Genomic DNA, 261,595 nt, shown 5'->3' with positions numbered 1-261,595 from the left:
AGGGTGGTGTCCCCGGGGGCAGCTCTGGAAAACACCCCCCCAATCCAAGGTGTGGGATTCCGTGCTGAGGGATGGATGGCACAGGGGTTGTTGTGCCAGTAACGGATCCTCCGGGGTACCAGGCGACCCCCCGGTAGTAAGTAGCCTTACCCGACCATGCGGGGCTCTGGCCGGGCGGACTTTTTAATTCCCTAGCTACTCGTGGGAACAAAATGGACATTAAAACAAAAAACAAAGACACGGGAGGGGTAGTACAAGAACAACAACAGACACTACAGGTACAACAACAACAGTCACAACAACAACACCAACAACAACAACAGACACAACAACAACAACAGACACGACAACAAAGAAAACAAAGTAGACGGAAACAACGGGACCAACTGACTGAAAGGACTGTAATAGGCCAGGGGGGTGGAGGTGAAAACCCCACGACCTCTAAGGCCGATCCCAAACCAGTAACAGCCAAAGGCCGTAAAAATGTGGCCATGGCTGGTACAAGTGGGGAAGCAAAACCCAGCAAAGGCCAAGGGAAGGGGATGGGTAATCCTCCAACCAAAATGGCCGGCATAATTAAACCTAAGACACCTGAGGCCCTAGGGGCGGGAGGTGGACAACGATCTAGTTTTAGGGCAGACTCCCTAGAGGCGATAGAGAACATGTCGGATGCAGAAGTGCATGCGGCGCGTATCTCGGGTAGCTCAAAGAAGAGGGTCATGGCCCTTACTAGAGAGGGCCGGAATTACGTAGAAGCTAAAAGGCAAGTAATCCGGGAAAATTTTAATCGCTGGGCCCAGCAAACCTCTAAGGCAGCTAAAAGACCCAGATCAGAGGGGGAATCTCCACAACAATGGCAGCCGGCAAAGAAGGTTAAGGCTAGGGCTGGGGAGAAATCCTACAGTGAGGCCCTCTCCTTTGTCAAAGTTGCCATTGTGCAGGAGGGGTACCCTGAAGCTCAGCTGGCTCCGGAAAGGCTTACCGCCATCCAGCAGGCCGTGCTGAAGGAATACGATCAAATCCCAAAAGGGAGCATGCAGGTTAGATTAGCCAAATGCATGTATAGGCCAGGGTTTGTCTTGGCCACCTGTGCTGACCAGTTCAGTGCAGAGTGGCTTAGGGACATTGTCCCAAAGCTCAGACCCTGGGATGGAGCCAGGCTGCTGCCGTTGCTAGGGGATGATATTCCAAGGCCTGAAACCGCAGTAGTATTTATCCCCGATGAGCATGGCAGCAGAGTAGAGGCCGATATAGTGCTGAAACGGTTGGAGGTAGGCAATCAAAAGTTATGCACCGACAACTGGAAAGTATGGGGTTGTAAACCTGTGGAGGGCGGTCAGGTGTGGACCTTCTCCATGGACAGGGCCTCATTAGACGAATTGAGGAGGCTGAAAATGTCTCCTTTCTTCGGCTGGGGACAGGTGAAGTTTAGGGTGAAGTCCTCAAAATATCAGGGCCCGGAAGAGGCCAAAACATCAACGGAAGAGGAGGGGTTGATGTTGGAAGCCACAGACCCTGTAATAGAATCTACGCCAGGGGGGCAGAGTGGGCTGGAGGGGGAAATGGAGGCCCTCCGTGCCGCTCTGTCCGAATTACCGGCGGGAGTAGGATATCCCAAAGGAGAGAGGGTGGAAGCGATGGAGGTTTCCGTGGGCGAACTCCCGGGTGGAAGCGGACCCTTGCCCCAGAGGCCTAGCGGCCAGGAGCAAGAGTCAGGATCCGCTGAAACACGGGGGGGAGCCGCGGGAACTCGAGACGTCGCCCCGCCCACCTTGGACGCTTAACATGGTGCTGAAAGTGGTGCAGGCAAACCTTCACCACGCCAAGGCTGCTTCGGCCGTGGTGTGTAGGAGGTTTGACAGCGAGGGGCTAGATTTAGCCCTACTGCAGGAGCCATGGTACCATGGGGGGTTTGTCCGGGGTCTTAATCCCAAATTGGGGAAGACACTATACAGCAAGTCTGCTAGTAGACCCAGAGCCTGTATAGTGCTTAAGTATGGAATTGGATGTACACTTATACCGGAGCTATGCTCTGGAGATTTTGTTACAGCTCTTCTAAATATCATCACCGAGGGAGGACCAAGAAAACTTGTGGTTTGCTCGGCCTATTTTCCCGGTGATGAGGACTGCCTTCCATCTCTGTTAGGCGACATTGTTGCCCACTGCCGGAGAGAGAGATTGCAGCTGATACTGGGGTGTGACGCCAACGCACACAATACTGCATGGAGGAGCACCGACGACAACGCCAGAGGTAAGTTACTTTTAGAATTCATTTCTGGTGAGGGGCTGCATGTGTCTAATATAGGATCAGTCCCGACTTTTGTGACTGCAACTAGGAGGGAGGTGTTGGATTTAACTCTAGCCACGCGTTGCATGTCAAATACCGTAGTTAATTGGCATGTATCGAACGAGCCGTCTTGTTCCGATCATAGGCATATCAGATTCGATATATGCGTCCCGCCCCTGGTTATCAAGAGGCTGCGAAGCCCTAGAGAAACCCACTGGGCGGGATTTACTCAAGCGCTCACAGAGTCCCTAACAAGCTTTAAGGTTGATGTTAGAAGGACGGAGAGCATCGAACAGGCAGTGGTCCATATTAATGAGGCGATATTAGAGGCCTATCAGGATAACTGCCCGGAAAAGATCAGACCACAAAGGTCGAAAACAGTCTGGTGGAATAGTCACCTCGAAAAGAGGAGGAAAGAGGTGAGAAGGCTGTTCAATAAGGCCAAACATAACCAGGACTGGGACTCATATAGACAAGCTCTGACGCAGTACAACAAGGAGATAAGGAAGGCCAAGCGAAGCGCCTGGCGGTCATTCTGCGAGGACATTAAAGAAACCCCTGAATGCGCCAGAATACATAGAGTCTTGGCGAAAGAAGGTACTGCGGGCAGAGTAGGTTTCATGGCTAAAGATGATGGAACCTACACTAAGTCGATGGAGGAAACCCTGGAATTACTCTTGAGTGCTCATTTTCCGGGGTCCACTCGACTATCAGCCTCGGGTGATGAAGAGGTCAGCTCGGAGGTTCCAAAAAGGCCTTCAAGAGCGGATTGGAAGATTGCGACGCACATCGTTCAACCAAATAGGCTGCGGTGGGCGATCGCAAGGTTCCAGCCCTTTAAATCCCCGGGGCCGGATGGAATTTACCCAGCCTTTCTACAAAAGGCAGGGGAGGTGCTAATGCCCTTCCTGTGTAGAATCCTCAGAGGCTGTTTGGCTTGGAGGTTCATTCCTGAAGTATGGCAAAGGGTGAAGGTCGTGTTCCTTCCTAAGGTTGGGAGATTAGGGGACCAAACACCGCAGTCATTCAGACCGATTAGTCTGTCGTCCTTTCTGCTTAAAACATTGGAAAGGCTTTTAGACAGACATATTCGGGACGAAATCCTAAGAATTCAACCCCTTAGTGATCGTCAATATGCCTATCAGGCAGGCAAGTCTGTGGACCTTGCATTAGATGATTTTAATAGGCTACTTCAAAAGTCCCAAGAGGACAAAGAATTTGCGATGGCCGCATTTTTAGACATACAAGGGGCTTTTAATAATGTCTCGGCTATGTCGCTGATTGATGCCCTGTCAAGGAGAGGCTTGGCGCCAACCATCTGTCAGTGGATTAAGTCTAACCTATTAGGCCGCATTGTTATGGCCACGTTGGATAACTGTTCGGTAGAGGTCAGAGTGGTGAGGGGTTGCCCGCAGGGGGGAGTTTTGTCACCCCTTCTGTGGACGATTCTGGTGGATGATCTCTTAGCGAAAATGACGGCGGAGAGTTTCTATTGTCTAGGTTTCGCGGATGACCTGGCAGTAGTGGTTAAAGGACGATTCGCTCATACGGTCTCGGGGCGCATGCAAAGAGCGCTTAATATTGTGGATAGATGGAGTAGAGCGGAAGGTCTCTCCATCAATCCTCATAAAACTAGGGTTGTTCCCTTCACGAGGAGGAGGAATCTGGGTGGATTGGAGCAACCAACTCTGGGGGGAGATACTATCCCCCTGTCCATGGAGGCCAAATATCTTGGGGTTATCTTCGATAAAAGGCTTACATGGAATTCACACATAAATATGATTTCCCACAAGGCTAAGGTTTCCTTAGGATGCTGCAAAAGGCTGTGTGGGAAAAGTTGGGGATTAAGCCCTAGGATGACGCTCTGGATCTATAAAAGTGTGGTTAGACCCATGGTGTCACATGGGGCGGTGGCGTGGTGGGCGAAAACCTTGCAGGTGGGGGGAATCCGAACACTCAGTGGTATTCAAAGGCTGGTTTGCCTGAGTGTCACTGGGGCCATGAGGACTTCCCCTACTGCGGCCTTGGAGGTTTTATTAAATTTGCCCCCATTGCACATATATATTCAAGGCGTTGCAAAGGCCGTTGTCATTAGGCTTATGACAGGACAAGCCCCCATTACCGTTAGGCATGGAGGAGCGTATCAAGAGTTATATGAGGAGCTGGAGGCCGACCCAATTCTGGGCCTGCCCTCGGACTTTATGACTCCCAAATATAACTTCTACAAGCCTTTCAAAGTCTGTATTGGGGACCGGGAGGCTTGGAAAAGTGGACCCCCAGTTGTGGGAGATTCAATGTGGTACACAGATGGCTCCAAGTTGGAGGAGGGAGTAGGAGCGGGAGTGTACGGGGCGAAACCGAAATGTAGCTTTTCGGTTAGCCTAGGAAAACTAGCTACAGTTTTTCAGGCTGAGCTAGCTGCAATTAGGTTCTGTGCTACCGAGATTAAAGGGCGAAGAATTATTAACTCTAAGGTCGTAATTTTCTCGGATAGTCAGGCTGCTCTACGGGCAATTAGTTCCTACCAGGTCAATTCAAGGCTGGTTTGGGACTGTCTGGGTGCCCTGAAGGAAATTAGTGACCAGAATATGGTCTTTCTAGTTTGGGTACCTGGACATTCAGGACACAAGGGGAACGAAGTGGCAGATTTATTGGCCCGGGAAGGCTCTGCGGGACACTTCGTTGGCCCGGAGCCCTGCTTTGGGGTTTCGAAGTGTGTTAAGTCTGCGGCCATCAATGCATGGGTGCAGAGTAAGGCTCAGGAGTGGTGGCTTGCTACCACTGGGCTGCGACAGGCGAAGGAGTTCATCAGAGGCTACTCGCCGAGGCTGACCGCAGAATTAATCCGTCAAGGCCGTGGGGCTATAAGGATAATTGTAGGCCTATTAACGGGCCACTGCAGGCTCAGAAAGCACATGCATCGCATGGGCCTGGCAGATGATAGCCTTTGTAGGTTCTGTCAGGAAGAGGAAGAAACTGCACTACACGTGTTGTGTCAGTGTGAGGGGCTCGTATGGCTAAGGATGTTACTTCTCGGGGAGGAAAAACCAAGGCCTGAGAGCTTTACCCAGGAGCCACTCTCCAGAATTAAGAGTCTGATTAAACGGACGGGTCTGGAGGGTGAGCTCTAAAGTCGGGGAGCCACAATAGATCCATAGGGGTCGCGGTGGCGCAGGCCTTGAGGCCACCCAAATTTAATCTAATCTAATCTAATCTAAGGATCTCATTAAGGAAAGGGAAAGGATAGCGTTGGAAATTTCCTTGAAAGATAAAAAGAGGAACAGTTGGATAAGAGCACAATTAGGCATTTAAGATATTGGTGGAAACAGTGTGGAAACTGAAGTGTAAATATGCAGGCAATATCAGGAAGAGAAAATGGAAGATGGTCGCCAGAAATAATCAGGTGATATCCAAGAAACAGATTAAGAAAAGTGAGTAGAGATCAAAACTTTGATGGGATTCGGAATTTCTAAAAATTGTGTGGCACGTTAAATTGGATGAAATATGCATTAAACTGAGAAGAGTGGTCTAATTTAATAGATAGATAATAAACAGCTCCCAAGGTAATCTCGCAAAGCAATAATTTAAATAAATAAATAGATAACAATATTTAAATAAAATAAGTAATAATAAATTAACAAATAATAAGGGAAAAAACCTCACAAAAAAACTTGCAGTATCTCATCCAAGGTTGGGAAACAGCTTCTGCAAGCGAGAAACGTCTTTAATCATTTCAAATGTTCTATTGTATTTAAATCGGAGAATAAGCTGGCAAACATTAAAATTCTACTAGTTATTTTTTAAATGTGTGAATTTTGCAAAATTACAGAATGTGGTCAAGAATACATAATAGTGTTGGAAATTGTTTCCAACAAAATCGTTCGACATAAGTTTTAAAACTGATCTTAATCTTAAGCACTTTTCTATTTAACGAAGAAATTTGAAACTGCTTTTCATAACGACCAGAAGTGGCCTAAACCCAATGCCTACAACTCCCCATACCATAACCCAGTTGTTCTGCCAATGAGTCCTCGAACATTGTGCCTTTTGCCCCAGAATCTTTTCACCATTAATCTTGGATTTTTTCATCACAGTAATTTTTTGCTTACAAGGATTGTAAAAGAAAAATAGTTTATTAGTGGGAAAAACGAAAAGAATAAAAATATTTTAAAGGAAAATTTGGACCCTCAGCGTTTTATTTCGCCATTATTTCGGGTAAATATTCTAAAATTAAGTTGGTGTCCAAGGTGAATACTCGTTTCTGATCAATAATTTGGTTGCTTTAATGTATATCTACAAGGTAATAACACTGAAATTATTTAAATATTGTATCATGTGTAATCTACATCAGAAAAATTTGGTCTAGGAAAAATTGTTACAAGTTTGATATGATCGTTTTACGATTGAAACGTCACAGATAGAAAACTCAAATAAAAGAATATTGTAATGGATTATACAAAAAACTTTGTATGCCTTAAAATCACTACTTTTAGTATTGCAAAGTTTTTGTGCATAATGTGCCGCTTAACTTTCTAAATTGAGTTTTCGGAAAATGCAAGTGTTGAAGAAGAGAAGTCACTCTCAAAATAGCTCTCATTTACAGAGATACTACTTAAAAAATTAAATAAGTTGAGTAAATTTAATAAGTTTAGTTTATTGAATAAGTTTAAATGAGATAGAAAACATTAAAGATGACATGTACAATAGATAGAATTTCATGACCACACTTGCTAATGAATAAATTAATGAAAGTTCTTATTAACAGCAAGTTTCACACACTCACGATCTGCAGTATCCCTTCTTTCTCAAGAACAGGATACGGAAGAAATAATGACTAATTTAATTGTTATTCTTTTAATTTAAAGTTCCCATCTCACAAGAATACCGAGATTTAGTTTTTGATGCCATATTAAATTGCACTTACTTTAGGATTTAAAAACTATTGTTTAACGATTTATGCAGAGTTAGATTTTAAATGTAATCCTAACAGATTGAATAACTTTAAAACATCCGATAATTGTTTAGACACAGTTTTTACTAAGTCCATTATTAACAAATTCCATCGGCTGATTTCACTTACCACTGATTTGTCACAACTCGCTACCAATAATAATTATTTGCTTTCTTTAAGATTTGTCCAATCATAAAGATGAAAATCCAATACCAGAAAGTGAATTTTGGCTAATCCTAACCAAGTTTCAGTTGGCTTTATGCGTATTTACAGAATGGATATGAATAAAGAATTTATTAGCGTGAAGATGAGTTTGATTTATCAATTTTTGCTGTAATATTTAAATATTAAAAACAAAAAAAAGTTAAATATTATTCATGCACTTGAGACACATATTTTCATGTAATAATTAATTCGATTTGTTAACAAATACATTTTTGTAAAATATATGTTTGCATTTACAAACCAGAGGAGTTGCATAAATATATGGATTTCTCTGTTTATTGAAGTAATGTTAATGCAAAAGATTAAATTCAATGTTGTAGAATGACCTCTAGAAGAATGGTTAACTATCATAGAAAGGAATCATGTGAACACTTCATGTCTGGTTTTTTGGTCGATTTTCCTCGTTTTTCTTTGACAGAAATAATTAATAATTTTTAGATATATTTTAGTAACAAAGAAATTGGTTAATGAGAGAATTTGTCATAATTAAAAATTAAACAGAATTACATTTAATGAAAGTTACTTTCATAGAGATGCGTGTTCTATTAAAAGAAAAGAAAGATACTGGGTAACTTTTTGGGAAACAGAGTATGATTTAGTTGTGAAATCTGTCAGAAGCCATCAGGGCTATACTTTAATCGTGCAGTTACAATATAACGTACAACTGGATTCCAAGCAATTGGTTGAGTAAGGTTTTTTTTTTTTTGGTACTGAGATTATTAGAGAAGGAAAACGAATTTGAGACATCCAACGGCTGTAGGGGCTATCAAACCCTATGAGCTTATTCAAGGCAATGGGAAACTGCCTGGATGAAAATAATTGCGAAATAAGTTTATTTACTTCAAATTTACCTTCAATAATAGATAATAAACATGAATCAGTATTAATAAATAAGGATAGTAAAGAAGAAGTAAGATTACAAAGCTTACAGCAATAAAAGATAATAAATGTATTAATAATGTGTTTATACTGACGTGCTGCCAATACTAATAGGTTGCACAAATAGTAGTAGCAATAAGGCGTGAAATTCTAGGCCAGAGGAAGTCCAGGGGATGTAAGTTTACAGCGACATTACTGTAACGAAAACAGAAAGGAATTTGGATGCTTGTAGGCCCCTTTGAAGAGCAACTGGAGATTGAGTAATATAAATTAAATTAAGGCTAACTTTAAATTAATGTTTCAACAGTAAAATTAACTTTTCAAATTGCAGTCGTCATGAAATGAATTGTGATAGCGAAAAGAATGCACAAATTAATTTGGTCCAAAATAAATGAAATACAAGAATGATATGAAATGTTACGCCTTGCATTCGTGTGTTGAAATAATTAACTGTGATTAAGAATCACTATTTTAAGAGGCAGAAGAGCCGTTAGTCGGTCTAGAATAATATAAATAGTTGCAAAGTTAAAATGGGAGACTATTCTAAATCTCAGTAATTAAGATTTTTCGTATTCATATCATAAATAAGAGTAGGACCGGTTGAAACATGTCAGTAAAATTGTAAAAGAAGTAACAGCTTCCAAAGGTAGCCCTGGTTTGTCCGGGCTTCCCGGAGTTGCTAGTTGCTGTATACCTGTACATTTTTCATATAAATTAATTTTTCATTAATTTTATTCATGATTTAACAAAAAAAACTTGCAATAATAAACTATTTTTGCTTGCTTTAAAAACCAGTTTTTTAAAAACCCAGGAAAATTTAAACTGCATTATTTAAGAATAAAAATATCAAAATAATAAATCGTTTAAGCAAGAACTTTAATCATTTTAAAACAATATCAGCATATGAAGTACTCTAAGCAGACTGGCACATATTGTATTTTGTAAATAAATAATAACTTAATATTTTGGTTTTTCTAGAACTTTGACTTTGAGAAGGTGTTTACTTAGAAGCGCATTCCTCCAAGTTAAAGGGATGACATGCCAATTCTCCAGTCAGTCTATTTCCAATCTCATTACATTTTCTACTTCTCGAAGTTCATCACCTGAATCTTTCTGGCCTTTCCAATTCAACTGTTGGTAATCATAGAATCTGGAGCTTCCAATCCACTTATATTAAACTATAGTTGAAGTTCTAGTTTCTGGCAACAATAAAATCCAGATTATTGAATGAAGATCAACCATTCTGTACCGGGCTATATTTTTCTGCTCCATGGCACTAAATCAATAAATCCTGTTATTTTTTCACTCCCTAATCACCATGAGGTACTTCACCCAGATTTGCTAGTTGGACCATTCTTTTAAGGCCATTGACATCAATTTCTATAAAGTCTTCATTTGATATAGCATGAGCTCCGCCTCTACAAATATACCTAAATACTCCTTTAGCAACACTTTAATCCTTTTAACTTGCAATAATAATAATAGAAATAAAATAAAAATGAATCCTTACAGATTATCCTTAGTTGATTCATCTCCTCTCCCAAACTAAAAACAAATTTCCCCGGGTAAAAAGTTGTAAATAAATGTGTCACCTGGCAAAAGTTCTCCAGGCTCTCAGATTTTCCAGGATTCACCAAAAATAACTTTTCCAGATAAGGGTTTCAAACAAACGATAGGCTATAGGAGGTGCATAAAAATTATTCCACAATAAAATCGTTATTAGCATTTTAGACGAACGGATTTCAGTCTAAAGCGACACTAGTACCGAAACAGAATATAAACATTGCGCTTTGGAGGATTTTTTTTTTTTTTCTTTCTTTTGTTAGTTTATATTCAGTTCACAAACAAGGAAACACAAACAGATAAATAAATGCTACGCGTCAATACTTTACACACAGTTTTAATGTATATTTCCAACATATATTTCCGGTAAAAAAATCTAGTCAAAATTTTGAAGTGGAAATCTCCTTATAGCCAAAGAGAAAGTAAAAATATTTTGAAAATGAATTAGGTATTTTGGTGGGGGTAGAATTATTTCTAAATCCGGGGGAAATTTTAATCTAATTCCCAGCCTCTTTGACTGCGTTGTTCGTTGGTGAGTCATTTCTTTCTACCAAGGACGTTGGCGTTTTGTCTGAGATAGATCGACGTCACTTTTAGAAACTCATTATTAGTTTTTTATATCATTAGCGATCGGGATATCCGCCTAACGTTTCTTTCTCGTTATTTTTAAAAAAACCCAATGCGTTTCTATAACACATAATGGAATCTAAATTTTGGAAAGGACATGTAAGTAGTCGGTGAGCCACCGCACTTCGGAGAGTCATTTTTTTGGTGAATGATTTTTTGGAGAATTTTTTTTTTTTTTTTTTGCGCATCAACAGCTGAGGTTATTAGCGCCCGGAGCTTTTTCCAGTGCATTGCCGGCCTCCGGACAGTGTTCTCTCGTTACAGACAATACTGTCCATCACCGGACAGTGAGCTGTAAGAAGCTCCTAGGAAGAGAAAATCTAAGGGTCAGCTGCTGGATTCGAACCCGGGACCTCCGCGTGGGAGTCCAGTATGCTAACCTCATAGCTAATTCCTTGCCTAGTAATACCATTATTATTATTTTTTTTAAACATTCCCAAGTTACGGAAATAGCAGACTTTGGAATGCCTTTCATCTTGTATCTCCTTTCAAGATGACTAATCTGACCTACATTATAATCGATAATGGAGGAGTTTATATCCTTCCTTAGGGCATTGAGGTTGATTTATACGAAACATTTCCTGAAAAATAAATTTTGTGTAGTTTGATGGGAAATGATGACGTACCTTTAAAATGGATTTGCAAAGAAAGAAGGTTAGGAAATAAATTTTAAGAAAATTGCATTACGACTTACAGAAGTATTTGTCTTTTTTTTCTTTTTTTTGTTAAAAAGAAAATATCATTTCTTACAACAAGGGGACTTAAGTTACTGAAATAGATTCCCAATCTTCACGTTGGATTTATTACTGGATTAGGTGAAAAGTTTTAAAAACCTGAGCTCCCATCTTATGCCAAAGGCAGAACGAAGGAAAAATTTAATTGATATGTGTGGAAGGAAGGTTTTACACACCACAAGAACAAATTTTCTGACAAAAGAAGGAAGTCTCCGCCAATGTGAAAATGCTGTTTAAAAAATGCTATCAAAAACTGTATCTTCTAATAGTTTCTAAATTCCATGATTCTTAGTGATAATACTAGTAGGGAAATGAGGAATCTGGCACACCTAAAATGTGCACCTTTTTTGTGCATGGTGGCCGCCATCCCAACTCCGCCCACAACCAACACCACCCATACTTATTGAATAATCATCCAATTCAACGAGAGTTTAGGCCACGCCCCCTCTTTATTGACTAACCATCGAATTCGACGAGAGCTTAAGGCCACGCCCCCTACCCCCTCCTTAATGATCAATAAGGGCCCCATTTCACAGCAAAACCATGACCCAAAAAAATTTCAACTCTCAATATCATCTCAACTAATGGATCTGTACTCAAGATAACTATAGCATACCACTCAGTAAAACAGAGTGTGTAAGAGCAGAAAGTTTCATACGAATAATCTGTTATTTACTGTGGGAAATATAAGGGCCCCATTTCACAGCAAAACCATGACCCAAAAAAATTTCAACTCTCAATAACTTCTCAGCTAATGGATCTGTACTCAAGAAAACTATAGCACAGAAATCAGTAAAACAGTGTGTGTATGAGCAGAAAGTTTCATACGAATAATCTGTTGTTTACAGTGGGCCCCATTTCACAGCAAAACCATGACCCAAAAAAAATTTCAACTCTCAATATCTTCTCAACTAATGGATCTGTACTCAAAAAAACTATAGCGTGCTACTCAGTAAAACAGAGTGTGTAAGAGCAGAAAATTTCATACGAATAATCTGTTGTTATCTGTGGGAGTTATAAGGACCCATTTCACAGCAAAACCATGACCCAAAAAAATTTCAACTCTCAATATCTTCTCAACTAATGGATCTGTACTCAAGAAAACTATAGCTTGCTACTCAGTAAAACGGAGTCTGTAAGAGCAGAAAATTTCATACGAATAATCTGTTGTTATCTGTGGGAGTTATAAGGGCCCCATTTCACAGCAAAACCATGACCCAAAAAAATTTCAACTCTCAATATCTTCTCAACTACTGGATCTGTACTCAAGAAAACTATAGCGTGCTACTCAGTAAAACGGAGTGTGCAAGAGCAGAAAATTTCATACGAATAATCAGTTGTTTACTGTGGGAAATATAAGGGCCCCATTTCACAGCAAAACCATGACCCAAAAAAATTTCAACTCTCAATATCTTCTCAACTAATGGATCTGTACTCAAGAAAACTATAGCGTGCTACTCAGTAAAACAGAGTGTGTAAGAGCAGAAAATTTCATACGAACAATCTGTTGTTATCTGTGGGAGTTATAAGGGCCCCATTTCACAGCAAAACCATGACCCAAAAAAATTTCAACTCTCAATATCTTCTCAACTACTGGATCTGTACTCAAGAAAACTATAGCGTGCTACTCAGTAAAACGGAGTGTGCAAGAGCAGAAAATTTCATACGAATAATCAGTTGTTTACTGTGGGAAATATAAGGGCCCCATTTCACAGCAAAACCATGACCCAAAAAAATTTCAACTCTCAATATCTTCTCAACAAATGGATCTGTCCTCAAAAAAACTATAGCATACTACTCAGTAAAACAGAGTGTGTAAGATCACAAAGTTTCATACGAATAATCTGTTGATTTACTGTGGGCCCCATTTCACAACAAAACCATGACCCAAGAAAAATTCAACTCTCAATATCTTCTCAACTAATGGATCAGTTCTCAAGAAAACTACAGCGTGCTACTCTGTAAAACGGAGTGTGTAAGAGCAGAAAATTTCATACGAATAATCAGTTGTTTACTGTGGGAAATATAAGGCCCCCATTTCACAGCAAAACCATGACCGAAAAAAATTTTAACTCTCAATATCTTCTCAACTACTGGATCTGTTCTCAAGAAAACTATAGCATGCTAATCAGTAAAACAGTGTGTGTATGAGCAGAAAGTTTCATACGAATAATCTGTTGTTTACTGTGGGCCCCATTTCACAGCAAAACCATGACCCAAAAAAAATTCAACTCTCAATATCTTCTCAACTAATGGATCTGTCCTCAAGAAAACTATAGCATAGTACCCAGTAAAACAGAGTGCGTGAGATCACAAAGTTTCTTACGAATAATCTGTTGTTTTCTGTAGGAGTTATAAGGGCCCCATTTCACAGCAAAACCATGACCCAAAAAAATTTCAACTCTCAATATCTTCTCAACTAATGGATCTGTACTCAAGAAAACTATAGGGTGCTACTCAGTAAAACGGAGTGTGCAAAAGCAGAAAATATCATACGAATAATCAGTTGTTACCTGTGGGCCCCAATTCACAGCAAAACCATGACCCAAAAAAATTTCAACTCTCAATATCTTCCCAACTAATGGATCTGTCTTCATGAAAACTATAGCATAGTACTCAGTAAAAAAGTGCGTGAGATCACAAAGTTTCATACGAATAATCTGTTGATTTACTGTGGGCCCCATTTCACAGCAAAACCATGACCCAAAAAAATTTCAACTCTCAATATCTTCTCAAGTAATGGATCTGTACTCAAGAAAACTATAGCACACAACTCAGTAAAACAGTGTGTGCATGAGCAGAAAGTTTCATACGAATAATCTGTTGTTTACTGTGGGCCCCATTTCACAGCAAAACCATGACCCAAAAAAATTTCAACTCTCAATATCTTCTCAACTAATGGATCTGTTCTCAAGAAAACTACAGCGTGCTACTCAGTAAAACGGAGTGTGTAAGAGCAGAAAATTTCATACGAATAATCAGTTGTTTACTGTGGGAATTATAAGGGCCTCATTTCACAGCAAAATCATGACCCAAAAAAATTTCAACTCTTAATATCTTCTCAACTAATGGATCTGTCCTCAAGAAAACTATAGCATAGTACCCAGTAAAACAGAGTGCGTGAGATCACAAAGTTTCATACGAATAATCTGTTGTTTTCTGTAGGAGTTATAAGGGCCCCATTTCACAGCAAAACCATGACCCAAAAAAATTTCAACTCTCAATATCTTCTCAACTAATGGATCTGTCCTCAAGAAAACTATAGCATACAACTCAGTAAAACAGTGTGTGCATGAGCATAAAGTTTCATACGAATAATCTGTTGTATACTGTGGGCCCCATTTCACAGCAAAACCATGACCCAAAAAAATTTCAACTCTCAATATCTTCTCAACTAATAGATCTGTACTCATGATAACTATAGCATACCACTCAGTAAAACAGAGTGTGTAAGAGCAGAAAGTTTCATACGAATAATCTGTTATTTACTGTGGGAAATATAAGGGCCCCATTTCACAGCAAAACCATGACCCAAAAAAATTTCAACTCTCAATATCTTCTCAACTACTGGATATGTTCTCAAGAAAACTATAGCATAGTAATCAGTAAAACAGTGTGTGTATGAGCAGAAAGTTTCATACGAATAATCTGTTGTTTACTGTGGGCCCCATTTCACAGCAAAATCATGACCCAAAAAAATTTCAACTCTCAATATCTTCTCAACTAATGGATCTGTCCTCAAGAAAACTATAGCATAGTACCCAGTAAAACAGAGTGCGTGAGATCACAAAGTTTCATACGAATAATCTGTTGTTTTCTGTAGGAGTTATAAGGGCCCCATTTCACAGCAAAACCATGACCCAAAAAAATTTCAACTCTCAATATCTTCTCAACTAATGGATCTGTACTCAAGAAAACTATAGCGTGCTACTCAGTAAAACAGAGTGTGTAAGAGCAGAAAATTTCATACGAACAATCTGTTGTTATCTGTGGGAGTTATAAGGGCCCCATTTCACAGCAAAACCATGACCCAAAAAAATTTCAACTCTCAATATCTTCTCAACTACTGGATCTGTACTCAAGAAAACTATAGCGTGCTACTCAGTAAAACGGAGTGTGCAAGAGCAGAAAATTTCATACGAATAATCAGTTGTTTACTGTGGGAAATATAAGGGCCCCATTTCACAGCAAAACCATGACCCAAAAAAATTTCAACTCTCAATATCTTCTCAACTAATGGATCTGTCCTCAAGAAAACTATAGCATAGTACTCAGTAAAACAGAGTGCGTGAAATCACAAAGTTTCATACGAATAATCTGTTGATTTACTGTGGGCCCCATTTCACAACAAAACCATGACCCAAGAAAAATTCAACTCTCAATATCTTCTCAACTAATGGATCAGTTCTCAAGAAAACTACAGCGTGCTACTCTGTAAAACGGAGTGTGTAAGAGCAGAAAATTTCATACGAATAATCAGTTGTTTACTGTGGGAAATATAAGGCCCCCATTTCACAGCAAAACCATGACCGAAAAAAATTTTAACTCTCAATATCTTCTCAACTACTGGATCTGTTCTCAAGAAAACTATAGCATGCTAATCAGTAAAACAGTGTGTGTATGAGCAGAAAGTTTCATACGAATAATCTGTTGTTTACTGTGGGCCCCATTTCACAGCAAAACCATGACCCAAAAAAAATTCAACTCTCAATATCTTCTCAACTAATGGATCTGTCCTCAAGAAAACTATAGCATAGTACCCAGTAAAACAGAGTGCGTGAGATCACAAAGTTTCATACGAATAATCTGTTGTTTTCTGTAGGAGTTATAAGGGCCCCATTTCACAGCAAAACCATGACCCAAAAAAATTTCAACTCTCAATATCTTCTCAACTAATGGATCTGTACTCAAGAAAACTATAGGGTGCTACTCAGTAAAACGGAGTGTGCAAAAGCAGAAAATATCATACGAATAATCAGTTGTTACCTGTGGGCCCCAATTCACAGCAAAACCATGACCCAAAAAAATTTCAACTCTCAATATCTTCCCAACTAATGGATCTGTCTTCATGAAAACTATAGCATAGTACTCAGTAAAAAAGTGCGTGAGATCACAAAGTTTCATACGAATAATCTGTTGATTTACTGTGGGCCCCATTTCACAGCAAAACCATGACCCAAAAAAATTTCAACTCTCAATATCTTCTCAAGTAATGGATCTGTACTCAAGAAAACTATAGCACACAACTCAGTAAAACAGTGTGTGCATGAGCAGAAAGTTTCATACGAATAATCTGTTGTTTACTGTTGGCCCCATTTCACAGCAAAACCATGACCCAAAAAAATTTCAACTCTCAATATCTTCTCAACTAATGGATCTGTTCTCAAGAAAACTACAGCGTGCTACTCAGTAAAACGGAGTGTGTAAGAGCAGAAAATTTCATACGAATAATCAGTTGTTTACTGTGGGAATTATAAGGGCCTCATTTCACAGCAAAATCATGACCCAAAAAAATTTCAACTCTTAATATCTTCTCAACTAATGGATCTGTCCTCAAGAAAACTATAGCATAGTACCCAGTAAAACAGAGTGCGTGAGATCACAAAGTTTCATACGAATAATCTGTTGTTTTCTGTAGGAGTTATAAGGGCCCCATTTCACAGCAAAACCATGACCCAAAAAAATTTCAACTCTCAATATCTTCTCAACTAATGGATCTGTCCTCAAGAAAACTATAGCATACAACTCAGTAAAACAGTGTGTGCATGAGCATAAAGTTTCATACGAATAATCTGTTGTATACTGTGGGCCCCATTTCACAGCAAAACCATGACCCAAAAAAATTTCAACTCTCAATATCTTCTCAACTAATAGATCTGTACTCATGATAACTATAGCATACCACTCAGTAAAACAGAGTGTGTAAGAGCAGAAAGTTTCATACGAATAATCTGTTATTTACTGTGGGAAATATAAGGGCCCCATTTCACAGCAAAACCATGACCCAAAAAAATTTCAACTCTCAATATCTTCTCAACTACTGGATATGTTCTCAAGAAAACTATAGCATAGTAATCAGTAAAACAGTGTGTGTATGAGCAGAAAGTTTCATACGAATAATCTGTTGTTTACTGTGGGCCCCATTTCACAGCAAAATCATGACCCAAAAAAATTTCAACTCTCAATATCTTCTCAACTAATGGATCTGTCCTCAAGAAAACTATAGCATAGTACCCAGTAAAACAGAGTGCGTGAGATCACAAAGTTTCATACGAATAATCTGTTGTTTTCTGTAGGAGTTATAAGGGCCCCATTTCACAGCAAAACCATGACCCAAAAAAATTTCAACTCTCAATATCTTCTCAACTAATGGATCTGTACTCAAGAAAACTATAGCGTGCTACTCAGTAAAACAGAGTGTGTAAGAGCAGAAAATTTCATACGAACAATCTGTTGTTATCTGTGGGAGTTATAAGGGCCCCATTTCACAGCAAAACCATGACCCAAAAAAATTTCAACTCTCAATATCTTCTCAACTACTGGATCTGTACTCAAGAAAACTATAGCGTGCTACTCAGTAAAACGGAGTGTGCAAGAGCAGAAAATTTCATACGAATAATCAGTTGTTTACTGTGGGAAATATAAGGGCCCCATTTCACAGCAAAACCATGACCCAAAAAAATTTCAACTCTCAATATCTTCTCAACAAATGGATCTGTCCTCAAAAAAACTATAGCATACTACTCAGTAAAACAGAGTGTGTAAGATCACAAAGTTACATACGAATAATCTGTTGTTTACTGTGGGAGTTATAAGGGCCCCATTTCACAGCAAAACCAAGACACAAAAAAATTTAAATTCTCAATATCTTTTCAAGTAATGGATCAATACTCAAGAAAACTATAGCATACAACTCAGTAAAACAGTGAGTGCATGAGCAGAAAGTTTCAAACGAATAATCTGTTGTTTACTGTGGGCCCCATTTCACAGCAAAACCATGACCCAAAAAAATTTCAACTCTCAATATCTTCTCAACTAATGGATCTGTTCTCAAGAAAACTACATCGTGCTACTCAGTAAAATGGAGTGTGTAAGAGTAGAAAATTTCATACGAATAATCAGTTGTTTACTGTGGGAATTATAAGGGCCCCATTTCACAGCAAAATCATGACCCAAAAAAATATCAACTCTCAATATCTTCTCAACTAATGGATCTGTACTCAAGAAAACTATAGCGTGCTACTCAGTAAAACAGAGTGTGTAAGAGCAGAAAATTTCATACGAATAATCTGTTGTTATCTGTGGGAGTTATAAGGGCCCCATTTCACAGCAAAACCATGACCCAAAAAAATTTCAACTCTCAATATCTTCTCAACTAATGGATCTGTCCTCAAGAAAACTATAGCATACAACTCAGTAAAACAGTGTGTGCATGAGCAGAAAGTTTCATACGAATAATCTGTTGTTTACTGTGGGCCCCATTTCACAGCAAAACCATGACCCAAAAAAATTTCAACTCTCAATATCTTCTCAACTAATGGATCTGTCCTCAAGAAAACTATAGCATAGTACCCAGTAAAACAGAGTGCGTGAGATCACAAAGTTTCATACGAATAATCTGTTGTTTTCTGTAGGAGTTATAAGGGCCCCATTTCACAGCAAAACCATGACCCAAAAAAATTTCAACTCTCAATATCTTCTCAACTAATGGATCTGTCCTCAAGAAAACTATAACGTGCTACTCAGTAAAACGGAGTGTGCAAGAACAAAAAACATCATTCGAATAATCAGTTGTTTACTGTGGGAAATATAAGGGCCCCCTTTCACAGCTAAACCATGACCCAAAAAAATTTCAACTCTCAATATCTTCTCAACTAGTGGATCTGTCCTCAAGAAAACTATAGCATACTACTCAGTAAAACAAAGTGTGTATGATCACAAAGTTTCATACGAATAATCTGTTGTTTTCTGTAGGAGTTATAAGGGCCCCATTTCACAGCAAAACCATGACCCAAAAAAATTTCAACTCTCAATATCTTCTCAACTAATGGATCTGTCCTCAAGAAAACTATAACGTGCTACTCAGTAAAACGGAGTGTGCAAGAACAAAAAACATCATTCGAATAATCAGTTGTTTACTGTGGGAAATATAAGGGCCCCCTTTCACAGCTAAACCATGACCCAAAAAAATTTCAACTCTCAATATCTTCTCAACTAGTGGATCTGTCCTCAAGAAAACTATAGCATACTACTCAGTAAAACAAAGTGTGTATGATCACAAAGTTTCATACGAATAATCTGTTGTTTACTGGGGGAGTTATAAAGGCCCCATTTCACAGCAAAACCATGACCCAAAAAAATTTCAGCTCTCAATATCTTCTCAAGTAATGGATCTGTACTCAAGAAAACTATAGCATACAACTCAGTAAAACAGTGTGTGTATGAGCAGAAAGTTTCATACGAATAATCTGTTGTTTACTGTGGGCCCCATTTCACAGCAAAACTATGACCCAGAAAAATTTCAACTCTCAATATCTTCTCAACTAATGGATCTGTCCTCAAGAAAACTATAACGTGCTACTCAGTACAACGGAGTGTGCAAGAACAAAAAACATCATTCGAATAATCAGTTGTTTACTGTGGGAAATATAAGGGCCCCCTTTCACAGCTAAACCATGACCCAAAAAAATTTCAACTCTCAATATCTTCTCAACTAATGGATCTGTCCTCAAGAAAACTATAGCATACTACTCAGTAAAACAAAGTGTGTAAGATCACAAAGTTTCATACGAATAATCTGTTGTTTACTGGGGGAGTTATAAGGGCCCCATTTCACAGCAAAACCATGACCCAAAAAAATTTCAGCTCTCAATATCTTCTCAAGTAATGGATCTGTACTCAAGAAAACTATAGCATACAACTCAGTAAAACAGTGTGTGTTTGAGCAGAAAGTTTCATACGAATAATCTGTTGTTTACTGTGGGCCCCATTTCACAGCAAAACCATGACCCCGAAAAATTTCAACTCTCAATATCTTCTCAACTAATGGATCTGTCCTCAAGAAAACTATAGCATAGTACTCAGTATAACAGAGTGCGTGAGATCACAAAGTTTCATACGAATAATCTGTTGATTTACTGTGGGCCCCATTTCACAACAAAACCATGACCCAAGAAAAATTCAACTCTCAATATCTTCTCAACTAATGGATCTGTTATCAAGAAAACTACAGCGTGCTACTCAGTAAAACGGAGTGTGTAAGAGCAGAAAATTTCATACGAATAATCAGTTGTTTACTGTGGGCATTATAAGGGCCCCATTTCACACCAAAATCATGACCCAAAAAAATTTCAACTCTCAATATCTTCTCAGCTAATGGATCTGTCCTCAAGAAAACTATAGCATAGTACCCAGTAAAACGGAGTGTGCAAAAGCAGAAAATATCATACGAATAATCAGTTGTTTACTGTGGGAAATATAAGGGCCCCATTTCACAGCAAAACAATGACCCAAAAAAATTTCAACTCTCAATATCTTCTCAGCTAATGGATCTGTCCTCAAGAAAACTATAGCATACTACTCAGTAAAACAGAGTGTGTATGATTACAAAGTTTCATACGAATAATCTGTTGTTTACTGTGGGCCCCATTTCACAGCAAAACCATGACCCAAAAAAAATTTCAACTCTAAATATCTTCTCAACTAATGGATCTGTCCTCGAGAAAACAATAGCATAGTACTCAGTAAAACAGAGTGCGTGAGATTACAAAGTTTCATACGAATAATCTGTTGTTTACTGTGGGAGTTATAAGGGCCCCATTTCACAGCAAAACCATGACCCAAAAAAATTTCAATTCTCAATATCTTCTCAAGTAATGAATCTGTACTCAAGAAAACTATAGCATACAACTCAGTAAAACTGTGTATGTATGAGCAGAAATTTTCATACGGATAATCTGTTGTTTACTGTGGGCCCCATTTCACAGCAAAACCATGACCCAAAAAAAATTTCAACTCTCAATATCTTCTCAACTAATGGATCTGTCCTCAAGAAAACTATAGCATACAACTCAGTAAAACAGTGTGTGCATGAGCAGAAAGTTTCATACGAATAATCTGTTGTTTACTGTGGGCCCCATTTCACAGCAAAACTATGACCCAAAAAAATTTCAACTCTCAATATCTTCTCAACTATTTAAGAAGAGAATAGGTGTTCAGTCATAAAGAGTCTGAAAAAACTAACTTTAGGGATTCAGAATCTTTGCCAGGATTAGGAAAAAAGCTACATTGGCCTATGAATCAGAGTAGAAGGCAGAAGACAGAAGAAAGATGAATGTTGAAGGCACCGTAGTGCTTCTGCGCCCATTAGATGGTATAAGGAATGAAGACTGTCCATTATGATTCCACGAAAATATGATCCAATCAAGTTGTAGCTGTTGCAATAATTTTCTTGAAGAGAGGGTTTGAAAATTTCTGTGAAAAATACAGAAAATATTACCGTTATGGCTAAGTACTATGAAAATCCAAGTAGCCAATTCTCGAACGAGACTATAAGCTTTCTTGACCCTGAAGTCTTTTAATTATTTTCTGTAACAACATGAAGCTAGCCGGAGTTGAACATTTACTGACACAACACTGTTTGGTTACAAGTGGAACAAGAATTTCTAACAACTTTTTGGCTGTACGATTAATGATAAACTTTTTTTTTAAATCAGAGACTCTCAATTAATTATCAAAAATTAAACGCCATTGTTGTTCTCTTGGCGGATATTATTGAAAGTTAATGAAGTTTTAAAATAATTGAATTGCTAATTATCAGCAAGTACCAAACTGTTCAGTACGAAATTTTAGATCTTTTCTAAATAACTATGGCTGGATTTTTAAAAATTACTCCTAGAAGTGTATTAAAACCAAAAATAGCTAAGAGCGTTCATTTTTTTGTATTTACTTTTGGTGTAATTAAAGACGATTAGAGGGGTACACATCAATTGTCTTATCTTGTTTGGTGAAAGTGCCATACGCCACATAATATGTGGGTCAGCAGGAGATGTCTTTCTTAGAGCGATCAGACTGGAGGGTCGCCCATGTGGGCTTGTATGAGTGTGCATGTGTGTAGATTTGGAGACAGGTGGGGGAAAGTGCTCTCCGAAGAACACGGGGTAGTGGAAATACTCTACTAGCAGTTCGGCAACCGTGTGGGACGTGCATTCCTCTTTAGAGTAGTACCACAGTGCCTTCTTTAATCCAGAAGAACTCAATTTTTTTTTTCATGAACACCTCTTGAACTCAGGATGATCTTCTGCTTGACGTAGTTCCTGATCCAGCGTTTAGAACCATCATTTAATCATTTATTTCTGTAAGTAAATTTAGTATCTATCATTAATCTTATTTTCTTATCGCTGTAAAGTTTCCTTTTTTTTTTTAATTGAAATGAAATAAACAAAAGAATGCAGTACTATTAAAATAAAAAAAATCATCATATTTATAATAAAACTTATGTTTAAGTGTTGTATTGAATCATTATTGAATTCGTTAAAGTCTCCAAGCCAGTTATGGAAATTTATTATTATTATTATTGTTTTGGGTATTTTACAGGGAAGATATTAGAAATTACTGATAAATAGACATTCTTTAATTAATATTACACACCAATGAAAGTAAAAAAGAAAATTTTACAACACTTATTAGTTTAAAAAAGCGCAGGCTTAGAAGTCATTCAATGTAAACAAGTTTTTCAGTACATTTAAGGCATTAAGCTTTTTTGAATTTTTTAAAGACCAGGGTTTTTACATGAGATAGGATTAATAATTTTGGAATTAAAATCATGATTTAAATATTATGACCAGAAATAAAGTTTAGAAACTTAGGTGTAACGATTAACAAGAAATCATTTTCCAACTTGTTATTGTTAATTCTACGGATCAGTTCTGCAAATAATATCAACATTAACCTCCCCTCAGCGAATGTGTAATGTCTTTTGAACCGTCATGTCATGAATGACAAGTAGAATATAAGTTTTCAGATATAAGTACCAAGGTGAACGCACCTTAAAAAGATAGGAAACCTCCATGGTTTAAGGAACTGACCTAAAACAAGCCAACAAACATGTTAAATTCTATCATGCTATTTAATATTTCTATGTTTATCTATTCTGTGATATGTATTCTAGCAAGTTTGCAGATTTTATTGGCAAAAATCAAGCAAAAGCTTCTAACCCGTTATGCGAGAGAGTGATCTTGAAAACGCGAGAATTTCAAACATACGGTTCTGGTAAACAAATCGGTGTTGCACAAAAGAGATGGACTGTTTAACTGGCTCTAGAAATGTTTACAAGCGCTTTTGCAATATAAGTAAATAATATTTTGTAAAAATATAGATGTTATGAATCAGTTACATTCTTGTTCAGTTATTGACTGGCTAAATAAGTAAGAATGTCGATTAAAGGCTATAAGCAAAGTTATAAGTAATGACGATTTGATTAATCAGTAAAATCGTTTAATCTTCATTGGGATATTTTGAGGGAAACGGCAATGCTAAAAAAAAATGAAAAATATATTTCGAATGAAAGTTGTTGAACTTAATATTCCAATTTTAGAGTTTAGCTTCTATTTAAGTTGTTGTGCTTTACTTATCGTAAGAATGACCCAATACTTCCAAATTACCAACAACACAAATATCTAAACTATTCAGAGGGAAGAGATCAGCTTTTTGGTTAATGTTGATAGATCTCACAAGCGCATCCTTCCCTAAGATTTTCTCCTGTGACTCTTATAGCTTACTGATCTTTACAGGCTTTAAGGAGCCTGTGGTCTAACAAGAACTTGGCCGGTCCGTAATTACATCGCATGCAATTGTAGCATCTTGCTTTTGTTTTTTTATCTTCTTTTTCTAAAATTGTATTTCCAGCTATGAATTATGCATGTAAAATGTAAAGTTGATTCGGTTTATTTCGAAGTGGAAAAATAATGTTGCTTTATTTTCTATATTACCACTAGGCTACACAATTACTTTTTTTTCTGAAGCTATTTTGACCAGGTATTCTAATTATAGTTTAGAGTTTTACGTCATTCCCTTGTACAAAGGGATTTCCCTCGTTACCACTCTTCGGGTTTTTTGCTTTTATTTTTAAAATTACTTTATTAACAAAATTTAGTTTAAAAGAATTTTAATACGTAATTGAACAATGTGTCACTGAACTTTGTGGATAAACTTGTACAGTTTTAAGAGAACTAATTTATGAGTCTAAAATTCTGTTTATGTAAAAAATTGTTGAACGAAATACGAATTTTCTCCAACTTTTTCAAAATAACTTTAGGCTTCGTCTGATTGAAATTCATACAAAAAATAAAAAATAAAAACGCATTACTTTTTACTTTCGCTTAACGCTCGAAACGGGGAATAAAATATTAATTGTATATATCTGTAATTGTGCAGTTTGTTGATGCTTGAAGTTTGTAAAAAGTGCATTTAGCGAACATTTGAATTTGGACGTAACATTATATCCGACCCGTCACTTCAGTATTCAAGATGGGCTCTTTGTGGCCCAGGGGCCTAGACTTCTCTATCCATACCCCATGCAAAACCTGAACCCTTATTTTACCCTGAACTTTTGTACTGATTAACTCGAAATCTATCGTTCTCTTTAAAATATCTTTTCAAATCAATTAGGAACTAACCCTTAAATTGTCTCTTTCGGACAGTCACCTAAAGTGATAATGTAACTTTAGTATGGAAATATTTCTCAGGGAAGATAAATATTTTGGAAGGATTCAGGGAAAGCCCCATTTCCTGCAGCTGTATCACTGTTTTGTAATGAACTTATATAGTTTATGCAAATTGATTTTTATAAACGTAAGATTCTAACTGATTTGGAATTAGTGCATATATATATAATATTGGAGAAATTATATTTTTAGTACGAATTATAAGAAAATGTAATTTCTCAAATTATATTAAGAGAAAATAGTGCGACTGAACGTAAACAAGAGCATTTTTTGTATTTTTCTGAATACAATGTTTTTAGGGAGCGTCAGGGTGTTGAGTAATCGTGATAACTCCATCTTAGTGCATTAAAAGAAATACAATGCATCATGCATGAGTAAAACGATCTTATAGTTTCCACAGTTAATTGACTGCTCACGTTCTGGTGAGGAATACTGGACTGCAGCGAGTAAATTACAGGTGTTAAATCACTTTGAAATAAATATCTAATTTGGAATTACCCTATTTGATTACAAATCACTTAACAATGTTATTGTGTGATAAAATGATGGTAATGTTTTGTAAACATAAATTTTTGTCAGTACGATTTTGATAATGGTGTTACACAACTTTTTGTAAATGAATGTTTTCGTTGTGGAAATCATGAATTGCTACTCTCAAGACTCTAAACGAAAGTTAAAATTTGTTGGTTTCAATTTTAAGAAAAAATAAGTCATTTAAATACTGAAACTGAATATTGAACAGTTATCTTAAAGAGACTTTCAAATTATATAATTGTATAAGGGTTGATCGTCAAAAACTGCACGAAAAAACGAAACGTTGAAAAACGCCCAACTTTGTCAATTTGTTTCTCTTTTTCTATAAAAGATAAAATTTTAAAACTTTCTTTAAAATATAGGGCAAATCCTCCTTTTTATATAACTATAGGTAACATGAGATCATTTAACCAAATAATAGCATGAATATCTATTATCTAATTAATTGACCTTGGATATTGATTTGTTTTTCTGGTTAAGAGTTGAATGATTTTTTAATTAATTGGATGTTTTGAATTCAATGCGCTGGATATTAGTAGTAGTTTCTAATCTCAGTTTTCAGATATTTTTGGTTGAAAAGTAATCAAATTTTCTAAAATTCCAACACGTTAATATTTTTTGGCCATATATGAACATATTAGAAAACTCTAGTCACAGAATGTATTAGAAACTGCAGTCAGAGAACATATTTCTTTAGACTGAACTTTTTAATGATGTACTAGTAAATGTATTGCATGTAGAAGCTTCGAGATGTGTTGTAATAATATTTATGTTTAAGTTAGCTTTCAAATCCACTAAATAAGAGAAAAGATTAATGTACTCTAGCATTCTCCGAGTGGTTAAGTGAACTTGATTCAAACAGATTACGTGCTAAATGTTAATTTCGGAAAAGACAAAACTAATATTGTTTACGATCTTTTGATTAGATTAATTCATTTTTAATTTACACATTACTCTCATCAGGAATTATCTCAAGAAGCTATTTTATTTCTCCTTGAAGTTATTACATCCTTTTAGACATAAACAACTGCGCAGCGTGGTTTGTTTTTTCTAATAGATTAACCCACGATAATTCTCCGCCGATAACAGTAAAAACTACAAAGAGACATTTCAAAATAGCGGAGCTTTCAAGGTTGCATTTTATTCGTAATGAAATGCAGTAGAAAATGATAAGTTATCAGAAGTCTCAGGACGAAAACTGAGAAACGATCTTCCTAGCTGTAAAAATGGTGAGGCTATATTCTTTCTGGATTACCACGATGTTTCGAAAAGAAAACCTTGGTTTGCCTTTGTAACCGCAAGTTTTCGAATTGTTACTTCAGAAGGAGTAGGACAACAGAAAACTGGGTGACACTCAACCTTAGATTCGAGTAGATTAAATATTTGATTCATTCCAACTAAGCGCAATAAAAAATTAGCTCTTTAAACTAGTTGAGAAGGCATTGTGCACACTAAAAAAAACTGCATTGACTTCTCTTTTTTGAGAAATATCTTTGTTAGACACAACTTTGGAACTTACTAAGAAGCCACGAAAATCCGAATACCATTTAGGCTTACACTTAGTAGAATATTTGCCTATTTTAGTATTCTGAAGGCTATGGATATTGGGCTTACCATTAACTGCTTTATAAAGTTTGATTCGTCGACATTATTATATAGATAATACAGTTTCCAATGGGATGCAACTTGCACTATCTGGAATGCAGTTTATTCTTGAAAAATTTCATGCAATTCGTTTCAAAGATACAACCATGACACAATGTCAATACACGCACGTACATTACATACTATCTGGATATACAAACTTTAATGTAAACTAATACCCGGATGTAGTTAAAAAAATATTTATATTAGGAATAACTAGAAAGTCTTAGAAAGTGAAAAATATGTAAATGTCAAAAAAAAGAAAATAAAAAATAACCAAATAATATAACAAAATACTAAGTTACTTTATTTTTTTTCTTTTTGCCAAAGGAAGGAGAAACGAATTACATAGAAAGTAAAGTAGCTTATGTGTACTTTTCTATTAATGAATTAATTTCTATCCAGATGAATGTTTTTTGTCTACAAATTGGTCTAGATATAACAAAAAGGAAATACCACAGCAAGTTCAACTTTATACTCCATTCAAGTGACCAACATTAACTCCCAAACACGTATTAACCAACCATAAATTCTGCATGTTCTGGTACCTAGATAAATGTAAACTAGAACAACCACACCAACCTAGAGTTAATTTGGGAGGAGCAATTTTGAAGTAAATAACAAACGTGGAGGTTTACTACGTAGATGCTACTAACTCATTTTAAAAGAAGAGCGCATTTTTGCTGCCTACATCAACTCAAATTTGTTTTCTTCGCTGTAGTTACTGGCATCTTCTATAGCCTGACTGAGCCACTCAATTTGAATGGTTTAGTGAAGACATTTAGATTGCGATCTTAAATTTGGAATACAAAGAAAAATAAATATTCAAGGAAACAGTATCAAGAGCATATTTTAAGTGGTGGAAATCATCGCATTTCTCTTAGGTTCGCGTGTACATCTTATTCATTGGAGGAATTGGAGTAATTAGTGCTATGGTGACTTGGTTGAAAAGGAAATGGGCCGTGGCAATGAGGTCGCCTTTAAAAACTACATGTGTACCCTTAACTTACAACTATACTAATCTATGGGTAGTAGTACATAGCCATACTTCTATGTATATGTCTACCTAAATCTGGCCACAGAAAGAAATATAGTCAGTCCTGGATTATTTATGAAAGTTTGTGGTGGGTAGTACCTGCCTGGCTATTTATTCTAACAAAATTATTGTCCACTTAAGAAGTAGCTGTTGCTTTTAAATCAAGATATTCCTCTTAACTTCCAGTTGTATTTACTGGCCATGAACATATTAACTGTTATAGTTTCTTTCTTTCTTCTAAATGTTTTATAAATGATGCAAACTAAAGCTAATGTATATAGCTTTATAAAGACGCAACTGTGAAAGCTCATATGCTGCGCGGGTTTTCACTTTTTTCTAAACATTGTTGACAAGAAGAATTAAAAGAGAAAATTTTCCAATTTGAGTTTTGGTTCTTTTTCTTTTTAGAACTTAATCTATTTTTTCCCCCTAGTTTAACGCAGTATATTAGTTATAAAATGTATACAAACCCTGTTGATGAACATCTAAACTTTGCTTTGGATTTTTTTTAAACCCAAATAGTTGCTGCGTACTTCATCGGATTTGTGTGCTACTTATTCGTTGATTATTGTTAACGTCAAGGAGTTTTCTTGAGTTGGAAATTAGGTTTGATCCAAAGTGTTGGATTTTATCCTTTCGTAGCAAGCTTCTTCTTTTGAATTACTGACCGGTTTCAATCTTTTATCAATCATCAAAAGCTTATCTACCACTTTGGTGCAGAAAATTGCTTTTGGCATGTTTTTAGCTCTTACCATACTTGCTAACCAAAACTTCTATTACTAGTAAACCGAAATTGTCTTTAATCACCTCATAATAATACTGATAAAAAGTTGTATTCTTAAATATGAAGAATGTAGAAGAATCAGAAGTGTAAGTGTTCATTAAAGATTTTCAGTTTTAAAAGATTATCGCAAAAGCTAGCTTTACTTTTGCTTTACTCAGAATGTGATGAGTATTTTATTTAGTTATAAAAAGTAGAAGCTTGTTGAAAACAATAAAAAGAAGTCATTCACTTTTATTAACATTTTAAGAAAGTCTTGCAGAATGACCAGTTTCATTGAAGAGGTTAAAAATTTCAAGTTTGTGAGAGAGCGTGGGTTATAAATAGGGTAGCAGATAGGAAGTGGTCAGCTAATGGCCGGCTAACCGTCGACCAGACTGGAGTACGCCTAACGGGCCAGCTTTGGGAGGAGGTCCTGGTTTAAGAAAGCCTGCCACACATAACAATTGGGTTGCTCGATGCATCCTAAAGAGGACACTTTTTTTTCTCTCCTTTAAGAGTAAACATTGCACTTATATTGCAAAAGGTTGTCTTTTACTCTTATCAAAGTGTCCTTGCATCCTCGTCCAGTTTACTGATTGCGTTATTTAATTTCTTTTTTAAATCTGATACGTTGTTTATAACTAAAGGTTATTCCATTAAGCCTTAACTTAATGGTTTCTTCATTGTTAGGTAATTTTTCTTTGATTTATATCTTAAGTTTGTTATTTGGTGGAAGCACTTACTAGAGTATAACGGTATCTTCCATGAATTAGCTGTACACTTATTAAAGCTGCCTTTGATTTTTGAAAGTGTTCTTAAATGGAAGTGAATTAATCGTTTGGTAAAGAATCTTAAATCCTTTTACTTGCTATTTAATATTTAAAAAAGATTTGTTGATAAACTTAAATAATCATTTGCAGAGCTTTTCTTTAAAAAAAAGTCCATCTATTTTCTTTAAACAGTATTTGTTGTAAAGCTTTTCACTTTTCTGATAGTTCGCTGAAATTAAAATAAACTATTGTAATAAGAAACTACAAATGGCTTATTAAATTAATGCTTAATTTGATGCTTTCCTTCTAAGAAGGTACAAACATGTTGCGCTTTCACGTCTAAAATATTCTTAAAGCGTGCAAGCTCTAAAAAAGCAACTTTAAAAAACTAATTGCAACTGATTAAGTAAGCTAAGAAAACTTTGTTTATCAACTGGTATCTGTGGACGTATTGCGGAATTTCTTTAATAGTTCGTTTAACTGTATTTAAATCGAATCCAAATTTTATTAAGACATGGTGTAAACAATCTTACGAGTTTCTTAATGAGCAGTTTTGCGTAAATTTTTTAGAATTTATACTAAAAAAAGATAGTTGCTTTCAATGATAGATATATTTACTGCAATAAAATGAAGTTGTTCAATGAGGAAAGAATACGAGACTTCATAACTTGTTCAGAATTCCACTAAAATCATTGATGCCTGAAAAAAAAATGTTAGATTTTTCCAAGTATTCTACATTTTTCTGGACAGTCGTGCCAGTGGGTATCTTTTTCACTTGGACATACCATAACATCCAATACTTTGATTTAAAACATCTACAAAGAAAATTGAATGTAAAAGTGGTCCTATGCTAGGCTGCATTTTGCTAGCAAGAAAAGATTTTTAGCGAAGTTCTGAACAAGTTGTAAAATCACGTTTCTTCTCCTTGAACAACTTTATTTTACTGCAGTAAATATATCTTTGTTGCAACACTAATTACATGAGAATACCAATAAGAGAAAAGTTGTTTGGGTGTACTCAACAAATTTGCTTTTTTCTCTTTAAGAAATTAGAAATCAGCGTTTTCCTAATTGTGATTTTTTTCTTTTTAGTAATCAAACAAATATGAAAAATCAACAACAGATAGTGTCAACCAAATACTGGTTTTGTCTATACTTAAAAAAGCGTGGCATATATCACGTAAAATATTTTTAAAAATTCTTTCAGTTTTCCTGATAAAAATAAATTCAAATACTTACTAATCCATTAAGTTTAAATATTTCGAAAGAACCAATAAAAACAAATTGTTAGTCTGTTCCATTGTTAACAAACAATTGCTAAATACAATGTGTCAATCAATCAATTAGTCAATAACATTAATGTATTGTTAATTGTAATTAAATTTAAATAAATCACATAATTATAAAACTTTTAAAGTCTTAATGATATTATTGTTATATGGTACAGTTTTTTAAAACTTTCCCTAAATAATACTTAAATTTAGGTCACTTTATAACGGGAATTTATATTTTAGCGGATTCTATTGAATAGGTAACAAAGTTGATGCGATTTACATCCCCTTATATTATTATTATTATTATATAAAAGCTGCTTCCCTTTGTTATAATTTAAAATTTATCAAAAACAAAAAATAAAACTCCGGTGATTAATTATACACATTCATTGACTGCCAATTGGTTAAAACTTATTCAACCAGAGATTTTTCTGTCAAAAATAAAGTACTTATTACAAATCCACTTGGTAAATCAATTTTTAACACAAAATAAATTCTGGTAGATTTAGTTCTGTTTAGTTTTAAGATGTTAACGACTGTAACACACCGTCACAATTTTTTTGTTTACTCTTAAAATATAAAAAAAGCTCCAAACAAATTGTGAATAATATGTATCCACTTTTAATACTTTCCCAGGTACTAGAAATGGTTTTCATTAAATTTTTCTTTTATACTTTACACTTTACTATAAATTACTGTGCTTTACTTTACTTTTGTAAAGTCCTGTGTGATCTGAAACGACTTAAATTGAAAAAGTAGAAATGTGGAGACTTCATTCGCTTTTTAGATTTACATCCTAATAAATAAAGAAACAAATTATTCTCATTTACTGCTAATTATTATTTGTGGTTAGTACCTTAAACCTCTATATCGTACAAATCACTGATTTATTAATCGGAGATTAAATTGAAATTAGCTTAATCTATACTTGCGAATGAAGATTGGCCCAGCTGGGAAAAATAGAACGTTGCTGGGCTATATTTAAGAATGGGTTCCCTTCCAAAAAGATATGACAGGGAATAAGAAAGATTAACCTCTTCTTCTTGTTGTCCTTCTCAGGAAAAAAAAAAAGAAGCTTCTCAGATTATGGTAATGATATAAAGTATCATTTAAATAAGATGTATGTGTTGATAATTAATCTTTGGGCCGGCTATCACTTAATTGAAGTAGGCATTTTCTCAAGAGTTGAGGGAACGTGGGCCCATATTATCTGCTTTAGGAAGGGACGGCGACATGCCGCCATAAAAGAAGTTTACATAGCTTAAATAAATCAGAGACCACTGTACCAAGAAAGACTGGATGCAAGTCATACATTGGTTTGCTATTCTTTGAACCATTATAAGTCAAGTTTAGTAAAGGTTTGTGAATGTGTGAAGTGGTAAACGCAGTCTTAAAGTGACAGAAGCGTCGATGAATAAAGTAAGCTACATTCATAACAACAATGTTGTACCAAATTAGAATAAAAATAATTTATAGTTAATTAGTCAAGAAAAAATATCAGTTGATTTCATTGAAAACTGATACAATTATTAAAAAGATTTCTCACAGTTTCCCAAAGAAATATTATCTAAATTGATTTCTAATGGAAACGTTTCATTTTATTCTAAAACATAGTTGAAGTTTATAAATAATTATACATCAATTAATGGTTGTAATTCCCAGCTGCTGTGGTCATCTAAAAGAATGAAATTGTAAAAAAAAAATGAACACTTTTTAAAAACAAATTTTTCTAGAAAGTATTTTTATATTGTATTGCATTAATTGTAATTGCATTGGCAATCAAAAAATTATGCAGTTTTCACTAGCACTTGAAAATTATCCATCATTTATCGACAACTCTCGTTGGAAACTTTCATTCATTAACCTTACTATCGCTTCTTAATGTTCTTTACTGTTAAATAAATCTTTAACTATTGTTCTTTTGCAGAATTTTTTTGTTTTATTACTATAATAATTAGTTACTATAGTTAATGTAATTACATAATAGCTGGTACTTCGTTTTTATGACTAATTTTACTGTTACAATAATACTGTAATGGGTAGTAACAAAAATATTGAACAATTTGTTTACATTTAAAACAATTCACCAATGTCGAGCATTTGGGCTAATAAAAGATTACTTTTCTCATTTTGAAAAATATTCAAAAGGAAGGGGGGTGGATAGAGAAGCAATTCAAATTAAGGCTGGAATAGTGGGGGACGCCACCAGTCTTCAAAACACTTTTTACATAGATACAATTCAATACTTTATTAATAATCCATAAACTCTGAGAACAATAAAATAGTCAGATGTACAAGGCAATATACACGTGAGGATAAACAATTTATATAATGACAAAAGGGAAAAATAATTACAATAATTAATAGTTCAATACAATATGTAACTGGGGAAATGACCTTGTACTTAACAACGTGCTTGACGCGCACTAAATACAATAAAATAATTACGCTAATTACATACGAATATATATATATATATGTTGTCCAACAGATTAACGATTTGTCCATAAAACTTGTGAACAAAAAACCAGGTTTTATATCATCAAACTTTTCACAATGTAAAAGCAAGAAAAAGGACGCTAACATGGCCGACATTACTTCACACACTGACGCTTGACCTCACGTCCTACCAGCGCCTCCCCTCTCTCCTCGTGCTCACCCAATTCCGCCAACTGACTCAGGGAAAAAACAAGTCTGGGGGGCCGCCACTCTTGGGGAACCAAACATCCTCCCCCGCAGTGGACTCGCAGAGATCCACTTACTGAGTTGGCAGGGGGCAAAGCTTCCGGACAGGCCGGCTAATCAGTCCTGAAGTTGTCTTGACCTCGGCCACCCTGGCCACGTCGTCTCGGCCATGGTGAAGCTTGACGATTCGGCCTATGGACCACTGCAGGGGAGGAAGGTTGTCGTCCATGATCATGACTATTTGTCCCACTGCCGCGGGGAAGGAAGGCGAATGCCATTTGAGCATGGCTTGCTGCTCGAGGAGGTACTCCTTGTGCCATCTTTTCCAAAACTGTCCAACAGTGAGCTGTGCCATTGCCCATTTCGATTTGAGCGCAGTGCGAGGAGTTAAGGAGCTATCGGGAGGTAGCGCAGTCATAGGTCGCATAATCAGAAAGTGACCTGGCGTCAGGACTTGCAGGTCATCTGGCGAGGACGAGACAGCGGTAAGAGGTCTGGAATTTAATATGGCTTCAATTTGACAAATGATTGTGAGGAAACACTCCATGGTGGGCTCTTGAGTGCCTAACATGACCTTCAGTAGTCTTTTGGTAGATTTAACGGCTGCTTCCCAGAGACCTCCGAAGTGTGGTGCTCGAGGGGGGATGAAATGCCACTCGATGCTTCTTTTGTTGGATTCTCTTAGAATGGCCTCCTGAGACTTGGCGTCATTTAGTAGTGCAGATACCTCCTTGAGTCTTCTTTTGGCTCCGACGAAGTTAGTGCCGTTATCCGACCAAATGTGACTCGGCACACCCCTCCTGGCAACAAAGCGGTTCAGGGCAGCTAAAAATGCCTGTGTTGTAAGGTCTGTGACTAGTTCCAGGTGTATGGCCTTGGTGGAAAAACAGACGAAAATGGCGAGGTAAGACTGGAGGACTTTGGCTGAACGCAGGGAAGCAATTTTCACGTTGAAGGGGCCCGCGTAGTCTATGCCAGTGGTGGCGAAGGGTGATGAAGCGCTGACTCTTCCTTCGGGCAGTTGACCCATGAGTGGGTTGAAGGGTGTTGGCTTGACACTGAAACACTTGTTACAGGCTCCCAATTGTCGGCGGACAACATTCTTACCATTAACAATCCAATATCGACTTCTCAAAAACGCATGAGTGGCAGTGGGGCCTACGTGGAGGTTGGATATGTGGGCATCTTGTATGACCAGGGCCGTGAGGGGGTGTTGCGAAGGCAACAAGGCAGGGTGCTTTTGATATTCGGGGACATCGGCCAGTCTGAGTCTCCCTCCGACTCGCAACACTCCATCAGTGTGCAGAAATAGGCCTAACGTTTTAACGAGGCGTAGTCTAGGCCGAGGGGACTGAGCATCCTCAATTTCTTCGGAAAGCGAGTGCTGTTGGGCTCGGACTATTAGAACTCGCAGGGCTTCGCTACGTTCCTTTACATTCAATGGACCTGACATACGATGTACTGGATTTTTAGTATTGTGGGCGAATCGCAGGCACCAGGCCACTACATTTTGCAGAGTGTACAGACTGGAAAATTTAGACTCTAATTCCTCAGGGCAGGGCATTACACTTGACACGTTAAGGGCCTGGGAGCGAATTTCTGCTCCTACGACAGGGTCAGACAAATCGGCATTTACTGGCCCAAGGGGCCATGACTCGTGGTTTGATTTCAACCAAGGGGGACCTTCCCACCATAACTGGTGACTCACTAATTCTTGAGGACGTACTCCACGTGAGGCACAGTCAGCGGGGTTTTGTGAGGAGGAGATGTGGAACCATTGCGAGGCGGGAACCTTTTCCAAGATAGCCGCTACTCTATTACCCACGAACACCTTCCAATGCGGAGGTGGTGTTGCTGTGATCCAGGCAAGGGCAATGGTAGAATCAGAAAAGGCTAGGATATTTTGGGTGGTTATCTGAGGGAACAGCAGACTGACTTTGTGAATTGTAAGGGCAAGTAGGTGGGCCGCACAGAGCTCCAGACGAGGGAGCGTGACCGGTTTCATGGGGGCCATTCTGGCTTTAGACATGACCAGGCTAATGGTAGTGTTCTCAGACTGGGACACAAGGTAGACCACTGCCGCATAGGCTCGCTCAGACGCGTCAGCGAAACCCACTAAATAGCACTTAGGATTGGGTAATGACAAAAATCTAGGTATGCGTATTTTGGACAGATCAGGCAAGGAAACAGCAAACTGAGACCATTCCTGGGCAATTGATGAGGGCAGGGGGTCATCCCAATCAAACGAGGCTTGACAAACTATTCTAAATATTGCACGGGCAAAAACTGTTATGGGAATTAGCCATCCCAAGGGGTCAAAGACTTTGGCAATCTGGCTGGCTAATTGTCTTTTAGTTTGAACATTAGGCACGGAACGGATTAGAAAGTGGAAGTAATCTTGAGCAGGGTTCCAACAAAGTCCGAGGATTTTCAATTGTGACTCCTCATCGTTTTCTAAACAGACTGAGGACATGGCTGGAAGTAGATATTCAGAGGGTATTTTATTTAATAATTGCGGTTGATTTGAGGCCCACTTTCTGAGTTCAATTTGAGCCTGACTCAATAATTGGATTAACTGATCTCTGGATTGCAATGCCACTTCTAGAGTAGGGCCTCCTCCAGAAATGTCATCCACATAGGTACGGTCGCGGAGTATCTCAGAGGCCAGGGGAAAGGAAGCCTGAGAGGTCAGAGCTAATTCTTGAAGGACGCGACATGCCAAGTAGGGGGCTGACGTGGTTCCATAGGTCACAGTGCACAAACGGTACTCCTGCACTGGTTGGCTCGTGTCAAATCGCCACAGTATGCGTAACAAATCCCTGTCTTCCGGGGGGTGTTGTATCTGTCTAAACATTTGGCGAATGTCGGCCGTAAAGACCCATTTGTCCACTCTAAATCTGGTAACCACCTTCCAGATATCGAGCTGTAAACGGGGTCCAGGGAGCAAGAGCTCATTGAGGGAGATGCCTGAAGAGGACTTCTGGGAAGCGTTAAATACTACACGAATCTTCTCCGGGGGATCGTCTGGACGGTGTACCGCATGATGGGGAATATAATAGACAATTTGGCCTGACTTGAGAGGAGGGGCCAGTTCCATATGATTCGAATCTAAGTAGTCTTGCATAAACTCCACATAGGGAGCACGGAGATGTGGGGACTTGGCATGACGGGATTCAGTTTGTAGGAGACGCCTTAAAGCAATCTTTCTGGATTCACCGAGGCAACACGGACTGGTTTTAAATGGCAGTGCTACTGAAAACCGACCATCAGGAAGTCGGAAATGTGACTTCGAGAAGCACTCTTCAGCCTTCAATTCGTCCGGGGTGAGAGGCGAAACCTCCGACACTTCCTCCAAGGCAAACATTCTTTCCATCAGGCGTGACAAGACTAGGTCAGGGGGGTGTGATATAGATTGGGGGATTTTACCCGAGCCGAGTCGGAGTACCGTGGGTTGGGCAGGAATTGCCGGCATATGAGTGACTAGAGAGGGACCAACAGGTGAATCAGAACCTTCGGAGAGAGCAACCCCGGCAGAAGTTGTGGTGGGGGGCAGCGTTTCAGGAAGGAAGGTATTACAAGTTTGCAGCGGCCGCCGCGTTCTAATCAGACGTTGAGGTTTCGGGGTTGGAAGTTGGATAGCCAAAGTTGGAGGAGTGGGCTGCTGAGTGATGACTTCCTCTTGGGGAGTAGACCTGGCTTGGGCGGAGGACACAGACAAACTAGGGGGGCCTGATTGTCCGGACTGCGCGGGGAGTTCAGGGTTATTGCAAGCAAGCTGTTCCGACTCGGACCGGTACAAGAGGGTTTCGGCCGAAGGCTTGTTTTCTGGGCTAGACTGGTTAGCAGGTGCCTTAGGAGCTGGTAGTTGACCATATTTATGCTTGAACAAAATTCTATAATAGGTCCGATATAACTTGGAGTTGGACCTGCTGTCCTTGACAGAAGCGTGAAAACAAACCCGCCTCGAGGGGAAGCTTCTCAAGGGGCCAGACATAATCCAGCCAAGAGTTGTTAGTCGGGCGTTGGGGGAACCATTTTGTGCCCGGATTATTTGACTAAGGTCGATGGCGTCAAAAACCGAGGCTGAAAATACTACGTCTATAGGACTCGGTTCGTTAAAGTTTGGGTCGGCTAACTGTTTATCCGCCAAATGCTGCCAATCCTTAACAGGGAAATAAGAGGACGGTGCATCTGGGACAGTCTTGGTGACTATGCGGAAGGGGACTTTGATTTGGGAAAATGGGGGACATTGCCTTACATTGGTAGAAACTTGACCTACGACTTGGGTGGCGATGTTGCCTCCTATCCCTCGAATCCCACCTGACATAGGGTTATAGTTCAATTTACTTTCTTTGGCGAATTTCTTGGACATCAAATTTATCTCACTGCCTGAATCCAGCAGGGCACGAGCGCGATACCACTGGCCATCTCCTCCAAGGAGGTAAACCAGGGCAGTGGGGGATACCGACAAATCGGAAGGGAAAGACTTCAAAATAGCTTTGCTTTGTGGATTAGGTCTATGACACAAGTGACAGTTTCGGCGAAAACTCGACAAAACATGGCAGGACTGGGGAATGGTATCGCGCGGGCCGAATCCCTAAAAGGTAGCTTTTGGTGAATCACTACCAAAGTAGATAGTTGGGAGTGAAGAAAGGGTGCTGCTACCAGACGAAGTCGAAGGATAAGAAACGTCATCTCGAAGGTGGGGAACTGCCCTTCTGGGAGAAGGGTCAGGAAGTTTCTTAGTCAGCTTAGGGCTTAAAGACATTAACGGGGGAATGACAACATCGGGTAAAGTCCTTTGACTTAGACTAGAAGAGGGGGGAGGAGGGTGAAGGGTGGTGTGATGAGCACCAGCGCACTCCAAACACCCAGCACTTCGAGGGCATTGAGCCACTGAGTGAGATTTGGAGAAACAGTTAACACATAAGTGGTTCTCAGTGATGAAACTCCATCTATTACTCACTGGCAGTCGCAGGTATTCGTTACAATTAGATATCAGATGCCACTCGTCACAAAAGTAACAGCGTAAGGAGTGGACTGGAGGGGAAGGAGCTCTCGATGTGGAGGGGGGTGTCCGTCGGGCAGGAATAGGAGAAGAGGATTTCTTGGGTGAAGGGGGCGGAGACTTAGCTGATTTGGGTGTGTGGGTCTTGGAGGGCTTCAAGGTGGAGACAGCCCTAGGCTTAAAGAATGTTCTAGGAAGGGAAGGGGTTTCAGATTGTTGGGAGGAGGGGCCTTCAGGGAGACGACTAGAGGGAGCTGTCACGTCTTGGGGCGAAGAGGTGGATTTCCTTAATGTTATTTTAGGGGCGAACTTGTCTTCTTGATTTTTCAAGAATTCCAGCACTTGTGCACTTTGGGGCAGTTCATCAAAGGATCTTAAATACTTCTTCCTAAACTCCTCTTGGAGGTTAGCAGACAAGGCCGACAGAATTACATGACACAAAAGGAAATCCAACGGCTGGGGAATATCGTGTTGATCTAGTAGCATTTGCCTCCTTGAAATCCAAGCGATACATTCATCAATGGTGGGGTTCCCTTCCGGGACCTGAAGGAAGGTTTCGAACAACGCACTGGCGGTACGCAACTTGCCTTCATAGCGAGCATCCAAGGTCTCCCAGGCAGAGCTGTAACCTTCCTCTGTAGGCGTGGAATTCTGAATAATAGACAGAGGGGGGCCTTTCAAGCAGGACTTAAGAGCTTGGAGACGCCTATGAGGAGGCAGGGACAATTTATTGATCTCAAACTGGAAGGTGCGCTTGAACTCCTGGTAAGCGAGAACATCCCCTTCGAATGGGGTGATCTTTGGAATCACCAATTCCTGTAATTGTCTCCTCGCGAGTTCGACCACCGACTCGTCCGAGACCAAGACTTGAGAAACTGGGCCAGGAGGGGCAGACGCGCAAAACGAAATAGACGAATCTAGAATAGGTGCAATCCTTGACAAATGGACTAGCTCAGCTTGGGCAAAGCTTTTTGTCAAGGCTCTGGCAAGCGGACCTCGTTCCTCCGGAACCAGTGCTCGGAGCCATTCCCACACTTCCCCGTCCACAGTCTGGGACAACGCCAAAAACCCGGAGGAAAGCCGCTGGCACGTAGTTACAATTTCGGGAACATCTGTGTCCAAGGTTTTTGCATTCTGTGTCCATCGATCAAGCCTGTCAATGAGGTATCGGCACTTGATAGCTTTAAGATCTGCATCACCCCCTGACAGCATGGACATTGAGGGAGTATCCTCCATTGACGGAGTGGTTGGGCTTGCAGGGGAGGGGGGAGGAGTGTCGTTGCCGGAAGTAAATGAATTACCCATAATTAACCACGGCTGGAGGGACTTACAATACGAAAATTATACACAAGTTACAATACAATAGACAAGAATAATAACAGTACAAAAAATAGACAAAATAACTAACATAGACTAAGTAACTTGGTAGCTAATAAGCAACGTGTGCTAACTTAACTACATTTACTAATGATACAATAAAGCAGCAAACAATGTTATATAAACTAAACACAACTGAACATAACAAAAAAGGAAAAACCCGACAGTTGTCAAATCAAAACTGTCAATATTCAAACTGAAATAAAACTAAGGTATAAACAAATTATTTTAAGAAAAGACGAGATTACTTACAAGGTAAAAAGAAAAAAGAAAAAACAATTGAATAGTGTTCTGAAGACTGTTTCCCGGGTTTCGGCACCATGAAAAATATTCAAAAGGAAGGGGGGTGGATAGAGAAGCAATTCAAATTAAGGCTGGAATAGTGGGGGACGCCACCAGTCTTCAAAACACTTTTTACATAGATACAATTCAATACTTTATTAATAATCCATAAACTCTGAGAACAATAAAATAGTCAGATGTACAAGGCAATATACACGTGAGGATAAACAATTTATATAATGACAAAAGGGAAAAATAATTACAATAATTAATAGTTCAATACAATATGTAACTGGGGAAATGACCTTGTACTTAACAACGTGCTTGACGCGCACTAAATACAATAAAATAATTACGCTAATTACATACGAATATATATATATATATGTTGTCCAACAGATTAACGATTTGTCCATAAAACTTGTGAACAAAAAACCAGGTTTTATATCATCAAACTTTTCACAATGTAAAAGCAAGAAAAAGGACGCTAACATGGCCGACATTACTTCACACACTGACGCTTGACCTCACGTCCTACCAGCGCCTCCCCTCTCTCCTCGTGCTCACCCAATTCCGCCAACTGACTCAGGGAAAAAACAAGTCTGGGGGGCCGCCACTCTTGGGGAACCAAACACATTTCACAAAAAAAAAAATTATATATATTCTTTTAAATAAGAAGGCGCGTTCAGACGTCTGGGTTCATTGACGCCCCGAGTCTCAAGTTAGTGTTCTTTTGTTATGGACAAGTGTGCCGCTAGACAGTGAGCTTTAAAAGGCTCCTGGAAAGTGAGCAGTATATCTGAGGACAGACAGCTAGCTGGATTTGAATCCGACAACTCTGCGTGATCAATCACACAACTAATTCTTACCCTTAAATGATTACTCTTTTGAGTAAAAAATATGTATATATTATTGCTTTAGTTTGGATGTGGTTTTATTTGTCATTAGTTCAGTGGGGTCATGCATTTCGTAAATGAAAGGTGGCCATTAACATACGAATGTATGTTAAAGATATAATAAAAAAAGTCCTTGTTTTTTCGCTTATAAATCTTTTATTCTTGATATTTTACTGAATGAAATGAATTATCTCCTAAACTATTTCGCCTGTTGATTTTATATTTTACTCTCTAATAGGAAATGATAGTGTCTATAATTGATTAAAATTTCACTATGATCTGATGAATGTATGAGATTCTCGTAGAGCGAAATATTGAGGGTTAAATTTTACTAAAATGAAATAGCACGTCAAATATTCTAGAGCTCTAACATCTTACCTTCTTCTCTACGATTATTACGATAAACCCTATACAATAAAAAAGCTAAAGGGCTTTCAATAAAATTTGGAAAGTTTGGAAGTAATATTAATCAGGTGACTCTATCCATCGTAACCCACACTTTTTTTTTACATATTTCTGGCTCATTTAGCAAGAGTTATGTGTGTAGAAAACTTAAACCCAACTCTCTGTAACCAAACTGATTAATCAACAACCTGTAATGGTGGATCTAGACTCAAAACCGGTCAAGAATATAAAAACAAAGAATCATGCCTGGCTAGGACAGGTAAAGACAGCGATATAATGCATCGCTGAGAACCCAGTCAGTTTTTTTAATCACATACACATTGGTAACCTGTGAATTGCAATGGAGAAAGAGAGCAGTATGTGTCAACATCACATTTCCTCAAACATTATTTGAGAAAACAAGAAGTTCATTATTTTCAAGTTAGGTCAGCAAGTTGTGCACCTTTTTCTAAATGATTAGTTGAGAGATTATTTAAACAAATATTTCTGCAGTTTTTCTTCTTCTTATTTATTGGGCCCGTTTGCCTTTGCAGTATTATTCTTTTGGTGTGGTGACAGTTAAAATATAGTCTATACAACAAATTATGTGTGTACAGTTTGGTAAATACAAAGAGAAACATTTAAGTAGGTTATTATAATGACTAAGTACAGTTATTGGCGGAGAGCTGGAAATAAATCCTGACATTGTAACATAGCAAGTGTTATTTACTGTAACATGGTATTTCTGTTCGCCGACAACTTTCACCTGTTCTATAGAAATATAAGAAAGGAAGTAATAATCATACGAGTTGACGTCATCTTCTCATCACTCTATTTTCTTTTCTTTTTTATAATCGTTATTCCATTACTTTGTTTTTTTCTATTTTCTAAATCGTGGACAAGATAATAGATATCATTACTATGTATAAGCACGCTTCTCTCATTAATATCCTAAATTCAGGATGACCTTAGTCCACTATTCTACTTTGGTTTCTTTCGATTCATCCATTTTCTTGAATGCTTTTACATATAAACTTCACACTAGAGATATTTTAACAAAAATATTCTCTAAATTTAATTTATTTTCATTTCCTGTTCCTCCATATTTACTTCCTACTTTTTCACAAACGGGTTTTTACGATTAGTGTCGTGGATGGAGGTAGAGTATAGCTAACTACTAACTGCATTAAATGAAATCTAAGACCTCAAGACCAGGGAATCGCGCCTCAAATCTTTCGGCTACCGTGACGCATCATTTCAATCCTCTTGCCTTGAATATTCCACTGTTTTCTTAATTTATTTTTACACAATAATTATAAAATGAAGTTAGGTGCGTGTGAAAGCATTTTCAAGAAATGATAGATTTGATTTCGCTTAAAATTCTTCGGCAGCTGCTACAAGTATCTTAACAAAGCTGAGAGTATCTGCTATAATCGATGCTTTCATTTAGGCATCATTTACCTCTGTTTCGCGTGATTCGTTTTCTGAGCCACATTACCGGAAGAAAGTTCAATGAACTGAAAGGAGAAACAATGCGATCGTTACCATTCCTTTTCCGATTGAAGTGTTCCATTTATAGTGTGAAATGAATCGTAAAAACCTTTAAGGAAAATACATTCACTCTGTCCTAATAGATTCTTAATTCCTATTAAGAATCTATTAGCCAACTGGCGAAATTGAAAGAAAAAGAAGAAAACTGATTATTTGCACAATATGTCTTTTCTTTCTGAAAGCTTTTTTAAAAATAAAGTTCACCAATTCTGATTTGCCTCAAAATGTATGAAAAGCTCGGAATTCACCGAAAGAAAGGTACTGTTATGTACCAATTGAATACCACAACTTAAAAGTGCACCAGTTATAGGTTCGTGAGAAGTCAACAGTCTAAAATAAATGAAGAAATCGCTGTCTGAACGGCCCAGCGGTTCAAGAAACTGTCAAGAAAGGCTAAATTACTAGTCTGTAGAGTATGATTGGTCCGAAAATTACATAATGCAAGAGAATCCTGAGTGCCAACAAGTGGAAATGAAAGTAAACAAGAAGTATGTATAAGAAAAGTTCTCTTACATGTGATAGATTAAGAAGAGCAAACGTCTGACAAAAGGATGCCAAAAGAAAGTCCTGTTTAGCAAGCTAGGAAGTGCTAGAAGCCAATCAGTACGTAGGCTATGAGGATGGCCTCCACAACATGTGTATTAAAAGAAGGCGCTTCGATGCTCAAGTTCGAATGAAAGGGCATTCTAAGAATATCAGATGCAGTAATGCACTGGGCTCTAGTTTAGCTCATCGACACGATATCATCTGATGGCAAAAGCAGTCATTTTTATTCTAGCACTCCAAGCACTCAACTTCTGGAACACCATTTTCTTTCAGAAAATCTATCATTACTAAATATACAAGTGTTAACAATTTGAATTATTACCCACATTTCATAGCGACAAGTGCTTAATATCAGTTCTATTAGCAAACAATTAGGTACTAGTGACATCATTTCAGGAAGCGTGGATTTTTATTACACCGTATGATGAGCAGCAAATCAATCAATCACAAGTGAAAGAGAAATTTCATGACCTAAATTTAAAGATTTCTATATTTAACCCCGTTTCTATTATTGTCTTTCAGAATATTAAGAATCTAGTTCAAATATTTTTCGGTTATTATCCAGAAAATCTCACTTAACGATGATTTATTAAAGGGTCTTTATTAAGGCTAATTAGAAATTAGAATGAGTTAGAGATTTATTTATTTTTAGAGCTGAGCTTAGAAATGAAATCATCACAAATATTTCTAGAAGTTGATTATTATGTATGCGAGGAGAGGTTTAGAGGTACTAATACCATAATGTAAAGGTGACCCGTATCTCAAAGCACTGTAACGAAAAATAAAAGAAAAGTAAAATAAATATGAGAAAAATAATATTTTCAGGATTTGAGAAGTAATTGTTTAAGATTATCTTTTTTTCTTCTTTAATTCCATTAGGAACGTATACCTGTTAATGTAAGACGATATGAAAATAGAATAGCTTGTCAAAGTATCTATCTTACTTCTCTGGGGGATCTAGAGACATCTTTAATTTTGTCTAGACAAGATATGTTCAGGTATTTATTGCTTACATCTTAGGTTATTGATAAGTGCCCATTAATTTGTTTGTAAACCTCAGATACTATATGGAAATATTTTTAAATAATGCATTCCATGGACATGGTGCATGGATGCAACATTGCTTGAATATCTCTCACAATTTTTATATCATTTCTTAGTCAACTTTTTTTTTGGCCGGTTTGAGGCCCACTTAATTAGGAAAAGTTTGTTTAACAAAATAGTCTGAATTTAGTCGTTCTTAACATTGATTTTATTGTTCAAAGCTGGAACGTTTTATTTATTTATTCTTCAGAAGTTGATTCATCTGTTTATGAAATTGTGTGACAGAAACACAGTGGATGTCAAATAATTCCTGACCGCAAACTGATGATGAAATCTACGATATTATCCAGCAAGCGGACCCAACCACGTTTTCAATGTACATTTTTATCTTCAAGTTCCTTTTCATCAACGTTACTCTGGTACTTCTTAATGACCTGCAGGTATACCAGCCCTCCTTGAATCCTCGGAAGGGTAATACTACTATTTAGAGACAATTACTGACCTTCAGTGGGTCGTGCGGAACGAAACTATTCTTTATAGCTTCTATAATCCTCCGAACGTCGTATGAGTAACAATTAAGGTAAAGGAAATGATGGATAGGGAGGATGCGATTCTATAAGTTGACTTGTTTTTTTACACCAAAAGAAAGAGAGTAAATCCTAAAAAGATGGTGTTTCGCTTGAAGGATCTAAAATCATGTATTTCTGGGTAAAATGCTCTTATAATCGTAAGAGTGTTGAAAGTTCACCGTCAAAACCGATTCTTTAAAAAAGAGATCAAAACCAAAAATAAATGAACGAAAGAAAAATATAAGGAAGTTGTTTATATTAGGAGAGATACATAATAAAGTTTAAAAAAGAGAATAGTGGGGTCAGTAGGTGAACCGGCTGACAGTGGCGCTGGTATGTTTAGGTCAAGGCAGTCCAAGGGCAATGCTCTCTCTACCTGCTTGGCAGCCGCATCGTCACTCTGCTAACCACCGTTATTACTTCAATGTTATATATTCCACGTTCTGGGTCTCTTACTAATATTAATCAAGACCTAATTTTTATTATTTTATAAGATTTTAATTTTCTACCCCAAAATAAATAAGCGATTTTAATAAGAAGAAGATTAAACTAGACAGGTTGAAAATGTTGACGGAAATGGCATTGAAAATAATAACTTACACTTTTCTTCATTTTCAAGGAGAAATATCAAAGTAGAATATGGAAGAGAAATGCTCATATATTTTATTATTATTACTCCGAGTAACATCATAACCAATTTTGGACTAGAAATTCTGGACTGGACAGGTCATGAAGTGCCCCAAATTCGAAAATTCTCACAAACGGGAAGTTGCAACAAGTTCATTCTTGATAATCCGACTCAATGTTATGATCGACTGAATTTCTTCAACCAGCAGTTCAACATTACTAAAATGATTTTTAAATTTTTCTTTTTTCATTAATCCATAAATTCCAGTTAGTATTTCGATTTTCGTAGACACTTTGAGCCATGTTTTTAAATGCAAATCCAGGAAAACTAAAGTCTTCTATGGTGTACCTCGCATTTCTGTTATTTCAGAATGTATTTACTTGAAATTATAACAATTTAAAAATCTGTTAAACCAATTTCTTTGCAGAAATGGCTTTATAGAAAGACTGCATCCAGTCTTAAAAAATTAAACTTTAATGGAAATAAAAATTATTCAAATTACTAGAGAAATTTTTGACCTTATAACTCATGTACTGACAATGATTCATTGCCGCATCTTACAATTACACAAGCGGATATTTGCTGTCATAGCCGAAGAGGAAGTAATTGTGAAACGAAAGTTATTTGAACCAATTGGTCGTTTTCCAGACCTTGTATTATCAATATTTCCATTTTCAGAGTACAATATTTCATTAAAATAAAATTATAGCTAACACAAGAGAAACAAATATTAATTGGTGCAATAATAACTTCTAACAAAAAAGAAATATTTTACTTTTTAGTAAAGCTTTATGAGACCTTGGCAAAAAATTATTTTCAGTTTCTCTTGAATGTAAATAGTATTATATAAATATCTAAAATTGAATCAATTTTGTTAATATTTGCTTAAGACTAAATCATTTTGCACGGTGAACTTTAAAGAGCGCAAAGCCTTTTTCTTTTTCAGGACCATAGAGTGGATTTCCCAATTCAAATATCTTTAGGCTTTTTTACAGATGTCTTAAATTTAATAAAAAAAAAATACCGCTAGGGCAGAGGCGATTAAGTATTATGAGCCCCATTCCGCTCGACGTTGGGAATCATTAGCGATATATTGCAATATCCAAAATTTGAAATATTCCTTTTACAAAGGGAAATAAAAAGTAATAATATATACATTTCTACATTTTTGTAGAATTTTACAATCCTCTGGAAATTATCCAACAATTTTAATTGGATTAAATAATTGGTTATAAAAATAATCAATATTTACGAGAAGGATTAAAAGAAAATTGAACAAATTGGTTCAAGTGAGAGTTTAAATTTGTTTTTTGTTGTTTCCTAATTTGTATCAACTTGGAGACTTTCACATTCAAAATTAAGTATCATTTCCGCTAGCCTGACCTAAACCAATGCACAACATACACGATTCAGAGTTTCCCAGTTTAAAAATAAAAATAAAACAAAATTTAAACGGGTCAGTAGTTCGCCATGTGTACAACGGACATCCTTTGCCAACTTTGTTAGGACAACGGCTAGGAAATTATCTCTGTTTAAAATTTATTCTACTTTAAAAATTTGGTATTTTTAAGTAAAAGGTGAAGGTCTAAAATAAGAAATAGTAATTGTGCCAGAGGAAGCCCAATGCTGGATCTTATTTTAAAAATTTAAACATTTTTGCTGTGTCCTATCTTTCCAGTATTTAGAAGAAAAAAAAACTGATCAAAAAACATTCTGTTAGGGTGTTTATACCAGTGTATGTAAACATAGAATATTTTTCTTAGTTCTGTATTTTTTAAATTTAAAGCTACTTCTCTAAAAATGAATAAAGTTATAAAATCAGAAATCTCATCTAGGTTAGTAATTTTTGAGGTCACTATCATTACTGACGCAATAATAACTGTTACTGTTTCTTACTTGTTCAGAAAAAAGAAGGGCAATTGTTTAAACATATTTTTTCGTCCTATCAAGATTTAAAGAGTCTATTTTGTGGAACTTCTTATTCTCCAATCATCAGTTTTTCACGTCCCTCCTTGTAAGATTGATTTTATCAGCAGTAGTTTACTTGAGTAAATTTCATCCCTGACTTAGATTTCTAACTAAAGTGATCTAATGAGATGATTTCAATTTAATTGCCACTAATAAAACTTCTGTAATCATTGCTGCTACACTCTTTTTCCTGCTTATTTCATCGCCATTCCAGGATTTCAGAGCTCATCTCATATCAAGTATGTTCTTTCAAATATGAGCTCTAGAGGAGATTAAGTACCTCTATTTCATGGCGTATTTTTAAGAAACGGAAATTCTACTTCAAGAAGCTAACTTCTCGTCTTACGTTGCAATAATACGAGGGTCGTTTGAAAAGTCCGTGCAAAGTCAGAGAGATAGCACCACTGGCGCGTTTCGAGGTTATGTTTAGTTAGTAGCATCTCTTGGAAGAACACACACCAAGTTTCAGCCTGATCGGTCTATTTCTTTGTGTTTGGCATTCGTTTGAATCGAGGAAGTCGAGTGATTTTCAAAAAATGGACGAAAAGGAATTTCGTGTGTTGATTAAACACTACTTTATGAAAGGCAAAACGCCTCAGGAGACTAAAGAGAAGCTTGATAAACATTATGGTGACTCTGCACCTTTGATTAGAACAGTTTATAAGTGGTTTCAAAATTTTCGGAGTGGCCATATGGGCACAAGTGACGCTGAACGTTCTGGACGCCCTGTTGAGGTTACTACTCCAGAAATCATTGATAAAATCCATGATATGGTGATGGATGACAGAAGAGTGAAGGTGCGTGAGATTGCTAGTGCTGTGGGCATCTTGAATGAACGGGTACATAATATTTTGCATCAACATTTGGACATGACAAAGCTATCCGCAAGATGGGTGCCGCGATTGCTCACGCTTGACCAAAAACGAAATCGTGTGAACTGTTGCAAGGACGGCTTGCAGCTGTTCCAGAAGAATCCGCAGGACTTTAAGCGTCGTTACGTAACTGTGGATGAAACATGGATACATCACTACACTCCTGAGACCAAAGAACAATCTAAACAATGGGTTACCAAGGGGGAATCTGCGCCAAAAAAGGCGAAGACCGTTCCTTCGGCCGGAAAGATTATGGCGACTGTCTTTTGGGATTCGCAAGGAATAATCCTCATCGACTATCTGGAAAAGGGTAAAACTATTACAGGTGCATATTATTCATCGTTATTGGACCGTTTGAAAACCGAGCTGCAAGAAAAACGCCCACGATTGGCCCACAAAAAAGTCCTTTTCCATCACGACAACGCACCAGCTCACACCTCAGCAGTTGTGGTCGCAAAATTAATGGAAATAGGGTTCCAACTCGTTTCACATCCCCCCTATTCTCCAGACTTGGCTCCCTCGGACTACTATTTGTTCCCCAATATAAAGAAATGGCTGGCGGGAAAAAGATTTTATTCAAACGAGGAGGTGATTGCAGAAACGAATGGCTATTTTTCAGACTTGGACAAATCCTATTATTCGGAAGGGATCAACAAACTAGAGCAGCGTTGGACGAAGTGTATAAGCTAAAAGGAGACTATGTTGAAAAATAAAAAAGGTTTACCCCAAAAAATTAAGTAGTTTTTATTTTTGCACGGACTTTTCAAACGACCCTCGTTTATAATCAAAATTTCTGTTTATTTTCTTTGCAAATTTAGTTTCATTTCTTGTAATCCCTTTATAATTATTATTATATAATAAGATATATTGTTTACTCTAAGTTCAGTGAAGATGTTTTTCACATCCTTTTATTGTTCCTATTTTTACTTTTCCCCATGAAAAACCATTGGCTAATTGTGGAACATCCACTGTATTTTGCTGAATAAATTAATTGATAAAGAATTATGAGGCGTAATTTGATTTCTTCGGTTTAGTACGTTATATTCCTTTAATTTAAAGTAACAAATTAAAGAAAACTACTTAGCGATAATTTAAAGTAATCGACTGAGCTAAGGAGTTGAGGCATCTTAAATTCAAATAATGTATTTACGGTTAAAGTTTATTGTTGCAGATTGCAGTCTATCTTAAATTTCAGTGAATATTTCTTGTTAGTTTTTATTTAAATCAGTGTATTCCATCAATAACCAGTTCTTTGTAAAATTATCATAATTTTCAAATTTACTTCAACCTGACATTCAAAAATTATAATTTTGCTACTTACAAACTATACTTCTACTTTTTGAAGCGCAAAAAAAAAATGCTGATCACTTAAATAGGTTGTAATGAGAAAGGTTAAATGTTTGTTTAATGCTGTGCTCTATGTTTATTCTTGTTACTAGAATGCAAAAACAATAAATAAACTATTTACCTAATAAATTACAGTTCTATTAGCAATTGGAATCCTTCACCGAATTATTTAGCAGAATCAATAATCATTACAAATTTATCAATTAAGGCCAACAATTCACATTAGTGTTATTCAAAGTCCAGGCGATATGGAAAACATCCCAGGAAACAAGAGAAATTGAGGACATTATAAGGAAAATATCCTTTCAGAAAGATAAAGGAGAAGGACTGAAATAGATATAAATGAATTTATTTTAATTTTAGCTAGTAACTCTCATCTAACAGAATTCAGGATTGTTTCAATATTTGCAAGTATTAAGAAATTAGTAGTTGTATTAGATTGCAGTTTAATAACGGCTTCGCTTATTCGTAAATTGCAGCACGTATTATATTGAATGTATAATGTTTCCTTCATGTTTTCTTCTTTGGGTCGATTAGTAAAAATTAACTAGAGGCCAATGGCATTCTCTGACCGTTGAACTTGGCTTTATTTTAGATTGTACATCACCAAACGTAACTTTAGATTTTAGGTACGTTTTAGCTAGCTCCAAAATAAGTGTGGTTGTCTATTATTGCCACCGCGTACAATAATTACATCTTTTAGGCAATGTTGTTCCTAGAGATGAACCGAGTGATTTCTATATCTATAGTTTATCTGATGAAAATATGGATAGGACCGAAGTCTTGCATAGTCTAGTGAAGTCTACATATTTTAAAAAGTGGATTAGTGTCTTATGTAGAGAACTTCTGGAAGCCAATGAGGAAATTTCTATTAAGACGTCAAACTTGATTCTAATTTAACTTCTTGGTACCGCTTTAATTTCTGAGCAGAATGTACGAGGTTTCTGCAGCAATTTGTAATGATATTAACTCAGTTCCCAAGAACATGCACACAAAACGAACACAGTAACTATTCATAACCGTTTGTAACATAACTATTCGTAACCATTCATCGTATGTTTTTTTATATAAATGATATATTTAACCCAATACCAGTTTTTGAAAATAAGTAAAATGGATTTGCCCTAGATTTTATGCTGTTTAGAAATGGCCAAGTGTTACATACGTTTACCAAAGTACCGTTCATTTAAGAGTAAACAGAATAACTGATTTAACTGTAAAAATATAACAGTCCAAAATAATAATAACACATTAATATTTTTATAGCATTAATTATAAAGAAATGCGTAACTATCCTAGAAAATTGTTAAGAAAAAGAATTTAGTTAAACTTTGTGGATTTTTTATTTACGGCTTTTCACTAGTTTATTTTTAAATATTAAAGAAACTGAATGTCATTGGGTTAAAGGAAATATTAAAAACAAATAATAATCTTTCAAGTGTTGTCCTTCTGTTACAGTTATTCGCTTCAATTTTGCTTCCACCATAAGAACTTAACTTCATTCTCTTATGGCACTTTCAAAATAGGATATTTTTTGGTAAACAAAAAAAAAATCTTGATTACCTTGTAATTAATTACATCCATGAAATAACACCGTCATTGATACTTCATTTAATATACTTACATAATAACTTAAGACATCAATATTTCGAATCATTACTATGAAATGTTGGTATAATGGAACAAATCAGGAGTTTGTGTGAAACATACCGACAAATATTACACTTCGTTTTATCTAAAGGTCAAATTTGTTTGTCAAGCATCTAATTACATTCAATATTAAACTGAATTTCAATATTACACTGTTGAGAGTAACCTATATAATAAATGAAAAGGTGTTTCAAAAGGTAGCATGACGCACTAACTTCCTCGCAAACCCATTAATTTTTTTTAATAAAAAAAAAAATTAAAAAGCAACCAGCTAGATGTATAGATCTAAATATGAATGTTTGAGTAAGAAGTTTAAATAATTCTAAAGGCGATTTCTCTACAAAGAACACCATGGAACAAAACATCTGTCGCAAGTATTAAAAAGTGAGGAATATCGCGTACCGTGCAATCGACTATGAATGAGGATGTTCCTATTTTGAGAAGAGCTAGCTGCCTTTAGATTAGCCAGCCTCTACATCAGAAGTATGCAACTTTTTGGGTTTTCTGAACCACATTAGTACTGGGCTGCACTTAATTGAGGAGGAGAAAAAGAAATGTAAATGTTCGTGTCATGATGTTGTTCAAATCACAAAAAAAAGTGCTTTAAATCCTAAGTTAGATGTTTCTGATTTCTTAAGAAGGAAATTATGAATTTGAAAGAAATCAGTCAAACAGAAAAGCGAGTTTATTGACAATTGTTTCAAATCCTTTATGAGAAAAACTTGACTTGTAACAAGAGAAAGAGAAAAACCATACGAGAAAATAAAAAAAGAATCGTAAAGATTAAAAAAAAAAAAAATACAAACAGATGAAGTAATCGCTTATAACCGCAACACAGCGTGAACAGAATGGTTAGTTGGCAGCAACATAAAAAGAAGCATTTCCTAACAAAATATGTTGAAGTTTTGATAAAAATATAACACGTGATTTTACCAACATCAGTTTCACCTTTTTTTTCACTTACTGTTACAAGTATGGCAGTATCTATCTTGAGGTTTCAACCAGTCAGATAGAGTGGGTCTGTTTTGTTTGCTGCTACTTACCAAATGCGAGTGATGTGATTAGTAGATATTAGAAGAATGATTGTTATTATTCTACTTCTTTGGCCATCGACTTCCAGGCCATTAGCGTCTTCTTGAACACTAAAATCTCTAATGCTGGGCTTGGCATCTGCTCTTCCCTCGCTACATCCTTTACAACTTCCACTGAGAAGTAGTAATGAGTTGAGGGATATTGGAACATATCGCCCCTCTTCAGTTCTTTACCATTTAATCCAATCAATGGAAGAAAAAGCGATGCTGACATGCTAGCACCATTTCTCGCAAGCTTCGATTGAACTTTTGATAACATCTTCATCGCCAATTCAAATTTACCTCGTTTCTATGTTTCCTATTTCTAATTTGTGACTGCATTTAAATTATTATCATTATTTTTTAATAGTTTTTGGTAGCAATTTTTTGTTTTTAATAAAAAATAACCTTCAGCTCCATAGCTTTGTAGAAATAAAAAAATGTTATTAAGGTTTTTTATTCCTGTTCTTTGTATTTTTTTTTTCTCTCAATACAGAAATTATGTTGACTGTGACGTATAACACATAAATCTCAAGGGCTCAACAATCAAAGTTTTGGAAGTTTGGTGGTCACTAAACTGAAGTAATTGCCAATGTCACCGGTACAAGAAGTTATCTTGCTTATCAAGGTCTCTGGCGTCCAGAGTACTTATTGCGGTAGTTTGGTTTATGAATGAACAATTGGATTTTAATAAAACTTTTTAAAGTATTAGATTGTTTAAAAAATTTTTAGGTTTTTTACAGGTTACCCACTCTTTTAGGATTTCCTCTTTCAGGATTCCCACTCTTCGAGTTTTACCTTTATTTCAGAGTATACGGGAGTTTAGTTTTGTATGATAAAAAAAAATGGAAATTACGAACATTATTTAAACTAAAAACATTAACTTTTACCATAAATCTTTTTTCACCGACGAATTCATGCTTATTATGAATGAATGTGCTTTACATGTTGAACTATTCTTTTAATGTTTGAACTCTGTTGGACGTAAATCTTAAACGCATCTTTTTGTATTTGACAAACGTTTCGGAAAAAGATGTGCGTTTCTTCAATGGTTCTAATATGTTTTGGAGATGTGTTACTGATTGGAGTACGATATGGTTGTCTGCATTGGTGATCTGTTGCCGTCGACGCCTTGATTGGTGTTTATTAGACAAAGGTTCAGGGTAGGCTTATAATAGAATATAATTTCGTTAACAGCTTTGTAGGTGTTATGAAATAGAAATATTAATAATTAATATACCTGTTAGCCTATTTACAAAATAAACGATACTCGTAGAACTGAAAATTAATTTAAAAAATAGTGTGACACTAAAAACCAAAGCGGATGGATGAACATCCATCTGATTGTACAGCAAGTAAAAAGAACAGCATTGACTGTCTGCATTACATGCATACTGTGCATGGTTAGCATAAATATATTCTGAAAATGATCGTCAGATGTAAAATTTGCTCATTTTAATACATAAGATTATTACTTCTAAATTATCGTCATTACTTTCTTAGATTAGATATTTATTATCTAATATCACCAGTATAACTACCACTTCTCAATCCTTCTCTACTGTTTAGGGCAGTCAACAGTCTAGAGGTCTTGGAGATTCTTTTCTATTCAACCTCAGTTTTGAGAAGTTCCGTTCTTGTCTTCTTCTTATTCATTCCACTTTCCTGTAAACCCTCTCTCTGATTTCTTCATCCTTGAAAGGTATTCTTTAAACCATGATTTGAACCTGCTTAATGCAGAATCAATATTCTAATAAATCCTTTAATACTTCGTTTCTGCAGACTTAATCTAATTATTCTTTTAATTTGAAGAAGTGTTGGTAATTGCATGAATATTTTTTATATGAAGTACCACCTACAAATATGCAAAAACAGTTCTGGTTTTAAATTATTCAAATATCTTTAAGAAATTCAAATATCTTCAAGAAATTCAAATTACCAATTGTGTAAGTTCTCATGTATCCATAATACATTAAAGGAAGCATTGTTTTGATATGCATTATTTTCTGTGATGTTTTGCTATGAGCTAACATTAGTCTAATCAGTTTCACAATCTTTCCGGATGTTTAGATAGATGATGTTTGGGAATATGAAAAAAAAAATGTTACATTTTTATGTTAGAGTTTCGAGTGATTGAATCAACTTTATTCCCACATTATTGTTATTTCTTAATTGATGTTTTTTACTTCCAATTCATTATAAACTAAAAGTTTTGGTTATTTAATCATGTTATCTTGCCTAGAATTTGTCTATGTTTGACTTGGTTTACGTAAAAGGCACTCAAGATTTTCTTTCTAAAGATTTTTCTAAAACTAAACGTAAATGTAACACGTAAATACTATATATAGCGGGTGGTGATTTAAATTGTTAGCATCTAGCTAAGATTCATAATTGAGAATTCTTCTCTCCTTTGAATATGTACAGCAATCAAATAAACCAAACAATCTAAGAAGTTCGTACATAAACAAACAATTTTCAAACAAAAACTCGTAAGATTATATCTGTTCATCTAAAATGTAAATTTAGAGAAAAACTACAGGTTCTGAAAACTTTTTAAACAAAATCATATTAAATAATTATCCTGTTAACTTCATTTCTAACAGATTTAACCTTAAACATGGTACGTTCTACACTTGCTTAAAAGTATCTCAAAAAGATAAAAAGAAGTGCTTTGCTGCTGCGACTTAGCGTTTTAGAGGAGTAGAGTAACATTTGTCATTCTTCAGTTAATTGTGCTGAATGATGAACTACGGCTAAGTGATCTTCGAAGAAAACAAATGAATATGGCATTTCTTTAAACAATTTAATTAAAATTTACTTCTTTATAGACTAATTTTACTAAAATTTTAAAGAAAATTTTGTCCTCTGGGTAGCGTAAAAAGAAAGACATGCGAGGGTTATACAAATTTTCTTTTGTGTATAAGTGAATGTGTTGAGGTAGTGAAATGGAACGCGTAGTGAAGTTAGAATGAGAATGCAGTAGAAGGTGTGTGGCACCGTTAGACAGGTTACAAGGAAAAAAGGGGTTCACTTTGGTAGAGTTGGAGATGGTGATATTCTGAGAGAGAGCGAGAAGCCTCTACTACCTCTATCTGGGTTAGACCTCAAACAGTTAGTTCCCAAATATTCTCCTGACTACTCCTACTATCAGGTGTTTCTTCCAACTAAAATACGAGAAATCAAAAATCATTGAAGGAGGAGTCCTCATCATCTTACATTAAACAGCCTGGCTCCTGTATTAATGCAATCAAACACGACTTTTTATCCATTTAAATAATGAACATAAATACTAATTTTTTTTTTATTAAAAAACTATGATTAATACATTGAATGGCATGCTGAGTATTTGTGTCTGGATTAATTCATTTAGGAATAGTAATAATTAACGGATTTGAAGCCACGCAGCTTTTGATACGATCTTTACTAATTTCCTCGCAACCAATTAATGAATTACAAATGTGAGCTGAAGTCCCGGATGCCTATCCTTACGTATTTTCTTCTAGGTGCTTCTTGACACCAGATAGTTGACTATCCAGTGATGGAAAGTGTTGTCACGAGAGAATCTGTCCGAAAAAATTTCCTAATATAAAGAAAATGATTGATTGATGATGGAGGTTGTCACCTCCACATATTTTAGTTGCTTTTATGACTGATAATGTTTTCAAAGACGTTTTAAACTCTTTGAAAGATATTTTATTCTAATATCTTTTTTTTTGTATATTGTTTTAGGGTAGAGAAGTGAGGGAGACCCGAACTATGGAGTACTCACCGATGTTGGTGTTCATGCTGTGGGCACTCACACCTAGCGATTGTTGGCCAACAACTGGTGGTCCTGCAGAACAAGCACGTGTAGTAGAGATACCACGTCCAGTAATGTCCGTAATGCCAGAAGGTGGATATTTTACTTTTAATCATGGGCGACCATTTCTAGCTGAACGGGATCCGCTAACAGGTGCTATTGATTCAAATTTAAAGACAACACCCGTTACAAGTGATGATTATTTATATGAAGAATACGAAGAATCTGGTGAAACAATTGATCGTAAAGATAGTACAAAAATTTATACTAGAAATGATATAGCATCGCCATCTAAAGAATCAGATTTACATAAATTCCTAAATTTACCAGTACATTACTCTTCTAGTGGTAAATTTCCATTAATATCTAGTTCTTATGCGAATACTAAAGTGCAAGGTCACGGTCCGTTAAGTAATCATAAATTACATTCATCAAGCACATCAACCACGTCCAGCGTTTCACCATTTTACTATTCTCTCAAAACCACTCCAGCTGCAACAACCAAACCAACACTTACAACTGAAGCCCTTCCAACGACCACAACGACAACAACTAGCACTACAGCCGCACCTAGACCAAGTACAAGTATTACCACACGGGCATCAACCACCTTTCAGACAACAAAAGCACCATCAACAGTTACAACACCAAAAATAATTAAGTTGAAAACAAGCACAACCACCATTAAACCTCTTTTTTCAAATTATGAATACGAATATGATTACGACTACGATAAAAGCGACGCTGAAGGTACTGAAAATTCGTCACAAGATTACGAATTCTTAGGAGCTTCATCTGAAGTTACAAAAACCCAAGATAAATATTCAACGATTAATCCAGTAAAACAGTCCACTACATTTTTTACGGTAACTGGTACAAGTAAAGAATCAACAACCAAGCTTTCAACAGATGTTCCACTTTCAACTACAACATCCAAGACAACAACATCTTTTGAAGTGATACCTACTACAAAAACCGAAATTAAACCATCAAAAACTACAGAAAATATTAATCAACTAATTTCCACAAAGAAACCTGTCGGTGATAATGCATCATCAAATCATGAAGAGACTGTTGACTTACGCCCTCCCAAACCAGTATTATCTATTGAACTAAGACCACCACAACATCATCCAACTAGACCATTTTCATCGGTGGTTCCGATGAAACATCAGAATGTCGGGAATCCCGGATTAGTAAGGTATCCAGAAACACCATTAATAGTTGAAGACAAAAAACCAATTAGCGTTTATTCACCAGAAAATTCCTTAAGAATAAAACAAGAATCAGGGTCCACACTAACCCAACAAACAAAGTTAAATATTCAACTTCAAGATGACCAGCAGAATTCATCAATGCAATCCAAACCTTCACAGAACACCTCTTCAAATAAGAATATCGCCGAACAAAGTATAGTTCTAGCAGTATCGACACAAGATAATAATAAACATAAAACCAACCTTGAAAGTGATAGCTCCAAAGAATCATCGACACTTCATGAAACTTATGCAGGAAAACGTCCCGAAAAGCCCCAAGGAGCGTACAATATTGATAAGACTAAGCCGCAAGAATCCTCTGTTGCACAGCATATTGTTTCGGTAATTAGCCCGGTCGAAACGCTTAAGAGACCTGAAGATATAACAGGAAAACCAGACGAAAGTTCATTATTAAACCTCAAAAAGCCCGATTTCGTTTCATCAGAAGTTGAGCGCAAAGAACAAATAACTGAGCATAACAAACATCAAAACATAAAACCAGGAAACATAAGGCCCCAAGGAGTTTCGTATGAGCAAACGAAATTTCAAACAGGCAGTAATAGACCTCCACAAGAATACAGACCACATATACAAATTCAAGGTCATGCCAAACCACTAATCTCATCACAAGAATATAATAAACCTCAGGGAGTGTCAGCAACAGACAATATAATGACCCAGAGACCTCTGTCTACAACTACCGAAAATAGCCGATTACAGGTCAATTTGAAACCAGATAAAAGGCCACCAAGCAGTCTTATTTCGCATAACAAACAACCTCATGAACACGTTCACTATTCTTTAGAACATAGCAGACCACTGAATTACCAAGGGCAAGATCTCAATCGTCCCCTTAATCCCATATTTGGCCTAAGAGTTACCGATAGACCACATGGCGTGCCTGAACGGCCGTCAGGATTGGAGTATTTGCGGCCTCCAGGTGTTAGAATTCCAGAAGGTAAGCCTCATGATCAGAAAAAGCCTGTCAATAATATAGAATTGAGGCCCTCTTCTCAAGGTGTGCATGGAGGTGAAATTAGGCCGGCCCACAACAGCCCGGAAGTCAGACCAAGACCAGAAGCTAACACTAACCCTCTCATATTTTCTAAACCACAATTGGGAAAACGGCCTGACTATAACACAGTCCAGTTTGGACAACCGTCTAAAATTGAAAATCACTTCATTTCTGTTTCACCAGGTCAAGAAAATCCTAGCTACTCTCTACAGACTTCATTTTCCATAGGCGTTCCACCTCCTGAACAAAAACCACCTCCTAGTAGCGGAGTTCATGGAGTAGGTCAAGTACTGTTTCCAGATGAGGAACCAGAAAAGAGACCACCAGTTTGGCAGCATCAACGCCCACCACAAGTAAGCCACTCTGAAACGCATCCAAATATCCAAGTAGATAAGTATCCAAGACCTCCGTGGGAAACACATTTGAAACCACCTCATTTGTATCATAAAAAAGAACCATTTCCTCCGATAAAGAGAAAGCCTTTACCAAATATTTTGCCACAGTTCAGACCAAATGCAAAGATTGGTCATGCTGAACCACACATCTATCTTAAACCAAGAGAACCATACGACACTTTACAGCCTCCACCTTTGCCAAGACCCCAGTTTCTCAGGTTGGAACAAGAGATAGAAGAAACTAAACCATTAGTTCATAGAAGAAATGGTCAAACAAGCAGAGTGACAACTTTACAAATGATGCAAGGAACGCCGACTTCAAAGCGTGCTGCCTTAAGAATAGAAGATAGTAATGAAAATGAACCAGTATTTGTAGTTTACCCAAGCAATGGAAATAATGCCCCATCACCACCAAGCGATGGAGTTGTGGTAGGTACTAGAGGTCCTCAGCGTCCACTGCCACCAGATAATTTAGATATAGGTGATGATTTGGACTCCTTTCCATTAGATAATAATAAAAATTTCCAAGCCAGAGTTGATACACCTGTATTAAAAAGTAAACCTTCTACATCAAAGCCAATTATTAAGAATGAATTTCCTTATGCACTCATAAAACCAAATCAAGAAGAGCAAAATACACCGGGGAGTGAAGTCTCAAAGGAATATACAGCATTCAGCCCAACAGTGACAAGTATTGAAAAAGATCATGATACTGAAATTAATATTATACCATACTTGCAGGACTATATGCCATTTGCCACGAAAAAGCCACAACATAAAGATACGTGGATACTCGGCACAGAAATAAAACATGCACCAGCAACGGTCGGAGCAAAACCAGCGAGCATTGAAATGACACCAGCACCTTATAAAAATGATAATCATAGGGTAGTAAATGAAGGACCACAACCGCAAGATTTCCAGGCTCCATTCCATGCTAGTCTAACAGCTCCAAGTCAGGGTTGGAGTGTGGTCCAGAAAAAACCCAATAAAGAAAAGAGTAGTGAAGAGAGTACCACAGCTAAAGATCTGAATGAAGAACAGACCACGGAAGAGCCTAAGTTTGATATTCAAAACTTTAAGCCTCAACTATTTGGAGGGTTTAAACCAATAGTCCCACCAGCTGATACTGAAAATAAAGAAAAAGTGCATCATTAAAAGTGAATTTTAGGCATTTAAAAAAAAATCGAAAGGACTATTGAGAAAATAAGAGTTGTTTTAATTATGAACAATTTTCTAGGCCAAATGTCCATACGAAAGGGTGAAGGGTCGATAGAAATATCAGGGGATCGAAGTACAACATTCACATAGTTTAGAATGTGGAATGTATGTGTATTTCTACAATAATGAACTCCTTAATTAATATTGTACAGTTTTGTTATTTAAGTTTAGTTATCTCTCGAATAGACAAAATATAGAAAAAGTAGGATTTTGATTACTAACGTATTATGAAATTATTAAGTGAAATACCGTACAGATGAGTGCAAATTGTACACGGCTCAGAGCTAACGTGATTATGCTAATGGCTCACCAAAAAGTGGATACATTGTCATGACCTCACGAGTTTATTCGGGCTTATAAAATAAAAAACAAAAAAGCATAATTACAAATAACACCGTAAAAGTACCAATTAATTTTCTAAGTTTGTTCCAAAATAAACCCAATTTTTTTTTACCGTTTTGTACTGTTTTACAGTTCCCTTGTATTATTACTTACACATTATCAATTTAAATAAAATGCAATAAATTAACAATAACTTTTTTAAAAAAATAATTACGAAAAACTTTTAGATACATTTCTTTTATTGCATTGTGAAGTAAAATACATTGTATACTAAGTTCTCAAGCGCCTTTGTAGCTTGTCTTTAAAACACAAGCATTCAGTCTTAACCAATCACTGTTTTAAATTACAACAAATCAAGAACGATAAGAGTAACAGATTAGCTTCTGCTAAAACTTGATTTCCTTTAACATGGAAGTCGAAGCGAGATGCAATCATTCCATGTTCATGAACGCATTAAACATTTTCCGTATCATCATACAATGGAATAAAGTACGAAAGTTGTACATACTTGTTACTAATTTATTATAGTTGTACGGCGATTAACGGTATGATTGCAGGCAGGAATATGTGCTGGTTTAGATATGCTTCAAAAATTGTAATCGCTTTCCGTCACAGTATTACAATCGGAGGGATCTTGAATCTACTATATAAAAAACATAGGATCGTTAGTTCATAATCCAAACAAATAAATTTAAAGCTCAATTGATAAAAGTGCATGCCGAATGATGCATGAAATTACTAGTTGAGATAGTATCGTATTTATAGACGAAGCATAGAATAATTAAATATGTTAACATCATCGGTTGATTTAAAAGCTTAATAATTTTTTCAATATTGTAAGCAATGTTGATTTTTTAAAAATTGCCATTTTTTATATTTAATGTAAAACAACGCGGCTTGTTATGTATGAAAAACTTGTAAATAAATAAATTATTTTAGATTTAATAATGATTTTACTATATTTAAACGTTTATTTAAATATTTTTTTAACATTTTAAAGATCACATATATAGCTTTTATAGGCTTTTTAACAAAACAAATGTTTATTCTTTGGCTCTAGCCTGTTTTGTCTAAAGACTAGCATATTTTGTTAACATCAAAAGCAGACTTAATTGTCCCTGTGTACTGCTTAGGCTGATGTACAGAGAATTATTATTATTACTATTTAAAAAAAGAAGAAATTATTACAAAATAAAGCTGTAGGCATTTACCTAACTGTTAATGTCATGGAGTGTAAATATATTAAAGCCTTTTTGAACAATCATTTTTGTTTTGTAAAAAATATATAGGTATACATAATTATTTCCAAAGTTAACCTATTTAAGTTTTGTCTTAAAATATGTATTATTTCTATTATTATAAAAATTAGCTAAACTATTATTAAGGCAGTATTAATATAAATAAAAAGAGAAAGCTAAAGGATGTTTTGGACCTATCAAAAAAGGTACAGCTACATAGTTAGGAAAAGTAAATATGGTACCTCTTGAATGTATAATAATTGTACACAATGTACGTACATAGCTAGTCACTTTCCAAGCAATTTTGTAAGCATCACTACAGAATTTAAAAAAATAAAACAGTCTACTTTAATTTGAACTATTTGCTAAATAATGGTTTTGGGTTTTCTAGCTATTCACTATGTGCTTCACTGTGTTGTTTACAAATTGTTACTTAATATGCAAAGACTATTTATTTTATAATTAATTTATTATTTCTACAGTATGTAATAATATTTCTACTTTTTGCATTTAAAGAAAGTTAATAAATTTTATTTTTATTACTCCTACATAAAAGCCGGCCTGTGACAAGGTCTGTTTATTTTTGGTCTTTTTTTCTCAGGCTCTCTTTGAAGAATATATTATATAATACATTTTCAACAATATTCATTATACAATATTTACAATTACAATAGTTTACAAAACAATAAAAATTTATAAATTTTAATTAAAAAAAAAATAAAATAAACTTAATGCTGAATGATCAGTTAATGCCGTTATCGACAGGCACTATTGGTGTTTAATGTTCTCAAAGAAATTATGAAAATTCTAAAATTTAAGTTTATTTAAAAACAACTGGAACATTTTTCTGGGCTGGTATACTCCTCTATCTTTCTTTGAATGCCGACATTAAATCTGAAAATTACGGTCTGGCGTGTTAATAGAGGATTGAAAAAGAATAAAAAATTACGAGGAGCTGTCATAAGGTGCTTACTTAAAATAGTTACGGCTCTATCCCCTAAATAATTAGTTTTTATGGAACAACCTTAGTAGATTTAATTTTTTAGCTCAGGAAGAGTATTAATTAAAAGTTCAAAATAAATATTTATTCATCATTCATGTCTCTAGATTGTTTCTGCTAATAAAATAAGCGGACTGGAACTTTTCTAGATTTTAACCAATTATCAGCAATACTGGGCCACCCGGTATAGCTGAAGATAAAAATTAATATTAATCAAACAAAAGTTACGAAATAATAGCATATTTACAACATAATCCATAGAAGGCACACTTATAAATTATATTATATATTAACACCGTTTAACAGTAATATAAAAATATGTTTTTAATTTAACGTACATTATGTAGAAAGAGTTTTTATTTCGAATTAAGAGAATTATTATTTCACTAACAAGGAATGAATAATTGAGAACAAAGCTAACAAAACATGGCTATTTAGATTAGTACTGTGCATTTCTATTCAATGATATTTTCAATATATTTTAATGGTAAAAAGCATAAGTTAAGTTAATACAGTAATATTCAATTGAATTAACGTCCAATTCTCCATCAAATGAGAACGACTCACTACTTTTTTATTTCAGATGTTTGTAATATAAGATTATTCAAAAAATGGTAATCCTATTTTAAGTTGAAGTTATCTAATATCTGCATGTAATATAATGAATCGACAGATCAATTAAATTTAATGATATAGGTAAAAATTTTAAAAATATAAATGAATACTATTTCTGCGAAATCATTACTTTTAAGTATTTATTGAATTAATAAACAGATTATCTTAATTAAAGCTCTTTTTAGAAAATGATTTCTAATTTTCACTGCCCACATACTATGAACAGAATTTTAGAAACGGCATCTACAAAAAAATATCTAATTGCACATTAGAAAAATGAATTTAAAAAACAAACAAATGTATTTTCATTATAAATAATTTGATAAAAATAAAAAAATACATGTTCTTAAAAACAATGATGAGAAAGACACATGTGTTTTACACCATTCTAAAATTCATTTGTAAGATCTCTTAACTTTCAAAAATTAAAAAAATGAATATTTTAAGAACAAAGCTTTCAGCTTATGTTTTTATGCTGAGCTGAAGCCACTTTCCCGAAGAAATGGAGATCCAATCTAAGTTTTACCAGACCAGAACGGACTTCATGCAAACGCAATTCCTTGGTAATAGGCCCTCTTGTATCTTTTGTAGCAGTAATAACATCTGATATTGGCAACTCAGTTCTGCCAAGAAAATCTGTTAAGAAAAAAAGAAAAGGTTATTATAGTTTTAAGAACAGAAGTTATATATTAATGAGACTATGTTGTCGTACTCTAGTGCAGCAGTCAAGACCATCAAACCAACAAACAGGAAAAGTTTTTAGTCTTTAGAAGAAGTCGGTAATAGTATCAAAACGAAATACCGAGAATGAGCGTTGTGCAATTTCCAAAAGCACGCGCCATTACAATTAATTAATTAAAAATTAATTATAAAAATTTTCACGATCTCGAGACCTCAAAATGAGATGTAAACTCGAATTCGGAAAATGTGGTGCGACTGCAACATTTCCGCAATAGAGTTTAAGAATCTTTTGCTTGCATAGCTTTCAAAACACCCTTCTTCAACAAAGTTATCAAAAAATTATTTGTGGTCCTTTAGTAATAATTAGCTTAATAGAGGCAAATTTTATCAAGAATAAAACGATATACTCGTACATACAACAAATTAGGGCAGGTATTAGTGAAGTGGTTATAAGGCGAGGATTTTTAAATGGAAAATTCTCAGTTCGAATACTGCAGGTAGATATTTTTATTTGTTAGAAAAAAATTTAAAAGTAAAGTATTAGCTTAAGCCTCCATCCGTGACATCTAATTTGGCATCTGGATGTTGGAAGCCCAACTTCAAAAATAGATGGCAACATTAGTTTTACTTTTTTTTTTTACAACAGTAAAGTACTTACGATCTGGTGAGAAGTTTCCTTTCTCTTTCACAGTGAAACACAATACGTCATCATCGAAATCTTTAACTAAGAACTGCATCGATGTATTCCACACAGGGTCACTGGATATACTACTGTGTACGGCTGGTGTTCGATGTTCTTGTGAGCCCATGCTCACCTCACAGAATACTTCTCTGTTTACTAGAATTTTTCAAAAGTTTCATATTAAATAATTATGAAAATTAAATCAATAATATTACAATAAAATATATTTGTGGGTCACTTTGATTTAATATGCGACTCCCTTATTCCGCTGTAGCCACATTATGCCTCAGATATTAAAATATGGGTCAAATTAAGACTGGCTATTTTATAACAATTGTTATAAAATTTTCGTTTTTTAACAAATCTATATTTTTCAGTACTTAAATCATACGAAAAGCGTTGGTGGGGAATTATGGGATGTAAAAAAAAGCATAGTTTCTACAAAAAGCATGTTAGTTAGAGAAAACTTCCTTCAAAAATAAATAACCATCACCTCATAACATTTACCAAAAGGTTAGAAGAACTAATATATAAACTAAAACTTAAAAGATTATAAATCCAAAACCAAATTTAAAAAAAGGCATAAACTAATATACAAATAAATTTATGTTTTTACAACTGAACCAAATTAATAAAAATAAAAATTATGATGATGGAATAGTTTCTAAAAATAATTCAATGACATTTGTCACTTTTTGATTAAATATGTACTTATTGATATATAATAAATGCCACTTAAAGCTAAAACATTATCCACAAGACGATTATAATTTAACATAAAAAAATAATCGACATGAACATTTACATGCATCTGTTGGCTGACGAAACATAACAATGCTTAAGAAATCTGATTGCTTTACTTTAAATAATTTGCAAATCTTACCTCCCCTTAACGTACTAGGTTCCAACTGAGATGCTTTTTTCAAACGAATTTTAAGTGAACCCCTGGGATGTCTTTTTCTAACTGAACATATACCATAACTAAATAATTATAAATAAAATAAATAAAATATCAAAGAAATCTGTTGTAAACATTGTAACACAGAGTTTAAGTTGTCTGTAAGCTTTCGTTTTTGAGGATTTTGTTCGCACATACACATCCTACTAAAGACATCATTATGTCATTGGCATTTTCAGAGAGAGAGAGATATTTCCTAAAAACTTCTCTTTTTTTCCTGCAAACTTCGTGATCACATTTAGTGATAATTTAACTTAATCAAACAGTTATTTAAAGTAAAAAATAAAATGAAAATAAAGTTACTGCAAACTGTTTGAATTAGCAATACGTCTAACGGCTGAGAATCCATTGAAATTCAGCTGAAGGGTTTACAAAAGGAATAGGATGATGTCTGCAATTTATTTGAAACCACAAACAAATTCAGAGATTTAGGAAAAAAAAAACATGTCACATTCACATGTCTAACTGTTATTATGATTCTAAAGTTTTTCTTTAAACTTTAAATGCTTACTAATTGTAGGTTGGATTCAGTCCAGTTCTTCTTCCATTAGCTTTGTGGAAAGCTAGTTGCCCCATAATCGTTCTATAAATCGATTTTTACGAAAAAAAATGTTAAGCACAATTGAGTGGTTTTCTGAGAAACATTACATTGGAATGAAAATCGGCAATCGATCAAGAGAACTCCGATTAAATAACTTTCTTAGAAATCGTAATTTTACCAGTTTCATTCTAAAATTAGCACTTCTAACCTGCCTCAAAACCAACCAAAATGTATATAAAAGTTCCAAATAAAGTTATTGTTTTCTATAAGAGTGGTTAATATAAGTTGAAAAAGGTTTGAGGAAATGGTTTTTGAGAAAATCATGGAAAAGTGAATGAACCTTCAGTTCGCCTTCCGCCACGACACATTCTTCAAATAAGAAATTCCAGCAACTCACTTGCACCTCGTTAAAATAAAAGTACCATTAACTGTCAACTTTTTTTTTTGTTTTTTTCATTTATACAATCCAAAACACATACGCATCTCGGAAAACCACTTTAAATACTTATAAGACCTTAATAGGAGTACACAAAAAAAATCCACTTAAAAAAGGGTATCAGAAAGTAAAAAACCAAATGTTTTCCAAAAAAATGAATCCATATTTGCTTCTTGACCTAATAAAAGTGCGACAAGCTGTAGAATGTTAAGGAAATATATAGAGTACTCATATTTCCGTCGGTTACAAAAGTAAGAATATAACTACCCAAATAGAGTAAAGTACTCGAGAAGAAAAAAAGAATTAAACTGTGAAAGTCTTGACCCAAAATTAATTCAGTTTCTGGATACTTACATTTCTAAAATAAGTTGTAGTCTATTAAACTATTGTAATTTCATTCACTGTTAAGTTAAAAAAATTATAAACAGAGATATGAATATAACAAAACTTATATTAACATTGTGTAAGTTATTACTGTGAATAAATATTAAAATAATTACAAGTATGATGAAAACGAATGTGCTAGGACATGCAGTCATTTTAGAGTTTTCTAGTGCAATACAGATGAACTACTACCCATGCCAGTGTTACATTCAATACTGTTTTCAAAAAATACCTGCAGAAGGTTTAAGTTTGCTTCCTTCGAGGACTAATACAAGGATACGACCAACAACAGCAAAGGATGCTTGTTCTATATTTTCAAACAGAATCTATTAATCTTTCCGTCAAAGCTAACTTCAACATAGCAAATTCTTAAGACGCTAATTAATGAGTTCCGTAGGTTTACAGCTTTATGAAATAATGGCACGTAAAATTAAAATTAAGACTACTATTATTACATACTAATATCTATATTCCAAAAGTTTATTTTTACCATTTCCAAAATTCACTTAATAATAAAGTATAAAAATAAATTTCAAATATACTCACTGGATTGTTGTCGCCGGAAATTTTCTGTTTCTTTTCGTCGAAGATCTGCTTGAGCCAAAGACAATTTACGGAGCCATAATACCCTGTCGTTTGGTGAGCAAGCACTCAGATTGTACAGGATTCTATTATGTTCTAATTTTAGTTCAACACCACCAGTGTTTCCATTTTCCGGAGTTGTTACTATAGACGTTTCACTTAGCATTAATGGCTGTAGAGAAAAAAGATTAAATACTTAAATTGTTTTAATTGGAGAGCAACGACAATAATGTTCTTATTATTAGTTTTTGAACTTTTAAAAGAAAGAAATTTAAACACCTTGTAAAATTAGAATTAAATAATTTTCATTTTTAAAAATTGATGTAGGATGAAAGTAGTATTCCATCCTACAGTATAACTTTTTATTCAATGGAGTCAGTTCATTTCACCTCTTAGCCGAACTTCTTGCTTACCGAACGAGTAAGGCAACAAAGAAAGATCTGTTAAATCTCAACGTTGGACAATATCTACCTTCATAGTGCATTTGTTTCCCTATGTTCTAACGAGTTTCGTATTTTTATCCATGTTCAGAGATTGGTACATCAGATACGTGTAGATCCACTTAGAGTTATATAGTGTGATGACAATGAGGCAAAAGCTTTGTAAGTAGAAGTCAGAACTCTTTACATAACACTTGAAAATCTGTCTCTCTTCTGAACATAGACTAAAATTTGAAAAATTCTGTTTTTTTAAATACAATAACAATGAAATTATAACCTGTTTATACATTCGAAAGAGAACGTTATTGTCCCTTTCAAAATTAAATGTTCCACCAAGCGTACGATTTGGTTGGGCTAGAAGAAGAAAATCATTCATAAGAAAACCCACAAGTTCTTTTCCACTTTTGGTCTGAAAATGAAATTGTTTTTATAATTAATATCTACTTTATTAAGGAAAAAGGCAAGGATTGTTGGTGCAAATACAATAACTAACTTTTGTTAAGACTCCAAAGTGTAAAAATTTTCTTGGACCAAGTGCATTAGTTAAAGAATTATATATCAGAGGTTCTGTTAATTTTTCTGTTAGAACATGAGATTGAAGCCATTCTAATCTTTCGGTATTTTCTTTTTCCCTGACTGACTCATTAATCTGAAAAAGATAATTTTAGGAAATAGTAAAATTATGACTAAGAGAGCATTCACTTTAGATAATATTTTAGATAAAATAATAATTAAAGGATTTATTTTAAAGCAAGGGAAATTAGGTTCCTCGTAAATAATATAATAAAGATTATGGACAAAACTGAAAGAGAGAAAAAAATAAATATAGATTAACAAAAAAAATTCTTGCCTGGTTACAAAGTTCCTCAGCTTTTGAAAGAGCTTCTTCAAGATAAAGTCGATCCGAATGGTCTCTAGGAGTGTATTCCAGAATCTTTAGAACATACAATTAAAAAAGAATGTTTCAACGGAAGTTTTAATATGAAGATCCTATGAACAGATACAGGACTTCCGCAAAAAGTGACAACAATGGCACAAAAATAACGTTTTATTCAATTTAAGGGGAACAGTAACTTTTTTACTCACATTGGTAGAAAATATGTAGGTTTTTGTACCTTTGGGACAAGAAACCATTTGTAGATCAGAAAACTTATGATTTCTGTTTTTATCCATTTTGTTGCAAGTAGGTGACAGTGTAACATCGTTTATAACATGAAATTTTCAAAACATCAATTATGAAAATGTTCCTTTACTATAAAACAAATTACTACATCTATTAATCAAAAATTATTATTACTAAGCCGACAGAGGCGCGCTAGAATTTCTTCGGAAGGCTCGGTTGAAGAAGTAATTCATTACTTAATAAATTAAAAACTATTCTTTCATTTGGAATTTTATACCATTGTCCTTACTACTGTCCTTGGAAGATACTTCTCACTCCACAGAGTCACCCAAGGCACTTTGTCTGCCCCTGTGTCCTATTTATGGTAATGGAATTGCACACCTTAACAGAAAACTGCAGACATTTGAACTGAAAGTGGCAGTCTGAGGATAAAATGGTTTCTTCCAAACCGACGCTTGCAAAATCGTGGCTTCAATCTCAAGTTAGTGTAAAGTCATTACCCGAACTTGGTAATATTGCACAGTTTCGGATGGTTCAGATTGCAACAGTGTGATTAACGTCGAATCATCAAACACCATTATCTAGTTAACAGAATCAGACCCGGAATCAAAACAAAAAAGTGAATCAGGTACTTCTTTCTCTTCCTAAAATTTCTCACATTAGTTTTACGTTTTGAGGTTACGTCACTGTTTTTAAAAATCCGTTCTTATCAAAGCAGCTAGGAACCTATGTGCCAAATACTAAAATTGTCGATCTTGTAGTTTCAGAGGTTTTGAGATGAGTGAGGAAGGGTCATTTGGTTTGAATATCTGTTCCATGCTAACCGAGTGTTGTCATTCTTTTTGGATCCCCTATTTATAACTGCAAGTTGTCAGACTCCCAAAGGAGGTAAAAATAATAGAATATTCTTGTAAACTTCCTTACATCAAAATTTTTAAATACATCAGAAATTAAATTAGTCTAATAGAATTCTTACTCTAAATACAACAAGTTTTCCCCAAATAATTCCTCGAAATGTGTAATCTTGCACTATAAAGTTTTTTTTTTTGAGAAGATTATCTAAGACTATTTGAAACAATGGTTTTCACATCAAGAAAAACCTTCATTTTGAGCCTTTATTTTTTCCCAACACTTTTTGGTCTCCTTGCATTATACATTACAATAAGCATCTATTTATTTCCTTAAAATAAAGTGTATATTTATATACACAGACCTTAGAAATAAGAAGTGGGTATTTAGTTATCCTTTGCATTGGTTTAATGAGAAATGAGCTTAGTGGAAGTCCTTGAGTCCGGGGATCGGCCTGACACTGTTTAGTCAAAGCAAGAAAATCCTTGTTGTTTTCTGTAAGATTTTGTAAAAGCGTGGCAGCCCTTAGTTGGCAAGAACAGAACCTCACATACACCATCATTCTTGGTAACTAGATAAGAACAGTTTAAAATAAATTTCTGAAAAGATGAAACTTCAGAAACATAATGAAAGACAAAAAAATCCAAAGTTTTTTTCAATAATACTGACATTTTCGCATAAGATATCTCCAATCATTTTAATAATTCCTCCTTTACTCATTTCTCTTCGAACTCTTAAGGATCTAAATTTTGAAAATTCAATTAGTTTTGGTTAGTCATTAATAATTAAAACTAAAAAGTCTAAGAATAATGCATAATTTTATGAAATATTTTACATCAATTCTTACCTTAAAAATGTGTAGTTGCATTCAATAATATCATGCCAGTTTATGAAAATAGTTCTCAATTGCTCACTGCTAATTATCTTGCTCTCAGCTAAAGGTTTTTCGAATATCTGTAAATACATTAATTTTAATAAATATAAGAAAATCTAAATGAAGTTTCAATACAAGTTTCACTTATTTTTATTATTTATTGCGTCACATTTATTAACTGAAACCAGAAAGAATTGTTTCAAAAACAAAAATTTATATTTATAGAGTTCAGCTGAACCATAAAATTATTGAAAAGGAAACAAATTCAACAAGAAGAATCCATGAGTCACCTCTGAGTTTCATTAGCTATACCAAAAATTGGTAATTATATAAATACATCTTAAAAACATTAGTGAAAGTAAGATTGTACTGCCAAAATTTCGAGACAAACGCTTCATTAATTAAATAAAATTAAAGTATTCATTATGTATTGAGTGTTCATTTCCTAGTCAAATTTCTTAGGTCTAGAAACTAAAAACTTTTTAACATTTTATCCCTGCAACTTAGCGACTAATTTGAATTTTTTTGTGCACCATTGATTTTAATTTTTTTTTTTTATCAAAAGAAATGTGCACGTTTTTGTTAAAAGTCCATGGTTAATTGAACGCCTAAGGGCTATATATTAAATTAATTCTCTTATATGATAACAGAATTCAAAATTTAGTTGTTTTTTAGAACTGTTAGTTGTAAATCTAAGCTGTAGTCGCATTAATTTACTTACATCGTGTACAATGGACATATCGTCAATATACGCTTGTTCAGTTAATATTAATTCTTTTATATACTGTTGCCTCTTTTTCTCTTCTTTGGAGATTTTCACTTTTACACCATTCACATTGTAGCTATCATCGTCCCAGGTATTGCCTTCAAACAAAAATTTGCATTCAGTACTTTAGTCAAAGATCCACTAACGTATACGTATATATATTTATATATTTGAAATTCAATTGGCAGATATTTATTGGTCTCTTCTCTTTTTTAAAGTTATTAAGTTCGGAGGTAAAGTTGTAAGGTTTTATACGGCATCCTAATCATGCTCGTCTTTCCTGTTACTAAATGAAGAAAGATTATTTCACAAATTTTATTATGTTTATCATAAAAACACAAAAAGGATAGCTTAAAAAGGTCTCGCACGGAGTTTTCATCTGAATTTCGTAAAGTTCTATTTAGTCCATAATGAATTCTCTGAAAAATCTGATATTTTCCCAAAGCCTATTTATTTTTGTTGTTCTTAATAATTATATATATATGTCAAAGCTGTCATCCTTGCCCGTTCTGGAACTGTTCAGATAAATTGTTCAAGGACTTGGCGCAAGGCAGTATAAAAAAAGCAGAATAAAAACATTCAAGAAATAAGATCTGTAAAGAATTAATATTATGTAAAAAAAAGCGGACCACCCATTTAGTCCCAGAGGGAGGAGTCTCGTTCCTACTACATCCTTGGCAAAGAACATAGAATTGCCAAGCAAACCAACAATGATTACTGACAACCGTACCCAGCAGGCTTGTTTCTTCTAAGGTGCAATGCCTGGAAAGTGGGCCACCAAAACACTAACAGTTCCACGACCCTGGCTTATTAGATCCGCCATAAACACTGGCGAGGATCCTCCGCATGTCTTTGACAGGTGGTGGTACACTTTAAGACAAAAGTATGTTAAAGGTAAAAGTAAAAGAGGCTGTGAACAAAATGCCTTCAACTTTGTATTACTAGAATAATCCAACAGAAACATCTGGTACGTTTATAAAAAATTAAATAACACATAACTATATACATCAAAAATAAAAACTATGATTAAAAAACAAAAATAATTATTAAAATAAAACTGTTTTATTATTCATTTTTGCAAACATTAGATATGGCACTTTTTTCCTCCCTAAGACTGTGAGCTGTAAGACAAGACGCTCCTATGCAGGAGGAGAAAGTCTATCAGCAGGTAGGATTCAACCCGCAAACTCCCCGTAGGAGTGCAGTGCACTAACCACTCATTAATCCCTTTCCAATAATGTTAGAAATGCCCAATAAACTGGAAAATCTGAAAAGTGGCCCTTTTGATTCATTGATTCTGATCATCAGTTATCAGGTCTCTTGTCGTACCTAAACCATAAAAACACTTTTTCCATCACAACAGACCTCAAATTGAAAAACTGCGAGATTGATATACTTCCTCTCACGGCGGATAGGAGAAAGTAACACACCCATAAGGTTAACCTGTTAATTTTATTAAGTTGGAAAGTAGGCTTTAATATTTTTAACTAAAGAAAACGTACAAGCCATAATAATTTAATCAGTAACTAACATAATACATATGGCATTTTATCAGTGCTTTATCCTTATCATAGTTTTGTCCTTTATTAATAACAGACATGTACATACATTTTTGTTGCTTTATTATATTATTTATTTTTTAAATAACATTTTATAAATTTTTCACAAATTATTATCTTCCACAATTAATATAATTTAGATATATTGCACAGAATATACAACTTACATAATCGATAAAACATATATAATATATTTTTACTTAATATAAATATATATTTATATATAAGAAAAAATTGTAGCTTAACAGAGAAAGAGAGTTACGAGTTGTAGAGAGAGAAAGAGAGATTCCAGTAAATGAGTATTATGAAGTTTTTTGGTTATACTTATAATAATATTGTGCATTTTTTATTTCCGTCGATAATTCGAGGTTTAAAAAAACAAAAAAGAGGCACATTTTATAGACTAATATGTTAAACAAAAAAAAATTCATTCATTCTAAAATAATGAATCTTGCAGTAAATTCAGAATTCATTTATATTTTACCAATTTTGTCTTTAGTGATATTTATTGTAATTTACATAATAAGGCATTATTTTATATACATCTTTCATCGTGCATATAAATATATTTTAGTGCCAATGCGAAGGTAATCAGTTACAGAAAAAACAGCCTACAGCTTTCTTCTTTTCTTTTTTAATATATATTTTTAAACAGAGATTACAAAACTTAAAAAATATATTACAAAAAGTTATTAACAGATCGGTAAAAAAATTGAGAAAAAGTAATTTTATAAAATATTTTACATGATACAATTAACAACATTGATTTTAATCCATTTTTATATTTGTAGACTAAGTGTATCTTTAATTTTGGGTTGAGTATTAACAAAATGTTTTAAACTTAGTCATCAGGTTACTTTATTTTAGAGAACAATTAGAGAACCAATTAGTTCATCTTCAGCTCTGTAAACTTAACATCCAATTTATGCAATATTAAATAAATTTTCATTAATATTCCGTTGTACATATATAACATTCGTATACTTTTTATGTTGCTATTTGTGCAAATATTTATTTCATTAATTGTCTGAACCATTTTAAACTTTATTTAGAGATAACATATCAGTACCTCGGAGGTATACTCGTACAACACTAAGTCCATTTTTTTTCAAAATTTCTGTTTTTGTTTCTAATATTAAATTATTTTTTTTTATTTCTCAATCATCTGTTAATGTGCATCTACGTTACTTATTATCCGCCAAAGATTTAAGCAAAATAACTCCCGTGGGCTTATGAGCTAGAAAAAACCGCGAAAAATCTTTCATCTGCTCTCCGGTAAAAAATTAAAAATGTGACATAGTATTGTATACCTCCGAGGTACTGATATAAATGTTTCATTCAATATAATACACTAAGTATTATTACTAGTATAGTGTATTACACACCTATACAATATTATATTAAATATAATTAAATAATAATAATAATTTTAATTTTAAAAAGGTGATAAAATATTTCAAATTTTACAAATATTTTAAAGACTAACTTTTTATATTCTACTAACCTCCTTCACCACCTCAACCTAATTTAAACCTTTCTTTCTTTTATAAGGGATCTTGGCTTCCTTGCGGGTGCCCTAGCCAAAAAGCGCAGAAAACACTGCACTGGCAACTCTATACACAACGATATACACATAGGCCTGCAGTAAACCCATAGGAGAACTATAACTTTACCATCAAACCCTCATTCATACTAACACACACATTCATACATCCAAATACTGCGCTTCATAGGGAATGGTATTTGGGCCCATTGGGGTTTTGTGTAGCGCATTGCTTTTTCCTTTCCATTTTGCTGATTCATTAGTAGAAAATAACAAAAATAGTTTGTTAAAATATTTGACAAATTTTAAATATAATATTACATTAAAAAGAAATAGGTTAATGAAATAAATCAATTTAAAACGTTGATATCTTAATGTAACGGAAGACAAAATGGATTATAAGAAATTAAAATTATTTATACCATTTTGCTAAATAAATAATAGTGAAGTTATTATTTAACTTGTAATTCTTACGATAATTGCACAAATAGAAAAATAAAATATGAATTTAATACTTTCACATTAAGACATTATAAAAAATGGTAAATTGTACTTGCAACACTACGAGGAAGCTAATAGCGACCTAGTAGGTCGAAAAGTACTCTAAAATAAATGTTTAAATAAACTTAAACTAAGTTTTAAAAAGGTTGTTATTATTCAACCCTAATTAATGACCAAAATTTAAAATTATTGTTGGGAAAAAAAGTTGAATGTAAAACAAAATATGCATAGGAAGTAATTAGTATACATAACAATTTTAAAGTGGGTTTACACTTAGCATACTTTTCATTCACAACTTATTAACATTTATAACTTACATGCGTACTTACTTTTATTTTTATTATTTATTGTAATTTTTTGTTCATTATCATTTTTTGTCTAATATTATATATAACAGGAGTGTCAACTTACTACTTGTTCAAACTGTGAACATGCACCATACAAATAAATAACAAGGTTTTTTATTTATTTAGTTTTAAATTATAGTTAAATTTGTTTTTGAAATTTAAAACAACTAAAATCACAGGAAGCTTATTTTTTCAAACATTACAAATATAATAAGTTTTTGATCAACAAGAAATTGGATATGACTTTTAAGATCAACTTAAATTTTTAAAAAACAAAAAATAAAGTGCAATAGTTGGGGAAAACATTTTGCCATTAAATTCATAATGATTTTTAAAAAAGTCAACGTATCAAGTTTATTAGAACGCCTGTAGAACCCCATTTTTTTTCAGCTTACCACCTTTTTCCATTATTCGCAAGAAAAAAAGGAAGCTAACAAATGTAATTTTATGTTGAATTACATACTTCTTTTTAATTCGAACTTGTTTTATGATTCAATAAAAAAAAAATTGAAAAAAAAGGAACATAAATAAATAAGACTTACTAAGAATGGGGTTCACAGGCTGCGCCAAACCGTCTACTGACTAGCCAATGTTCTAAAATAATTCTTTACTACATCAAAATACTATAGTTAAATAATCCGAATTAACGGATATTTTTTTGTTTAAACTACTGAATATCAGAGAGATTCGTTTGTTTTGTTCCCCATTCCCAAATCTTCCTAAGTATTATAAATATAAAAACACACACATGCATACATTATACTCAAAAAGAAGAGACGACTTTTTTTTTTATCCCCAATTTTTTCATAACATTCAAAAATGTAATATGATTAGGGTAATCACTTTTTGTTAATTTTTTTGTATGTTTAATTAAGTAACATAGGCGAACCGATGGCTTGCAGAAAGACGGATGGGCTCAGCCTGATGGATGTACTATGATCAACATTGGCCTTCTCCTGAAACAAAGAGGATTTTCTCTTTCAATACTAACAAGCTGATCGCAAATAGTACCTATGCAAATATGGAAATAAAAATTCTTTATAATTAAAGTAAGTGAATAAAAGATGAAAATAAAATAAATCAGTGACTAATATCTATAGATCAAATCTCTATGAGGTTTTTTTTAATTACTTAATCAAAACTGTTCAATTAGAATAACAATAATATCTTCACAAAAAAAAAAAAAAAGAGTCAATATCACTCTTTATTTTAAATGTTTCCTGAAAGAGTCGCTGATTAAAAGAAAAAACAACCTTTTTAACAATTCAAGATGTATTAGTATTAGGCGTACTCATTTTTTTTTATATATAGTTTTCTGTTAATCAAATGCCAGCGTTTTAAAGTTCTAATCCTATTCTAACGATGAACACTATATCCATATTTATATAAACTCGTAAAACGAGGATAGTTTTTAAATATCAAATTATGTTACAGATAATATAATGATTCGCGATCTATTTATGTCTTTTTCTACAGGTTCTCTCAATTCCTATTTCTTCTATATCCCTCTTTTTTTTTTAACAATTAAACATATTATGAACTACTACACGTTACTTAATTATTAATGATTTTATTTGACAATTTTATTTAATATTAATAGTATCTACGCAGAAACAGGACAGTGAATATACAAGATACTTGTTTTCATTCTTGAGAGTTAACTACATGATAATTTCCACTACCTTTTACTTTACAAGCACCTAAGTTTTTTGATGAATACATTTCAATTTTTGTTCGAACTTTTTCTTTTAATCTTATGATTTGATAAACATTTGTTTATAACTCTAACTTATTTTAAGAGTCTAAATTAAAGTTTTTTTTAAAGAAAAAAAAACGTGTTTTTGACTACATGCGAAATACATTAAAATAGTGTGATCAACAGTATCACAATTTTACCTATCTTAAGTTCATCACAGGATTATCCCAGTTTTACTTCCCTTCCGGAGGAAATCGAGTTCTCGTCTGAAAAAAATGAGTTTCTATTTTGTAAACAGCCAGACACGTTATCTAATAAATTAGCGCCAATTTTTTTTAAAAAGCTAATTATGAGAAGAAACATTAGCAATTGATTAACAAATATTTTTGCTACTACCTGAACTTGGATATACTTTGCCCTTGTTTCAACGAACTTATTCTCCACTTTCATATTCAACGTCAAAGTTCATGCATATAATCCTTGATTATCGTATTAAATTTGAATTAACAATTAAGGTACGCGATATAGAATAACAAAATAAATTATTACTGTTAATATATTAAAGTATTCAATAGTCGCGCAGACATTGAAAGTTAGTGATGATTGAGATCTTTTAAAGTCTTTAATTTGTAAAATATAGATAATTTATTATGCAAGATACATAACTATTTTAAAGTCTCCTTACTCCTTGTAAATTTATAACATAAGCAAATGTGAATGTGTCATTTGCGAAAGGCGCAGCAATCGTAAACACCAGACATGCACCAATTCAGCTTTTGTTGTTACTTCGTTATATGCACCTAACACTGTGGTGATGATGTGAGAGAACCGACGACTTCCAGTGTTTCCTAGTTGTTGAGATGTTTTCTAAATACTCCTTTAATTTGAATCTGCCTTTCTTTCTTGGTGTACATCTTGAACGTTTCTTGGTGATTCGGTCTCCTTTTTCATGATCATTTGTTTATCTTAACCTACTAAAATCTTTGATAAAGAAATTTTGGCTTCTCCAAGCAATTAACTTTGTGGATTTAATTGTAGATTTAATTGTGGAGAAATATATATCCATGTAATCCAGACAAAAGGGCCACTTATTAGGATTTTCTGCGGGGTTATTGTGAAAGAAATGAGTCTGAGATTAAATAACCTTCCCTGCCAATTTTTTCCGAAAAAAGAGATCTTCAATTTAAGGGTGAAATGTGTTGGAGAAAAGAAATACTATAATAATTTATTTAAATGAATTATTTAATCGTAATAACAATAAAAAATTATAACATTACAAAAAAATTTAAATCTTACGACAAGCAATCACAATACCTCAATAGGAGTTTCTGAAGTGTACGACAAAATAATTATGGAATAGTTAGTTGGGAGTCAAAATTCCCTTCCTGATCGTCAGAGAACAAAAGGTGCATTGGTCCCTAAGACACATAAGTCTATCGTTTCTATGAAGAGGGAGATCATATATAAGTACTGTATCTTTACATATATCGTAAGCTGTCCGAATGGAGATGAAAATGGATCTTGAAAAAAGTCAGTTACGCTGCCCGAGAGGACATATAATTTTATTTGAAAAGCCGAAGAGCTTACCCAAGTGATGTTCATTAGTAATTCGGTGTGGTGTTAAATTAGATCCCAGCCTCCGTTATTCAAGTGTTGTAAATGAAAAATAATTTCCCCATATTATTCAATTCAATAACTATTAAAAGCTTTTATATCTTACAATTTGTATGAGTAAATAACTTTAAATTACATGAGTATTTGGGCAAATATACTAATATTTTTATTATTTCGCCTTTTTTCTGAAATTGAATGATCATAGGCCTTACGAAATCCCTTTAAAAAAGTCTTCAAACAATCGCTCCTTAATTATTAAAATACTCTTCTTTAATAATCGCTAACTTCTTTTTATAATGCTGCATCCCCCATCAAATTTTACAATTTGATTATACAAATACTTACAATTATACCTAGATGTACTCATTTAGACTGAGACCGACCATACAGGTCGTTTTATATTAAACGACGAACGACTTCGCTAAAATGACAATAGCACCCTCAATTGGAAAGAAGTATATAGACTAATTTCTCTCTCGATGTTAAATTAAAAAAAAAGCCAGAAACCTAAGACTGAGGCTACTCCGTGAATGTAAGTAGACAGAATCACTTATTATTACTTTTTCTTATACTGCTTCATCGGTTTTCAATGTGATTGCTATCCAGTATCCAATACGGATGGGTTAAATTTTAGACCAGTGATGACCTACATTTAACGCAGTATGCTTACTAAATTAGAAAATAAAACTATAAAGTGAAAAACGCCAGCCTTTTGTAGCACCCTAGTATATTCATCACTTAATGTATTTTATATTACCTTCCGAACTTAAAATTAGAATATTATACCGTCATAAAAGAATTTTAGTGATGGTAAAATCAATTCAATGTTGTGTATTTTAATGAAAATAAATAATTTTAAACTAATTTACTTACAAATTGGTCCAACGTAGTTACTTGGAAAAAGACCTACAGCACCTTTGCATTCACCTTTCCACCATGAAGGTTCATCTTTGGCTAAAATAGTAACTAAATCGTCTTTCTCAAAACTTAATTCATCCTCATTTTGAGCTACGTACTGATACAAAGCGACTACTCTCTCTGTAAAGAACAAATAAAATTATATATAATATCATCAAACAAACCTAACAAATATAGTTAATTAAATGAATATTTAATGAGAATTACTGAATGTATAAGAAGAATGAGAATTACTGAATTATGTAAGTATGGGAAGAATCACTTATATTTTTAAGATGATAGTTCTCACCTAAAAGATTATCATTAAGGCCTGACTCAGAAGTTTTCCTAGAAGTAGGTTGAGATCCCCTTCCACTGCCTCCCAGAAGTTTGACATAAGATGCCGGAAACCAGCCAATCTGTCTCTTTTTACCTTTTGCCTTCAAAACAAGTTGATATTTTATTAATTAACGTTATTACCTGTCCAAATGTTCTATTTATTAGCTTTTTAAAATTGTTGGAAGAAATGATTTCATATCCCAATTAAATGATAAAAAAGTGCACACAAAACTCATGTGTAAATGGCTAAACAGTACAACAAATCTTAAATAACGTCAAGACTTTCTAAATATAACTTTAAGCAGGCACAGTTTAACAACTTTGGAGTTTAATCTTTTTATTTAATACACATTTTTTTTATTTAATAAAAATATAAAATGGTTTATTTCAGTTAAAAAAAAATCCATACCTGTAATTCCCCTTCCCACCAGCCTGTTGCTGTCTTTTTCCTAATCATTATCAGTTGACCTCGCTGAAGGCTAAGTTGTTCTGAACTAGTCGCTTGGTATGGTGCAATAACCGTTGCAATTAATGGTTTTCTACTCTTGCTCTAAAAAGTTCATAAATAAAAACGCTATAACTCTGCTAAATTATGTTATCTCATAGTATAATTGTTATAAATGATGCGAAATCATTGATCATAATTTGTTGCAATTATTTAAAAATCATATATACTAATCATGCTGAACTCTTAGTTAACCCTTGTTTGGTGAAAAAAAATTGAATTCTGAAAATGAGATCGATTATAAACACTCAGTGATTATGTTTGATGAGAAAAAAAAAAAAATATATTAACGAAGTTTTAATACAGGTTCAGTAACTTGGGATCAGTTCTCAGTAGGTACGTAGGTAGTTCTTAGTCGTAGGTCTTAGCAGGTAACTTAGTTCAATTACTTGGGCGCTGTTTCGTAAAAGCCATTTTTAGTCATTTTTCGATCTGAATTTTAGTTTAGGGCCTCTGAGACGAAAAGCCGAATTGGTGTCGATTTATTTTCAACCTATATTACCCATTAAACACTTGAACCAAATTGGAGGTGGTCTAACCACGTTCTCCCCTAGTTAAGTGGTAATGCTGTCTAACAGTAACTTAACTTAGTTAAACCCCTCCATTCGTTTTTAGTTTATGCACTGTAAGTAAGGTTCCTCTCCCCACACCCCACCCAATGAGAATGAGTTAATTAAAGCTCTTTCCGATAATTTTAACATAACGCATTTCATCTAATCTGATCATTGGTAAGATCAGAAATATGATTTATTAGGGGAAAAAAAGTTATAAAAACAATAAATTAATAGGTTTGTCAACCATTAATGTTGAGGGGCTAATTGAGATTTATTTTATTATTATTAATGCGATAATTATTAATTTATATTAATTATATGATATGAATCTCTTCCGACATTTCTTTCTCTATGACATATATTTCTTAGAATAAATAAGCGTTTTCTGAGCTTAATTACCTGTTCAAATGTTTTATTTCTTAGTTTTTAAAATGGTTTGAAGAAATGATTTCATATCCCAATTAAATGGTAAAAAAAGTACTCAGAAATTTCATAAAACATGAGTAAATGGCTAAACAGTACAACAAACCTTAATAACGACAGACTTTCTAAATGTAACTTTAAGCAGACAAAGTTTAACAACTGTGGAGTTATCTTTTTAATTTTTCCAAAAAAATAGGATCCTCTAATTCGCCTTCAACCAATTCAAGACACTCAATTGGAACAAAAATTCATTACAGACATACATATGTACACATTGATTTAAAAAAAACAGTTAACAAAGCACTACCTTAGAATCACTTTCTTCTCCACTTCCAGACTCCACCTGTTAATCCAAACCAAATATAAAGTTACAAACATCAAAGCGAAAAAAAACCTTTAGATTTGTAAAGCAACAAAAAAAAACTTAACGGTCGCACACTATTGAAATAGAAGCAATTAAGACACAGCTATTTACTTTTGTATTAAGAACACTACAGAACAAACCTGTGAAGATAAGCTCGTAAAGTCAGGAGTAGCCGCCCTGCCGTCTTCAGTTATCTGAAAGTGTTAAGCGGCTCAAGTAAGACTAATCTTACCCCAAAACCATCCCAATAAAGACAAACAAAAAACGAGACATAAAATTTACTTAAAATAATGACTTCTTTGTTTTTTATTGATTTCTTTGGTTGTTACAAAAAAAATAAAAATAAATATATATGAATAAAACCTGAGCTTCTACAGAAACAGGGGTTGTTCTCTTCTCGGTGACTAGAGGTTCTTCAACAGGAACTGGAGATGCGGCCACAGGTGATTTAGGAGTTGGTGTTACTGAAGTAACTGTGTTTGTTTCTAGTATTGAGCTGGTTCCAGTCGATGTAGTCATGGCGAGCTCTGCTGCCGTTTCCGCTACAGCCTGTAAATAAAAGCAATTCAAAAATCATTAACGCGTACATGATTAATAGGTTAGTTTCTATTCAAAATAGCTCAAATACATTTACTCACCACTGTTTCACATTTCTGAACATAATTAGAAGGAAAAATACCAGACCGATTGCCAATTACTCCTGTCCACCAATCTCCATCTTTTGCAACCACCAATATAGTTTCACCTTGATCAAAAGTAAGGTCGCCAACTTCGTCCGATGCGTAAGGATACATAGCTATATAGTATTCTGAAAAATAAAAAATAAAAAAAATTATCAACAAATAAATAGCAAATATCATGTAAAGGAATGTCCCTTCCACATTTGATGAAGGATGATATAACTTGATATCGAGTACATTTCGATGAAAAAGAAAGAAGGCAATATCCCTTTAAATTTGTAAGTTTACAAATAGGAGCTTTTCGCTTTGTTGCGTAATTGCCCATGTCTCACTAACTCAACACTGGACTTAATATTGTTTTATAACTAATAATTTTTGCCGGACGTGACAAATTCTTAAACCGCAAAGCTTAATTATAACGCTTATAAAACATTTATTTCCAGCAGTTACTCTCCCTTTTATTTCAGCGGCGATGTCACTATTTGCTGACAATACTGAGCTAAGGTATTTAAATTTATGGCATTTGGAGATGTAGTTGAAAACTTGAGCCTTCTCTTCTCCTCGACTCTAGATCCTTGAGGTGTACATAAGCTTCGTCTTCTCTTGTCTTAAGATCGCGATATTAATCCATAATAAAAAGTTACCACTATCTCGTCTCCTGTGGTTCTATTTTATATACAGTTATGAAACTTAAAACCTATATGCGAATGTCATGGAGGTTATTTCATTACTAAATGCGTAAAGTGGAACTTTAATGAGCTGAACTAGTTGCGATCTAGAGGCTTACCGTCATCTGAAAATTCCAAATACCGAACAATAACACAGAAACATGAAAAATAAAAATTAAGTGTGTTAAAACGTAATTCTCAAATCGATACACACGAAACATTGGTAAAGTTTTTTTATAATTTATAACTGCTTCTCAAAAACCAAAAAATAATTAATCAAAATATTAACCTTAATATTTAATGAAAAATAAATAAGAATAAGAACTTGAAATTTAGAAAATTAATAATATGCCCTTTTCCATCAAAAAATGAAATTTTTTTGTCTATGATGGAAACCTTGTTCGAATTGCAGTTATTGCCAATTTATAAAATAAAATGTAAAACGCAATACTGACTAAAAGGTATTAAAATAAAAACACAAGTAAACTTTAAGTCAACATTGAAAAGGAAACTAACAATTAAAAAACAAAGATTAATTTTTGAAATTGTTTTTGTTCCTTATTACTGTAATGGTAATGTTTGCAGTAGTAGTAATTTTATTTTGTTTCTAGATAAATGTCCTAACCAACACTATACACTAGCTTTTAATATTAACTCACTGTATTGCTATTAAATTATTTAAAAAAACAAAACATTACCATTAGTCACAAACCAAGTAATTCTTTTTCTATGAGCCAGTTTGTTGTAAAAAAAAATCTTTTTATTACAACCAAGAATCTTTAAATGCTGAGAGACACACATCACTAATCTAATTTAGGCGCTCGGTTAAAGTGGAGAAGAGTCATTCATATACTATTTTTGAGATAATTGAGATTAGATAAAAAAAAGGCAATAAAAAGCCGTCCGTCAATACCAGTATTGTTTGTTTTTTCATTAATCTTTGCGTTGTTTATAAGATTATGTTTACTAATTCTCACCTATAGTTAAACACTGCAGAATAAAATTTGCTCTATACTAGAATTTAGGGCATACCAAGAGAAGATACTAATATGCCTTTAATAATTCTCTAAATATAAAATCTAAGAGTAGCTATTCTGGATTCGAACCCGTGGTCTTCATCACCCTACATGAAGCGATCTCTCTCTTCCAACATTATTGTTAGACAAACATAACAGAATTTAGAACAACCCAATCCTTTTTTCCCACACTTCAGGACCAGTTTTAATTTGATCATGCCTAGCACATTCCAGGCAAACACATTTCAAGTAACGCAAGTATTCAGAATTTGATTCTTGCGGAGCCTAAAGATTGTGAATAGAAAGTGGGTGTATAACAGAAGTGGAAGTACTTAGTAAGCATTCTCTGAGAATCTTTTTACTTTTCTAAACAACAGATAAAGGTACTAAATGTTATAAAGAAGAAAATCGAATGTGCCTTAATAATAATAATAATAATAATAATAATAATAATAATAACAATAATAATAATAATAATAGGAGCTTCTTAGGGAAGGGATTAGCTATGAGGTTAGCATGCTGGACTCCCACGCGGAAGTCCCGGGTTCGAATCCAGCAGCTGACCCTTAGATTTTCTCTTCCTAGGAGCTTCTTACAGCTCACTGTCCGGTGATGGACAGTGTTGTCTGTAACGAGAGAACACTGTCCGGAGGCTGGCAGTGCACTGGAAAAAGCTCCGGGCGCTAATGACCTCAGCTGTTGATGCGCCAAAAAAAAAAAAAAAAAAAAAAAAAAAAAAAAATAGGAGCTTCTTACAGCTCACTGTCCGGTGATGGACAGTGTTGTCTGTAACGAGAGAACACTGTCCGGAGGCCGGCAGTGCACTGGAAAAAGCTCCGGGCGCTAATGACCTCAGCTGTTAATGCGCCAAAAAAAAAAAAAAAATAATAATAATAATAATAACAGGCAGGGTGTGGCTGATTGATGTATCTGTCCCAGATGACGCCAACATAGCCCGCGCGTATACCACGAAATTGGCTAAATACAAGCCACTGGCGGCAGAAATATCTGCTGTGTGGAGAGGAGTCTCAGGGGTGGAGATAGTCCCGTTGATTATTTCAGCCACGGGACTTGTGCCGCGGTCGCTGGGGGAGGGCCTCTGCATGATGGGAATCAGGAGGAATAATTATGGTAATAATAATAATAATTAAAGTGAAGTGAAGGGATCAGCTGAGTGGCAGTGGTTACTGTTCTGAACCCCTTCTCGGAGACACGGATTTCGACCATTTTCTTATCCTTGGAAGTTTTTACAGCAACATGGAACATTTTTTAAATTAAAAAGATAAGTGTTTACCCAGTCGATCCAAGAGATTGATTAATTGAATACCTTGTCCTTCTGGTGGTAATATTTCAGTAGTTGTGCCAGTAATGGATTGATTTTGGCTCGCAAGAGTTGATACATTAGATACATCTTCCAGTTTGACATAAGATTTAGGGAACCATCCTTCAGCTAGATTTAGCTGTCCATAACACCATTGATCCTGAAGAAATATTAAATACCTCTATAGTACGTAAATTATTCTTTTACAAAGCATGTTATACAATGTTACTTACTTGAAGTTCGGTGACACTTAATGATTCCCCTTTCACGAAAGATAACTGTCCACTTTTTCTAGCAGTGAATGGGTACAATGCAACTGCTGTCATATTTACTGCTTTACCTAGCCCAAGAATAGGATCTAATCCAACAGGTAAAGAAGGACCATCCTCGATTAAAGATCCACTTTCCGAAACATTCTCTGCTACCTCAGCTATACCTCTGTTTATATAAAGAATTCATTAGCATAATAGCAAGCTTAAACAGTAAAATGGGGAAATTAATAAAATATTTCAAACAATTTTCGATTGCTTACTCTAAAGGTGTCTTAGCGCCAATGTTATTAGAAATAACATCGGTTCCTGTCACAGCCGAATCAAGAGGTTCTACATACGATTCTGGAAACCATCCAGTTACTTCTCTTAGTTCTCCAGAAAGCCAGCCAGGTTCGGAAGCTTGATTCGTTGGTACCTTTAATCAATTGAATAGTAACTTACATTTTAAAGGACTATACATAAATGAACTTACAACATTTACTTTTAAATTTCTATAAATATAAGTATACAAAAAAATAATAATTTTTTTATTGCCCAGGTAAAGGCGTATTAAAGGTATTATCGGCGGTCTTCTTATGGGTATAAGAAGAAAAGGAACCAGAATTTTATTACAAAAGGAAAATTAATCGTTTTCACTTTTACTCCAAACCAAATTTTCAGAGGATTACAATGGCATAAAATCCTACATTCACTACCAAATATTTCTTTTTGCAGAGACGAGCATACTTACTTTCATAAACCTACAAATATAATGAAGAAGAAGATTAAAAACAAAAAAAAAGTAACGATATTATTTCATAGTTATGTTACTCCATAGTGCAGAGAAAACTAACTTGAGTATTAATATATTCAAATATTTGTTTAATTAAATTTAAAAAATAACTAGAATTTTTTTTAATGCTGTACCCTCCGACATTTTCTTTCCTAGCAAAAAAAATGTTTCATTGCAACAAATAAATAAAGTTCTTTACCAATATAATATCCCCAGGTTGAAAGGATAATTCGTCAGCATTTCTAGCCACAAATTCATATAATCCTCGATATTTGGCAAAACCTAGAATAATTGATGAGAGATAAGTGTTTTATTAACTAATTAGTTTGTTTAGGACAACAAGAATGTATGTAAATGATACCTGGCCTGTCTTCTATTACTTCTTCTGGCCATGCCTGCGTTGGAGCGGTTTCCCAAGCTGCATCGCCCCAGCTGTTATCTAGTCGCGTATTACCTCTCATTTCCATTATCTAAAAAGTAAAAAATTTATATATTCGATGAATACACAATCTAAATTGTAAGAATTAAAGCCATATAAAGTTAACCTTATTTCTTTTTGCTTCATAAATAGCATACAGTTTTTCACATTCTGTTATCATGGATGAAAGTTCGCTTTTTAAGTTTTCCAGCTGAGAATTATTATTTTCTACGTCAGTAACTTTATTTTTCACCTGAAAAATATAATTAAAGAGTTATTATACGCCAAGAATAATCCTCAGAAGGAGTAGCACACAATAAATTAGTCAATAAATCAATAACTTCTTAATGTATAACAGAACAAAAACTGTAAGCAATAAAATCACCCAAAAAATATTTATTTAAAAAACCATAGAAACAAGTAAAAAAAAACATGGAAAAATATCGGAGGTTCAAAAATTGTGTATATGGAAATAATACTTTTTGTAGCTTTAATATTCAGTAAGTAACTTAGTAAAGAAAATATAAAATATTTAAAAAAACCTGCATCTTTCAGGTAACTTAGACAAGAGATTAAAAAAGTTCTTTTGTTTTTTGTGCAGATTTATCGAACCAAAAAATACAATAAATCACCTAATAAAATAATAAAATGTAAATGATAAATATGTGTAATTGTGTTTCAGTAAAATGTTCAAAGGTAGCAGGAATATGGATGTCAACAATGCTACCATTACCACGAGATTTAGAATTACTTATAGATTCAATATATGATGATGGATATTCACCAGAATATTTAGTAAAATACGATGACATTTCCGATGATGATCTGGCCCAGTCTGATCTATTACTGGGCTGGGAAAGACCTTTGGGAAGGAGTTCAGTAGAAAATCCAGTTATGGGAATTCTCGATCCAGACAGGTTATTTACAAATATAGATTACGAGCTGACGTTTATTATTATTTTAAAAACAATTTAATTTAAATAATTTAAGGGATGGAGCGAGAAGTTTACCAGCATGGATGAATTATTCTAAAGCCGTATTTGTGCCAAATGAAATAGACGATAAAATACGTGCTCGCCATCGATTTCACCCTCAAAATGGTAGAATGACAGGAAATTTACAGAAGGAAGTAGAACTGTACCATCCTGAAGGTATCAATGACGCAAATAGAGAAGCCAATCGTGGAAATGAGGTAATTTTACAATTTAAATAGTATATACAATTATAGCAAGGAATAATCATTGTACCGTATTAAAAGAGGCGGTTCCACCAAAAAGAGGAAGGAACGCAAGCAATCCAAAATGCCCATTGTTCCCCTAGGAATAATCATAGTCGTAGTGTAAACTAAGTAACCCTTTTTTTTATTTTTTCAATTTTACAAGTTTTAACTTTTTATGAATATTAGTAATTTATTCAAGACTGCACTCCTTCTTAATCATCTCTAGGGTAAAGCCGGTCTTTCTCTCTCATAATTAATTTATACTTGCTCTTTTATGGGCCATATACTTTTTTTTAAACATTCTTAAATGTATTCCATTTCATCTAAAATCTGATTCTTCATCTTTCTTTTTTTCTACTCTCTCCCGATCAGTCAATTTATATTTTATTACGAATCCTGGACTTCCTTTATCTGCCTACGTTTATTAACTATCTCTTTTTACCCCAATATCCTTATCATGTAACAACTATCTTGACTAGTTTTTATTTTTCACGCTTCTTCCATATAAGATCTAATGTGGTCTTTAATCTTTAACAAGTGACGTTATGGCCTTAATATCCATAAATCTAATGAACAGTACAACACATACAAGTTCCAACAAAAATAAAATAACTTTATGGAAACATTTAAAACCCCATACCACAAAACTCAATTTTTTTTTATTAAAATCGTAATTTAAAAACATTCGTCTCGAGAAATGGGGAAATACTTTTTATTTACTGTTTAATTACCATTACGTTGAGAGATTATTTATGATATTTTTACAATTATTGATTGATTGAAATAAATACCCTCACAAATGTAATAATAACATGTTTCTCTATACATGTTCATCAAGATTTCCAAAATACGTTTAATTTATAGTGCAATTATTAAGTAACCAAAAAAGTTGCTGCAAGTAATCTGCAATAATTTCTGAAATTCTTTATTTTTAATTATGGGTTTGTTTTGCACATTTGAAATTAATTTTGAAAGTCAAACTCATTATCTCTCAAGGAATTTTTCAAGCCTACAAAAGATTAAAGTTTCTTCTGACTTTAAATTATTATTAACCTTTTAAACGAACTTATTCTGCTACATTAATAAAGAAGTCTTTCAAAAGAAGCTGAAAGTAAAATTCCAAAAAAGCCCAATTTCACACCTGAACTACCTTGTAAAACTTTTAATCCTTTGTTTAATTAATGCAATTTCATTAGCGATGCAAAATAAATCTCTTCAGTTCATCCCCAATAGTAACACTTAAAAAAAACAAAAAATTGACAGCCAGTTTACTTTACTAAATCTGGCTATCTATTTCTCAATACTTAGGAAGACCCTAAACCAGATCTAACCGCTTATGGCGCAAAATGTCAAAATTTGGACAGATATTTTCAATTTCTCTTTAGATTTTATCAAGGCAGAAAAAGCGTTGATTTGAAACATACGTAAACTAATAAGATACCGTTAAGATGTTCGAATTTTTAATTTTGCTATCACTCGAATCAAAATCTTGAATAAAATATTTACTACGTATTTCATCAGGGGCCTAACTAATGTTTTTACTCAATATTTCATTAAAAAAGGTTTGATTTTTTGTTATTTTGCCACTATTTTGCTGTGAAGAGTTTTCCTTATTTATATTCACAAATCATAAGTCGCTTAAAGAGGTAATACAAACGTATGGCGTTAGCTTACAGTTTCTAAAAGAGTTTCAAGATCTTTCACTCTTACATCCAAATTCATTTCAATTGATTAACTTGTTACAAGACGGTTACCGATATAAATAATTAATAACTAAAAATTAATAATAATAACAAGCAAAAAGGGAAGGGATTAGCTATGAGGTTAGCATACTGGACTCCCACGCGGAGGTCCCGGGTTCGAATCCAGCAGCTGACCCTTAGATTTTCTCTTCCTAGGAGCTTCTTACAGCTCACTGTCCGGTGATGGACAGTGTTGTCTGTAACGAGAGAACACTGTCCGGAGGCCGGCAGTGCACTGGAAAAAGCTCCGGGCGCTAATGACCTTAGCTGTTGATGCGCCAAAAAAAAAAAAAAAAAAAAAAAAAAAAAAAAAAAAAAAAAATAACAAGCAAAAAAAAATTATGTTTAACAGGTATCCACTTCAACAAAATCGAACAGAGCAGCCACTTCTGAAAATTTAGATTTCTTGCTTCCAATTCCAGATTTCGGAACCACTACAAAATCCTCAAATGTCAAAGATAACAAAACCAAATCTACGAATGTGATTTTACCACAATCATTGAAGAACTCATTTTTTAACGGTTACATTATACCGCAAATTCCAGATATTCCAGTTGTGACAAAACATCCAGAATTGCATTTAGCACAAGAACCAGTGCATCATGTAAGTTGAAACTAAAATCCTAAACTGAAGCAAAAATTTATTATTCACACAATCTATTTTCATAATAATGTAAATTTCAGAAAACTCCTTCATTGCTGGAGTTAGTAGATCGGTTCAGAAAACAGTTCAAACAAGCAAAAACCGAAAACCTTACTAATAACCATGAAGCAAATGAAATAAGTACATTAGAAAAACTTTACACAACATTGATAAATATGAAAAACATTGATGATAAAAACTTTCAATCTAAAAAAAGTGAAGAAGAAAAACAGCTTTCACAAATGGAAGATAGGAACAATCCTGGTATCCAAATAAAAAAACATAAAGCAATAAGGCCACTTATTAGTCACATTAGACAATCACATCCTGGTCACAAAGATAGGTACATCGCTCATGTTAAGCCGCTTACATTACATCAGCGCAATAACTAAGGTCAAATATGAAGTTTAATACATCTTTTTTAGAATTCATAATGAGTTTTAATTAGAAAATATATATAATCAGACAAAGAAAAAAAATTATCTGTTATCGAGGTATCATTTCCTACTATGTCGTTTAAAGTAACTCATTACTTATTATTATTATTTCAGTACCGCATGAATTTGCGTTCAAAAATTGTCTTTTCACTGAAAATACTTATTTTAATAAGGGCTAATTAGTGACTAATTTTAAAATATTGATTTTAATACTTATATTAATAATGCTGAATCATTGGGTGAAACAATGGAAGAAACACGTTCTGATGAGAGGTAAATAATTTTCAAATAACTAGCAAAGATGCTTTTCAAGCATGAAAAAAATTAAGAACTGCAAGGTCTGATATCCAAATTACAATAAAGATAAACCTCTGAAATCCAAATGTTCCAAAGTTTTCAACTGAAATTTGTTTATCTATCTTCTAAGTTCGAAAGGTGAAGCGTTGATCAATAAACATTAAGCCATTCACTTTCGTCGCATACTTTTTTATTGCTTATTTTTATTACTCTTTTGGCTTTTATTTATTTTTTGGCGCCTCGATGGCGAGTTTGTTTTATGTGCTTTGATAGCTTTGGTCATTTTAGGTAAAATATGTTTCCGCTTCTTAATGAATATAATTTATCTATTTCTGTAAAATATTTATATTTTCTAAGCGTTTAGTAAAAAAAAAAAAATCAAATATTTAAAACATGTGATTTAATTCCATGAAAGTGAACATGATTGATATCAAAGTTTAGTCGAGAAAGAAGGAACTTAGAACAACAGATTTTGTATCATACTTACTTGTTCATCCAAATCAGCTAATTTGTCTTTCAAATTTTTCACTACTATTGTCTTATTATTGAACGCCAACACGTCGGCCTTCTCTTCTGCAGAATCCTTTCCTTGAAGTTTCCCTTGAGCTTCAAGTTTTGCTTTCTGCTGACTGAGTGCCACTACCTGTTGCGCACAAAGAAAAAAAAAACAACTAATAATCGTAACCCTCTTTCGACAACAACTTCGACACAACTTCTTTTCGACAAAAAAGAAAAAGGTAAAACATCTCTTAATTTCTTGCCTTGATCTCACTTTCTCACTTTTGTATAAATGATTTACCTGTTGATTTCGTTGTTTTAGCAAGGCTTTCAATTTATTATATTCAGCAAGATTTTGATCTCTTGTGGCCCTCATACCATCAATTACAGATTTCACGGATGTCACACCACATCGTGTTTCAGATATTTGACATGATAACTCTTTTACTTTTTCTTCCTAGAATAAATGATGTTAGTACAGAATATCTACTAACTGTCCCAGTAAAATATTTTAATAAAATTAAACCTTCTGTGATAATTCAATTGATAACGCTTGACTCTTAGCTTTTAAGCTTAACACAAACTCTTGCTGTTTTTGTCTTTGGTTCTGTAGCTCTTGATTTCTCTGCTTTTCCCATTCTAATTGCCTTTGCCTTTCCATTTCTCTAAAAATAAGAATAATGAGTATAATAATGAATATAAAGGTAGAAAATAAAAATTACGGGTTTTTATCTACAGGATCGTTCGATGATTGAGAATTGTACGCTGCAAGCCTGTTCCATCATGTATTCCCATTCTATGAACTCTAAACGTATTCAAGTGAAAAAGCTCTTTAAAACATGTTAACTTTATAAATGTCAACTTACGACTAAATAGTATTTAAATTTATAAAATGTATCCATAGGAAGAATTACTAGAAGTACAAATCAAATAGAGATAAAAGTATGGACCGACAAGGCCACTAAACAATTCAATTATATTTCTAACCCCTCATGGAATGTTTCGACTACATTGATATGATGTTCTGAATGTCCCCATCAGCTTTCAAACAAGCAGCACATATGCTGCACTTTCAATTCTTTCATTGAAAGAAACTGTGGGCTCTCGAAGCTATTATGCGATCTTTAACCAACATCTTTAACTTTCTGCCTTGCAGCACCCACTGTTCTAAGCCATTTCACAAGGATGTCTTGATTTGTCAATGGATCCCTCAACTGGTTCCATGGGGTTCCTTCTTCATATGATTAGTTTCAACGCTTTTGGTAGTTCAGCTTTTAGTAGTGCTCGTTTATAGTTAAGTTTAGCGGCGTATATTCGCCCTTTAAGTTTACAATCACCTTCGAAAGACAATTCAAAGACGTGCTAGTCTTTTAAATTGATTACTTAGTTTTACAAAGAAACAAACGTACAAGCTTTTATTTAACAAGCTAACATTAAGATTTGGCGAAAAATGGTCCAACATTTATGGTCACAAACGGATTTTAGAGAAATATATATCAATCTCGAAAAAAACCTTTGCAAGACTACAGTGCAGATCTAACCATTAGACTTCATGTACATATGTTGTGAAATATTTCGTGCTAGAACTATTTCACACTTGAAATTATATCGTATTATTGTCATGGAAAGTGGCTTAAAGTAGACGACAAAGTCAGCCGACTATAAATTTTCAATATGCCCGAGCCATGATAAGTAATATGCGATTTTGGAACCATGTACAATTTAAATCCTCACGGTTTATGCTATAATTCGTTTATAAAACTAAACCAAAATTATTTTATTACAAGGTATAATTGGAATACCTTCTGGCAGCTTCTCTCTGTTCTTGAACCCTTTTTCTTTCTTCTTCTTTGGCCTTTTCAATTTCTTTTTGTCTTTCAACTTGTCTTTCGAATTCTTCTTGTCTTTTTCTTTCCTGCTCTAACCTGAGGGACATTGTTATTCATTTAATAATTAGATTATAAAGAAAAATGTGGCAAATTTCTGTTCAGTAAATAAATTTCAGAAAGAGCGCTATCCGCAAAAACTGAGGAATTTCTGTATCTCTTTCTTAGACTTATTCTTAACACCTTAAAAAAGCTTTCACCTAGGCATGTTAGGACACTTCATTTTAGGTAATTTTGTTTTGACGTCGTCACTGTTTTTGAAAATTCAATGAAAATCACATATTTACAAATTATTTATGTCGTACACTATCAAATGTTTTTGAACTTCCAACTTATAAAAACAAATGTTGCAGATTTAGCCGCCTAAAGATATCAACATGGAGGCAGGACTTGCTTGCCTCGTTTTCCCACTAGGGCAGTTACATTTGAGTGTACGATTAGCTAATGTACAGACCCCAATCTAATTTACATTTATAATTTTAATGTTGCATGCACATTAAAATTTTTAGATCACAGAATTTTACTTTCTGACTTTCAACCGACCAGTTTATGACTCTTTTTAATTAGTAAATAGTGAAAGCTAGAATGTATTGCTTTTTTAACATTATTTTTAATACAGAACATCTTCGGCGCCAATGACTTCAGAAGTTGACGCTCCTTAATGTAAAAAACATTCAGAACCAACACGAACCTGATTTTTTCTTGCTTCTCTCTCTCTTCGCGTTCTTTTCGTTCTCTTTCTTCTTGCTCTTTCTTTTGAATTTCCAAAAGTGCTTTTCGTCTCCGATCAAGTTCAGCTTGACCCTTTTCAAAGTTTTCTTTTCTCTTATCTTCAAATGTAACTATAACGTATTGTTGGCAAAGAAAATATTAAAATAAGTTCCAATCACATTAACAACAAACAGCTAGTCTAAGGAACAAAACTCAATGCAGAGGAATAATAAAGTTGAGTCACTTAAACAAAAAATACCTTGACTGAGGCCGGCCATGGGATCCCCCTGGTCTGACGTAGCAGACAAGCTATTATTTCTGGCTCTTCTAAGTGTAGGTGGCACAAGATTTGGTGGTAGAGTAGGTGGTAATGTTTCACCAGCTCGAGCCAAGTCACAAAGATGAAGGGCCAACACAAATTCTTCACACGAAAGGCGACCATCCGCATCCATATCCGACAGTCCCCTAGCACATTAAAATGTTACATAAAGATTGTTAGATAATGTGCACGTAACAGACATTATAGTCCTCACCTACCAAATCTGAGCTAATACTGGTTGAGGAAGTTTAGAAGCCAAGAGAATGTTTCTTGCTTGAACACCAGTAAGAAATCCAGACCTTGTCTTGTCAGTGGTGTTAAATAACTGAGTGTACTTTAATTTGGAAGCTTGAGGAACTGCCCATTCCACTAGAGGAGGGGAACTCAACGTTAACCTAAGCAAACATAAAATTGTCCATCTATCAATTATGAAAAAAAAAAGAAAAAGAGAAGACAATGAACTATAACTTACGGAGATTCTACAGACGCTGCCCTGTCGACCAGAGGATGTACTGCAGGAGTGATGAGAGGTGGAGATGGAGGTGCAGGCTGGGCAACTGGTACTGCACTTGGTGGATTAGGCTGATTGGTTATTAGATTTGATAGAGTGTTGGGAGGCACTGCAGCTACATTGGTAAGTGCAGCGGTTAATGGAGGCATAGGAGTAAGTGGTGGCATTACTCCGCTGTTGATTATGGGTTGAATCGGTTGCGGTGGAATGGCAGAAGTAATGGAAGTTTGGCTAATTAAAGTTGGTTGTGTCATTACCGGTTGTTGTGCAATCAGCGGTTGAGGAGGAATTGATGGTGGTGGAACAGCAGCCTGATGAGGAATAACTGGTTGCGATAATATCAAAGGCTGCTGTGTCAATACTGTCTGTTGTAATAATGGCTGTTGAGGTAAGACTGTTGGCTGGGACATTAAGGTTTGTTGTAAGACTGGCTGGGGAGGAAGCTGTGGTAAAGGAGGTTTAGCAGGACGCATTACTTGAGGTAAGGGAGGTATAGGAGGAGCAGGTGTAAGAGGCTGTACTAGAGGAGGGGACACTACTGGAGAAGGTCCTCCTGAAGGTGGCGAGATGTGGCCAGGAGGCCGCTCATGTGTTACATTTGAAGATAACCCACTACTTAATCCAGGAATTAAAGGAGCATTGCTTGGTAAAGGTGGTATTGGTGGCTTGGTGACCGTTGTCAAGACAGCTAAAAAAAAAAAAAAAAAAAATCCTCATTTAAGCTCAATATTTTATCAGCATCCATAAAATGAAATTTAACGATTAATGAAACATAGAAAGTATATTTAAAAAAAGTAAAACGAAAATATTTATTAATAGGATGAAAAAAATAATGCCTATTTCAGTCATGATTTGCATTTTACATGATCATTTTGCCGAGCTTTCGACCTAGGAACTAACATAGGATTAATGAATCAGTCACAAAAAAACAATATTTTATTAATTTTTTCAACGTAAAATTCTCTAAAAACAGTTACTAAAAGCAAGTTAGAAAATGGAAATTAAGATAACTCCGAGCAGAGTAATCAAAAGGTGGCTGATAAGAATACGAAATTAACATCTTCAGTCACAACTCCCCGAAGCCTGTATTGGAAATACTTTCAAAATTACTCAAAAAAACAGTACTAGACTCTTCATATTAGAGGTGTCCACCCCATGACCTTATGATACTGTCCCTAAGCTGTTTATAAATAGTTACATAAATCAAGATAACGTGCATATAACAGACATCACCCCAAATCTGAGCTAATACTTGTTGAGGATGTTTAAGCCCAACAATAAACCTTGCACGAACATCAGGAAATCCAGACCTAGTCTTTTAATAATGTTAAATTAAATACATGAGTGCATTTTAGATTAGAAGTCTATGGGACTGTCCATTCCTCTAAAGAAGAAAGTTTTTTACGTTTCTAAAAATTTATTGACTTAACCCATATATAAACTGACAACGCTAGCTAATTTCGGTGTTTAATTGATGCGTTAGAAAACTCTAATTCCGGAATTTTAAAGAGAAGTCTTTACTCACCAGGTTGTGATACAAGAGCTTGAAGGGCTGGAGGCAATGATTTTGGAATATCAAAACCTCTTAGTTTTAAATTGATAAGTTTGCAAGCTATGCTAAATTCATTAATATTCATTTTTCCATCGGCATCAGTATCTGCTAAGGCCCTGCACAACAGATTGTAAACAATGTTAGGAACTAGATATCCACTAATTAACATTAAACAGATTCAGAACTAACCAAATCACTCCTAGTATGGCAGGTGGCAACTGAGATTGCAAGAGGAATCCTTTAGCCTGATCCCCAGTGACAATTCCATTGATGGGCTTTAGGGCGAGGAACTGTTGTTCAAAACGTGCTCGTTCGGCAGGAGTAATTACATACGGATCCATTATTAAGTGTACCTTAATGAAAAAATAAAATATATATCTAACTGTACGGTATAATATACAAAATGGGATATAAGGTTTATGCTAACATCAACAAGGTGATAAGTTATATGTACTGTTAACCAACGCCTTAAACAATATGAACGTAGAATAATAATCAGTTTTACTGCTGATAACTGTCTCTCCCTACTTTTAGGTTATAGTAAAAATGTATTTACCTCAAAAAGTCCTTTGATTATATCGATAGTACAATCTCCTTCCTTAAAACTACATCAGTCGCATAACTAATTCAGAAATGTAGGAACTACTTTATTTCAAGAGAAATGAACCGGGGTTCTACGTTATTAAAAGGAAGTACAATTATCGAGGGCTACACCCCCTAGACGACAAAAACCTCTACCGCTGCCGCTCTACGTCTGGGTGAATAGTGTAGTACTTGGCCAGATAAATCAATATAATGTATCGTACTGACAACTGACTTTTTTGTATTACATCCCATTCACACAAATTGTAACATTACGTTGGATGGACATTTAATTTTCAAAGTAAGCAAAAGTGTTTCCAAAAAATCTCTTTTTTAATAATACTATACTAAAAAAATACAGTGACAAGATCATTTAAACATCATCCACGCTTCTAGCGGCACAATTACGAATCTAACGTTCTTATAATGTGGCACTCCTTTCAAATCTTAATAGTAGAATAGTACCTGACACTGCGCTCTGACAGAGATCTTAAATTTAGAAGTATTCGTGATAACATTCAATTTTGATCGTTTTTATAAGGTGTTTTAAAAATATTTCTGACAATTTTCCTGAAAGGTATGTCACCTAAATAAAATTATAAAATAAATATGTCTCAAAGTTAATGTGTACTGTTTTAGTATGTTAATAAATAATTCATCTTAAATAATGAATAGCATATTTGTAATTTTTTTTAACGGTTTTTCCGCTTATTGGGGTTTGTTGTTGGATTGATTGCAATAAACACTTTAAAAATAAAAACACCTTGCGTTGATGTTTTCGATCGCTTTTCTTTTTAACTTAACTAGCGCGCTCATTTAACGATTTGATGGCTACGATGTTTTCATTTTTAGATATTTTTTAAAAAACAAACTGAATTATATTGAGATGTTGCCAAATTAAGTGACTTGCATTATATGAAATGTAAAATAAATAACTTAAGACACATTTTAAAAAACTATTGACCGACCAGACATCTTTATTACTTTCAATGAAAAGAGGAAATATTATATTTTAATAAACAATAATTGATTATAAATTACAAAAGAGATATTTTAAGGATCAAATAAACGATGCTATCATGCGACTAATAATATGATTTGAGAAAAAAAATTATAAAAAAATATTAATTCCGGAGAAAGCAAAGTTCCATGTTTTATTTTTTCAAAAAATACCAATCTTTTAAATGTATTTTTGGATACTAGAAATTGTGCAACATCTTTAATACCCACTAATATAATGCAGATGGTTTTTTTCGCGCAATAGACAAAGCAACAAGACTACTCGCGGAATCCTCTAAAATCAATTTTACGGAAAAAGTGCCAAAATCCACTATTTTTTACGGTTTTTAAACTAATTTTTACTTTTAATTCTCGTTAATATTATGCAGTTATTAATAGAGTAAATTACGCTGAATTAGCAATTTACCCTCCCTCGTAACTAGTACATTATAAGTAAAAAGTTATAGCGTACATTAATGCAATGGATGTAGGTAATTTTAAAAAAAAAATAAGCATTCAGGGAGAAATGCCTTGTTGCATGGTTTTTCGGATGGTATTTATAAATAAACGTCATTCCAGAAAATGAATGCTGAAGCTGAACGATTCATGTAACCATTAGTGTTGAAAAAATGCGGAAGTTAGTCTACATTTGGAAAGATACCCTCAGTATTGTTTTCCACTATAGTTTTCCACAATTATTTCAAAAAATTCAGCATGTCTGTATCTTGTTTTTACGTTTTGTTTGCTGAACTTTTGACGCCCATATGAATGAAACTACTTAAGCTCATCTAAAAAATTACATTGAAGACCTCTCAGTAAACTTCAACCCTTATACAACTCTCATACCGTACATTTTTAATCAATCAGCTTTTGACAATATTGAGCACTTTTAATGTTGTTATCTAATATTACTAAAGCAAAATTGCATTATAGTTATTAAGTTTTGGCTTCATTATTTTAGATATTATTTCTGCAGTTCTACTCGATGAATACTGCAATTTGAGTTCAAACACGATTCAAATCTGTTAAAAAAGTTTAGATCCTCTCTAAAGCGGCTCTCCGATCGACACCTCATTCATCCAACCACTGCTTCTTAAGGCTTATATATACAAAAAGCGTCCTAACATGAAGAAACATTTTCAGTATAAATGTAAATTTTCAAAGATTTTGGACGGACATATCTTCTAATTTTTATAGATATAATCTTCATTTTTATACGCATCTTTATATCGGCCATTTTAACATTTTGACCAAATTAACATAGGTAGTTGATTTCATTTTCAGAAAAAGTCAAGTAAATTACAGTAAACTCAACCATTTATCATTTACTTTGATCAGTCCTTATACAATTGCTTACCAAGCAATTTAATATATATAACGCATAAATGTCATATTTCACTTTGATTTCATGACCCTTAGGGAAGATCTCGGTTAGTTACAGAGTTCTCTTGTTATTCTTTATATCAGTTTATCTGCATTCTTCTTCTGCATCTAATATGTGGCCCTCTTTTCGCAGTACTGAACATATATTTTGGCCGGTGGACCATCGTAAATTCATCGTAAGTAAACTTCGCTTGATGCCCTTGTCACGTGCCCACTTACAATTTCAGCATTGAGGTACTTTATACGAATTCCGAAAATACATTGAATGAAAAGGATCTGAGCAACAATTGGCCCTAAGATGCTAAAATTAAAAAAATTAGTTCTTTCAATTTGATTTTGAAACTTTTTTTAATGCAGAATGCCTCCTAACCACCGCACAATATTGATAATTATTAAATGTTTGTTACTCTTGATTTTTGTTTTTAATTTTAAGCGCTTCTGAATTCAGTGCACTGCTGGACACTGGAAAGTGTTCTCTCGTTACTACCAGCACTGTCCATCACCAGACATTGAGCTCAAGAAGCTCCAAGGCAAAGAAGATCTAGGGGCAGGCAGCTGATTTAGAACCCGGCAGTCTCCGCTTAGGTATGTTACTCATGTTGATTGTTTTTTCCTCCTTCTTCCTTGGTTTTATGATTGTTATATAATTTTCATACTATGTAAACTTTCTTAACAACACGTTTGTACGGATAATAATGTTACTACAAAAGTATATTCTAATTCAATTTGACAGAAACATCGATTAATGATGGTATTGTAGACAAAAGGAAGAAAATTAAAGAAAAATTTTGTAACCATTCATTTAAGGATTATGTCAGCTAAAAAAATATTAAAAATTTGTTTACGGTAATCTTTATTACCTCTTTTTTCATAAAGAAAGTGTTATCTGCTTTTGTAATGAATGCGGTGTCAGGCAATTTACAATACTGTATCATTAATAGCATTACACTTTTAAAGCACTATCGCTTCTACTGTTTTCTAAAATAAACCCTAATAATCATGGGTAAAAATTCATTAAAAACTTGTTATTTTATTTTATCTTTTTATTTTACTTTAAGAATTCTACATTAACCTTCCTACATAATGTAGGTATGTAAGCGCCAGGTTTATTAAGCAGTTAAATGCGTTAAACTGCACAGCTAAGACATTCTGTGTTAAAGTTCGATTTCGGTTAAGGCCTCGGATTTTAATTTAACGAGATTTAGACGTACTCAACCGGCGACTTCCCTGTTGCGTTACCGACAACTAATAACCTCCTTCCAAAATCTCTATTCTGCCAGATTCCACGCCTTAAGCCACTGACTGCAATATCTTTCCTCTTTTCTTGTTGTTTCTCTAGGGTTCGATCCTCTTAGTGTCCATCTCTGGCTAACTGCCAGGCGGGTTCCAGAAGATGTTCCCACTGCCTCAACTTCTCTGTTTTTTGTTTGTTTTTTTTCATCGTTTATATTCTAATTTCTTCCATCCCCGTTCCACTTACTATTCTTCGCGGTTTTTGGTAAACACCTATCTTCAATAATCATTTCTAATTCTTTGAGAGGCAAATTCCAAGTTAAAGTGCAAATTCTCGGCATCAAATCTAAGAATACCCTCGAATATGGAGTAGAAAATATTCTCTTTTTTTTCTTTTGGCAATACTAGTGTTCTACGAAACTAGATGCAACATTCTTATTGCCTTCCTTGGAGATCGCTTCTTCTCAAGCGCTTGAAATTCTTCACCCTTTTACATTTCTTCCCAGTAAATCCAAATCCGCCTCTTTATTTTCCTACTTAATGTCGGTATTTCAGTGACATTATTGATCTTGGACCGCTGAATATTATATACATATTCAGATTTTTTATTATTATTTTTAAAAAAGTGAAGTAAAAATGAAATTTCCATGAGATAATTCTTGCAAGAAAATAAACTTTACAAATGGATAAAGTTACCACTGTAACAATCATCAAATGTATCCCATTTTTAGTAGTTATTGTTATAGAATGATAATGCTAAAAATATTCTTTTATCGATTTAGAAAGCACAAGAAAAACAATTTTCTATACTTAAACATTTACATTGGATAACATTTTTTATCTAATTCTGTAAGGGATTAAATATACTATTTATACAACAATATTTTATTTCTAAATAGAAGAGAAATCATGTTATATTAGTGTAATCTACAATATTGAATATAAAATGTACGGTTCAAATATTTGACGTTGATATAACTAGCATTTTCTAGTTTATATTCAAAGGTCAACTTACTATTGATTTAACGCTTTTAGAAACACGTGTTTCAAGTCTTACAATTTTTCAGTTTTTCTTACTACATAGGTTAGGAAAGTATTTGCAATCATGCCTAATTTGGAAATTGAGTTTTTTTTTTGTTTTTTTTTTTTTTTAAAGTTCGTTTTGAGGTCTTCTTAGTTCGAAAAAGTGCATTTTACAAATGATCGTTTATATAAATTTATTATTACCTGCATTTGTGTTAAGAAAATATTGCAAAGACAAAAAAAATTAGCTTGAAGATGGAACTTTATATTTCGACTTTTTCCCATAAGGAGACCTGTCTGTAATTTAGCTACCAAAATTTATTAGAAAATCTAGAAGTTAGTAGTTTGAATGTGTAATGGAATAACGTCTTCGAATATTACTTTTTTTTTTTTCTTTAGGCGCGCATCGATTAAACAATGACTTGCACCGCTTAGGAGAGGACATCCTGGATTAGTCTTTTTAGGAAATTTATGGAACTAGCACTTATTGCGTCAATGTGAAAGGCTGGTTTAGAGTTCGGTACTTAGTAGAAAACAAATCCACCTCTTGATACATAACAAGAGCCCCATCCCCCCCCCCCCCCCCCCCCCTCCCCCCCCCCCCCTCCCCCCCCACCCCCCCCCCCCCCCCCTACACCCCCCCCCCACCCCCCCCCCCCCCCCTCCCCCCCCCCCCCCCCACCCCCCCCCCCCCCCCCACCCCCCCCCCCCCCCCCCCCCCCCCCCCCCCCCCCCCCCCCCCCCCCCTCCCCCCCCCCCCCCCATCCCCCCCCCCCCACCCCCCCCCCCCCCCCCCCCCCCCCCCCCCCCCCCCCCCATCCACCCCGACGAGAACCATAACTTTTTTATAAGTTGAGAGAGATGGATATAGCTGGTGACGGAATACAGCTTGTCCAACTGACAGATTTTTCTGGCAATTTCGCAAAGGCTCTTCCAACACAAAACCCTTACCGAACTTTCCAAGCCGCTACAGTTTTTTTTTTTTAAACCGCTGACCACTTAAATGCCTCATTTATTTTGAGAAGATTGACTGTGAAATGTCAGGATTAGGTTTTAGCTGCGATTTCAGAATTAAAAGCTGTAAGGAAGGAATGTTTTAAAAATTTAGAGCTTGAACCTTGAGATTTTAGTTAGTAAAAGTCACATGAGTCCACACTCCATATTTTTTTTGTTAATATAGTAGATTTATAGAAGCAGTTTTATCGAACACTTTATCCTTCTTGTGTGTACACAGATAAACTATTAGAGATAGCTAGTTTGTTTATAGTTTACATATATTTGTAGAAGGAAGCAATGAGAACTAATTATAATAAAAAAGAAGAACAATGAATCTTGAAGTACATATGTACAAGGATTCAGTTTAATGACGTAGTCAATCTGGTAGTAAATTATTACCAGATTAAAATAGTAGTAAATTGTATAAATGCAATATGTGAATTACAGTGAACTCTTTCTTAGGTTATAAAAAATCTCTCGTGTAACCCTTAAGACAAACACTTATTGAGTTACCACTTACATTATTTAGTTGGAAAACCAATTTAGAGAAGTGGCATTTTTTTACAGTAAACCCCAAATACTCAATTTACTATATCAAGTATTTTAGAAATCACTTGCTTATTTCGTATAATACGATAAAACATTTAATATTCTGGTTAATGTTAAGTTCAAATAAATAAGTTTCTGTTGAATAGTTTATATTATAATTTAAATATATCCTAAGGCATAGGCCTAAGGCGAGGTTATTTTTTAATTTATTAACTGTCGTAGATTTAGCATCATTTTCAAAAAGCAATGATTAAATGAATGACCTTTTGAAAGCTTTTTGCGGTGTGATAAAGAGTAACAAGTTAAAGCTGATTTCATTTTGATATTATCAAAGTACTCGAAATGAAATTAATTAATTCTTTTTGCTTAAAAAATAATTAAATAAAATCTCGTTGTAGATCTTGTGACTGTATTTTAAAAGCAAAAACATGTTTTAATTACATTAAACACTTTTTTGATTTTTCTTATATACAGTTTTCATAAAATAGGTTAAGAATCCAATCAAAGTTTCATCAATTGTCAGTAAGATAGACGTAGCGCTGTATTTTCCAGATTGTATTGAAATTGTTTCAGAAGATTTTGAGAAATGAAAGACCAGTCTAGAACATTCCAAATTTCTTAGTTCGAATAAATTATCTGAATTATTGGTGCAATTAAAGTTATAATACAAATTTTGTAATTATAGAACAGTTGCAAAATCTAATGTATTTGAATAAAGCATTGACTTTAGAAGTTTTAACCATCTGTAAAGGTTAAAGCAGCTTTAGTTGATCTCATAAGAAATAGGCTTACAAATTTTTATTTCATTGAGACAAAACGTTATCGTACAATATAGAGATTAAAGAACTCTAAAAGATATAAAACATACGATATTGAAGTGGATCAATTATCAATTTTTTTTTTCTAGTCATTTTTAAGTGACTGAAAGTTTATATAACAATAATAAATTATTGAAAAAATTAAATTTTATTGAAAAATTAAAAATTTTATTGATAAAATCTTTAACAAAAGCAGTTCTTTATTCTTCTTTTTATTATGATTTTTATTTATTAACTCGACTATTATCAATTGAATTTTCAAACTGTTGAGTTCAAAGTTCATTTACCCATTATCTGCAATCGCAGACCATCCGCCATATTAAATAAATAATTGAAATTTGTTGCATCAAATTACAATGTACATTACATTAAGGAATCTATATCTATATTATGTTATCACAAGACGTGAGCAAATGTGGAGACATAAAAAAAAACAGCGATCCTTGCTAGCACTTCAATTGTTGCAATGTTATGCAATAATTATACTTATTCTCAGTAAACAATATGACCAACGTTTAATGCTACAACTTGAACTCTAGAAAATATTTGAAAAAATAAAATTCGGTAATATGACCAGATTTAAGGATCTGGAGAGCGATTTGTTAGTGTAGCTTAAACTCTAATATAAACCTACACAGCTAACCGTTTATGGGCTCTCAGTTGCAGTAATCCATCAAGAGGTTTATGATCGTCTGAATGGCCTCCAGTTGGAGTAATGACTTAATAAACCTATAGATGTGGCTAATAATATTTTTTGAGCCTATCTCCGGCCCGTGGCTTTCCCCCTCCAATTATTTGTGCGGACACCGTTTGTTGGCTCTATTTTGCTATTCCGTAAATAGTTTAGGTTCTTTTAGGGTAGCATGGAAACATGCTAGACAGTCTGGCGTTTTATGTACTAAAAACCCAGGCCAATTATGTACCAATTTTCACGTTTTTTTTTCTGTCTGCAATAGCTTTGCAAGAGGTCTAGGATCGTCTAATGATATCTCCTTGATGGATTAATTCCATATTAAACTTACCCAAGTGACGCATACGTCGGCTTAACATCTTACATCGCGGCTACCTCCGTTTTTCATCAATGGAGCCGTCCGAGAACTATAGCCATAAGCTTGAAAGTATTTTTTTTTTAATTATTAATGTTTATTTTTTAGCTTAAAAAGAACATGTTGCCTAAATTATTTTTTAAACTTATTCACAGAAACTATCCGATTAAGAACGTGATGGTGTAACCTTCTTCAAAGTGGAGTTTTCATTTAGAAAAATTAATAGATTTACTCTTTAAAACAACCTATTTCCCATCAAAATATGTTTTCCCGATCAAAACTCAAAATAGAAAAACTACTTCATAACAATACTTCCTCAAATACGTAAGAGGAAGGACAAAATTAGAAATGCCGATATTAATAATAGCGATGACACGAATGTACAAATCTACAAAATAAGAACTACAGTTATACATTATATAATCAAGTAAATAGTGTCTCGTTTTCTCGCCCATTCATTATAATACTGACCGACCTTAACCTACAATACTTCACATTACATAGCGCCAATACGTTTAATTTACAATGATCTGCCTGCCTCTTTAAGGGTACTGTGTGATTTGTTGTCCATTTTTGTGATTCGTTAGAATTCAATTATTTATATACAAGATCGATATTTCATATGTTATTTTATTTTTTATTTTATTTATTTATTTTTATTTAAGTTGCCTTATATAAATGATCAAATTTATTTTTTTAAATTCTGATGTGAACCTCACATGCACTTCTCTTAGCAAGACGAATTGAATTATTTTAAAATTGCTGATCGTTTAGTTATCCATTCATAAATAAGGATTACGTCATGATTGCCTCCATCAAACCCGGAAGTATTTCAATTTTAGAACTATCTTCTATAGTCAGTTTTTTTTTTTTTTTTGTAAAATCTTTCAAATCAATAGAAAATGCCTTTTTTTTTTTTTAATTTTTGCACATTGTACCTTCACAATATAATGTAAATCTATGCTACTATATTAGGTTTGCAATGCTTTAATTTTATCTATTGCATGTTTTGTTATATCCCTGACCAGATTAGGACTTCATCCATAATTTGTAGTTTAGACAGTTTGGTGTAAAGACTTCGCTTATGTTACCATCGCACAATACACTTCTGAAGTAACTACCATTAGAGATACGCGCTAACTGAATAAAATAAAAAAATTTTACTTTTTATTAGAATCTTTTTTCTAGGCAACTTAATTTAAGATATGGGTGAGTACGTTTCCTTATGAATTGTGAATTTAGGGTTATTTATGGCTTAAAAACTTGCTACCATAGTTTTCCCATGTTGGAAGAAATCGTTTATTTAATTCTCTTTAACAATTATTTTTATTTATTTATTTTTTAGCTTTTAGCTCAGTCTTTGTCCTGACTAATGCTTTGCTTGATATTTTAATTATGAAAGTTCTATGGTTGGAAGAAAACCCTTGAACAAATTTTTTCACATAAAAATAAATAATTAATAAAAATTAATACCTTAATAAATAAATAAAAATAAATCTTTACAAGGAAAAATTACTGAATTTTGCAAAATTGAATTCTAATGTAACAATAACTTAATAAACTTAAATTAACTAAAAGATTAAATTAATTATTTCTAAGATTATTTCCATAAATGGGCAAATAATTTTTTTTTCTTTTTAAATTTAAAAAAAAAATGTTATAAAAGAAATATTTTATCGGATACTAATTGCGTCTATTGGGTCTGTGACCTTAACCCACGTGGCAGTAAATATACTTCCCATATTATTCTAGTTACTACTTAACTACACTGAAATCATTATAAGGTTAAATGTTTGCCCATGATATGTACAGACCTAGGATCTTTTCTGGCTTCCATCCAGATGTTTTATTTTATCTCCTACTTCTTTTGTAAAGTAAAATAAGGTATTGTAAGATTATTATGTACAAATTAAAATTCTATAATTGATTAGTTTAAAAACGATAACTATTATTATTTTCATAATAACAGAATTTTATTAATATTATGCGCTAATGAGAATTTGTTGTTGTTATTAATTAATACTAAATATTATGAAAATAATTTTTTGGAGTATGAGCTTTATAAATATCAATAAAAACAAGGTAGTGTCTGAAATGAATGAAACAGAGGTTGAAATTCATTCTCGTTAAAAATCGTATTATTCCCATACAGTGCAATAGATTTGCCTCTTTTTTTTTCAAGGTACGTTTATGATTTCCTATATAGACTGGAATAATCTATATTTAGGTCTCTCGAATGTCCAAAAAAAAAAGTGATTTTTAGAGAATACTTTGTATGTATAGGTAGGTATCTGTAAAGTGGACAAGAGCGTGGCTTTGTAAGTGAAAGATCCCCAGATCGAATCCCGCGTATGGCTTCTTTTTATTTGTTAGTAAAAGTTAAGTATGAGCTTCCGCCCGCCCCCCGGTCCGCGACATCTAATTGGTAGTTGGACGTTAAGCCCCGCCTCACAAAAATAGTCGATTACTTTACCCTTTTTTTTACTTTATTTTGATTGGATAACAGTAAAGTATGATTTATTAGTACTAGATTTACTTCGTCCGCGGCAACTAAATTGGTAGTTGGATGTAAAGCCCACGTTGAATAAATAGGCATTACTCTACATTATTATATTGTACATTCACAAGTTCATAATATGTAACTACGAGGGTTGTTTGAAAAGTCCGTGCAAAGTCAGAGAGATAGCACTACTGGCGCGTATCGAGGTTATGTTTAGTTAGTAGCAGCTCTTGGAAGAGCACACACCAAGTTTCAGCCAGATCGGTCTATTTCTTTGTGTTTGGCATTCGTTTGAATCGAGGAAGTCGAGTGATTTTCAAAAAATGGACGAAAAAGAATTTCGTGTGTTGATTAAACACTACTTTATGAAAGGCAAAACGCCTCAGGAGACTTAAGAGAAGCTTGAAAAACATTATGGTGACTCTGCACCTTTGATTAGAACAGTTTATAAGTGGTTTCAAAATTTTCGGAGTGGCCATATGGGCACAAGTGACGCTGAACGTTCTGGACGCCCTGTTGAGGTTACTACTCCAGAAATCATTGATAAAATCCATGATATGGTGATGGATGACAGAAGAGTGAAGGTGCGTGAGATTGCTAGTGCTGTGGGCATCTCGAATGAACGGGTACATAATATTTTGCATCAACATTTAGACATGACAAAGCTATCCGCAAGATGGGTGCCGCGATTGCTCACGCTTGACCAAAAACGAAATCGTGTGAAGTGTTGCAAGGACGGTTTGCAGCTGTTCCAGAAGAATCCGCATGACTTTAAGCGTCGTTTCGTCACTGTGGATGAAACATGGATACATCACTACACTCCTGAGACCAAAGAACAATCTAAACAATGGGTTACCAAGGGGGAATCTGCGCCAAAAAAGGCGAAGACCGTTCCTTCGGCCGGAAAGATTATGGCGACTGTCTTTTGGGATTCGCAAGGAATAATCCTCATCGACTATCTGGAAAAGGGTAAAACTGTTACAGGTGCATATTATTCATCGTTATTGGACCGTTTGAAAACCGAGCTGCAAGAAAAACGCCCACGATTGGCCCACAAAAAAGTCATTTTCCATCACGACAACGCACCAGCTCACACCTCAGCAGTTGTGGTCGCAAAATTAATGGAAATAGGGTTCCAACTCGTTTCACATCCCCCCTATTCTCCAGACTTGGCTCCCTCGGACTACTATTTGTTCCCCAATATGAAGAAATGGCTGGCGGGAAAAAGATTTTTTTCAAACGAGGAGGTGATTGCAGAAACGAATGGCTATTTTTCAGACTTGGACAAATCCTATTATTCGGAAGGGATCAACAAACTAGAGCAGCGTTGGACGAAGTGTATAAGCCTAAAAGAAGACTATGTTGAAAAATAAAAAAGGTTTACCCCAAAAAATTAAGTAGTTTTTATTTTTGCACGGACTTTTCAAACGACCCTCGTATATTCTTAAAATTTTAGAAAAATTTCTGTTTAGAAACTTGCTAGTATCCTTTACTAATTCAAGTAGTGTGGAAATTTTTTAATCCTTGAGCTTTATTTATTATTTATTATTTATTTTTTCATGCTAACTAAATCAATGTTAAAACTTAACGTATGCAAATAAATGCCAAGGTAAAGCGGACAAATGAAGATAAATTTAACGGAAGTTAATTTTTATATACTCTTTTATTGCGACAATGTGATTTGCATATTTTGTTAATAAATTCTAAATTTCTTTTAAGATTTTTTTTGTTTTTACGTCGTTTTATATCAGCAGGAAAACAAAGGTAAAAGCAACTTGTTTAATACGAATTGATTTAAAAATATTGGTAATAATGAAATTTACTAATCACAAAAATTATTCAGTGAAATAACACTTTCGCTTAGCCGATTATATTCAAATTTGGAATTTTAATTACATATTGAATACATATTAGCTTTTTTTTTTTTAAAGGAATGAGGTCGTACATTACACTTTCATGATACACCAGAAAGAAAGTTTAACCTTCTCTATCTCTCTTAGAATTGCCTTAAAAAGCAATTTTTCTGCAAGAATCTATCAAACTTGTATTCACAGACATTTTGTCGTATGAAATATCTCATATTTTCGATTCATTAGTGGGTCTTTACTGAATAATCAATTTAATATCCATTTTTTGCCACAGATAATGGTAATTATCGTGATTTTTATCGATTTTGGATATCGAGTTTTCAGCGATAATATTAGTTTTGAGGTCAAATTTATTTAAACTCGATAATTCTTAAATAAAGTAAATCTTAAATTTGAATCTTAAAAACAGAAATAATTTACCGGAAATTACATTTTAAGGTTTATTGTGTACGAAACATATATGTTTTTCAAATTCTCACATTCAAATATACACCTAAGAGATAATTATAGGCGGTTTGGTTTATTTCTTCTTCTTATATCCCAGGCCAGTAACCCTGACCAAAGGACGTTTATTTATATGAAACGTAAAAATGTTTTTTTATATATATATATATATATATATATATATATATATATATATATATATATATAAAAATGAAATAGCACAAAATGGAAGTCAGCTGAAAAGTGATTATTATAATTTCAAGTATACTTTGAGAACATTTCAGCCAAAAACAACTTTTTAAACAAGAGTTGTATAAATTGTTCCGTGATTTTCATGAGAACGTGTCCAACGATTTATTGCAAACTTAGCAAGCTATCTCCTCTATTTACGTAGCATTTTCATTTTCATGTAAAATATATATATATATATTTTTGTTTTGTAAAATAATTAAATGGAAAAAAGTGAAATACAGGACAAGGTTGAGTCAATTAGTCTCAAAACCAGTTTAAAGAAGAATATCTAGGGTAACTGAAACAATGTGTTTAAAAAAATTATAAAAAATTTTAAAAAAACACTGGAAAACAACAACGTTAGAGTTATTTTTCTTTAAGTGGATGATAATGCGTCAAGGTTTCAGTGGCCTATGACCAAAATAATTGAGAAGTGTCATTTAAAGATGGAAATACCAGATTAGTAAGACCTTAAGATGGGGTCAGAAGTGTTTATTTGGCCAATATAGCCCAACTTTGAACTTTAAAGAGGAATGAAGTCAATCTAGATCAGTGGTTCTTAACGTTTTCAAAGACGCGGAACACAATTATGTATATATTTTTCTCGCGGAACACTAACATTAAAAAAATTTGAAATTCGGTATTTAGCAAGAACTTAAAATTAATGAATAATAAAAAATCGAATATAATTTTCAAAAAAGATATATGTAATAATCAAAATTAAAAATAAAATGAACGACTCGTTCAGACTCGTTCATTGAAATGAACGATTTTGCCCATCACTAATTCACTTCCACTGGAAAAATGCTGTAAAAGACTATGACTTAAAAAGATAGGCCAGCTTTGGTAGTAGGAAATTCAAATTAAAAAAAAAGGAACGATTTTTTTGGTTTTCGTATCTTTCTTAAGTTTCTAATTTTCAATACATTTAAAATTGAAACTTCGCGGAACACATAAACCATATTCGCGGAATACCAGTAAGAACTACTGATCTAGATCCACCTCAGTTAATTTGGGTGAAGAAAATTTAAAGTGACAGAAAATTATCTACAATATATATTGTATTTTCTAAAAAAAAAAACTAATTAAGTTTAAAAAAAAATATATTCATTAAAAAATTATCAGTATTTAAGGGCAAAAATTTAAATAATCAACAATTATTTCCAAATTTCATCAATTTGAAAATTTCAGTATTTTTATTAATATACATTTTTACAAAACAAAACAAACATTTTGAAACTAGTTCCTACATTTTGGTTTCTTATATTTTAAAAATCAGTAGCCAAGCTAGTTTCACTTTCTGGAATTTCAATAATAATTTCTATGATAATTTCTGTGATAACAGTTAGTGTTCAAAAGTTTCGAAATCTATTTGGAAATTTTCTTGTATTTTCTGTTGATTCTGATTATGATCGTAACAGGTTTTCGTTACTAAGTTGTCACTGTAAATATGTGTTAGATAGACGGAGCTTAAAAACTTCTTTTATTTTTATTTTTAAATAGTCTCATTCAGATGTTATGGGCAATTACTTGGTTTTCTTTATCAATTACTTTACAGACAATAGCATTCCATTTACATGTCTCTTCTGGGAGCCAAAATTACTAGGTCGTGAATTTCAAATTTTCTAAATATTTTTGGGCACGTCTAAAATTCAAATTTGACCCAAAAATTTTTCAAAATATACTTAGTAGCTTTTTATTTATGTACTTTTTAATTAGTGTACCAAGTTGAAAGTAGATAGTTTTGTGTTTTCAAGTAAAACTTAACTCAAACATAAGTTTAGTGTTGTTGCTGTTTCTTATTGCTCACAACTCCATGATGGACTGACCATGTCTATATCGAGAAAATACTGAAAACTGGCTCCCGGACCTCAGATGATGCGTAATCAAAATAAAGTGGTTTATGCGATCAAACAATTTCCTACGAATTTGGAATTTGATAACTCTTGACCAGTCGTTGATTAGATATCATTTCTAAGGAATGTTTAGTTTTGGTCAGTTTATAAATCGTATATAGGGTGATCTATTTAAAACGCACCAATCGCTAATAACTTTTTAGGAAAGCGGAATTTCGAAAAAACTCACAACTTTTTTTTTTTGGTCTAGTTTTCAATTTTTCCACCCCCGATTCTGTATCTTCATTTTTGGCGGAGTTACGGTCAAAAACCAGTTTGGGGTTTCATAAGGACCTCTGGTTTTGACAATGATTGTGAAAACTACATAAAAAATTGTATATTGTATAAAATTGCATAATGGTTGCATTAAATGATGTGATGATTGCTCTTATTTATTTATAAACAAATATATTTATATATTTATATATATTTATTATAAACAAATTTATCCTGATTCACCCACAACCATTACATCACACTACATGTTTTAAAATCTTCAATTATTATTTTTATTTTATTTTTTTTTTTTGGCGCATCAACAGCTGAGGTCATTAGCGCCCGGAGCTTTTTCCAGTGCACTGTCGGCCTCCGGACAGTGTTCTCTCGTTACAGACAACACTGTCCATCACCAGACAGTGAGCTGTAAGAAGCTCCTAGGAAGAGAAAATCTAAGGGTCAGCTGCTGGATTCGAACCCGGGACCTCCGCGTGGGAGTCCAGTATGCTAACCTCATAGCTAATCCCTTCCCTATCTTCAATTATTATTATTATTTTTAGTTTGCGTCACCAATAACATTTTTTGCAGTTAGAGAACCTCCCAAAACGTGTATTTCTGGTGGAAAATTAATATCGGAAACCCAATCACGAATAGATAAAATTGTAACTTTGATCTTAAATATCTCGACTAATATTTGGAATATAGAAACGGAGTTAACGTCATTTTTCACAGTTTTTTTTTACGTAGTTTTCAATTTCATAATCATTGTCAAAACCAGTTGTCCTTATGAAACCCCAATCGGGTTTTTGACCGTAACTCCGCCAAAAATGAAGATACAGCATCGGGGGTGGAAAATTTTAATACTAAACAAAAAAAAAAAAAGCATATAGTTTACTTCATGGGTTTTTTTCGAAATTCCGTTTTCCTAAAAAGTTATTAGCGATTGGTGCGTTTTAAATAGATCGCCCTGTATATATAAAAAAATTTCATAATAAATTGTTAAAAAAACTCGGAAATCGAATGAGTAAAGTGGCTCTACAGTAAAGTTTAGTTATCCACAGATGGACTATTTCTTACAAGAGATCACAGAAAATAAAAATACAGGCATTTTAGGAACTTACGAGGAATATACGAGTTCCTATTTTAGTAGTAGTGACTTTTTTAACTTTCTTTGGTATAATGTTTTAATATCCTCACACACATATAATTTTGTATGAAGAAACTTTTAACAAAACATTTAAATAAAAAGAATAAATAAATATAAGCTATTCTGGAAAAGTTATTTTGTGTTTAAAGCGACCAACATATTTTTACTGTAAAAAAAAGTAGTCAGGTGATTTTCACTGACGTTAAACGAATTAGAACGCATGTGCGGCGTTGGAGAACTGTAGTGTGAGTGTGTGTGTGTCAAGGGGTTGCCCACATTTTTAAGCTCAGTATTGATGTACAACTATGTCGGGTGACGTATAGCACGGTATAGTACAGAAAGTTATTAACGACGGCAAAAAGTAAGTGACTTAAAAAAAAAGAATTAATTAGATACTCTTATTATTAATAAATGTGTATATTTTCTTTCTTTTTGACCATTGTTAGATGGAATTACTGGAAGCCTTATCTTATTGTGACAATGACCTAATACACTGACTGACACACTGAACTTCCCCCTAAAAAATTTAGCTACATTCCCCCCCCCAGAAGACAATTTTGAAATATAATTATTAATGGTTCAATATAATATATTGTATATTATATAATATATAATATATTGTATATTATATTATATATAATATATTAAATTATATATATATTTTTTTTTTTTAACTAACTAGTTTTCTTATTAAAATATTATATTTCTAGTATTTCTTGTTCTTTCTCTATTTATAGCGATTAATTAAAGCTAAATAATGAAAACAATAACACAAATGAAAGTTACCTAATTTAAAAAATCAATAACCATTTTATATAATTTTATAAAATCTGTTGTAAAGGATACCTATACTTTTCACTGTGAATTTCAAAGACCTAAGAGTAGAATGTGTTACAGATGCGGAAGCTATTTAAAATCCTGTAATTAAAGAATTTAAGAAAAAGGAGGATTTACTTTAAATTTATTTTCAGCTAAAAAAAAAATTCAAGATAAGAGTAATAATCTTGGTTGGAGTAGTTTGTAATCTTAATTTCAGGAAAACCACACGTGCGATTTTCTAAGTGAATTACAGAAAAATTGGTGCAGTAAAATAAATATATATATATTTTTACAAGGGTAAATCCAAAAATCTCCATCTTCCAATCTAGTAATTTATTCTTAAAGTTCAGAATTACAGCAACTAATTAATTTTCGTTAACGTTGCACAGTTGATAGATAAGATCACAAATATTACATTGAAATGTTCTTTTAGAGGAGATTCCAATCTCACCTCCTAAAAATTAACTCACTTTAAAAGTTTTTAAGAAGTTATAAACCTGTAAGCTTAAAATGTGTGCAAGAAATTTAAAAAAAAAAATCGTAGATGCCATGTTTAAACTTAAAAAAGCCTGGGAAATACTTTTAATAAAAAGTCCTTTTTTTTATAAGGTTGTTGTTAGCTAACTTCCCGACGAACCCATGTTTCTGACCAAACATATTTTCAAATTTGTGTTTTCTCCAATATTTAGTGTTTAAATTTATAGTTATACACCAGAATGCGCTGCGTATATTAAACAAAAAAATACCAGGGACTAAGAGAATTAATGTACAAGAATTGAAATAAAACATTGTAACACTTGTTTATCAATAAATTGCAACAATTTATTTCTTAAAGAAAAGTGAAGTCATTTAAATTGCTGTAAGAAAATTATGTAATGATGTCAACATATGTCTATACAAGTATACAAGATCCTATTAAATGATTGCAGTTTATTCGAATGTAAACAACTAATGAAACAACATTAATTAGTTTAACGCTTCATTTTTTTCAATCTTAAAAATTCATTATTGAAATTACAATGCTATAAATAATTATTTTTTTTATATTGTACAGTTTCTTTGATGGCGTGTTTCATGCTTAAATTAAGCTGAATTTGTTTTTTAAAAAAATAATTCATTTCGTAACTTCAATGATGGCTTTAACAGAATAGGTGATGCAATATTGATACCTAAGTAATTCATCATTAAAGCGTTTTTCATTTTACAGAGAAATTAACTTTGTTTTTTAAAAAATAATTTGGCTTACTTAAATCTTTCTTAGATTTGTCTCATTTCTAAATAATGTAGCAATTTTTTTTTTTTTTTATAATAAGTCACATTATTGATTTGAGTAATATTAGAACGTAGCGTTGTTTTTCAAGTTCCATAATAAGTTTCGGTTTTAAACATTTTAGAAACCTAACAGTCTGACTTTTAGTCTTATTAATTTTTTATGTACAACAAATGTAAGTACATAAAAATGTATGTATCAAATATATGTACTTTTGTGGTCATCAGAAGAAATGGTTCTCTTTCTAGGGATACTAGACTGAAGAGGAAATCAAAGACAATAAACTGCTTTGTGTTCTCTTCTATCTTGATTTACAATAATCCATTAAATTTATTTCCAGGCAGCCAGAAAGGAAAGAAATGGCTTATGATGATGTTCTAATTAGTATCGGACAATTTGGAAAGTACCAAAAAAGAATCTATTTACTACTCTGTTTACCAGCTATATCCTGTGCATTACATAAATTGTCAGGTGTATTCTTACAAGCCAAAGTTGCTCATAGGTAAACATTTATATTGTTACAAAAACTTTTTTGTGAATATTATTCTCTATTTAATGTAGAACGAGTTCCATTAACGCAATGTTTTTTTTTATTTTTTTTTTAATAAGTGTCATAACAAAATGAGCTTTCTTCTCCTCTTGCAAGGTTTCATTAAACGAATAACATTCCAATAATTGCACAACTTTCAGGGACATCTGTGATTTATTTTCTTTTGTTTACTTCAAGTTCATTGATTGTAAATCTAAAAGTCATACAAATCGCTATTTTTTTTTTATTTTAGTAGGAAAACCAGAAAGATATCAATATCTGCTTTTAATTTACTAAACAAAATGAATATATTTAATGAAATATACATATATAAATATTAAAATGTAAATATAAATATTAAAACAACGAACTAACATTGTAAACTCAAGCTAAAAATGAAATTCTAACAAAATTGGGTTAAACGGAAGTAAAAATGATGTACATTCATTTCCATCCGGTTTTATCTAGAATATTTCCCTCATCTTCTAGCACTAACAATATCAAATTATATTAGCTTACATCTAAAAATAGATAATTATGGACATCCTGAGTTGTCATTTGGTTTTTATATCTATTCTCTTTAGTTGAGTTTAGGCCGGTAGTTTATTATTTTAAGAAAGAAAAAACCTACAAGAAACTCATATTATTGTTTTCTATATTTTATTTCTATATTATTGTATGCTACATTTTTTAGTCTTTTTAATTATTTTCATTCTCAAAGGTAGTTTTGTCACATGTCCTTGGTTACCTGCCGTTTTTATTACTGATTTTTAAAATGAGCCTAGAAAAAAGTGGTTATCTATAAACCTAAAAAAATATATATGTACATATTTTTCAGTATTTCGAAATGTTCTCGAAAACAAGTTGCTGCGACTTTCTTTAAAAATAAAATATTTATATGGATGTACAACTGTAATTAGTAAAATTTTGCACGAAAAATTTGATTTAAGATACTTCAGAAAATAATCTAGTTTTGAGCATGACGGTTGAGTTAAACCAATTTATACCCTAATAAGATCTGAGTAACTTGAATTAGATCAAACTCTTCGAATTCTTTAGAAGGCTGTTAATGAAGGAAGTTGTCCTTTTTCCTGAACGCCACCATCATTAAAAAAAGTCCATAAAATTATTTTATTTCATTTCTTTACATTGGTCACAAATACTGAAATATAATTATGGTCAGAATTTTTTCATTTGGTAAATAATAAGTTCATGTTTCATAATAATAAGTTTATGTATTTACATAAAAATTTTTGAAATTTTGTTGTGAGGTGTCAGGTGTCCATAGATGATGAAAATTCAACTTACCGACTATTACCAAATGGTTCTGTGGAATCATTGCTTTACCCTTGGGATGAAGGCCAAGGTACATGGTCATCTTGCTTACGTTACGATAGCAACTATACATCACAATATTTCTTATCAGGATCACCAGCAACTAGTACGGTAGCATGCTCATCGTGGATATATGATAAATCCATTTATAAAAATACAATTTCCATGGAGGTAAAAACTGATAAATAGATATTTATATAGTTCAATGTTATCTTGATGTAATAATCTAATGTTGGTTTCAGTAAGTAATTATTTTTTATATTTATCTAGTGGGATTTAGTTTGCGACAAAGCATGGTTGAGGGCGACATCGGATTCACTTCTTATGGTAGGAGTTATGCTAGGATCAATCATATTTGGGGATCTATCAGACAGGTGAATCATTACCTGAGGTACTTGATAACCGCAGGATTTAATTTTTAAAATATTTAACTTCTTTAAAGTTGAAAATGATTTAAAGTTTAAAGCAATATATATTATTTTATTTTTTTAACATAATCATATATGTGAGTAATGTTTGTCAAGGCTAGGCCGAAGACCAATATTTTTCATCTCATTGGTGCTACAAGTGATATTTGGAGTTCTAGTCGGTATATCTCCTGATGTTTACACATATATGTTGACAAGAATGGTTGTTGGAGCAACAACCTCTGGAGTTTTCCTTGTCGCATATGTAATTGGTAAGCTATATTTATTTTTCGACTGAGGGATTTTCTAAACCGAATATACTTTTAAATTTTCCTTTTTATATTAATATTTTTCAATTTCATATAAAGTATATTATTATTTTTGCATTGTTGACATATAGCATAATAGCTTAGACCATGTACAAAATATCAAAGTGTTGCTACTTTTCTACTTGTAAAATAATGATGAGTGTAATATTTCATTGCACTTAATTCTCTAAATCATTTCCTCAACAACGTTTTTTTATGGTGACCTTTCTAAGTAATATTGCAAACCTTTTCAAAAGTTGTTTTATTATAATTATTATTAATTCCATGTGTAAAACATTTACTGGCAACTCAATTCCTTAATTCTTCCTCGTATTTCTGCATACCCAACACTCATATACTATGAAGTTTTCTCTGATAAGATTTTATGGCTATTCACCTGGATTGGCAGTTGATTTCTTTAGTCTTTGGTAGAAAGAGCTGAGGGCCGTCCCTAATTCCTCCTTTCTGAAAAACTCTTTCAAAAGGTTACTCATCCAAAGCCAATTCTCGGCAATATTCCTTGATGTTCAGAACCTGTTTTATGATATCGTGAGTCAACTAAGTATCCCTACATTGTAATCGAGAGCTCTGCAATTTTCAAAGAAAAGTAAACATTTCAACAGCATGAGTGAGTCCAGGCTATCTACTAATGCGTTAATTACAGCATTTATCGGTACATATATGTACAATTCGTGGAAAAAATTTAATCTTCTCCAGCAGTGCAGTTCAGTGGAGGTAATGTAGTATTTCTAACTTCTTCATATTACTGATCTCAGACCTACTTATACAAATTCTAGTTTTTCCAATTTGTCCCGTCACTTCACTTATATCTTTCTTCTCTACTAGTGCCTCTTCAAGAATGAAATTTTTATTGCTCCCTTGAATTAATACTTTGTGTATATAGAAGCATCCTTCTTCACACATAAAGCTGCGATACATTACTTTCAAGTGATTGCATATAGGGTTCCTAATAACCTACATACAATTTTTCTTATACCTAATTAAAGTAGAGTAAACTTTTTTCTCTAAATTGCATTAAGAGCAGAGATTTTCAAATAATTTTTTCCTAATAGGAATTGAGTTTTAAAATATTTAGTTAAATGTACTTTCTGTTTTCTGCAGCAATGGAATTAGTTGGACCAAAAAGACGAATGTTTGCTGGCGTTGCATTTCAGTTATTCTTTACGGCAGGATTTCTAGTTACGGCTGGAGCTGCATATTTTATTCGTGATTGGAGATTTTTACAAATAGCCCTCACTTTGCCTGGGATTATTTTCTTTACATATTGGTGGTGAGCTTCTAAAAGTATACATTCACCGCTGTTTGTATATAATAAATTTAAACACTAAAGAATTTTTTTCTTTCTTATAGGTTTATTCCTGAATCTGTAAGATGGTTACTAACTAAAGGTAGAACAGAAGAGGCTAAAGAAAATCTACGTGCAGTTGCTCGGGAGAATAATAAGTTATTAGATGAATCAGTACTAGAGGAATTATGTGCACAAAGCGAAGTGGACAGAAAAGCAATTGTCAATGGTGCAGAACCAGCCAAACGTCCTTCTTTAATTGATCTTTTCAAATATCCAAATCTAAGAAAAAAATCACTCATCATTTTTTTTCTGTGGTAAGAGTCTGTTTTCAAGTATAAGAAATTAAATTTATAGAACAAGCTTTCGATCGAAAATGCCACTTTTGGAGTTTTTTTTCTGTAGAAAACTGTTCAATAATTTTTTTTAAAACACTTCTGTTTCCGGTAAAACTTCTGAGTAAGTTGTGCTGATTCAAACGGAATATTAAGTTTAAGCAGCCAACGATTTTTCGCAAATTATGATATTTTGTTCACTCACATCATTCGCTATAAATATTTTTTTAGTAAGAGAATCTTGAAAGTAATTATGGGTAATAATTAAGAGAATTAGAAATATTATTATTTAAATCAATAGAAATTTCTAAAAATTCCTTAATTTATTTAGGTTTGTGAACAGTGGCACATATTACGGTTTGTCTTGGAATACATCCAACCTTGGTGGTAATGAATATTTAAATTTTGTCATATCTGGCGCTGTTGAAGTTCCAGCTTATACATTTTTGATATTAACACTTGACAAATGGGGCCGTAAATTAATTCTTTGTGGAGCGATGATTTTAGCTGGACTTTGTCTTATAGCAACTGTTTTTGTGCCATACGGTGAGTATTTAATTTATCCTCTAATATTTTTTATATATATATTCTGTTAGACACACTTTAATTTTAAACATGATGTTTTGATTTGAATTGACTTGCTCAAAAGAATTTAAAACTACCAAAACATTAAGAAATTTGTATTATACTTTGTTCCCTTAAATTAGGGGTTTCCAACCTGTGATCCTCGCACCCCCTGGGGTTGCAAGACGATATTCCAGAGGGTGTGAGAAAAGACTATAAATAATAGAATAAATAATTGGATATTATTATTCAAATATTTTTCATATTTTTATTTCTCTTGCGCATATTTCAAGGAAGTTATTATTTTTTGTATAGTTGGGTACCACTGCCTTAAATAATTGCCTACTAAAATAATTTTATCTTATTTCAAAAACTCTCACAGCTTCAGTTCCAGAGGAACGATTTTATTCATTTAACTGTCGTTAATATTAAGCGATTAAATTGGTCGATGAATGATCCATCTCTTCAAAATACAACGTAGGAAGTAAATAGAAAAGTTGCTGTTTTCTCAAAGCTTCCATAAATCAGGGGTTTGTAAAAATGCTATTATCATTGGGTCATTTTTCCAAAGACAAAATACAGTAAAACCTCGATTAACCGGGCTGACCTCCGGCTATACCCAACCCGGGAAACTGAAATCCCGGTTAAACTGAATACACAGTATTACATAGTATATTTGTACCAATGAATATAGATTTGTATATAAGTATGTATGTATTCAACCGTGAAGTTGAAAATCAACCATTTACGACACGTAAATCCCATGGTCTTTTGTAAGACCGTGTTAAATCCCAAGAAATTCTGTACTAATTGCACCATATTTTGGGTTTTTACATACACACATACATAGATAATGACCCTTTATGAAAATCAGGTATAAAAGAGTTGCTGCCACGCCTACAATTATGTTACATCGGAAGACAAAAAAATTTCCTGTCGCCACCGAAACTTAACTTTTGTTTCGGCGCCGATCCAGGTGTACTTATGATGATGACTCAACATGATCCCGGTTTACCGAGGGCCGGTTAATCGAGGTTGTACTGTATTAGCTTAGTAGCTCATAATGTGTATCAACAAATCAATTTTACAAAAATTTCAAGTACCTCAGCCTTTAAAATTGAATGTGTGTATTATGTATTTTTCATTTGCTTTGGAAAAAAAAAAAAATGTTTTCCTACTGACAGAGGAAAATTACAATCGCAAAAAAGTTTTATTTTTTCGCTTTAACATAATATTATAATAATAATAATAATATTATCACCCTGTGACTGCCGGCTACCGTTCAGCTTTGTCTCATTACACCGAAAAGAAAATTCTGAGTTCATTAACAAAATTATTTCTAAGATTATTTAATATTTTATTCATTGAAAACAATGTAGTTATTTTAATTTTACAAATCTTTAATTATAGACATGGGATGGTTGAATATTGCTTTGGCCATGGGAGGAAAACTTGCCATTTCATCTTCGTATGGTACTGTTTATGTATTGACCGCTGAGCAGTTCCCAACAGTAATACGTAACGTGGGCTTAGGAGCGGCCTCCACATTCGCAAGATTTGGAGGAATTTTGGCCCCTTATGTCAATATTATGGTATTTACACAATAATTTATAATTTTAAAGCTGCTTAAACTTTTTAATTATTTTTCCTTGCTTGATTAATGCTCGTATAATGAATTATAATATTTATTTATTTATTCTAATTTGTAGGCTGAAGTATGGACTCCTCTACCGCTAATAGTTTTTGGAGTTCTGGCACTATCTAGTGGTACATTAGCATTAATTTTACCAGAAACTTTAAATAGAAAGTTACCAGAGACAATTGAAGATGGAGAATCATTTGGAAAGTTAGTGGACTTCAATAAATCTTTGCATGATACGCTTACAATGCATTTTTGGGTTTATTTTTTGAACAATATTAAAATCTTATTAATCCTAAGAAAAGTTTCTTTTATTTTTAATTTTTTTGACAGCATGTGGCGGAAATTCGCATGTTACCAGATTAAATGTAAAGGCACTTTAATCTATCACTAAGTACTTTTTTATTTCTATCTTTGCAATACATTCAGATTAAGCATGTTTACTGGGTACTTAGCTTCGATTTTTAAATTTTAATTGCATGAGTCTAACTAAAAAAATATAGAAAAGTGCATTCATTAAGGAAATATTTCAGGAAGCAGAAGAAATTAGTTGTAGAAGACAAAAATTGTGAGGAAATGGTACATTTGAACAGTCACAAATCTTGATAATTTTTATTTTTTCACGGTCGCTGAAATTCGTGCCCAATGCAAAAATACATGCATAAAAGTTAATTAAAAACAAGAAGACTTCTAACAACATAGTTTAGTTGGTCTATAACATGACTTTTTTTAAATATAAATTTACATTTTTGTATACATTTTATTCTATCACTGCTGTAGTAATTAAACTTACAAATCTTTTCTAAATTATTTGTCATTTGTCTCAATTTTTAATAAATGTTATAACAATTTTAAATGATTACCTAGTACTATTAATGTGAAAAATGATCATTTAAAGATGATTCTTAAGTTCTTTGCCACTTTGCTTAAGTGAGCTTTGTGATATCTTAGTTATTTCAGGTTGAACATGTTGCTGCCTTTTAATCCTTTCTTGACCATTTCTAAAACCAAATAAAATAATTTTTAGTTAATATATATTTTAATTTATTTTATTTTAATATTTTGTAAAGTATGTTAAATAAAGTTTGTTTTTGTTTTTAATTTGAATCTCGAACACTCAATTTTCCATTAAAATCAACTTTATGTGTTCTTTTTCCTGTAAAAGTTTAGCATTCTTTTACTTTCTCTTACTACCCTAGGTAAGAGTAAGGGTTGCCTTCCTGTCAAATTTTCACCACATTCTCAAGTCCGATTTGAGGTTTTCTTTGACCAAAAAATGGATTTCATTAATTTATGTGAATGTTCCTTTATGTGTGTTTGAATCTGTGAAGAGTAAAGTCAGCGTTACTCAAAACATTAATACTTCGAAAAGGATTTTATTTGTTATTTGTTTTTTAAGTCCCATCAACATTCTGAGGCGACCGAGGTCTTTTTAGTGCACTTCTGGCCTCCGGATAGTTATTACCTTTGGAAAAATCTTGGTGTATAAATTGGCAACAAATAAATAATGATTTCCATTTAACGGCAGCTTATGTACATTCTCTTGCTTTAACGCCTCCTCTGATTTTTTTGTTTTGGAGTTTTATATTAGTCATTCACATACAAACAAATATAATAAGAAATTACGTTTATAAATATAATAAAGAATGTGTTCATTAGGGAGCTAGCGTACGGTGAAAGTTTGGGTCTAAAATTGTTCAAATATTATTCCATTACGAATTTTGCAACAGTTCTGATAATGCTTGAAAAAGTCATGAATCTCCCTCCCGCACATAATTGTTTATTCCATGAAACAGCATGACATAAAATTTTTGTCACTAATGCAATTGACGAAATGTTTTTTCTTCATCAATGAAAATAAATACGGAACAAAGTTTACTGCAGATTTTAGAAGAAATGTTTAAATATTAATAAAGATGGATGTTTTTTAAGTTTCTGCTTTATAAGAATTTTAACTTTTAAAATCCATCGTAGAAGAAAGAGAGTTAAGTATTGTAATGACTATTACAATGGTAAGAAAATATTTAGATTAAATTTTATTTAATTAAATATTTAATTTGCTATAAGACTTTCAACAAACCAAAAAAGCTCCCAAACGTGTTGCCTCATTCTATCTACGCTAATATAATTAATTGCCAGTTAACTAACATTTCTCTAGGGCATCCAAACAACGCTACTAAACAGAATAGGAATTAACTGTTTTTAATTAAAAGGCGCTAATGACCATAGACGTCGATGCGCCGGCAAAAAAAATTAAAAATAATGCAGTGCAGTATAACCTTTCAGTTATTTTAGTTTTTTATGTATTTTAAAGGTGCAGAGACAATAAAGGGTGGTCTAATTTTATGATTAATAATAACAAGTTTTAATCCTCTAAACTAATCGAACTCCCCCCCCCCTCGTTCAAACTTAATAACCCAGTACAAATTCAGCAGACACCCGTATTTTTTAGAATTATTTGGATACATGCTGCATATACATACATACATATATAGTTGATACTATTATATTAATTACTATGGCCATGTAGCATTTATACTCAAAAATTTATTGAAGTAAAATTAATTTCCTAATTTTTGCAATTTTTTATATAAATTTCTGATTTTAAAATTAAACTCCGCGCGCATTTTTGGTTTATCAAAATATTAAAAAAAAAATTAAATGTTGCGATAAATATTTTTCTAATAATAACAAAACAAAATTGTGACTCAGTGGGCTATAAATTATTGTTCACCAGTTATACATTAGCGCCAAGCTCTACCGTTCAAGGTTAAATTGGACTCAACAGAACAAACTAAGAAAAGGTTATATAAAATATAAAGCTATAAAATTAAAGTAGAAATTAGAACTAGTAAGTTTAATAAAGATATTTGATTCATGTAAAGTGTCTTTTTTCGAATGTTTTTGTAGTAGTTTGTTCTTGTATATTCTCAAGGAGAACTAAGCGTCTTACATTTCTGTGCACTCTTCTCGTTCAATACAGAAATAGGTTTTTTGTTTTGTTTAATTCAGTTTATACAATGGAAGAAAACAGCAATAGTTATGATAATTTGCAAACAGACACAGCAGATGCTTTGGGATTTTCTTTGTAAGTTATTCTTTTTTTTTGATGAAATATATGGAGCATTTAATTTCACCTTTCATAGGATGCATTAAATATAGAATATGATTTTTTTAACATGTTTCATAATTTTTTAATTTGTGCCATTTTTGGTAGTGGTTCCAGTAACAAGCCTAAACACATCGTAAAGTCTTCAGTTGGAAAAGATGATTATTTCTATAACATGAATCATAAAAAACGAGGATTAGCCATTATTTTTAATCACCAAACTTTCATAGTCCCTAATCTTAAGGATAGAAATGGAACCAATGTTGACAGCGAACAGTTGAAAATGTGCTTCAAGAAATTAGATTTTGATGTACATAGTTACAATGATCTTGGCGTAAAGGCATTATTAGAGACTGTAGAGAAAGGTAATTATAATTGCTTTTGAAATAGAGATGTTGAGATTTTTATAAATAATGTGTGATTGAATATTGATCAAGCAATAAACCGAACCAATCAGATATGTTCACCTTGTGATACCAGTGCTCAATTGTATTGCCAGGAAAGTGGCTCATAATTCATGACTTCGCTTCTCCCAAATTGGTTTGTTTTACTCAATTTGAAACTCTTATTATAATTCACATAAAACTCTGATTTTCTGTTTGCAATTTTGAATGAGTCTAACTATAAGCATTCTTATTTTTAAGGCGTTCCTAATTGTGCCAATAATGTATCTAAACAAACCATTGCTTACATATTCCAGTGAAATTATTGTTTATTGCTGATTGTGAAACCTGTACGCTAAGGTTTATTTACTTTGCAGTATCTGCTGAGGATCATTCGGACTATGACTGCTTAGTAGTAGCTATATTAACCCATGGTGAAGAAGGACTTCTTTTCGCTAGTGATAGTGCATACAAACATGAACAAGTATTTGATAATTTTAGAGGTGATAAGTGTCCGTCACTTGTTGGAAAACCAAAAATATTTTTTATTCAGGTAACTAATTTTATTTAGGTTTATCGTGTGTCCTTTCAAAAGCCGTAAATAAATATCTTTCTTATGAATTAAGAAACTTGTAAGTATACATAAAACTTAACAAGTTTAAATATATCATAATTTTTAATGTTAATTTTATTAAATCTGAGCCTATTAGTTACAACAAAAGAACTTCTAAGTGTAAAGAGAAACGGAAATAATTTCTTAATGAGTACTATTGTCTTGGGTAAACTAAAAAAGTTTTTGCAGATTTCAGTTAATGTAAAGAACCAAATTTAAGAATTCTGGGAATAATTAATGAATATTTTCCTCCCAGAAACTGAAAAAGTTTCATGAATTATCAATATGTGTATCGTGTATCAATATTGGACAAACATCCAAGAATCTAAATTTTCTTAAACCCTCCTAGAAAGAGGGCTTCTATAACTCTTAGTAGAGTAGAGGTACCCGAAACTACGAACTAATGATCTCCTTAATAAATGTTTGGCTTTTATGAATATGGTCAGAGCTGTGCGTTTGATTACTGAATATGCCGGCCAGTTTCGCCATATGAGCCGTAGAAGTCCAGAATAGACTAAGATAAAAGATTCAAGCCAATAAACATCGAGCACTCAATTAAGCGACAGTTTTCAAGATACAAAAAAAAATCGAAACCCAACACCATTCGAATAAATGGCTTTACGGCAAATTTGAAAGCAGACGCCTTGAAGCTTAAACCTGATCATTTTTCTCTGAATAGCGTTTTCATTATAAGCCCGTTATTTTATTTTATTTGTTTGCATTAGTGTTTTGTATATCATGAGTTTGTTGAATGCCTGCCTACTATACAATTCGATCCTTGTCAGGCCTTGTTTGAAGCCTAGAAAGTTTACTTTTAGTTCAATCTTGTTTCAAATGAGCAATTTTATTTCAGGCTTGCCAAGGTTCGAGACTTGATGGAGGTGTCAGTTTAGTAACGGAAAAAGATTCTTCAGTTTGCTATTATAAAATTCCTATATATGCTGATTTTTTAATTGTGTATTCAACCATACCAGGTAATATATCAATCATTAAATGCTTTTTTAGGATAACAACTTTAATTATTTCGTACAATACTGATTTCTTAGAGTCGCTTATCATTAATTATTACTCAAATTGCATATCATTTTATTCTTGTTTTTATACAAAACAACCTTCATTAGAGTTTCCATCTTGTATAGGACGAACTTTTCGGTATTATTGAAACACCTATCCCCTGCATTTCCTAAATTACAGTCTTAATCCATATTAGAGAAATACCAACCATAAATTTTTGCATTTTATTCTTTGCCAACTAAACTTACCGATCTCCATACTTTGTTCGCATTTTTGCATAATCCATTTTTCAGTTCTATTCCAGCAATTTTTCATTTTGTTTACATTCTTGTAAATAACAAAATAAATTCGTTACCAATGGCTAATTTGCGTTGTACAATAAGGCCAAAAAAAAAAAAAAAAAATTAAAAAAAACATTCTATTTTCTAAAAACCACTTTAGGGGTCTCGAAACGAATCTTTCGGGTGAAAATTCCATTAAGAAAATTCGTCATTCTTTACCAGTATTAACAGAAAGTCCAAATTTGTTCACTTTAATTTCAGAGGGCCAAGTTATTATTTTTGGTCTCACAACTCTTAACGGATTTTTTAATTGCTAAATTTATCAACCCTTATACAACTGTCCTACCGGACAGTTTTAATACAATTTTAATGGCTTCCATTATATTTGAACAGCGTCTCACTGACCGACAAACACATAAAGTAAAAGAAAGTATATTCAGAATGTCACCACAGCTGTGGGATCGCGTAAAATTACACTTTAACGACCGGGCACGCTAATTGGCGTCCTAACCAAAACTAACGTTATCGACCGGGAACGCCAATTAGCGTCATATATGAAGTAATCATATTGCGATATGTAATCATTAAAGCACTTTGACTCTCGCTAAAAACTGCAAATGCGATGTTCTAGTAAATATGCAGCATCGTATTTAATAACCGTTATCTTCACAAAATATCGTATTTTGTGAAAATTGAAGCTATTTAGTTCAGATGAAGATAAACCGTCGCGTGGATTGCAATAAAATACGTTTATTTGTAGTGGAGGTATCAAAAAATTTGAATTAAATTTTCATTATTAGAAAAACTAAAATTATAACAATTAATTATAATTATACTATTTGACTGTTTGCTACCTACTTTGAATTTAAATACCGATAAAAATGGATAACGAAGACGAAAATATATTTTTAGAAGAAGAAAATTGTGCAGATGATTTATCAGATATTCCTGACGATTATGACCATAGCACTGGTGATAGTGCAAGTGAAAGTGGCTCTGATAATTATTTTTCTACAAGGCGTCGTCCGCGTGTTCTACGTGAATTTTCTAGCGATTCTGAAGAGGAAGACGATGTTGAGTCCGACTGGAACGATGATGACCTACCCCGAAATAATCTGCCATTTGAAGGTAACCCAGGACAATCATTTAATCCAGATAAAAAGAACATAGGCGATATTGTGAGCCTGTTTATTGGAGATGATTTGTTGCAAACGATTTCAACTGAAACAAATCGCTATTATCATCAAAATTCCAACGCCCATAAATTACCCAAAAAAACTAAAAAATGTGTGTGATGTAACAGTTCCCGAATTAAAAATTTGGTTAGGTCTTGTTATTATAATGGGACTAGTGAAGAAAAGTAAATTGAGTGATTATTGGTCTACTAATCCTTTTAAGGAGACGCCAATATTTTCGAAAACAATGCCTCGCAACGTTTTTTCTCAAATTTTGAAATTTTTACACTTCGTAAATAATAAAGACATTCAAATCAATTCCAATCGATTATCGAAGGTGCAGACAATTATCGACTATTTTTCAGAAAAGTTCAAAGAGGTTTATAAGCCAAAATAAAATCTATCACTTGATGAGGGTGTGATTCCATGGCGAGGAAGACTAAAAATGAAAGTGTACAATCCAAGCAAAATTACCAAATATGGCATATTGGTCAGAATGGTCTGCGACTCCATTACTGGGTATACATGTGGATTTAAACTATATTCGGGTGTTGTGGTACCTTTAAAAGATACAATTATGGATTTAATGGCTCCGCACTTATACAAATGGCACATTCTTTACATGGATAACTTTTATAACTGCACTAAACTTGCTAAGGACTTATTTTTGAAGAAAGTGAGAATTTGCGGTATCAGGACACAGGTTCGTAGCAAAACCTCCGGACGATAAAGTTTTAAAATAAAAAAACTAAGATATTAAAGCGCACGAAATTCACCGTGAGATCTTAAATTGTCGTGAATCTATAACATTGACAAGTCTAAGGATTGGGCTCACCTGTTGCCAATGGGACCTTACAGGAACAATGAGACCGAGGTGTTGTACAAGTGGTTTATAATCGTTACTTTAAAGTTTTGAAGGGATATAGGGATATTTATAAGTGTACTATACACCAGTTCGAACACTTTAGACTCATCCACCTGAAACGAGGTGATTAAAACGTAGGAACGCTTATGTCCATAGTTGTCGATGGGTCAAAGAAAATGGTTTCGTTATTAATATTTGTTTTATTTTTACAGGTTTTTATTCATGGCGCAACACCACAAATGGTTCTTGGTTTATACAAGCATTAGCAGCCGAACTTAGAGAAAGCGGAACTATGTATGATCTTTTGACAATACTTACATTTGTATCTCGAAGAGTGGCTGTAGATTTCGAATCTAGAGTGCCAGATAATTCTTCTATGGACAAACAGAAACAGATACCTTGTGTTACATCTATGTTGACCAGACTAATTAAATTTTCACCAAAATCGGATAATAAAAATAATTCTTTCGAAAAAGTTCAACAGAAATCAAAGGAAGTAAATAACATATAAATATTTTAACTATGGTGAAATTGAAATGTAACTGTGCATTATTAAATTTTAAGAACAATATTCTAAAACAAAATGACTTACTTTTAGTAAAGTCAAATGATAATTGAATTTAAGTACATATGGAATACCAATAAACTACATTTTTCTGATCAAACTGAAAATAATAATAATAATGTAATTTTAGGGAAGGGATTAGCTATGAGGTTAGCATACTGGACTCCCACGCGGAGGTCCCGGGTTCGAATCCAGCAGCTGACCCTTAGATTTTCTCTTCCTAGGAGCTTCTTACAGCTCACTGTCCGGTGATGGACAGTGTTGTCTGTAACGAGAGAACACTGTCCGGAGGCCGGCAGTGCACTGGAAAAAGCTCCGGGCACTAATGACCTCAGCTGTTGATGCGCCAAAAAAAAAAAAAAAAAAAAATAATGTAATTCCAATTTAACGATGTCTTTCAAAGGTTGACTGCCAACAGTAAAGATAAAATAAAAAATTTCGTTTTTAATTAATATAAAAAAGACTGATGTGTAGTATATTATCATTTCAAAAGATTAAAGAAGCAATGTTTCAGTCGGTCATCATTTCATTAATTAATAGTGCGTATAATTTGATTGTTTTCATTTCATAATTAAATAAAGGCAAATTATGTAAGTATACTTTGCCCATACATAATAACACATGTTGGTATATATTCATATTTTTCAGAAAAAGAAAACGTTTGTGATGAAATGCTCGTTGTTGTGAAATATAATGTACATAAGCTTGTTTTTAATAGAAGTTAATTTATGTTTAAAAGTGTTCAAGGTCCAGAAAAAAATAAATAAACAAAACAAGTAAGTTTCTTAATATTTTTATTCTAATCTGTTCACAAATGTCTAGCTTTAATGTATTACAAATTTGTATAATTATTTTTTATTAACTTTCTCATAGTAGTAACAGAAGCGCTCATTTCCGATTTTGAGATCTCATTGGAAATTTATATTATGAAGCGCAGTGATAAGAAAAAGTAGTTTTTGCAAATTGGTCTGTCTTATATACATATATATATCTCTTTCATATATAATTTTATATATGTATCTACTTCAGTAAGTTCGGAAAACCGTTTGTCTTTATACTATCATCATTATCATTATACTATCTGTAAATTCACGCTATTTGATCTGAAATCGTTTCATTTTAGTACACTTGTATAAGATTTAGATTATCTTTCCTACATTTTATGAAATTCAGATTAATAAATTGTAGTTAGAGAAAATGATAGTGTTCAAACAGTGATTTTTTTTTTTTAACGTTTAATAGTTCAAATTAGGTATTTGCCGGTTTTTGTTTTGTTTTTCATATTAAATTAGGACGATTAAAGAAACTAAAAAAAGGGATGCGTCTACTAGCAATAAAAAACAGGTTTTTTATTCATTCATTCTTTAGCTATTGTATACAAACATTGGCATGAACACTATTTCATCTGCCGATTTGATATTTAACTTAAATTATAATACAAGCTACAGATAAATTAAAATAGATAGAGAAAAATAGAAAAATTTATCTGAACTTACATATCTTTAACGACAAAATTAAGTAATACCTAACAGTTATATGCTTACCACTAATATCTGTCTATTCCTAAGTTCATCAGTAACATAATTGTACAAATCGTATCCATTTTTACGTCTTAGGTACAATAGAGCATTTTGCCAGTCAAGGACATTCACCAGTCACCACTAAATCATACAAGCCAAAATCAATCCAAAATTGGGTGAATGGCAACATAAAACAATGTATCTGGAACATTTGTGCTGCTCTTGGAACGTGGTATCAGATTAATTTAATGGAAACATCTTCCATCTGGTTTTCATTATTACTGATTAGTTTGTAATTATCAATCATGTAGATATTATGACGTCGATTACGATGATTATGTAGAGGACTCCCAGTCCAGGAGCCTTTGGAATAAAAAAAAATTATTTTCCAATTTTTTTAAAAAAATCTTTTCTGTATTTAAAAGTTTTTTTACGTTAAGAGTGGTCCGTGGAGAGGAAGAGGTGGGAATCAGAGGACGCCAAGTAAGGAATGAAAGCACCTTAAAATATAACTTGTTTAAGAAATTAATGAAACAAGTGTGCCAACAACATTGCCTGATGAAGAAGAAGTACTTTTTTTTTATTAACCAAAGTAAATTATTTTCCTTTAAAAACTGAGACTATGCATTTTAGTTTGGCTGAGTGTTATCACTAAAACATTGCAATTTATACCAATATACAGCTAACTTTTCTCTACAATTCAGTAAAGAATTCATTAAAATCTGAAAAAATAGGAAGGAGAGTTACAACGGTTTGAAATTTGGACGAATTTGAAAACTTCCAAAATTTAACCTTCTAAATCTCATTAACTATTAGAACTAGACGATAGCAATTTATACCAGTTATGGAGCTAAGTTTTCTCTAAAATCGGATAAAAGATGCATTAAAATCTGAATAATAGGAAGAGAGTTACAACGGTTTAAAATTTGAACGTTTGAAAACCTCCAAAATTTGACCTCATTAACTATTAACACTAAAACAATGCAATTCATACCAGTTATAGAGTTAACTATTCTCTACAATTGGGTAGAGAATTCATTAAAGTATGAACAATACGAAGGGAGATATAACGGTTTAAAATTTGGACGAATTTGAAAACCTCCAAAATTTAACCTTCTACTCGTATATCTCATTAACTATTATCACTAGAAGATTCTAATTTATACCATTAATAGAGCTAACTTTTCTCTACAATTGGTAAAGAATTCATAAAATCTGAAAAATTGGAAGAGAGTTAAAACGGTTTGAAACTTGAATGAATTTGAAATCTGGTAAAATTTAACCTTCTATATCTCATTAACTATCTCCTTTACAAAAATTTATAGATTAAAAAGTTGAGTATAAAGGTTGATTAACCCTTTTATCCTTAACTGGAGAGATCTTTTTAAATAATGCTTATAGTTACGGTCTCCAAAGTTACCTCAAAAACAATTATCTTGATGTAACGTTTTGAATAAAATAGGAAGGTACGAGGGGGTACCCAAAAAAAACCGGAATTATTTTTTAAAAGCTATTTATTTACAAACTTTTTACAGAACAACCTTATCCCCTTCAAAATACTCTCCATTACAACTAATACATTTGTCCCACCGGTGCTTCCACTGTTCGAAACATTTTTTGTAGTCATCTTTAGAAATGGCTGACAGCTCCTTCTTCGTTTTTTTCTTGACCTCTTCAATGTTGTCAAATCGGTGACCTTTCATGCCCTTTTTCATGCGTGGAAATAAGAAAAAGTCGCACGGAGCCAGGTCAGGCGAGTAAGGTGCGTGGGGCAGCGGAACCATGCCATTTTTAGCCAAAAACTGTGTAACAGAGATGGCTGTGTGTGCAGGTGCATTGTCGTGGTGGAAGAACCAGTCTCCTGTTTGCCACAAATCGGGTCTTTTTTGGCGAACACTATTGCGCAATCTTTTCAAAACTTCCAAATACAAGGTTTGATTGACGGTCTGACCTGGGGGGACAAACACTGAATGGACTACGCCTTTGGCATCAAAAAAGCAAATCAGCATTGTTTTGATGTTTGACTTGACGACATTTTTTTGGTCGGGGTGAAGATGACGTCTTCCATTGGCTCGACTGTTGCTTTGTTTCTGGGTCATAACCATAGCACCATGACTCATCACCAGTAATGACCTTTGACAGAAAGTCTGGATCAGTTTCAAGCTGTTGTTACAAAGCACGACATGTTTCAACTCGATGTTCTTTTTGATTGTCAGTCAGAACTCGAGGAACAAACTTGGCAGCAACCCTTTTCATCCCCAAATCTTCCGTTAAAATTCGCTGAACCAAGCTCCAAGATAACCCACTACTCTCTGACAGTTGATCAATTGTCTGTCGACGGTCTGTGAACACCAGCTCTCGAATTTTTTCAACATTTTCGTCGATTCGGGCAGTTGATGGACGTCCAGAACGAGGTTTGTCATCAATCGACATGTCGCCATTTTTAAACCGAGTAAACCACTCGTATACTTGAGTTTTTCCCATAGCGTCATCTTTGTAAGCTGTTTTCAACATTAAAACACTTTCAGCAGCATTTTTGCCGAGTAGAAAACAAAATTTCAGAGCTGCACGTTGTTCACTTAAACTTGCCATCATAAAAAACGAAAAAAGAACAAAACAGCGCTGGTAAAAACAATCACTGCAGATGAACAGAACAAGCCAGGCAGACAACACAGGCAGGACTGAACTGGCAAGGAATTGCGCTATACACGTCTAGCGGCAGAAATGCGTACTACATAAGCTCCATGCGCGGCAACGCAATTCCGGTTATTTTTGGGTACCCCCTCGTATATGTACGTAAATAGCAAAATTAAACTGCGATTACAGTACTTCTCCCTAAAAGGCAAAGTGAAATTAAACTTCAAATACGCACTACGATTGCAGTACTTCATTACTTCTCGTCAAAGTTCGGTGAAATAATAAAACTTGGATAGAACGTAAGTTGATAAAGAATGTTTTGAAAATCACGCGCTAGTGGCAGTTTTTACTCGAATGGGAAACCGTTATTTAACTTAATATTTTCGAATCCCATGCTAGCTACTGCTTATATCCTATGGTAAAACCGAGAATATAGATCCACTGTTGTCCAGGATTGAGGGGTCTTGGACCAAACTTCTCCGTAATATCTTGGCTCCCTCTACTTTTTTATCCTTCATCGAACATAAATCTTTTCGCAAATCTTGTTTTATGGTTACACACGCCAGTTTAACGTCAAATGTCGATGATAGCAACTGTAAAATTATGCTTTGCGACATTTTAATTTTTTCTATGAAATTATTAGAAAAACATTTTTTAAGCTCAAAAGATTTAGATTAATAAATGGAATCAGCATTTCAATATTAGAAATTTAACTTAATTAAGGGCACAATAAGCCTCTTGTGGCTGCGGTGCCTCCCGCTTTTCTATTCTATTCTAACTCTTAATTTTAAATCGTTTAGTTCAAGACTAACATCTGCCTCAGAATAACAAGTGAATGTAACGAAATTTCACTATCACGCTTAACATGGTTTATCACAAGATTTGTACAAAAAAATTATCGAAAATTCTTTGGCGAAAAGAGAAGCAGAAATAAGTCTTTCCAAGCATATAAATAAGTATATAAAGTGAATATCTTAGGTTCGGCTAGTCACCGTCAAAGGACCAAAACTCCCCTATGGGAAGGCCTACATATTTTACAGCGAAATGGATCAATGAACAATGATTTATAAACAATTGTATGATCTAATGAAATTAATCAGTGAAGTTTTATTTATTTTTTTAATTTATGTTTTGTTTAGAACTATGCAGGGTATATTTATTTGGGTTATTGTTTTCTTTTTCTGTAAAATATGTAAATAAAGGCTTATTAACGCCTCGGTCTATCATCGAAAAGTGAGCTGTAAGAAGCTCCCAGAAAAATCTAAGTGTCTGCAGCTAATCCCTTCCCTAACACCTAATTAATATAACAAACCAATTTGAGCATAGTAAAATAATGAACTCAGAAATTCAAAAAGCGCCTACTACTATTTCATCTAGAATGGGTAAAAAGCGTTATAAAGATCGCTCGCATGAGAGAAGTTTACTGAAGTTTAATCACTTGAATGTTGTCCAGCAAACGCCCGATCCCTCTCTCACGAAATAGTTAAAACCTAGACTAAATCGAGTCCTGTCTAGTTTGAAGGCTTAAGAATAAAGTCAAAAGCTTGAATTAGATTAATTTATAAATTAAATAACTACGAGGAAGAATAATGAAAAGGTATTTGTTGTCTTTACTTAAAAGGCGTTTGATGAACTTTATTTCAAAATAAAAAATTTTGAAGAAAAAGTAAAACTAGTCAAGCTAACTAAAGTTCATCAATGAAACAAAACGACAAAAATAAACAATGATATTTATAACAAAAATATATTTATATTTTTAAGGATTTTTCTTTAAACAAATAAACCTGTTTAAGTTATCTGTCTCAGGATGCACTGGGTTTATTGCCAAATATTGGATACAACTGAATAATGTGTACAGAATGTTTTAAGAAGCAAGTTTAATGGAATATTCACATCACCAAATAGTTCATTAATTCCCTCGTAAAAATTGTATACTAGACGAGGTTGATAACGTTGCAATAAAATATGCTGTATTTTTTCCTTTATTGATTTAAATTATTCAGTCAGTAGCAAAAAATTTCCATGATGTACATTTTTTTTTTGTAATACAGTGCAAATGACTATCACAACGTAAATTATATAAATATTCATCCGCAATTGATTCAACAGAATTATCTACATGTGCTGCAGCATACAACGTTCTTACCAGTTTCTTAACTTTTCCTTTTAACCTGCAACACGAGTAAAACATATTATTATATAAACGTGATTTAAATTTTATTGATATTTTTTTTAATTACAAAAAAATTCAGTTCGTTGGGATAAAGCACTTTGAAATAATAATTATCAAACTTTGATAAACATTTGAAAGGGCACATCCGAAGATTTTGAAGTTTGGAAATGAAATTAAGTTAGAGTGCGCACTAAAAAATAGAAGCCTTTGTGTTGACAAAAGCGACACTTAATGACAAACCTGGGTTCAGAACAATTCTAAGTCACTTGTATAAGAGAGTAACTAGAAATCACATTATACGTTCATTCCAGGTTTTTATTGGAGGGTTCATTGCACTGAATCATGAATCCTTACCGCTTAAAGCTAAATGGTCTGTATAACTCAATGTTTCAATGGCGCGGAAAACAATATAATTCCAGCTGAAAACAAGAAGGAAAATGTCTGATCTCTTATCTTAGATTTTATTTTAAATTTAATAAGAAAAAATAAAATAACACAAATTACTGTAGCATTCCAGAGCACTAGTATACTAACTAGTGACGAATTAACTCTTAGATCTGTGTTTCATCAGACAGCGAGAAAGTTTCTTAGTTTTTGGTGACATCAATGAATTGATGCGGTATATCCGTTTATAATAGTAAAACTGGCTGAAATCGCCATTATAATTTTATGTATCCGGTTAACTTACTACTTTATAAAAAAGTTAATAAATCAATGTAAAAGTAAATAATTAAACAATTTATAATTTATAAGTGTTCAAACTAAATGGGAATGTAGAGATTAAAAAAATTAAATTTGAACGTGGACTTTAGACAATTTGTATACTTATTCTTAAACTTTATTATCGTTATCTAAACGTAAAATTTCAAGAAATCTTTAAAGAGTCCTTAAATATAATCTTAAATACAAAAAGAGAGAAAAAATAAATTAATATCCATAATTCTGGTCAATTTTTCAAATTTATTTCTTTATGATATATCTGCAAGTGCATTAGTTATTAAACTGTTTACCAATAAGATCCTTGAAACAGTTGAAATCGGCACTTCAGATAATTTTTTTTTTGGCCTCGACATCCAGGTCTTTCGCATACGCTTAGTGAATTAATTTTGAAATGTAATTTTATGATTATGTTGCATTAAATAACATTACATTCTTTTACTAGGCTTTTATCATGGTAGAATTATTATAGTTGCTTAATTTCAACTCTTTTTTTAAACACAAACAAAACTAAAGAACAGGTGAATTTTATCGGAAATAACTATTTCAATTTTGTGACAAATAGAACCTTAACTATTTACTGAAAATGAACTACAAGTTTTACTATATGGTGGCAAATACCAAATACCATCTATTGCGATAAATGGTAAAATGAAGCTAATTTATATGAGAGTTGGATATATCGCAGCCGATGTAGTTTATTACAAAAAAATATTTGTCTTCAGAGAACTTAGTTTAGGATTATACAACTTAATTAATATTTGAGGGGATTATTTTCTAATCAGTGTTCACCAAGGCATGAATATAACAATCAGTATTTTGCTCAGAATATCTCATCTGGGCTTTAAACGTTTGAGAACAAATAAAAGTTATTAATTGGTGCCTTTAAATCATTTAAATGAAAGAAGAATAATATCAAAAGCAACTAACATATTTTGTATTATTATTATTATTTATTTTAATTTAATGCCTGTCAAAATTTGAGATCATTGGCGCCGGAAGCCTTTTTCAGAGCACTAACAGCCTTAGAGCAGTGTTCTTTCGTTAGAAACTACACTGTCCACTGCCAGAAAGTAATCTGTAAAAGGCAGTTAGAAAAAGAAAGCATCATAAATTGTTTTACAAATAAATTTTAATTGGCGTTTCACATCGGAATATAGAAATTGTAACTTATATATGATCTTATATGTTACATATGTGAAGTGTCATGCATCTTATTTAACTAATTCTAATTTTGAATGACAAGAAATGTATGAAGGGAGATCCTTTTTAGGCACACCTGATTTCAATAATTCAACAAGTGCTTGATAACTCTTTACTTCAGTTACAAAAAGCCAGTAAAATGCAATTGTTGGAATTAATTATTTTCAAAAAATCATTGAAGGTGCACAGTACTTTTGCTACTGCTATATTTTAATAAATTGAGAAGTTTGCTTCTCACATTGAATTGTACTAAACTTTCAGTTTGAAGTTAACTCTTTGAGCCTCCACAAAATGAAAAGTTCAGATAAACGAATAGGATTGGTGGCACAGACAACCACCTGTGAAAAATTTGGAAGTATAACTTCCATTTTATAAGTTTTAAAGCCCCTGAAACAATCTTTTCGAAAAATTTTATATTATAAGGGAATTGTTTTGAAGTGGTACTTGAGAGGGGGTGTTTAAAGTATAGATTCCATCAAAATCAATTTTTCTGTGAAAATGTTGGAATTAAAATTGGTTATGAGAAGATTTAAAGAAAATTAAAACATTTTTAAGAAAATCATGAAAATCTGAAATCTCATATTTTAAGATAGAATAGAATAGAATAGAAAAGAAATTTATTATTCTGGGACAATTGTCCCCTAAGAATAAATACAGGAACAAATAGAGGCCTTAATAGTTTGGCCTGTGATTATAGAGAAATTAAATAAATAACAAATGTCATATTTCCATTTATTTCGGCTAAAACCTTTGAACCCATTTCGTCAATAGTTTTAACCATTAAAAAAGCTAATATGATTTCGGAAATATTGGCAAAAAGCAGTCTTCTAATTGGTCGAACTTCACATCCAACCGAGACTGTAGACAAATCGAGCGTCCTGTTACGTCTGGTATTGCCTGCAACCGGTCCTGTATTGGGAAGTGTTATTCGGCCAAGGGAAGCAAAAACCGAGGTGTATTTTATCGCCTTGCATTTCTCACGCGTAGCCCAGGATTCGGACGGAATTATTAACATATCCTTATGACTACTATTTCAACCGTTCTGAATGAAACATAATGCTAATTATGTGATTAACAAACTGTTAGTTCAATATAACAGATTTTGACTTAAAAAAACCTTCAAATTGCATGACTCAATACGGAGTTTTTATTCAAAAACTAAATTAAATTTACATAATTTTTGTTTATTTTTTCATCGATTTGTAGTTAAATAGAGATTTAAAAGTAACGTTGCCTGATCTAGGGTGATTTTGCTAATTATTTCAAGCTGTTATGTAGAAATAATAGTAACTTTTGAATAGAAATATAAGAAGCGCCAGAGTATTCGGAGTATTTGGTACAATTCAATCAAGCTTAGCAAATTTTATAATAACTTTTTTCCAATATGCAATATAAAGAAATTAGAGTTACCTAGGATTTACATTTTCTAAACGCTTTAAAACTTCTTTTCTTAGTTCAGGGGTTTTCATATTCTGAACTTAATATTATTTCACAATTTCTTTTGCTACCTAATGTTGATGTTTTTTCCCTATGGAATAGTAATAAAATTTAAATAAACTGGAAGAACAACAATAATTGCACATATTTCAAACTTTCACGAATAATTTTGACATTAGACAGAATTTACATATGTTTACAAGGTCATGTGTTTGAGCAAATCTCAGCGCGTAACTATAATTGAGTGTGATTTATATGCTTAATCTGATGTTGATTTAAACTAAGGCGTTAACTGTGCTAATCAAAATTATTATTCATTGCTTTTATTATCATCTTATAACTAAGTGTTACAAGTTCTGATGGCACATGTATATCATTTTTTCAAGATGATTAACTCCAACAAATGTCTGCCTGTGTAAATTGAGTATAAATGTTTTAATCAACTCAACAAATGATATATTTCCATAGAAATATTTTCAACATGTGCCAATGTCGATAATTTTCTAACATCTATTAGATATTCCCTTAAATCAAAAATTCTTATTGACCCTTGTTTGATTTTGTGCCAGTTATTCATGAACTGCTAATCGTGGTTGAAGAATAATTTGCTGTTTGAATGTCATAAAAATTTGATATAATTAATTATATCAATACTTAGAGAAAATGTTGAACATGTGAAAATAATTACAGATAAAAATTAACACATGCCTCTGAAGCTTCTAAAATGAATTTCGTCACTAATAAACGTTTAGTGATTATATCAATTTTAAAAGGAATCTTTAGAGCAAAAATTCTTTCAGAAAACAGTACCCAACAGCTAAAACAAGTTGTGCTATAGTTTTTGAGGCTGAAGCGCGTTAAATACATTTTGGTTTGTGTGAATTTTCGTTAAATACAGAGATAGAGTACTTTCAGCGTGCTGCATGCAAATATATATACATTATATAAAAATATTTTATTGTTTTATTAAAATACTTAATGAGTGATAATTTAGTTTCAGGAAATCATGCGCGTCAAGTTTAAGGAAAATATTGATGTTATTTAAGGCGGTTGGACATGGGCGGTTAGAACCACTGATATAGGGGAGGCAGTATGTTTGACTATTTTACAACAGATATAAGTGTGTAAGTAAAAGTAATACATTTTGTGTCAACCTTTGGGCAGAGTTTTGTTGGGACGTGTTCTTTCTTTTTGCTCTCTCTCACTCACTCTCTCTAAAGTAATGAGGTAGGGGTATATTTCGGCATGCTGCATTTAAAGAAAGATTTTAGATTTTTTTAGATTTTAAAATGAAGGGGCGGGACCCTATCCCCACGGCACCGCAGCCACAAGAGGCTTATTGTGCCTTCCCCTTAAACCTAATAGGTGAAACCTCCCCTTCTTTCCCTCCTAGTTCCTTCTGCGCTATTATCTCCTTTGGCCTCAAAGTTCCAAAGATGTCATAGCGCAGTCTCTCAATTGCAACGCAATCGAACAACAGGTGAGAGGCCGTTTCCTCCTCTTCTTGGCACAATCTACACAATGGTTCCGAGCTAATAAGCCCTATCTTGTGCAGGTGTTTTCTGAACCTTCCGTGCCCTGTGAATAGGCCTGTAATCAGAGTAATCTGATTCCTGCCCAAACCTAGAGTCACTTTAGTTCTTTGTTTGCACAACAAGAGCATAACCCTCTTGCTGTGATTGACCCCAGGAAGCATCACCCAGTACTTTTCATGTTCTCTCCAGATCCAGTCTCTGAGAGCCTCACGAACTGCACCCCTAGTGATCCCCAGGACTGGTTCCGGACCAGTGAAAGGAGTATTAGCTCCATCCTGGCCAACCTTATCAGCTATTTCATTCCCCTTGATCCCCACATGGCCCGGCACCCATTCCAATCGGACTTTATTGTGCCGAGCCAGTTGATCTAGGGCCTTTTTACATTCCCAGACCAGGGAAGAGGTAATTCTGAAGGAAGAGAGTGCCGCTTGACTGTCCGAAAAAATGCAAATCTCCCTATTTCTAAGATCCATTCGCAGATTTTCCCCAGCGCAAGCTTTAATGGCAAAAACTTCGGCCTGAAAGACAGTGGCGTATCTCCCAAGAGAACTCTCAATGAGTACCTTAGGTTTAGCCCCATACACTCCAGCTCCGGTCCCGCAGGCCATCTTGGAGCCATCCGTAAACCACGTGACTCCCTTCTGGCACTGTTCTGTCCAGTTTACCCTCCATTCATTCCTCGATCTGAGGATCACCTGAAACGGAGTCTCGAAACTGTGTCTATGACAGACACTGTCCTCAACCATGTCTAAGACCGGCAAAGGGTCGACCTTGTCTGTGATATTCATATGCCCAATAGAGGAGCTAATGCGCCTCCATTGTCCATTTCTCACTAGTCTGTGCGCGCCAGCCCTTGCCTCCGCTTGAATAACAAACTGAAGCGGAGGCAACCCCAGCAGTACCTCCAATGCAGCAGTACTACACAACTTGATCCTTGTGGAATCGTAATGTAGATCTGCTGATCACATTTAAGGTTATTCTTTTACTTTGATCTTGTAGATTAAAAAAGAATAACGTTACATTCGTTCTCAAATGGTCATTCTCAATTAATAGTAATAAATTTATAATAATACCAAACTACTAAAATTACATTACGCAGAAAACTCGCTGTAAAGCCGAAACACAACCTCATATGGTTCAGAATTGATATTAAATTAAGTTAGAAATTTCATGATAGCTCAACTGTGTAGATAACCCAAATTTAACGCCAATTACTAGAAAAAATACATAATTTTAAAAAAAGGAGAAATAAAACATTTTCTTTGTCTTGTTTATTTTACAAACTTTTAAACTTTATATTTAATCCACTAATTTTGAGAGCTTTGTTTATCTTATACATTATTCCTGGATAAAGAAAGAAATTAAAAACATGAGTGAACAGTGATTGATAATATTCTATTTTTTTTTTAATCACTTCAACATAAATGCTGTTTTGAAAACAAAAACAGTGGTAAACAACTATTGTTTGTTTAAAATATTCAGGGCAACTAGGTTTTTAAAAATAAGGATTAAAAGGAGATTATATTATAAAGAGTTCCGTATAAAAAGTATTTATATCGATCAAAACAGAAATTTACAGTTGGGCTCATACAAGTTACGGTTTTTACATTCTTCTAATTAATATTTTATGTTGCCTCACATTCTGTCATATAATTTTTTCTTATTATTGTAGAATTATTGTGATTGTTACAAATTTTTGTCATATAAACATATTTATTATGCTCCTTAAAACTTTTCTATCATTATCAATTAAATTGAAACAAGACCTTTCTGAACGTTATATTATTTAAGAAAGAAACAGCTTCAAAAATTTTTTAAAACATTCCTTACTAAGTTTAATTTGAAACATTTTTTCAGGAAATCATGATTTTTGAACATGATGTGGAAGAGGTGTCATTATTAGGTGAATGTTAGAGAACCAAATCCCAATGCACTGTATTTTGCAAAGGTTTTTGAACTTCTGGTTTTAAGTCCCGGCAGTAACATTAGATTTTCACTTCCAGCATTCCTTTCAGAAACTGTTTGGCGAAGGACGTGTTACTTTTTGTGAGAGAGGCCGAAGGCCGGTAATTTAGCAGAAGACCCAAGACCAGAAATGAGTTGGGCTATGATTTCTAAAAAAGTGCATGAGTTCAGCGAACTGCCTACAGTTTTTAGGCGTAATACAAAGAAAAACATTAAAACACGAAAAAGATACAAAGTTGAGATTAAAATATCGAAATCATTATTATTTCCATTAATTTATAAATACTCTGCTCTCTGTTAACATTAACCGAGCTCATTTTATGATCCTAACTTTTAGTTTAATTGACTAGAAATTATCCTGCATCTGTATCACTTTCACTAATAACCATTTTTAACAATAAGCAGAAAGTTCCTCAAATTATTGAGAGGTTTTTACAAATTATTGTATATTATTCTATAGTGTATGATTTGTTTTCCTCAAACATGAATTAAATTCTAATTAATGGTGAATATTCATTATTTTCTAACTCTATATTCTAATATTCATTTATTTGCAGGTAGTTTACAGTCAAGTTCAATAGGGTTTTAGCTGTAAAAAATTCAAATTATTTTTGATGAGGTACGTAGATAGGAGAGAATAATAAAGTAAGCATACCATCTATTAGAAACCCACAGTATTTCAATTATTTATGTATATGGAACAGGAGAATTGCAGACAGGGTGTGAGAGGTCAGAAGAAGAAGAAGCTGCAGAGATGTGACATTCTGGAACTTTGAACTATAATATTTGCTATAGCACGTACTTTTTTTCCGTCAATAGTGGACGATTTGTCAGTTTGGTATAAAAGATTTGATTTCCACTATGTTTCTTTCATATACTACACTTGCTGAGTGAAGTCTCGGTGACTAGTTTTAAGCGCACCTAGCAATGAAAAGAAGGGCTAGCAGTAATCTTTGTCTTTTTACTTTTTTCCATACCAATAAGTTGAATATGTTAATAAAAGCTAGAAATCTCATAAGCGCTTTGTGATGAATTCCGGCCAATGATCTCCAGCCAGATTAAGCTTGACCTTGGAAGCTTAATTTACAAGTAAACAGGCATTCTTTGTGTACAGTCACGCTTATTTGTATGTATGAAAAATTATAAATACTTACATTCATTAATCACTATTAGTTAAATGAAATTAATTGAATACCCTGCAGTTTGAAACATTGCTTAAAGCGTTTCATTAATAGTTGAAATATTACAAATATTTTAGTTTTGATATGCACCAACATCAAGAAGTCCTCTTTGTCTTCTTTTTAACAGGTAGCTCTTACATTTGCTGATATGTACACTGGGCCAAAAAAGTCTGTGAACACTAACCTAAATTTTATTACTTTTATTATTATCTTATTAGAAACTTCTTTTATTTTCAAATGAAATATACTATTCGATAGACAGAAACCAGAGTTTTTCATTTTATATTCAATCTTTTATTTTTGTTCAGCAGGAATATCACAATTAAATGTTTAACAAAACAACACCCCAAACGAATGCAAAAAAAGTCTGTGAACAGCTGTATAAATATGTAAAAACATTAAGATAACAAACAGAAAAACGATTGAATAAAGTTTCAAAGTTCTCTATTGTATTGTAGAAACCACTACAGTCAGTTTTGTGAATAAATAATCTAATTAGTACATATTTAACCACTAATATGGAAGTTCCCAGACCAATTCGAGAACTTATTGTGACGTTGCGAAATGAAAGAAAAAGTATTCGAGAAATAGGGAAGATAGTTCAAAAAAACCCTTCAACGGTGCATAATATAATTAAAAAGTACGGAAATGTGATTAGTAGGCCACGCAGTGGACGGCCACCAAAACTTAATTCCTTTCATAAACTGCAAATTCTGAAGTCTGTTCGAGAAGAACCCAGGACAAGCGCTCAAAAAATCAGTCAAGAATTATCAAGTGGTTATGTGTAAGCGTAACACCACAGACAATTAGAAATAAATTACATGAATACGATTATTGCGGTCGAGTCCCGAGGAAAAAACCTTTAATCAATAAAATAAATAGTAACCGCCGATTGGATTTCGCGAAAGAATATGTTTCTAAGCTTTCTAGTTTCTGGGAAACCGTAATCTTTTCAGATGAGTCGAAATTCAATGTATGTGGGTCTGATTGACGACAAAAAGTGTGGCGAAAAAGAAATGAAGCTATGAAAATGAAAAATATGAAGCCTACTTTTAAGCATGGGGGAGGCAACATTCTGGTGTGGGGTGCATGAGTGCTAAAGGAGTGGGCAAGTTAGATCTAATTAATGGTATGATGGACCAATATGTGTATGTGGATATATTAAGACGCAATTTAAAAGAAAATTCAAAAAAATTAGGGTTGGAGGGAACGTTTGTCTTCCAACAAGACAATGACCCGAAACATACCGCACTAAAAACTCGGGAATGGCTTTTAAATAATACACTCTGGCGCCTAAACACCCCTCCACAATTGCCAGACCTTAACCCAATAGAACATTTGTGGGATGAAATCAGCCGCGAAATAAATAAACGAGGTATTAAGAAACCGTGAACAACTAAAAAACGCTATTTTAGAAGAGTGGGATAAAATTCCAACATTGACGACCACAAAATTATTAGGATCGATGAAAGCTCGCTTGTTGGAAGTGATTAGGAACATAGGAGGTCCTACAAGTTTTTAAAATTTATAATTCACGTACAATGTGTAAGAATGATTTATTTCTGCAAAGTGTTCACAGACTTTTTTTGCATTCGTTTGGGGTGTTGTTTTGTTAAACATTTAATTGTGATATTCCTGTTGAACAAAAATAAAAGATTGAATATAAAATGAAAAATTCTGGTTTCTCTCTATCGAATAGTATATTTCATTTGAAAATAAAAGAAGTTTCTAATAAGATAATAATAAAAGTAATAAAATTTAGGTTAGTGTTCACAGACTTTTTTGGCCCAGTGTATATGCTCATTATTTCACAGCAAAAAATTTAAATGAAGTTTAAGTGCAGTGTAAGGCACGTTGGTAGCAAAGCGGTTGTAAGCGAGGCCCGCAAAGCTAATCTGTAATGAGGTAATGGATTCGATTCTCAGTCTAGGTCTTGGATTTTCTATAAAAGTTATTATGGAAAATATATAGCGATGTACGTTTGCTAGTTACGACCTTAGTTGAAGTATGTTGTTTTATTACATTCATTGTTTTTTGTTTTTTTTTGGAAGTATGCGTTATCTGGAATTTGGAGAGGGATTACTGTCACACTTAAATAATAATCATTTAAGGAATATACTTAAGATCGCCCACTTAATGTATATTTTTTAGTCTTGATAGTGATAATTTAATTTCGAAAACATCGGCGTAAAGTCCAGCTATTGGGTAGTCGTACAACAAAACTTTATACATTGTTTTAATTTAATGCAAAACAATTATAAATTTTTGACGATTAATGAGGAAATAACATTTCTTTTTAAACTATAATTGTTTAGTTTTTTCCAACCATAAAAAAAACTATTGCTGTCTCGTAATAGGTTAATAAAGTGAATAGGAGACATAGTTGGAGATTGATATTCCACAATAATTCAGTTCACATATGAGTCCTTTAGCCAATGATGGCACTAGTTCTCGTCAAAAATTTATAGCAATAAATATTTAGTTTCCACTACCGTTCACGAAATCTAAAGTATGTAAATCGAGCTAGATGAAAGACTAAAACTTACATAAGTAGTTTCCTTGAGTAAAAACAATTCCATGTTTAGTTAATAATAACATAATCACATTTGTTTAATGCAATTAAGGAAATATTTCGTAGATGTTTTTGTAGCAGATTCTGTTTTTAGGTAAATGTTCGCTTACTTTTCTGTTCAAGACCAGGATTCATATTTCGACTTCATTAAGCCTCTATAGCAGTGATGGCGAATCTATGAAACGCGGGTCAGACACTGACACGCGCAAGCTTTTTCACTGATCCACAATTGCTAGGCAACCATTTGTTTCTTTACGCGGGTTGATTTAGATTTTCTAATTGTTAGGATAATTTATATTCTATCTGTATTTTTTTCAATCATGCATTGGCACAAAATCAATTTAAATGCTACCTATAACCTTTAGTTTGATCATTACAGTTCTAAAACGCAAATGACGACAAATGCTTTTGTAGTATTTGAAATAAAGCAAAAGTGTTTACAAAATATGAAATCAAATGTATAATTTTACTCATATTTTGTTTATTAAAAAAATCGACAACCCAAAGCAAATAACCATAGGATTTTTCTTCAGATAAAACACACTTTTGTAAGGTTTTGTACAGTTATGTTTGTAAAAAGAGACTTCCATAGCACTTGTTTCGTCCCGTTTTACCCGTTAAGCCAACTGAATTTTAAAGATGTTTAGTTTTGAAAATATTCAGTTTACAATTTTTAAACTTAACTCTTGTGCAAATGGGCATTAGTGACCCAAGAGCTAGTACTAAAAAAAAAAAAAAAAAAAGAACAAAATTTGACCCACGTCTCAAAAAGGTTCGCCATCCCTGCTCTATAGTGATAGACAAGCTCTATAATATAATTATCCCTCTGAATACTGATTTTTGATCACTGTTGGTTAAATAATAAGGAAGAAACTAAAAGTTTCTTAAATTATAGACTAAAGGGGATGGTTGAGAGCCTAATCTAGTGAGACCTAATTATTTATTATGGTTTCATAAAGTGCCCTGTTTGTTCATAGAATGAGAAAGTGTGTGAAATGTGCATGCAGTCAATGTATGTGTTAATGAGCTAGAGTTTGTATGGGTTTATTAAAGTCAAATTCAATTTCTGATCTAAGCCTTTTTTACAGTGTGTGTATGGAGTGTTAGTTTAGGTGGTGATGGACTGTTAGTCTTCTAAGATGCCCCTGGGTGTTTGAAATCAGACATCTCATTTTTTTACTACCTTAGAACACAGTAAATTTAAGGAAACCCATTGGGCAGGGAGTATCATACGAACTACCATTGTCAGTTACTATCATACGAATGGACAGTAAACTTGAAATCGACCTTGAGTCAACCTTCTAGTCTCTGAACCTTCTTTCTTCACTTCAGCATTACAGTTTTATTAATTACAATATTACATTATAAATAATTTTTATTTTAATTTTAAGCTTATACTGCTATCCGCCGTAAAAGTTTTACATGAATTCATTATTGTTATTACATTAAATAGTTTCATGAACGAAGAAAAATTAATCTTTGTTAAAAGTATTTTGATACATAATGATAGATTATTAACTGCAAGTTACAATCGTTAATGAATTGGTTTATAAAAGCTAATATTCCAGGAAAGTTCTTATTTGAATGCTGAGCATTATTTAATCAGTAGTGGGGGGAAATGAATCTATTATAACTGAGGTTCCTTTTTCTTATAAGAGAACACTGACTCTAGCTTCAGTGCTTCAGTACTAGCTACCATGTTACTGAGTGTAATTTTGCCGGTTGTTTCACTTGTTTTTAGTTTTATTCCCGCGTATTGTAACAAATGTGGTTATGAGGTAAACCAATATTCTTTCTTCTTTTTTTTTATTACAAAAAAGTATAATAAATTATCATTAAAAGAATTTATTTAAATTTCATTTGCATTTAGTTAGTAAATAATGTAATCTACGCAATTTACTTTTCATTAAGTGATTTAACTAACTTATTTGTTAGATTACATTCCCTCCAGGAATAACGATAGGTTAGATAAATAAAATTGATTTATTGAATAAATAAAACTAGTGGAGAGAATTATTAAATTCTGATTACGTCCAGAATCCTGTTTGGCATTGTAATGATTGAATTTTGCAATAATTTTATGATTTTTTGTTTTTTTTTATGTTAAAATGTCTATCCGCTCTCATTCCACAAAAAGAGATGAATATTCACTAGGAAAATAACTATAATAAAATGTAAGGGTAGAATAAGGTACCTAGAACTATATTGAGAATATACCTAACTTTTTTCCCATAAAACTCGAAAGTTTATTTTAGTAAAGAATGATACTGAACTTGGGTACAATAAAAGCTATTTCACAAACATATATGTATAATTTATTTATACATTAGTGCACTTCCGGCCTTCGGGCACCGTTCAACTTTTACAGACAATATTCTTCATTATCGAACAGGTTTATAAGAGGCTCTTAAGATTTATTTATAAAAGCAGATTTCTTCAGTTTGTTTTTTAAGCTTGTGAAAACTTTAACTCACTAAAGTACTCTTTGTTTTCAAGAATTTCGCAAAAACTAAACCTTTCAGGAAAATTCTCACTTCAGATCAAGCTTCTTCGTTCAAATGCAGAATTTTAGCAACTCATGTAATGTTAAAATGGCATTTAAGATTGAAGCGTAACCACCGCTTTACACTTCCAAAAGTGTTCAATAATTTTTTGACCATTGCTTGATAGCAATATTACGTCCAATATTAAACTTTTGATAAAGTTTAAAAATTGCTTACATTAAGTTTAAAAAACATCAAAAATATTAGTGTAAAAAAAAATTAAGAAACTTCCAGTCATTATATTTTGGCCTTGACCCCTTATTAACCTTCTTTACATCCAAAAGAAAATTTTAATTCAGATCAATAAAGCGATTTTTTTTTTCATTATATTTATGCTGTCCACGAAGGGATGCCCCAATACTTACTATGTATTTATAAGTGTTCTTACGTACTAGTGCAGAAAGTTATTATTATTTTTCTTTTTTTGCGCCTGCAGAATATTGAATATTTTAACTGAACGAGTTAAAATCCACTTCTACACGAGTCCACACAATATTTTAATAGAGTTAAAAACTATTTTAAATATCCAATATCTAATAACTAGCCAGCATCCGATGAAGGAAACTACCTTGAACCTTGTATATTTTTCTTTCTATACCTAATTCGTACCTTCCGCTGACACCTCCTGCCTCTCTTTCCATATATTACCTGTTCCTATTCTCACATTTTCTTCCAGCGTTGCAGTCTTTGCATTGTTGGTCTGCAGTTTGTCAAACGAAGTGTTTATCTTCTATCTTCTTCCAAAAATATAACTAGTTGGCACTCTTCTATTCGGATGTAAAGTTAATTCTAACGAGATCGAGACGTTACAATCTGACTTTCTTTTACATTAAAAAAAAAAGAATAAATAAAGATATGTAAGTTAAATCAGGTCTAATTTTAAAACTACTGTTCTGGCGATTAAATCAAATGCTAAGAGTTCCATTGAAACATTAATCCTTCCTATTAATCTTTATAAAACAAAAATAAACTTAGGCAATCTTAACATTTTAGACAAATTATGTACTCTACCTCAAGAGAGATTATATATTAAAAAAAAGAAAAAAAAGAAGGTAATTCAACCGATATCTCAAATACTCTGGTTTTTGTTTGCTTTTGCCTCTTGAGTGGAAATTTTATTATACATTTTCTTTCAAGATGAAAGTTGGTTTAAAAAAAATTATTTATTAGTTCATAATAATATTCGAAACACTTAGCGCTTAATATTGCAGTGATAACAAAAAATTACTACTTAATTTTGGTTATTAAATCAATTTTGAGTTTTTTTATTACTGAAAAGAAAATTATTTTTATGATGAATAAATTGTTCTTTGCTCAAGATAAAAGGAATCGTAAAAATGTAGTTATTTACAAAATGTAAGTATAATAATCATAGTAAAGTCAAAAAATACACAATCTTAAGTACAAAAAAACAACAAAAAAGTACCAATTAAAAAATGCAAGTAAAAGAATTGACAAAACTGAATTTGCTAGATTATTTGCACTATGAAAAGATAGAATATTACTTAACTCTCATTTTTACTATTTTCGTTTATTTATTATAAGGCGCATTAACTGCTGAACTCATTTATGTTTATTTTAATTAGTAGTTTTTAATTTCTTAGCTGTTATTTTATTGGCTGAATATGAAAAATTTTATTTAGATTTATCCTCTGAGTTAATAAGATTCCTCTAAATCAGAGTGGCATTACCTAGCAGTTTTTAATAATCGGTATTATATGACAACCACAACAGAAAATAGGTCTTCTCCTTTTGTTGATTTTAAATGGAATAAATCTTTATGTATGAGATCTTTTCACGAAAATGAGTTATGCTTAAGACTTTTAAATCTCTAAAACATTGAAAATCGTTAAAAACTGATATAATTTGTTCAAACCTTCAATTTTTTAAGCTTATAATTACCCACAAATGGAAATTCAAAATTAAAAACTGGGTTTTATTATTTCAGAGCTGTCCTAAACCCAAAGAAGATGCTATCAATATTCACTTTGTAGCGCATACACATGATGACGTTGGATGGTTGAAAACAAAAGATCAGTATTATTATGGACGTAAGTATCTACTCAAGAACTGTAATTAATGTTGTCTTAATTAGAAACATAAATTAATGTATTATTTTTCACATAGAGAGGATGAATATTCAAGAGGCTGGTGTACAGTACATAATAGATTCAGTTATAGAAGCTCTATTAGAGAATCCCCAAAGGAGGTTTGTATTTAAATTTAGTTGAAACTCAAATGAAGTTCTGACATTCGTTATCAGCCATTAAACGGAGAGCAGTCCATTATAAATTAGCTAGAAATTTGTGTTTGAGGTTTAGTAAAAATGTTTATGAGAACATGAAAGAAGGTTTATATGAGGTTGAGTTAAATTTTAAATATCTTTCTAATTCTCTAAAGTATAACTGATTGCTGAACAAATCTTTGTCGTGATGTTCTTATTAGTGCAAATAAGCACTTACATAATGTGAAATGAAAAATTCTCCTTTACGTACCGTTCTTTTCTTTTCAGATTTATTTATGTGGAAACAGCGTTTTTTTGGATGTGGTGGGTGGAACAAACCCATGAGAAAAAACAGGTTGTAAGGGAGCTAGTTAATTCTGGACGTCTGGAGATTGTCGGTAAATAGCTTTTGTTTTTTTTCTGCGCAATCAATTTTATCTGTTTGTACGTTTAAATTGTTTTTACCTGATTTCATCCAAATTTATTTATAAAGTTTTACATAACTCAACCGAGGACAGTATTCATTTACGGGCTATGACGAATATTATTGTTTAAAGAAATTTATCGCAGAATGATGAGGTAGTTGTTAGGGTCATGAGGGTGACTCAACAGTGATAATATCCTTGGTCAATAGTTGAAGTTAACATTGCTCGCTTTAGTTACATAAAGGAAAAATCCAGTGTATTATGGAATCATATTGTTTATTTGTCTCAGATTGAAATTAATTTTTTACTTTATAACAGCTTATTTATTATTTTTAATCGAATCTTTCTTATTATTTATTTCTTAAGTTTTCTTCAATATTATAAAATAGTATCTGATTTATATTGCAATTAACTACAAAACATCACATTTGATTTTTCTTTATCTAAAATTTTAATTAACTGTTAAAAAGTTTCTGTTCAGAAGCACTATTCTTTTACACTCGCCGTTTATGAGTCAGTACAGGAGTCCTAAGTTCAAACAGGCTTTTCATGAGATATTTTATATCTTCATTTTTCCTTAAAACAAAGGTTTTTTTTTTATTTTGCGGGGTACTAAAAATAATAAACACTTGAATATTTCTTATGTTACTAGAAACAAGAAAATATTGCATTAATTGATTTTATTAAATCTTATTTGGGATCGATTCTCAGTAGAGAGAATTAAAACTGTCTGGAATAACACCTGAATAAGAGTTGACGTCAAAAACTACATGGAAAAGCGTCATGTTAGAAAACACTCGACTTTGCCAAGTTTTTATTCTCTTATAAAAAATTAAAATTCTTAAATTTTCCTTAAAAGTAGAGCACATCCTCGTTTATGAGAGTAATTTTATGTTTCGACGCAGATTAAATAGATTGTAATTTAGTTGAACTCCGAAATAAATAAGAGGAAAGAAAATAATTATGAGAAAAAATAAAGATATTTATCGAAACTAGCTGAATGGTTAATTTACTTTCATTAATCTATACTCATGTTCTGTAGCCTAAGAAATGATATATTGTGCGAAAATTGACTCCACGTATGTGGAATATGCCCACTTATGATACGTATTATAAGTTACGTTTTAATCGGCGCATTGGCCACTGTGGTCATTAACGCCCTTGATCCTTTCCCTTTCAATGTCCAATTTAGCTAGAAGAGCATATGCAACCTTTTACTAATTGCTCACCAAAGTAGGTTGGAGCCAACGTCTGCAAGGTTTCTCCACAAATCCTCTCTTATCTCATTGATCTAATCAACGAGAGAGCTTAACTCCTTAACAACTGTGACTTCTTAACATTAAATTGGGTTCCGACTCATTATTTTATAGGCAAAATAACTTTAATTCTATTTTATTACCATAGGTCTGAGACAAATTATTTTTAAAAAGTATTCTTTATCTCCTTTTTCTCTCAGACTCTCTTTTTTGTGCTTTTCTTATCTTGATTCTATTTTTCCTTTAGGTGGAGCATGGTCAATGAACGATGAAGCTGCAGCACATTATCATTCAATTATAGATCAGTTTACATGGGGTTTCAGGTAATATTTACGATCAATTTCCCTGATTCAGTGTAATTAATTAATAAATATGCTGGCTGATGTTTTTGAAAACAGGAGTACTGTGCAAATCTTTTCTTTTAAAAACAATGGTATACATGGTACAAAGTTTTGTGTTCACTTGTTTTTCAGACGTCTAAAGGAATCTCTAGGTGAATGTGGTACACCGAAAATTGGTTGGCAAATAGATCCATTTGGGCATTCTAGAGAAAATGCTGCAATTATGGCGAAAATGGGGTTTGATGGACTTTTTTTGGGTAGAATTGATTACCAAGATAAAGTAACAAGAAATTACAATAGAGCCTTCGAAATGTTATGGCATACTTCAGAGAATGATATGAGTTAGTATCCCTGATATATTTACATAAGTATTAACGTGACTCCAATGATTATCGTATCAATACATCCTTAATTAAAATCAAAACCTTAAATTTAAAAAATAAAAAGCCCTTATTTGAAACATTCTTTCAAGTGTATTACTATTTTTCATTATATTGAATATATTCTTGGCGATGTCTTGGTTTTTAGGCGATGCTTCTTCCTTATTTACTTGCATCTTGTACAATACCTACAGCCCTCCAAATGGTTTCTGCTTTGATGTTCATTGCAACGATTCACCAATTGTAGATAACATGAATAGTCCTGAATACAATGTTCCAGAAAGGGTAAACATATTTTGTTTAATATTAAAATTTAGCTACTCTTCATTTGAGTTCTGATCATTTTAACTTTGTTTCCTCTTCAGTGTTTTTTATTATTAATGGTTTCCTTCAGACATTATATAAAAAATGGGCACGTTGTTCCTTTAGTCAATATCCTGTCATTGTTAGAAACATCCCTCGATCTTCCCTTTCTTCTTTGACTTCCATCTCACTGTTCATCGCTAACGGACCTATCCTCTTCACATGTATGATCATTTGTATACATCAATAAAGAGAACGAAACTTTGCATACTGGGATTTTTAGAAGAATGAACCTTTTAGTGCTTATTTGCTATTAATTGATGTATTTAAGTTCAGCAATTAACAATATTTTTTAGGTCAGCACCTTTTTGAACTTAATGTTGGAATATCATGTTCCATATAGAAGTGGAAATATTTTAGTTACAATGGGAAATGATTTTAATTATCAGTATGCTGGAATGAACTATAAAAACATGGATAAACTAATAAAGTATTTTTTCATATCTTTAACTTATAGTTTTTATTATAAGTAAGCAAAATTTTTATATAATTTGTTTTCCTTTTTTTATTTCAGATATATTAATGAATATGAATTTTACGGTAGTAAGTTTCATGCATTTTATTCTACACCGTCATGTTATCTGAAAGCAGTGAATGAGGCAGGTGTACGTCTACCTACAAAGTCTGATGATTTCTTTCCTTATTCTAGTGATCCTGAGTCATTTTGGACTGGATATTTCACTTCCAGACCTACCCACAAAAGATTTGAAAGAATGGGTAATAATTTCTTACAGGTAATGGAAAAAATGTATAATTTTTATACATTAAAATTAATTTTAAAAAGTTAATGAATTAAATAAACTATCATATTCATTTTCAATCAGGCGGAAGATACAAACTAGAACAACTCTCATTATATTCAATCTCACGTTCAGAGAAAGCAACTAAAACATTATTTTATTAAAAATAATATGTAACTTTTTTTTCTATGTATCTCAACCCACCAGTATCCTATAAGTTTACTGTGTGATGAAAGTTATTTAATTCATTTGTTTTGTTCAAGTTTGGCTCACTGCCTATACAACTGAGCGTTATCCAGTTACGGAAACCAGAACGATTTTTTAAGTTTTTCTTTCAATTATCGTTAGTATTTTCTTAAATTTTTAGAGATTTTCTAAGTCTTAGACCCATAATGGGACAATTAAGTTTTTTACATTTTAATATATTCGATTTCCTTGAGAATAATTTGTATTTGAATCGGCGATTCAATTAAAAGATGCATCTATCGGTCACTACCGTTCTATTCTTAATCTCTCTCTCTCTCTCTCCTCAGATATCTCTTCTTTTTTTTAAGAACAAATATTCTAAATCTTAAGCGTGGATACGGTTCGATTTTATATTCGCCTACTATTGTATACAGAGGGAAAATATTTCGTCGATCTCAACGAAGCATGTATTACATTAAATTTTTCTTAAAAGATATCGTAGCAACTCATTGAATCCCTTAGGGATACCGTAAGGTTCACCTAAGCAACGAATAAAAATGGCGATTTTAGTATACGTATGGCCGAGGAGAGTTTTTATAGTTTATCCAGTACTGACTGACTGACTTATAAAACTTGGAATCACTTTCAAAAACTGTTTTGAAAGTGATTCCAAGTTTTATAACAAAGGTTGCACAACTGGATTGTAATCCAAAAAATAGCTGTGGAGACAATAAAAAAATATATTTTGTAGCAATAATAAAAGTTTTTGGATGGTGAGATGTCTCATTTTCGTGTTGCTTTAAAAGTAGTGCCTAATCCCTCCTGAAGTATAAAAATCCTCTACCTTAAAAGTTTTTCAAATAAAACATTCTTTTTTTAAGGTTGGAAAACAAATTTTAGCACTATCTAATTCACCTTCTTCTATTGATATTACCGAAGCTAAAGAAGCAATGGGAGTATTGCAACATCATGACTCGATAACTGGAACTGAAAAGGCTCACGTTGCTAATGATTATGCAAGAATACTTACTGCTGCTTTGAAAACAGTTGAAACAGCTACATCATTCGGTCTTAAGTGAGTTGAAATAAATTTATGTGCTTTACTTGATTACTAGTTATTTGATATTCTGGATTTAGCCTAGGTTGTTTAACTTCTTACTATCATTAAAATAAAAAAGTGGTTTCCTGTACGTCTCCATTCTGTCTGACACCTGGTAAGACACGAAACGTAAAGTGTTATTTTATATAATAATGGTATAATTATATTATGTCGATAATGTATATTAATCAAAATTATTTATCATAAATAAACTGGGTAAAAATCATATAATAACTTCCCACATTCACGAGTTTATTTTAATCGCTGGTTTTTATTTTAATTTAATTCACCAGATCGGTAATTATTCATCATTATATTGTCTTAATTTCCAATAAGTCCAATCCAGTAGTTTTTGTCCAAATGCTCGTTGCGGCAATTAACATAAGAAAATAACATAAATATTTTATTTTAGCTTAAAGTACTTAAATAAACGTTTGATTGTTTTAATAATACAATCCATATATCAGAAAAATTTTATTCTATTGCAACATACTTTTTGCTTCTTTCTTATACTTCGTGCATTAAACCTAATGTAAGTACTATACATACGTATCTAGTTTTCCAATCTGTTTTAACCAACAACAACCTGCATTATTCTCTTAATTTTTATTTTAATAGAGTACTTCTAATATTTATTAAACTTTCAGCGTATTGATAAAGAACGATGTAATGCAAAAATGGCTAGTATCTGACTCTCTAAAATTTACGTCTTGCCTTCTACTAAATATCAGTTCCTGTCCTGAAACTGAAACTGCCAGAAGTTTTGTGATAACTATTTACAATCCATTAAGTAGATTCGTAGACAAACTTGTTCGTTTTCCAGTTGCTAATACACAACTTATCTACAACATCCGAGGACCTGGTGGTTAGTAATTTTTTTTTTTCAAAGATTTATCTTCTACATGTAGATTAAGTCATGTTGTAATATGTATTAAGTAATATTTTGAAAGTAATATGCAATTCTTATTAGTTTTGTGCAAAATAAAAGTGAGTTACTATAAACAATACGTACACCATCTTTATTAAATTTCCGAAATGGGACCACGTTTATTTACAACGTCCCTAAAGATGGCGCAAGTTTATTTTTGAAAGCTTAGACAAAATCTGTACATCAGTGTTTATTCAGACCGAAATTCCCAGCTATGGTGTTGCCATTTATTTGATCCTACAGCACATCCCTCTAAAAAGTCAAGCCCCTACAACTCCCTAGCTTCTCAGACACTTGACGGTATAATTTTGCTTGACTCCTTACGGAATCAGCCTCCAAATCTGATACATTTCAAATTCACGGATAAACACAGTTTCCAATAATAATTGATGGTTCTCATTTGGAGCAATTAAGAGTGTTCGTTGTTTTGTCTGAATCCGAGTGCACTTCGCCTTTTACCCTGCAATTAAGACAAACGTCCATCCTCATCTTATCCCAGTTATGCGTTCTGATCATCTACCTCCTCTTGTTATCATTGTCATTATCTTATTGGCGAACAAAAGTTAACGTTGAGGAATTCTTTTCTGATGAGACTATGCGCGATTCGCGTCCGCTTTACTCACTTTCCTCAAATACAGCGAATTAAAACCTTAAAGCTCTGGAAAGTACTCCTTTTTCATCGAGGCATAAAAATAATTGCAGCTGAATAATAATAGCAGATATATACCTCAATACTAGGTTGTTCCGCGTGCATTTGAGGGAACTCATTATTAAATTAGGCACCTCCATACAGATGGTTTCTGTGAATTGTGAATATAGTCCATTGCAACCTAATATATCTTTGTATTGTTCCCTGATGGCCACATAACGGCTGATAAAAGTACTTTACTTCCGATTGCTCCTTTCTTGCAAATAACGCTCACAAACCTCTTTTTGTAAAATTTAGTAACCAGTTGTTATATTTTCATATCACCAGAATTTTTGCATGATTTCGCTTTTCTTCACGCATTTCTACTTACTGTTCGTCAACTAACATCAACTTTTGACGCCTGTTTAGACAACATAGAAACTTTGTCGATGAACTACTTGCTCATATGCAATCCTACACCTGGCAATTTACATTTATAACACATTCACATAAACGGATTACAGTTTATTAAAACTGTTAATCCAAGAAATATTTGAGTGCAATCATACATGGAAATCTTTATGGCTTCAGTATAAAGAGTGGGTTAAAGTCACCCTCCTTTATTCTGTGTTTATCCTTACTGTGTCACGGGAATTAATTTTAATCCTCAAAACACGTCAAATGTCCGAGTATTATCCTCCCTCGAGCATATTTTTACCGGTAATTTTAAAAGAAATAGTTAATGACACCGTGAGGTTCTGGAACATTGTTTCGATCAGAAAATACTCGTTTTTGAATTTACCTTTCAGTTTTTTTAATTTAATATTTAAAATAGGTTTAATAACGAAAAATAGAACATGATATAACTTCGGAACGTGAAATATCACTCTTTCAGTACTACTCAACAAATTTAAACTACTATTATTAATGATAATAATTTCATTTTTTTTTTCTTATTAGGTGAAAATGTTCCGGCACAATTAGTACCATTACCTGATTTCATAAGCATACCCGGTAGAGAATCTAATGCTTCAGTGGAGATTGCTTTTATCGCAAAAAATATTCCTCCCTTAGGTTTCATCTCGTACTATGTAGAAAGCAGCAAAGTGAAAAGTTCAGATTTTTATAGTTCAGAAGTATCTGAATTGTTAGAAGAAGTTAAGTTGGGATATGAAAACGTAAGTATTGTAGAATGAGGTTCAACAATCACTTGATTAATCACATCTTTAATTATTGGCTGATATATATATTGTGCTGACATCCATCCTTGTTCCTGCATCCTGAATTATCGGTTATTTAGTAGAGATTTACCTTTCTTTATCGGAAGGAAGGATTTGAAGGATCAAGTCCTTTATAAGATAAAGTATTGCTAATCTGCTTCTGTAGCAAAAGATCTAAAGCCATTAATCTGAAGTTATCTACTTTGCTATCCACTGCAGGCAACCAAACCTTAGTCTTCAGAACTTCGGCGCTTAAAGTTTTTTAAAATCTTGTGGCTCTTTTAGCCTGACTGAACTCGCTTAGTAAAGTTAAAAAGGAATTCAATATTTTTGCCTGTTATTTTCTTATTATCTTATTATATCCAAATCTATTTTTTGCACCTTACACAATACACAAGGACAACATCTTGTCAGTTAAATTAAAACAGTTTTGTGCACTTTTGCATTATCCTAAAATTTTCTTTCTTTTTTCTTATACAGGGTGACCAGAGTTATATGCTCCACCCACTTTTTTTTTAACGTCGGGAAATTTCGAAAAAATAAAAAACACGTATTTAATCATTTTTAGTCTAGTTTATTTTCAGTGATTGGCCCATTTTTTTTAAATCCCTGTATTTCGAGATACAGCATCCAACTTTGTTTTTTCAAATGGAACGTTATACTTTTTTTTGTATATTTTTATAGTATTTGAGCTCCTAAAAAAAATTTAAAAAAAGTTTTGGAAATCGGTTAGGTTTTTCAAAAGTTATGGGATATCTAAAAAATAAAGTGTACAGTAACCTTAATCCCGTGGCTTCAATAACATCGAATAACTCTAGCCTGCCTAGATTTTGACTTCGCCACCATAAGTGCTGCTGCAAGCAAAGCGTGGGAGTCCAGAGTTTTGGCTTGCCTATCTGTTCATTGTGCCCAGTTTGAACAGATTCTTTAAAAAAATTAACGTAATTTTGACAATAAACTGAAATTTGTTTTTCATATTTTAAATTACCATAACTTTTGAAAAACCTAACCGATTTCAAAAAATTTTTTTTGTTTTTTTTTAGCAGCTCAAATACTATAAAAATATGCAAAAAAAAAAATATAACGTTCCATTTGAAAAAACAAAGTTGGATGATGTATCTCGAGATACTGGTTTAGAAAAATGGGTCAGTCACCAAAAATGATAAACTAGACTGAAAATGATAAAATGTGTTTTTTATTTTTTCGACATTTTTCGCCGTTTAAAAAAAAAGTGGGTGGAGCATAAAACTCTGGTCACCCTGTGTATTCTGATGCTGAACTTCCACTCTCTCATTTCCACAGGCTACCCTTGTTGTACCTCCTTGGTATTTTACTGCGGTCGAGTAGCATTCATATTTTTAAGCATGAAGGTTTGATAAGGTAATATATACGATCCACCCATTTCTACAATGCGAATTGTTCTAGGGAACCACGATTTCGCTATCAGCTGAAGGTCGAATAACAGCTTTAAGTAAAAAACTCCATAGCAAAGAAATACCATTCCACCAAAATTTCTTTTATTATCGTGGAGCTGTTGGTAATAACGATCTTCATCTTGGTGGAGAAAGATCTTCTGGAGCATACATCTTCAGACCTAACGGTACCGTTGTACCAATTAATAATAAACCAATAACCAGGATAGTTAAAGGTAAAAAAATAAAAAAAATAATAATATTGTTCGATAGAATTTAAGCAACTCCATAAATTTAAGTAATGGATCTGTGACAATTTAATTTTATTATTTAGGCCCAATCGTAACCGAAATACAACAAAAATTCTCTGAATGGGTAAGTCAAGTGATAAGACTGCAAAATGGAAAAGATTATATAGAATTTCAATGGACTGTTGGCCCTATACCTTTCCAGTAAGTCAGAACGAATAATAACCATTAAAGCGATTACATCCGACATATGATTTTGAAAATGTGCCAAGTGTGGATTTATTTTTATTATTTTGTGCTGAAATGTATGAATCATTTCAAATTGGAAAGGTGCAGAAAACATTAATTTCAAATTTAGATTTTTCTAAGGAATGGTCTTAAGCCAAAACTAATGCACTATGGTGGTCCCTTAAATGCCAAGGGATTGAAAGGATTAGGTGATGGGTTAGCTTACTTGAGCTGTATTTTCATGTGAAGATTCCTGGTTTGAATCCAGCAGTATTACCCTTAGATTTTCTTTTTCTAGTAGCCTTCTACTTCTCACTGTATTGTGTTGTCCCTAAGAGAGGGTACTCACTGTCAGGAGACCGGCAGTGCACCGATAAAGTTAAAGGGGACAGTGACTTCAGATTTTGCGCTTTAAATAATAAAAAAAAAAAACTGTATTCTTTATGTGGCTGGTTGCTATTAACCGTTCAAAATGTATTCACATTAGTCACTGTTAACTGCCTTGAAGAAAAAGTCCGAAAAAAAAAATGTTTTCTTTTTTGTCTCTAAAAGAAAAATGTCTAAAAAAAATATAGCCCACTACTTGGCATTCCATTGTTAAAAGAGGAGTCTGGAACTATTAATTTGATGAGACTAAACAACATTGTTTGCGGCGGGGTAGGCTCCACTCTGAGGTGAAATTCCTTCAAAATCTAATTTAACGAAGGAAAAGATCCCACCTCATCCTCCTCAGTCGCAGAGAGGTTGGATGAGTAATTTGTTTCAACGTTCCTACAGCCATTTAATGGCATTCTTTAAGAGCCACACATTTCATTTGTATAATTTCGAAAACACAGCATTTTAAAGTTAAAGATTTAACTGAAAAAAAATAAATAAATAAAATAAAAATGGTTTTTTTTTTTGAGTGTTAAAATGCTGTAATATTGATTGTGTTTCCATTGCAGAGAAGGACTCGAGAAACCTTGTGGTAAGGAAGTAATCACTCGATATACAATGTCAACGTTACATAATAATCGCATCTTCTACACTGACTCAAATGGCCGTGAAATGTTGAAGAGGCAAATTAATTATCGACCAACATGGGAGGTAGAATTGTTTGAACCAGTATCTGGCAACTACTACCCAGTTACAACCAGAATCAACATTAAAGACGTAAACAATCCTTCTCAGACACTGTCGGTCATAACTGATAGATCAGAGGGGGGTAGCAGTTTAAATGATGGCGAGATAGAACTTATGGTAATAAATCTGTTATTAAATATAATTTTATACTGATGAAATGTTTCTGGCTAAATTTAAGGCAATTATTTCCTACAGTTGCATAGAAGGCTAATGCATGATGATGCTTTTGGAGTTGGAGAAGCTTTGGACGAAATAGCATTTGAGAAGCCTTTGGTTGCAATTGGATCTCATTATGTGTCTCTATCACGTGATGCTAATGCAAGAATGTTGGTGCAAGAGAAGGTGCTTGATTCCTGGACTTTCATTTCGTCTACACAAGGGTTGTCATTTGAAAAATGGAAGAAAGAGTACAAGATGGAAGTTAGTGAAAACTATTATATTAATTTTGTATAACTTATATTTAATGGTTGCAATATTATTAGTTAATATTGCAAAGACCTTGCACATTTCTTGGGTCACATAATCGTTCATAAGATTATGAATGTCCCCTTTATTTTAAAAGCAAGTCGTACGATAATTTCACAATTAAGTATTAAGTTTCTTTAAACCTACGTCCATTTCTATGTATTGTACATTTAGAATCAAAAATGAATGTCCACGAAATAAAACACACTATTACAAAGTTAAGCCCGAAACCGATAAATCGCTGAGAAGTTATTTTTATTAGAAAAATTTCTTTCTGAAAAAATTTATGAAGAATGTACACCGCAGAATTTATAATCTAGAAACTGATATTTCAGAATCATATCGAAACTTCAAATTTAAAAAATTGAAGAGCATTTAAACTTTAATAAAAATTCCATAATTTTTAGTCATTGTTCAATTGGTTTTTATTTTTTCTAAAGTTTGTAATTATCAGTTTTCAGGGATAAAAAGTGCTCTCCCTAATAATGTCCAGATCTTAACCTTAGAACGTTGGGAACAGGCGGAAGATGAAAAGAAGATTTACTTACTTCGTCTTGAAAATATAATGGACAAGCGTGCTGATCCGTCAGTTGCAGAAGTTAATATTCAGGTAAATATACAGAGTTAAAAAATGTTAATATTGAATCGGAAAGAAGCACTTTGTTAAAAGGAAAACAGGGTTCCCAAACTATAATTGGAACGCTTTGAACAATCAAAAAATTATTATTCTGAGAGGTCCTGATTCGAATTTCAGTAATTTTTGTATAATGTTTAGGGTTACTTCCAGAAATTTGATTCGACCCAAGAGATGTAATCTGAAGTTTTTCATTTAATTCTCTGTTGTATTATAATGTGTACCTTCCTAATATTTATTTTGTCTACTCTCAGAAACTTTCTTTAGAATCTGTTGAGGGACTTCCATCAATCCGGGGACTTATCGAAACTAATCAGTATAACTTTTTACGCAAAGGGTGATTCCATCTTAACTTTTAGCTTAACAATCTCTTGAAACAATAAGGTTCTGATTGCAAGAGAACCAATGGTATCACACCTAAGAGGATTTCTTTTTTTTTATTTAATGAAAATTCTTTCGTTTCTGCTCGCATAATTTTTGGAGTTTCTTGAATTGAATGAGATAAGTCCTTGCTATTTTTTTTTTTTCTCCTCGCCTGTTAACATCTTTTCTTTTTCTTCACAAAAACATCAAGTTTCATTTGTTTAAATTTAGATTTCTCACACCTTAGTCCAAAAAAAATGCGTCCGTTCTTTCAGTGAATTTTAAAGTTTTCTTGGATGTTTTCTTTTTATATTAGCGGTTTTAATCATCGTAATAATAAGCTTGCTATCACTATTACTGAAATGGTAAAAAAAGAGTCGTTGGTGTGTACGGGACGAAATGTCTACCTTGTTTTCCCATTCTGAATGGGATACAAGAAACACGTTACCTATTACAGTAAATAAGTTGTTTAAGAACCGATGTGTAATAAAAGGTAAATAAGCTTTATTATTAAAATTTAATCACAAGCATGAAGTGCCAATGCAATGTATAATTACATTACCACCTTCATTACTAGTATACGGGAAAGCTTAGGGTGGGAAGGATAAAATATGCAGGGAAAAAGAATGGAAAAAACCTGTAGCAATTTATTTACAGTTTACAAAATGCAGCAAGGCTGTTTCGGGAAAGTAATGGAATTGTTTTGGAACAAAGTTTCTGTATGTGATCATGACTTCGAATGTAATTCTTAATGCTCTTCTTAAGGTTTATGTAGAAGTATAGTAGAAATTCTTAGACTAAATATTACTATTAACAAAAGCGTACTTAATATTTGTTAGTTTTGCTCCATTCAATTTAATTTTATTAACCATCCAAAATTATTCTATTGATTTAATCCGGGTCGCATAAAATAGATAATTCGCTTAGCTATATTCAAGAAAATTGAATGGGTAGTACATGTAAGCTTAGTTACGAAACTAATCGGAGACTGATCAATTGCGACGTTTTGATTTGTATTTAGGTCCATTAATGCCATTTAGTTTTGACCGGTAACTTAAGGCATCGTTATTGCGCAAGTTTTAAAATAATTTGAGTTTTTTTTTTTTTTTGCAGGATCTGTTTACAACATTCTCTATCATCAATATCAAAGAGATGATGCTGGGCGGTAATATACCTAGCGACAGATCAAGAAGATTAAAATGGAGATCGTTTAACAAACGAAATGGAAATATTAAAGTTCAAGAAGCAAGCTTTGTTGGCAATATTGTTACCTTAAAACCGATGGAAATACGCACTTTCTTAATAAAGGTAGAACCATCATTACTAAGTTCGTTCATCGGTCAGAAGCCAGAAGCCATTCTGATTTGAACAGACCTGTATTATTAAAGTATATATTTGTAAATAAATTATTTTTTATGTATTTTGTTGCTTCACTATACGTTAAGGCTTCCTAGTCTTCCCTCAAAGATATTTTTGACGATGTCTCAATTCAAAGAAAATTAATGGTTAAACAGAATTTAGACAGTTTTTATTGAATCAATTAACTTCTCAGTATGGTATCTCATTTTGAAAGAATTAGCATCCAAATAATCTATACTAAAAACACATTTGAAATACATAAATATTTATAAAAGTAAGATCTAAGCTCCTCCTTATTAATTAATTGGCCTTTTTAAAAAGTTAACGCGTGTCCATTGTTATATAAACACTGTAGTTACAAATCTAATACGTACGTATATCAATGAGGTTTATGAGAAATGTAATCTGTTTGTATGGATAACCATATAAAAAAAAAAGTAAACTATTGCCGCAATAAATCATAATGAAACACATTTGAAAAACTAATTATTTACCGTTGTGAGGACGATCACAGACCGCGATCACCAGAATTACTGGTGGTAGGGATTAGCTCAGTGGTTAATATACGTTATCATGTACAATATATACATGTATTCCAATGCAGAGATCCTGGGTTCGAATTCGGAACTGGCCCTTAGATTTTCTCTCTCTAGGAGCTTCTTGCAGCTCACAATCCAATGATGGATAGTGTAGCTTATAAGAGAAAACACTGACCGGCGGTCGGCAGTGCACTAAAAAAAAATCTCCGGGCGCCAATGATCTCACGTTGACGCACCTTAAATTAAAAAAAATTACAGATGGTACCCTAGTTAAGGGCATTAGAGTGTCAAAAGACAAGATTGGAAGAGGATTTGTGGAACTTTAAACGTCCTCTACTCGTTTGTGGCTACAATTATTTGAATGAAGTTGAAAAAAAATATTCCTCTATTGTTAAGCTCGCTTTTACCTAATTCTATTGTAAATATTAAAGATTAATAAAATTATTTAATGAACTTTTTATTGAAGTGTTAAAAAAGTTTAATAATTGGGATAATAATTATTTTAATATTATTATTTTATTTCTGAAAACTTCGCGACAAACCATCTTTATAATATTTTTAAATCTATTATTACGCGTTTTATTCAACAAAATTTGAAAACATTTACATGTATACATCTTTCAACACCTAAAAAAATCAAAATTGATAGAGTAAGATGCCTAACCACTTGTTTATTGATTAAGTTCAACATGCACAGTAGTAGAAACTGTTCAATAAAACATCTTTGTTTTGTTGTCTTCTTTCAATAAAACATGAATTCTCCCTATGTTATTCAAATGAAATTTAAATTGCCCCACCATGGGTACTTCTTGAAGTAGAGGGGGCTGTGCATTAAAACGGCTTTGCTTTTCAATTTGTTCTACTAGTTTTTAGTTGATTATGCGATTTTCAGAGGCCCTCTGTTGTTATTGTGTTGGTAAGTAAACAAAATACATTCGTTTCAAAGCAAAACACTTAAAACCTTGTATTATGCATAGATTTCTATTTTAAAAATTTTTATATTCATATTCTATGCAAAATTTTATCATCTTTAAGTTCAACTAATTATCAATAAATTAAAATATAATCATTTTTTAGATACAAAAAATCCAATCCTTGCAACATGTCCACGTATAAGCTTACTTACTTCAATGCTAAGGGTATAGCTGAATCTATAAGAATGTTGCTTAGCTACTCTGGTAAAGAATTTAAAGACATTAGAATTGAACATAATGACTGGCTCAAAAATGTAAAAAGTAGTAAGTTCTTAATAATTATCAGTATTCTAATTTACTCTTGCGATGCCAGCAAGAAGCTGCGAAGGCAGCAAGATGGACTGCTTTATTCTTCAGAAATTGTTGACAACCACTTATTGAACGGCGGTAAAAGCGAATTTTCTTGAACTGAGTGTTGGTGAATCTGTTAGTTCCCTCTCAACTTAAATTCTTATAACTTATTAAAATTAAATGAGCCCTTATCAACGCAGGATTCTGTTCTATCCAACGCTCAGGAACAATATATGCCAAATTAAATGGGATTTATTTAAAGGGTCTAGATCCAATTCTTACAACTTTTTATTATAGATTTTATGACCCAGTGGTGAAATAGAAATTATTTTGTGTTGTATTTTTTATTTTACAGAGACTCCCTTTGGTCAGTTACCAATTCTTGAAATTGATAATAAGGTACTTTATCAGTCAACGGCCATTTGTAGATATTTAGGAGAAGAATCACATCTTGCTGGTAAAAACAACTGGGAAAACCTACAAATTAATATGATGGCAGAATGTTTTTTAGATTTTAAAAAACGTAAGTTTCTTTTTTTTTTTTCTTTTTTTTTTATATATCTTTTATTAATTAATTAATTAAATAATTGTTATTTTAAACTTGGTTCAATGATGTTTACTATTTTGTGTGATGTCAGTTTGCCAAGTTTGGGCTTCCAATAAGTTTTCGTTTTTGAGAAATGTTTTTCTCAAGCTCTTTACACACATCTTTCTGTATACCACTCAAGGTGCTTCACCATTTCTGGTGATAAGTTAGTATCGAATATTTTTCAAGTTCGCTGTACTTTCTCTTACCGGTAAGAATTTACTAGCATTATGAATGATAGTATTGACCGATTTTTCAACAAATTTTCCAAAATTTGAAAACTTTTTTAAGATAAAATTTGTGGCATTTACTAAAAATTATGTAAACAAAGTCTTTCATATAGACTGCGGATAAAAGCACATGGTTTTCACTGTTTAAAAACCGCTCTCTCTCGAAGTAAGAATAAGTGAAATTAGGTGATAAATGTTAATTTTTCAAGTTCATGATTCTTCATTTACTCTATTTTTTAAAAAAGACTCTTTACTGCTCTCATATTTCATTCTTATCTTTCTGGCAGTAAATATGAACTTGATTAATTGCCAGTAATCGGTAATGCAACCTCATTCGCATCAGTTTTAATTAACAGTTCATTTGTAAATAATTACTATTATTAATTACAATTTATCGTATGTCCCATCTTGCAATAAATAAATGTTTATTTTATTATATGGTAGTTTAGTGAAGTAATATGTCTTCCAGTTGAAGGCATTAATCATTTCAGTTGATGACTGATTTTACAAACTATATGATTTTTGTTTCTGCATATCAGCGTGGCCATTGTCACCTTCACTAACTGTGTAATATTTTCAGAAACGAAAATTTGTCACTACTGTGGTATTTCACTTGAAAAGAAATAATTTCCATCATGAAAAATTTCCATAGACTCTTTGCATTACTTCATGGACAACTTGGTACGATGGTCCAACCCAATTTTTTGGTAATCAAATTCTTTTTTTTGGTTTAGATATAATTGACTTATTTTTTGAAGAGAACAAAGAAGCTAAGGAGAAGAAATCGTTAGAAGTGAAAAATCAAATCATCCCTTTCTATTTAGGTAGATTTGACAGAATTATACAGGAGAATAATGGTTTCTTCGCTCTTGGAAAAGTAAGTTTACTGACACGGTAAAAAAAATAAGTTTTACAGTTTTTTTACAAAATTTTTAAGTGTAGTTGTAAGATATTCCTTCAATATTAGAAGGATCGAGCAGCATCCTAGTTTGGGGTAACTTTTGTTAGAAACTTGAACTGGGTCAACCAGATTGGCGAGTGGAAAAAGGAATCGAACTTCTAAAGGGAAAACCAATAGAAGTAAATGGAATGCCACCCAGGATACTGTAGCCTTAACTTACAAGTTCTGTGTTTGCCCTATACGTACTTGTGTACGTGGTAAAGGTGTTATTAAACTTCTGACACTGCTGCGGAAAAAGTGAATTAGTCGAAAACACGGCTCTGAGAGTAGGTACAGAAGATTTATGTTCTAGTTTATTACTGTAATGAAGGTACAAGACGAGATACAAGAAGATACCAAGATAGAGGCTCAACGTGCAAGACGAGTAAAGGCCTCATTTGTACTTCATGAGAGATTCTTAAGTATTGGTAATGAATATTGGACACAGATAAATGATGTTCCAGAAAGAAAGAAAACCCACCTAACTTCACTTATCGGGTAGGTGAAATACTCGTTGAAGCCAAACTGGGTATGATTACTACCCTTCTACTTGCAGAGTGGTGTAAGAAATTCTCAAAGATGAGGCTGTATCTGCGATTATGAAAACCATCATCGCCTCTGAGACCACTCAAGCGCGAATCCACCCATTTGTGATTACCGATTTCTAGAAAGTTATCGCAATTGGCCACTAGAGGCGCTATTGGTCCCGTGAGGAAGATTTCTACACACAATATAACTAAAACTGATTCCCGATTTCTTTAGGTTTACCTTTACTGATTTTGTGATGCATATAATGCACATTTACGAAATTATAAAAATATTTTATACAAAAACTTATAAGTTTTAAATCTTTTCGTTTAATCCCTTCACACAATAGCAATGCAATCTCTGCTTTTTTCGATAAACCTTCTAACAGCCAATTCACTATATCATTGTGTTTATGCTGGCGCTGGTATGCCCGAATATATCCCGACTAGACTTTCAGTAAATTGAAATTTTTATATCCAAAAGGCTGTTTTTGTCTTGCTTTATTTTAATTATATTTCTTGTGTACAAATATGTTACTTCTGTATGCAGTTTTACTCTAGATTCGATGTATCATGTTCCAAATTTTGTATTTGTTAATTTCAGCTGTCGTGGTTTGATTTTTACTTCGTTGGCTATAGCGAGACATTGGAAACGATAGTTCAGGAAAAAGTATGTGAACAGTTTCCTCATATTTCACAGCTCAGAAAGAATATATTTGATATACCGAAAGTTCAACGGTGGCTTAAAAAAAGACCTTCCACACTTTATTAAGGTAAGTAATTCTTCTCTGATAATGAAAAATGTATAATTTGTTAAACTATTTTATAAAAATATTTTGACTCAGATATTCATTTTTTAAGAAAGTAAATCATAATTAATTAATGATTAAAGTAATTTATGTCCTTATAAATTCAACGAAGGAAATAATTAATGATGTTTATTCCGATATTTATTTTTATTGAGCAACTGTAAATTTTAAAGAAAGGTCTCGTTCAAGAAAATAATGAGTATTTCAAAGATGAGATTTCAACCAAAATTCTAGAATTTTTCAAACTTATTTTTAACAAATTTTTATAACTAGGATTCTTTTTTGGATATATTTGAAATGTTAAACTTTCTTAAAATTATAGTGATAGTTTTCATTAATTATCATTTTAAGTTTAAAAATCCAATATTTATACCTGAGATGATGAAATTCTGGTTCTGGTATTACTGGTAAATGATACTGCTGAATAATACATTATAAGTACATCATGAGCTGATTTTTTCTTAGGCTTAGTGAGTCTATATGAGCAGTGAGAGTTGCAAGTAATGCAATACTTAAGTAAAATTATTAGTCAAGTAACTATAAATTGGATTTTGGTTCCTGTTACATAAAAACTTGGTGATCATAATTATCATTGCTAAGGATACGCTGACCATACCAGCACAATTAACGTCATTTGTCATTAATGCTATTTTTGTGTGAATAATAAACTGCTTCTGTATAAATTAGTTTTTGTGCTTTATCCTCTAAATCTTAGTACTTTTGATTGGTGTACATTGCTACAAAACTTCAAGGCAAAACAGTTTTAATGCTGAGATAATTTTGATATGATAACTTTATTTTTGGTTGATACATATTAGCTTCTGCTTTAAAAAAAAAAACAGATTTTTTTATGACGGTACCTGAAAATCTGTTTAAGAAAGTAGTTCTATTCAGTATATATTGTTATGAAGGAGGTTTAAAATGAAAATATCATATTGCTGTCGTCCGAAGAATAATTTAGAAAGCTGGAGGATGAAACTAAAACCTGGTACCTAATGGATTTCATGGAGATGAGAGATGATTCGCCGCTTCCAGCTAGCGGAATAGAAATTATTAATTGTTAAAACAGATTATGATTTAATTTACACTTAACTGTTTTGAATGAGATAGATTTAAATAAAACAGTTTTCTAATTACTGAATTACATTCAAATAAGTCCCTACCATGTAAAATAAATATTCGAGAAGTGGGGATTGGTCAAGGTTGTTGTTTCATAATCAACTCGGAACCCTTCACCAGATAAGTGAATTTATTTTTATTTATAAAATATATATATTAAAAAATTTGTTTCAGTGTTTTCACAAAATCTACACTTGCGGTAAGCTTATTACATTAGAAAATACTTGTTTTAAAGAATGTGCACATCAATAGTGAGTCACATAGTTAGAAAATGATTGTGTCAATGGAAATTCTTTTAGTTAATTTACACTTGAATTCGAAAGGACATTGATCTTTTTACTCGCAAATCTCTTTTTCAGATAATCATTATAAATCTGTATACTTTTCTTGGTCTAGGAAAGAATTGTGAATTGCAAAATTGACAACATGTGTACATATAAGCTGACCTATTTTAATGTCAAAGGTGTAGGCGAACCGATTAGAATGATTCTTTCATATGCTGGGAAAAAGTTTGAAGATGTTAGGATAGAAAAAGATGAATGGCTTCAATTAAAACCTAGTAAGTATTTGTGCTTTTTATTTATTAACCTTGGGATCACTTCATATTATAAGAAAGTAATAAGAATAATGGCATTCTTGTATTTAGAAACACCTTTTGGGAAGTTACCAATTTTGGAAATTGATGGAAAAGTTCTTCATCAATCAGCTGCAATCTGCAGGTATTTAGGCGAAGAATTCGGGCTTGGAGGTAGCAGTAAATGGGAAAATCTACAGATAAACATGATCGCAGACACTATCCAGGACATTAAAAATAGTAAGTTATATATCATTTTGGAAAAGTTTTACGGGCTTATTCATAGTACCAATCAGTTTTGAACAAGACTACATTTTAATTGAATAACAACTTTTATTATGAATATCATTTTGAAGCAAAAATTGGCAAAACGAATAAAACTGAAAAGCACGTAACGATTTCTACATTTCAAATTGAACGTAATTTTGCCAATTTTCTTTAGTCCGGATTCAATGGCTGGCGCGCTCAAATTGTGAAAACACTTGCAAATAATAACTGATTGTTACACTAACATGAATGATATTGTACGTTGAATCACAATAATGGACAAGAAACATTTACCTGAAATTAATTTATTTTACTTTCATAAATCACGCCAATAATTGTTAACTTACAATTGTGAAATAATATTATTTCTCTTTGTCACTGAAAGTAATAAGAATGCTGTGCTTTAGTTATGAGCCACTTTTATCGCCAGCTTGATGCTGAAGCTAGAGAGAAGAAAAGACCCGAATTATTAAATGAAACTATTCCTTTTTATTTGGAACGATTAGATAGCATCATTAAAAATAATGGAGGATATTTTGTTAATAACAAGGTAAGTATTATTTAAACAGATTTGGTCGTTTAGATAAATAAAAATTCTTTAATTTGGCGATTATACACATAATGAAATACAATTTACACATTGTTACTTAAAGACTAGCTCCTTGGGATATACAAGCAGAAAAAGAACATTCATACTACTATTTTAATCTCAAAAGCAAGAAGAACAAAGAAAAACATTACAAATTTGTAATGTCCCATTCGTGCTTCCTGTCCCATAAAATTAAAAAAAAAAATGTTAACATTATGTCGAAACTACAATAATGTAATCCCCAGTAAAACTGAACAAAGTACACTGCAACTATTAAATTTAAAAAAGTTTAATCACATATGGATATTAAACTGAAGAAAAATTCCCTTTTTCTTATTATTTGTTCAATTAATGTTATAATTGTGATTTTTTATTTTTTACCTACTGAAAGCAAGACCATTTTTTATATATGATAGTCAGTTCCCGAGGTTCAACCGATTTATATCTCATTTCTTTTTTTTTATTAATTAAATTGGTTGATTAAAAATGCCTGAGAGCATCCATTAATTTTTATTTTTTTACGGGATTCTTTTCTCAACCTTGAGGTTTCCTTGGACCAATTATCTTACCGAAAAACACCACAACTCTGACATCACACATATACCGATAATGCACAGTGCACACAAGAATTATAATATTTATTAATATAGATGTTTATTCTCCATTACAGTCTATCCAGTACTTATTGCTCGCACAGCCCTCGTCCAACCATGATCTTTTCAATCTCATTTCACCAGTTGTTTCTAGGCCTGCCTCTTTTAAGTTTACCTGGAGACCTCCACTGCATTGCACTCTTAGGTATTTTATTGCCTGGCATTCAAGCACGTAGCCGAACCGTATCATTTTTTTTATTTTCTATTTCATCCAGCATTGTGTTCTGTTTCTCTACGATGTTTCTTATATCCGTACTCCTCTTCCCCTCTCTGCGGGATATTCTCGCGGAAAGCCTTAAAAGCTTCCATACAATAATTTATTTCTAATTTACACCGTTCAAATAAACCAACATCTGATAGACTATTCCCCAGATTCCACATATTTATATCTCATTGCTTTGAACATACGACACTCAGAAACGAAATGATAAAGGTTCTTGTTAGCTACAAGTTGCTGAGAGAACACAAGTGACCTCATGGCTTAAACCTTTAGTTAAGATTACTTTTCCATTTGATATATGTCAAAAGATATGTATCTTCAACCAAATAAAGGATTTGATTGAAAACTGCTTCTACGATTTTATATTAACTTTGTGTAGTAATTTCAAACAAATAAATCTATACCTTTTATTTGAACTATTTTCCAGGAAAGTTTGTTTGTTTAGGGGTACTGGATGTTTTCACTTCTAATCTCAATGCTTTTCACTTCCTCTAACCACCACTTCTACGCTGATTTTGCTGCTACTACTTCCTTGTGGCCATCCTACTCCACGCTATTAATCTCATACTACTGCTTCCTTCACTTTCTCCATGTTAAATCCTCTTTGCAGTCCCGTCATGCTCGCTTTGGTCCTTCTAACCTGTGTAGGAATATAGAAATATAAGGAAGGTATCCCCACAAGACATTAGCCTTTTACAAATCCTTCTTCTCTATGCCAGTTCATTTTGGACCGCTTTACCTATTTACTTTCGTCACCCCTTTTCACTCGTCAGTTTTTAAAACTTGTCTCTTCCAATTCCACTTGTCATTCCTGCATCCTCTTGAAATTTATATTATATATCCATTATTAAGACGTTTCTAAAAATATTTTAAACGGTAATTATCAATTCATGATTGCAAAAGGGGTGGTTGCCCATTTTGTATGAATAAATAAAACCAATATACAAACTGCTCACAAAATTACATTAAAAATTCAAGAACTGTTTGTTGTAAATAAATTTATTGCCTTATTGTCCTCCTAGTACAATAATTGCACTGTTTTTTTCTGAACATTTTTTAACATAAAAGTACTTTAAAACAACAACAAAACATTAATTGGGCACTGCTTATCTTATCTAAGGGAAGAATGATTGCATTTCTTCTTATTATTATTTTTATTTTTTTTGATGATTTAAGGCGCGTTCACATCTAGGGTTATTGGCGCCCGGAGCATTTTTCAGTGATTGCCGGCCTCCGGACAGTGTTCTCTCGAGCATTTCTTATTAAAATTATTATTTTTATATATAAATACATTGTGCTCTTATATTTATTTATATTAAAACTGTCCGATAGGTCAGTTGTATAAGGGTTGTATATATTATGTATTACTTTCTAATCTTATTGTAATTTTCAGCTAACTTGGGTTGATTTTTACTTTGCTGGGTTCAGTGAAACGATGGAAAGTATGTTGAACGCAAAAGTTTGCGAAAAATATCCTCATATTTTGCAACACAGAAATAATTTGAAAAATATTCCAGAAATAAAAAAATGGATATCAAACAGACCAAAAACTGAGATATAATTGGAAAATATTCCTAAATTCTTTGTAGTTTAATTTTATGAAATGGCTAATATGCTGTGCAAAAAAATATATAGACTTTATCAGAAATCTTGTATTTAAAAGGAAATTTAATGATCAATACATGAATGAGTAAATATAACTGTAACAGTAATTATTTAAGATTAGAATTATGAGCATTTCTGCCCATTATATTCTAAATAAATTATATGTTAGTTTTTATTTGAAATATTTTATATAAATATATAAAGTTGATCTAAAAAAGAGGGAATAATAAACTTCTGGGGCTTTATAATATGTTTTTTTCTCTGCAGGACATAAACCACTTTTGATTAATTTTTTATAACTGGTTGCTTCAAAAGAGTTTGTTAGTCTTTCTTTTTGTTTATGATTAAAAAGAGTTCTGAAAATATTTTTTGTTCTTTATATTAATACAGCCAACAAAAATCATTGGGAAATCACTTGCTTCTTGCTACTTGTGATAAATTATAGAAGTGCCAGGAAATTTGTTGAATCCACAAAATAAGACTGAATACTTGAGGCGCTAGCTAATTCCAGGAGCCATGCTTAACAAAATAATTCTCAGTTGAAAGTTATAAATAAAAATTATGCAAGAAATCGGACCATTTGAATAGTGAGAAACAGAAAGAAACCTGTTATACCTCCAGCTTCATATTGTATCTCTTACAAAGGGCTTGCTAGTTACGCTCCTAACAGCACTTCTTTTATTTTGTCAGGATTTCAGGAGTAAACTTTGTTTTAATGATTTATGAAAATGTAATTAATTCTTTTACGTATTGAAGCAGCTGTTGATTTTGCTATGTTCAAAACAACGATCTCTTTTTGTCTGTGACGCATGGATATTTGATTATATTGGGGGTGTACGATAGAATGTCAATGCCAAAAAAAATCAATTTTTGCTTCATTTATCTAAAATGTTGAAAACAAGCCTAAATAATTTTGTATAAAAATGTTTCCCTGTGACTACCAATTTCTAAATATATGAGTCGTTGCTATGTCTACATTTATGGTAGGAAAAAGTTTCTGATGTGAGCACTAGTGAATTTGTAACGAGACAGAAGTATTATAAATGGAATACAGTTTTTCTACAAAACCTATGATGGTTGATAAAATATATTATTCACAGCTGAAAATAGATGAACGATAAAAGTGGTGAGAATAAGTGGAAACAATCACGTTATGGCGACAGCATTGCGGATCCAACAATATGTTCCAAAATGTTCTTTCAATTAGTATAATATATGTAGTTCTAATTTACTTCTTGTAACAGTAATTTCCACTTTCGGTGCATGTGTATCCATCGTTTCTGTTAAAGCTGTAGGCAATTTAAAATTAAAATTTTAGTCTTTATGATTTTCAAAAAGTCTGAAGTTACCCTCTGTTTTAATTAGGTATAGTTTTTCCTGTTGAAGCCTTACAAATTTTTTCAGATATTTAGAGTTATCGACGAATATAACACTCTTATTTTAATTTATGATTTAGGTGGTTTTTTTTCAGAATAATCATCTAGGTATAGATGCTTATGATTATAGATTTTTTTTGTCTAAAAAGAAAAGACTGGAAACTAATTTTTTTGACGTAAGGGAAAAAGAAGTTTAGAAATTGTTACATTGGTAATTGAAAGAAAGAAGAGTATGAGATTCTTTACCTAAAACAAAGTTTCAAAAGTTTTAGTAAAATTAGATAAAAACTAAATTAGTAGATTTATTCGACCTTGCTTTTAATCACTCTCTGTATAAGACGAGACATTTTTTGATGAAAAGTATTTATTCATTATACGTATATAATACATTTGAAGTGAATTTAACAATTGAATTTTCAATTTTATTTTTTTTCTTTTTGGCTTCCTGGACTTTGCAGATCGTCGTGTAACTCGATGTTTTATTGGAAATTCTTAATTTTACTTTTAAAATCTATGTACATTTTTTATTAGATTGAAAGGTCCGCTTGTAAAATGTATCAGTGCCATACTATTTGCAAACGTTTAATACACTAGGCACTGCTTTTTTCATGTCATATAGTTAAAGTTTTCCAACCAATCGTGAAAATATTATTTTTATCGTAGATCTGGTAAATTTAGAGTAATTGAATGAGATTATAATTTAACTGTAAAATCCAAATACTGTCAGTTTCAAAAGTATTTTTGCATTATCTATAATTAGACCTTGTGGAAGATCAATGTATATGCAGACTGCAGAGTTCCCCATCCCATCCAACTCGGAATTCTCATGTGATCCCTTCGTTCTTTAAGAGCTTTTTTAATTTAGTTGTTTGTACATTACAAAACCAAGGTAATTTATCTTTGATTTATTGCTTCAATATGTTAAATAAAAGAAGTGCACTTAATAATTTTTGTGACGAATTAATTTGTTTTTGTTTTTTGGTAAAACTATTCCTCAGATATAAATAAACATGATGTTTACTTAATATTGTTGTGCTGTGCCCTTTTTATGTAAATAATTGCAAAAATAACTATAATTTCCATACTAGTCAGACATAACCTCTCTAATTGGAAACAGTCGAATAGCTTAGTTGTTTTAAGAGAACAGGATTTAATTGTAATTGTTACTTTTAGGGTTAGATTAAATTCTTTGACAATTAACTCAATTTTCTTGATAATAGAATGAAAATATCTTTTGAAAGAATTTAATTTTACCCATCTTTGAAGTTTTATGAATTGCACTTTCAAGTGTTATGTAATTTATGTAAACTGCTCTAATCATCGGATAATTTGTTTTCAGATGTCTATGACATCACATAAAAATCGTTATAAAAATGCTGGCTTAGATTCTCAAGAACTTAGAAGGAGGCGTGAAGAGGAAGGTGTTCAGTTACGAAAACAGAAACGAGAGCAGCAGTTATTTAAACGACGGAATGTTAATTTTCCTTCGCTTGCCGATGATGACTGCTCAATGCAGGTATTTTTTCTTTGTGTGCAGGTTAATTAACTAAATGTATTTCTTTAACTAATTACATTGAATCGAAAAACAGCTATTAAGCCAATATTTAGTTGGTAATGCAGTAACTGATACCATTGTTGGAAGGGTAGCAGTAAGTTGATTGTTGCATTACCTCTTAGTGAATATTGTTGCTCTTGCTATTTATTATGGACTAACGTCCAACTACAAATTAGGTGTCGTGGTCGGGGGCGGAAACACATACTTAACCATTAACATTTCATTGTATTTACCGCTGGCACATAATTTTGATATTTGAGTTTCTGTTTGCAAAGTAGTTTTCAACGTAAGGGGAATACAATTTTAAAACATAATATTTTTACTGCCCATTTACGAGTCGTGATTAGTAAAAAAGTAATTCTTTTCCGATTTCACTTCTAATGAATAATTACTATCTACATTTTAGCTATTAAATATTTTACTATATTCTTGCGATAGATGTTTGGTATCTTCTGCCTTTACTCAAAACAGTTTTGTTATTGGTACTTACATTACGAACGTACTACTCAACTTTAGTTTGTAAAATCATTTTTATTAACTTCTAAGACTCCGTTCAGTATTTATTTGTGTTAAATGAATGTAATGTGTTCATCCTTCTTGAATAATATTTGATAAAATTTCGTACCAATTAAATCAGATGATCCACAATTATTTCTCTCTCTCCATTCTGGATTTATATTGTATTATAAATTAAAATTCGATTTAGTTTTTTTCTTCTTAAATAAATGAATTGTAACTGAACAAAAATTCTCATTGGATGCAGAAGCTATTATTATCCTTCTCCACACAATTTAAAACAGTTGATTGAGTCGAATAATCCGGAAATGGTTTTCCTAATTTTTTTTTATTTTATTCCTTAATATACTTTCGAAACTATCGGAAAGTTTCGGATTTGTAAAACTGTATTTTTTTTAGCTAATATCTCTGAAAGAATCTGATATTTTTGTTTTTACTCCGTTTCTAATAGATTGCTTGGGTCTCGATTTCAGTCAGTAATTTATTTGAAATTTAAATAACATTAACCATAAATAACTTTAATTTCATAGCAACGCATATACCAGGGACAGTTTTCTCCTCATAAATCAGATGTCTATAAAGGCTCTGCATTGTTATTGTAATTATCATCATTGAAATGATTAATTTTAGGAGAGAATACCAAACGGAGGCATCACAGTTGATATGGTTGAAGCAATTTATAGTACAGATCCAGAAATTCAACTGCAGGCTACGCAAAAGTTCAGGAAACTTTTATCAAGAGAACCTAATCCACCTATTGACGAAGTGATACAAACGGGAATAGTACCACGATTTGTTGATTTTCTAAAAGATGCTTCAAATTATACTCTTCAGGTAAACTCACTCTTAAATAGCACTACTTCTTTAGTAAAAATAATACAGATATTGCCAACCACAAATATTACTTAGCAACGCAAAAGTTTCATCTTAATCTTAAGTAGCGCATTGTCCAGATTCTTCCTTCTTTATGGTAGTATAGTTCCAGCACAGTATGCAGTTGATTAAATTTTATAGAAGAATCCATTTCACTTGCAGCTCACTATGCAAGTGTTTTTATATTTTGAGAACAATTAGGCGAAAATGTGCTAAATGAAAAAGGCTCAGGCATTGAACTTAGATGTTGATTGTTAAAAAAGCAACGTTTTTGTCCAAAAGTTCCTTAAAAATAGGATTGCAATTACACTTATAAGCATCACTTTTATTTGAAAAGTGCTTAAAGAAAAGTTTATTAGGATGTTCTGAGGACTTTATTTCAAACTCCGCAAAAAGGGTTTCGCATGATGTTGACCGAAAATATTGCAATACAGTGTAATTTTGAGCACCAAAATTAATAAACCTCGCTACTTTTCTTATAAATAATAATGTTGGACTAGTTTAGTAGGTAGTCTGTTTTTAGTAATTCTTCTCATTTACACATTGAAGTTATCTAACGTATTAGGTTTGTGATTACAGTTTGAAGCAGCATGGGCTCTAACAAACATAGCATCTGGAACTTCTGTTCAGACTAGAATGGTAATTGAAGCTGGCGCTGTACCAGTTTTTGTGCATCTTCTTTCTAGTGAATATGACGATGTTCAAGAACAAGCAGTTTGGGCTCTTGGTAACATAGCTGGAGATTCACCTGACTGCAGGGACCATGTACTAGATTCAGGGATATTGAAACCTCTTTTGCAGTAAGTTTATAATTAATTTTGGTTCCTAATTTTACATTATGGAGGAGCGCTACACTCTTAATCATTCGCCACCCATAGCCAAGTCAGTGCCTCTTTTGTCAGCTCCTAACGAAACTGTACATTACTTTAAGGCAAGGCGTTAGCATCGAAAACCTTGCTCATTCCCATTTCTTCTGATATATTGCGATTTTGCTCATTATCAGAACTGTTCATTTTCAGAATTAATAAAAAAAAAAGGTTTATTTTTAAATGATTATTTTTTTTTTCACGCCTAAGGTTATTGGCGCCGGTAGCTTTTTTCAGTGTTCTGCCGATCTCCGGACCCTGTTCTCCCGTGGCAAACAACGCTGTCCATCACTGGTTAGTTTGCTATAAGAAACTCCCAGGCAGAAAAAAACCTAAGCTGTCAGTTGAATTCAAACATGTGATCACCACTTTGGAATCGATTATTCGATTACCTCTCAGCTAATTCCTTCCCTTATGTATACACTTACATTGTTTATAATGTCTTGAAATATTTAAAATTCATTAAATGTTTATGGGAGCAGCTGCGTGATATTATGATTGTCTCTTTTCATATCACTTCGAGATAAGTAAGGTCACCCATGACAGTGAATGTACAAAATTGGATATTAATCTATCTTTAAAGGATAAACTTATCGACGGATAAATCGGATCGAATCACCCGATCAACCATATTACACAATCAACCAGCTACACGTTTTTTCTAATAAAAAGAAGTGTGAAAAAAAGTGGTGGTGTTCTTGCGATGGAAGGACGAGGGCACATTATTTTTTTGCTAATTTCTAATCAACATTCGAACACGATTCTGTCCAGTTAAAGCGTTTTCACTTCGATTTAAATGAAAAATATCCCTCTCTGGATAATCTCTTGAGAATTTTCCTTCAACATGACAACGAAAGGCCGCTCTTTTGTTTCTGACCATCACGTCTAACGTGCTCAGCAATAGAAGATTTGAATTTTGTACTTATGTTCTTGTTTATGCCCAGATCTGCCACTTTTAGTTAATCACTGCTTCCACCGTATTCTGGATAGTAAAAAACGGGGTAGTAAAACAACGTGTTGTTTTGAGTTTAGATCCCTGATGAGTGCTAGTTTTCTCTTTTAGAAAAGCATTAAATTGTTTACTCAGAGATAGGGTTAAACTGATATGTCGGCCTTTATTTCTAATAATAAGACAATAATTGGGTAAGAAATAATTTCTTAATTTTAAGACCAAATAAATACGAGTTTTTAATTTTTATTTTTTACCATTTCAGTATATGAATTGTTAAAGACGGTAATAGCAAATCTGAACGAATTCTTCGATAACTAAAAATATATTCAAAAATTTAGTGGTTTTCTACCAGTACCTAAAGCAAATTCTAGCAAACAATCGACGTGATTTTACTTGCAAAGTCCAGTGACAGTTATTGTTTTTTTGTTTTATTATAATATTAATGTGCTTCAATTTAAGGAAGTTTCACTGCAAAAATTCACCAATTCAATCATTTTAGATTGCTGGATCCTGGAACAGGGCGAACGGAGAGATTGTCAATGACTCGAAATGCTGTTTGGGCACTTTCTAATCTTTGTCGTGGTAAAAATCCATCGCCTGATTTTGCAAAAGTGTCCCCATGTTTACCAGTACTTGCTAAACTTCTTTATCACGAAGACGCAGACGTTCTTGCTGATTCTTGTTGGGCGCTTTCCTATTTGTCTGATGGTCCAAACGAAAAAATAGAAGCAGTTATTGGAGCAGGAGTTTGTAGAAGGCTCGTGGAATTGCTAATGTTAGTAATTGTTTTAAAAAGTTTATTATTATTATTATTTTTTTTTTTTTTTGATAAAAACAAATTAAACGTCAAATGTCAATCTTTTTTTCTTTTGTTTCTTCCAGGCATAACCAGCAAAATGTAGTGTCTGCTGCACTTAGAGCGGTCGGCAATATTGTCACCGGCGATGATCATCAGACACAAGTTATTATTCAGTGTAGCGTATTACCGTGTTTGTTAGAATTACTTTCATCGCCGAAAGATTCGATACGAAAAGAAGCATGTTGGACAATTTCTAACATTACTGCAGGGAATAGGCAACAGATACAGGTAAATATTTATTTAAAACATTCTTGATAAATATTTAATTATCAACATTAGTTAGTTTTTTTTTCTCCATATTTTTACCTCTTTTTTTCTGATGCTATAGACTGTAATAGACGCAAATATATTCCCTACATTGATGGAGATTTTGAGAGATGCCGAATTTAAAACAAGAAAAGAAGCTGCTTGGGCTATAACGAATGCAACATCTGGAGGCACTGCTGATCAAATTAGATACTTAGTCGATCAGGTATGAGGAGTAATTCATTTATTTCAAACGTTTACATCGACTTACAATTCACATTAATTAATTATAAAATTACACAGAAACTATAAATTGACCATCTCTCCGATCTTCTGATTCATCGCCTAACAAATTACATAAAAGGTTCCCTAAATTCAGGGAAGCCTTTCCATATTAGTTTTCGAGCGTCGTTGATAAATCTATTAGCAAATTTTTTTGGTAGCATTTATCTTATTTTAATTAAAAAAAAAAAATTATCTTGGAAATTCCGAACACTAGTACCAAATAAATCCAGTTAAACCTTTCCAGTTTTATTTGTCTAAACTTGGCAATAATTTAGTCGTAGTTACCTAGCAGTTAAGTACCAAAAAATAATTTATTGAAAAAATAAAAAATTGTGTATTTTACACCGATTCAGAGTATTGTGATGAAAATTATGATTCAATATTTCTGCACTTAATTGTTAAACAGACTAAAAATGGATTCATCCAAGTTTTATTTTGATCACCCTAGAACTTGATTTGTCAATGGCTGAATTGTGAAAGTCAATGGTGAAGGTTCTTTTTAGGGAAGAGATTATCTGAGTGGTTAGTGCATAAGGACTCTCTCGTAGAGATCCTGCATTCGAATCCTAAAGGCCCTCAGCTTTATGTTTCTAGGAGCATCTTAACAGCTCACAGTCTGGTAATGGAAAGATTAGTCTGTAACAAGTAGTCAGGGTAGCCGGAGACCATTGCTTTTTTAAGAGATTCGGTTTTTCTTATTTATGAAGCAGTGCACAGTCCGCAAAAGATATTTATAGGGCCGCAGGTAATGCATTTCTAAAAGTGGAATAAATTTTTAGTTATCTTTTGAATAGTTAAATGCTCTTTTAGTTTATTTTTTTATGCTCTTTGAACAGTTTATGTATTTATTTATTTATTATAATTACAGGGTTGTATTCCACCTCTCTGTGAACTGCTCACTTTAATGGACGCTAAAATAATTCAAGTAGCATTAAATGGTCTTGAAAATATTTTAAGATTAGGCGAACATGATGCAAAAACTCATGGAACTGTTAATCCTTTTGCTGTTATCATTGAAGAGTGTTATGGTTCGTTTTGATTTTTAATAATTTTTTCTACTTATTTTATTTATGTGAGATTTGAAGTATCATCAAAGATGAGTCGTTTTTACAACTGAGGAATACATTTTCTATTTGGTTGCTTTGTGATTATAGTTCCGTTGGTAGTTGACTTTATATTTGTAAGTACACTATAGTTAAATATTGTTTTTTAATTTTTAGGTTTGGATAAAATTGAGTTCCTTCAGTCTCATGAAAATATGGAGATATATCAGAAAGCGTTTGATATAGTGGATCGTTATTTCGGAGGTGAAGATGAAGATGCTGCCGTTGCTCCAAGTGTTACAGCAGATGGACAATTTGTTTTTAGCCCTGATCAGAATGTACCTATGGGAGGCTTCAATTTGTGAGTAAGTTCAATTTAATAAAAAACAAAAAGGAATGGTAATTGTTATAAAAGTAAATGATTCGTTGCTTAAGAGTAACATGTAGACCACAAATATTAAGATTTCTTTGTTAAACCAAATATTTTGCTCGGGTAAAAAATTTTATGTACATACTGAAACCTAATGAAATTTGTCATTCATAGATTCGGCTCTTATTAGATTAGGGCTCACTCAACGCCTAATAAAATTAGGCATGGTGAAAAAAATAAGATCAGTTTACTAGTTCGCTGATCAGTTTATTTAAGGTTAACATGTTTCCCGCTGCTGAACTCCTTACGAATTTCAACAGCTGTGAAAAATTGTTGCCAATAATCCCGAATCATTCCGAACTTAGTGTGTCCTGTTGTAATAATTTTTAAGAAATATTTTTCTATAGAGAAGGAATAATTATTGTTTCACATATAGTACCTTCGAAGGCTTCCTTGGAGGTTTCCAAAAGTCTGATCTAACTTTAGACTGTCTTATAGGATAGATTACCGACCTTAAGATTAAATGGACGTGTACTAGCCTCACTTCTGGCCTGCTCAACGTAGTTTTACTACTACGTTGGCGGCTAAACAAGCTCTCATCCCTCTTCTCATATCTACGCCGTCTTTTCACTTAATTAAAAAAAGAGAGGTGGAAAATCAAGTACTGATGATTCTGTTATAAAGTAATTTGAAACGCTTCAAGTTTTAGTATGGAAAATAACAGAAACATGTTAATTTTTAGTAATAGCTGAGAGAATTGAGGTTACAAGTTCCACTAGTTTGAATAGTTGTTCATAAAACGTTGTGGGTCCTACATAATGGGTTTCGAACATTCCCCAAACTTCACTTAAATATTTTTGAACATTATTTATAACAATTAGCATTTAAAGTCATAATCACTTCAATCTTTATCACTTCTTTGGTGCTACGTACTGTCCAAGGCAGGACATAGCCTCTGCCAGAAAAAAAATTCACTCCGGCAAATACCTTTGGCGTCAGTCTTCAGTCTACCTCCATCTCCAAAGTGTCCGTCCTATTGTGATGGCCCAATGGTCATCTTTACTGATTCCTCACATTAGCTTCTTTAGGAGAGTAAATCTTGAGGATTTTTCTTATAAACGCAGACAAGTGTTATTTATCTCCACTTTATTTAAATGTAATAATAAAAATATTCCCTTGTAAACGAACAAAATTCTCATACTGTTTTCAAGGTTCTAACTCACAAATTTCCTCAAACTCCGATTTCAAATAATTTTTTAATGTTACCAACACATTTTACAGTTCTTAGGAGAACATTACCTTAATATAATTTTAGAGGTAAGCCTACCGGAGAGTACGAGTCTCCTTAGAACTGTACGAAAACAAATTTACCTGGGAAATTTATTCTAATAAAAGTTATAGATATCTAAAGATACCTTGAATATCAGATACATCTGCAGAAAACTCTAAATCGATAATTTAACACAACCTTCCTTACCCATTAAGAGAATGTACTAAAGCAAATCATCTGTCGTAAATTCGATTTCGCACTCAAAAAATTAAAAATAGTTCGAATGGTTTTACTTGTCGATTTTATATTCTTCATCTTCAAGGTGTTTCCTATTCAGGATTTCTTGTACCAAGCAGCAAGAAACAAATAATCTTTTTTCTTCTTTTAATTCTCCGGTTTGTTGAGCATAGGCTTTGAAAGCTCTTCTTTCTCTAATTGTTACATTTTGAATTGGGAATACCTTTAACAGAGTTCTGTTATAATTCGCAAGTGAAATGTGCTATGAAAAGCACAGAACACTTTCCTTTCATGTAACATTCAACCGTATTGTAAAAGAATGCTGAAAAGAGACTGCATTAAATCGAAGTTTAATTCTCTAAGGATGTCTGTTCATCCATTCTTATATTGTTACTAAATAAAAGCAAATCTATGTTTTTAATTCATTTTAGTTGATAAACACAAAATAATAACTTTTCAGATGATATAATACGCTGAACAAGTTATGTCCTCCTATCTGTATGTCTGAATTCACACACAGTTACCAGTCAGTCATTGGATGCGGTCAGTCTCACTGTAGTTACAATAATACGCTGGTGACTACCTCAATTACTGGTCAGATATAATTACCGCAAACACGTAAAGTCGTAATGTAATATGTTGGTAAACTGTACTTATGTTTAAAGAACTAGTTTTTGTTTTTGTTTTTTTTTAATGGAAAAAATATTGAAAAAATGTGTAAGTCAATTTAATTTTAAGTTAACAGAAAATATTATAATGTTTTATCAAATAAAAAGCAAATTAAAGTAAAAAAAAAAAGTTTTACATACCCGAAACAAAATTTGTTGCCATTATAATGAAAAACATTTTTACAATACCGTTGTTCATTCAAAATAAAGGTAAAAAAAAAACAGTAATTTTATGAAAATTGTACATGTTGTTTCGATTACCCTCTAAAAAAGGATAGCTTTATTTGATTAATATAGATTTTTTATTTTTTGTTTCTTTGATTTTTGTAAAATAAAATTGAACATATATAAATATTTATATATATGAAAAAATATATATTGAATTTGTATGTATGTATATGTGTATGTGTGAATGACACGTATATCTAATTACATATATATAATATATATACAAACAAATTAATCCTGAACTCGTGAATTTACGATAAAATTAATTTTGTATATTATCTTTTATGTTTACGTTTATTTATTAATATTAAACAAAAAATACATACCTTTAATAATTTTCCAATAATAATTCATTATAATTCCTTTATTTTTGTAAACCTAAAATATCTACTTTCTTCGTAATTGAAAATTGTATATTTATCTAGTTTGGACACGATGGTATGTATGCAGATTATAACTATAACAATATCGGATTTTAAGAACCATAATAAACTGTTGGATAATATTGATTTACTTATTTAAAAAATTCTCTAAGCAATATATCTATCTCTTCCGTTACTTTTTATTACAGGGAGTCATTTTTTTATTCGGTGTCTTCTTTTTCTCTTGGAGCATGAAGTCTCAAAAAGCGTGAACGTCATTTAGTTATCGCATTTCATTTATCGCCTTATAGGCATCAATAAAGGTCGGTCATCTGACTTTTCTTTTAATTTGTGGAAAACTGTTCCGACTTTAATAAATCATGTTTATGAATTCGAGATAAACCATTTGAACCATTGTTCGTGGATGCCGAAAAAACTTGCGATATAAAGTTTCCTAATTAAGTGTCACACCAATGTATTCTAGTTTCTTCATCTAGTGTATTACACTTTAAAAGATTTTTTTTTTAATTTGTTCACTGCTAGAGAATTTATTTTATTTTACATAACAAGTAGCAGTGATTAGCTGTATTATTCTTTAAATTTGTTTTGTTTTCATTATTACTATTATTTTCTTTTGAGCCGTGAGAAGACAGCGAAACAGTTATTTTCACTGGCCTCTAATTGTAGAAAAATATTTTTCCAACTTTTGTTGGTTTATACTTCTTCAAATTATTTAAAAAAAATCATTAGTTTTTTAGGCCTTCACAAATTAAATATATTAGAATTGTTACACATTTTTAAACATTATGTATAGAAAACAAAGCTAGCCAAAATGTATAAATAAATTACGAGTTGTATTGTGACTGGCATTGTAAAACAAAAAGTGCAAAAACTCTCACCTCATTCAGAGGAAAAATCTCTATTAAACTTCAAACATGAATAAAATTTGAAGATGAAATGTTGAATTAAGAATTATTATTGACCAGAGCAAAAAAAGGATGTTCCTAGCTTATCTTTTGATAGGTCTTATGCATGAAGTACAGAGCATATGATCAAGTTAAAGACTGTTTCTCATTGCTCCATCCAAGTGCAGTTAGGTATAACTGGGGAAACCGTGTGAACTGGACACCCTGGGCAGTGCTGGATAAGTTGCGAGCTTGGGTTTGTCTCTAACGTGCCAATCTATAGTCCAACCAATTATATAGCCTCAAAGAGGTTTGAATGAATTGTTGATAGCTAATGAGAACTGCCCATAATGTGCTACTTAACAATGCTTTTACTTTTGTAATATCTAAAGACGTTTGAAATCGTTCAAGAAAAATGAATTTTTGGAGGAATTTTCAAACGCTAAGACGTCTTGTTTCTTAAAAAGGTCTTTAAATTTTTATTGTATTACGAGTTAACATTTAGACAAATGTTCATGTGAATGAATCTTATCAGTAGAATCTGAGAATTGTGGCAAGCAAAATATTGTGATCGGATTAGATTTTTTTAATAATTAAGTAGGTATATTTTTTTAATATTATATTTAACAAAGCGTATGCCAGTAATTAGTACCGCAGCATTGGAGTCTAGGAAATAGAAGAATTATTCAAGAATTTTATTTGGTAAATACCATTAATATTTTTAATTCTAAATTGTGTTAAAATCATCGTAGAATATCAAATCTGAGAAATAACGTTGGAGAACGAAGAGTAATTTCTGTACACATCTTGATGAACATATAATATATATATACATGTATGTATATACATATACATAATATACATATATAAATTAAAAGTTGCTTCTAAATACCAACAGATAGCTCTGCACTTCTGATCAAAGTAGTTTAAAGGTGTTTTTATAGCATACCACCACTGCCGGGTTACCTGTAAGGTAGTTTTCTGTTGTTTTTTAATTGACTTAATGATGGTGAACAAGCCTATATGACCAGTAATAATGTGTTAAAACTATATGCCTCCATCCAGTCCGTCAATACTGTTTAATGAAAACAGAGTAAGTATTCTAATGTTAATGATCTCAGTTCCTAGTGTTATATAACTACACATTTCAACTGCAACCTTACTTAAAACATAAACATAAAAAAAAAGGAGCTAAGAAGTTCATTGCATCAAATTTGATGAATTAGCATCATCATCAAAAATACATTAAAAAATGTTTAAGGCCTATTTCAACGTGGAGTCAGGGAATTTTTTTCAGGTTGTTATTGTTTAATGCGTTCTAAAAGACTAAATGAAATAATAATGCATTAAAGTGGTCATGTTTTTATTTACGCATCGATATTGCTGTTTTAGAAAGTCAGGTAACGATTACATTTTAAACATTAGCAGATTGGCCCATCAGTAGGCAAAAAAGAAAATTTCGTTTTTCTAATTCTCAAACTGAATTTTTAGGAGAATGTTTTAAAAACAGTGCAAAATGTAATTGGAATCTACAAACTTTACTACTTTTAAAAGAAAATATAACAATGGAATGACTGGGATGGGATACGTCTAAAACGAGTGTAGAAGAACTACATATTGAAAGAACTCTAGAGCTTAAAACAATCCAATTTCTTTTCTTTTAGTACTAACGCTAGTTTTTATATCTTTTTAAATAAACTGATTGCATCAAGTCTTCCCTAGATTAACTTCATAGTATTATTCGTAAGTTGGTCATTTCTCCAATAAAGGGATTAATGAATACGGGGAGGATTCGAGAGAAGAGTATTTTGGGATAGATTGTGTACGAGCGGGTTTAAGTATTGGGGAAGTTAGAATGAAATTTGGTGTAATGGGACCTGGCTAGGTCAAAAAGAAGAGGTATTTAGGTCAGTGTGAATTATCTGATTGCTAACGTAGAAAAGTGCGTTTAGGTTGGTAGGTAGTGTTTTTGTTTGACGAAATGGTATACAGCAGATTGGAACGCTTAATGATCATTCGGTAACTAAGTTTAATTTGGGGTATTACTATTTTGTCACTTTATCGCCATTAATACTATTTTACTTAATTATATAATGATGTTATTATTATTAATAATTGCTTCGAATTCCTCTGACGGACAAGTTTGTGAATTGTAAATAAATAATGTAAACCAGTTGTAAATTGCACTAAGATCATCAGTTTTATGTTTTACTGAATCGAAGTTTCACCTACCTTGTTTAAGAGGTTTTATCTTTTAAGGAATATTTTTATTGGAAAATTATAATAATAAGTCATTGCATCCTTAGTAAGTTTTTTTATTGAACTACTGTATACATCTATGAAACTTATCAGATAATTATAGTTATCTTCTTTTTACAACTTAAATTGTTTAAAGAAAATATTTCTGTTTAGCTTAACTACGTTAGCCAAGATGCTTTGCACATACCACCAGTTCTTGCCAGAATGTATGGATATAAGGTGACCAGTCTAGATTTAAGTTACAATCGACTAACCACTTTGGACGGGCTGCAGTACTTTAAAAATTTAAATGAATTAATGTTGGATAATAATCAGTTGGATGATAATATTTACTTTCCATGTATATCGTCCTTACACACTTTATCAATGAACAATAATAAGGTAGGTCATTTTATCCAAAGCGTATTAAAAAATCATGATATATAAAAGACATTGACATGATACAAAAATTCTTCAGATCTCCGAGCTTGAATATTTCTTGCCTAAAGTAAAAGATAGTTTTCCAAATATAAAATATCTAAGTATTTTGGGCAATACTGCTTGTCCAAATCAAATCTCAGATGTCGATAAAGGTGAGGAAGATTACCAGCGATACAGGTACAAGTTTTGAACGTGCATTTTTAAATATTGAAATTTAATCAAGTTATAATATAATAAATGATATAATTTTCAGATATTTTGTGCTGTATATGTTACCAAATTTGGAATTTCTTGATTCAAGAACAGTAACTCTTCAGGAAAGATCTGTTGGTCAGCAGAGAGGAATGTACATGAAAATTGTTCGACCTTCTGTATGTAATAAAATCCATTAATCGATCAAATCTAAATAATCTTTCTTTTTTTTTATTGTTGTTAATGATTTGGTTCATTTCAGAATAACTACATTAAAGAGAAAGAAAACGATAATAGAAAAATGTATTCACCATTACCAGCCTTTCAAATAAAATCACATCATGGTAATTATGATTTAAAAATCTAAATAGATTTTTAATGTTTAACATAAAAAAGCAAAAAAAAAAAATTAGGGATTTGGTCGAGAGCTGTCCTCGTTAACGGAATTCTGCCCACTTCTCTTTCAACCAGATTGTGTACATCCTTTTTACATAAAATTATCCCTCCTTGATTAATTGAAGAGAGAACTCCTTCATCAATACTAGGACAGACCGATTAACGTCTCGTGAAACGTTTTTCATGGGCGAAGATTTGAATTTAGAGCTTCTCCTTCTCCTTCAACAGCTTACAGCATTCTCAGATATTAATCACAGCTACTCTGATATCCTTGAACATTGCTTCTTTCATTATTCCAACATGTTTCTCTTCAAGATTTACTTTTTGCGTTAAAAAGTTTACAACAACAGAACTAAGGAGGTGAATTATCTTAAGAGGTGAAACGGGAGTTTAGTTTTTTTTTTTTTAACGCTCGTGCTCTTGTTATATTCCACGAATTTTAATGTCTCTAATTATGCATTAGAAACATATTTTTAAAAAGTAAAAATTATTTCATTAGTTATAGCAATTTAGAACCTCAAACCTACGTTATCCAATTTACGATACAATGCGGCCAAGAAGTTCTCGTACAGATAAAAGAAAAATTAATTTTTAATGGTACTTCAGCTAATGATAAGTAAAATTATATTTTGTTACAGGAATTTATGGGAAGTGCATGTACAGATATAGTGGTAAACATTCTGAAGGAAACAGGTTTATACGAAATGATGACTTATAAGTTATAAAAAGCTACCAATTATGTAGGTATTTTGACATGCTCATGAAGTACCTAAGAAACAGCTTAAAGACCTAAGGAAATTGTCTTAAAACGTATGACTCATTAATTAGTAAAAACTTTTTCTTTGTTTTTTTGAGGGCAATTCGCTCAAATTAAATTTTTAAAATCTTTCAAGTTTTATACAAAACTGAAATAAAATTCATTGTTCCATCATTTTTTTGTCGATCAGACCTTTTACGGACTGTTGGCCATCACTCAAACTTCTTTTATCACTCACACTGAAAAGGTGAGTTAAAACTTGTGAATCAGGCATTGATAATGAATTACCCTACAGCGGGCCTCAGCCGACTTAAAGAAATGTTAGGCCCAAGCTTAGATGTTGTTCTGCATCCTAAACCTAATTGTATAAATATTAAAACACTCCTCAAGTACTAAAATATCATAAGTATTAATGAGAACACTGTCCAAGGCCGGTTGTGTACTGTAAAATGCTCCGGGTGTCAATGACATCGGATATTAACGCATTTTAAATAACAAGAAGTTATGAAACAAAGTCATACGCTTCCGAACTCTATTTATGGTAGTATATATGGTTTTTGGCATTACTGGATTAGGTAATTATTAAAATAATACCTAAAAATTGGAGCCAAAGAAGATTTATTTATTTTTGTTTGATAGGCTAGAAGGCTCAGTCAGTAAAATATGTACATACAGCCTCTGAGAGCTGTGAATAATTCGATCTTCATTTTACTTTCTTTCACTTCTCGTAAGTAAAATTATTACAATCTTGGATTGTGGATTTTAAGTATTGATGCCCCTTGGGACTGACGATTAAGTGATTTTTTATATTGTAGTGTAGTGGTTTGCACAACTCTATGAATAAATTGCGGTAAGTTCACATTTTAAGTTCAATTTTACTGGTTGGCATCATTGTGTAGGACACATTAATAAATTGGCTTTTAAATATTTTTACCATAAATGAACTTGAAATTTATTGGTAGTTTTTAAGGGTTTTTAAAACTTTTATTTTAATGTGGTTCTGGAAGAACTCAGATGTTACGCTTCTTTCATTAGCATATTTTTATTGTAGTAAATACGTGTATGATTGATGTCAAAATACAAATTCTTTATTTAAAGAGAATTTATTTATTTATATATTTAAATTTATTGCGCGTCAGCTTCTGAGGTTATTGGCGCTCGGAGCTTTTTTTGAACTGTGTCCTGTCATTACAGACTACACTGTCGATCACCGGACAGTAAGCTGTAAAAAGCTTCTAGAGCAGAGATTAATACACTGTGCAATTCCTTCCCTCACTTCTCTGTTTATCCTTTTTCTCGTCTCATTTGGTCTCTTACTAAAGAAAGAAATGAATAATAATAAAGCAGTTAAAAATCCATTACTTTTGCACAAGGATTTAAAATTTGCATAATTGTTTTTCACATGTCTGGCTTACAGCTGTCGTAGTTGGCAACACATTGATCAATATGTTAGGAATTTGGTCAAAATTTTCCAAGCTAAGAGAAAAAATTGAATAATGTTCATTTTTACACAATGAAATTAAAGTATTTTTCTTGTTTAAAATCATTTTTATTTTCGCCTAATTAATAAGGCGCAAATTTATAAGTCAGTACGTGTTTCGATACCTGACCAGTGCGGACTTTCATCGGTCATCAGAGGTGTTGAATCATTTTTGTGTAGAGAATAAACAACTAAATTTCTGAAACTTAACTACACTTTCTCCAAATTCCAGCAATGGATACCTGACTACATTTTCATTAAGTTTATTTATATTATAAATTGTTAACACTGATTTTTTTTAGTACATTGTTGTTTTTTTTTGTAAGTATCCACAAGTTTTCTTTTCACTTTCTCTTTCGTAAGTGTTTCAGTTTTATATACACTTTTTGATGAATAAACAATGAAACCTCTTTGCATAACAGCATTAAATATATTGTAAATATCTCTTTAACAAAAACTTACAGTTTAAAAAGTTAAGTATAAGGGTTGATTAAACGCCAAAAGGTACACAAATCAGCAAGTACCCAACATTTCATTAATACTTCATTGATATTATTTAAGTAATTTTACTGCATTAATTTTCATTAATATTTTTTAGATTTCATTAGATGTCACAGACCCTTATGCTGGCCATTTTCATCTACAAAATATATGTTCAAGTAGCACTGTAGATTGATTGTAGTATCTATTTATCTATAATAATCAAACTATTAATCACAGGTTAAAAAAAAAATCATAAAAAATATGAGGCTAAAAATTCAAAAACTGTTTTTAAAAAATGCTTACACCAACATACATCAATGATTTTGCTTATTTTATTTATTTATTTTTATTTTTAAACAAAAATATATAAGTTCATTCTTCGATTAATGTAATTGTTACTTTATGTAGTAGTCAAACGTTTATAATAATAGGTAATAATTAATCTGGCTTTATCCGCAAATAATATAGTTTTCTTCAATTACATTCTCAATCTAGGTATTCTTCTAGGTATATATGTAATATAAAATAAATAAAATATGCATAAATAAAATTAGGGGGACTAAATTAAATTACAATTGAGAAATGAATAATTATTGTTGCACAATCTACTTGTTATTAACTGTGTGTTATTTGTGCTCACGAATATTTCGGTAAGACGAATTCAATACTAAAATATTGTTTTAAATCCTCCGAGATTCAAATTTAATCAGTAGCCGACTCTAACTTTGTCTTTTTCTACTTTAACATGCATGAACATATATGTGACAACTTCAGAATAAAGCATATTAAAGATAAATCAGAAGAATAATTTGGAATACACTTAAAATAAAGTACCTATTTAATAACGAAGTTATAATATACATTTTATCATAATTATAACAAAAAAATATTATGAATGAACTGGCCAGCATAAGGGTCTGTGACATCTAATGAATTCTAAAAAATATTAATGAAAATTAATGCAGTAAAATTACTTAAATAATATCAATGAAGTATTAATGAAATGTTGGGTACTTGCTGATTTGTGTACCTTTTGGCGTTTAATCAACCCTTATACTTAACTTTTTAAACTGTAAGTTTTTGTTAAAGAGATTTTTGTACCTTTTGGATAGATTTTCCTTTTTGTCTATTTTACAAAGTTACTTATCTGCTTCACAGATTTTTTTAAAATTTAGAATAAGCAATTCTATCATTATAACCTGATAAGGTGTTAAGTCGGAACCATAACTACCATTGGAGAGATCTTTTTAAAGAATGATTATAGTTGCCATCCTCAATAACAACTTTTTTGAGAAAGCGTTTTGAATAAAATAGGAAGGTATTTGTACGTAAATAGCAAAATTAAATTGCGATTTAAGTACTTCCTTTTAAGAGGAGTAAGAAAAATAAACTGCGATTACAGTACTTCTCCCTAAAAGGCTGAGAAGCAAAGATTTTGAATCGAACGACAATTCATTGATGTAAATCGGTTCACTCAGTGATAATTTTATCGATTGCAATATTTCCTCTTAGTAGGTGTAAGAGCATGAAGGCACTTCACACCCACGTAGAGGAGCTTTAACCACTTCTTCGTGCTAAATTTTATCAAAATCGGCATAAGCGATATAGAAATATTGGTAATAATAGTTTTAGAATGGGCCTTATTTGGGTGGGGCGAACTCCCCTCCTTATGAGGCACGGCGTCGAGACTTTTAAAGTTCAAATCTGTACAAAATTTCGATTCGATTGACACTTCATTCATGAAAATCGGTTCACTTGTCGATAATTTGAAACGATTGCTATACTTCCCCTTAACAAGTGTAAGAGCAGATCGTCGCTTTAATGTTACGTAGGGGAGCCCTGACCCTGTCATCCTACCAAATTTTATCAAAATCGGGCTAAGATTTACAGAGTAATTAGTAATAATAATTTTGGAGGGGGCTTTACATAAAGGGGGCTAACTCCTCTCCCATTCAATGTACAGCATCGAGACCCCCAAAAGGCACATCTACATAAAATTCCGAATCGAATGACACCTCATTCATGAAAATCGGTTCGCGCGTTTAGGCGCTACGCAGTTTACAAAAAAGGTAACAACAACAAGAACAAGAACAACAACAATTTCTGAAAATGCCGTTTTTGCTCATTTTCGGCAACTTTTTTCTCGAAAACTATTAGATCTGGGTTGTTGCAAAAAAATTACAGTGATAAAGGAGGGTTTGCCCTATATTTTAAAGAAAATTTGGGAATTTTATCTTTTATAGAAAAAGAGAAAAAAATTGTCAAAGTTGGGTGTTTTTCAACGTTACGCTTTTTCGTGCAGTTTTTGACGATCAACCCTTATACAACTGTCCTACCGGACAGTTTTAATATGTAATATGTACATATTATATACCAATTTATTCTTTCTTTTAAATCCCATTTGTATTTTCTTTTACTTTTGGACGAATTCAACTCATTCATTTTCCCTGGCAACGTACAGTTAGGGTAAGTGAAAAGTATTATATTCAGTACCATATTACCATTCAGCATTGACGCACCTTTGTTTCAAGAGAATAGTTATAAGCAAATTAATTGAACCGGTATCGTGGATCTTTCAAAGAAAAATTAATGAAATATTTTTAAAAAATTAGCTACAACATAATTTCTTTGGAATAGCTGTTATTTTTAACTAAAATTTTTAATTATAGTAGAATCTTTATTTTTTTCTCTGAAATAGTTTTTGGAAAATCAGATTCAAAGTAAGGGTGTACTTCTGCCCTTTATCACTTCGAGAAACTCTTTTAATAAATTCAAATTAAACAAAACAATTATTTTGTATTCAAATTTTTATTAATAAAAAAATATTTTTTGAACACATCGATAATAACCCGTTCGGTCTTTATTTGATTTAAAGTTTCAATAAATATCAGATACACAAGGATGTTTTTCAGCCAAACATTCTGAAGAAATCTGAATAAAATTCGTACTGATAAATGATATGTTCTTTTACGCTTCTTTTTAAACATATATTTTATTGCTTGATAAGTCAAAACTTTTATTGTAAAACAGGTTTTTGTGTTTCTTATCAGATTTGGCACTTCAATGTTACGATAAGAAAGATTCCTCTTTTTAAAATTAACAAAAAAAAAGTAAAGTATGAAACATTTCAAGATAACGCAGAATGTGGCTTTTTGCCAATATAAGAAAATTCAATATTAATCTAAATTAAGATAATTTCAAATGTACACTTTATAATTTCTGGACACAATGTTTTAAAACACTATTCATTAATAAATATTAAATGCAATTTTTAGCAGAAATAGTAAAACAGAAAATAAATCTGTTGCATAATAAAAAAAATAGTTTATAAAAATAAAAGTGATGTTATTTCTAAAACAATATCAACATAAAATCTCTTAAGTCAAATCCCTTAATCACACAGATTTTAAAAATACATTTTTCAACTTTTTAATATTACAAATAATTATTTTGACTTTAAGTGAATCAAATTATGTGATGCAATATTTGGCATAGGTACAAGTAATCACAGTACATGAATACATTTTTTTTTTTTTATAAATATTTTAAATTTTAATAGAATTTATGGTTTAACAGTTTGCTTCTGGAAGAATTCTTTCTTCTTTATCGGATCAGGTATAATCTATAAAGAAAATTATTCCTGTTATCATTTTAATTTTTTTTAATCAATTAAAAACAAATAAATTTAATCAATTTTTTGTGGAAGTCAATGTTAGAACATTTGAACTAATAATAAAAATATTTAATTTGAATATAATGAATCAAACGAGGGTATTATTCAGAAAAAAAAAGATATTTCGTATCATTCAAAAACTTTTTTCTTTTTCAATACATTAAGCTTAAAAAACTGATCCTTTTTCACCCACTTAATATGGCCTTAGAATTAGCAATAAGAGCCATTTGCATTAACATACACGGGACTGTTTATAACCGTCTCTCGCAGCAAGCGCATGGTTTGAGCCGATGATGTGGTTTTAACCAGGCGCGTACTATGAATGCTATAGGTTTTTCAGGAGTTTGAGGAAGCGGCGAAGAAGCTCGGTTTACAAATAAATGCGGAGAAGACTGTTTCCAGAAAACCGCAAGAGGCCCGGGCAAAGAAGAAGATTTCATCGAATTGATAAACTATAAATTTACGAGGGTTAACAGCTTCAAATATTTAGAAGCGTGTGTTGCCGAGCAGAATCACGTTAGCTCATGTTCCCTAGGATCTCAAGCACCTGCCTCCACTTCGTAGGCAAAGACGTACGTCAGTTCGCCAAACTGTGCAAATATCTTCATATTAATTTTCTGTGACACGTGCTAAAAATGTGCAAATATAGAATGACAGCTCATAAGATTATAAGGCAGATCTCAGATTCTAGCTTTTTAAAAATAATTGACCGTTTAGAATACTTCCTAGGTTTCAACCGTTTTGAAAAAGGATCAGTTCTGGCTTCTTCTTGTAAGGATTACCTTTTGCACAAAGCAGGTATAAAGCTCCCTTAATTATACGTACAACCTTGTCCTACCTGTGGGTGTATTGTTCTTCTTTTAGAGATTCATTGCATCCGACAAAAATATGTCTGGCTATATACATGTCGCGCCACAGCCCTCGGATTAGTAGGATTCAGAAATCCCTACCACTTGATAAGGTTTTTAAAAATATCCACATTACATCTACTTCTTTATAGATACAACTTTTATTTTTATACTTATTTAATTTACTAACCGTATCTTGGCCCGGTTTCCATCCAGCAGGACAAACTTCACCATGTTTGTCAGTGTACTGAAAAGCTTGCACCAATCTCAATGTTTCATCAACACTACGACCAACAGGTAAGTCGTTCATTGTTATCTGACGCAATATTCCTCGGTTGTCAATTATAAATAAACCCCTGTAGAGAGAAAGAATTCATTTTAAGCTGTTCTTAAAGTAAAGAAAATGCAAAAATTTACGAGAAAGTACAAAAACTGGATACCAAGCAATAGGTTATAAGTTACGAATTTACGGCATCCTAAAAATATAGTGCTTTTTGACTTAAATGTATGTGAAGTTACACATATGCGATGAGCTAATCTTGAAGGGTCGCTAGACCCAAATAGTTTCACACAAAATATCTCTGGCTATCCTAATTTGAAATCTCAGTTGGACTGTCAATACTGTTCGTTCTTGAAGTTAGACTGGTATACCCGGAAAATCGCCAAGTTCCTCAGAATTTATTGGCTAGTCAACTTTTCCGTACGGACATTTCAGACTTAAGACCTTATTTTTAAAGCGAAAAGAGTCAAAATATGTGAAAGTTCACAGTTACGTACCTGAGAGCATGTCCTGCATCATCTAGATAAACACCATAATCCTTGGAAATTTTATGGGTAAGATCGGATAAAAGTGGAATTTTCAGTGGGCCTAGCCCACCTTCCTTCCTTGGAGTGTTCATCCAAGCCAAGTGGGTGAAATGCGAATCAACTGAGCAACCAACCACGTCAGCATTTAATTGTCTAAATTCTTCAATACGATCATTAAATGCTAAAATTTCTGTAGGGCATACAAACGTACTGGAAAAGAACAACATAGCAATGTAACTCCCAATATTTTTAAATGATCTTGTAAAATTGCTGTTTAAAACCATTACTTACAAATCTAATGGATAAAAGAAAAATACTAAGTATTTTCCTTTGAAATCCGAAAGCTTCAACTCTGTAAGCTCTCCATTAACAACAGCTGTTCCTTCCCAATATGGAGCCGGTTTAGAAACTTAAATTGTAACAACAATTAGTAAAAATGCCAAAATGTTATTTACTTTTCATAAACATATTAAATGAGAACATTACTAACTGACTGCAGTTGTATACTGTAATTTGTGATCAACAGTTTTAACACCTGAAGTATGTGGGTAGACGCTACCTCCGGCAAATGAATAGCAATTTTCTTCTTCAGTAAAACAATAACATTCCTTTAATAAGAGTATCACGAATAAACATTTCAAAATGTAAATGCTAATCATGTCTGGAAAAAATGGGCATAAGTACGTACAAAAAATTATTTCTTCGTACACTGATAATAAACTTACATCTGTTTATAACAAAAGCATCAACAATAAGTACTATATAACACTGTACGTGTACATATTGACTAACTCGTTCATTTTAGTGAACTAGTTCACACTGGGTCGGTCGTTTTTAAGAATCGTTCCTTTTCACTCGTTCACCGTTCTTTTTTCCTATTGGTAGTCGTTTTGAAACAATATTTAATAAAGTATTGAGAGTTTGCAAACATTTTTAGAACTAGATTTACGGAGTTTAATCACTATTGTTACCATTCGATCCTATGCTTCTTTATAGCAGGTACGTACCTACAAAAATGTTTGCAAATCTAAGAATCCGTAAATCACTGGAAGAAAATATATATATATTCCTTGAACTTTTTTAAATTTGATTGAAAACTGTTCATTAATGGAAGTCCAAGTGAAAAAAATATAAAACATTCATCCAATAAAAATGTACAAACAAATTTTGTGAGGAATCAATTAATAAAACAAGTATTTAGTTATTATATGAAATATACATGTTTTTTTTTTCACGATCCAATGTAAGAAATTCACGAACATGTCCAGATACGAGTGTAAGGGGTACTATACATATACAATAGGCAAAAAAAGTATTTGCACACCCTGTTATTTTAAGGTTTCATATAAAAAAAATTCACTTTTTTACCCAAATTACGTTTATTTAACTTCTTAAATCAAACACTATAAGATGATAAATATAAATATGCAAAAGAGTCAAATAAATTAAGTATAAACCACATAATGTTATTTTATACTGCAAAAAAAGTATTTGCACAGCTGTAATTTGGGATCTCTTGACATGTAAATAAAACAAATGCCCTAACAAAAGAGGATTAACGTCACCTTTGGTACTGTCTATACTCTCTTTACTAGATTCATTAGTTTTTATTGTGTTTTCAACTAGTGCATTGAGATGGCTCCAAAATCTAGAAAAATTCCTGTGAGTGTGAGACAGGAAGTGCTTATATTACATCGTGCTGGAAACAGTAATAGAGAAATCGGAAATAAAGTAAATTTATCGTTTTCAACAGTGAGGTATATCATTGAAAGAGGAACAACAGAAAATAAGCAGCGAACAGGTCGACCAAGAGCCTTAAATGAACGGGAGAGGAGGAAGGTCGTCAAAGACGCGCTGAGGAAACCAACTCACAGCGCTCAAAAACTTGCGCATGACCTGGCGTCTTGTTCAGGAAAGACGGTTACACCTCAAACAATAAGAAACTTCGTTCACAATAAAGGTATACGAGGCAGGCGACCCTTAAAAAAGCCATATATTAGTGAGGTTAATAGGAAAAAACATCTTGAGTTCGCCAAAGAATTTGTTAAAAAACCTATAGAATCTCGGGAAAAAATTATTTTTTTCTGATGGAAGCAAGATTGAGGTTTTTAAACCACAAAATATAATAACAATCTGGAGAAGAAATAATACTGGTTTGAATACAAAAATTATATTAAAAACTGTTAAGCATAGAGGAGGAATTATCTTGGTTTGGGGCAGTATGGCTTACTCTGGGGTGGGTAATTTAGAAGTTATTGAGGGCATAATGACAGCTCGGTCTTAGGTGGAGGTGTTGCGAGGCAACTTGAAGGCAAGTGCTGTAAAATTAGGTTTGGAGAACGATTTTCATTTCCAGCAGGATAACCATCCAGAACATACGGCCAACATTACAAAAGAATGGCTCCTTTATAATGCCCCAAGAAGATTACTGAACCCACCTCAATCACCAGACCTGAACCCAATTGAAAATCTGTGGCATATTCTGGACAGGAAAGTCCGCCAGACCTCTATTACAAGTAAGGAGCACTTAAGACAGGTGTTAGTTGATTCCTGGAACAATTTATCAGATGAGGTGACAAGAAATTTAGTTGAATCAATGCCAAGGCGTTACAAGCCGTAATTGAAGCTAAAGGGATGCACACTAAATATTAAGGACAAAGTTATGATTGGTTATGGGTCAACCAAATTAGTTTTTGCAATGTTTAACTAGGTGTGCAAATACTTTTTTTGCAGTATAAAATAACATTATGTTCTTTATACTTAATTTATTTGACTCTTTTGCATATTTATATTTATCATCTTATAGTGCTTGATTTAAGAAGTTAAATAAACGTAATTTGGGTAAAAAAGCGAATTTTTTTTTATATGAAAACTTAAAATAACAGGGTGTGCAAATACTTTTTTTGCCTATTGTATGTAAGTCTTGTGAGTTGCTATCATGGTTAGACGTGATTGAAATTTGCCTAACTCTGTTTGAAATCTAATTCTAATGCAAGAATTTTTTCTTGTGGAGATAATTTTTGTTCATATATTCACAAAATATTTTGTTGAAAAATCTTAAACATGTTTGTAAATATTTAATATAAATTTATTATAAAAAAAATGTATAAATAATCTTTTAAAATAAATAAAATAATAAATATTTTATTGATTTTCCCTGTTAACTCCTAATTAATATGAAAAAATAAAAATAAAACAAAATTGATAATATTGTATTAATCTTAAAAAACAATGACTAAAATAGAAGAAATAACAAGAAAAAGTAAAAAAAAGAAGTTAAACATAGCTGCTAAAGTCGTGTGAGTGACTAAGAGTTAGGCAAAGTTTTAGAGTGTGAAGAAGAAAACAGCTAGGTTACAAAAATGGCCGCCAAAGTCGTTAGAATGTGTAAACAAGGTTAAAACAGGTAAAACACGACTGCGCGAGCGATCTAGTGGCAACAGATGGAACTAATAGCCGTTGTCATGGTGAGATGACGCGCCGCCATGTTGGATTTTTCCCTATAAAAGAAAATTCGCCGCCAGGGAGCGGAGGGTGGGGTGAACATTCGTCTTCTGACCGTCGAGGTGAACACATCTCTCTACCACCAACATCACCCCAATATGAAACACTTTTATCATTTTTAGGTAGAGAAATATTGCTTATCTTACTGACTTGTTACTATTACTAAGCTACATATATATTATATTTATAAAAGTAAAAAAATCAATAATTGTGCAAAAACATGCTTATTGCATATAACCCAAAATAATACATTTTTTAGAAAAAAAAGCCATAAACAAAAATATGTTATAATTAAATGTTTTACCTACGTCTATTTAATATTCTTTTTAAATTTAATTTATAGCTAATATTCCCCTTCCGACCGCTTGAGGTGAACACATCTCTCCACACTGTACAAGACACTTTATCATGATTTTTAGAGAGAGAAGTGATACATGTCAGACTAAAATAAGATATGTTTAGAGTGACGAGCGATATAACCCCCTACAACACTCAAGTCGTACTGACTAGAATTTATTTGTGTTGACGTTATATAGAGGTTACAATGCTATCTAATGGCAAATATTTGAACTACTTTTTAACCTCTCTGCTTAGTGGCGCTCTTTGACGGATTTTTTTAAAACTAATTTTTAATTTTTTAACTTTTTTGATATTTTGTGCTCTCTGACGGATTTTTTTTGAAACTAATTTTTAATTTTTCAACTTTTTTGATATTTTGTGCTCTCTGACGGATTTTTTTTGAAACTAACTTCTTTTTTGTTCCTCTTAGTTTTCAGCACTTTTTTTTTGCATTTTATTAATTTATTCATCTTTTTTTTCAATAATTAAGTATAATTATTTAGTCCATGTAAAAAATAGGTGTGCAAATAAATAGATTTTTTTACTTATAGGTTTTCCTTTATTCTGCTAAGCTAATACGTTATTTTTATAAAAGTAAAAAAATTCATATAATTAATTGCATTGTGCACAAACATGCGCATTGCATATAACTAAATAATACATTTTTTAGTTATTGATTCATAACAAATGTTGTTTTTATATTTTAATAAGATGTTTTACCTACGTATTTTTAATTTTTACTTCAATAGATGAAAAGTTTTGCAGGTATAGCACTCCCAATATTGGATGTTTCAATCTGAAAATCGTCATTATTTCATCTTGAGCGTAGGGAATGGGCACGTATCAGACAAGTGCACAAAACAAAATAAAAATAACTCAAATAAGAAACTTCTGTTCACAATTATTTTTAAGTTACGTTTATTGGATTAATACCTCTTTCAAAAATTGTAAATAACTTTTAAGACGGAAATTAGGAAGTAAAAAGGAGGTTGACTGAAGGAGTGGTAGAGGTCCTCAGAAAGCTGGGAAAAGCTTGGTGAAAAAAGTTCAGGACAGAGCGCAAAATCATTTAATCAAATTTAACTTTTTGCTTTTTAAAAATAAAAATAGACAATTATAATTTTTGAGTTTGTGAAGAAGCATAATAAATCCGAAACTAAACGAGTAGCATAAAGCCATCGATTTCATGGTCTAAATTAGTCTGTTGCCCGTATCATTTTTCATATAAAGGACATTTAAGCGGTTTCTCTTTGCCCTCACATGTCGCAGTAAATTTGAGGATACATTGTACAATCATTCGCAATACAATCATTTATATGGCTGTTCACCTGTGTGCGTACATAAATTCTAATTAATTTCGCCGATTTAAGATCAGCGATGAACATCAACAATGAATCAGATTAGTGCTTGAGAAGGCCACAGATTGAAAAGTGATGATCTCTTCGTCAAACATAGTTCCACCATACGTCCATCGGCATTTCTGTTGATGTGTTAAATGTGTTTGTTCTACTGATTTTGGATAAGTTTGAGATCTAGCTCGTTTTGTCAAACAGTAAAACAACGGTTGTATTGACTCCCGATTTGTTGAACAACAACCTTTAAACCCAGAGGTTAATCGGGAATCACATCTTTCCGCTCGTTTTAGAAAATAAAGCCGATTCAGCTCTATTTTAAAAATACATTTAGATCTTCAGCGGACTCTTTATTATAAATAAGAATAGGTTTCCATCCGGATTTAGCAGGCGATTGATCGGCGGGCCATTTACTGACGAATAGAGTCGCAGTAACTTTTATGCTTTTACAGTTAAAAAAATTGTTTAAATTAATTTACGTGCCATAAACAATTCACGAATGTAATATGTTCACAATGAAATATGTTTTTAAATAAATAAAATAAATTAAGAGTCTAATTCATAGCATCCTCACTTTTTAATTTGTGTTCAAATCATAACAGATATTAGAAACAAACAAACAAAATCTAGACAAAACTGTCGCACGTTAATTTTCCCCGCCAATCTTGTCTCTTTTAACTTGAACCAATCTCTGATCAAACTCTTAGAAATTTAACACGTTAACTGCGGTAAAAGTTATTATTTTACTTTTACTTGATCGTTATCATAGCTAAAACAGAACAATAATTTGAGATAGAAATTGAAGAATTTTGCAAAATAAATTTAACCGTCTTACATTAATCACCGATTCTTAATTTTGTATCAAGTGACTTTATATCTAGAAGTTTTTTTCATCCTATTGAAACAATGAATCAGTCAACAAAAATAACGAACAGTTCATCTACTATATTGGGTTGAACTATTAATGTCAATAATTTGTTTGTTTTTTAATTTAACTCGAATCCTCCAAAGGTGTAAAAAACAAAGTGTTCTGTTGAAAAAATAAAAAAATCAGTTTAAAAGCAGACAATAATATTAAGCCCTTTTTAATTAAGGCTCAAAGAACCGAGCAACTTTAATGTAAAGTAGAATTCGCCAAATGAAAGGTTCCATTTTAATGATTACCACACTGTTGAAAGAAATTAATGTTAAATGTTCCGAGTTGTTTTTCAACAAATAATAAACCACAGATTTAAGCTTGCTGCGGCTTCCCTACATTCCACAGTACATATGTAATGTAAAATAAATCAAAGCAGAATTCTGGCAACTATCGAAACAGTCTTAAAAGAAAACCATACATTTAATATATTTATATATAAAATGATACAGTATTTAGTTTTACTACTAATTTAATTTTTTTTTTTATATTCTACGTGTTAATTCTTTTACAAGAATTTTCCCACTATATTCTAATTTTATTTATATATTTTTTTTAATTCATCAAGTGGCAATATTAAACTGAAGGTTAACATTAATTAGGGGCAACATATCTAATTGCTAAGACTGTTAACGAAACTGGAGCTGACTAGTCGCAGGAACATCACATTTTCTTTTGGTTATGCATAAAAACCGACATAAGAGGAAGAAAACGAAAAAATGAGTATGACAGTTAAATATTAGTAATAAACAAAAACCATACTCAAAATAATAGTGCTAAAAAAACTCCAAAACCTATAAACATTTTCAAATTTCGCTTTAACAGAATAATAATGTGGTACAACTTCATATTTATAATGTACTTTTATTTTTATCAACTCTACAATTTTAATTCTTAACATCATTAAATGCAACAAATTATCAAAACATTACCCTGACATTTTATAAAAAAAATATCTTTAAAAAAAAAAATTAAAAATGAATACATTTTTATCCTCAAAAAAACTTTCACAAGATTTGAACATCGAGATGTTTAAGCATCATTGGACATTAGTATGTTAAAACAAAATATGTACAAAGTTTTTGAATAGTTGATATTTATTAATCACTGTTTTTATTTAAAAGTGAAACAGACGGCGCTCTGATTATTCTCAGAACACACATATTCCTCAAATACTTTCCATCAGTACAAACACTTCCCACCTGCAGTAGAGGCGCTTAGGAAGAGATCTAAGGATAGCCTCCAACTCCAATGTGTCCGGCCTAAGAGTTAAGCGCACTATCTCCACTGAACTAATCTTGTTCTATATAATGTACATTATATTTGCCTTTATAATTATTAAATTTTGCCCTTAGGTTTAATAATTTTGTTTGCAATTTGCATTTTAATTATTTTACATTATTGTACCAATAATTTTTTTATCATGTCACTTTTGTTTTGCATAAATGCTTTAGTTATTTTAAGTAATGGTTTCTTCAATGAAGAAATATAGTTTAATGTTTCCTGGAGCGTTTCTACAGAGATCAAGGATTAATAAAGTCCAAATAAAGCAAATTATCTGTTTCAGAAAGCATTTCGCCTTTTATCAAATTTTCCAGTTACCTAGAGCAAAAGCGAGAAGTAAATGTCGCAAATTTTTTGGGCTAGCAGAGCCTAGTTTTTGTAGTTATGTTTCAAGTTTGACTTTCTTGCGACCTTGATAAGGTGCTGACAGCATCACCTTATGATTTTTAATATACGCCCAGAAAACCAAACATTTCTACGGTAGTATAGTGAATGGGTACAGAATGCCCTATGCGCTAGGCAGACAGGAAGAGAGGAAATGATCTCATATCCAGAGATACTGCGTTGCAATCACTTGTTGCCAGATAGAAGGACCTCTGGCACTTGCAAAACCAGAGGGGATAATGCGCATAAAATGAGGGTTCCTTGTAACAATGAAGAGCGAGTTTCTCCTTCTAAAACTAAAAGCCCAATCAAGAAGTCTCATGACTAAAATATCTGGAGAACAGGTACACACCCTATGATAATCTAATATTTGAGACCAAGTATTTCTTGAAAGATTCTTAATGAGAACATTTGGCAGTTCTCAATTTTCAAAAGACTAAAGAGTTCAAACGTTTGAAATGTTTCTATTATTTTATGTAGGATTCATTCGAAGATAATTGAGAAAACAATTTTGAGAAAGAGATTTTCTTTTAAGATAATGTAATTCATTAATCACTGTTATATAATATATATATTATATATATATATAAAATTAAAGTTACCCTTTAATTTTAATATATCTATTTTTCACATCTACATATCAAGAAATACATTTCCATAAAGTACGAGAATAAATGAACTTGAATTTTTACTAAAATTTATTTAATTTTCTACTTAAACAATAAAAAAAAAATACCGTTCTACCATATTTACGGGATAAGTTGAAAAATAAGCAATAATAAAGTTCAGTTACATCAAGCATTGATATGTTGTACCACATATTGTTTTTGGTTAAAAACAAAAAAACTCTACAGAATCTTTATTTAGAAAAACAAAAAGTATTACAAAAACGAAATCAATAACAAAATATTGGTACTGCTTCTAATTTTACTCCTTTTAATTCAATTTAATATAAGGTGACATAAATGATTTAATAAAATGAATTAACTCTTTTTGTTCATTAAAAAAAAAAAAAAAAACAAATTTTAATTAAACAGTACTATTTTTAGTTGTCTCTGGTTTTATCATGATCTTTCATTATTTTCATTTAAACGAAAGTTATGTTTAGTTTGTAGCTAGTCACCTACATTTTAAACGTCAAAATCAAATTGTTATTTAATTAATTTACACAATCATTAATGTACAAATTTGTGCACAAATTTAACATATTATTTTTCCTTAAGTATATTATAACCTGTCCTTGGAATATAAAACTAATTTTTTATGTATACTTTATTTTATATTAATTCAGTAAATATTGATGGACAAACTCATATCTTTTATCTTTATGGTTTGTTTCACTGACACAAATTTGTTATGACAATAATAATTACTTTTTAAAGTATTACTTTAATTTGAACTTAGTTCTGGCTGAATGTTATTAGTGTTATTTTACTTTGAATAGTTCGGTCACTTAATTATTTCTTCCAATATTTGTATTTGAATTTTTTATTTTTTTTTTTTGAGTAATATACTCATTTAAAATGTTACCTTACCAAAATTTATACACACTAATCCATATATTCAAAAATGGAGGTAAAAATTGTTCATGGCAAATTTCACTGCTTCATTCTTTTACTTGGGGTAGCTGTCCTTTTTGGAGTGGATCTCTCAGCTGCAGCTACTCCTCTGCATTTTTAAACAAAACAAGAAATTTAATTAAAATATTTTTTTACATATAAATATGATTTTTTTTTGTGTGTGTGTTCTGAAGGGTTGTTCAGGAAAGATAATTTTTTTTTTTTTTTGCCGACGTTTGAATTATATGTTCAATCATTTTAAGACCTGTAAATGAGTTACAAATGGCTAAATAGTTGTGGATATTAGCCCTGAAGATGATTAGATAAACAATAGCAACGTCGGCAAAGTAAAAAATGATTTTGATTCTTTTCCGACTAATCAACAGGACTAAAAAAAAATCTACTATTCACTTTCAAAATCGAAATCAAATTAGTCGAAAATAAAGTAACATACAGATATACTAATATATAATAATTATCGAAGTAAAATAGAATTTCAGCAAAACATTGGCCTGAGAAAAAACTTAATTACCCTAATGCACCCACAAGAAAAGAAAAAAGTAGATTCCAAAGTTATGGATAGGTTAAAAAGAAATTAGATTACATTGGATTGGGTTAGGAATAGGAGATAAAGCTAATGCATTGCGAGTTGAAGAATTTGATGTAGCATTTGCTAAGAGTAGGAAGTAGTCATATCAATAATCTCTCAATATGTTAGTGTAAGTATGGGGTTGCAAAGTTCTGTGTATTGTATTGTACCCATAGCCTTCTCCAAATTTCTTAAGAAAGAGGCTAGTCATTTCGCTGTTCCATAGGAGGAGGAATAGTTCATTCAATAAAAATAAACACGTTCTTTTTTTCGTTAAGTTTCTTTTGGAGCAATCAACATGTCAGCGGGGAAGGAATTAGCACTGTGAAAATATATTTTGATTATAACAAATAAGTTTATGAAAAAAGAACATCTAAGAGCAACCACCTAAATTTAAACCCGGATTTTAGCGTCTTAAGAAGATACTAGATTTTTCAATGGCTTCTGGTATTGTGGCAATTGAAGAAAATTAATGAAAGATTAGGACCAAATGTCCAGAATAAATAGGGAACCTAAACCTTTATAAGAGGGAAGGTTGAACAGCAAGCAACTGAAATCTGGTGACAAGTCTTAGTTTAAGATTTAGTTCAAGCCACAGTTTAACTATAATGAAAAAATATTTACATATTTACAGGATCGTGGGAAATGTCATAAAAATGGAGAAATGAAGCTTAAAAGCAAGAAAAACTAGATTTCTATCCATTTTCCTAAAGCCAGCAAAGTCTCATAAAATCCCATCAGTTATACTGTCAATGCGATAATGATTAGTTGTGACATACAAGTATGGCAGGCCAGCGTGAATCAAGTTTTGCCATAAAAAACTTCAAAATTCTCATTTTTGAAGATAAGGTGGAATACCAATGGGAAATAGGAATGAGGAACTAAGAAAAAAAACTAATGAGTGACAAGCACTGATATTGTAAAGTGTATCTATCATTCAGAAAAATCAACGTTCATACACAGCGTGCAAATTTTAGGTTCTGACTGGTCATCCAATTTGAATTTTTTAATATTTATTCTTGTCAGCATCAGTGATAAAATAAATATGGAAAAGATTAATTTTAGACAGGCCTACCTTTTAAAAGGAGTTGTTTTCATCGGTGTTGTAGGATTTGTACTTTCATCAACAATTGCAGATTTGTCAGGATCCGCAGCTACAGATTTGCGGCTGTATTTTCTAATTAAAAGAAGAATTAATAAATTTGTTTATTCATAATTATATCTAATTAATTATTTAAAGACAAATAATAACCTGGGAGTTGTATTTTCTGCATTTTCATCATCATCATCTTTATGGGTTCTAACCCGTGACCGTCGACCACTCACCAAATTGTCTGCCAAATTTGAAAATTTATTGAATTTATTCCAAATATTAGTCTAATTTTTAAAATAACTCATGTTTACCTAAAGACACCATATGCATTTTCTTCAGCATTACATCCATATTCGGTTCTAATTGTTGCTTAATTGATTTCATATGCAATGCCTTGATTGCAAGTTTGTTGAAATTTACATCTAAATTTTTTCCAGTACCTTCTTTGGTAGAAAGTGTGAATTCAACACAATTGTTTTCAATTCTGGAATTTATAAATATTAAAATAATAATAAAAATTAAATAAAATATACAATTAGTTCTTCTAAAGTCACGTAATAACAATCTATTACTTTCAATGAAAACACGCACCTATTAGTGTTTAATACGACCATTTCAGTTTCATCATCTAGATCGCACACAATTGAAGTTGCAGGAATAAGATGCGCAGGCAATATGTTGATATTCTTCATTTCTCTTACTAATCCATCATAAAATTTTACTGTAACATTTGTAGCTTCCTTCCAGTCGGAATTAGTTAATCCTTCGATAATACCCGGATAATACCAACCGCTATTAGGCCACTTGGCAAAAACTGCTAATCCCTTCAGATCTTTAAATAGATAAAAGTTAAATTTAAAATGATCAAAAGATCAATTTATTCCTAATAATTTTAGTCCAATCCTGTTATCAATTTTTAAAATAGCTAATGTTTACCTAAAATGACACCATGCATTTATGGTGGTCTTATATAAAAATATTAATTACTTGATATTTATTAATAAATTAGTGGTTAACTTATCAATGTACTTTTCCATAAATAAAATATAATTAACTTTAATTTCCATTAAAATTTAAATAATCTTACTTTTAAAATTTATTTCAGACATTGGTTCTTCTGTTTTTGCTTCACGTATTCTACTTTTCTTGTCAGGAACTTCCTTTTTAGGTGTATTCACTACTGTTTTGGTTATCTTTGAAGCTCTTGATTTTCTTTTCTTACCCTGCTCTTCCTGAAAAACCATTTTTTTTTTTATAAATCCATTATTTATACGGCAAATAATCCAATAAACTTCGCGGGTAAAATGTATTTGTCTCCAAAAATGTTCGCAAAATTTCTGTAAATCTAAAGCAAAAGCGAGTAAAAAAAATAAATAAATAAAGAATATTGCAAAAAAATCCGAAGTTGCAGGGAATCCGAAGAATGTTTTACTCCTATCTATGAAAATTACTGTAGATGAAATCTTATGCATATTTAATGCAGATTTTTTTTTACCTCCTGAAATGCATCGCTTAACAAATCTTGAGATACATCGTTTTTTTTATTCTCGGCAATCAATTCAATTTCCGTTAATAATTTTAAAAAATTTGAAAGATCTTCTTTCTTTTTTAGTTTTATATATCCATCAAGTTGACTGCATGCGTTGTTCAAACATTTTTTTAATAACTTCATTTTCATTTGACATTCCTAGATAATTAAAAAAAAAAGAATAAATATTAGAAAATAATTTTTTAAGAAAAAAAAAGGACTGTGGAGCGTAAAATTTGAACAAACTAACCGGAGTGCAGTGACATTCTTCTGACACTTCATTTTTTTCTTGCTGAAATACGATAAAATAATGGAATAAAAACAAATTTAAATTGGGAAATTTCGATTCTTAAAGGTAAAAAAATATTACTTGTTTAACAAATAAACTCTGAAAAATCTATAGCAGTATAGAAGTAAGAATATAAATCATCTCAATGATCAATAATTTTTAATAAAGGCACAATGCGTTTTAAAAAAATATATTAAAATAAGAAAAAAATACCTTTATAATAGTATCCTCTTTAACTAAGTAATTATATACTGCAATTACATAAATAAAGTACCTCTTTCTCTACTAAACCGGCTTTGGTAGAATCATCAGTGTCATCACTGGTTTCTTTTCTCTTACTGTCGACAGCTGGATTTCTGTCATCAACCAACTCTTTGTTATCTTCATCAATTTTTACTTTTATTTGTCTCTCTTTGACTTCTGCTTTAGATTCTGTAATGCCTGTACAATTGATTATTACTTTTTCAAACATATTTTATACGAATTTCTAATATAAAACAACTTATCTAAGAGATACTATTTTTTTTATTGAAATTCAAAACGATTTTTAACACGTTGATGTAGATAACTTGCATAATAACGGTTATTGTCTCTAGAGTAACGACCCGAAAATTATACTTCATTAAAAATCCCAACCCCTAAGCAGGAAACTATTTTCAGGGAGTTAGAATCGTGATTAATGTATTTAATCTCTGTTAATCAGATTACTACCTTTACTTTCCTCGACATCTGAAGTAGACATCAACTGCGATTCACTTATTTCTAGTTTAAACGAGTCATCTTTTTTTATATCATCAGTTGTATCTTCAATTGGTCCAGGATTCGTTTCAAGCTTTCTACAAAAACATAAAAATTCAAATCAACGTTTTGACAATAAGGCTATACAGCTAAACACAATTCAAATACTAACATTTTATTTTTATTATCTTCATTTTCTTTACGTTTTTCATCTTTAGATACTTCTAGAATTCATAGAATATGAAATTTAAATGAAAACAAAAAAATTTTGAATGAAATTTATAATTGAATAAAAAGAAGACAGTAAAATAAACAAGCCTAACCTGGTGTTTCAGAAATATTATCTTTATTTTCTTTTTCTGAACTGAAAAGGAAGGATAAAAATAAAAATAACATTAAAAACAAATTATCGCAATAATAATTTAAAAGAAGTAAGACGCAATCGGTCAATATTATTACAAAATTGATCTCCTTAACAAAAACTTACAGTTTAAAATGTTAAGTATAAGGGTTGATTAAACGCCAAAAGGTACACAAATCAGCGAGTACCCAACATTTCATTAATACTTCATTAATATTTAAGTAATTCTACTGCATTAATTTTCATTAATAAGTTATTTTTTAGAATTTATTAGATATCACAGACCCTTAGGCTGGCCATTTTCGTCTACAAAATATATGTTCAAGTAGCACTGTAGATTGACTGTAATATCTAGTTATTTATAATAATCAAACTATTAATTACAGGTTAAAAAGAAAAACGTTATAAAAAATAAAATAAAAATATGAGGCTAAAAAATTCAAAACCTTGTTTAAAAAAATGCTTACACCAACTTACATCAATGATTTTGTTTATTTTATTTATTTATTTTTATTTCTTAAATAAAAATCGTCGGTTTAAGTTCATTCTTCGATTAAAGTAATTGTTATTGTACGAAGTAGTCAAACGTTTATAATAATAGGTAATAATTATCTGGCTTTATCGCAAATAATATAGTTTTCTTCAATTACATTCTCCATCTAGGTGTTCTTCCCACAATGTTGTATATATGTAATATAAAGTAAATAAGATATGCATATATTTAGGACAGCTAATTATTCCAGTATTTTACTATAAGTAAAATTAGGGGGACTAAATTAAATTACAATAGAGAAATGAATAATTATTGTTTAATAATCTACTTGTTATTAACTGTGTGTTAATTGTGCTCACGAATATTTCGGTAAGACGAATTCAAGACAGTAGTCTACCCTAACTTTATCTTTACTTTAACATGCATGTACGTATATATGATTTATCATAATTATAACAAAAAAATAATATAAATGAAGTGGCCAGCATAAGGGTCTGTGATATCTAATAAATTCTAAAAAATAACTTATTAATGAAAATTAATGCAGTAGAATTACTTAAATATTAATGAAGTATTAATGAAATGTTGGGTACTCGCTGATTTGTGTACCTTTTGGCGTTTAATCAACCCTTATACTTAACATTTTAAACTGTAAGTTTTTGTTAAGGAGATTTTTGTACCTTTTGGATAGATTTTCCTTTTTGTCTATTTTACAAAGTTACATATCTGCTTTACAGATTTTTTTAAAATTTGTAATAAGCAATTCTATCATTATAACCTGATAAGGTGTTTACTACCACTGGAGAGATCTTTTTAAAAAATGATTGTAGTTGCGGCTCCCAAACCATCCTCAATAACAATTTTTTTGAGAAAGCGTTTTGAATAACATAGGAAGGTATTTGTACGTAAATAGCAAAATTAAACTGCGATTTCAGTACTTCCTTTTAAGAGGAGTAAGAAAAATAAACTAGGATTGCAGTACTTCTCCCTAAAAGGCAAAGAGGCAAAGATTTTTTAATTGAACAATTCATTGATTTAAATCGGTTCACTCATTGATAATTTAAACGATTGCAGTACTTCCTCTTAGTAGGAGCAAGAGAATCAGCAACGTAGAGGAGCTTCAACCACTTATTCGAGCTGAATTTTATCAAAATCGGACTAAGCGTTATAGAAATATTGGTAATAATAGTTTTAGATAGGGCATAATTTGGGTGGGGCAAACTCCCCTCCTTATGAGGCACGGTGCCGAGACTTTTAAAGTGCAAATCTGTATAAAATTTCGATTCGAATGACACTTCATTCATAAAAATCGGTTCACGTGTCGATAATTTGAAACGATTGCTATACTTCCCCTTAACAAGTGTAAGAGCTGATCGCCGCTTTAATGTTACGTAGGGGAGCCCTAACCCTATCATCCTACCAAATTTTATCAAAATCGGGCCAAGATTTACAGAGTAATTAGTAATAATAATTTTGGAGGGGGCCTTACATAAAGGGGGCTAACTCCTCTCCCATTCGATGTACAGCGTCGGGACCCCCAAAAGGCACATCTACATAAAATATTGAATCGAATGACATCTCATTCAGGAAAATCGGTTCACGCGTTTAGGCGCTACGTTGTTTACAAAAAAGGTAACAACAAGAACAACAACAACAAGAACAACAACAACAAGAAGAACAAGAACAAGAACATTTTTTGAAAAAGCCGTTTTTGCTCATTTTCGGCAACTTTTTTCTCGAAACCTATTAGATCTGGGTGGTTGCAAAAAAATTACAGTTATAAAGGAGGGTTTGGAGTAAGATTTAAAGAAAATTTGGGAATTTTATCTTTTATAGAAAAAGAGAAAAAAATTGTCAAAGTTGGGTGTTTTTCAACGTTACGCTTTTTCGTGCAGTTTTTGATGGTCAACCCTTATACAACTGTCCTACCGGACAGTTTTAATAATGACATAAATATTTAACCTAAATATTCCACTATTGACAGTAAAACAAAAGTTGCTGAATCAAGAATGGCTCTTGTTAATATCTTTTAAATTGCTGTTTAAAAAGTTGACTAATAATCAGAACCAAGGTGCGTATCAGTGGTCATTTTTAAATAAACATTTGAAATGGAAACAGACGACTTTTAAAACCTTGAAACTTAGAATTTATTTAATTAATTTATTTTTTTATATAAAGAAAGTTGACAATTTTTTACTCGTACACTAAAATAAAATGATACGGTTGAAAAAGGCATATTTATAGTTGAAAGCGACACAACAGTTCCCCAAAACAAAAATCAATATTTCCTAGAGAAAGATGCAAACTGAGTGATGGGCTCGAAAGAGTCATTTTAGTGTACAGTTTTTCCGGTGGAATGATATTGCTGCAATACGAGTGTCGATACCTGTAACAGAAATCCATTGTGGACTGTAGAGAAGGATGGATGAAAAAGGTTTATATGGGAAGGTTACAGCCAGCTGACAAAATCTGATTTCCTATCTTTCATGACTTTATCTCTGTGGAAATAGATTTCGATTGCTTTCAGACTTTAATATTCTCAGTGGATTGGAGAATACTTTTACTTCTGAAGCAGAAAACCGTGCCCGATTTACCAGATGTGTTTACATTAATTTTAATGCATCTGGAACTTTTTTCGACATGTGGGCTTGAATACCCTATAATACAGGGGTGAGCAACCTTTTTAATCAATGGGCCAATTTAAATTTTCATTGTTTTTGGCGGGCCGCACATAGATTAACTCTTATTATTAATTTACAAAACTTCGTACGAAACGCATCTCGTCCGTATTGCATGTTTGAACAAGTCACCGACAAGTGTGTATCTCGTCACAAAAAAAATCGCGCAGACGCGGCGCGTTAGTATTGCATGTTTAAAAACGTCGTCGACAAGTAACTCGCCATAAAAAAATATTTCGGTTCAGTATGTACTACCATTTTATTATAATTAATTTTATAACAATATATTGATGGGAGAAAGTCGATAAAATAAATTCAATTTTAGAAATGCTTGGCGGGCCGCGTGTTGCTCATCCCTGCCCTAATACATTCAAAATTGAATAGTTTAGTTGGGATGTTATTTGTTTCAAAAATAAAAATGGCAGACCTGCACGTATGTGGTGTGTATACAAAGTTTTAGCGATGGAACAGATTTGTAGAAATATTAACAACGAGAATTGATTTAGTTGCACTTGCGCTTAATTTGTTCTTAAACTTAAAGTCCTTAAATTACTCTACACGACGATTCTCTCTCACTTTTACATACACCCGTTTTAGTCGTATTCTACAGGCCAAAAATGTCAAGTATTAATATTAATATTTAAAAGATAAGAGAAAGTAATATAAGTGTATATTTTTAGGCACTCATAGTAAGAGTACACATGGTAATCGGGTCAACGATTAGAAATTTAAACTTTCATTAAAAATGCAAATAACTAAAAAATGATTTTGTCTGATATACATAAGTTATACGTGGGTGTAAACCGATATCTCAAAAAACGAAAAGAAAGCTGAAATTGATATTGTCGCTTTTGACACCATGGTTTTCGATAAAGTCCATCAACACTAGAAAAAACAACTAAATTGAACATAATTGTATGATTTTCTAGAAAATTCACCAACAATTCCTTTAGACTCTGCATGCTATTTATCCAGCTATATGACTGTTTTCTTTAAAAACATTTTTTGGAAAAACTGTGCCGGAAAGACAAATTGAACTGATGAAGTATTGATATTTAATAAAGGTTTACAACGAATGAAAACATTAAAGATAAAAATTGAAACCATTTCAGAAAATGTTACCGTCTATTTTATTAAATTCAATACATTTTTCGGGATAATAATCACCAACTCTCAAACTAATCATCTCGGCAGACCAATGAACAGTATCCAAAAGCTGAGCTGGGTGATTCGTGGGTTCTACTTTAAAAAGCTTAAAATATTAAAAAAAAAAAAAAGGTTTTATGGAGAAAAATGTTTTCCTAGGCGCTCCTACAAAGAATTATTCACTTAAAACAAATTTAAAAAAAACATTAATAGCATACTCAACAACAGCAGTTTCTTTCTCTTCTTCCATTTGATCGCTGTCATTTTTAATTTCTTCATTAGTTTCATCTTCTAAATTATTTTTTGATGTGGATATATTTTCATTTTTTTCAACAATTCTATTCTCTTCACTGTTGTCTTTCTTTTCAATACTTTGCCCTGCATTTTTATCAGTTTCGCCAATATTTCCAAAATTTTGGTTTTCCATTTTTGATTCCACAAATTCTAAAAATTAAAACGCAATTTAAAAAGATTTTATTTCTTAAGATATTATTTTTGCCAATATATTATGATAAGACAAGAGCACATCGTAAATACAATAATGTAAATGTTCCAGTTACCTTTAGTACATCCTATTAATTCTGTATCAGGAAGATCCTCCGATTCTTGTAAAAGCTCGTCAAGACTCTTTGTTCTGCAAGCAGGAACACAATGAGAATTTTGCTAACTGAATTACTTAAAAAGGATAGTTGTTTATGTACATCAAATTATCTACCATCCGATTTCCATGGAAAATTAGTTCTTTAGAATATTGGGTAAATCGAAATAAATGACTTCGAATAGAAAACTAAGCAAATCGAAAATTCAATATAGTAAATAATAGGGCGCAAAAGTCTATTCACGTTGAGACTTTGTGTTTCACTGCGTAAAGAATATTATTAGATCATATTATTTATAATATAATATTAACTCATTTAAATATGGAAAGCAGTAACTCCAAATTGAAAAATGTAGTCCAAAGTTCTAATTAAAAATTAGATCAAAATAGAACGGACAAATTGTAAGAAACTGATATCAATACCTAGGGGATTATTTTCATCTTGACTAACCAATTCACCTTTGACTTAGATTTGGTCAGATCCTCAAAGACCATTTCATAGGATCTAAGCATTAATTAGTATCAAATTGAAACTGGAGAACCGTTCAATATAACAGTCATTTTTTAACATACGATTAACCAAATTTCATCCAATTCAAGTTTTGAAATTGTTACTATTAAGGATGGCAACGATTTTGTCTCTTTATCGCAAAGAGAATCGTTGTCATTATCCTTAGGAACGTAACTACTAATTCTTCTTATCAAGTTCATATTTCCACAATATTTTGCAGTACCTTTGCTCTCGTAGTATGCGCCAATGCCACCTTCATCCCCTAATACTAAACAATGTTTTATTTTCTAGTAACTTTTAGGCTAATTGCTAGTGCTGACTAAGGCCTTTAAATTAAAAAACTCAATGAGAGCAAACAGCTTAAATTTGTATATGAGGATTTGTGTAATTGTAAGTTAGTTATACGAGGTCTGTCTAAAAAGTATTCGACCTTTATTTTTCCAAAATAAAGACGATAGCGCGGCGCCACTGCACTCATTAAAGGAAGACACCTTCATGCGTATGTGTGAATTTTGTGACCGCCTTCCAGCGCGTCAGTCGCTGCCTGTGGGTCGCTGAGTGAGGTGCTACACAACGTGTTCGTCGCATTACCGACTCTCTCAAGATGACTGAAACATCAAATTTTGTCAAAAGCTTGGTGATTCTCAAAGCGAAACAATTCGTAAGATTCAGCAGGTGTTTGGAGACGAAGCGATGGGTATAACACAAATTAAGGAGTGGTTCAACCGTTTCAAAAATGGCCGCATAACAGCGGAGAGTGACCAGCGATCTGGCAGGCCCCAGACTGCTCGGAGTGCAGCCGTTGTTGAGACTGTTCGAAATTTGGTAATGGCAGATCGTGCGGGAGATTGCCCAAGAGGTTGGAGTTAGTGCAACTTCAAATCGTCCTTTTGTTCCGGCGACAACAACTTGGTCACTCTCCGCTGATGTGCGGCTGCTTTGAAGCAGTTGAACCAATCCATAATTTGTGTTTCACCCATCGCTTCGTCTCCAAACACCTGCTGAATCTTACGAATTGTTTCGCTTTGAGAATCGCCAAGCTTTTGACAAAATTTGATGCAGTGCCTTTGCTCAACACGTTCAGTCATCTTGAGAGAATCGGATCCAGAAGTCGGAGAATCGGTAATGCGACGAAAACGTTGAGTAGTACCTCACTCAGCGACCCACAGGCAGCGACCCACAGGCAGCGACTGACGCGCTGGAAGGCGGTCACAAAATTTACACATACGCATGAAGGTGTCTTCCTTTACTGAGTACAGTGGCGCCGCGCTATCGTCTTTATTTTGCGAGGGAAAAATAAAGGTCGGATACTTTTTCTCAGACCTCGTATATATGAAATAATGGAATAACAGAAATAAACTACCTTGGGGCGATGTCTACAGCATCGGGATTGTTGTGACCATTAGGAAGATCAGAGGCATTTCGTAGATCGTCCTGTGTGTCTTGACTGTCATCGAATCTTTTAGGAAACAATGAAAGAGTGGGAAGTGAGAATGAACTTTCGTCTTTAGCAGCAGAAGTAGCCGCAGGTTGTTCTTCTATGCTGCCTGTTCCTTCACCCATGAAACTGAAAAATAAAACATTTATTTTACTATGAAAATTTACAAATGTAAATTGTATATTAAATGTCATTATTTTTTTAAAAACAATCAAGTAATTAGAATAATTAATCAGAAAAACAAAAGTTGACATCAAAATGATTTGATGCACATCCCATTCACTGGATGGTAACTCTCTCACTGGATCTTCTACAGCTATTATTCTTATTAAAAAAAAAAATTATCTCATACAATGTAACAAAAATCTAAGCAAATGAACGTTATAACTGGTTACCACTATAAACAAAAAATTGTAAAACATGCTAAGCATCCAAAAGATATAGATACAGATCTCACAACTTAGTAAAGCAAAAATTTGATAATTCTGAGCACGTTAAACCAGTAATCAAATTAGATAACATGAATCAAATTAAATAATCAGAATAATTAGTATTATTTCTAATAATCAAATGATTCAAAAATAGGAAATTCCACATTAAATCACCTTAACTGTCCTTCAATGGTGTCAATTTTTCCATTGACTTTAGATTCCTGCTTGATTACTGATACTTCTGCGCTACAATTTTCACTTTGACTCATATCTAAAAAAAATAATTAATTTTCTTCTATTACTTAAACTAAATTTCCTAAAAATAAAAAGTAATAGAAACAATTTTTTAAAAAAATCAGAAAAAAGTAACATTTTTCTATTTGTAATTATATGTAACTAGAAACTGTGATTAATGTCGTTTTATAAAGTTAAACCAGTAACATTGTAGAAGATGTTGGTTATTGATTTCGTTGGGAAAACAAATTGTGTGTTAAATGTTATATTAATGTCAATAATCTGTTTTAAACCAACACATAAATTAGAACGAATTACTGTATGGAATCTAGAATAATGAAACTAAGCAATGCAATTAGTTAAATACGTCGATAAACGATTACCAACACGGTACAGAATTGTACAGCAATTTAAACACGACTATAGATTAATATTTACTTTTATAGAGAATCCCACACTTTTTGATAAAATTTGTTAAAAACCGTTTACTTTTTCACTTAAGTCAAACAAGAAAAACACAATTGTGGCAGAAAATCCTCTATTCACCTTAGCACTAAAACTATAATATAACCTTTGTTGAAAACACATAACCTACTTGTTTGGTAAACGAAATTTTGCAATAAACAAAAATTAAAATATAAGCAATAAATAGGATTTTCTATCTTCTACATCAAAAAAACGTCTCGAAAACAATATGATATTTTGATAACTGAATCTTGTGTTATAAAACAGCTACGAGCACTTTCGTCCGTCAGCATCCAGCCGATGTCTAACCGGCTTACAACGAACACTTCTGCAGACCATATAAAGAATTGGCGCTAAAAAAAATTTCTTATGTTTTAGTAATTTACTGCAAACTTCCGTAGTATTTCAAAGATAATAAAAGGATGGAGAAACCTCTCTTTAAAAAAATTACAAATGAATCTGCTCAGTAAAAAAAGTCCAATTTAATGCATTATTACAAATTACTGGAACTTCACTTTTGGATATGGCAGCATTTACATTATTATGCTCACTTTTACTTATATAGTCTTGCCCTGTTTATGAATTCTAGAAACAACAAATGAAAATAAATTAACATAAAATATTACTGTTTTAAAAAGCAATTTTTTGAATGATGCAAATTTAGTTAATTTGTAAGTTGGGATTTGTTTGTACTAACAAGTAACAATTTTACACTGGGCCAAGGCTTTGTGCTTCCTTGAGAGTATAATCGTTCCTGGCTTGGTAGTAAACAATATACAAGTTTCTGATTCAGTAAGAAAGCACCATTTTGAGATTGTCGAATGCTGTGATATGTCGAATATTGTCGTAACATTTCTTTTAAATGCATTAAGATAACTAAAAACGTCCTAAGAGTAATGGTTGTAGCGCGGCCAAAGATCTCTATGGTACACGCACCCCTTGGCAAAACAAAAAGACGTATTTATTTATGTTTATTCGCTGCTAGAATAATCAGCGTTGCAACCATTTTTACAAGAAACTTCAATCACCAAGAGACACTAGTACCGAAGGGCTACAATAAATCTTTTAGAAAGCAGCAGGCTTTGTAGCAACACTAGACATAAACAGACAATAATTTACTTCATGAGCAATTTTTCGATTAAGATTACATCAGGCATTATTCTACTAAATTAATGGGGGGTAATGTTTTGAATAATGTCCCTGTTAAATCTGTGAGTCCCTCTCTGGCCAGATAGAAATTAGCGACACATTTTTTTAAGATATTTACAGGAACTATTAAAAATGGGCTTCTCTCTCTCACTCTCACTCCCTATATTACGAAAACCGTCGGAATGGAAATAAACTCAAATTCTTTCTCTTACACTTCCAAAATGGTTTTAGTTCTATTAAGTAAGAAATTAAGTCTAACTCACCACTAATTTACTTGTATTGCTAAGTTTTCAAAAGCAAATACTTGCTACAAATAAATAAGTAATTTAAATGTCCATTATCTAAATTCTTTAGAAGGTATAATTTGTAACCAGTTTTTAAATGTATAGCTGAATGAATCATAGTGATAATAATTGTATTTTTAAAAAAATTATAAACCGTTTTGGGGTGCAATTTGCCTAAATTGATTTTTTTTATCTGAAAATGTAAAAAAAAAAAATATCAGAATACATCTTTTTCAATTTCTTGAAGATCATCACACTCAAAAAATCTGGCAGAACTTACTTTGAATTGTAAAGCAAAGCTGGAATCATTTAAAATTCAATTAAAATTTTTTTCTCCCATAAGTTTACAAACGATATTAGGTATCTTTCAATATAACATAAAAATTACAAGTTTTCATCCTGGAAAAATAAAAACATTGTGAATTAAAATTTCGCTTTTACCGATAACTTCATTAGGGAAAGATGATAATTAATTTAGTTTTCTTAAATTGTAATCATTTTGGAAATGTAATTGATTGAGAAATCATTTAATTTTAAAAGCTTAATTTTTAGAAAACTATTTTATTATTCTGGCTAATTTCAAGTTAAATAAGAATCTGCCAGTGAATTTCAAAAAGTATATTAACGTCTACTTGCCAGCTGAAATATAAATTTGTGCAGTTCAATGCTATTGAACAAGCAAAAACAAAAGTATTTAAAAAATTATTTTATATTAAGTGAGCTATTGAAACTAGAGCACCAAAAATTCAAGAGTTTACCTATGATGTAACGAAAGCTTTTAGTATCAAGTGTTAGCTAAATTATTCATCAGCTCAAATGTTTTATTTAAGTTATAAAACAGTAACAATTTTCACAGCTGTCGAGGCCATAACCGTAACTATTTTTTTCCAACATTAAAATTATAACTATTCTATATTTATTTCCTAATATAATTTTAAAATAGTGTAATGTAATTTTAAAAAATACAAAACTTTAAAGAAATATTTTAGTGACTATTTGTTGAACAAATTTTTTTAACATTAACAAATATTTCTACCTATGTACATATTTTTAGTGCAAGATGTTACTAGCACAAAATGAAAATTATGCCGATTGTGCAATGTAAAAAGATGATTCATATTGATGAATACGAATGTTATATTATTTACCTTATTAGCGGATTTTAAAAAAATTGTTATGAAGAATTTTCTGAGAAAATTCCAAAAATGTTCCTAAAAGGCATAACAAGAAAATAATCATATACTCTATTCTATAAACATACATACATATGTATGTAAATGATGGCACGTTACTCTAACTAACAGCACTAATGAAGTTTAGATAAAATAACTAAACTTTATAAAAGTCTTTCATAGCCGATAAATAAAACTTGCTTGTTTTGGGATATCCAACATATACATACATGCAATATTTTGTATTCATACTTCTGAGGGTCAGAAGGATTACCACTATTATTCCTTTATACGAATACATAAATTTTAATGATTAATTAAACCAGAATGACTAGCCTTTTTCTTTTTCCATTGAAGATAATTAATTCTAACATCTCTTCATTAATATAATCAATCAATGAAGGGTGAAGATTGTTACTTTTTGATATGGCGAGACTTCAACTGTTTTTTGAGTACCAGATGAAATATAATACCTTAAATAAATAAATACTTTCAAGCAAAGGTAACTGTATTCTGCGCTAGATAAAAAAATACCTTCTACAAGTAATCAAAGTAGTCAAATATGGAAACAATTCCTACACCTTTAATGAAAGCGTAAAACGTTTTGTTACATTATTTAATTTTAAAGCTGCTGCTTATTCTTAAAAAGCTGCAGTTTTTACTAGTTAGAAAATCTAAACATATAAATTACAAATTAAATAGTTCAAAAATTATAAAAACTGAATATTCTTGTCTTAAAGAATAAACGGGGAAAGTTTGTACGAACCTTTTGCAAAATGGATACAAAATAGCCAATGTTGTTGATTTTCTGGCCCTTCTGACAGATGTACTTACCTAATTTGGCATGAAACTGGATGTCCAACAAAAATAATAAAGAAATTACCTAAGGGAATTACCCTGTTACCTTTTAATTTCATTACCATATTGTTTTACGAATCTGTGAAATAATTTTACTGAACTTTTTGCAATCTATCGCAGCATGAGCAACCGACATGGCCGTGTTTTTTCAACCCTGAGTAAACTTACCTCAACAATGAAATTACTCCTACTCTTGGAGGTCTTGACATTTCTTATTTTTCTGTCATTTGCCCGTTCATCTTTTTATATCCATCTTTTTACAACCACATTTTAGAAAATCTGCTATACACTCTGCATGACTAAAGACATCTGGTCCAACCACCATGAAAATTACTTCATCCTTCAAGAAACTTTACAACTTTCAAATATGTTTATTCGGTGTTTGAAAAAAATGTTTAAGTAGTTAAAAAACTGAAGTAAATGGAAGGCAAGTGAGTGCTCGTACCAGATTATGACCCAAAACGTGTAATTATTTTAAGACAAAAATTCATATACTTGAAGGGAAGATTACTCGAAATCAATAATAAACAACAATTATTTCAATGTTTATGCATTTTCAGTATGCTGGTAACTATTTAGGAAAGCATATAATTTTTATGTAAAACATAAAAGTAGTAAAACCATTAATGCGGGTCAATTTTTAGTGTATTGAAATGGTACCATGAAGAAACCTGATGTCAACCTATCCCTGATAAATTTTCTTTTTTCAATAAGGAAAAAAAAAAGCACCAAATTCTATTAGATTGATAGTGAAGAATTTTCTTAGTGGCAATGAGGTTTTAATAAATCTAGCAAAAAGCAAGGTAATGCATTTAGAAGGGAGGAAGGAACAGTGCGTGAGGTTGTTGAATGATAGTTGCATTTGATAAGGAAATTCTTGGGAATCTTTTAAGTGAAAATGGCAAAAAAAGTGTTGCAGAGAATAATTTGAGAAGGGAGGAAAAGGTGGACAGAATGAGAAAAAGCTCGTTCTTCAAAACGTAAATTTTAATAAAAACTAATGTCGGAAATCTGATAATTTCAGTACTTTTCCATAACGAAAAAAGAAAAAATATAAATAAATAATAAATAGAGAAATTATATCGCTATAATTTCAATATTAATATAACGCTAGGTCTCAAATGTTCATTACCATGCGAGTAATTAATGAAAAAACGGTTGTCATACATTACTCCAGTGTTTGTACAAGAATTCTAAAATAGCATCTCTTTACTATAAACATGTTAAGTGGAGGTAAATAATAACAGACTTGACGTCTCCCAGAATTCATATTCATAAGTAAGCTAACACTAGTATCAGAAGACACATTAGATTAACAATTTCCTCTGAGCACAATATTTGAAAGAATGCATTTATCTGTAAGTATTCCATAATTTTTTTTTTTTTTTTTGGCATTAATTAAATCTGATAAAGTCTAAATAAACGTAATAATACTGCAATTTGAAACAATTTCAACATTCTCAACTATAAAACAAGGTTTCAGACTGCAACGTAAAATCATCCTGATCCTACTCTTATTACTTCATTTAAGCAACTTCATTCTTGGTTAAGATGAACCATGGCAAGATAAGGCTTAGAAAAAAGCAGCAATAAAAAAATATGTTTATGTAAAAAAAAACCCTTATTAAATTACTCTAATTCAGTTTCAACATTCGTTAGTGAATTAAGCCATGTTGTAAATTCCAGAAAAGGGTGTAGTAAAAAATACTTCATAGAAAAGTAGCAGTAACTGATTAATAAACATTCACATAAGGATCTTTGTTACCAATTTATGAACTTCATATTGTGGGTTTTATTATAAATGAGCCTTGTAAAGTCTGTTAAGCGTTGTTTAAATAAGTAAACATAGGAACTTTGTTTTTTTAATGCCAAACTATAATGAAAGGGAAAATATAAAATTTTTTAATTTAATTTGATCTGCTTTTGTACATTAATTTAAGGTGTCAGATATCGTTTGAAACTTCTAACACGCTATCTGATGCAGAAGATAGATGAAACATTTCTAAGAGAACGCTTGAGATATGCGAGATGTTGAGCGCTGTAATAAATGGGATGGTTTATTTGTTGATATTCTAGGTTCGATTTCAGGTCTTGGATTTTATTTAATTAAATTAAAAGAAATTTATAGCATAATAAGCAATTGCCTCCGTTTAAACACCATTTCGATAGATAGAAATAAAGCACGCCTATAATAAATTACAGAGAAGGCTTATTTCATATTTTAAAAATATAAAAGAGAAAAAAAAGGTTGTTTTGTTTATTTTAATCATTAATTACACTTTGAGGTATTCAATTTTGGCTTCTCGTGATTTATAAGAAGCAACTGTTTTAACACAAATTTTACTCACACATCCCAAAATCAGTAACAAAAAACATTTTTCAAGTGCCAATAGATTTAATGGTCTTCAAAACAGGACTCCTGCCCAAAGCATTAAAAAATTAAATAAAACAAACTAATTCTTTAACAACAAATGGTAAAAATGAAAATATTCTTGAATTATGATATTTACTTTATTTTTTTGAACTTTAAAAAGTAAGACAAAAAAGTGTTTCTTAATTTCAATCAAATTTACATTATTACCTAAAAATGAATTTCTTTACACTATTTTACAGAAGTAATTACATTTAAAGTGATCATCTTACAGATCATTACATAAGTATTATTTTGAACATACTTTTCGTCAACAATCTTAATCTTGCATACAAACTACATTTTATTCCATATTTCTTTATTTATTTGTAACTGAAGAAACCCACCACCTAAAAACATATAAATAATTTGGCTGATCAACATTTTCAGGTTTAAAATTGGTAATTCTCTGTCGATCTATTTGAAAGTCATGTGCAAAATTATAAAATTGTTTTCTTAGGCACAATTACATTTTATTTGGGCACTATGAGTAATCACAGATTTTTTTTTATGAATATTAATAAAAGTTAACATTCATTAAGAAATCTTAACATGCAAACTCCCACTCGTTTCAAGGACATAATTTGTATATATTTACGTATTGAGAAAAAAATACGATGTAAACAAGTATAGTGCGATTATTACGATGGGAAAGATGGAAAAATACAAGCGTTTAAAATAAATAATATTATAGTACCACGTTGATTAATTAATAAAATATTCTAGAGCACTTCGGTGAAATTAAAAAAAAAATAATAAACTGTACATTAAGCTAAACAAAAATAATTCAAATTTCTGCTAATTTTAAGAAACAATAGTATTAAATAAACTAAGAATCATTCACACTGAATGAAATATTTTAAAATTTTGAATATATCATATTTAATACATTTATTCCGCCTGAATAATGTTTATTTCATCTAGCATATATGAACATATAAATCAGTCAGAAAAAATCTGACTTTTACTTAAGATTAGAGAAAAACTTTTTTTTACATAAAGAAAGTTGTTCGGCCAGAAAATGTCTTCAATATAAAAACACTTTTTATTGATGCTTTACGCTTCAAATATCTCTGGGTGCCCTTAACTTGGGAACTTCTTGAAAGTCGAAGCGATCTTCTTTTATGTATCATTTCAGTGCTCTTCGAATTGAGTTGTTCGAATTTCTGTTCGCATTATATTAAAATTGTAGTGGAGATTATTCTCGTCATTCGTTAGCAGGATAAGGTCATCCGCAAATCTTATAATCCATAGGTTTAGGATACCTATATCTAAATGGAATTTTCTCTAAATGAAATATAAAATATTTCTTTAAACCACTAACTCTTGAAGTTTGGGCTACAATATCCATATACAAGTTTGATGAAGTGTCGTAGAATCTCCCACTTCTCCAAATAATAATTAATTTATATTTGACAATATAATGTAATGCTGTAGAAGTAATGGAAATAATGCTCTATAAATAGCGACCTAGTTTTATTTTAGACCAAAAAAAGAGTTGTATCCTGAAATATCCAATACCTCAATGTCACTGAAATCTCCAACACCTGTTACTGAAAGTTAAAGGTCTAATTTTTCAGTTTAAAATCGTATACACATACTGTCGATTTTTTTTATACGTCTATAATTCACTATATCGAAGGCTTTTGTGCAGAGAATTAACTAATCCCATATAATTACGGTTTCCTTCCCTTTAGGGAGAAATTAGGGACTATTTCGAAGCTGGCGGCACCGTAAGGTGGAAGTTTGTTTTACTACATTAGGCTCCAAACAACAAATGGCTGTCTGATACGTTAAATAGTTAAGAGAGAAAAAAAAATTGCCGGATTTGGCTCTGAAATAGCTGTTTGTTTAATTGGTGTATTAGTGGTTAAGGAATTCTAAATCGCAGGCACTTATTAAGTAATTCACTAAGTCATAAAAAGTCAAAAGGCATTCAAAATATGACCACCATAAAAGTACTTAAATAAATTTTATTAAGTCGAAGTTATAGAAATAGAATATAAATAAATTTTTATAGTAGAAACTCTAAGTAGGTTTCACTCCAAGTTTTATTTTAACTTTTTTCAATGCTTTCACTTGATAAAATAAACATTACAAAATATGTGCAATTGATAGCCTTATAGTAATTTGGTACCTTGACATTAAGCCCTGCATGAAAAATAGTTGAATTCTTTACCTTGTGATTGAAAATATTTAAATGGCATTTCAATTATATTATAAAAAACTATAACTCGTAACTTCATTTCGACTAAACTTTGTATGCCTATGTAAATGCTACATGACCAAACAATTAACAAGTTTTTTTCGTATCATTTCTTGTAAACAATGCATGATGCATGACTGGAGTAATTCTGAACTATGTCTAATTGAATTAGTGTGCACCTATTTTCCTATTAATAGTTACTTTTAAAAATTATCTACTTTCTGGATTATTTGAATAATGTATAACATGGAGGTGGAATATTTACTTTACATTTTGAACATTCGATACGTTCGCTCAAAATTATTATAAATACAGCAGTGAAATAAAAAAACCTATGACACTTTTTGTAGTTGTATCTTTTTAGGATGATTTTTTTAAACTATATCTTTTTTTTTTTTTGCAATTACCCATCCTAATGGATCAGGCAGAGATTTAGAGGTATTCATTTAGACATTAGGAAAACAATCAAGTCATTAAATATTAAACCCTCTATTTTCATTCTCTTATTTCAATAAGATAATTTATGCTATTATTTCAATTTTTCGATATTGAATTGAGTAATATCATACTAATAAAAATTATGTTATAGTCTCGCTAGAGATTAGCCAATAAAGAATTGGATATCAGCAAGACTGAAAGAAAATATCGCCAATTCTGTCGCGATTAAAAAATAAAAAGTAGCGCACTAGTTATTTGATGCAAGTAAGAAAAAAAAACAAATAATGTTAACAGTTTCCTGGAAAAATTTATCAAGTAAAGTTGTAGGCCTTTATGAGAATAATGAGTATACGAAATTACAATTAATCAGTAAAGTGATACTTTTGGTTGAGGAAATTTGTTCGCCAAGTTAGAGTTGGGTTTCTACTTTTATCGTTTTTGATACAATTTTGTAAGCTTACACTTTCCACTTTTTCAGAACATCTAAAGAACACTTTTTCAGTATCAGGGGATATAAAAAACGGATATTTACGGTAAAAAAAAAAATTAAAAATAATAAACAGGGATAGTGGCGATAGGTGCAGCTTTACAAAAAGGATAATTTAAAGGCCTTTTTAATTGTATTTATTTTTATTAAAAACAAAAGTAAGGTGACAATGCCAGCGTTGAGAAGTTTTTTTTTTTTTATTTAAAAGTTAGAACTCATTTGTATACTGGTTTTACCTGTTACAGATAATTCTGTTGTTCACCCTGGTGGTTGAAATCTGCTCCAATACCTTCATCCTTTCAAGACTGAGACGCACACCAGAAAAACAAGCACAGCAACCGTTACCATTTTCAGAATGGCCAGATGATCTGGATACTGCCAGTCAAGTTGTTTTCAGACCTTTATTTCTGTATAAACATAAACAAGAAGAGAAAAGAATAAACAACGAACAAAAACGAAAAGAACAAGAAGAACAACTAGAACTTCATCTACTGAATCATCCACAATATGTTTCCACTGCCCAGCATTATTTATATGATCCTTACTATTACTATTACTATCAACAATTTTATAATAGACCAGAACATTTTATAAATCATGCAACCAATGTAAATTATCTCAGCAATAATGATATTAGAAGGCAGCAAAAAACATAACATTTGTACATTCACATTATGTCTCATTTTATTACTGAATCATCATTGAAAATAATTCACAATCAAACTCAAACTAACTGGAAAATAACAAACATATTTAAGCAATGTGCATTGCACTACTATTATTAACTACTAAATGATATTTGTTGTAAATATGTATCTATTTGAATTACTATTACTGTTTCTCTTACAACCAACTAAAACATATCATCTTATTTCATTAATTAAATTATTATTATTTTTTAAATAAAAGTGTATATTTCTTTTTATAAACTTTTTTTGTACGTTAATCTTCTCAAACTGACTGGAAAATTACTAGCTACTGCACTTTTTGTTTAGAGGCATGGAACGACAAGGAGTAAATTGTTTTTGTTGGGTTGAAATATCCAATGTATAAAAAAAAAGGCACTGTCCACTTAGAAATTCTAAAGTGAAAAAAAAAATGACAAGTCTTGAACAATTTCCTATGTATGAGGTTGTGGGCTACTTAAAATTCTTCAAAGTAAAGCCTGTAAACTTCTAACCAATTACACTGCTACTTCAAGTAGTGACCTTGGTACAAACGTTTTACAAATAAATTTTTTATTAATAAATATCTACAAGATAAGATATGAAAATAACAGTAAATACAAATTAAAAACCACAACTACAGAAATGGTATGTTCATCGGCATCTTTAGAGAGACAGCGTTATTTTATCTGCCAGCAGTAAATGGATTAAATGCTGAACTTTTCAAATGAAATTGAGAGAAGCCTAAATCACATTTAACAGCAGCGATTAGTTAATACATTTCTTTAATACAACGGGTTTTAGAAAATTTAGTTTTTACCATGGTTCGTATGCTTATGCAAATCTTCTCATTTCACTACTGCCACTGATATCAGGTGATTTAATACGGGTATACTTGGTCAATTAACAATATGTCTTCCATTTTTAGTTGCACTAAATGCCAAGTAATAATGTGTGATACAAGACACCAATATTACGACTGAATACTGAAAAATCCACCAATCGAAGCATGGGACAATCCTTAGTCTATCTGACCGTTAATTATAAGTTGGTCTTCAATAAACATTCAGACCCTTCGGACTATTTATTATAATGCTAAAGCGTCATTATTATTGTTATATTAATGTTATTTTTTGTTTCCGGCGCATCGAAAGTTTGGTCATAAGCGCCGATCATTATATTATTTTAATTTAAGGCGCGTCCACATCTGAGGTCGCTGCCGCCTCCGGTAAGTTTTCTCACGTTACAGACAACACTGTCGATCACAGGAGAGTGAGCTGTAAGCAGCTTCTAGAAAGAGAAAATCTAAGGGGCAGCTGCTGAATACGAACCAGGATCATTGCAATCCATTATATGTTCACCACTAAGCAAATCCCTTCCCTTAATATTAGTACTATTCTTATTTGTTTAGATTATATAAATATGAATAAATATACCTTTAAATTTGAACAACATTAACACTATTCGTCAACCGTTTCTAGCTTTTGGGATTTTGAACCTTCCTTTGTTTTAGACCTTTTATGTGCGGTTACTCTTTTTAAAAAATCAGTGAATCCTTCTTCTTCATTTTCCTCCCTACCGTCTAAAAGTTCTTCTTCAGATTCAGCCGAGCTTTCATCATCTTGTCGCAGAAAAATATCCGCTAATTCTTTACCTATAAAACAGAAGCAATTACTAAAAATATTCAAGACAATTTTAAGGTATTATTTATTTAAAAAATCTACAAGTAATTTGTAATTGGAAGCTGGACAAATACCAGCTAGATAAATAATGATGGATACAATCTTTTAGCACGGTTCTTTTATATTCTACTCTTTTCAAATATTCCTTCAGAAGTTTGTTATATCAAAACAGTGCAAAGAGTTTACTTCATTCCTGAAAGACTGATTACAGCAGGAACGCAGAATTAAAGAAAATAAACTATAGTAAGTAGTATTTTTTATTGTGAATAGCTGTATCAGTTTTTTTGCAGAAACCTTATGTGGGAAGTAAAATTTTAAAAACCTAGAAATATAACTTCCAACGTGGTAAACTCCTATAGTCAATATTTTCGAAAAAAAGTTCCCAGCTAAAATAATTTACTTACAAGGTAGTAAGTTTACATAGTTTACAAAATTTTTTTCGGTTCTTCTAAAATTCACGGAAATCGCCAACTTCTCAACTTTCCTCTTACATTATTTGATTCTTGTAACCAGAGTTGGGCACTGATTAAAAAAAAAATTAAATTCTAAATTTAATCGGCGAATTTAATCGTAATTTTAATCATATGACAATTATTTAATCAATTAAATTTCAGATTTAATCGTTAATCAAACTAATTTAATCAAACTAAAAAAATTATGATTAAATCTGAGAATTAAATTGAACATTAATTTTAATCACCGAATTAGTTCAATTCAATCGTTAATCAAACTAATTTAATCATCCACTTTTATGGCTTTTCAACCAATGGTTCGAACCACGTTTTGGCGAGGCCCTTTTTCTAAGCGTCATCAATAAATACTTTTCGGTTAATTTATGTAGACTTGGACTTCTTCACGAGTCTCTAGACCAGCGGTTCTTACCACCGGTGTTCCGCGAATATGGTCTAAGTGTTCCGCGAAATTTCAATTTTAAATGTATTGAAATTTAGAAACTTAGGAAAGAAACGAAAAAAAAAATTGTACCTTTTTTTTAATTTGAATTTAATTTTAAGTTCTTCCTAAATACCGAATTTCAAATTATTTAATATTAGTGTTCCGCTAGAAAAATATATACATATAATTGTGTTCCGCGTCTATGAAAAGGTTAAGAACCACTGATATAAAAGGTTGAAAATTTTTTGGGTCATGAAATTCTGTAAAATTATGGCCGTTCTATATCTCCCACTGTGTACCACGTATTGATATGGAATTTTGTTCTCTTGTACACTTTGTTTTTCTCAATTAAAAACTATAGTTATTTTGTGCACAGATCTAAAAAGTTAGACGATATAAACGGTTAAAAATTTTTTGAGTCATGAAATTCTGTAAAATTATGGCCGTTCTATATCTCCCACTGTGTACCACGTATTGATATGGAATTTTGTTCTCTTGTACACTTTGTTTGTCTCAATTATAAACTATAGTTATTTTGTGCACAGATCTAAAAAGGTAGAAGATATAAAGGGTTGAAAATTTTTTGAGTCATGAAATTCTGTAAAATTATGGCCGTTCTATATCTCCCACTGTGAACCACGTAATGGTATGGAATTTTGTTCTCTTATACACTTTGTTTTTCTCAATTAAAAACTATAGTTATTTTGTGCACAGATCTAAAAAGGTAGAAGATATAAAGGGTTGAAAATATTTTGGGTCATGAAATTCTGTAAAAATTATGGCCGTTCTATATCTCCCACTGTGTACCACGTATTGATATGGAATTTTGTTCTCTTGTACACTTTGTTTTTCTCAATTAAAAACTATAGTTATTTTGTGCACAGATCTAAAAAGGTAGTAGATATAAAGGGTTGAAAATTTTTTGGGTCATGAAATTCTGTAAAATTATGGCCGTTCTATATCTCCCACTGTGTACCACGTATTGAAATGGAATTTTGTTCTCTTGTACACTTTGTTTTTCTCAATTATAAACTATAGTTATTTTGTGCACAGATCTGAAAAGGTAGAAGATATAAAGGGTTGAAAATTTTTTGGGTCATGAAATTCTGTAAAATTATGGCCGTTCTATATCTCCCACTGTGTACCACGTATTGATATGGAATTTTGTTCTCTTGTACACTTTGTTTTTCTCAATTAAAAACTATAGTTATTTTGTGCACAGATCTAAAAAGTTAGACGATATAAACGGTTAAAAATTTTTTGAGTCATGAAATTCTGTAAAATTATGGCCGTTCTATATCTCCCACTGTGTACCACGTATTGATATGGAATTTTGTTCTCTTGTACACTTTGTTTTTCTCAATTATAAACTATAGTTATTTTGTGCACAGATCTAAAAAGGTAGAAGATATAAAGGGTTGAAAATTTTTTGGGTCATGAAATTCTGTAAAATTATGGCCGTTCTATATTTCCCACTGTGAACCACGTATTGATATGGAATTTTGTTCTCTTGTACACTTTGTTTTTCTCAATTATAAACTATAGTTATTTTGTGCACCGATCTAAAAAGGTAGACGATATAAAGGGTTAAAAAATTTTTGGGTCATGAAATTCTGTAAAATTATGGCCGTTCTATATCTCCCACTGTGAACCACGTATTGGTATGGAATTTTTTTCACTTATACACTTTGTTTTTCTCAATTAAAAACTATAGTTACTTTGTGCACAGATCTATAAATGTAGAAGATATAAAGGGTTGAAAATTTTTTGGGTCATGAAATTCTGTTAAATTATGGCCGTTCTATACCTCCCACTGTGAACCACGTAATGGTATGGAATTTTGTTCTCTTATACACTTTGTTTTTCTCAATTAAAAACTATAGTTATTTTGTGCACAGATCTAAAAAGGTAGAAGATATAAAGGGTTGAAAATTTTTTGGGTCATGAAATTCTGTAAAAATTATGGCCGTTCTATATCTCCCACTGTGTACCACGTATTGATATGGAATTTTGTTCTCTTGTACACTTTGTTTTTCTCAATTAAAAACTATAGTTATTTTGTGCACAGATCTAAAAAGGTAGTAGATATAAAGGGTTGAAAATTTTTTGGGTCATGAAATTCTGTAAAATTACGGCCGTTCTATATCTCCCACTGTGTACCACGTATTGAAATGGAATTTTGTTCTCTTGTACACTTTGTTTTTCTCAATTATAAACTATAGTTATTTTGTGCACAGATCTGAAAAGGTAGAAGATATAAAGGGTTGAAAATTTTTTGGGTCATGAAATTCTGTAAAATTATGGCCGTTCTATATCTCCCACTGTGTACCACGTATTGATATGGAATTTTGTTTTCTTGTACACTTTGTTTTTCTCAATTAAAAACTATAGTTATTTTGTGCACAGATCTAAAAAGTTAGACGATATAAACGGTTAAAAATTTTTTGAGTCATGAAATTCTGTAAAATTATGGCCGTTCTATATCTCCCACTGTGTACCACGTATTGATATGGAATTTTGTTCTCTTGTACACTTTGTTTTTCTCAATTATAAACTATAGTTATTTTGTGCACAGATCTAAAAAGGTAGAAGATATAAAGGGTTGAAAATTTTTTGGGTCATGAAATTCTGTAAAATTATGGCCGTTCTATATCTCCCACTGTGAACCACGTATTGGTATGGAATTTTCTTCTCTTATACACTTTGTTTTTCTCAATTAATAACTATAGTTATTTTGTGCACAGATCTAAAAAGGTAGAAGATATAAAGGGTTGAAAATTTTTTGGGTCATGAAATTCTGTAAAATTATGGCCGTTCTATATCTCCCACTGTGAACCACGTATTGATATGGAATTTTGATCTCTTGTACACTTTGTTTTTCTCAATTATAAACTATAGTTATTTTGTGCACAGATCTAAAAAGGTAGAAGATATAAAGGGTTGAAAATTTTTTGGGTCATGAAATTCTGTAAAATTATGGCCGTTCTATATCTCCCACTGTGAACCACGTATTGGTATGGAATTTTCTTCTCTTATACACTTTGTTTTTCTCAATTAATAACTATAGTTATTTTGTGCACAGATCTAAAAAGGTAGAAGATATAAAGGGTTGAAAATTTTTTGGGTCATGAAATTCTGTAAAATTATGGCCGTTCTATATCTCCCACTGTGAACCACGTATTGATATGGAATTTTGATCTCTTGTACACTTTGTTTTTCTCAATTATAAACTATAGTTATTTTGTGCACAGATCTAAAAAGATAGACGATATAAAGGGTTAAAAAAATTTTGGGTCATGAAATTCTGTAAAATTATGGCCGTTCTATATCTCCCACTGTGAACCACGTATTGGTATGGAATTTTGTTCTCTTGTACACTTTGTTTTTCTCAATTAAAAACTATTGTTATTTTGTGCACAGATCTAAAAAGTTAGACGATATAAACGGTTAAAAATTTTTTGGGTCATAAAATTCTGTAAAATTATGGCCGTTCTATATCTCCCACTGTGTACCACGTATTGATATGGAATTTTGTTCTCTTGTACACTTTGTTTTTCTCAATTAAAAACTATAGTTATTTTGTGCACAGATCTAAAAAGGTAGAAGATATAAAGGGTTGAAAATTTTTTGGGTCATGAAATTCTGTAAAATTATGGCCGTTCTATATCTCCCACTGTGAACCACGTATTGGTATGGAATTTTGTTCTCTTGTACACTTTGTTTTTCTCAATTAAAAACTATTGTTATTTTGTGCACAGATCTAAAAAGTTAGACGATATAAACGGTTAAACATTTTTTGGGTCATAAAATTCTGTAAAATTATGGCCGTTCTATATCTCCCACTGTGTACCACGTATTGATATGGAATTTTGTTCTCTTGTACACTTTGTTTTTCTCAATTATAAACTATAGTTATTTTGTGCACAGATCTAAAAAGGTAGAAGATATAAAGGGTTGAAAATTTTTTGGGTCATGAAATTCTGTAAAATTATGGCCGTTCTATATCTCCCACTGTGAACCACGTATTGATATGGAATTTTGTTCTCTTGTACACTTTGTTTTTCTCAATTATAAACTATAGTTATTTTGTGCACCGATCTAAAAAGGTAGACGATATAAAGGGTTAAACAATTTTTGGGTCATGAAATTCTGTAAAATTATGGCCGTTCTATATCTCCCACTGTGAACCACGTATTGGTATGGAATTTTTTTCACTTATACACTTTGTTTTTCTCAATTAAAAACTATAGTTATTTTGTGCACAGATCTAAAAAGGTAGAAGATATAAAGGGTTGAAAATTTTTTGGGTCATGAAATTCTGTAAAAATTATGGCCGTTCTATATCTCCCACTGTGTACCACGTATTGATATGGAATTTTGTTCTCTTGTACACTTTGTTTTTCTCAATTAAAAACTATAGTTATTTTGTGCACAGATCTAAAAAGGTAGTAGATATAAAGGGTTGAAAATTTTTTGGGTCATGAAATTCTGTAAAATTACGGCCGTTCTATATCTCCCACTGTGTACCACGTATTGAAATGGAATTTTGTTCTCTTGTACACTTTGTTTTTCTCAATTATAAACTATAGTTATTTTGTGCACAGATCTGAAAAGGTAGAAGATATAAAGGGTTGAAAATTTTTTGGGTCATGAAATTCTGTAAAATTATGGCCGTTCTATATCTCCCACTGTGTACCACGTATTGATATGGAATTTTGTTTTCTTGTACACTTTGTTTTTCTCAATTAAAAACTATAGTTATTTTGTGCACAGATCTAAAAAGTTAGACGATATAAACGGTTAAAAATTTTTTGAGTCATGAAATTCTGTAAAATTATGGCCGTTCTATATCTCCCACTGTGTACCACGTATTGATATGGAATTTTGTTCTCTTGTACACTTTGTTTTTCTCAATTATAAACTATAGTTATTTTGTGCACAGATCTAAAAAGGTAGAAGATATAAAGGGTTGAAAATTTTTTGGGTCATGAAATTCTGTAAAATTATGGCCGTTCTATATCTCCCACTGTGAACCACGTATTGGTATGGAATTTTCTTCTCTTATACACTTTGTTTTTCTCAATTAATAACTATAGTTATTTTGTGCACAGATCTAAAAAGGTAGAAGATATAAAGGGTTGAAAATTTTTTGGGTCATGAAATTCTGTAAAATTATGGCCGTTCTATATCTCCCACTGTGAACCACGTATTGATATGGAATTTTGATCTCTTGTACACTTTGTTTTTCTCAATTATAAACTATAGTTATTTTGTGCACAGATCTAAAAAGGTAGAAGATATAAAGGGTTGAAAATTTTTTGGGTCATGAAATTCTGTAAAATTATGGCCGTTCTATATCTCCCACTGTGAACCACGTATTGGTATGGAATTTTCTTCTCTTATACACTTTGTTTTTCTCAATTAATAACTATAGTTATTTTGTGCACAGATCTAAAAAGGTAGAAGATATAAAGGCTTGAAAATTTTTTGGGTCATGAAATTCTGTAAAATTATGGCCGTTCTATATCTCCCACTGTGAACCACGTATTGATATGGAATTTTGATCTCTTGTACACTTTGTTTTTCTCAATTATAAACTATAGTTATTTTGTGCACAGATCTAAAAAGATAGACGATATAAAGGGTTAAAAAAATTTTGGGTCATGAAATTCTGTAAAATTATGGCCGTTCTATATCTCCCACTGTGAACCACGTATTGGTATGGAATTTTGTTCTCTTGTACACTTTGTTTTTCTCAATTAAAAACTATTGTTATTTTGTGCACAGATCTAAAAAGTTAGACGATATAAACGGTTAAAAATTTTTTGGGTCATAAAATTCTGTAAAATTATGGCCGTTCTATATCTCCCACTGTGTACCACGTATTGATATGGAATTTTGTTCTCTTGTACACTTTGTTTTTCTCAATTAAAAACTATAGTTATTTTGTGCACAGATCTAAAAAGGTAGAAGATATAAAGGGTTGAAAATTTTTTGGGTCATGAAATTCTGTAAAATTATGGCCGTTCTATATCTCCCACTGTGAACCACGTATTGATATGGAATTTTGATCTCTTGTACACTTTGTTTTTCTCAATTATAAACTATAGTTATTTTGTGCACAGATCTAAAAAGATAGACGATATAAAGGGTTAAAAAAATTTTGGGTCATGAAATTCTGTAAAATTATGGCCGTTCTATATCTCCCACTGTGAACCACGTATTGGTATGGAATTTTGTTCTCTTGTACACTTTGTTTTTCTCAATTAAAAACTATTGTTATTTTGTGCACAGATCTAAAAAGTTAGACGATATAAACGGTTAAAAATTTTTTGGGTCATAAAATTCTGTAAAATTATGGCCGTTCTATATCTCCCACTGTGTACCACGTATTGATATGGAATTTTGTTCTCTTGTACACTTTGTTTTTCTCAATTAAAAACTATAGTTATTTTGTGCACAGATCTAAAAAGGTAGAAGATATAAAGGGTTGAAAATTTTTTGGGTCATGAAATTCTGTAAAATTATGGCCGTTCTATATCTCCCACTGTGAACCACGTATTGGTATGGAATTTTGTTCTCTTGTACACTTTGTTTTTCTCAATTAAAAACTATTGTTATTTTGTGCACAGATCTAAAAAGTTAGACGATATAAACGGTTAAACATTTTTTGGGTCATAAAATTCTGTAAAATTATGGCCGTTCTATATCTCCCACTGTGTACCACGTATTGATATGGAATTTTGTTCTCTTGTACACTTTGTTTTTCTCAATTATAAACTATAGTTATTTTGTGCACAGATCTAAAAAGGTAGAAGATATAAAGGGTTGAAAATTTTTTGGGTCATGAAATTCTGTAAAATTATGGCCGTTCTATATCTCCCACTGTGAACCACGTATTGATATGGAATTTTGTTCTCTTGTACACTTTGTTTTTCTCAATTATAAACTATAGTTATTTTGTGCACCGATCTAAAAAGGTAGACGATATAAAGGGTTAAACAATTTTTGGGTCATGAAATTCTGTAAAATTATGGCCGTTCTATATCTCCCACTGTGAACCACGTATTGGTATGGAATTTTTTTCACTTATACACTTTGTTTTTCTCAATTAAAAACTATAGTTATTTTGTGCACAGATCTAAAAAGGTAGAAGATATAAAGGGTTGAAAATTTTTTGGGTCATGAAATTCTGTAAAAATTATGGCCGTTCTATATCTCCCACTGTGTACCACGTATTGATATGGAATTTTGTTCTCTTGTACACTTTGTTTTTCTCAATTAAAAACTATAGTTATTTTGTGCACAGATCTAAAAAGGTAGTAGATATAAAGGGTTGAAAATTTTTTGGGTCATGAAATTCTGTAAAATTACGGCCGTTCTATATCTCCCACTGTGTACCACGTATTGAAATGGAATTTTGTTCTCTTGTACACTTTGTTTTTCTCAATTATAAACTATAGTTATTTTGTGCACAGATCTGAAAAGGTAGAAGATATAAAGGGTTGAAAATTTTTTGGGTCATGAAATTCTGTAAAATTATGGCCGTTCTATATCTCCCACTGTGTACCACGTATTGATATGGAATTTTGTTTTCTTGTACACTTTGTTTTTCTCAATTAAAAACTATAGTTATTTTGTGCACAGATCTAAAAAGTTAGACGATATAAACGGTTAAAAATTTTTTGAGTCATGAAATTCTGTAAAATTATGGCCGTTCTATATCTCCCACTGTGTACCACGTATTGATATGGAATTTTGTTCTCTTGTACACTTTGTTTTTCTCAATTATAAACTATAGTTATTTTGTGCACAGATCTAAAAAGGTAGAAGATATAAAGGGTTGAAAATTTTTTGGGTCATGAAATTCTGTAAAATTATGGCCGTTCTATATCTCCCACTGTGAACCACGTATTGGTATGGAATTTTCTTCTCTTATACACTTTGTTTTTCTCAATTAATAACTATAGTTATTTTGTGCACAGATCTAAAAAGGTAGAAGATATAAAGGGTTGAAAATTTTTTGGGTCATGAAATTCTGTAAAATTATGGCCGTTCTATATCTCCCACTGTGAACCACGTATTGATATGGAATTTTGATCTCTTGTACACTTTGTTTTTCTCAATTATAAACTATAGTTATTTTGTGCACAGATCTAAAAAGGTAGAAGATATAAAGGGTTGAAAATTTTTTGGGTCATGAAATTCTGTAAAATTATGGCCGTTCTATATCTCCCACTGTGAACCACGTATTGGTATGGAATTTTCTTCTCTTATACACTTTGTTTTTCTCAATTAATAACTATAGTTATTTCTAAAAAGGTAGAAGATATAAAGGCTTGAAAATTTTTTGGGTCATGAAATTCTGTAAAATTATGGCCGTTCTATATCTCCCACTGTGAACCACGTATTGATATGGAATTTTGATCTCTTGTACACTTTGTTTTTCTCAATTATAAACTATAGTTATTTTGTGCACAGATCTAAAAAGATAGACGATATAAAGGGTTAAAAAAATTTTGGGTCATGAAATTCTGTAAAATTATGGCCGTTCTATATCTCCCACTGTGAACCACGTATTGGTATGGAATTTTGTTCTCTTGTACACTTTGTTTTTCTCAATTAAAAACTATTGTTATTTTGTGCACAGATCTAAAAAGTTAGACGATATAAACGGTTAAAAATTTTTTGGGTCATAAAATTCTGTAAAATTATGGCCGTTCTATATCTCCCACTGTGTACCACGTATTGATATGGAATTTTGTTCTCTTGTACACTTTGTTTTTCTCAATTAAAAACTATAGTTATTTTGTGCACAGATCTAAAAAGGTAGAAGATATAAAGGGTTGAAAATTTTTTGGGTCATGAAATTCTGTAAAATTATGGCCGTTCTATATCTCCCACTGTGAACCACGTATTGGTATGGAATTTTGTTCTCTTGTACACTTTGTTTATCTCAATTAAAAACTATTGTTATTTTGTGCACAGATCTAAAAAGTTAGACGATATAAACGGTTAAACATTTTTTGGGTCATAAAATTCTGTAAAATTATGGCCGTTCTATATCTCCCACTGTGTACCACGTATTGATATGGAATTTTGTTCTCTTGTACACTTTGTTTTTCTCAATTATAAACTATAGTTATTTTGTGCACAGATCTAAAAAGGTAGAAGATATAAAGGGTTGAAAATTTTTTGGGTCATGAAATTCTGTAAAATTATGGCCGTTCTATATCTCCCACTGTGAACCACGTATTGATATGGAATTTTGTTCTCTTGTACACTTTGTTTTTCTCAATTAAAAACTATTGTTATTTTGTGCACAGATCTAAAAAGTTAGACGATATAAACGGTTAAACATTTTTTGGGTCATAAAATTCTGTAAAATTATGGCCGTTCTATATCTCCCACTGTGTACCACGTATTGATATGGAATTTTGTTCTCTTGTACACTTTGTTTTTCTCAATTATAAACTATAGTTATTTTGTGCACAGATCTAAAAAGGTAGAAGATATAAAGGGTTGAAAATTTTTTGGGTCATGAAATTCTGTAAAATTATGGCCGTTCTATATCTCCCACTGTGAACCACGTATTGATATGGAATTTTGTTCTCTTGTACACTTTGTTTTTCTCAATTATAAACTATAGTTATTTTGTGCACCGATCTAAAAAGGTAGACGATATAAAGGGTTAAACAATTTTTGGGTCATGAAATTCTGTAAAATTATGGCCGTTCTATATCTCCCACTGTGAACCACGTATTGGTATGGAATTTTTTTCACTTATACACTTTGTTTTTCTCAATTAAAAACTATAGTTATTTTGTGCACAGATCTAAAAAGGTAGAAGATATAAAGGGTTGAAAATTTTTTGGGTCATGAAATTCTGTAAAAATTATGGCCGTTCTATATCTCCCACTGTGTACCACGTATTGATATGGAATTTTGTTCTCTTGTACACTTTGTTTTTCTCAATTAAAAACTATAGTTATTTTGTGCACAGATCTAAAAAGGTAGTAGATATAAAGGGTTGAAAATTTTTTGGGTCATGAAATTCTGTAAAATTACGGCCGTTCTATATCTCCCACTGTGTACCACGTATTGAAATGGAATTTTGTTCTCTTGTACACTTTGTTTTTCTCAATTATAAACTATAGTTATTTTGTGCACAGATCTGAAAAGGTAGAAGATATAAAGGGTTGAAAATTTTTTGGGTCATGAAATTCTGTAAAATTATGGCCGTTCTATATCTCCCACTGTGTACCACGTATTGATATGGAATTTTGTTTTCTTGTACACTTTGTTTTTCTCAATTAAAAACTATAGTTATTTTGTGCACAGATCTAAAAAGTTAGACGATATAAACGGTTAAAAATTTTTTGAGTCATGAAATTCTGTAAAATTATGGCCGTTCTATACCTCCCACTGTGTACCACGTATTGATATGGAATTTTGTTCTCTTGTACACTTTGTTTTTCTCAATTATAAACTATAGTTATTTTGTGCACAGATCTAAAAAGGTAGAAGATATAAAGGGTTGAAAATTTTTTGGGTCATGAAATTCTGTAAAATTATGGCCGTTCTATATCTCCCACTGTGAACCACGTATTGGTATGGAATTTTCTTCTCTTATACACTTTGTTTTTCTCAATTAATAACTATAGTTATTTTGTGCACAGATCTAAAAAGGTAGAAGATATAAAGGGTTGAAAATTTTTTGGGTCATGAAATTCTGTAAAATTATGGCCGTTCTATATCTCCCACTGTGAACCACGTATTGATATGGAATTTTGATCTCTTGTACACTTTGTTTTTCTCAATTATAAACTATAGTTATTTTGTGCACAGATCTAAAAAGATAGACGATATAAAGGGTTAAAAAAATTTTGGGTCATGAAATTCTGTAAAATTATGGCCGTTCTATATCTCCCACTGTGAACCACGTATTGGTATGGAATTTTGTTCTCTTGTACACTTTGTTTTTCTCAATTATAAACTATAGTTATTTTGTGCACAGATCTAAAAAGGTAGAAGATATAAAGGGTTGAAAATTTTTTGGGTCATGAAATTCTGTAAAATTATGGCCGTTCTATATCTCCCACTGTGAACCACGTATTGATATGGAATTTTGATCTCTTGTACACTTTGTTTTTCTCAATTATAAACTATAGTTATTTTGTGCACAGATCTAAAAAGATAGACGATATAAAGGGTTAAAAAATTTTGGGTCATGAAATTCTGTAAAATTATGGCCGTTCTATATCTCCCACTGTGAACCACGTATTGGTATGGAATTTTGTTCTCTTGTACACTTTGTTTTTCTCAATTAAAATCTATTGTTATTTTGTGCACAGATCTAAAAAGTTAGACGATATAAACGGTAAAAAATTTTTTGGGTAATAAAATTCTGTAAAATTATGGCCGTTTTATATCTCCCACTGTGTACCACGTATTGATATGGAATTTTGTTCTCTTGTACACTTTGTTTTTCTCAATTATAAACTATAGTTATTTTGTGCACAGATCTAAAAAGGTAGAAGATATAAAGGGTTGAAAATTTTTTGGGTCATGAAATTCTGTAAAATTATGGCTGTTCTATATCTCCCACTGTGAACCACGTATTGGTATGGAATTTTCTTCTCTTATACACATTGTTTTTCTCAATTAATAACTATAGTTATTTTCTGCACAGATCTAAAAAGGTAGAAGATATAAAGGGTTGAAAATTTTATGGGTCATGAAATTCTGTAAAATTATGGCCGTTCTATATCTCCTACTGTGTACCACGTATTGATATGGAATTTTGTTCTCTTGTACACTTTGTTTTTCTCAATCAAAAACTATAGTTATTTTGTGCACAGATCTAAAAAGGTAGAAGATATAAAGGGTTGAATATTTTTTGGGTCATGAAATTCTGTAAAATTATGGCCGTTCTATATCTCCCACTGTGTACCACGTATTGAAATGGAATTTTGTTTTCTTGTACACTTTGTTTTTCTCAATTATAAACTATAGTTATTTTGTGCACAGATCAAAAAAGGTAGAAGATATAAAGGGTTGAAAATTTTTTGGGTCATGAAATTCTGTAAAATTATGGCCGTTCTATATCTCCCACTGTGTACCACGTATTGATATGGAATTTTGTTCTCTTGTACACTTTGTTTTTCTCAATTAAAAACTATAGTTATTTTGTGCACAGATCTAAAAAGTTAGACGATATAAACGGTTGAAAATTTTTTGGGTCATGAAATTCTGTAAAATTATGGCCGTTCTATATCTCCTACTGTGTACCACGTATTGATATGGAATTTTGTTCTCTTGTACACTTTGTTTTTCTCAATCAAAAACTATAGTTATTTTGTGCACAGATCTAAAAAGTTAGACGATATAAAGGGTTGAAAATTTGTTGGGTCATGAAATTCTGTAAAATTATGGCCGTTCTATATCTCCCACTGTGAACCACGTATTGGTATGGAATTTTTTTCTCTTATACACTTTGTTTTTCTCAATTAAAAACTATAGTTATTTTGTGCACAGATCTATAAATGTAGAAGATATAAAGGGTTGAAAATTTTTTGGGTCATGAAATTCTGTAAAATTATGGCCGTTCTATATCTCCCATTGTGAACCACGTATTGGTATGGAATTTTTTTCTCTTATACACTTTGTTTTTCTCAATTAAAAACTATAGTTATTTTGTGCACAGATCTAAAAAGTTAGACGATATAAAGGGTTGAAAATTTGTTGGGTCATGAAATTCTGTAAAATTATGGCCGTTCTATATCTCCCACTGTGAAGCACGTATTGGTATGGAATTTTTTTCTCTTATACACTTTGTTTTTCTCAATTAAAAACTATAGTTATTTTGTGCACAGATCTAAAAAGTTAGACGATATAAAGGGTTGAAAATTTGTTGGGTCATGAAATTCTGTAAAATTATGGCCGTTCTATATCTCCCACTGTGAACCACGTATTGGTATGGAATTTTTTTCTCTTATACACTTTGTTTTTCTCAATTAAAAACTATAGTTATTTTGTGCACAGATCTATAAATGTAGAAGATATAAAGGGTTGAAAATTTTTTGGGTCATGAAATTCTGTAAAATTATGGCCGTTCTATATCTCCCATTGTGAACCACGTATTGGTATGGAATTTTTTTCTCTTATACACTTTGTTTTTCTCAATTAAAAACTATAGTTATTTTGTGCACAGATCTAAAAAGTTAGACGATATAAAGGGTTGAAAATTTGTTGGGTCATGAAATTCTGTAAAATTATGGCCGTTCTATATCTCCCACTGTGAAGCACGTATTGGTATGGAATTTTTTTCTCTTATACACTTTGTTTTTCTCAATTAAAAACTATAGTTATTTTGTGCACAGATCTATAAATGTAGAAGATATAAAGGGTTGAAAATTTTTTGGGTCATGAAATTCTGTAAAATTATGGCCGTTCTATATCTCCCATTGTGAACCACGTATTGGTATGGAATTTTTTTCTCTTATACACTTTGTTTTTCTCAATTAAAAACTATAGTTATTTTGTGCACAGATCTAAAAAGGTAGAAGATATAAAGGGTTGAAAATTTTGTGGGTCATGAAATTCTGTAAAATTATGGCCGTTCTATATCTCCTACTGTGTACCACGTATTGATATGGAATTTTGTTCTCTTGTACACTTTGTTTTTCTCAATCAAAAACTATAGTTATTTTGTGCACAGATCTAAGAAGGTAGACGATATAAAGGGTTGAAAATTTGTTGGGTCATGAAATTCTGTAAAATTATAGCCGTTTTATATCTCCCACTGTGAACCACGTATTGGTATGGAATTATTTTCTCTTATACCCTTTGTTTTTCTCAATTATAAACTATAGTTATTTTGTGCACAGATCTATAAATGTAGAAGATATAAAGGGTTGAAAATTTTTTGGGGTCATGAAATTCTGTAAAATTATGGCCGTTCTATATCTCCCACTGTGAACCACGTATTGGTATGTAAGTCTAGTGAGTGGTAAACATGGTGAAATGTGAGTGTAAGGTGGTCCTATATAAGTCTTGAGAGTCACTAACATGGTATTGATGAGTCACGAGACTGGTAGAATGAAGGTGCCAAGTTTGGGAAAAGGTGATAATATTGTTAGAGAAGAGGCACCAGCTAGGCGGAATAAAGATGCATTGGTCCGATTCTGGTTTAACCATTGGCAATGTTTGGTTTTAAAAATTTAATCTCTCAAATTTTGATTAAATTAAAAAATTTAATCGTCAAAAGTGATTAAAACTAAATTTGGAATTTAATTCAATCAATTAAAATTATGATTATTTAATTTTAATTTTAATCGTAATTTTTAGTTATGATTAAAAATTTTAATTGATTAAATTCTGATTAAATTAAAAGTGAATTTAATTTTAATCAACTAATTTTGGCCGATTAAATTTTTTCATTTTAATCATGATTAAAATTAAATTTCTGTTTAATTCAATTGTTTTTTAATTGATTAAATTTTTGCCCAACTCTGCTTGTAACATAGTAAAAATCCATAAATTACTCTAAGACAGCTGTAAGCCTTACCTAACCAATCCTTTCGGCTTTAATCAAATTTTTCTGGTAATAAGTTTCAAATAAAATTTGTATAACTGCAGTTTACAATGTATGTACAGTATACATTAAATATCTGAAACCCAGGCCAAACCATTAGGGCCTCCAATTACACATGTATTTATTCTTAGGGGACAATAGTCCCAGGATAATAAATTTATTTTCTATTTTACACCAACCCCCAAATTAGGGAACACTGTTAATCGGAAGAGAAGGTACAAAAGATTCATAGCATTATGTTATATTCCGTAACGACTTATTTGCTTAGGATGTAGTCAAAATTAATCACCTGTAGATATTTCTGTAATGAGTTTTACTTCCTGCCCTTGGCCCGCAGTGGTTGCTTGAATTTCGGTTTCTTTTTTTCTTTTATTCTCTGCTTCTTCTAATTTAACCCTGTTGTACACCTCTTCAAACTCTTTTTCTGCTTCATCCAGCAAAGAGTACAATGTTTGAAAACCTTGCCCTGTCACGGATGAAACTCCAGCAACTCTTAAGTCAGAATAAAATTCATCTAATGCCAATGCCATTGATCTGTAATTAAGAACAGAATAGATTTGATTTCTTTTGTAGAAGATACAAATGGAAGGTTTTTCTGAAATTGGTTATCGTAAGTTTTACCACCTCGAACTGCAAAAAAGTACATATAAGAAATAGCATTGGAATTTTTCGCATAACTACTAAAAACACTGCACATATAAATAATAACAAATAAGTTAATAAAAATTGGTAGTACAACAAAATAATTACCTTGTTAGGTTCGAAACATAGGAAGTTTCATTCTCAAGTGCTTCGTCAAAAGATTCAAAATCTGTCATCCAATCTATAGCGAAGTCATGCGCAACTACATCAGTCTTGTTCATGACGACAATGAAAGGTAAACGAGTTTTGTACAGTATAGAACAGGCGTACAACATATTTGACATAAAAGTTACTGGATTGACGCTCCGAACAGTATCCATCACATAGATTACTATTGTGGGAAAAGTTGATGACAGGGCTTCAGTAATAATGTTACCAGATGCTGACCAAGTAAAGACTTCAATCTGTCCAGGTGTATCAAATATGTAAAATCTATTGATAAAAAAATAAGTCAAGCAAAGTATTTACCCACCTACCGTTTTAAATTGAAACTCGTTGCAAAAAAAACTTTGACATACAAATACACTCTAACATACTTACTTATGCTTTCCTTCATTCTTCTTCATCAGAGACAATAATTGATCGAATTTGGTAGAAAAAAGATTCAGGCAAGTAACGATTCCTCCGTTTGGGCCGAGACCATACTGCTTCATAACTTCTTTGTATTTAACAGTATCTCTTATGTCAATATTAGCTGGATAAGGAACTTCTAAACAAGCTGGATCTAGATTTATCACATACGGAGGCAACTTATCTGAATACAATTTATTGGTCAACCTATTTACAAAAGTAGTTTTTCCAGAACCTGCCATACCCAAAACAATAAGACAGACAGGATTGTCAGACGCCATAATAATGTGATAAATTAACTGAAACTAATGACTAATGATAACTGATACCGAAGTTTTAGAAGTTTAAATTAAAGTGGCCTTTCATTTCATGGAGGTTTCTGAAGGGTACTGTTACTGTTAACTTTTTCCCATTGAGGTTACGACGAATGAAAAAGAACTATGCCGTTTCTTCTCAACGTTTAAAAAATTCTAACAGTTAAAAACAAATATTAGTCAATCAAATCCTTAACTTTATTAAGTTACATGTTTTAAAAATGCATTATTGTACTATAAGCAGCAAAACTATAACCTTGTTGTACCTTCCCCAACTGTTCTGAGCTGCTTGGTTAATTTACCGCTTTGTTGAGTGTTGGAATTAACCTGTCGAATATATGTGGTACATGTTATATTATTTTTCCGAATTGATTTAAAAATGGGGGACAGATATAATATCCATAGTCAGTTGGAACATTTACAGTCTAAGTACATTGGAACTGGCCATGCAGATACAACGAAATATGAATGGTTAGTAAATCAACACCGGGACAGTTTTTCAAGCTATCTTGGACATTTTGATACATTGAACTACTTTGCTATAGCGGAAAATGAAGCAAAAGCTAGAGTGAGGTTTAATCTCATGGAGAAAATGCTACAGCCTTGTGGACCTCCACCCGAAAAACCTGAGGAATGAACGTTATATATTGAAAACTGATGTTAAGGAGATTAGAGAAGGAAATTAAAAATTATGTACAAAACTTTTCATGGCTAATTTTTTATTATATATACTTTGTAAAAAAATGTACTTTTCTTTAAAATAAATCTTATTTTAAGTGTATTAACAAAAATATAACCAGTATTTTATACCTATTCTGTTAATATACATGTTAAAAAAAATAAAAAAAAATTATGTAACTGATAAACTATCCATCGCATCTTGGGTTTCTTTCACCTGTGAAAGATGTTTAGTAGTTAACTTAACTTCTTGCATTAGATGTTTGGAGCAAAGTGAGTAAAGAGCTCTGCAATGATTGAGCATTATTTCCAAAGTACTTTCGTAAAGTTTTGAGTCCATATTGCCTATCATCTGATAATGAGACATCTAAAAAATACAGTTAAGAATGGCTAGTAAACGTGATACCACATTATAATCAAACCCTAACAAATTTAGAACTATACTACAAATTTTGAATGCTATCCTTCCAGAATGCGTAAGAGTAGATGTTTGAGTTAGAATTTTTTTTTTTTTTACGAAAACTTAAAAAGTCACATCAATATACCTGATCTAGATGAGGCATGTACGCAATGCTTATTACTCCATAATTTTCAATCTTTTTTTCATCTGCTGATATTGTGTTCAAACAAAATTCTTCTTCAGCCTTTGTAGGATCAATTAATATTAAGTCATTGTGTAGACTCTAAAAATGGATAAAGATAATTCAATCGATTTGATAAGGGCAGTATTCCTTCATTATCAGCATGAGGCCAAAACTTACTATAGAAACAGCCGCAGCAAAATCAAACAATGGTAATCTTCCATGAGCAATCGCTAAACTAGCACCTGTTATAGCGGCTGAAAGGACACAACCATCGTCTTCTATGACAAATGCAGACACTTGAATCATTAAGTTTGGGAACTCGTGCTACAGCAGACATGATTTCTTATGATGAACAATAATCATTAACTCTATTTCATTTATTCTGGCCTGAAGATTACTAATAATGCTTACCCTACAAAAAACTGGTTCAAGTGCTCGCCTCATTGCTGCAGACATATATTTATCACTCTGCTCAGGTGATTTCTTTCGAGTTAAACTTGCAAATGGAGCATATTCAATTATACATTCAAGCTTTCCTAGTTCTGTGTACTCTTGTATGTTTGGAATCTCTTTTGGTCCGTGAACGCCTACTATTACTTTTGTTTCACCTAACTCAATGTAGCACGAACCTCTACAATCGGCACTTACACCAAGCTTTATAACTGAAAATTACCAAAGCTCTCAATCGTGAAAAAAATATAATAAACTATATAACTATGAAAACTATCGTAATACAAACGCATAATTTGAAGACTATATCAACTGAAGAAGACCAAATTCAAAATTAATTTGCCTTTTAAATACTTACACATCTTTCTATGCTCGTCTAATTTCCTACCATCCGCCCTGATACTATTATACTTGATAATTTCAGAAAATGCTTCTTGATATGTTTTCTTTTCCTTAAAAACTCGGAAGGAATCTAAAGGAACTTCAGTCTTTTTCTCATATTTTTTAATTTCTTTTGTAACTTTATCTAAGTACTGACTGTCAATCATGTTCGTATTTTGCCAAACTACACCGTTACGCCAAAAAAATCGAGAAACTCACATTCAACTCAAAAAAGACCGCAGTAAATAACCAATATGTAAACTTCTTTTAGGATCACGAAGGTTATTTAAGCGATCAACTAAGGTTCACTTTTCAAAAAAGAAATGCCTTAAAAAAATATGAAGAAATCAAATTTAACTGAACAGAAATTAATTATTATAACTAAAATCGATAGATTATTTATCTTAGCTACCTCAAAAACATCGCCCCCCTCTTTAGATGATATTCATTGCTACTCAATTTTATGAATGTGCAGTATTTATTTTATTCAAAACGATGCATCTGGTGTAGTTGCAATTAAAATTACTCTGAAACAGAACGAACTGTTACCATTCAGACTTCGGTCTGTAGGGTGTTTCGACGTTGTCCGTACTCTGGGCAATCACTCAAGATATGTGCGTTCACCTCAAGCTACAGTTTCAACTCAAAAGCAAAGACTGCAGGTTGCTGGAAAGTCTACGATACTACTGGATTAACTAAACAGTGGACATTAATTTCGGGATGTACTAACACTAACGGACTTATCAAGTGCTCTATGAATTCTACTAGCTGCACTCAACGAATCAACATTTTCCTAGCCAGAGTATTACCATACTGGAACATTATTTCAAACTACAACACTTTAAACCACAATACCATAACTGAACTCGACCCAGAACATTTCCTCATTCCAGTTACTCTGCGCTGAACTCCCTCGACCTAGGCTGACCACAATACCATAACTGAACTCGACCCAGAACATTTCCTCATTCCAGTTACTCTGCGCTGAACTCCCTCGACCTAGGCTGGTAGTAGGAAAATGTTTCAAGACTACTTTAAAAACGGATCAAAGTTGTCTTTTCGGTAAGGAAAGTATGCCTACTTTTTAGGCAGGTTTTTCATGCCACTATCAAATTAAAATTTATCTTTATCTCTTCTACATTACAAATCGAGCATTTCACTTATAAATATACCCCTGAATTCATACTAAGGCCTACCCCTGAGGCCTATACTAAGAGTCGAAAACATGACTGCATTCTTGCTTCAGCTGCTTTGCGGGAAATGCAAACAAAGAAGAATCTGGAAACCGAGTGAGCTCCAAAACCCATTGTAATCCCACCCAGCTAACGAGTCATGCTTAGGATCCAATTCTGTCATTTCCTAAAAAGATACTTTAGATGCCTAAAGATCCAAACAATAGGACGGTAGCTTCAAGAATTTCGATTTTGAGAATACCAAAATACTAACTAGTGTGCGAAGTATAAATTTCATCTTTCTTATTTTGCACTCCAACGAAGGAGCTTATATTACAACATTATGTTGCTTTTCAGCAGCGTTATGCACAATTTGAAATTCGAGATTGAAATTAAAATAAAGCGATTTTGTTTTACCTAACCGGTTGTTTCATGAACCTTCATAGAATTTAGCCCTTAGTATTGTGACGTGGAAATGTTTTAAAGGTAAAACATGAATCTATTGTACAATAATGTTGAAAGCGTATAAGAGTTGGAAAGACGATAAGATTTGGTGCTTTTTTTAAGGGGAAAAAGCCCAGTTAGAAAGTGGTGCATTACACAAAAGATGGCAACTGATAGTATTTAAAAATTATCTCTAATTTTAGACTTACTGCTCAGTTTTTTCAATAACTGATCTAGAAATAATGTGATCCTCTTATATGTGATACATTTTAGTATCCCTCATTATTTCATCCAACATTTTTTTCTAGCAAATAAAAACTTATTAATTACGAGACCTCTCACTAATGACCACCATTTACGCCTAGGATCAGGACTACTGTGCTTGGAATTAGAAAATTCATAATAAATTATATAAACTTTAACAATAGAATGTATTGTCAGTATATATACATTTTACTTTCACATAAAAGTGAATGAATTGTACGTCTAACATCAACCAGGTCTTTTTAAACTTATTGCTGAAGAAGGCATAAAACAAAATTAAAATTTATGCAAATCAAGGTTATATACTTGAACCAGCCTTGCTATTAAAAATTAAATGACTGAGGATTGGTTTATTAGGTTTATTTTCAACTTGACTAAAACAGAGCTATTCAACAATTAAAAAAAAAAAAAATTATATTAACATTTTTATTTTTATCCTAAACTACAGAATTAAAAAAAAGTATATTAAAATATTTACAAGAATTCTTGATTTATACCTAAAAAGGAATAGGTAATGCTTGAATTTCTGCTAGCACTTCAGCGAAATTTTCTTGGATATCTGAGTGGTCAATGATAAGAATTGCAATTACACCTCTTGTAACACCCATTGCTGTACCAATATCTTCTTTAGAAGGTACATAGCAGTATGGAATATCTTTATCTTCACAAACTGCTGGCAAATGTATCATGACATCTACAGGAGTCACATCTCCAGCCAAAATGACTAATCTACAAAAAAATATTACAAATGTGACAAACTTGGCAAAAATGTTCTTTCAACAGTGCATTGTATTATTAAACATTTTCATCTTTAATTGTAAAATTAGAGAACTGGTTGTTGGAAGTGCCTCTAAAGTTAGATTGTCAAATACCTAAAATATCTACAATACCTCCAGAAAGCTGTCGTTATGATGTAGTGATAATACTAAAGTAATGACGCACCACCTCTTTATTTACTACGTCAGTTTAAATCGAGTTGACAATGAAAAACTTACAATCCTCGCTGAAATTAATTCATCTCACCCCGAAAGGTCCTTTTGCGAAATAGTGGTAATGCTACAAAGGGTTTTACTTTCTCCCTCCTAAACAAGGCCTTGCTCACTCACTTTTCAATAACGCTCAGGGAATGTAGACTAGGGGTATTTCGAACTAGCCCCTACGGAACGATACCTAACTGATTGAGTTAGCACCTGAATTCAGAGAATTCGAAAGCCCATTCGGTTTATATTCCATAAGTTAAAAAATGTTTTTTAAGGACTAGCTTTATGTACCAATGATGGAAAACCAAGTCCATAAATAAGTGGAAACCGAGGCACCGACTAGTAGTCGGTGTAATAATTGTTTACCAATTCATGTTTAAAAGAGTGACCCATTTAAAATAACTTGAAGCTGTTATTTGAGAAAACATGAATCGCTTAATAACATTAAGCAAGAGTATCAGCGGCAATATTGGAATCTATAAACAAATTCATTGAATTCCGGGTGCTGCCTAGAGACGTCAAATAGTTCTTTATATAACGGTTTCAACTTCAATCGTACATATCTGTGAAAATGCGATTAGAACAATGAATATCTGAAAAAACAAAAGATTGAGAAGTATCGTAGGTCCAGGTAATCGAGATTCATGAAAACCAGGACCCAATTGTGGGAGCTTCAGAACTAGTTCGGAGATTAATATTTAGTGGATATCACGAAAAGTATTAGGATGAAGTAGATCGAGCAACTTGTAAGAATAGTGATAAACGAATCAGAAGTAAAATAATCGTTGGCCACACAGAAAGAGCACGTCTACGCTTGAGGTGGCTCAACCTCGTGAGCCAAGGACCTAAAAGTGTTGAGAAAAGCAGATGAGGTTGAAAAAAAGGACCTTTAGTAGACAGTAGAGACATTTCAAATGATGAGTATGTGCCAATAAATAAGTTTAACATCTATAAAGTTCGAAGTTTTGGGACCATCAGATAATATTTCAATTTGCTTTCTCTTTTCATCTGTTTGTTTTCGATTTTCTTTAAATTCATATAAAGCAATTAGGAATCTCTAAAAAGGTTTATCAGTTTTACTTGATCTTTTCCTCAGAAATTATTTTAAGGGTTCTCATGGAATTACCATGCCGAATTAAAATTGTCCGGTACATTCGCATAGATTTATATCAAATTGAGCATTAATAGCGCAGCTAGGAACCTATCATTTTATTTGAGACATTTTTATGAAAAATTATGTCACTTGTAAATTTAGTTTGTGAACTTGTTATAAATTTAGAAACGTATATAATTGGAAAGATTAGGTCTCGAGGACTGGTTTGAAGCCATCTGTGAGCTCTTACATTTTCTCTTCCTAGAAGCTTCTTACATTGTCTAATTGGGGGAAAAAAGTATTTAAAAGAAAACTGAGTGTTCACATTTTTTTTTTACAAGTATGAATTGTGGCAGTACGGTTAACTATTAGTAGAGACTATTTGCATCCTAAGATAGGTATACGTCCATAATCGATCAAAGACAAAAAAAAAATTATCTGACCAATAATTCCACATATTAACTATCTCTGCGGGCCCTGTGTACAGTGAAGTTAGTAAAGTGATAAAAGGTTGAAATTCCATCAGAAAGGTTAAACTGTCTGAATAAATAGGTTTTTAACTTTCCTTAAAAAAGAAAAAAGGGATAAATTAAAATCTTACCCAGTAGCTCCTTTTCGAATCGAGGACTGGACTAATTTTAAACCAGATTTGCAATATTCCCTGTTTTTGGAAGCTAAAAAAAATCATATCTTTATTTATCCTCCTAGCTTAAAAAAATGTAACGTAATTATTAATCATTAATAAGATTTAATGTAAAACACATCATAGCTGTTTGACTAGTTGACTATATAATCATTAACGTGCATTTAAAAATTAATTCGTAATATACTATTATTTGTTAAGATAAAAACCTTTTTTTATAAACTTGTATATTTTTTTGGTAAGCTTCCGTCCAGCCATTGGCTGAGCAATTTCATTCACAAAATTTAACCTGTCTTCATAAGTAACAGAAGCCTTTTCCGAGGTAGTATTTAAAAGAGATTCTTCGACAATACTAATGTCAGGCGCGTGCACTTTTTTATCTTTCGTCATTATACAGATGAATAAACTTGAACTGTAAATAAGCTATTCAATTATATTTCAACAGATCACAAGCGTGCACCTTAACCAATGCAATGGCATAAGCTGTTATATTACCTTCTTCTTAACCGTAAAAGTGTACTTGTACTGTACAAAATTGAATCGATGTGTCCTATAACTTTAGACCATGTTTCCTCTCAACTAATTTGACCACTTTTTAGATGACATCATTCGAAAAAATTGGAAATATATAATTATTCCAAGTCTAAGCTTTAAATATTTTGCTATCAGTTCGTCAACAAACATTAATAAGTTGAAAAATTCCTCTAGTTACCCTCTCAAGAAAACGTCTATCTAGTAGAAAAATATTTTATTTGCAATAAATTCAAAAGACCTTAGCTTTATAATATTTGCATTGCTTAGTGGAAGAAAATTACAAAGATTATAAAGAAAACTTCTAATATAATGTTATTCATTAATACAAAGACTTTATTCTAACATTTTTATTGATATTAATTGTTAGCACATTTCACGTTGACATTTTTTCTCTTCGAAGAAATCTCAGGAACGAACTGGTAGTAAGGAATATCCACTCGCTGAAGTCAACACAACACACCTCCTCCCTCTAATGCTATAGGACGGGAGAATGGCTCCATCAGATTAAGGGTACATGTAAGTTTCACTACAGAAGTTTTGGAAGAAGGGAGTTGGCAGTTACGATCACCACTAGCTGTGCTAACAAACCCTTCCTCTCCAATGACATCAAAATATTCTAAAGAAGACTTCCACAGATTATTGAATGATTACTGGATAGATGCTAATTCAAATTCAGTTGTCTGTTTACAGAAGTGCCAGGAAAGACGGGAAGCGCTGCAATTTGGGATAATACTATCGATGTTTTTAAGAGTTGGTCCTCTATCAACGGTTGTAAAGCGGCAAGGAATGAGTCTTCCGAAATCTCCTACTTTCCTCGCAGAAAATGAAAATATTGTTTCTGTTTCATAAATTACCTATTAAAAAAAATGTACACAATTTTGCAAAAGTGCGATTAAAGGTATAATTTTGCTAGAATTGGCATAGAAGAGCGCGGTGGCACAACGGTTGAAGAACTCTCACCTATAGGGACTGCAGACAAAGTTGCATAGGTTGAATGGAAGTTATTAATTGCAGATTGTGTTGTGGAAGGTTTCAACTCCAACCGGTTGTGAGATGTTTAGTATTTAGAGCAATCGTTTTATCTTATCGAACCGACATCCATCATCAGTTATAAAAACTTCTAAAATGTTGAATACATTTTATTGATTCTACAGATTTTCTAATGATAAGTAACCAGTGAATTGAATGTGTGAATTGGGTTTATTAGTAGGCAAACTAAGGTTACGTTACTACCAAGAATCCTGCATCCTGAGAGAATTATAGGTTCTTGGTTGATGTGATTTTTTTTTGTGAAGAATATTTTTCGATGAATCAAATTTTTCTACAACCAAGCATCTGCAGGTCCCGATTATGGGCACTTGCTTTGGCCTTTGCAAAAGGAGGTCCAAATCTAAGAGGTACGTAACTAATATTATCTAATAATTATTCAATCATATATTTTGAAATTAAATTCCTGTTTTTTAATTCTTAAAAAATAAACCCAATTTCATATTTGTGAAATGTCAACTGTGTTTGAAATTAAGAGGAAACTTTTTTCAATCAAATGTAATTTCTACGCAGGTTCTGTATGAAAATTGTAACTTCGTTGCAACTTTATAATTCGCCTTAAAAAGTTAATCGAAATAATGTTTTAATTCAAAATGGTAGAAAAAAGATTTAAAATGAAAGTGCACACTTGTAATTTGGTTAGAAACACATAAAATTATTGTTTCCATCCACTCGCACATCTTATTAATAAATGTAGTACATCGGTTTCCTATGTTTTGCGAACAAGTTATAAACAAGAAAGGAGCAAAAAATGCTGTATCACTTCGTTGAAATATATTTATTATGTAGTTATTTAATTTTAATTAATATTCTAGTGTTATTTTTCATGATATTTGAAATTATGAAAAATTTATTTATTTTAAGGAAATACAGATTGCATCGTTGCATTTATTCTCATGGAACGGATGAAATTGAGGTAAGTTAAGAAATTCCAATAGTCATTTTATTATTTTTATTTATTTATTTATTTTTTTAAGAAGCGAAAACATCTGAGGTCATTGGTGCACGAAGCTTTTTCAGTGCTCTGCCGATCTCCGGACAGTTTACTTTCGTTACAGACATCACTACTAGGCTAGATGAAGCAGTCCATCACCGGATAGTCAGTAAGAAGCTCCTAGGAAGAGAAGATCTATGGGCCAGCGGCTGGATTCGAACCCGTAGCTCCACGTTGGAATCCAGTATATTCAATAGTTATTTATTTATTATTTCTTCGTGATTAAATGTTTAAACTTTAACATTTGAATCAGTTATTTAAAGTTCCCGAGATTTTTTAAGTAAGATATCAGAATCAAAAACAAAAATCTGGCTTAAACATTCTTTTGCACTCAAAACTTTTTTAAGAACCTTATTTTCCTATTAATAATCCTCAAAGGCTAAAAAATATTTTTTCAATTAAAACTTAACCAATGTTAGTTGACTTCAATATTGTGTAGTCTGTAGATTTAGCGCGACACGTTACTCCCTCAGAACCTCTCTAAAACGACTTTTCCTGTTAAATACCTTAAAGTTGTGTGAATGCAACTGCATTGGTTGGTGATTCAAAATTTCTGCTAGACTAAGGAAAATTATCTTTTGTATATATATATATATATATATATATATTTTTTTTTTAGCTGGAACTCTTAGTCGACGGAGAGACCGAAGAAGTAAGTAGAGTTATTAAAATTTTACTTTTTGCGAAATTTAAATTTAAATGTCTTCTACAATTATCCCCTTCATTAGCCCGTAGATTTCGGTTTGAATATTATTTAATTGGAAGCAGTGACTAGAAAATCAATTAACCTATCACTTCTTTCAGGGGGAAGATGTTCTTTCGAGTAAAAATGTCTGGACAATGACCGGAAGGTAACATTTGTTCTGAAATGCCTGTAAATTAGATTTATAAGAATTTATTAAATTTCGAAATGCTGAAGTGCGAATTACTTTTGCAAGGTTGTATGTGGTTTTAGGATTTATATAAAATTTAAAAAATTGAATTTCTAAGGCAGCTCTTTAACGATTGTGCCGTAGAAATTGCTTTAACTTATTTATTTTCTTAATTTTGAAATTAGGTGTATTACATGGATTTCGGTGGTTTATTTGAGTGTATGTATCGAAATCCATGTGCACAATGTGTTCCTCTAAATTTAGGCATGACAATTGATTTTAAAGATGCATGGATGTTTGTTTCAAATCGTGAACTTAAGTAAATTTGACACCAATTAAGACCTAATTTAATATATATACATATATTTTTAAGCTGTTATTTCGAGAAACAAGAAATATTGGTGAATATGTAGAGAATTCTTAAATGATGGTTGAACTGAAACAATACGTCGAATATCTTTTCTAGAAAGAATGCGTATACTGCGAATGAGGTCCAGGTCCATTTAGAACAGGGGAGAACAAATTTTGCTTACTACAGTCCTAATAAATCATCGGTTTATAATAATTTAAAAATTTGAAGTATGTAGAGACAATGATGCCTTTCAGCATGTATATTTGCCATAGCTAATAAGTACTCACTAAACATATGTCCACATTTATTAATTCTCTTTGACTCATGGCTTTCAGTATTAAGACTTCCTCACCACAGTTACAACTTCTAAGCTTGGCTCGATGAAGTCTGAAAGTGCTTGGGCTTTTTGTTTCTACAGGAATTAGTAGAGACCTTATTTAAAAATATTTTTGTCCATTTGGCTCCCAAAACATTCTCTAACGGATTCGTTATCACTGTTCTCTAAGTTCCATGCTAGAGTGTGATTTGCATTCCAACATCAGTTGATGCTTGAATTTATAAATCTGTAACTATATAATATCTTTCAAAAATGCTCTTATGGTTTTCAAACTAAAGTAAGATAAGTTATATATTTTGATCAGTAAAATTCGCTGCTTTATTTGGTTAAATGTTATTTATTTTTCTGTTTCATTCTTTAATGTTTGTTTATATTAATTATGCATGCTTTCATGGAAAGAATACCATCTGCCGTCTCTTCCCGAATAAGGAAGGTACATTTGATTTTTATAAATTTAAATATATATTTTTATTTAGAATTTTGGTTAACAATCGATGTTAGCAATCAATGCTTGAAGGCAGAATCAATTTTCCTACACTTTTTCAAATTAATATTTGGGTTGAACAAAAGACTTATAGTTTTTAGATGATTTATTTAATTGAATACTAGTTCATTCTTCAAAGTACCTTGTATAACCAATATCTATTCAACCAATATCCGGACAATTAATTCATTTTCTCTTCTG

The 261,595-nt window shown here is 32.2% G+C and overlaps 17 protein-coding genes and 5 long non-coding RNA genes across 43 annotated transcripts in view; 10 read left to right on the top strand and 12 right to left on the bottom strand.

The window, feature by feature from the left end:
- The first annotated feature begins 22,427 nt into the window (after window positions 1–22,427).
- On the top strand, window positions 22,428–62,880 carry LOC141451308 (uncharacterized). The gene is made up of 2 exons (XM_074122580.1): window positions 22,428–22,622; window positions 56,617–62,880. Exon 2 carries the CDS (start codon window positions 56,644–56,646, stop codon window positions 60,508–60,510), a length of 3,867 nt encoding a protein of 1,288 aa, XP_073978681.1. The 5' UTR covers window positions 22,428–22,622; window positions 56,617–56,643; the 3' UTR covers window positions 60,511–62,880.
- Window positions 33,769–38,022, bottom strand: LOC141451530 (uncharacterized). The gene has a single exon (XM_074122968.1). The coding sequence runs from the start codon at window positions 38,020–38,022 to the stop codon at window positions 33,769–33,771; it is 4,254 nt and encodes a 1,417-aa protein (XP_073979069.1).
- Window positions 62,881–63,880: 1,000 nt separating the features above from the next.
- Dap160 (dynamin associated protein 160) lies at window positions 63,881–98,168 on the bottom strand. 5 transcript variants are annotated; one of them, XM_074122576.1, is made up of 35 exons: window positions 97,945–98,168; window positions 97,578–97,741; window positions 97,362–97,504; window positions 95,798–96,524; window positions 95,544–95,720; window positions 95,266–95,471; window positions 94,987–95,137; window positions 94,212–94,334; window positions 92,936–93,074; window positions 92,711–92,866; window positions 92,399–92,554; window positions 87,701–87,826; window positions 87,517–87,625; window positions 87,355–87,437; window positions 86,644–86,798; window positions 86,345–86,549; window positions 86,118–86,271; window positions 83,065–83,234; window positions 82,790–82,975; window positions 82,567–82,620; window positions 82,370–82,405; window positions 80,990–81,130; window positions 80,552–80,681; window positions 80,218–80,382; window positions 72,040–72,182; window positions 71,292–71,398; window positions 71,114–71,186; window positions 70,809–71,015; window positions 69,323–69,406; window positions 68,966–69,121; window positions 68,750–68,881; window positions 67,997–68,204; window positions 67,683–67,757; window positions 65,108–65,287; window positions 63,881–64,404 (listed from the first exon to the last, which is right to left on the bottom strand). In XM_074122576.1, the coding sequence occupies exons 2-35, from the start codon at window positions 97,727–97,729 to the stop codon at window positions 64,226–64,228; spliced, it is 5,388 nt and encodes a 1,795-aa protein (XP_073978677.1). In that variant the 5' UTR covers window positions 97,730–97,741; window positions 97,945–98,168; the 3' UTR covers window positions 63,881–64,225. The 5 variants fall into 5 exon arrangements, with proteins under 5 accessions (XP_073978677.1, XP_073978676.1, XP_073978678.1 ...); XM_074122575.1 differs by lacking the exon at window positions 67,683–67,757 and adding an exon at window positions 66,015–66,095; XM_074122577.1 differs by lacking the exon at window positions 67,683–67,757.
- Window positions 87,868–91,611, top strand: LOC141451314 (uncharacterized). Its single transcript, XM_074122594.1, has 5 exons — window positions 87,868–88,073; window positions 88,256–88,490; window positions 88,564–88,765; window positions 90,887–91,138; window positions 91,219–91,611. The coding sequence occupies exons 1-5, from the start codon at window positions 88,040–88,042 to the stop codon at window positions 91,567–91,569; spliced, it is 1,074 nt and encodes a 357-aa protein (XP_073978695.1). The 5' UTR covers window positions 87,868–88,039; the 3' UTR covers window positions 91,570–91,611.
- Window positions 88,256–92,392, bottom strand: LOC141451324 (uncharacterized). Its single transcript, XR_012456683.1, has 2 exons — window positions 91,984–92,392; window positions 88,256–89,801 (listed from the first exon to the last, which is right to left on the bottom strand). It is a non-coding gene; the product is annotated as an uncharacterized lncRNA (long non-coding RNA).
- Window positions 98,169–98,388: 220 nt separating the features above from the next.
- LOC141451311 (organic cation transporter protein-like) lies at window positions 98,389–123,931 on the top strand. 5 transcript variants are annotated; one of them, XM_074122587.1, is made up of 13 exons: window positions 98,417–98,547; window positions 100,486–100,528; window positions 100,786–100,937; window positions 116,748–116,909; window positions 118,208–118,442; window positions 118,542–118,645; window positions 118,796–118,950; window positions 120,109–120,277; window positions 120,358–120,609; window positions 120,959–121,173; window positions 122,602–122,783; window positions 122,901–123,037; window positions 123,364–123,931. In XM_074122587.1, the coding sequence occupies exons 4-13, from the start codon at window positions 116,767–116,769 to the stop codon at window positions 123,434–123,436; spliced, it is 1,665 nt and encodes a 554-aa protein (XP_073978688.1). In that variant the 5' UTR covers window positions 98,417–98,547; window positions 100,486–100,528; window positions 100,786–100,937; window positions 116,748–116,766; the 3' UTR covers window positions 123,437–123,931. The 5 variants fall into 5 exon arrangements, with proteins under 5 accessions (XP_073978687.1, XP_073978691.1, XP_073978688.1 ...); XM_074122586.1 differs by lacking the exon at window positions 100,486–100,528 and having other exon boundaries at window positions 98,389–98,547; XM_074122590.1 differs by lacking the exons at window positions 100,486–100,528; window positions 123,364–123,931 and adding an exon at window positions 123,164–123,357 and having other exon boundaries at window positions 98,389–98,547.
- Window positions 123,566–125,415, bottom strand: LOC141451322 (uncharacterized). Its single transcript, XR_012456681.1, has 2 exons — window positions 124,911–125,415; window positions 123,566–123,831 (listed from the first exon to the last, which is right to left on the bottom strand). It is a non-coding gene; the product is annotated as an uncharacterized lncRNA (long non-coding RNA).
- Window positions 125,416–125,522: 107 nt separating this feature from the next.
- Window positions 125,523–131,577, top strand: LOC141451315 (caspase-1-like). The gene is made up of 7 exons (XM_074122595.1): window positions 125,523–125,681; window positions 125,766–125,918; window positions 126,048–126,304; window positions 126,700–126,875; window positions 127,789–127,909; window positions 130,483–130,766; window positions 131,484–131,577. Exons 2-7 carry the CDS (start codon window positions 125,851–125,853, stop codon window positions 131,520–131,522), a joined length of 945 nt encoding a protein of 314 aa, XP_073978696.1. The 5' UTR covers window positions 125,523–125,681; window positions 125,766–125,850; the 3' UTR covers window positions 131,523–131,577.
- A 5,143-nt stretch (window positions 131,578–136,720) lies between these two features.
- Window positions 136,721–140,965, bottom strand: LOC141451320 (uncharacterized). Its single transcript, XR_012456678.1, has 2 exons — window positions 140,496–140,965; window positions 136,721–137,163 (listed from the first exon to the last, which is right to left on the bottom strand). It is a non-coding gene; the product is annotated as an uncharacterized lncRNA (long non-coding RNA).
- A 262-nt stretch (window positions 140,966–141,227) lies between these two features.
- LOC141451309 (lysosomal alpha-mannosidase-like) lies at window positions 141,228–166,000 on the top strand. Of its 2 annotated transcripts, XM_074122582.1 has the most exons (21): window positions 141,228–141,393; window positions 141,517–141,646; window positions 144,580–144,641; window positions 144,727–144,860; window positions 152,267–152,369; window positions 152,446–152,527; window positions 152,831–152,940; window positions 154,471–154,546; window positions 154,697–154,905; window positions 155,093–155,229; window positions 155,604–155,737; window positions 155,822–156,041; window positions 157,115–157,308; window positions 157,980–158,197; window positions 159,849–160,066; window positions 161,534–161,756; window positions 161,855–161,972; window positions 162,941–163,235; window positions 163,314–163,538; window positions 164,038–164,193; window positions 165,694–166,000. In XM_074122582.1, exons 6-21 carry the CDS (start codon window positions 152,451–152,453, stop codon window positions 165,946–165,948), a joined length of 2,865 nt encoding a protein of 954 aa, XP_073978683.1. In that variant the 5' UTR covers window positions 141,228–141,393; window positions 141,517–141,646; window positions 144,580–144,641; window positions 144,727–144,860; window positions 152,267–152,369; window positions 152,446–152,450; the 3' UTR covers window positions 165,949–166,000. The 2 variants fall into 2 exon arrangements, with proteins under 2 accessions (XP_073978683.1, XP_073978682.1); XM_074122581.1 differs by lacking the exons at window positions 141,228–141,393; window positions 141,517–141,646; window positions 144,580–144,641; window positions 144,727–144,860 and adding an exon at window positions 149,400–149,553.
- Window positions 166,001–167,255: 1,255 nt separating this feature from the next.
- LOC141451319 (glutathione S-transferase-like) lies at window positions 167,256–176,227 on the top strand. 5 transcript variants are annotated; one of them, XM_074122604.1, is made up of 6 exons: window positions 167,256–167,394; window positions 167,556–167,656; window positions 168,099–168,266; window positions 169,294–169,436; window positions 170,631–170,799; window positions 171,301–171,518. In XM_074122604.1, exons 2-5 carry the CDS (start codon window positions 167,581–167,583, stop codon window positions 170,796–170,798), a joined length of 555 nt encoding a protein of 184 aa, XP_073978705.1. In that variant the 5' UTR covers window positions 167,256–167,394; window positions 167,556–167,580; the 3' UTR covers window position 170,799; window positions 171,301–171,518. The 5 variants fall into 5 exon arrangements, with proteins under 5 accessions (XP_073978705.1, XP_073978702.1, XP_073978700.1 ...); XM_074122601.1 differs by lacking the exon at window positions 171,301–171,518 and adding an exon at window positions 172,351–172,454 and having other exon boundaries at window positions 167,257–167,394; window positions 167,556–167,716; XM_074122599.1 differs by having other exon boundaries at window positions 167,257–167,394; window positions 167,556–167,716.
- LOC141451323 (uncharacterized) lies at window positions 176,057–177,510 on the bottom strand. The gene is made up of 2 exons (XR_012456682.1): window positions 176,478–177,510; window positions 176,057–176,381 (listed from the first exon to the last, which is right to left on the bottom strand). It is a non-coding gene; the product is annotated as an uncharacterized lncRNA (long non-coding RNA).
- Window positions 177,511–177,847: 337 nt separating this feature from the next.
- Kap-alpha1 (karyopherin alpha1) lies at window positions 177,848–188,533 on the top strand. Of its 3 annotated transcripts, none has more exons than XM_074122592.1 (10): window positions 177,848–178,127; window positions 178,578–178,754; window positions 179,940–180,143; window positions 180,762–180,982; window positions 182,500–182,775; window positions 182,883–183,087; window positions 183,188–183,331; window positions 184,259–184,418; window positions 184,611–184,794; window positions 186,771–188,533. In XM_074122592.1, the coding sequence occupies exons 2-10, from the start codon at window positions 178,578–178,580 to the stop codon at window positions 186,772–186,774; spliced, it is 1,575 nt and encodes a 524-aa protein (XP_073978693.1). In that variant the 5' UTR covers window positions 177,848–178,127; the 3' UTR covers window positions 186,775–188,533. The 3 variants fall into 3 exon arrangements, with proteins under 3 accessions (XP_073978693.1, XP_073978692.1, XP_073978694.1); XM_074122591.1 differs by having other exon boundaries at window positions 177,849–178,127; window positions 184,611–184,798; XM_074122593.1 differs by lacking the exon at window positions 177,848–178,127 and adding an exon at window positions 178,267–178,394 and having other exon boundaries at window positions 184,611–184,798.
- Window positions 188,534–189,397: 864 nt separating this feature from the next.
- On the top strand, window positions 189,398–193,599 carry LOC141451318 (leucine-rich melanocyte differentiation-associated protein-like). The gene is made up of 6 exons (XM_074122598.1): window positions 189,398–189,566; window positions 190,886–191,113; window positions 191,190–191,329; window positions 191,406–191,523; window positions 191,607–191,688; window positions 192,379–193,599. The coding sequence occupies exons 1-6, from the start codon at window positions 189,525–189,527 to the stop codon at window positions 192,456–192,458; spliced, it is 690 nt and encodes a 229-aa protein (XP_073978699.1). The 5' UTR covers window positions 189,398–189,524; the 3' UTR covers window positions 192,459–193,599.
- A 3,650-nt stretch (window positions 193,600–197,249) lies between these two features.
- Prx4 (Peroxiredoxin 4) lies at window positions 197,250–203,754 on the bottom strand. Of its 2 annotated transcripts, XM_074122597.1 has the most exons (6): window positions 203,601–203,754; window positions 200,279–200,449; window positions 200,080–200,197; window positions 199,759–199,998; window positions 199,172–199,337; window positions 197,250–198,082 (listed from the first exon to the last, which is right to left on the bottom strand). In XM_074122597.1, exons 2-6 carry the CDS (start codon window positions 200,445–200,447, stop codon window positions 198,023–198,025), a joined length of 753 nt encoding a protein of 250 aa, XP_073978698.1. In that variant the 5' UTR covers window positions 200,448–200,449; window positions 203,601–203,754; the 3' UTR covers window positions 197,250–198,022. The 2 variants fall into 2 exon arrangements, with proteins under 2 accessions (XP_073978698.1, XP_073978697.1); XM_074122596.1 differs by lacking the exon at window positions 203,601–203,754 and having other exon boundaries at window positions 200,279–200,574.
- A 2,993-nt stretch (window positions 203,755–206,747) lies between these two features.
- Window positions 206,748–222,071, bottom strand: LOC141451310 (uncharacterized). Of its 3 annotated transcripts, none has more exons than XM_074122584.1 (17): window positions 221,849–222,071; window positions 221,194–221,290; window positions 220,514–220,717; window positions 218,602–218,675; window positions 218,260–218,485; window positions 213,687–213,727; window positions 213,536–213,587; window positions 213,337–213,461; window positions 212,900–213,066; window positions 212,587–212,628; window positions 212,304–212,495; window positions 211,896–212,040; window positions 211,400–211,640; window positions 211,120–211,292; window positions 210,968–211,049; window positions 210,791–210,892; window positions 206,748–209,235 (listed from the first exon to the last, which is right to left on the bottom strand). In XM_074122584.1, the coding sequence occupies exons 2-17, from the start codon at window positions 221,286–221,288 to the stop codon at window positions 209,166–209,168; spliced, it is 2,031 nt and encodes a 676-aa protein (XP_073978685.1). In that variant the 5' UTR covers window positions 221,289–221,290; window positions 221,849–222,071; the 3' UTR covers window positions 206,748–209,165. The 3 variants fall into 3 exon arrangements, with proteins under 3 accessions (XP_073978685.1, XP_073978684.1, XP_073978686.1); XM_074122583.1 differs by lacking the exon at window positions 221,849–222,071 and adding an exon at window positions 221,692–221,842; XM_074122585.1 differs by lacking the exons at window positions 213,536–213,587; window positions 213,687–213,727; window positions 221,849–222,071 and adding an exon at window positions 221,692–221,842.
- Window positions 222,072–223,427: 1,356 nt separating this feature from the next.
- On the bottom strand, window positions 223,428–224,065 carry LOC141451321 (uncharacterized). The gene is made up of 2 exons (XR_012456680.1): window positions 223,788–224,065; window positions 223,428–223,550 (listed from the first exon to the last, which is right to left on the bottom strand). It is a non-coding gene; the product is annotated as an uncharacterized lncRNA (long non-coding RNA).
- An 8,758-nt stretch (window positions 224,066–232,823) lies between these two features.
- Window positions 232,824–250,343, bottom strand: LOC141451303 (GPN-loop GTPase 1). Its single transcript, XM_074122572.1, has 4 exons — window positions 249,742–250,343; window positions 249,310–249,633; window positions 248,849–249,093; window positions 232,824–233,041 (listed from the first exon to the last, which is right to left on the bottom strand). Exons 1-4 carry the CDS (start codon window positions 250,050–250,052, stop codon window positions 232,848–232,850), a joined length of 1,074 nt encoding a protein of 357 aa, XP_073978673.1. The 5' UTR covers window positions 250,053–250,343; the 3' UTR covers window positions 232,824–232,847.
- Sf3b5 (splicing factor 3b subunit 5) lies at window positions 250,343–250,866 on the top strand. The gene has a single exon (XM_074122574.1). It carries the CDS (start codon window positions 250,465–250,467, stop codon window positions 250,720–250,722), a length of 258 nt encoding a protein of 85 aa, XP_073978675.1. The 5' UTR covers window positions 250,343–250,464; the 3' UTR covers window positions 250,723–250,866.
- On the bottom strand, window positions 250,788–252,464 carry Mtr3 (exosome complex exonuclease Mtr3). The gene is made up of 5 exons (XM_074122573.1): window positions 252,156–252,464; window positions 251,759–252,009; window positions 251,525–251,671; window positions 251,309–251,446; window positions 250,788–251,130 (listed from the first exon to the last, which is right to left on the bottom strand). Exons 1-5 carry the CDS (start codon window positions 252,343–252,345, stop codon window positions 250,936–250,938), a joined length of 921 nt encoding a protein of 306 aa, XP_073978674.1. The 5' UTR covers window positions 252,346–252,464; the 3' UTR covers window positions 250,788–250,935.
- Window positions 252,465–254,206: 1,742 nt separating this feature from the next.
- On the bottom strand, window positions 254,207–257,285 carry NHP2 (NHP2 ribonucleoprotein). The gene is made up of 3 exons (XM_074122571.1): window positions 256,984–257,285; window positions 256,733–256,805; window positions 254,207–254,787 (listed from the first exon to the last, which is right to left on the bottom strand). Exons 1-3 carry the CDS (start codon window positions 257,162–257,164, stop codon window positions 254,556–254,558), a joined length of 486 nt encoding a protein of 161 aa, XP_073978672.1. The 5' UTR covers window positions 257,165–257,285; the 3' UTR covers window positions 254,207–254,555.
- A 13-nt stretch (window positions 257,286–257,298) lies between these two features.
- Window positions 257,299–261,595, top strand: part of LOC141451300 (uncharacterized) — a 9,561-nt gene continuing 5,264 nt past the window's right edge. The window contains exons 1-5 of one of the 4 annotated variants that reach the window (XM_074122568.1): window positions 257,299–258,705; window positions 259,229–259,271; window positions 259,969–260,001; window positions 260,154–260,200; window positions 261,310–261,343. In XM_074122568.1, coding sequence (XP_073978669.1) covers window positions 258,659–258,705; window positions 259,229–259,271; window positions 259,969–260,001; window positions 260,154–260,200; window positions 261,310–261,343 — 204 coding nt within the window. In that variant the 5' untranslated portion in view covers window positions 257,299–258,658. Of the gene's footprint in view, window positions 258,706–259,219; window positions 259,272–259,968; window positions 260,002–260,153; window positions 260,201–261,309; window positions 261,344–261,595 lie in introns of all 4 variants that reach the window. The other 3 variants (XM_074122567.1, XM_074122570.1, XM_074122569.1) reach the window with 3 other exon arrangements.

The sequence above is a fragment of the Rhodnius prolixus genome, unplaced genomic scaffold (assembly GCF_049639745.1).
Source record: "Rhodnius prolixus isolate KJV_2025 unplaced genomic scaffold, Rpr scaffold_8, whole genome shotgun sequence".
Taxonomy (NCBI): domain Eukaryota; kingdom Metazoa; phylum Arthropoda; class Insecta; order Hemiptera; family Reduviidae; genus Rhodnius; species Rhodnius prolixus.
The sequence above is the reverse complement of the archived record's forward strand: the minus strand, read 5'-3'. Positions and strand labels throughout refer to the sequence as shown.

Coding starts and splice junctions, on each gene's coding strand:
- LOC141451530 (XM_074122968.1), bottom strand. CDS start 38,022: ATGTCAGGTGGGATTCGAGGGATAGGAGGCAACATCGCCACCCAAGTC.
- LOC141451308 (XM_074122580.1), top strand. CDS start 56,644: ATGGAGTACTCACCGATGTTGGTGTTCATGCTGTGGGCACTCACACCT.
- LOC141451314 (XM_074122594.1), top strand. CDS start 88,040: ATGGAAATAATACTTTTTGTAGCTTTAATATTCA. Junction 88,491..88,563: donor GGAATTCTCGATCCAGACAG/GTTATTTACAAA, acceptor AAATAATTTAAG/GGATGGAGCGAGAAGTTTAC. Junction 88,766..90,886: donor AAGCCAATCGTGGAAATGAG/GTAATTTTACAA, acceptor TATGTTTAACAG/GTATCCACTTCAACAAAATC.
- Dap160 (XM_074122575.1), bottom strand. CDS start 97,729: ATGGATCCGTATGTAATTACTCCTGCCGAACGAGCACGTTTTGAACAA. Junction 95,138..95,265: donor CATGGCCGGCCTCAGTCAAG/GTATTTTTTGTT, acceptor AATACGTTATAG/TTACATTTGAAGATAAGAGA. Junction 87,827..92,398: donor TAGCTGATTTGGATGAACAA/GTAAGTATGATA, acceptor TATATTTTTCAG/GTGAAAAATAAAGTTACTGA.
- LOC141451311 (XM_074122586.1), top strand. CDS start 116,767: ATGGCTTATGATGATGTTCTAATTAGTATCGGACAATTTGGAAAGTAC. Junction 118,443..118,541: donor AAAATACAATTTCCATGGAG/GTAAAAACTGAT, acceptor ATATTTATCTAG/TGGGATTTAGTTTGCGACAA. Junction 121,174..122,601: donor AACTGTTTTTGTGCCATACG/GTGAGTATTTAA, acceptor CTTTAATTATAG/ACATGGGATGGTTGAATATT.
- LOC141451315 (XM_074122595.1), top strand. CDS start 125,851: ATGGAAGAAAACAGCAATAGTTATGATAATTTGCAAACAGACACAGCA. Junction 125,919..126,047: donor GATGCTTTGGGATTTTCTTT/GTAAGTTATTCT, acceptor CATTTTTGGTAG/TGGTTCCAGTAACAAGCCTA. Junction 126,305..126,699: donor ATTAGAGACTGTAGAGAAAG/GTAATTATAATT, acceptor TTTACTTTGCAG/TATCTGCTGAGGATCATTCG.
- LOC141451309 (XM_074122581.1), top strand. CDS start 149,473: ATGTTACTGAGTGTAATTTTGCCGGTTGTTTCACTTGTTTTTAGTTTT. Junction 154,547..154,696: donor CAGTTTACATGGGGTTTCAG/GTAATATTTACG, acceptor CTTGTTTTTCAG/ACGTCTAAAGGAATCTCTAG. Junction 158,198..159,848: donor CAACATCCGAGGACCTGGTG/GTTAGTAATTTT, acceptor TTTTCTTATTAG/GTGAAAATGTTCCGGCACAA.
- LOC141451319 (XM_074122601.1), top strand. CDS start 167,581: ATGTCCACGTATAAGCTTACTTACTTCAATGCTAAGGGTATAGCTGAA. Junction 167,717..168,098: donor GCTCAAAAATGTAAAAAGTA/GTAAGTTCTTAA, acceptor TTTATTTTACAG/AGACTCCCTTTGGTCAGTTA. Junction 168,267..169,293: donor TTTTTTAGATTTTAAAAAAC/GTAAGTTTCTTT, acceptor TTTTTGGTTTAG/ATATAATTGACTTATTTTTT.
- Kap-alpha1 (XM_074122592.1), top strand. CDS start 178,578: ATGTCTATGACATCACATAAAAATCGTTATAAAAATGCTGGCTTAGAT. Junction 183,332..184,258: donor TTAGATACTTAGTCGATCAG/GTATGAGGAGTA, acceptor TTATAATTACAG/GGTTGTATTCCACCTCTCTG. Junction 184,419..184,610: donor TATCATTGAAGAGTGTTATG/GTTCGTTTTGAT, acceptor TTTAATTTTTAG/GTTTGGATAAAATTGAGTTC.
- LOC141451318 (XM_074122598.1), top strand. CDS start 189,525: ATGCCTCCATCCAGTCCGTCAATACTGTTTAATGAAAACAGA. Junction 189,567..190,885: donor TACTGTTTAATGAAAACAGA/GTAAGTATTCTA, acceptor ATTTCTGTTTAG/CTTAACTACGTTAGCCAAGA. Junction 191,114..191,189: donor TATCAATGAACAATAATAAG/GTAGGTCATTTT, acceptor AAAATTCTTCAG/ATCTCCGAGCTTGAATATTT.
- Prx4 (XM_074122597.1), bottom strand. CDS start 200,447: ATGATTAGCATTTACATTTTGAAATGTTTATTCGTGATACTCTTATTA. Junction 199,999..200,079: donor TTCTTTTATCCATTAGATTT/GTAAGTAATGGT, acceptor GTTCTTTTCCAG/TACGTTTGTATGCCCTACAG. Junction 199,338..199,758: donor GATGCAGGACATGCTCTCAG/GTACGTAACTGT, acceptor TTCTCTCTACAG/GGGTTTATTTATAATTGACA.
- LOC141451310 (XM_074122584.1), bottom strand. CDS start 221,288: ATGAGTCAAAGTGAAAATTGTAGCGCAGAAGTATCAGTAATCAAGCAG. Junction 218,486..218,601: donor ATTAATAGGATGTACTAAAG/GTAACTGGAACA, acceptor TTTAATTTTTAG/AATTTGTGGAATCAAAAATG. Junction 213,067..213,336: donor AGATGTCGAGGAAAGTAAAG/GTAGTAATCTGA, acceptor TCAATTGTACAG/GCATTACAGAATCTAAAGCA.
- LOC141451303 (XM_074122572.1), bottom strand. CDS start 250,052: ATGGCGTCTGACAATCCTGTCTGTCTTATTGTTTTGGGTATGGCAGGT. Junction 249,094..249,309: donor TATGTTTCGAACCTAACAAG/GTAATTATTTTG, acceptor TCTTAATTACAG/ATCAATGGCATTGGCATTAG. Junction 233,042..248,848: donor CATTACAGAAATATCTACAG/GTGATTAATTTT, acceptor TCTGTTTTATAG/GTAAAGAATTAGCGGATATT.
- Sf3b5 (XM_074122574.1), top strand. CDS start 250,465: ATGGGGGACAGATATAATATCCATAGTCAGTTGGAACATTTACAGTCT.
- Mtr3 (XM_074122573.1), bottom strand. CDS start 252,345: ATGATTGACAGTCAGTACTTAGATAAAGTTACAAAAGAAATTAAAAAA. Junction 251,672..251,758: donor TTGAACCAGTTTTTTGTAGG/GTAAGCATTATT, acceptor TGTCTGCTGTAG/CACGAGTTCCCAAACTTAAT. Junction 251,447..251,524: donor TTGCTGCGGCTGTTTCTATA/GTAAGTTTTGGC, acceptor ATCCATTTTTAG/AGTCTACACAATGACTTAAT.
- NHP2 (XM_074122571.1), bottom strand. CDS start 257,164: ATGACGAAAGATAAAAAAGTGCACGCGCCTGACATTAGTATTGTCGAA. Junction 256,806..256,983: donor ATACAAGTTTATAAAAAAAG/GTTTTTATCTTA, acceptor GATTTTTTTTAG/CTTCCAAAAACAGGGAATAT. Junction 254,788..256,732: donor ATTCGAAAAGGAGCTACTGG/GTAAGATTTTAA, acceptor ATTTTTTTGTAG/ATTAGTCATTTTGGCTGGAG.